Consider the following 262477-nt stretch of genomic DNA (forward strand, 5'->3'; position numbering starts at 1 on the left):
GCTCTTTTACCGCAGTCTCTTTGTCTGGACTTTCTCATGTGGTTGGTCCCTGGAGAGGACCACGTTTGCTATTACCTTTTCTATTTTTCCAGACAAGGACTCTTGAATGTTCCTTTGGCTTTCAGCAGGAACTTTGCATACTGTACTCTTTGTCTTTCCCTTTGTCCCTTCTTTTTAAATCCTTCTCCCCTTTTCACAACTGCAGACTCTCAGTCCAAGCAAACCACCCCCCACTGATGTTCATGCATCTTTCTGATCAACAAAATGAGCCCTCAGACCAAGTCTAGCTTTACGCTGTGGTTTACCCACATGAGTCTTGAGAGGGTCAGGTTGGTTTTTGCACTTGGCTCACTTTTGTACTGCACACTTGTAGAGAAGTAGACTACTTCTGCAACTTCTGTGCTGGGTCTTAGCCTTCATTGATACTTACACCTCTTATGTCAAAAAGCATTTTGTCTTTTATTTCTCAATGAAGGATATGAGAAATAATTTTACATGTCTAAAGTGTGACTTCAAAACAATTGTGAAAGCTTAAGCTTTAAGGTCATCAAAGGACTAATTAAGCTTTCTAAAATCCTCTGTGAAATAAAGCAGAGGGAGGAAGGAAGGAAGAAAGAAAGGAATGGAGGGAGGGAGGGAGGGAGGAGGGAGGGAGAGAAGGGAAGGGAGGGAGGGAGGAAAGGAAGGAAAGTTGGATGGATGGTTGGATGGATGGATGGATGGATGGATGGATGGATGGATGGATGGATGGACATTTTCAAAATTATATTTACTAAGTCAATATTAGTTGAGCACCTACTATATTAAATGTTCTCTTCTCTCTCTCTTTCCCTCCCTCCCCCATATCTATTGGTCCTGTGCATCCTCTTTCATAATTGTCTTGAATTCAGCCCTTCTACCCCATTACTGTCATTCTTCCCTAATCCAGACCCTTCTCATATCTTGACTGAAGTTTTACAATATCCTGATTAATTTCCTGCATTGGCTAATGTAATCTCATTTTCTTTGCCATGGCCTTTCTAAAACAAGAAACTGATCATGTCACTCTCCCGCATCACAACTTCTAATAGTTCTCTCTTACCTACAGATAAAATCCAAGTTCCTTGCTCTGGCTTACTCGCTGTTTGGTAGTCAATCACAATTTCCATCCCTGGTCTCATTTCTCCCTGACTCCTCCACGCACTCTGTGTTGCAAGCACACAGACAGCTTGCCAGAAAAGGCAGATTTGATTTCAAAATGTCACATGCTAGCTCTATAAAATTGGTCTAGAGTTGCTCACTCTTTCTGAACCTCACATATTTGCTCAGTAAAAGAGAAGTTGGTTATAAATGATCAGGGTTATAAAGATGTTCAATTAATATCAGGAGCCATCTAAATCAGCTAGTTTTCTATCTGTGTTATTGTAGTGTCATTCTCTCCACCTGAGAATACATCTTTTTCTTCTCCATGTGACAAACTCTGGTTTAGATCCAGATTAACAGGAATCTTTTCTATGGCCATTTTGCTGCTTCCCCCAACTGAGTAAAAAACACTTTCTTCTTTGAGCTCCCACAGTAACTTAGGGATTGTGTTATATGCTGATATGATTTGATATGACATGACATGATGTGACATGGGATTGTAATGTCCTTTGAAAAAGAAAATGCCTCTTTTTCATCAGTACCTCAACCTGGTATTTAATAGTTTCTCAAAAAATACATATTTATTAAATTAATATAAGGAAGTCGGCTGGCTCTCAGTCCAGTTCTTGAAGAGCTCATAGTCTTCAAGGACATGAAACAAACAATTCCACACAAATAATCACAGTGCAAATCTGACTCGACAAGGAGCTCTGTTGGAGGTAGAATCGAAGTGAATGGCAGCCAGCTCTTCTGCTGAGAAACAGGGAAGCAAGGAAACCTTCACCAGGAATGCACATCTGAGCTGAGTCCTAAAACATACGTGTGAATTGAACTCCCAGTTTTGCTTACCCCACTCATGTCTTTATTGTGCTCATTGCTCATACCCCTAAGAACCCTAAACTTTGGTGGCACAAGGTCAGAGACTTCTTAAACTTTGTCCAGCCATTCCAGGAACTATCATGAATTAATAGTTTTCCATAATGCAACTTTGATGGCAATTTAGTCTTGCTTACAAACCTGTTGCCTATAAATTACTGGAAAACCAGCAAATCTTTGAAAATGAAAACAAACTATACCAAGAAAATAAAGATTTGAAAGTATAGAGCTATAAAAATCTTATGTTCATTATATATCTACTGAAGAATGGATATTTTTAGATTCTAAATAATTAGACTGCCCAAGTGAAATTGAAAAATGATGAACCATGACATACTAATCTATTTTAACATGATATATAGGTAATTCTTGCCCTTTTTTAAACATTGGGAGATAGGCAATAAAATTTTGAATACAGGATTTTTTAAAGAAAAAATTTTGTAATATGATCAGCAATGAAAGTCTAGAAATGTTCAGTGCATAGTGCTGAATCCCATAGAGCATAACTATAATCATAAGTTAGTATTTTGTACTATCTTCTACATCTATCACTTTTCTGATTGAAAAACTTGAACAAATATTGCAGTACTTCCCTTATTCCAAAAGTAAATATCTCCATTTTCTGTCTTCATTGGAGTCATCACATGGCTTCCCTGATGACAAACCAACAATGTGCTAACAATGATAATCGTAGCTGCCATTTTTTCAAGTTATTACAATGTACCAAAAAAAGATTGTATGGAATGTTCATTACAAACTTAAACTCTTATTTTTTTACTCCCTACATCACTAAAACTCTATTTCACACCAGAAGCTTAGCAAGGTTAAAAAGTAAAGTTACCTAAATACTGTTGTGAGAGTTACCAACGTACTGCTGAAGAAACAAAATGTGGCTATTTAGAAAAAAACAAAAATGGTATTGGAAATGTCACAACCTGAAACAGGAAAAATTCCATTTCTTTGAGTCAAGAACAGATTTTCAGCAGAAAATTTGGTCATCTTCATTCTCTTCACATCCCACACACAGAATTCCTGTGTACTTTAGTTTCCCAAGATGTCACCTTCTTCGTGTGTTCAAATAGCAGATGGGATTATGAGGGGACCTGCTACCAGCTCTATCCAATTTCAGGGGACTCATAGCAGGTTGTTAAGAAGAGAGCTTATGTCTGATTCTGTCTCTCAACTTTCATACTATCCACCCCCAAATTGATAAGTACTTTCCAGTACTTGACATAGTACCAAATACAATCATTTGGTTCCAAAAGCCGATTGGTTTATTTATTGCTTTTATATGAATTTTATGATTTTTTTCTCTTTTATTAAAAAAATCATATGAAAGATTAGAAAGGATAATATAATGGCCTCAGTAGCCAAACTTCAATAATATCAACTCAGGAGTCAATATTTTTCATTTATACCACCCTCCTAATATTAATTGTGTTAAGTATCTTCGTGATTCCAGAGTCAAATCTATAGGAAGAATATCATTGATCAGAGAAGATTAGCTTCTATCCACATCCCTCTATTCTCTCTTTCCTCTATAAAGACCATTTTTAACTTATTGTTTACCATCTCACACCAGTGAGAATGGCACATATTAAAAAAACTAGCAACAACAAATGTTGGCGAGGATGTGGAGAAAAAGGAACTCTTGTGCACTGTTGGTGGGAGTGCAAACTGGTCCAACCACTATGGAGAGCTGTGTGGAGATTTCTGGACCTACTAAACATAGAGCTTCCATATGATCCAGCAATTCCACTCCTAGGTATTTACCCAAAGGACACAGAAACATCAATTCCAAAGAGCACCTGCACTCCTATGTTTATAGCAGCACTGTTTACAATAGCTAAGCTTTGGAAACAACCCAAATGCCCAAAAATAGATGACTGGATCAAGAAGATGTGGTACATATATACCATGGAATATTACTCAGCATTCAAAAAAGATAAACACATGCAATTTGCAGCAACATGGATGGCGCTGGAAGGGATCATGCTCAGCGAAATAAGCCAGAAAGAAAAAGAAAAATACCGGATGGTCTCACTCATAGCAGGAATCTAGAAAACTTAAATAAGGGACCAGGAAAATGAATATAAGAAAGTGAAAATCAAAATCAACAAAAAACTATGAACCAGAGACACTTTTTGGGGGTGGGGGCGGGAGGGGAAGGATTGGGGTCAGAATGGGGCGTTTGCAATTGTATGGGGGAATATAAAAATAAAATTTAATATTTAAAAAAAAAAAAAAAAAAAAAAAAAAATATTACAATGTTAAAAAAAAAAAAATACTTTTTTAAATAAGCAAATGCATTTATATGTTAATGCCCCCTTTCTGAGAGAAACAACGCAGGTCTGCTGATTTTCAAAATAAAGTGTTTGGAGGGTAAATGTCAAAACTGTTAGTGGACTTTTAGACCAAAAAAGTAAAACATGATACCTTACCTATTTTTTAAATAACTATTTGAACACTTTACAACTTGCAGTGTCCCTGGTTTGTTTTCAAAAAGAGTTGGAAAAGGCAGTAAATTTTCACTAAAAGACTGAAAATTGCAAAAAGGCAATAATGCATTTGCCTGGGGATTTTTAAATAGATAGTAGTATTAAAGATACCCTAATACAACTGGAGAATCTCCAGAATACATTCCCATAGTAAACACACTAAGAGTAGATATTTTTGAGCACGCTGGGATTTCTTTCACAACCCTTGACTTGATATTCTTTCTCATAGATCGAATTGCACAGAACATCATTAAATCCCATTTGGAGACATGTCAATACACCATGGAGGAGCTACACCAGCTGGCATGGCAGACCCACACCTATGAAGAAATTAAAGCATATCAAAGCAAGGTATTCTGGGAAGCTATGGAAAAGTTTCCTGTGGTTTCACTATCTCTGGCATTCTCAACCTTGGCACCACTGACATTTTGGGATAGACAATACTTTTCTGTGGAGATTGTCTTGTGTATCACATGGTATTTAGCAGCCTCCCTGATCTCTACTCACTAGATGCCAGTAACAACTCCCTTACACACTGTTAGCTGATCAAATTGCCAAATGTTCTCTGAGAGGCAAAACCACCCCATTTGAACCTCACTATTCTCTCTGAGTGACCAGGGAGACTGCCAAAATCAGATGATTTGGGGACATCTCATGGCTTCCTGGGGCCAGGCAAAGAGCAGTAGCATTTGGGAAATCACAGCAATATTAATAGTGACTGATTTTTACTGCAAAGAGAGAAACTCAATATGCTTTTTCTTGCCTTACATGGTTAAAAAAGACCAAAGATAGGTCAATCTGCCTGTTTTGTTTCCCACTCTGTCTCTGGTGAATCCTCTCACCCCCACACCTCTGGCCTGTAACCCCACAATTCTTGTATGCATAAAATAAATAAATCTTCGGAAAAAAAAAAAGACCAAAGATAAATGACACCTTACTCTGCATTGTTATTATGATTTTACTATCACTACTTTATTTCTTTGTATCCATCACAAGTTTTAAGAGAAGGAATTCATCGTTGTTATTACTGCTAATATTCTGTATTCACATTATTTTATTTTGGGATTGAGATCTTCAATTGCAGATCTACCAGTAATGGCATTTTAATAAAATCTATGTGTATCTATATCTAATATAACATTACAATACACTGATTTTTCTCCTCTGGAACAATTAAATCTTACCAATTTTACACAAAAAGGAAACAGCATAGGAATTTTTATGGTCGATAAAAAGCATAATTAGCACATATTTATGCTTCTTATTCTATAAAGTAAATAAACAGTGTAGGATCAAAACGCATTTCTGGAACTCTATAGAACTTAAGAGATTGATTTATTTTGATAACTTTTGCTTTGAAATTCTTTGTATGCCAAAATTAAGCCCTGTGATTTCTGGGAAAAGACCACAATGTGAAAATGTGGTATGTTTAGTATCTGTCAGGTACACATAAAAATAACCCCGTGGAAACCTGTGAATAAAATCACTATTCTTCAGTGCAAGGGTTTATTTTTCTAAAATGAACTAAGCTTACATTTTTTTAGGTTGAGCAGAAAGAAGAAAAGTAAAAAAAGTGTAAAGAAACTATAAATATCTTCAGATACAAACTGAAATGTTGCCATTATTTTAACCTCAATACTATGATAATTGTAGTGTAGCAAGTTTCAAATAGATCAAAACATTATCTTAGAAAATATTGTCTCTTTAAAGGGAATGGTGTATATTCCCATCAAGGGTCCCAAGTGAAAGGTAAGCACCAGTAGGGCAAGCTTTCATATGTCATTGACTCTCCAAGTTGTTCTTTGCTCCACTCACATCTGTGTTTTCTCTCCTGAAGTCCAGGGAAGCTCTGTGGCAGCAATGCGCCATCCAGATCACTCACGCCATCCAATATGTGGTGGAGTTTGCAAAGCGGATAACAGGCTTCATGGAGCTCTGTCAAAATGATCAAATTCTACTTCTGAAGTCAGGTAAGCAAAGAGGAGGCTCATGGGGACCCTATTTTAGACAAGGATGTGGCCAATCCTTAGCACTGTGTTGATTCTAGAAAATCCTCCTTCCAACCTATGGCTCATTTTCACCACACACACTGTCAACCACCTCCCAAAAGGAAACTCTGTTATAAAAAATGCCCTGATACTTCAGTTCCCCTTTGAAGTCAAATACAATTTTGGTTATTGAAAGTGGAGCTATTAATTGCAGAGGTTGAGATACCCAGCTTGACAGGCAGAACAAGTAATTAGCGTGTCAAGGTAGCTGAATTGCTGAGCTAGCTCTAAAATGTACTACTTGCCTTCTGTGGAGGGAGAAAATCCAGGGTAGTTGCGTTCTGCCTCCGTGGTCATTTCCAATCTTTTTAATGAGGCTAGCCTGCAGCCAGTACACATGGGGAAAACTCCCCGTCGTTCTAATCTTTCCAACCCCTCCTCTCACAGTCTCTCTGACACAGGTACAATCACTTAGAAAGTAGCTCCAGAAACTCTGCACATGATTAATTCTGCAGATGTTATTACCCAAACAGGGAAAATATTGTCTCCCTGGTCCTGATTGAAAATAGAAAATAAAAACGACCGTGGTGTTTAATCTTCATATCCTGGGATATAGTAACAATAATAAGATAATTTTATACACATAACATACATATGTAGGTCTTTGTTTACCTATGACATCCCATTTAATTTGGGGGGTCAGTGTTTGTTATTTCCATTTTATGAAACAAGAGGTGAAAATTCAGAGAAGTATTAAGTTCAATATCATGAAGCCAATAAATGGACCAAATGGAATATTTATTCTAAGTTGCTGGTGCTGCTTTAACAAGTGATATAAGTTGATGCAAATTTTGACTCAAACATTAACCTGATGTATCACCTATTGCTGGGTAAAAATGACCCTAAAACTTAGCTCAGACAACAAAATTATTTTATTTGCTTCCAAAACTATAATTTGAAGAGGGGTCAGCAAGAAATGGCTTGTCCCTGCACCAGGCAGTGTTCACCAAGGCAACTTAACTGCAGGGGAATTTCCTTTCAAACTGACTAACTCATGTGGCAGGCAATTTGTGCTGATTAATAGTCTAGAGTGCAGCCAGGGCTCTGTGCTAGAGATCTCAGGTCCTATCCATATGAGTCTCTCCATGGTCTTCTTGGACTTTCTCACAACATGGTTGTTGGTTTGAAAAGCTAGCTTCCAAGAAGACAAGGCAGAAGTGTATAGTATTTTTCTGACTTAGTTTCACAAGTCACACAGTATTAGTTCCACCACACTCTATTAGTCACGACAGACATGAAGGTCCACTTGGGTTCAGGGGTAGGAGACATGGGTTCCATAGCTTAATGGAGGAATAGTAAGGTTCTAGAATAGGATGTGAAATGAAAGATATCTTTGTGCCTCTCTTTGAAAAATAGAACCTGCCACACTTGATGTGTGACCTTGATCTAACCTCTAAAGATAGCAGTTTCCTCATTTGTAAAATATAAAGGAGAACTAAAAAAAAAAAAAATAGATTCCAAGATCAGAATTGCAACTACAGTGTCAGAGGAGCTTCTGGCTATTCTGAATCATAGGTGTCATCTCTGGCCCATGGAATCTGAATCTCCTAGAGGGGAACCTGGTTTATTGTATTTGTAACTGAGTCCCAGAAAGAGAAAAAAAAAAACTATCTATGAATCATTTGAGTCCCACTAGATCACACAAGCTTTTACATTTCTGCCTGTCATAAAAATGTTAACCCTTATATGAAACTCTAATAGTAAAAAAAAAAATAAAAACACTGGTCACTCATACATAAACTCTTGAAGCCTCATCTATATGAAGGGGCTAAAATTCACCTGAAAGAGTATTGCAAGGAGCAAATTAAAAAAAAAAAAAGAAGAAAAGAAAGGGGCCAAGGAAAGTGCCTTCCTCATTGTAAATGCTTACTGGTATTTGTCATTTTTGTGAGAAAAATATTGTTTCAATTACCATTTGCAAGTTATCTCCTATGTGTTAGTCCTTGTGCTTGGTCACGTGTGAGGGAAGGCAAAGAAAAATTAGTAGAACAAAGGAAATAAAACAGACCTAAATATAAAATCACCCATGTGAGGCCCTGTAGTGCCAGGATGACCACAGAGCTGGTTCATCTATGATCCGAGCAGACTGGTAAAATTGCCCTGGAGCCCTCAGTGGCTTTCTCAGGCTTTTACTGAGCTTTTACATGTAGTGCAGCAACCAGGTACATGGCAGGCAGGGGTGCCGGGGGGCTAGAAGGCCAGAAGGCCTCCAAGCCCAGGCAAGTCTTCACTGTGGCCTTCTCTGGCTTTCTTCTCTCTCCTCTCTCCTGCCTCTTTCTTCTGCTTCTGCTTCTCTTGGGGAATATCTCAATACTGCTGCCATGGCCCACAGAAGTAAACCACACAGCTTACAACAATGTAATGACTGCAGGTGCCACATCAGGCAGGGCAATCATAATGGTGGGAGGGCAGAAAAGCCTGAAAACCATTTACCCTACAGGCCCTCAAGCAAATTTGTCACTTCTGAATCTGATTGTCACCTTCCAACACTCAGTGGCAGAAAAGCCCATTTCTCTAAATGTGGAGAAACTGCACAGCAGTTTCTGTCAATAAGTATTCAGAGGGGGAAACAAAGGTAGTAAATTCATTTATTCAATAAATATTTGATAAGTACCTACAATGTGCCAGGGACAATTCTAGGTCTTGGAGACATGGTACCTATGACTGCAGACAAGGGTCCTGCCTTCATCAGGCTGGCAGTGAACTCAGAGAAATGCTACATCCACCAAAGTTAAAGAAACTCCTTCATGTTAGGACTTCTCCAAGCTTCTTTCTGTGAATATTGATTTATAATTCCATATAGAGAGATGATATTCAACATTTTGCCAAAACTTTTTTGACGAAGAAGCCCTCGTTTCAAAGAACATCAAGTGTAATACGAGTCCCCAAGATACACACTGAAGGAGTCCTATTTAAAGCCATCAAATACAGGGCCTCCTAGGTGGCACAAGGGGTTAAGTCTCAGCACTACAAAGAAATCCGCAGCCACCACAGCACAAGTTCGATCCCCAGCCAGGGAGATGACCCACATGGCGCAGCAGACCTCTCCTGTCTTGCCCGCTGCTCCCCTCAGCAGTGTATTTCAGTAGATCTGCCTGTTCTGTTCCCCACTCTGTTTCTGGTGAATCCTCTCAAACCCCGCACCTCTGATGTATACCCCAGTTCTTGTATGCATAAATAAATAAATCTTTAAAAAAAAAAAAATATATATATATATATAAAACCATCAAATACTGAAATATACATGGCTATGTTCAAAGCAGAAGCAGAGAGCAGGTTCTTCCAGTAGCAAATTTCCTGCGAAAGTTAACAGACTAGATTGAACCTGCTTCCCGGACTGTCATCAAATGTAGATTTAAGAGTTGAAGCTGATTTTAATATTAGTAATAAAATAGAAAGAACTGTATGCTTTTTTAAAATGTTGTTGCTCCTCTCCATTTTAATCACCTTTATAGTATATTTTATCTTTAATTCTTCATATAAGCATCAAGAGAACTTTATTTTTAAGTTATTTTTTATTAAGGAAGGAATCTTGAGTTTTTGTATGTATGTGCCTATGTTTCTGTGTGTTCTGAAGTTTTTGGAAGTCTTTCAACTCTTTATTGCTGCACATATATGTATGCTTTATATATATATAAATATATATATAAATATATTTTATTATATATATATATATTTTAAATTTTTTCCCTCATAGGTTGCTTGGAAGTGGTTTTAGTGAGAATGTGCCGTGCCTTCAACCCATTAAACAACACTGTTCTGTTTGAAGGAAAATATGGAGGAATGCAAATGTTCAAAGCCTTAGGTAAGTTTTCCTTTGTTTTCAATGCAATTTTATTAGCTACCATTAGTTTTTCCACTCAGATTGTAAGTAGTAAATGAAAAATGATTCTTTAATGTGAGTCTCATTATTCCAAAAGGGTTCCACCAGGTGATCCTCCAGTGTTTCACCTAATTCTCCGAATCTTACAATTGGACATTATCCTAATATGGCAGAAGGAGCGAACCTTGAGCCCTATTGAGGCCAACCATGCCTCATTCGGAAACGAAGACGGATATTTTCTAGTTCGTTCCTTGTAGGACCAGCTTTTCTTTTACCTTCTAGTTTATTGCTTCACAAAGTATATTATATAGATCACCAGTGGTCCTCAGAGGTTACTCAAGTTTCTTATATAAATTTATAATCATTAGTTAGGACACTGAAAAAAGGAGCCCCTTTACTTGTTTGTCATCCAGAGAAGGGCTTGCTTTTTGTTAGTTCATGAAATTCTGGAAGCACAGGTCAAATGGGTGGCAACTTGTCAGGAATGATCCCCAGGCCATTCCTGTGGGAGGACAGGGATAGAGTCCATCCCTGTTGGGAATTGTGTATCACTCACATTCAGTTGTCAGTGCTTGGCGTGGTTAAGAAGGACATTAGCAAAGATGGGCTGAGGCCAGGAAAGGTTTTAAGGATTGATAGTGCCATTTGTTCCATGTCTTGCCTGTGGACATCAAAGAAGGCCGCTGCCCTTTCACCTTCTGTGCTGTTAGTTGATACAGCAGCCAACAGCAAGCCCATCAAGGCTGCAAGGTTATCCTTCTGCAGTTGATATACATCCATGTCATCTCCAAGGCTAGATTTTCAAGAAAGGAGGAAAACCCTTGGCAAGCAACTTGGGTATATTTCCAGCTTCATAAAATAAACATTTATCAGGATCAGTGTAGAGATGAAACACTATTTTGCCAAAATTTACAATGCCTAAGCAAATTGACCTGCTAGTCATTCATTAGAAGATAAAAATAAATGAATACTAGCTCCTCAATCAAATTTTCAGGCAGTTTCCAAATTGAAAAATACTTGTCTGTGTTATATAAAGAACAGTTAATACCTCAGTTTGAGGCCACTGTGTATCTTCCATTGCCAGGTTAAAGTGTGATTAATACAGACAGCCCTCAGTCCTAATCCATAATGTTTTAGGTTTCCTGTGAATGCTAACCTTATACTAAAGTTTTCCCAAATTACTTAAATTTTTCAGTTGGAACTAGGTTCAAATTTAAAAATTAGATTCAGGTTATGTATTCACAGATGTCACAATGGGTACACATAATTTCTATCTGCCCTCATTGATAATGTTAACATTCATTACTTGGTCAAGATGTAGCCCAATTTCTTCAGTCTATAATTACCACTAAATCACCTACTAGAAAGATCGTGCACATGCATGCACCCGCAGGCATAGTATACAAATCCTTGAATGACTTCTTTTTTAAGTGCTAACATACAAATGCAGTTGTAATAACTTTGTTAAAGTAACATTGTTTAATAGCACCATATGATTTAGAGATACAGTTTCGCACCTCTTTGGATATATATTAACCCCCTACACCCACCACCAAGGCACCCATAGTCCTGCACTGCATTCTTTGTGCCCCTCCCCCCTTTGCTGCTTTGTTATGGGATTTTACTATTGCTGCATTCTGTTTAAGTATTTTTATTTAATTCAGTTTTTTTTTAAATAGGTTCTGATGACCTGGTGAATGAAGCATTTGACTTTGCAAAGAATTTGTGTTCCTTGCAACTGACTGAAGAGGAGATTGCTTTGTTCTCCTCTGCTGTTCTGATATCTCCAGGTAGGGAGATCTGAAGTCTTTGCCTTTCTTTCCAAAGCTGTTTTACTATTTCTAACATGGACTACACCTGCCTAAGTCAAGCTGCTCAGGAGAAACTTTAAAGAATCATATTTTCTCTAGTAAACTTTTGATAATTTTGGGCAATTTAAAGTAAATAGAGGGCCTCCCCGGTGGCACAGCGGTTGAGCGCTAGGTTGCGAAGCTAACTGCAGCCTCTGCGGCGCCGGTTCGATCCCCGGCTGCTCCCCGGCCACCAGAGGAGGGTCCCGCATGGCCCGCAGACCTCTCCTGCCGCCCGCTGCTCCCCTCAGCAGTGTACTTCGGTCCTTCTGCCTGCTCTGCTCCCCGCTCTGGCTCTGGTGGATTCTCTCACCCTCCCGCGCTTCTGACTGTACCCAGTGCTGGTATAAATAAATAAACAAATAAATCTTTAAAAAAAAATTAAAAAAATAAAGTAAATAGAGACTAGATCTCTTTTGTTTGCCCTAACATATTTTTCAGTGAGATAGGAAAAATTAATCTCACCTCTAGTGGTATGCCTTGACATGTCTTCCTAGCTGTATGCACCAATAATACCAATCTCTTCATTTTTATCAGGCTTTATTTAATTATTGTTATGTCTCATAAAGACTTTTTCATTGGCTTCTGTTCTTTATTTAGCCAATTTATCTGAAAAAAATGGAAATTCATTATCACTTAGAATGTTATTACTAAAAGTTTCTTTTGTGGTTCTGTCTGAATCAAGTTAATTCTCTGGGCTTTTTTTTGGTTTTTTGTTTTTTTAATTCAAGAAACTTTCCCAAACCTGAAAACACACAAGTAAATACAAGAAGTGACAGGAAATATTTATTTCTGGTAGCAACCACATGCCAAATAATTTTCCTCCTAACATTTTCTCATCTCAATGGATTATTCCCATTGAGTATACTTAGGTAAAAGACTAGTTCTAAGCCTGTGGTCTGTGATGAGGGAGGTGGTTTCACTCTGATTCCTACTTACTCAAAGGATTGCTGCAAAAGTCATTGTCCTTGTGAGGTATGTTTGTGGTAAGTTAGTAAATACCTAGCAGCAAATATTTAAAACAGTACACATCAAATGTAAACAATCCATAAAGATAACTGTCTCACAAGGAAGACTAACCTCTTACTTATGAGTTAAAAATCACCTGAAAAGTTTAACCTTTTTCTAGAGAGAACATGCACCATCAAATTCTGTTGGATATGACATTTGGCTTACTCTCTAGAGTGGGGAACCTTCCAGCCCTGGGAGCAGACCCACCTTCAGGCACACATTCAGCAACTCTAAATACTTCACTTGCCACCATGGCCTAGGGTTATATTCAAAAAGAGAGGGAAGAGCTATTCGTGAGCCTATGTGGGTTCCCTCTCACACCAGACCCCACTCTTCCCCTCAGTTCTTACCATAATGGCCACTTGTTTATTCAGTTCCAAAGAATTTAGGGAAGGGAAAGGGAGGGAAACTTAATTTATTCTGATTGACAATTGCCACTGAAGACTTTTGTGCTCACTTACGTAAGGGGTTGCTTAACTGTTGGCTAAACTTGCCCTTGTCCTGTCTAGGATTACAGAATTGAGTTTCTCACCTGACCTGAACTGTGTTCAGAGGGATCATGGCCAAGTTCTTTTCCATGAGTATTTGTCAGTCTTTGGGGACTCTAGGTGTCTCTTCATAGAACCTAAGGCATTAGTGTTGGGCTGAATTTTGTCACCGTGGTGTATAAAGCTTCAAGGGAAGAAGGAAGAGAGGAAGGGGAAGGAGAGGAAAGAAAAAAGAAAGGAAAAGAGAAAGAGGGAGAGGAAAGGCAGTATTATTCTATGTACCACTTGAAAAATTAAATATAGAAAGAGTACTTAGGAATAAATTTTTGAAATTCATTCCTGCTTATACTATATAAATTATAACATAGTGTATAAAAGGAAAGGAGGGTCCTGAATACAAAAAAAAAAAACTCTTATACAAGAAATTTTCTTGAATTTTATAATTCATTTTATTCACAAGTAATGAACCTTTATATTGAAAGAAAATCTCAGTATATATCCAAAAGGTTGAGATGCAAATTATCACAGACAATAAAAAATGAGTTTATTTGCACCATATGCCTTTACCCCATCTTGATTTCCAGTATCAATGTATTAATACTGGAAAAGAGCATTGCTGTCTTTACCTCACCAATAAAATATTTAGGTTTTACATAAATAATCACATATCTTCAGGAGAAAGTCAGAGCTAAGTAATTTGAAATGGGTCTGAAACTCAGCCATGTGTAGGTGACACTAAACAAAGCTTACATTCCCTCTCCGCTAACCTAATTCTTTTCCTTTGTCAGATCGAGCCTGGCTGATAGAACCAAGAAAGGTCCAAAAGCTTCAGGAAAAAATTTATTTTGCACTTCAACACGTGATTCAGAAGAATCACCTTGATGATGAGACCTTGGCAAAGGTAGGTCCTCAGATCACAGACCCACTATCACCAAAAAGAGAGTATAGTGAGCAAAAGAGAGCTACTCATAAAGCAAAGGACAGTTCTCAACAGCAACAATTCCTGCAAGTTACATAATTTATGCAAAGGTGCATAAATTTTGCGACGCCCATTTTACTTTTTTATTTTAACTTACAGATTTTTTTTAATTGAGGTCACAATGACTTATAACATGTATATGATTCAGGACATTAGGTCCACACATCACCACGCTACATCCACCACGAGAGTCCCTTTCCCCTCTGTTCCTAACCCCACCTTTCCCCTTTAGTAGCTGAATGCTGCAGTCGTATTTCTAGGCTTTGTTTTGGTTTAGTACAGGTTGCTTTGTTTTGTGAAATCATCCAGCATCCGTCTTTCTCCTCTGACTTATTTCACTTAGCATAATCCCCTCCAGCTCCATCCATGTTGTCACTAATGGAAGAGTTCATTTCTTATGGTTGAATAATATTCCATTGTGTGTATGTGCCACATCTTTTTCATCCATTCATCTGTCATTGAGCACTCAAGTTGTTTCCAAAATCTGGAGGTTATGTTTTGAAAGGGAGCTTAGTAAGTTATAATGGATCGAGAGGAGAATGACTTTCTAAGAGAAGGCTGGTTTTGGCAGATCCCCAGGAATAGGAAGACAAATCAAAGGAACTGAGGGTTTTTCCTCTGAGAACAATAATTTATAGTAAGGAAAGAACTCTTCAAAATGTATATGTGAAGGAGAGGAGACTTTATGCTACTTTCAAGAGTCCAGTCTGGGCAAAATTTAAAAGCAGTTCATTTTTTTTTTTTTTTTTTTTTGAAAATAAGGAGCTGTAATGAGAATAGTTAGAGGGTTAGACCACTGTGTGAAGTAGCAAGTTCCCTGTCATAAGTTGTGTTATAATAGACAATTTTTGGTTTCCTTGGGTATGTTATAAATGGCAGTTCTACCTGGAGTAGATTAGACTGAAAACTTGGAAATTTTGCTCAATTCTAATATCGTCATGTAAGACTTGCCCTAAAGTTCTTTCAAAATGGGAAAGCATGTCAGAGGCAAATTTTATGCAACGCCCCAGTCAATTTATTGATCCAGCTTAACTGACAATAGTGATCTTTAAGAAGAATATGGAGAAACAGTTGTTGACCAAAGTAAAATGATCATAAAAGAAGTAATTTTCTAATGATGGATATGCAGCGTTATTTTAAAATTTAAACTATCTTTGATTTCTTAAGAACTAGAATTTTTAGAGAGTAATAAACTAGGAAATGGAGCTTATTCTTGTTAAAGATGATAGAAATCCTACTCTTTATATTTTTATCATTAAAACCCTCCCACTTTGCTCTTGAAGTTCTTTTCTTTAAAAAAGTGGGAAAACTATTTGAAGATACTATCAGATTTTTTCTTTGCACATGAACAGTACTGCTATAAAAAACCTCCATGAGTTAAATATTCTGCTTCATTATGGTAACATTTTGTTAAAATTAAGGCATCAAGGGAAGAACATCTCCACACTGTAGAGTGACAGTTCCCTTTGATGTAACTTTCCACTTACTATTTAGGCAAGGACAAATCACCTGCCCTTGCGCCTCAACTTTCTCATTTTGTCTCAAAGGTAAAACTTCTATATGTTCTCAGCATGTAGAACAGAAAAACAGTAGCGTGAATATATACATTTTTCTCTAGCACTGCTCTTTAACATAAATACATAAATACACCTCTCTAATTAACAAGGGTATATCCTACATTTGATATCTCCCAAAGACTTTGATCCCCTTTTTTACCACTCTAAAAGTAAGTTCTTGATAAAATCCAGAGTTAAACATCCTTTGCTTAGGACTAACGTCTACTTCTCAAAAAAAAAAAAAAAAAAAACCTGATGTCATCACCTATAAAATAAGGATTATAATTTCCTGTTCCTATACAAGTGTGTTTTTCAGTTCAAATGAGATATATACACTGCATAAATTTAAGACATCGAGAAATGATTATTATTCCCCAGGAGAGTAAAGTTCTCCTGCTTACGTCATTTTCTACCTCCTGGGCTAGCTAAGTTATGTGAGGTAGAAAGATTTCAGAGAAATTGAAGAATGAAAGATCTTTAATAACAAGGAAAAAAAGTAGTGTTAACTCTAGGTCAGCTCAACTCTCCTTCCTCAATCTGTAGTGAGAAAAACACACTGTTCAGCTCTTTCCTTCTGAAAAGAATGTTGCAACACTGAAGACAAAGGAAAGCATAGGAAAAGGATTATTTCTTGTATAAAATTAATTGGAGGCAGATGACAATGCATTGCTCCCACAGTTCATGTGTGGATGTTGGGTTTTTGTGTGGCCCCTTCCTTGTAATAGTCATCACTTTAATAGGATGTTGTTTGAACTAATGTGGAGGACCATAAAACAAAATAAGAACTGGATTCTTATTTATCCCAGCTCTGAACTATGTGACTTTGGATAAAGTCACTCCATTTGTCGAAATGTCATATTTCTTCGCTGTCGAGTTCTGGGAGATAGGGAAAGGGGCTAAGTCTCCAGATTACTTTAACTCTTTAAGGACAATGACATCATAAACATTTAAGGATACCCTCTCATTAAACCCACACTCCCCAAAAAGAGTAAGTGAGCCTCAGAAAAACTATTCTACCCTACCACAGATGCTTCTCATCATTTCAGAATGCTCCTTCTGCTTTTATAATCATGGAGCTCTTCTGCCTCCACAATATCTCCAAACAGTAATGACCCTTTTTGGTAATTATAGACAATTTATGGAATCTGGCACACTATCTTCAGAAAAATGTACATATACCCAGTTGTGATAGTCAAATCCAGAGGCTCAGGTTAAACTTCCAAGAAATGGGGCAGATCTGCCCTCTGGTAATGTACAAAGAATATTTTTACTGTTAATCAGTTTGGCCCCGAACAGATCTCAGGTGAGAGGTGTAGGACTCCGTCATTGAATTTCATCCTGAAAGAACAGTCTCCACCACATTTTCTACATGCCCATATCCTGAAGTTAAAGTATCCATTAGCTAGAAGGTTTCAATACCTATATATTAATCTGTTTATTTGCTTGTGGGAAAAAAGAAACCTTAGTAAAGAATCTAGTTTCTTATTTTAGATTATAATATGTAGCATATTTATAAAAAACCATTAGAACCACTTGCTAGCTGAGTGACACTTGATCAGTGACTTAACCTCTGCATGAGTCAGTTTCCTCATTTGTAAAATGTGACTAAAGATAGTAGCCATGCCATATAGTTATTTTCAAGACTAAATGAAGTCAAATATAAGCAAACTACATGATCCACAATAGGCAGTGTGACAGTACTGTTGTTGTAATTCTAGTGGATAGAAAAAATTTCATTTCATTAGGGAAGTTTTACTCCAAAAGATAGCATATATGGGCAAATAACTTGTGGATGAAAATGATTTCAAAAGACAAAAGTTGGGGGTTGAGAAGTGGAATATGGCTTCCTAAGTGATGGGGGCAATGACATGGAGGTAAGAAGGTACAAGGAATAGTGTGATCTGAATAACATATTTGACTGGATCCTGGATTTGAGAAGCTAGGAAAGGAGAAAACACTGGTCACTTTCACTAAAGCTCACAGAAAAAGTATACATATGTGTGTGTGTGTGTGTGTTTCATATATATTTTTAAGCCCCATCTGACTGGGGAGGCAGCCCATCTGTTCTCTGGGCTTCATTTTTCTTGGCTGGAAAATGAGTAGGTGGACTGAATGGTCGTTAAGTTTCCTTCAGTATAATATTCTTTGACTTCAAGAGTGAAAAAAGAGGTTCCTCCTGGCATCTTCTTTTGTCCTTCACTGCTCAGTCCAGGGTGATAACTTTAATGTATCTTTGGATGTTCTACCATTACAGTAAGTGAAGAAACAAACATATTTCACCAAGTCTTGAGATAAAGCAATGAATGTTAGAACTGCCAAAACTGGTGGTGAATATCTTCTCTGGCCTGTGGGTTTCCTTTATTATAATTCCCTGGCCATTCTTGTTGCCCTGGCCAGAGGGACAGAGGATGAAGGAGAAAAACAGGCCATTCCAGCCAAGGCCAGGTTGTGGCAACACACTCATGGTCAAATTCATGGTTTTTATCTTCCTTGGAGAAGTGACATTTATCTTTTCTTTTTATTGTTTTTTTTTAAAGATTTATTTGTTTATACAAGAACCGGGGTACAGGCCAGATTCACGGGAGGGTGAGAGGATTCACCAGAGACAGAGCAGGGAACAGAACAGGCAGACTGACAAAATACACTGCTGAGGGGGGGCAGCGACAGGAAAGGTCTACCACACCATGTGGGACCCTCGCCGGCCGGCCGGGATCAAACCAGCACTGCAGAGGCTGCGGAAAGCTTCACAGCGTGGCGCTCAACCACCTGTGCCACTAGGGGAGGCCCGCATTTAGCTTTTCTGCCCATTTTTTGATCTGGTTGTTTTCTGTCGAGTTGTGTGAGTCTTTTATAGGTCTTTAATATGGGCCTTGTGTCAGATGTATGGTATGCAAATATTTTCTCCCATTCTGTAGGGTGTTTGTCATTTTAGTTATGGTTTCTTTAGCTGTGCAATGCACTATTTTACTGAAACATCAAGGCCACAACTTTCATACTGCAAAAGAAACACTCACATGGAAACGGACTGGTAGGAAGTGTTTCTAAGAGTCATTATTTTTCTTCACAAATATTTATTGTAGCTAAAACATTCCAGGTATGCAAACATATATCACAAGTTCACCTGATATGGAGACAAAAACCTTAGACCTCAATGACTGCAATGAAAAGCAATGCATGATGAGAATCACATGACTGATCCAAAGAATGTGATAATGGAGAGTGGTTGAGCATTCAGTATGTGACAGGGACAGTACTCAGAGATTCTTAAAAACTTGATATGTAACTCTCATCTTACTTTAAAAGGAGAAGGCTGTTACTTCAAGTAATTATACATCTTGCCAAGGTTAACCAGCTTGTAAGGGGGAAAGGGGCAGAATTTTAATCCAATTAAGCTGTTCCAGAGCCAAAACTGTTCCTTTCTGAGCAACTTCTAAATGTTTGAGTTCAGAAAGAAGTTCCTTGTTTCCATCCTTCCCAGGGAGAATTGTGATAGGTCAAATAGGGAAATGTAAATGCCAGGAGGTTCACTAACTCCTTAATTGCTAAGTTTTTTCTAGCATAATAGTAACAAAACCTGATATTCAGCAGAGAGGGAATTTTTCTCCCCATTTTAAAAGTACCAAATCACTAAATAAAAACATAAAAGTTTGGAAAGCTTGCACAGTCTTATTTTACATGTTGATAATTAAAATTTTACCCAAAGAAGACATTCCTGGTTACCCTCACATTAATAGAGCTATTACCATAAAGACATAGAAAAAATACCGTGTTGCACATATATAGTATCTATAGAGCAAACACTGATTGAGAGATCAACAAAAGCCACAAAGGATCATTTATACTGATTTACCTTACTTTCTCTGTGAGTTCAAAATATACTGGGCCATGACTAATAATGAAATGTTTATTTTTCAAGCCTGCTTATTCCTTTTGCAAGACACTAGGCATTTCATTAGAATTCCTAGGAGGTGGGACTAAGGATTTGGGTTCAATGTAATCCTGAACAGCACAGTTAGCACATCAGCACTTGGGAGCCCCACCAGATGGGGCAGCCTTGTGGTCTGAGCTTCCCCATTCTTCAGTTAAGAAAGAACCTTTCAAATTTCTATACTTTAAAAAAAAAATACATGTTGAAAGTTCATAAATCATAAATAACTCAATGATCTATCACAAAATTAACATATCTGTCCATGTAACCAGTATCCAGGTGAAACCAGGCACTCCAGAGGCCCTGCTCAGTTTATCTTACATGGTATATACATTAAAATAATGTTAGAAAAGGGATAAGATAAAATAATGTTAGAAAAGTTCTATAGACCACCAAAGTTTTTGAACTCCAAATCCATACTAAAAAAACAGCTTTCTCCTGGGATAGTTTTTTACCTCACTTGCATTTATTATGAGTATGTTTGATGTGCCATAAAAAGGCAAGAATGGCAAATAACATGGACCTTCAGTGGTTTCCCTGAGGAATTCCTATTAGAAACCAAATTGTTTCAATCAACTTTAGCTAATTTGTGTTTGCTGACACACACTATAGTTCCAAGCCAGAATTCAGGTGTTGTCCATTGGACAACCAATAGTCTATAAATAAGAAGGGGGATTTTGAGGTTACTCTTCACATATCTAGTTGCAAGTCAATATATTAGAATTCATTGCTTCCAAGTCAATATATTAGAATTCACTTAAGCAAAAAGGAAAATAGTAAAATGAAATAGAGGTAGCTCACAGAACCTAAGGTCAAAATTTCAGTCCCCATTGAAGAAGGTACTAGAACAAGCATTCAGAATTCTCTGTCTCAGATGATTTGCTCTTTTTGGATATCCACTTCATTTTTGTCCCTCTCTGAATACCTGTTTTCTCTTTTTTCTTGGGCTGCATGGTGAACTATATCTAGGTTTTAGATTGTTAGCTTCTTCATGGTTTCTGTTGTATTTGGAAAGTAAATTGCTCTCTGTACATTTTCCAACTCCAACCCCAGCTGAACCACGTGTTCACCTCCACTTTAGTTAGCTAGAGTAAAAAGAAGATTCAATCCAACCAGATGCCAAGAATAGAATATAAATGGGGCAGGGAGGGCTTATGACCTGGACTGATATCTCAGTTTTGATATTATAATTCTAATCCAAATGTCTAGATTTAGTTAAACAAAGCCCCCCCCCCCAAGAAAAAGTGAATGGGCAAGTGACATAGATGTATTTGGCCTCACTTGATATTTCTGAAGTTTCTTTCACTTTGATCAAACCATTGTTGAATTCCTCCTTCAGGTTGGAGGGCTTCTTGAGCACCTGGAAGCCCCGATGAACAAGATTACTAGTTTTACCCTCTGAATGATCCTTTTTCCCAACAGGAAGTGTATGTTACAAAATTGTGATTCCTCATAAAATCATCCTCAGAAAAGCAAAAATAGTATTATCATCTCTCCTCAAGCAGTTGATTTTTATTCTTATAGACCCCTGTAGGTATAAGTTAAAGCTTCCTTCTTTTAGGAAATGCTAGTCATAAGAAAGAGATGACTGTGAAAATGCCTTTTTACAGACCCTCTGTCTATGTCTGTTATGGGGATTATTTAAACATGAAGAAATGTCATGATGATTTGAAATCAGCTACCCCCTCCATCTCCAAGTGCTTCTGGATCACCTCCCCAGCTGTTTGAAAAGTTGTAGAACCATTAACTGCTGCTGAGGCTGCTCTAAGCTCCCTTTGAAATGGGGGTCCCCCAGCAGCAGTGCATAATATTAATGAGCAATAAGTGACTGCCTGCTGCTTCCTCAACCAGGCCCTCCTGGGCTCTGACAAGTGCTACTGCCGCCTCCACAGAGCCTACTGGTCCATTGTGCCTCCAGAGTGATGGATGCCCCAGTCAGCACTTCTATTTCTACAGCAGATAGATGGCTTTAAATCAGCCTCTTCCAAGAGCACAGAGGGTCGGGAAGCATTTTACCTTTCTTAGTGCTCTTAGCTCAACGTCTCCCAATGCTTTTAAACAAATAGCATTTCTCATCATTCAACCCATTTTACAGATGAGCAACAGGAATAGGATCCAAAACCTACAAGAGGGAAAAACTAGGTCCTGAACCAAATGTTTTGTAAACCCCATTTTTGGGCAGGAAAGACATGAGTCAACATTCACTTCGCAAAACCAAACACATTATTAAATATGTCCAGTGCAGATAAACAACTGTAGAAGGTTTTGGTCATGCTTTCATACATTCTGTTTCCCATGCCACCCTTTCTCTAAAGGAACAGAGAATACTTTAAGAATTGTAGTACCTAGGATTCTACTTTATTGAATGAGCAACTGACTTTAATTGCTACCAGAAAATGAAAATCAATATGATGTTGCTTTTTCATTTCTGTATCAATAAATGACTGGTTTTGCCATGTATTAACACATGCTATACAGACTTAATTTTTGATGATTGGTTAAGGACTAAGCTGGGTTCTTGCCTTCCATGTAATTTGGATGAACAAGGGTGGACTTGAATATTTTTCCCTTTGAAGGAAGAATTATGTGGAATGGAAGCATACCAGCTAATTCATATATGGCTACTCTGTGCCAGGTACTGCTATAGACAGTTTGTAGTAAACCACTTAACCCTCATATTAGCCCTCGGAGGCAGGGATGGTTAAAATTGCCATCTGTCAGGTAAGGAAGTTGAGAGGTTAAGTGACTTGCCTAAGATCATACAATCATAAGTACAAGGTTGAAGATGCAAACCCAGGCAGTCAGACTTCCAAGTCCATATTTTTTTTAAGGTGAGGCTAATCCTCCCTGTATGTTATTTGTGTTATATGGCACACAGGAATTTCATTACTTGTTCCTCACCCAACTAATAAAAGTAGCAAATGAAAAACTTTCCCTCTCTGGCCATGACAACTTCCTTGTCAGCCTCCTGAAAAGGAGCTAACTTTATATTCAACTCCCAGAACTCCTTCAAAAACAATAAAGAATTTATTTTTCAGTTTTGAAAACCAATTGCAAATTTAGATTTGAATCTAAATTCAAAGTCTGTTTCTCAAAGTCAAAACATGAAGTCTGAACTCACCTGAATTTACTGAAACAGAGTCCCAAGGAGTAAACCCCAACAGCCCAGTGGTTCTTGTGTGCAGTAAAGGTTAACAGTTATTAGAGAGCTCATGCTACAGTTTCAGGAGTTCTGCACATCATCAACTCAATTGCACATGATTGTAGAAACATTTCAAAGTCTCTCTGCATTCAATAGCTATTTCAGGGAGAATTATAATGGACAAGGAGTGTTGTGAAATTTTTGGAGTCTCCTATGTCAACCAGTTGGCTAAGGAGCTTATATAATTTCCCAAAGGACTCTAGTTAAGTGGACACTTGTATACTCTTCACATATGAAAGCAGAGAAGAGTTTTCCAAGCTGGACTCAAAGTCAGTCTTTCAGAATGGAATACTCATCTTTCTTTTTTCTTGCTTCAAAACCCTTCCAAAGCCATTACTGTAGACTGTGAGACTTTGCATAATCGGGCAATGCCCACCCCTCCAGCTTTATCCTTGAACACACTAACTGCTCCTGCCACAGTGAATTTCTGATATACCAAGAACCATACCCAATGCATTAATGCTGGGGTAATCACAGAGACCCGCCCAGTTCCTCATTAGCTCTCACTCATCCTTCAGAGCTCCACTGAAATGGTTCTTTCTCAGGGAAGACCTGTCAGAAGCAGCCAGAATATTTCTAGTGCAAGCAAGCACAGGGCAGGTTCACTGCCGCAGACGGAAAGGAGTGTCCTGGAGCCCTCGGTGGATTTTACGGGCTTTTTCACGCTCTCTCAGGGAACCATTTACACAGTCACACCAGGCAGGGAGGCTGGCACCAAGAAGCAGACCTGAGCCAGGCAGGGGGGCTGGGAGGCAGGCAGGAAACCAAACCTCCCAGCCCCCAGGAATCATTGTACTCTTTCTCTGACCTTTCTCTGGCGTTCTCTCTCGTGGTCTCTCCTCAGAGTGACGCTGCTCTTTTAGCCATCACCCCCTCTACACAGGTGTGAGCATTCACACATGCGCATGCCCTGTGGTCTCTGGGCCCAGGTGTCCATAAGCATAGGCACGGCACACGTGCCCTGTGCCCACGCCCAGCAGCCCAGGCATCCACACTGGAATGAGAAGGTGAAAAACGCCTGAAAACTTCATGTACTCTACAATGCCCTAATATTTCTTGCACTGTTCTTTCTTAGTACCCACCACAGTTTTCCCGTCTGCTTTGCACTGTGTGGTAACTATTTACATCTGTCTTCCCACATAGATAAGCAAGAGCCACGTTGTTTTTGTGCATTTGATGTCTTCACAGAGTGCCTGCTACAAGTTTAAGTATTGATAACTTATAGTGTTGGCTAGAAAGTCTTGATTCTCGGTCTAAAATTTCACACGGATTCTATGAATAAAAATTCCACATTTTTCATTTCTAGTACTATCATTTAATGGCAATGAAAATGGGTAGGTTGAAAAGTCTGAACCTCAGACTTCTTTATGTGTTCTCCATCCCTTTAATGAATATGTCAACAGCTCTAATTCTGATGCTATTTTTAAATCTCTCGTAGTGTGGTTATATAGTCATTAGTTGCTAAAAGGGAAGTTAATGAAAGAGTGGAAATTTCTGATTTTGAAAAGCCACAAAGTAACTAATTATCTATTTCCTCTTACTTCAAAGGCTGAAATGAATTCTTACTCTTTAATAGAATAGGAAGTAAAGTGAATGAACTTCATTGGTGATTAGTCAGGTTTTATTTAATATTACCACTTTAAGTATATCTTTGCTTAGCTATATGAACCATCAAGCCTATTTTCGTAAGTGTTCTCTGTATGAGAATATAATTTATTTCCGTAGTAATTTGATCACAATGACTTTTGTTTTTAAGCTAATTTTGATAGTTAGATGACATATTCTAAGTGTTTCTAAATCATGTTAAAAACCACAGTTGTTCATTTCTGAACACCTATATAGCATTAGTTATTTGTGGATATTTTAAGTTATTATAAAACATATCAAAATCGACAATCACAAGTAGATATTTTCCCAAGAGTGTTCAAAAGCCCTCCTTAAGGAAGCTGAGGGCCAGTGACCTCCCAACTCTCTCTTGATTCATTGTTTCATTGTATGATTTACAGTGGGCCAAGGCGCTCACAGCAAAGCAATGCAGATAATTACAGATTACATCTCATACAGTAGGTTGTGCCTTCCTATTACTGTCACCTGCCAAAACTAAACGTCTAATAGTCACATCAAAAAATCTGTGGGAAATAATGGATAATAATAACATTAGCTCACAATTGTGTTCACTCCTACAGTGCTCATTAAGAGTACTTGCAAGTTGCACCGGGAGAAGCTGCAGCTATTTAAGTAATCGCATCCAGACATAGTGAATACACTCTTTCCTCTGCTCATTAACACTTTTAAAAGAATTATCTCTTCTCCATGTAACAATCCTATGAATAGGTACTATTAGTAAGCCCATTTTACAAATGAGAAAACTGAGACATACAGTATGGCACAGCCTCTGAGCTCTTGTGGAACCAGGATTCACACTCAGCCAGCCAGCCTCAGAGCACCCTACTCCTAAAGACTGAGCCAAACCTCCTCCTGTTGGTATTTCATTTAAAAACAATGAACCTGGCCTCTTGGACCTGCTCTCTTTCTTCCTCTTTTTTCCCTTTAGAGGATGGAGGGCGGGGAGGTGTTTTATTTTGTTTTGCTCTGAACGGCTATTCTTCTCTCTTAAGGAGAAACTGACAGTGAGCCTTCTTTCTTTCTGAACATCTTATTCCAAAGCCATTTCTCTTCATCTGTGGCCAGGAAGAACATTGCTTCAGAGGACAGCGCACTAATGAGATTCCCCTTTGTCTCCTTCCCTGTCTCTCCATTCTGCAGTTAATAGCCAAGATACCAACCATCACGGCAGTTTGCAACTTGCACGGGGAGAAGCTGCAGGTATTTAAGCAATCACATCCAGACATAGTGAATACACTCTTTCCTCCATTATACAAGGAGCTCTTTAATCCTGACTGTTCCACCGTCTGCAAGTGAAGGCGACAAGAGAACTGTCTCTTAATCATGGATGCATCACCATTGTGACAAAAGCAATGTGTTCATGAAGACTTAAGAAAAATGTCACTACTGCAACATTAGGAATGTCCTGCACTTAATAGAATTATTTTTCACCGCTACAGTTTAAAGAATGTAAATATGCACCTGAGTGGGGCTCTTTTAATTGTTTGTTTGTTTTTGAAATGACCATAAATATACCAATATAGGACACTGGGTGTTATCTTTTTTTTATTTTATTTGGGTATGTTTTGGGAGACAATTGTTTATAGAATTTTATTGTAGATATATACAAGAACAGAGCGGTACTTTACATGATTACTTTTCCTGTTGATTGTTCAAATATAATTTAAGAAAATTCCACTTAATAGGCTTACCTATTTCTATGTTTTTAGATAGTTGATGCATGTGTAAATGTATAGCTGTCTTGGAAAGCACTGGCCATGTATGTAATAAGTATATAATATCTGAGAATATTATATATGACTATTACTTATACATGCACGTGCTCTGTGGCTTAAAATACCATACCTACTAGCAATGGAGGTTCAGTCATGCTCTTATATTATTTACCTTCTGTGTTATATGTTACAGTTGTGTTAGACAATCAGGATTTTGTTTTCCCAGCCAGAGTTTTCATCTATAGTCAATGGCAGGATGGTACCAATTCAGAAGTAATTCTACAAAAGAATAAATATAATGCATGGCCTCTGTATAAAAACTCTATTTCTATCAATGACATTAAAGCCTTGTCAAGATGGTACGTATTGGGGTAAAAATAAGTATTGGGAGCCATTTTCCTGTTTGAAGAGTCAGACCACAGATAATATTGTGGATTCCAGGACTTTTTTGACCCAACAACAGACTTTTCCTATTTTTCACCAGGATACATAAGATACTTTTTTCTTCAGATTTTAATTTGTGGAAAAAACTTAATTTTGGTGCTTATTCTGTCATCAACAGAGAAATACAGTCTGTAAACTGTGACCACCAGCATATTTTTCTAATAGAATTAGAGTCAAAGAGCAAATCTGAACCCAGGGTCCAAATGCCATTTCATATAAACATTTTCTCTCGATTCTTTTTTTTTTTTTTTGGCAAAGTAGAGGTAGAAGGAAAATACAGAAAATAAAAAAACATTTCTTTATATTCCTTCTCTTTAATAAGTTTGTTAGAAAAAGAAGCAATAAAGGAGGATGCAGGACTTTATTTGTCCTTCTAGTCTGGGCCTCTATGCTTTTCAACTCCAAAATGTTGTCTTATAAAAATATAGCAAAAACTTGGCAGACTAGGAAAAAAGATGTTATTCTATAAAACTAATATACCCCAAAGCCAAAACTATTTCCTATGCAGTTTATAATTGTATCATCCATCTAGCCTGGAATTATATTTTAGCAACTTTTCAAAGTACAGAATGTAAGAGGAAAGATCAGGATTAAAACATTCAGACTTCCTAGCACTAGTTCTCCCTCTCCACCTGTTCTGCAATCGAGTGCATCATCAGAAGAGCATTCATTCCAAGGAGTTTGTTCTGTCTGTCCTCTGGAGGCCTTGTGTCTTTAGTCTGATCTGATCCAAAGTGAGGTTTTTTTTTTTTTTAAGGACAATAAAAATGATGACCTCTTCTAAGTGTGGCCCTGCCACCAGCTCATGAAGACCTGTCCTTTTCTCCTTTTCACACAACACCCAAGCCTGTGCACACACACGTACACCTGTTTTGTAAAGTTTCCATCAGTGGAAACTTAGACTTTTTTAATCTCTACTGGTCTCGTGACCGCGCATCATTGAGAGCTGTCAACACGATGCCACAAAACTTCTCACTAATATCAAACAATAGTGATAGTCTTTTCTTGTAGAAAACAGTCTTTTCCCACCTCATGATTGATGAGTTCCAAATCAATGGGGAAAAACAAAAAGGCTTTAAAATAATGAATCTCTTTCTCAACTACTGTTATATTCAATTAATTTAACAACATTGAACCAAATTACCTTCAGTGTCTAAGAAGACAGCTGTAGACTGCTTATTATGCTGCTACAGGGACTCAATTCTTTTTGGTGTAAATGTCACTCCTGCTAGCTCTTTGTATAAAGAATTAATTCCAAGAGTCATATTTCCTTCTAATGGAAAGATTACTTTACTGATTGCTAGGAAAACAGGGTAATGGAAGGCACTCAATTAAACCAAGCCGTTTCCAAATGCAATGTATGTTTTATGATTGGCTTGTGATAGGCGATGCTTAATGTGTCTACTTGGTGTTTCCCTTTGAGCTTTGAACTTATGTCAAACTTTGTTTCCATTGTTCTGTTGGCTTAGTGTTTTCCATTGTCAGCCTGTAATTCCTGCTCAGTTGCAAAGGGAATCATTTGTTTCCTCCAATTTACCTTAGAGGATTTAAATTGGCTCAATTGATGAAGTGGCTTAGAATTTTTTCCTCCCTTGTCCCATGGGCAATGTAGGAAAAAGATTGTTCCCCACATTTGCCTCAGCAGGTACTGAATTTGAATTTGTGTCGTTTCCACTAGTGCAAGCATTTCATTGGAATAGCATGAATCTTTTGAAGCTAAGGGACAGGAAACAGCTAGCAACTGAACCACAGCAAAATAGAAACCTGTACCTCCTTCTCAGGAGAGAAAAGATTTCCACTTTTGGCCACAGATGCCACATCTGTCCCTTAGAAAGAACATAATCTTATTTTCAAAGGCAACAAAACATCTTTAAAAGCCATGCTTTGAGCAGCTTGAGGTATTCTGAAACTTTGGTAAGGACAGCTTTCATAATCACCTGCAATCTTTGTCCCTTCCCCATGAAATCTAGCAAATGTTCCCCATGAAATCTAGCAAATGTTCACAACGCACCTATGGTAAGTGTGCACTGGCAGAAAGAACCCATGACCTGTACTTTTCACTTCATGCTTTGTAAATGACAATCACTGCTTGATGCAGATGTTGCACTGTATCCACTCAGGGATGTTTCATTTAAAAAAAAAAAAAAAAAAGGTACATCAAGAAGCAAGAGGAGAAAACAGGAAAATGACAACAAAATGTAAATGGCATAAATTAGATATGCCAACGAGGCAACCTCTCTGACAAGGCTTTCAGACCAGCAAGCAGTACCTTCATGCTGTAAACTGAATTTATTTTTACTATTTGGACTTGCTAAACTGCACAGGATTAAGGACAACTTAGTCTCATTTTCTAAAATCTGCTAAGAATCAAATGATCCAGCCACTTCATTTATAGGAGTATGTATCGCCCAGCAAACCCAACCTTCCTTACAAGCTCTGAGGAAGGAAAATACAGAAATCTAAGTGGCATTAGATGAAGCTTGCAAGAGAGATTAAGCTGTATGAATTCAAATTCCAGTGTATCCAGTGTATCTATAAAAGGAAAGACAAAATTAGGTGGAAATATGGGAGAAGAAGGGGTTGCAAATCTGGTTTAACAGCCTACTGCTCATAATCAGGGTGGTCTTTGTATCCTTTTCTCTGTTTTTTTCCTTTAATCCCCCAAAACTGAAAGTGGATGGTGGAGATGTACTCTACAAACATCTCCTTTCGGGATTTCCCTTGTTTTAACACTGTCTTCAGGGCTCTGAACTAAAGAACCACTGAGAGGGCAAAAAGAGACTGTTTCTTGGGGAATTCGGTTTCTTGAGCTTAATATCAATCATAGTGAATTCTGGATATTAACAAGAAGTTCCAGAGAGTCCTCAGTTTATTTCCTGTTGCAGCTGCTTGTTCAAACACACAACTTCATAGCAGTCAAGCTAAATTGTTTGTAAAAACTAGGGACATGGATAGTCAACTCACTAATACCCATGCTCTATAATCCCATGTGAACCAGGCTTGAAAGTAAAAATTCTTGTGTCCCAAGGACAAGCTAAAACTTCACCAGCTTTTTAAAAAAAACAGTCAGATCCAAATGTCAATTTTGTTCCATGTTCTTTGTTTTTATTATTTTACTTTATTGGAAAACAGAAGAAATTATTTTTCTCACTTTTTTTTCCCTATAAACTTTGGTTTCCCATGAAGTTACTACAATTGGCAGAAAATTCAGTCAAGGATGTCTGTGCTCTGACAGAACCACCATCCAATAGAACAGCAATAATTTTAGAGTGTACTTTTGTAGTGAAACTTTGCACAAAGTCTCTTGTATAAAGATGGAAAAGCCCCACCATCTGCTTTAGACGAAGTGATAGTTGATGTTCTGTTTCCAATTCTTTGTACAAGAAGCAGCCTGATGTGGGAAACCATATGGGTTTTTAACAAGAGTTGACAACCACCGGGGTGCTGTGGAGGGGGGTAGCCAAGGGGAAGGTAGTCTCAGGACCAGTGGTACATGTTTATTTGTAGCAAGGGTTACCCATCTAAAAGCCTAAAAGGACTGGAGTCAGTGCGTATGAGTGAAGCTGTCCAGCGGTGAGCTGGCCAAAAAAGTTCCATCTGAAAAGGGATGTCGACCAGTTAGCTAAAGTAGAAATGTTGCTAAAGCTTCTGAATTGTATAAAATCTCTCCAGTTATAAATTATGTGAATTGATTGAGAGTTTAGTGCAGACTAAAAAAATTACATCTCTGGGTAGATGGGGGCCTGCAGTTTGCAATTCTGGTGTAAAGGAAAATCTGAAGGCCTGTTCAGAGGAAGCAAATCTGGCCACCTAGAAATGAATGATTTTAGGGTGGAGGGTCAGGGTGGAGGTGGAGCTTTTGTCCTGTTTCCATTATTTGTCTATATCATAGGCTATCATGAGATGTCAGTTAAAAAAAAAAAGCAAAAGTCTAAATATGAAAACAATTCGATTTAGTGATGACTTAACAAAAGACATTTCAATTGTCTTCCCAGATCTCCGTGCTTCATAAGCCAGGTGGCTAGATTTCTCGACACTTTTTTTTCTGAAAATCAAATGCTCGATCTTTATACTTTTGAGTTTCAACAGGTTTCTTTCAATGTCTGGCTTCCATAGCTGAGCCAAGTTTTGTTTCCCATTAGTTGTGTCTAAAGAATTTATACTGCAGTCACGATGATGTAGTCCTCCATTGCTCTGAAGTGCAGGACCATAGATTCCTATGCAGCAGATGGGGCTTGTCAGTTTGTGCACTTTTTTCCTAAGCTGCTGAAGTTCCTCCGAAGTGAATTCCTCTGAAGTGGCCATAGTAATCTTGGTCTCCTGTACGACCTCCAGTGGATCAGAAAAAACAGCTCAGTAGTTGTTCTCATGGCCAAAAATAAAGCACAAGGTTACTGAAATTGAATAAACCCAGTTGGAAAAAAGCGCAGGGGGCTGCACCCCAGCTGGGTGGCACAACCTTTATATTAGACTGTACTCTTAGGGCAGAGTCTGAGGGAGAGAATTCACTCCCTTTGGCAGCACCTTACACAGAGACACACATTAGGTGCCTGTGCAAACCTACAGATCCCACATCCCAGCACAGTACCGTCTGCTTCATCTGATTAACACACACAAGAATGAAAAACCACACCCACAGAAAACTGAGTATGTATTGTAGAAATGTAGAGGAAAAATAAAAATATTTTTTCAAATGTAATTACTTTTAATATATGCTTGTGGAAGGTCTAATACAATGTATGCTGTCTCTGTAATTTTTGCTGTAAATAACTGGAGACAGTGAATACACTGATTTTTCTATGTCTCTGTTTAAGGATAAGACTTTGTAACAATTTTTTAGAGGGGGATAAATCAACAAAGAGCAAATATGTACTTGCTTCCTATCTGCGTGTTATGTACTTCTCAGAAACTGGTTGTAACAGTTTAAGCATCTTGACGGGTCATTGGTGTTAAGTGTATGCTTCCTTTTGTAATACAGCTGAGAAGGGACAGGACTGTCAATTCAATCTGCTCCAAAGAATTTGTATGGAATATTGGTCTAAGACCTGCAAACTCTATCTAAACTAGACAATATGAGAAAGGAAAGTTAAAAAAAAAAATGTTGCCTGAGTAAGTCATCTTTCTTGTAGTAAATGTCCAAATCCTTTCTGCATGGAATAGCTTAAGGAAAACAAACTCTGCTTTCTGATGAACAAGATATTTTTGTACACATTTATTTCTTATTAATAACCTGAGGTCAGACCACTCATTTGCTGAAGCCATAACTGACCTTCACCAAATAAATGTTGTAAAGAACCTGCGGGATGGTTGTGGGGAGACCAAGAGGGAGGAAAATTGAAGGTGTCTTGAGATGTTAACAACACAGGCAGGAAGGAGCAAGTCCGATGAACCTGATGATTTTCCTGCATCCCAAATATGACTTTAAAAGGCTAGTATTTTATGATGATCAATTTGTAATAAAAAAAGATATTTAGATTTAAATGAGACTTTCCAATATTTTTGAAATCCCTGACAAATGCTTCCTTGCTTTTAGGATTGAGAGAAACGATTTTCATATTCTTCCAGCATTCAGAGATTTAATGTTTTTACCTTTGCTCCAGCCTACTGTGTAAAGTAAAGAAGAGCAACACTAAGTCCCCCAGCAGTTGAAACCACAGGTGTCTGGGGCTTGCCTGTACCAGGATTGCTCCTTGGGGAGCAGGGTGTGAGGGTGCAGCTGGCGTCTCTTGTAAGCATGCACACCACTGTTAGCGATGCACAAAGGTTGCATTGGCAAATGTATGTAAGATAAAAGTATTCACTCTAAAAAAGCATAATAATTATACTTTTGTAAAAAAATAATGCCTCATATAGTCACCATTGATTTTTCTGGAGCTTAATTGCATTATTACCATGTATCACTATTGGCCTATAGAGGCAAAAGCAAACTACAAATAAACCCAGTGACATATATAGTTTTAAAATTTACAACTTTCTGATCTCTCTCTCCTTGTTTAATATATAAGCCCTAATTTCTGTGTATGTGAGTAAAACTGCCGCCTGAGTCATTTAGGAAGTAAGCATTGAGTTTTTTATTATAAATATACTAGAATAAAACAGCATTCCCTAACAATTAAAAAAAAAGAGTTTTATATTACTTTAGAATGTAATAGGTTTTGTCCTTATTTTACGTCCTGTAAATTATTAGTTGAATACTGTTAGCATTCCCTGATAATGCACACATGATTTCTGAATGTTTTCTGTAAATGACAATCAATGTTTATGAAGTCCCCTCCTTTAATGCTGAACAAAATTAAAAGCAGAAAAAGAAAAATGCCTTGCCTAATCTTTTTCTTTCCCCCATAGGGAACAAGGAGAGGGAGAAGAAGATAGGCAGTTTTGAAAGCACTGATCCAGGGGTTCTTACCTTCAGAGTTACCCTTTTCCAGTAAACAACGGGTAAAATTTTTTTTCCGGACATTCTTGTGTCCTTGAGGGCCTGGCCTGAGTTAAAAATGCTCATTGAAAAAAGACCCGGGCAGCAGTCTAGCCAAATAGCTTACCACGTTGCAATTAAAAATGAGAACAGCGTCTCCTTTACTAGAACTTTTAAAGGAAACTCTAGCCAGCAGTCATAAGCAACTTCTCTGCAAACACTTGGTTGAAATAAGTTGCAGCAAGTTGGAAATAGATGTAACAATCCCAACACTTGATGAAAACTTTCAGATAATTAAGGATTGTGTCTCTAGATCTGATTTTTTTCTTAACAGAGCATCACGGAGCAGCGCCACCATCCAAAATCAGTGCTTACCAACTTCTGAATGATCAGTGTTTTACCTGAAGTTGTAGTAGAAACTTGATTGAGGACTGAGGATTGAGGATCATCACATTCACAGCGATGTTGGAAAAGACAGTTCTAAGAGAAGCCAATGATTTTTCGATGCTTGGAAGTTGTTGCACTTTGGGGTTCCTAGAGCTAAAATGCTCCAAGGACAGTAGTTTTAAGCAAGTCAGAAGCACTGACTGACCCGTATGACAGGATGAGCCATAGCCCACCTGTAAAAGTTTCTTCCAACTTCAGTCTTCAGAACCTGTGGAAACCCTTGCAGTGTGTTTCAATGCCATCTCTGCTGTAGACATCCAGACCCCACGCAGCCTGTTCTCAGGATGCAGACAAAGAGCTCTGTACTGAAATTCCAGTCAGAATCCCATTTATACCCCTTGGCTTCTAAACAGGTCTTCATAAGTACTGACTTTGAAGTCAAAAGTACTGGTTTTAGTACCAGGGTAATACAAACTTCATAAAATGAATTGGGCAGGGTTTCTCCTTTACTATTTTCTAGAAGGGATTATGTCTAAGTCATGTTAAATCTTTTTTAAATGCTTCATAGAATTCTGAAATCTAGGCCTAGAGATCTCTTTGATAGTGACTATTCAGAGATAGCAAATACATTATCATAACCTATTCTGGGTTCATGTCAAATTGTCACCAACAATTGATCACAGAACTCTTTCATGTAAAATCATCTAAAGTTTCTTTTTCAGAAACTTCAGCAGCTTTGAAACACAAAATGAAACTTCATTTTCAAATTCAGTTTGGATCGTATAAGTTGCCAATTATTAACCTTTGATAGTGTTACCAGAAATTATAAATTAACTCTTTTTGTGCACAAAGCTTTGTTCCAGTCATAGATCTTCCTCCTGAGTAAGAACTGGCAACATTTTCCCATAATCATTCCGGAATAGTGTCTGTGAGACATTTCAGATATAAGAAGTAGCCAGATGGGCCTCACACTCCTCAGCGGCAGCTACTACTTGACCCAACCAGAGAAGAGGCAGAAGTGAAGCAAACCCTTTAATGCCATCCTGTCAGGCAGGTGTCTCAGATTAGCTGTGTAACAGATTTCTCTCATAATATTTTGAAGTCAGACATGCTCAATTTAACTAGTTAGGTAAATATTATTCTAAGAGACTAAAAACATTCTTGAGAACTTTGTCTCATAGACCTTGAAACCCCCCAAGTTCATGGAGCAGGGCATGGCATACTGTGAGCATTCAACAAATGCTTCAACTACAAGATTGGGGTTCATTTGCCTTTTGTAACCTGACTTGTCCTACTGGCTACTTGCCATCATTTCACAGGTTTTATCCTTGAGAAAATTCCTCTCCAGTGAAGGCACCAGATACAGACATGCTTTTTACCATAAGCAGCAAGAGGGATAGCTGGCAGCCACTGGCAAAGGGCACTGGAAGAACATTCTCCCCCTCCTTTCTCCAAAGATTTAACCAAACGCAATAGGAGGAGTCTGAGTGGCTATTAGAGGTTAAACATAACTCCCCAGATTTTCACACAAGACTTAGCTGGGCAGGAAACAAAAAGCAGAGACCAGAGAGCCTAATTTGTAAAACAAATTCAACATAAAAGCCTGGTCTTGGCCTCTCCCTCTGAAATCTCCCAGTCTGGTTGCTCAAATCATAAGGTCTCAGTCAAAAAGAAGAGTACGTGGAGGACTGATTACCTCTGGAGCTCTATCACTGCCCTAATGGGAAATGTTAGAGCAGGTCCTACTTTTTTAAAATTGTAAATCCTTATAGCTAGGATGATGTGCTCTTGTTGCAGCTGTCAAAGCAGTGGGTCACATGTCATCTTAGACACAAGGACACTTTGCATATGACCATAAGATGAGGAAAGCAAGCGCGAACATGCTGGGTTACACATTAAGTTTCATGGGCTGGGCCTGTGTACATTCGCCAATCGGGATGATCCCCACGACAGCAAAGATTATGAAGAATGTAGTCTACTTGTGTGCCTACCAGACAAAAGAAACTGGGTTTAGAAAACACTTCACAGTCCTGAGACAAACATGAAAAAAATAAAAAAAAAAAATCTCTAACGTGACTTCCCATCAGATATTGCAACAAATATTTATTCACTTATTTATTCAGAAAATTATTATTTCTGCTACTACATGACAGATACTATTGACTGGGAATACAATAGTAAAATATAATAGATGTAGACTCTGTACTTATAAAACCTATGGTCTCGTTCCCAAAAAATGAATAAACAAAAGAAATAATACAAATAAGAATAAAAACAATCACAACTGTTATATAACTACAAAAAATTATAGAATATTCCTATAGATAAGCTTTTATTCTCCATTTAGCACTGCTTTTGAACTCATTATCACCCATCTTAGCTCATTCTGGTCTTTTTTAAGCAATGTTAATTGTTTATTTCATTTCTTAAAAGTGAGAGAAAATCTTCCTTCTCATATTCTTTACTTCCAGTTATAACTAGTTCTTCTCATTGAGACTAAGCGGAACAAGTCTATGTCCAAACCTATCTTTGTCATATCAACACCTTAAATAAAATAGATACATCTTTCACACCTCACTCCCAGTCTTTTCACACACTAAAAATTCTCAGTTATCTCAAACGTTTCTCACAATGTAATCTGCTCATAAAGACAAGTGTTGTTCATTTGAAGAACCTCATCAGAATAACCAGTAACACAGGTCAGTGACATGGGGACCAATCAAGGATTGTGTCAATGTCAATGATTTCTGCCATATGTGCATTTAGAACAAAGTTTTTGTAGGCACTTATGTTTTAAAATGTAGGTTTTATAATTATGCAGTTATGATGAAGCCAAAAGATTAGGAGACTATTGCCAAAGAAAAGACTGCTTGTGGTTGACAATTCCCAAGAGAGGGGGCATATCACACCACAAAGGCCACATGGGAAGCACCAGGATCAGTGAGGAGGTAGCAGGATTGAAGGAGAAACTTAATCAAGAGTCTATTTCACAAGAAGTAATAGGTGAGGCAGAGTGCGCAGGTATGAGGTTAGAATGTTAGGTTAATTTCAGTGGTCTGTGGGGTATAAAAGCTGTCTTCAGTCATCTGATGCCTGTGTATAATGACACAGAATATGAGGGAGCATAAATCGGTGGGTTTATTTCTGGATTTTCTATTCGATTCCACTGGCCTGTGTGTCTGTTCTTGTTCCAATACTGTGCAGTTTTGATGATTATGCCTTTGTAGTATAGTTTGAAGTCTAGGAGTGTGATGACTCCATTCCCTTCTTTTTTTTTTCAAGAGAGCTTTGGCTATTCAGGGTTTTTGGTGATTCCACAGGAATTTCATCAATAATTGTTCTATTTCTTTGAAGAATGACATTGAAATTTTTATTGGAATAGCATTGAATCTGTATATTGCTTTTGGTAGGATGGCCATTTTAATAATGTTTATTCTTCCAATCCATGAGCAGGGGATGTCTTTCCCTTTCTTTGTGTCTTCTTCTATTTCTTTTAAAAGGAGCAAAGAAAATGCATTGGAGCAAAAAATGTTTGTTCAATAAATGGTGCCGGGAAAACTGGGTCACTACATGCAAAAGAATGAAGCTTGACTACTACCTAACACCATGCACAAAAACCAACTCAAAATGGATTAAAGAACTAGACATAAGACCTGAAACCATAAACTACATAGAAGGAAATATAGGAGAAACATTCCATGATATGCACATCAAAGACATCTTTACAGACACATCACCCAAAGCAGTGATAGTGAAGGCAAAGATAAACAGCTGGGACTACATCAAATTAAAGAGCTTCTGCACAGCAAAAGAGACAATAACAAAAACAAAGAGAAACCCCACTTATTGGGAGAACATTTTTGCACACAACACTAATGATAAAGGACTGATCACAAAAATCTACAAAGAGCTGATGAGACTCAACAAAAACAAAGAAAATAATCCAGTCAAAAAATGGGTAGAAGAGCTAAAAAGAAACTTCTCTGAAGAGGAAATGCAAATGGCCAACAGGCATATGAAAAAATGTTCAACATCACTTGTAATCAGGGAAATGCAAATCAAAACTACCATGAGATACCATATTACACCAGTGAGAATAGCACATATTAAAAAAACTAGCAACAACAAATGTTGGTGAGGTTGTGGAGAAAAAGGAAATCTCCTGCACTGCTGGTGGGAGTGCAAACTGGTCCAACCACTATGGAGAGCAGTGTGGAGATTTCTTGACTTACTAAACATAGAGCTTCCATGTGATCCAGCAATTCCACTCCTGGGTATTTACCCAAAGGACACAGAAACATCAATTCCAAAGAGCACCTGCACCCCTATGTTTATAGCGGCACTATTTACAATAGCTAAGCTTTGGAAACAACCCAAATGCCCAAAAATAGATGACTGGATCAAGAAGATGTGGTACATATACACCATGGAATATTACTCAGCATTCAGAAAAGATAAACACATGCAATTTGCAGCAACATGGATGGCGCTGGAAGAGATCATGCTCAGCGAAATAAGCCAGAAAGAAAAAGAAAAATACCAGATGGTCTCACTCATAGCAGGAATCTAGAAAACTTAAATAAGGGACCAGGAAAAAGAATAACTATAAGAAAGAAAATATAAAAATCAACAAACAACTATGAATCAGAGACACTCTATGGGGGGTGGAGGGTGGGGAAAGGAGGGCTCTCTCACAAGCAACACATGTACTGTCACTAGAAATTGACAAACTCTGATAAGGGTAGTCTTCAGTCTCCCCAGGGTCCGCAAGCCTCCAGATATCAAAGCATCAGAATAAAAAGACACACTTAATACAAACTGATTCATATACATAAACCACAGAGAAGAAATACCTGATGACAAACTTTATGTGAAGAATAGAGTGATTTGTCTGTTATGAAAGGAAATTTTTTGAAATATTCCTCTGCATTTTCCCCAGTTTATTTTCCTTCCTCTGGGCTCAAGCTTACACCTTAGGCTCTTCATAATTCCTTATTTCAAGGACGTTTATAAGGTAGAAAGCTCTGAGGGCCCTGAGGCCTCTGCCCCAGCAAATATTACCCGGTCTCACACAGGACACCAAGGTAAATAATTTTCTATCTTCAAGGTTTGGATCATGAAGAAATATGCGGTAGGTATGATGATGAACAGAGACACTTAGTACCACTTTCTCGTCAGCACAGAGGCCTCCCAGGTGAGTTGTGCATCATTTGTTCATTCATTCAATTCTTAGTTACTAAGCACTGACTATGGCCAGATGGCATGCTAATCACTAGTGCATTCATTTGCTAGGACTTATATAATAAAGTGCCCCAGACTGCGTGACTTAACAACAAAAATTTATCACCCCCACCTTCTGAAGTACAGATTCTAAGATCCAGGTGTTGCCAGGGTGGGTTCCTTCTGTGCGATGTGAAAGAATGTGTTCCATCCTCTCAATAACATCTGGTGATTTTCTGTCAAGCTCTATCTTTCCTTAGCTTGTAGAAATATGGCCCCTTCTCAGTCTTTGTCTTTACCTGGTGTTCTCCCTGTGGGCATGACACCTTTTTATAAGGACACCAGCCATTGGATTAGGGTGCATCCTAATGACCTCACTTTAATTTGATGACCACTGTAAAGATGCCATCTCTACATAAGGTCACATTCTGAGGTACAAGGGATTAAGACTCCAACATATCTTTTAGGGGAGACACAATCAACCCATAAACATTAAGAAAAAAGTAACAAATAAACAAACAAGTGTCCTCCAGTATGCATTCCTCTGAAATTTTGTAATTCCCCACCTGTTCAATGAGATGAGAATAATCCATTGATCTCAAGAAAATACAAGTATTCCTTGAATATCTGTTTTTATGAACTGACAATCTACAAACCACGTATCTTATTCCAAATGCAAAGGAAAAGGATCAGAGCAGATCAAAAAATAATGTGGCAAAGGGAAAAAGTAAAGTTATTTGAAGAAAGTAGTGAGGAAGTGGAGAGGCAAATGGGTTAAGTAGGAATTCTCTGATTCAAGTACATCTAACCAATCCCTAGCTCCCCTCTTTATTCCATGCACTTTTTCCTGGGACCAAATGCCCCACTTATGTATTCAAACATGAACTGAGAGAATTTACAGCACTTTCTCTCTCACAGTCAGCTAAAAATATTTAACCAGGAGGATGGAAAAGGGAATTAGCAGTCCCTTTATAGCTTCAAGTGGCAGCAGAAGAGATTTACCAAATGGCAGGAAAGTTTTACCAGAGCTGCGATCCATGCTGAGCTACACCTTAGTATCATCGAGGTTTTGTTAACAACCTCCTCCTCTGTACTTTCCATCCTCACCACATTTTATCAACCTGAAACCCTGCAGTTTTCTAACATGCTCAGCTAAAATGCCATTTGGATGTTTCCCTTTTCCCTTTGGAAGGATAAAACATCAGCTTAAGGTGGGAGGGGCCTGGCTGAGGGTCTGGGGTGGGTGAGTGGAGAAGCACAGTCAGGAACGCCTTCCCTGCAGGTCTTAGCAATTCTCAGGACCTGCAATCCGCATAAACGTCCCCTGTCAAAGCCCACAGCCACATCATTGACCAGGGAATTCTCAGTTCATTACACCACAAAATCCCCTCTGCATATAACAAGATGAGATGAAAACAGGGCATCCATAAGGGATGTTGGTTTTTTTCTCTTTGTTGTGTGCTTAAAGTCTTAGATGTCTTTGGTCTTGGAAAGCAAAGCCATAAAAAATATTAGTCATTTAAATAATCCTTTGACACACATCTTCATTCTTCATCATCCAAATGAAAAGAAAATCATCTCTATTGTTTTTTTTTTAACTAATGATTTCAGGCTAGTAAAGGGGAAAAGAGCTGAAGTTTTCTCTCTCTCATTTCTCCTTTCTAAAACATGGGTCTTCCTTTAAATTAGAAATTAAATTCCTAAAAATAATTTTCTCCAAACTTTGTGGACGCTTACTGTCAGTGGCTAAATGGCACCATTCGAAGGGAAATGCTTATCTATTTCTTAGCAAATTAAAATTTTTAATCTAGACAGGCTCAAGGTAGCAGTCAGATTGTCCACCCTAATTCACATCCAGAGAAGCATCCCGATGCTAGTTAGACAGTTCATTCAACTTCCAGCTTTTATTCACTCATACATTCCCTTTCACCTGGGCAAGAGCAAACACCTGCCCAATTGCCCTCTGTGGGCTGTGCCATAAAATATTATTTAAAAATAGACTCTTTAATGAAAGAGCCCAGACATTTGTTCAAAACGACAAGGAAATTTTTGCAATAGTTTTCCACCTAGATTGTATCAGTTATTTTGCTATTTGTCTCAAAGTTCTGAGATAAAAATTTCCCAAATGCAAGGCATTGTGATAATGTAAAAAAAAGAAAGAAATATGAGAAAGGAAGCAGAAAGAGAGCTGAACTCAGGCCCCACGTCTCAGATTCATGTCTGTTTTCCACATTCATTTAACAAAAATTAATTGTGTGCTTACTATGTGCTAAGGATTATACCAGGAGCTCAGGATGAAATGGCAGTTAACATGGCCCCTTTCCCTAGTGCTTTTCATGGTATTGCAAGGTATGCAGGCCAGCAGACAATGACACATTTTGAAAGAGGTATTTAGAGAGAAGACTGTAAAAAAAGGGGTGATTAAATCTATTTAGGAATAGTTTTAGGAGGGAATGGCAAAATGTTGAAACAGGGTCATTTGAACTAAATCTCTGAAGAATGACAAGATGTCTATCAGAGTGAATATCTCTAGTGGTGGAAGGAAATAAGCAGAAAGAAAAGTCTAGAATATGGAACAACTGGCACTGTATTCCGAGTATTACCTACAAACATGCTTTGCTTGGCATCCACTTAATTTGGAAATTCCACATAAAATCAGAATTTCCAGATTCTTCTATAAAAAATCTGGCAACATTGCTCCCACATTCCCATATGGAAAAATTGACCAGTTCCCAGTCAAGGCTGCTCCTTTTAGATAGGACATGTCTTTTTCGAGTTTTTCTCCTTTCCCATTTCCTACCTGGCTGATTGCTTAGATGGTTGAGTTCATGGTGAGCAATGACAGAATATGAGTGAAGAAAACTCAAAAGTAGGTTGACTATGACAACTCTAGAATGTCTACCTAAGAAGCTTATGTTGACTTCAGTTTTTCTATGATTATACCCTCAGACCCTATGGTTGATCTGGCTTTCCTCACAAATCTTTTTTTAAAATATTGGACCACTTGCTTCTCATCTATATTGGTGTACTAAGAGAAGACATCTGCTATTTACACTCACTACAACCTGTTCAGGAAGATGGTTTCTGTTAAATAGAAAACCTTCAGTTCTATTGTGACTTAATCATTTTGCACTTATGTAAGTTTTGGAGGTTCTGTAAGTTCTGAATTTGAGAATTCAGTGTTTCCAAGTTTCTCCAAGAAGAAAGAAGTACACAAAGAAAAGGGGGGAGAAAACACCAAGAAAGGAGCATATGAGACCATGAAACCTAGACACTGATGGGCCAAAAGATCAAGGACAAACTCCCAATGGTGGGATGACCCAAAGGATTTTAAGAATAGGGATGGTAAATGTATGTTTTTACGTTGTTTGTTGCTCATTGAACAAGACAACACATTCCTGTCCCCCTTCATCGCTTAATTTTCAAGGAAGTGAACTTCAAAATATTTTGTGTGACCCTGAGGATGTAAATACCCAGAAACTCACAGAAATCCTTAGAAAAGGTTTAGACTTAACCAGGAGGTGGAATTGTGTGCTTATGCTAGATCTCATAGGACAAGAAAGTCCTGTATTGTTTATACTAGAAAATAATCACCAATGAAATAATATTTTTTTTAAAAATCACATATTAAATTATTTTATGACTAATCTTAATGCTTGTTAATAATGCATTATTTTTCTATAAGGAGCAACATTACTCCCAGGAGCTCTGATACGTAACCTCATTCCAATGAGCATGAAGCAGAAGATTTTCTGACACTCCAGTTGTCTACTTGGAAATGAGTTGGGCGAACTCAACTTACAACAAACTGTAAGAGGGTGGTCCTCAGGAACAGGGGAGGTTGTAACTAAACCAGAGGGTATTTTCTCCAGTTGCTTTGGGAGGAGATGGGTACTACCCTTGTAGGCAGAAACCCTGATAAGGTCTATGCCAGTTTGCCTGATTGCCCTTTGTTAATGGGTGCAGGTCTACCTGCACTGGAATTGAATTGCAAAGTCTCAGCAGCTGGTAAAACAGCTTTGGTCTATAATTCACCTCCTGGCTCCTGGTCTTGTGCCTGATGGATGCAAATCCCCAAGATTCCCATTCCAAATAGTGTCTTAGTAAATAAAACTTGGGTCTCACAGTAAATCAACAACTCATAATCCTGTCTTTAGTTGGAATGAAATGTATCCCTCATATTTCCCAGTCTGGAGACTCTTGCCAAGACAACAAAGGCCTGACAGGTGGTTGGGGCTCAAGCAGGCATCTGCTCAGCTGCATGTTTGACCAAAATGACCACTGGGACACATGTATTCCACAGATGTGTTGTCAGCACCAGCAGAAAAACAAAAACAAAAATAACATCTGCGTTTAAAAGGAAGCTGTATTATATTTACTTCTAAATAAATAATCCCCATATATCTACCATGTCCCTGGGCACAGGGTCCCACATCCTTTTTAAAAAGAGCATAGATAATTGGAAAAGGAAGTATGTGGTGAAGGAGACCAAGGTAGGTATTGAATAGAATAAGCACATACTGATAGAGCACCCACTATAATGCTGGGGCCCCACAATAGCAGAGCCCTGTACCTCTTAGCAGTATTCTTCATTTGAGCATCCTAACAGCTGACTATAGGAAAAATAGGTATTATAGAAGAGAACTGATATTTGTCAGTGGTACTTCCAAAATTCAGCTGTGGATAAATTACCAGCATAAAATGAAGGAAAGTATCACTGAGAAATATATGGAAGTCCTTCTGATACCAATGTTACTAAAGGTTAAAGGTTAACATGTTTATATTTATTAAAATGAATTCTACCACTAAATTAAATTATACATTCCATTACATTATTACTGTAGTAATATTACACAGCCCTCTTTTTTTAACCTGAATCTGCAGTGCTGAGAAAAATCCTTCTTAAAAGCTATAAACTAAGCTTCCCACGTAACAAGTTTGGATTTAAATAAATGTGATAAAAGAGAAGAATTTACAGTTTTACTAATAGCTGCCAAAAAAACTTTTCTAATAAAAGCTCCAATTAATATATATGAATACAAGGAAATATGTACCTGATAAAAGGAATTAGCTACCCAATGAAAATATTAGAAAGGAAGAAATAAAATAATCTTTTATTTTAAATCATATAACTGTATAATTATAGGAGGTAAAAATCCAAAAGACTATTTTTCAAAAATCTATTCAGATGAAAAAAACAATTTCACTAGATGACTACATGTTTATTAAATATGCAAATATCTATATTTTATAATACATTATCAGTAAGAAATTAAATTGAGAAAACCTTACTGATTACATTAATAAAAACTATACAGTTCTAGTGAACAAATTTAACAATGAAGGCATAGGACTTATATGAACAAAATTATAAGCTCTTTTTATAAGGCAGAAAAAGGACTGCATGTATGGAGAAACATACTGCAGGCCTAGAGAAAAAAGGTAGAAAAAAGAAGACACAACAAAATGACTCAAACATAACTTTATGCATACTAATACGTTATAATAGATGTGTTAATTCTCCTTTTTAAAGGTACAGTGAGCCACAATCAGGTTTTTATAAAATTTTAAATACATAATATTTTAAAAGAGAGGCCTAAAACAAATTGACACAGGGAAGTTGAAAATAAAGAAATGAAAAAAATGCCCAAGATAAATGTTAACAAAATATTTTCAAAGGTTGTAGAAACAGTAATCAGATAAAAATAGAATTCAAGAAAATTATGGTAGAGACTATTTAGTATCTTTTAAAGTTACAAATTCAACCTTGAAGATTCAATAGTGATCTACTTTTTTAATGTAGTTAATGATGTAGTTTTGAAATATATAAAACAAAAACTGTTAGACTTCTGAGGGAAAATTGAAAAGGCACAGAACATAAAAATAACACAGATCTAATAAAGTAAAAATCAAAATCAACAATCAACTATAAACCAGAGACACACTATAGGGTTGGGGGGTGGAGGAGGCATTAGGATCAAAACAAGTGGGGGTGGGAATTTTATGGGGACTATAACCAAGATGAAAATGCATACATTGTGCAAAAATGAAAAATTATATAAAAATGTATAAAATAAATATATATATAAAAGGAAAAAAAGAAAAGTAACACAGCAAAAAATTCACATGGATCTCATGTCATAAAAGACCAAATCATTTTTTAAAGAAAATTTAGGGAATATTTTAATAATACACTTAACAAGTTTGATCTAAATGATAAATATTTAACTCTGTACCCAATAAAAAAAATGCACATTATTCCAAAAACATGGAACATCAATAAAAATTGACTATGTATTGAGTCACAAAGAATCCCTTAATAAACTCCAAAAAGAAGAAATTACTCACCACAATGAAAAATTAGAAGATAAACAACAAAATAAAGATTTCCATTACCAAAAAAATAAAAAATCAAAGCACCCAGAAATTTAAAAATAAACTTCTAAGCAATTCTTGGGCTAAAGAGGAAATAAAAAAAAATTACAAGTGGCTTAGAAGTAAAAATATGTGAGCTCTAAATACCAATACATATGGGTTGCAACCAAGTAGAACCTTGTTTTAGAAAATAAAAAGTAACATTCAACTCAAGAAATTAAAGTAAAATAAACATAAGTGGATTGAAAGAAAGAAATAATGAAGACAAAAGCAGAAAATAATAAAATTAAATACAGATGATGAATATGACAAAAAGTTGACTCTGAAGAAAACTGTAACAATCAAACTTCTGACTGGTCAGATTCTGGGGAGAGATGGGAGAGTTACAGACAGAGACCAGCAATTCATAGGACAATTTAACTGCACATACATCTGTCCTGTTAATTTTGTCAATTTCTCCCTCAAGTTTTTGAGCAGCATAATTTTTTAATGATTTTAATGATTTTTACTGATTCATCTTCCAGGAGAGGAAATTTTGAAATCTACTAGTTACTACCTAAATCTTCATCATTCTAGACTTTTCTTCCAAAAGTTGGGGTTACTTGAACCCCATTTTGATAGGGCCATCACCACCTTTGACAGGTGAACATCAACTCCCCTAGCAGGTGGGCCAGTCCTGACCCTCTATTCCTTTCTGCCAGGATCTCTAGACCTGAGTGTCTATCTGAAACTCAGGGCCCTCCATTTCTCTTGCCCATCTACCTTTCTCCCCTCAACCACAAGAATGGGGTAAAGTAACTGTCTACTTGATTGTCTAACCCTGGGGGCCACTCTTAATAAACAAAAAATAGAAATCTCTGTAGAACAAAACAAGAGTCAAATCTGAGAAACACCTAGAAAATGCAAGGAAAATAGGAAAGATATCTGTTTTTAAATCATTTGAGAGAAAAATAACTGGATACTAAGAACAAATCAGAGAGATCTGACCAATGAAGAAAGAAAATAGAAAAAGTGGAATAAGAAGGACTAGCCAAGGATAAAGGAAAAAAGATGTTTTAGACTGAGAGGGGTCACTGCTCCAGGCAATTTACTGAAAGGAAATCCATGCCTAAATAAACACAATGAATGTTTAGATTTTAAAGTAAAGAATATTCATGCATCCAACCCATCAACAAGTCCTGATTGCTTTGCTTTTCCTGAATCCAACCTATCCAGTATTTGCCTACCTTTCTCCGTCTATTGCCATATCCTCCCAGAGACTCTCACCTCTGTCCTTCACCATTTCAATAGCTGAGCTACCCACTTCTGCTCTTGTTCCAGACTATTCTCTACCAGGACCCAGGGCAAACATTTCATGACTCGAGTCATAGCAGTCTGTTTTCCACTCCAACTTTTCCTATCTATCTAAGAATAAAATCCAAAACATACAAGAACCTTGAGGATCTGACTTTCTCCACCCCATCCTCTTTGGACCTCTCCTACCACTCACCACCTCTCCCAAAGCCAGTACTGGCCCCACACCTCTTGAGCTAAAGTGACCTCTGCTGTTCCTCCCCAATTGTGCACCACCTCAGTGCCTTTGGTCATGTACTTCCCTCTGCCTGCACTGCTCTTCCCCAAAAGTGCACGTGATTCACTCCCACTTTTTCTTCTGGCTTCAAGCCTCCCCTGCTGCCTCATTTACAAGAGGAACCCCCTCCACCTCTATATCCCCCTTACCCTGATCTATTATTCTTCACTACAGTGGTGCATATATATTAGTGTGTAGTGAGGAATTAACCTGACCCAAAGGGCATCTGGATTTGCCCTTGGTTACTGGGAGATGACCACCAGGTCCTGGAATGTCCTGCCTAACAGGAGTGTCTTTGTCTGAGTCTTTGGTCACAGCACAGTCTAACAATCTGATTTATCATGGGCGCTCGGAGCCATGCCGTATCAGTTCCAACTTCCAGAGGGACTGGAGACTAAATGTCCAATCCCCAGGAGGAACTAGAAACTGAAATCAATCAATGCAACAATTGTTTATAACAATAAATATAGCAAGTTAAATTTCCCCATTAAAAACCACCACAGACTATGTTTTTTAACCCCCTCACCAAAAACTAGAAGAAAACGAAATTGATATTTAAGGGAAATACAGACAGAAGGGCAATACTTATGAGTGAAAAAAAATCACTCATGACAAAAGTTAACCAAAATAAAATAAAAAAAGAGGCATCTAATTCAATCTTATTTGAGAGAGCAGGTGATGGTTCCTAACCAAAGTTAATTTGCTTTCTGCCTGCTCTCTCCCTGCCCTAACCCACTCTCAGTACTTCACAGTACCCAGTGAGAGCCTCTATTAAATGAAATTTAAATCAATTACTTTCAAATCCTTTACATATTCTTTCCATGGTGGCGTCACTATCAATACACTTGCACACAAGCACACACACACTCACACATTCATTCCAATAACTGAAAAAATAGTTTGAAGAAATAATACGTATCTTTAAAAAATATGAGTTGTCTGATAGTCTCTATTACTTTATATCTTATTTTCCCCTTATTGTTTTCCTTTAAATGCCAGTTACAACCAACTAAGCTGATTTCATGACTTGCCATTGGGCTAAGATTTCAATTTGAAGAAACATTTATTTAAAGTAAAAATAAGCCAATGTGCATAGGAAAAGATATTTTACTAGGAAATACAAATCAAAACTATGAGATACTACTAGCTACATTATTCATGTCCCGCAGCAAAAAGAACAAACTCCAAAACATGATTGTTGAGCAAAAGGAGTCAGACACAAAAGGTGGTATACACAGTGATTCTATTGATGACAAGTTCAGGAACAGGCAAAAATTAATCTATAGTGACAGAAATCAATATCAGGTAGGGGCTGGTGATTGACTTGAAAGAGGCATGAAAATGATCTCTAGTTTATACAAATATATTCATGTCAAAATTCATCAATCTGTATGCTTACAATTTGTGTACTTGATTATTATAAATAAATCACAAATCAATAAAGTACTATTAGCACTTTTTTAAGGCTAAGTCAGTTTTAGCCATCACAGAGAAGGAAAGACAAGATACCAGACAGAAGAGGCAATATAGCTATCATAAGGGGAAGAAAATGTAAGGCAAAGAATACCATGAACTACATCTGCAGAGGTAAAAGGGCCTCCTTTGCCACATTAGCAAGTTTGGACATTATTACAGATGCTATGGAAATCCCCTAGTGGGCTGGAAAAATGATATTAACAATACTGCCAGATTTGCACACCTTTTAAATCAATCAGTATCAATGTGCAATATGGAAATAAGATGTCAGGGAGGCAATCTGAGTGTCTTAAATATGTGTTTTGTGGAGGAGAAAGGAAGGGCGGGTATGGGGAAAGATGGGTTGTTTACTGTAACTGAAATATGGAATACAGAAAAGGGTCAAAGTATCTAGTTTGCAGAAGCTAGATTACAATTGTGAAGACCTTGTACACTTCGTGAAGGAGTTTGCTATTATCCCAGTTGAATGAATGCAAGGAAGGCGAGAACTAACCATAAAGAGCACCTACTGTGTGCTCTTAAGCAAGACTATTGCTTAATTACTTAGTGTGAATGATCTCTGTATAAGTCCCAGGGAGTAGATAGTATTAGCCCTCTGTTGTAGATGAAGAAAATGCAGAAAAGAGTACATTTTCTAAGGCTACCAAGGTGGTCATCACAACTAGGAGACAAACCCAGGTCTATCTAGTTTTAAATACCTGCTCTTTCCAAAATACCTCACTGCAATTTCATCTAAATTGCATGCAAGAGCATAGTGATCAATATGAAGTCTATTCCAATAATTCAGGTGAGCAGTGATGGTAAAGAAAGTGGTGAGGAGTGACCATGTTCTAAATACATTTTGTAGGGAAAGCTGAAAGGATTTGTGAATAAAATGGGTGTGGTGTGGTAACATACATCCAAAGAGGTGTGATTCTATATCTCTGAATCACATACAGTTTTGTAAACCAATGGTACCTCAATAAAACAAATAAAATTTGTTTGGGCTATAGCAATCAAAAGGGTAGCTTGCTACCCTTGAGAGGGAAGAGATTGTGGGAAAAGTAGAGGTGGTGGGAATATCAGGAGCGTAGATATTAAATCATTTGAGATGTCTGCTAGACTTTAAGTTTAGCATTAATGTCAAATGAGTTTGTTGACATAGGGGCTGATATTTCCAGGAGTTGTGTGTGTGTGTTCACTTTATGAATATGGATCAGTTTCTATATTGTTCTAACAACATTTAGATTTGCTTATATATGCAAAATGAATTCATGGAGCATTCAGTGTCCATTCACAAAGAGAAATGTTTAGGGCCTCCCCAGTGGCGCAGCGGTTGAGCGCTGGGTTGCGAAGCTGCCCACGTCCTCGATCCCCGGCTGCTCCCCGGCCACCAGAGGAGGGTCCCACATGGCGCGCAGACCTCTCCTGCCGCCCGCTGCTCCCCTCAGCAGTGTACTTCACTCCTTCTGCCTGCTCTGCTCCCCGCTCTGGCTCTGGTGAATTCTCTCACCCTCCCGCGCTTCTGACTGTACCCAGTGCATGTATAAATGAACAAACAAACAAACAAACAAATAAATAAATAAAAAACATGCCTCTATAAAAAAAAAAAAAAAGAGAGAGATATGTTTAGATACACTTTAATAGTGGGACTCTAGGGCATCCCCTGGTGGTACAGGCAGTTGAGCGCAGTGCTATGAAGCTGTCCGCAGCCTCTGCAACGCTGGTTCGATCCCAGCCAGCCAGCGAGGGTTCCACGTGGTGTGGCAGACCTCTCCTGTCTCACCCGCTAATCCCCTCAGCAGTGTATTTCATCACAGTTCTGTTCCCTGCTGTCTCTGGTGAATCCTCTCACCCTCCTGCGAATCTGGCCTGTGCCCCAGTTCTTGTATGTATGGATAGATAAATAAATTTAAAAAAAAAAAAAAATAGTGGGACTCTAACTAGTAAACTAGTGGGTGACCTGTACCTTCTTGTGGATTCTTGATTGCATTTTTTGAAATTTTTACAGTAAATATTGGATTGTTATTTGGTTGTAAAGGAAATGTTTTACATAGAAGAAATCCTCCAAATGTATACGTTCTTGGACACAGGAAGTGTACAATAACTAAACCTTAGCATCTGCCTTCAGTTTCAAACAAAGAACTGGAATTCATAGGTACTGATGTACATTTTAAACATTACCAATTAGGTGGGGAAACTGCTGACTACACCTGAGAGGAGAAATCCTATACTGTGAAAAAATAAACAGGAATGTAAAATAATGGCACATCATTAACAATATCGATAAATAAACATCACAAATTGCCTGCTTTCAGGTTATGACTGGTCCAAATGCCCTTTGTACATTGACAACTCTGGCTGAGCCCGAACCTCTCTGTGGACTAAGTGTGTGTCTGTGTCATGTATGCAAGTTTATATGAGTGTGTGTTCTGCAATCTATGCTGGGACTTGGCAGGTGCTTTCTTGCACCAGTGCTTTAAGATTCTTTGTGAAAGAACCCTGATTTTTAATGAGTTTACCATTAAAAAAAAAATTGGGACACTGCCTGGTTCCACAGTGTTAAATGAAAATAACATTCAGAGTTGAGTTAATCTGATTGCATGGGATCTATTTTCCCCCTTGCTGCAAATCAGAGCAGTTTTCAGCTAACAAGAATGGGTGCCCTACTTGAACGGGCAGCGGGCACTGCTGCTAGTCAGAGCGGCACTTAGCATGGCATTGCCATCATTACATCCCCAGGTTCGAGGCAATGAAACTCCAGGAGTGGCAAAGTCAAATCAGTTCAATTGTCTGATTGTTCATACTCATAAAGTGCGGAAGCTGGCAGGGGTCCGGCATAAAACTTGGAGTTCTGCAGTGGAGCTCCTTTAAGGTAATTCATTGCCCTCTGCAGTAGCTTAAATCAGAAGGGCCAGCATGGTCACAGTAAATGCAGCTCCCCACACTGCTTGAGAGCAATATCGCAGATAGCCGGCTGCTATGCCAGATGTCAAAGGTGCACTAAAAGCACTTGTTTTTGATCTACCCCATTCCCGAGAAGTACAATGGATGGGCCTTTAAGCACTGCCATAAAAAAGATTGTGATTAATGAAGCAGCACAACTTAATAAACCAAGTTGACTCCCGCTTCCTTCTCCTAGGCATTTTCACTGTCCACAAAGCAGTTCTTTTACTTAGCAGCAGGGACATGTAAAATGTTAATCATCAATCTGTGGGCCATTAAAGAAGTTGCTTTCCCTTTCTCAACTTGAAAACCAAGGGGGAAAGATAATAGGTTTGGTTAACAGAGCTGTTCATATAATGGAGATGTGTGGAGGAAAGCTTTGATAGAGTCAGCGTGGAAGCCCTGAGCATTAATCCGTCCTGCTCTTGGGACCATGAGTTCAAATCCTAGCTGGGACCGGGAGGCTCAGGATGGAGGCTGAGATGAGTGTCTTGATCTGGCTGGGCCAGTGGGGGTTACTGTACCTGAGTGAGGTCAAAAATAAGAAGAGAAAGCACATTAGCATTCTGTGTCAGAATTGAGGGACAATGCTGTTATTTTTGCCTGCTCTTATCTGGTCTGCTTCCTCCCAGAAAAGAGCTTTCCCAGGTCGGTCAGTGGCCATGAGGGGAGCCCTGGGTATCCTCCCTCACCCAGAGATCAAGACAGTTAAGAATCCAGCCGCATCAGTCAGAGAAATGCAACTTAAAATTTTACTATGAAATAGAAATTGCTTCTGGCAGGGGTAGGTGTCAGACAAACACGGGCCAGGTGCAAGACCCACAAATATTTGATGCAGCCAATCCATTAATATTGGTAGGAAATGATAAGCTACGTAAGACAGTGTCAGGTTAGGACATTTTGGGATAACAATTAAAATCCATCCCAGAAAGCACTTAGCGCCAGCTTTATTGTTTGTAATCATTCACCAAACTGTACTTTCCTTAAGGCCAAGATATACATCAAGTTTATACTCAGTGGGGCCTCCCTGGTGACGCAAGGGGTCAAGACACAACCTAGGAAGCTATCCGCAGCCTCTGCAGCACGAGTTCAATCCCCCAGCCAGACAGGGAGCAGCCCACATGGTGCAGCAGACCTCTCCTGATTTGCCCGCTGCTCCCCTGAACAGTGTACTTCCGTCAATCTGCCTGTTCTGTTCCCCACTGTCTCTGGTGGATCCTCTCACCAACCCCCCACACCTCTGGCCTGTACCCCAGCTCTTGCATGTATAAATAAATAAATCTTTAAAAAAAATTTATACTCAGTGGATGATTTATAAATATCTGCTAAATCAATGAATTAATTAACCCAGAATTCATTGTTTGGAAACATGTCCTAACTTTCTTAATCTGCATGAAAATAAAACTTAATTCCTTCGAATTACTTGAAAGGCTATTAACAAATTTACCCAAACATTCATCCCAGCTTCATCTCTTAACCAAATATGTGCCCTCAGAACTAGCCACACAACTGCACCAGTCCTAAACATCTCTCCCAGTCATTGTTCTCTCCACCAGCCAAGTTCTTTCTTATCACTCTCTGTGAAATCTTCCTTTCCCTCTTAAGAAGTTCCTTCTTCACTTGACTACAGAAGCAGTTTGTAAATTCCTAAATTATAACTTTGGTACAATGAGGTTGTTATATATTCTGTCATCCCACAAGCCAGAGTACCCACCTTGCTAATCTTGGTATGGTGCCTGACAAAAACTAGGCGTGTAATGAATCTTAGTTAAATCAATAAATCAACGATTTATTGAACCATAAAGTAATCAAACAGCCACTGGGAATTTACAAAAAGAGTGCATGGCTCTATCTAGTCTACTTACGTTTGTCAGCCACAGTACTTAGGGGACTTTAAAAAAAAGAAAAGATCGGGGCCTCCCCGGTGGCGCAGCGGTTGAGCGCTGGGTTAGTCCCACATGGCGCATAGACCTCTCCTGCCACCCGCTGCTCCCCTCAGCAGTGTACTTCGGTCCTTCTGCCTGCTCTGCTCCCCGCTCTAGCTCTGGTGAATTCTCTCACCCTCCTGCGCTTCTGACTGTACCCAGTGCATATATAAACAAATAAACAAACAAATAAATAAATAAAACATGCCTCTATTAAAAAAAAAGTTAAAAAAATAATAATAAAAAGAAAAGATCACAAATTTTCACAATAGTACTCTAGAAATGTCATCAATTTTAAAATTGGGTAAATTAAAATGTCAATTAAAATATTTCAATTCCCACCCACTGCCCTTCAAGAAATGATCCAAGATAGTGAATAAATTATTTTCAAGCTGATGCATCCCAGCTTTAAAGTCAGAGCACTTTCAAGGTCTTCGACTTTGTGAAAAAGGTACAAGATAATTAACTTCCTTCATAAAATTTAGTCAATTCCCATCTCATATATATACAAGTTTTCTATCTCCATCCAAGCTCTTGCCCATGGTAAAAATCTACTGTGATCAGTCACTGAGTGTAGGAAATGAATTAACATTCTCCACAGGATCCTCATTTGTATAGTATATTAATAGGCTTCTTATGTAAATTTCTACTTTTACATCACTGTTTATATGCTTGCTATCTGCTTGTATGTAATTTAGAAATGAGGGCAAGAAATGTTTGATTTCATATTACGTTGCTTAGAGGGATGGAGGGAGAGGGAGATGGGGTAGAGTAGGGAGGGTCAAGCAGAAAAAGAAAGTTACAATAGACATATTTTACAGCTATCACCAATCTAACTATGCTCAATAAAGCTGATTCTTATTCCAAATATATTTTTCTTCTTGTGTCCGGTAACTTTTGCCATTATAAATTAATTATGGGAAAGTAAAAGAAAATATATTTGATTAATTATGGAGAAAGACATGCCATAGTCAAAAGTGTGCCATATTTGATCTAAGGAGAACGAACCCCTTATTAAACATTTCTGTAGAAAGAAAAAAAACCCACTTTCCAAAATCATACCAATGAACATATCAAAGTCTACCTTTCAGAACTACATTCATCAAGTGAAGAATTCAACCAGAATAGATGATCCCTAATTTCACAGAGATTGTTAGCTGTCCATTAAACATTTTTTCCCCTTTTCTTGCTATACTGCATTTCCTACCTGTTTTTACAGATAGGCATGACAGTGTGACTGACTGACTTCTAGTTAATAATATGTGAACAAAAGGATATGTGCCACTTCTAAAACCTACCAGGGTTCTCTTCCTCTTCATGTTTGTCTACCCTTCTGACAACTGGGCTCCAGATCCCCAAACATCTTTGGTACTCCTCTGTTAAAAATGCTAGAACCATTGTCAGTCTGGGCCCCAGAAAGACTGTGTGGAGTCGTGAACCCAACCACACACTATGACTGTCCGAATGGGTAAGTAAGCAAGAAATAAATACCTATCTATGAACTAGCCCTTCATAAGTCCTATGACTCTTACCCAAAATACCATCATTTTCCCTCTCTCCAGGAATGAATCTCTCTTCTCTTTCCCATGGAAGGCTTCCTCTGCCTCGTCAACTCCAAGTTCTAGTCCCCACTGATTTTCTAGAAGTCCTGGTAGGAGCTTGTCATCCAGGAACCTTGCAACTCATGCAGTAAATTATTAACATCCTGAGGTAAAGTCATACATACACCTTCCTTTTTTAGGATAGAGAACAGCAAGAAGAAACACAAGTCAGTATGTAAACAGATTTTTCAGCAATATTCAGATGACAAAATGAATTCAGAGAGGTTAAACAAGTTGCTCAAGGTCACAAACTTTGAGGCAGAACCATAAGTACATCTGGCTCCAAGGTCTAGAGAATTTTCTACCATCCAATATATCCTCTTCTGGAAAATTTAAGGCATGCCACAAGCCTAAGAGGCCTAATAAGACACTAGGAAATAATTATAAATCATACTAACTAAAATGAAATATTTGACAAGCTCATTGAAATCCAAATCTTGGAGTCTTTTCATTTGAAATCTTCAATCTTTGCCTAAGCCTGACATTCAAATAGTTACTTTCCATTTTTTCACAAATGCACATGCATACATATGCACATAAAAAATAATCAAAGAGAATCGTTAAAATCATTAATTGGCAATATAATTTTGTGACTAGAATTCTGAAATCATGTATCTAATGAATTATCTTCATTGAAGAGCATAGACAATTAAGTCTCATTTGACCCATCTTACTGGTAGCCTAAGAATGATTTCCAAATTAAAATTTTAGTCACAGAAATAGCTACGTATTTTGGGGAAAACAGGGTTTTAATAAAATAAGGCAACATTTACTTGCCTTAAGACACAAATTCAGTCATCACTAAGATAAATGATGGTGCTTAGAAATCTTGAGTTCTATTCCTTCCTCCAGCAATAGTTATATAAACTGTGAATGAAGCACAATCTCTTTGGATCTCATTACATTCTCCCATTCTTTTATCTTTATATTTTCTTTTATTCTTTTATCTTTATATTTTCTAACTCTACAGCTCTAGTATCTTGTAAAATTAATGATGCTATTTGCTCCATATCTGCAGCCAGTGTAGTATAAAAAGGTGTAACAGAAATAAGGAATCAGAGAAAGAAAAGATGGGAGTAAGGAAGCAGGGTGAGACAGAGGGGTGTGAGGATGAAAAATGAAATAGGAGAAAAGAAGTATTTTCTTATTATGATCCATATTTTTCAAGGCTCATCTAAGTCACCTGAAATTCTGTGCAGCCTTTGGAATCAATCTGGAGTACAGTTGACTTTGGGTATCCACTCCCACTGGCAGGCTCATCCCTCTGGAGGAGATGGGATGAAACAGGATGTCTTAGCTTAACATCATTAAATATTTGATTCATCTAATTCTCTTTGTTCTGACTCCATGCACTCTGATTGTAATCCATTTTCTAAGACCTGCAGGGACACAGTGTGATGGTCAGGCTAATAAATGTTTTGTAGCTTGCATAGATTCTATTTTTCACTATAAATTGATAAGCTGGAACATCACTAGACATTACCAAATAGTTGTTATTTGACCAGCAAATATCCAAATGCCTAAGAAGGCAGAAAGAAGGGTTTGGGGGGGGGGGGGAAATGAAGGTAGGGGCAGAAATGGTCCCTGGCAGACCCAGAGCCAGATACGAAAGAACCCATTCATTGTCTTTGCACTAACCTTGTGATAACCTCAAGAGGGAGTAGATTTACCATGGACTCGGAGTCTATAAATGGCCATTAACTATTCAGGAAATATTTCCTAGACATTGACAGATGCAGAGAGGACAAAGGGTAACATGCTACAGATGCCAGTGGGATTTTCTCTTCCAGTGACCTAAATTAGGTCTTGACTTTCAAATCTGTGTTTCAAACTATTATAACATTTCATGTTTTTCTAATTTTAAGTGTGCTGGTTAGTACTGGCTAACCTTCCATGTCATTGATTTGACCTCATTTTAAATCTTGATTCCTCCTTGGGTATCTAACTTAACCAAATTTCTTATGAGCAGCATTTTCAACTTGCTGCAGGTGAGGACAAAGTTCCATGATGATGGCAAAATGGAGATCTGTTTTATTGAGGGACCTAAGAGTTGTGTGTTCTGAATGATCCCCAAGGATCTGATAAGGACACCAGTCACATTGAATCAGGGTCCACAGTAATGACCTCTTTTAACCTTAACTACCTATCTAAAGACCTTGTGTCCAAATATACTGAGGTAGGGAATTAGAATTTCAATATGTTAATTGGGAGGAGCGGGGAGAAATACAGTTCAACCCACAACATAATAGGTTATCAAAGCATCTTGAGGCTCTGTGATCTCTTACTTGCTGACTAATAGAACCAAGTAAAAGACTGATTAGAAGCCAAAGCACAATGACATGACTTCCAAATTTGGCCAATAAAAGGCAACTGTTACATCTACATTTGATCAATCATTAATCAAAAGATTCTATTTGCAAGGACTTTGTGACTAATTGAGCAGATGGAATTTCTAAAGGTTCACATGAAAAAAATCGCCAGAGGCCTCCCTTTTGGCACAAGGGGTTAAGTCTTAGCATTATCAAGCTATCAGCAGTCCCCTGGCCAGGGAACTGACCCACATGGCACAGCAGACCTTCTCCTGTCTCTCCTGACGCTCCCCTCAGCAGTGCATTTCAGTGGATCCACCTGTTCTGTTCCCCACCCTGTCTCTGGTGAATCTTGTCATCCTCACACCTCTGGTCTATGCCCCAGCTCTTGTGTGCATAAATAAATAATTTTTTTTTAAAAAAAAAGAAAAAATAAATAAATCGCCAGAACATGAGAATGCTAAGGAAGTTAATCACTTAAAGGAGACATTAACAAGTTGCAGCCCAGAATTTTCTTATTACTAAAGAGTCCTATACCAACAAGATGTAAATCACAATTAATTATAAGTTTTGTGAACCACCAGCTTTGACAAGCATAAAGATTCTAAACCTGCTTTCTTTCCATACACAAAAATATTACCGAGTATACCAGTTTTGGTCTTTAATTTTTCTGGGAGATTTTCTTTGAACAAAAGATGGCAAAAGAAATTAGCTGGGAAAACCCAAATCCATCAAGAAGCAAAATATTAGAAGACACTATGAAATGATGAACTTCCTGATTTTTGAACTATTTAATTAAACTTCAAAATAAAAAGGGAGCAATGAGCTTTTCCCTTTGGGAAGGGAGAAATAGCAAAAACACTTTTGTGTTTATATTGAAGCAGGTCCACTGAGTGTCCTCTGTAAACATTAAATAATGATCACATAATATCAAAAATAAAACTCCTTATTATTTAACTGGAGCCTGCGCTCACAAGAAGTCTTTTAAGTGAGACTCTCAAAGGACTATATAAATGATCTCTCATTATTGTTCGCCTTCATTTTAAAAGGTAAGTATCTCATCTCCATTTCAGCATTGAGAGTTAAGAGAAAGGTTAAATGAATTATATAAAGTTGTAACAAAGTCTCTCAACAATAGAGACCAGACCAAGGTTTATTATACCTTCAGGACAAAAAGCTTCTCTTTGAAAACTTAAGCAACTTAACTATTTTTAGGAGGGTATTTCACAAAATTATTTTATGTGTGCATATCTTGGTCTAGAAAGAAAAGTCACAAAATAATAAATGTGCTAAATAAAAAATCAGTATGACTTCCAGAACCTTTTCTATTCTGTATACCCACCCATGTGGCTGGATATTTGAAATGCTATTTAAGTCTCATTTCCCTTCAGAAGCTAACCTCTGTGGAATAAAATGCTGTTAAGGGGGAAAAAGTCTTTCTGTCATTTGACTTTAACTTATGATAAATTAGCTTCAACTAGTTTCTTAGAAAATTGCCCAACAAATGACTACAGAAAATTAAATACCAAGACTTCAAAGAGGCAAACACACAGCCTTCAAACTCTGACCTCAGAGAATAATCCTCCCTTTTTCGTGCTTTGGAGAGATGTGAGTAAGGAAATCATACTAGGGCATGGTAATGAACCATCCTTCAAATGACTTTTCTCTCAATCTTCTTTTCAAAGGGTAATAAAGTGATGATTATTTCTAGGCGGTTTCTGAGAAGTTATCTCATTTCAGTAGTCAAGTGTAAGAAGGACCATACACTGGTATTATCATGACAATGACAAGGGCAAGAACTGGTTGAGAATTCAACAGACAAGGTGTAAGTTGTTAAAAGCTATTTCCTGGAAAATTAAAACAGACAGATCAAAAGAATTGTGTTGGTTCTTAAGGAATTGGTAATCATTCCCTTCTAGATTAAAAATGAACATCTGATTTATTATTTAGTGAATTAAATCCATTATCATTTGAAGGTTTTATTATTTCATGCAACAAATAATGTTGAAAGCACAGTATGTGCCACGCTTTGTGCTGGAGGCTGGTGACTGATGGAGACAGAAAAGTCATGACAGGGAACTTTGTGTCATGACTTATAGAAACTGAGCAGTCATCTAAGACAGTAATAAACAACAGTAATCAAAACCAGTTACTGTAACATGGAATTTGGTTATTTGGTGACTCTAAGTCACACATTACTTATTTTGCAGTCACAGAAAATAACAACAGGGTGAGAAATCCCCCAAATCCTATCTGCTCTCATTCCTCATGGTTGTCAAAAGCTTCAGGTATCAACAGGGCAGAAATCACTCCAGGAAACACGGCCTCTGTGTTAGTGCAAGACCGAGGGATACCCTGAGACCCCCCCCACCTCCAAACTTGCATGCTCTAAAAGAGTCCAGACATTTGTGCATACAAAGGCAAAGAATGCTCTTAGGGGTTAAGAACTTTAATAAAATTGTGTTCATAGAGAGAAGAGAGAATATTCCCAAAAAGAATTTCCCAATAAAACACCCAAAACTACCCATCCCCTCATGGGCAAATGCCCAGCCAATCAGATTCAACCTAAAGTGGGACCTGAAAGCTTGCCACAGGTCAAAGGTTCCTTCTGGGCAGGAACTATAGGAAAAAAAAAGGGTTCTGAGGCAGGTCTCAGAAAGGCAGGACAAGAGGATACCGTAACGAGGTAACGGCGGCCATTGTCCCTTTCAATTTTTTCTACAGATCTCTCCGTTCATCAACTTCCACGTCTCCTTCCCAGAAATACCAGGATGTAAGATGGGTTGCAGAAGCAAGAGGTGTCTCCTAGAGCCCAGAGCTGTGTTAAACAGTGTCACCTGACTACTCAGCTCTGCCCCTCACAGCCAGCAGCTAGTCCAAGGCAACTGCTTGTCAGTGGGGTGGGGAACATAGCTCTAATAAATAACATCTGGAAAGCAATGTTTGTGCAAAACATGCCTTAGGGAAGAACTTCTGGGAACCTGGTTGCTTGTCTGGACCCCAAGTTCGGATTCCACCTGTGAGATTCAGAATATACTCATGCAAGGATTATGCAGCCAGTTTTTCCTCAGGGGTTCTGAAATACATTTCTGGCTATATATTCTTATTTCCCTAATTCTCTTAATCAGTCTGAACCTACTGCCTGCAGGCAGATAAGGTAAGGGACTCTTCTCCAGATTCAACATTTGCCCAGAATATAAATGTTTCAGCAATAATCTGAAATCCAAATTTGGAAGCAAAAAAAAAAAAAGGAAAAAAAATGAGATTTTTTTATCTGGATCCTCCATCATTTATATGGTTCCCAGAAGGCATTAAATAGCTGTTGAATAAAACTAATCAATGAAAGTATGAACACAGTACCATTTTAAGGTAATGAATCACTCAAAGTCAAGACTGTTTCATGGGTATTTGCATGCCGGCAACCCCACAGCGAACTTGGCCTAGCAGTTCATCTTTTTAAAATGTTCTGGTGATTTGTTTTTGTTTTTTGTTTTTTAAGAAAGAAAAAGGCATGACACAAAAATGTGAAATCAAATGTATTTGTTTTCAAGTTCCATTCCAAGTAACAAATATATAGCCAGTGAATTAATGTCCTTTGTTTGGTCCTTGGACAAGCAAACTGCTTTTTCCATAGTTGATCACAGCACTGAAGTAGGTACTGACAGATCCTTTATTGATTTATAGACTCAGATAAAGCAGTTAAGACCCAGAAATGCATGCGCATTTTATCTTCATTGTCAATCAAGAAATCACCCACATTTCCTACCTCCCACCACCCCCAAGTCCAAAGTAAAAGGGGTATAAATTCACACTTATGCAATACATTCAGTAACCAGACATCTTCCTTGGCATTCTAAATCCTTAGTTTTCTGTCCCCCTATATCTGGGTTACTCCTGCAATGTAATATTGCAGAGTGCTGACTTTAAAAAAAAGTCACCTAATGTAAGGGCTAAAGATAGAGAAAAATAAAAATAAAGATACAGAAGAGTGGAAATTTTTCCAACTGAGGACATTTGTTGCTGGTAGATTGGAACACCTGATAATAAGGAAAGGTGATGGAAAGGACAAAGGGAGAGGATTCCCTGATCTCCATTTCCACCATATGTGAAAAGTTATGCTGGTTCTGAGGTAGAGAGGCCCCAACAAGTGCAGAAGGGGATGTCCAGTCCCCAAGGGGCTGTATAGTGTGGCTTCCAGGAAGCCTTCCTTGAAGCCCCCAAAACTGATCACACATTCTCAGGCTGTGCTGAAACTATATACTCCAGCACTCTTGAAGCTACCAGAACTGGCATTAAAATGAAGCAAACACCTTTGAACCATGTTTTCAGCCAGAAACTCATCTTTCCCCACAGGACCTGACATAGAATAATTTAGCCCGTAATTTTATTTATGTAGCTTTGGAAAGAGAACTGCTGTTTTAAAGTTAGCTCTCTAATTGATAACTGAGCTTAGGAGAAGGAAAAACATTTCTTAATAATTTCTAGTTTTACCTATCCTTGTTACCTTTTTTAAAAAAAAAAGAAGCAAGAACATTTGTTTTAGATCTCCCTGTTCCTTTCTTTCGAGAAACCTGAAATGCCCGGGTGTCATGATTCACTGACAAAACCTCAAACCCATCTAGATTTCACCAGGATACTAACTGTTTAATGGAGAGCCTGTACAGGAGTGTGCTTCAGTCTGTGTAAAAACACCCTCCTTGCATTATTTTCCTTATTGTTGCTATTTGAAATCATGTGCTGCTGGAAAGGAGAGCAGAGGAAGTCAAAAATATTTCTATGTACACCTATACATAAATACAAAATGTGGGTGAGGTGATGAATAGCAGGGGGGGACTAGAGTCTGCACAAAAATAGTGAGAAATAATTTCATCTCCCCGGTTCTTTAGCTCTTGGCATTCTGCTCCATGGGTCTACAAGCCCAGCTAAAGCAATGAGGTACGAAGGATTCCCAGCTGCCCCCCGCCAGTGGCTTCCTGTGGAACTTGAGGATGAAGAACGCATGCAAAGCACCTGTCCTTTATATACCAGTGAAGTCTATGGTAGGGGGAGACATGCTACATAGAAGCCGTGTCCCAAGGAGGCTCAAAGAATGAGGCCACCCTGACAGAGGCTCTGACATAATCAGCGTGTCCATCAATCTACGTTACCATAGGGTTCGCGGAGCGCAGGCTGCCATCTTCTTACTCCTCCCCTTCTTACAATCGTGTGAGATCTTCTGGAGAATTACTACTCCTTTCTCTAGCTTCAGGTCCCTCCACTGGTTCTATATTGATTTCAAGTCCAAAAGTAGAATTTATTCTTCCAGGGGAATAGTCATTTCTTTTTAGGTCTGCAAGAAAGACCAATTAAGATGGTTACAGGGGATCCTTAAGAACATATTATTCACACAGATAGTAGGACTTTGGGTTTTCTCCAAGTGCTCAGAGAGGTCTCTGTTCCCCCAAGACACTTACATATAAAACTCAAACCCTCAACTACGTCTGAACCTCCAGCCTCCCCCTGCCCATGTGTGACTATAACACCCTTGCACTGCTTTAAGTGTATTCACTGGAGCGAGAGAAAAGAGTGGGGTGCTTGGTCCAATATGCAGTGCCCTATCAGGCAGGACGAGGCCAGAGTTTGGTGAGGTCAAACTGGAAACAAGGTATTTTCTCTGTTGAATCATGGACAGGACCAGTGAGTTCACCAAAATGGTGGACTTGAGGAGCTGGTAGTCAGTTTTCTCAAATTAAGTTGTACCTCAGGGTTGGCCCCACCTATGAGAGTTTCATCCAAATATTGGTTCCTAAAATCTCCTTCTTACATTTAAAAGGAAGTTATCAAAAGAAAATATTAATAGGGGTAACCTTCAGGAAGAAACAAACAGAGGAGGGTGTTTTTTAAATATTTGTGTACATTTTATATTCTCTTGCTAAATTTGTTAACCTTACATATGTTCCTTATGTTATCTTTTTTAATATTAAATGGAAATTATTTGGACTAAACTAATACAGGTTATAGTTTAATAATAACAAATATTTATTGCACATATCCAAATATTTCTTCAATCTTCACACCTAATTTATGAAATAGGTACACTTGTCTCCAGTTCACTGATGAGAAAACCTCAGCCCCAAGGTCACTTAGGCAGTGAAAAGCAGAACTGAAATGAGAGCTCAATCACTCCGCTTCTCGATCTATATGCAATCCTAAACTTCCCCTCTTAAATAAAAATAATAAAATAAAATACAATCAAACAGAAAAAGAAAAATCACTAATTCTACATTCCAGACTAAACTACTTTTTAATCCAGATTACCAGATGACTAAGGGTATTTCTTATTTCCATGTGTTAAGGTTTTGAAAGGAAACATGGATTGGGTCTAGAGATGGAGGAAGTACTGAATTACTGACTCAAAATCCACCAGTGTGTGTTAAACAAAATAATAAACTCGACTTTAATCACATAGAACTGACTGCCAACTGGCATCAAGGATGGAGGCAGTGAGTTATACCTCAACATTCCCTTTCTCCTGGCTGATGAGCTGCAGTCCCTGTGTCTTCAAGAATGGAAAGTTGCCTTTTCCAAGGTAGATGACTCAGCCTGGGAAGAGGATGGTGCCTGAGGACATGAGTTAATGCAATGAACTCCAGTTTGTAATCAAGGCCCGACTCAAATAGGCATCAGTTCCTGCCCTCCATAGCACCCTATCTGGAAGACCCACTGCCTCTCAATCCAGTCCATGCTCCTTCCTGGGATCCTTCTGACCAGACAAAAGGCCAGTGGTGACTCAGCCAATGTGTTGTGGACTGATGTCTACACCCAAGTCTGCCGCATGGTCTCTGAGAGTGAGTCCTGGGCACCTACATGTGAGAGACAGCCTCCTCTTCTGGTGACTCCAGCCTGACATCCCTAACCCACATACCTACCACCACTAACACCTCGGCTAATAGGCCATTCCTGATAGAACTGGAAGCCTGCTCCAAATCCCAGTCTTTTACCAAGTGCCCACAAAAGTTCTTCTTACCTCTAACTTAAGCAAGAATAGAAATTGTCTGCCTCTGTTTTAAACTTACACCTAGTCCATGCCAAGTTACAACAGATAATGATGTTGCACTGACTTCCAATTCAGGGTGTGGTCACTGATTTATAAAGCAGAAAGGGCTACTCTGTTATAAAACATGTGGAATTCCATTCTACAGGCAATTTGGTATGACCTAAGAAAAGCAGCAAGCAAGCTTAGAAACCAGGCATTCCTTCTGAGATGAAAAAAAAATTTGACTGAGCTGGGACTGCCAATTTGGGGGCACAGACCTCCACCTGTTTGCTTTTATTGAAAGGAATATATTCTGCAGTGATTATACTAGTTTCAGAGAAAGTATAGCATATTATCAAATTAATATATTGCAAAGCAAAGTTTAAAGTGGCATGTTTTTGCAGTGAAAAGCACTGCTTTAAATGACAGCTGTTGTTTCTTTCCACACCCCACCCCACTCTCCCAAGTGTCGAATGAGTAAGAATAGAAATTCTGTAGGTACCACGCAAGACCAAAAGGGGACTGGGGGAAGGGACCTGCTTCTGTCCAATTTAACCCCAATTAAGTCAGTGGAACTTTTCCCTTGGAGAGACTGCGACGCGTTTTAGGTCCAATGTTGTTTTATCACATTTTGGCAGAACCTGAAGTAAATCCCTGTCCTTTTAATCCCTTTAGAGACTTGAAAAATTTGCAGTCAGAAAGTCAAGCCTCGACTTCGAATGAGATAAAAATGTGATTAAGATTTTCTACTCTATCCCAGGTTACAATGGATGTTGTTCTAGAAAAGATTTACTTAGAGAAAAATGGAATTGTTTGGGGCATACCCAGCAGTTTGAGCTTCCGGCAGCAGGAGTTGCAATGATGCTTAGCAATGAAGTTTCTAATTGCATCTTCCCCTAAATTGGCTGGTCCAAACACCATTCCTCTTGATCTAGAGGAAATATCAGAATATCAATTAGATCACAGTTAAGAAAAAGGAGCTCAACTAGGATTCTCTGAGATACCGAACAGTATCCCATAGTAACCCAGTAAACTTGAAGGAGCCAACAAAGAACAGAGCACTCTGGGGAAGCAACAATGTTAGGTTTGCAAATTTAAAATTCAAATGCACTTAAATCTTTGTACCCAACTCCAAGACCTACTGTGAAACTCATTTCAACACTAATCTAATAGAAGAGGGAATTTTCTATGTACCACATTAAAACAAAATACAGTGAGACCCTTTTTAATGCATATGGGGTGAGAGAATGACATTCATTACCAAATGTTCTACTAGAATACCCAGAAGATAAGGTACAAAGTAAAATTAATGTGCTATTGGAACACATTTTCTTAAAAAAATGTGCATACATTGTTTCAAACCCAAATACTTTTCTAAATATCAACATATCCTCAGACACAAAAGTAAAAAAAAAAAAAACCCCAATGTACCACTCGCAACTCTTTCTTCTCTGTAAAGTCCTATAACTGAACTTTTTGCCAAAGTCAAGACTACCATTAGACACTGTTTTTACAAAGCAAACTACATATGCCAAAAGTAGGTGAGATAGTCACAATTAGAGTCAGTCTACACTAGGCACATTTGGGGTAGGCTGCAATTATAAAAGATCCTTAGAAGAACTAGGATCAATGTTTATCCATTATCAGATCACCCACAACCATTACTCTTCAGACTGACACTCCACACATCATGGAACACAGCACACCAGAAACTATGAAAGCTAATATTTTATTTTAATGACATGCAGAGTGGAAACAGCACAGTTTAAAATCTGAACTCAATTACTGCTCTTAAATACCACGTCTTAAGAAAAGAAAAGCAAACTATCACAAAAGGAAACAATAAACTTTGCTTCTAAGGAATGCGGTTTTTCAAAAGGGACGTGGTGTAAAAATGGACTTTTTTCCATCTGAGTATTGAAACATTTATCTCAATTTCCACTTCCTTTTGGCTGAATAACAGTAGCTGCTCTGAAGATGTGCCAAGCTTGGAATGAGGGCTGATGTCAGTTTGATCTCAGATTGCCTCTTTGCTCCAAGGAAAGTAGGTAGAATAAATCTCTTGGGAAGACAAAGTGAACAGACACCCAGGATTAACTTTCCTGGTCACTCAATCGCCCTTACAAAGTACGGCTCTGGTGGTATTTACCCGGCTGCTTAAGCTGCTTCTTGTTAACTATTCCTCTCTTTCCGTCCAGCTGGTAAGTAACCACTTCAATAAGGTGAAACCAAATGTGGCAAAAAAAAAAAGAAGAAACACTCAATATTTACTACCAGAACTCTATGATGCCGATAAAGTGGAAAATGAAAAGTGTTATTTCAATTATTAAAACTGAAGGATTCCTTTTATAGTCTCTATAGCATGACCCTGTTGGAATATTTCACTCTTGCATTCCATCCCTATTTCTTCCTCCTACTACTGCATGAAAACCCTCAACTTAGATATAACATTGATTTTAGATAAAAGTTGTAAGCTAAATCATTTGCCTCTATGAGTTATGAAAGTTAAAACAAGAGAATCAAAATTAGTATAACATGTATATAGAAGGGGTCTGTTCAGAGGGGAGTAGAGGAGGGTGAAAGGGACAGTCACAGGCGTCTACCCCTACAGCTCACCTACAGTCTTGCAATCTCGGAGAACCACATTCAAGAAACAAAGATGCAACTGTTTTCCAGATATTTTACAGCACAGGGTATGCAGGTGGTAGCCTGGCTCTACATTTGAGGAAATACTAATTATTGCCTTGTAAACAGAGATTTGCTAAAGAACATATCATCATCGTCATCACTGCCATTATCGTCATCATCATTTGATACTTGTCAAATGCCCAAATTCACCAAGGTAGCAAGTGAAAAGATACAACACCAAACTACCATGAATGGAGACAGCCTCCACTGAGGCCAATGGCCTGAGGAACTCAGTGGCCAGAGAGGACTTGGAGGAAAAGGCCTGGGACTTAGTCTTCACATGTACAAGGTTTGGGGAATTTAAGAGGCCACAGGCACAAGAGATAGTATCAGAATTTGCATCCCCAAACCATCTTCTCTTTGGGTAGAGGCTAATTCCCCTTCACTGTCCCCTTCTTCTTGTAGGCAAGTTGCCATCTTAACTGAGTTTTCATTTGCTCATTTGTGAGATACTTGCTTCCAACACTAAGGGTAAAATAAACATGTAAAACCACTTAACCAGACTGGTATTTCTCTAACTTTCATTTACATCAAATTACCTGAGGAGCTGGTGAAAATTTGGGTTCTGATTCAGCAGGGATAGGGAGATTCTGGAGATTCTGCATTTCTGACACTCTCCCATGCAATGTGCATGAGCCATGCCCAGGCTTTGTGGAGCAAAGGTTTAACACAAAAATGTGAGCTGCACTGATGAATTAGATATAATTCATCACCGTTGTGAGAAAAGAGTACATCCTATTACCTTCATCGTGAAACCAGCAGCACCCAAAATTAAGTGATCTCACAAAAGCAGTGTTTCCAGAGTTCCTATTTTTAAGTCATAAAAAATACCTATAAGATAGAAGTTCCTATCTTTGGTTGCCCATTAGAATCACATGAAGAACTTTTCACCAAGAACCTGAGGGCAGAGATTCTGAAGTGATGCCTATTGTGAGCATTTATTTCCCTAGGTGAGCTTAATAGAAATTGAGACATACTGACCTACAGATTGTAATTAAATACTCTACTGTCAAATGGAATAATATAACTCAGAATCCCAAAAGTTGGAAATATTCAGGTCATATTAAATGATGTATGCCAAGATCAAAATTTAATAGATGATAGAGTATAAATAAACTTAGTTTATTATATATGCAAAAAATTTTCACTTCAAAATTATAAAGGAGATAATTGAAGTACAAACTTCTTACTACAGATTCTTGGGTACACAGAGAAACTAAAGAAATAATATTCCTAGCTAAAAACATTTTAGCTCTCAAAAATGATAAAGGCTATCTGTACCTGAATGGTTAGAACATGAACTCCATGGTCTAATGTCATAGGAATTAGATGCATAGGAGCCATAAAGATCTCCTATATCTTCTGCAGCTTACCTAGTCCAAAAAAAAATGGCTATGACATTTTTGGATGGAACTCTTTGCACAGAAACCTACAGATGAGACCATACTTAAAGTAAGTCTTCCAGTAAAAGAACAAAACACTAAAGCAGTCAATATTTACAATTTGAGTTCCATGAAAGGAAATGTAAAAATCTCAGATTTTATTGACTAGGAGTTACTCTCTTAGGTAATTAATATATTTTTGCTACAAACTAGGTGTCAAGTATTAACATTTAGGACAACTAAGAAATAAAGATGTATGCCAGAAGTTCTCACAAGTGTGGTCTCTGGACCAGTAGCATCAGAACCACCTGGAAATTTGTTATATTATTAGAGATTATGATGAAAGCTCATGTTTGAGAACCACTATCTTCTACTTACTGGTTAGTCCTAAATGAGCCCATCACTTCTTTCCTTCTACTTGACATTTAACAGCATACAACCTCAGATCTCTAATCCCCAAAGACTTGCCAAACATCTGTTTATAAAATTACAATGTGGATTCAAAGGACAGGCAAATGATTCATCCCTCCATATCTTGAAACCTCATTTCTTAATTAAGACAGACCATCTGATGTTTCATATATATGCCCCATTGTTTTGGCTGCACATGGATTTGATATTATTGAATAGCACACTTAATGCCCTCAGCTATCATTTTATAGGGGTGTAATGGAAGATACTGCATGTAAGAAGATGTAATGACCCTATCGTGAAGACATCAAAGGAAACTGGGCTTCCCTGTGACACTGTTTTCATGCCAAAACCTATAGATACTGAACTTACCCATATTTCCTTTTGTTTGGGTCACTAAAAAATGCAGAGTCTGGGCCTCCCTCGTGGCGCAGGCAGTTGAGCACAGCGCTGTGAAGCTGTCCGCAGCCTCTGCAGTGCCGGTTCGATCCCACTAGCCATGGGGGAACCCACATGGTGCAACCGACTTCTCCTGTCTCACCCGCTGCTCCCCTCAGCAGTGTATTTCAGTCATTCTGCCTGTTCTGTTCTCCACTCTGTCTCTGGTGAATCCTCTCACCGCCCCCCCCCCACCTCTCACCTGTACCCCAGTTCTTGTATGCATAAATAAATAAATCTTTTTTAAAAAATGCAGAGTCTAACTTACCACACAGGTTGGGCTATTACATTGCTCTTTATAATCTCCACCCATATGTACTAACTTAATTCGAGATTTAATCTTCTTTTATTTTCATATTTGCCCCCCTATTTCCAAATCCATGTGTTCTTTAACATTTTATTGTATTTTAAATCTTATTGTCTTTTATTTGGATATAAATAAAAGTTGCCTCAAACCTTTCTAGAATCTAGATAAGAAATGTAAATGTTTAAAAATTATTTTGGAAGAACCATGTACAATGTGTTAAATTCAATTTTCTAAATGATAACATCATACATTAACTTACTGTTTGTCTTCAGGTTTTATAACAGATGGATCTGTCAAATTTTCTCCAACACCTCCAAAGAAAAAAGAAAATGCATTTAGCAAATGGGGATTGAATTTTCTCAGAAATTCAAGAAAATAAAAATCAAATTTTAAACCTACATCCACCCTATAGTAAATTAAACATCATAAGAAATAAGTGTGCTATAAAAATTGTCCAGATGTGTTTGACAATTTTAGTTAATGAACTGCTTCCCAAAACCCTTCTAGTATGCTATAATAAACTTCCAGGCTACAAATGAATGTTTAGTTGCATGTTCACACTTACTGATAGTGTCATTCATCATTCATTTGCCACTCACATATATTAGACAGTCTGATTTTATTTTCTCTAATTCTGAATGATCATAAAAAAGTATTAACATCCTCAAATCCTCATTTTACTGATGAGTATATTGATGTTCAAAGAGATAAAGCAATTTTTCAGAGGATGCACAGTCCTCTGTATCACAAGTGATGATAACAGAATTCAAGCAGAGTCAAAACTCCCTCCCATTAGTCCACAGTTTCCTTGAATGGAGTCCATGAGTACTGAGCAAGGCACTGCGCGCTGTGTGACTCTGTAATAGATTCTGCAGTAGAATACAAATGTCCCCCAAAGTCTTCATCTGAGTGCTGGTTACACAGAGATAATCAGTTGTGAATTTTTTTTTTTTGAGATGTGTGCTTAGTGCACTTTCTTGAATGTATGCTCTTCTTCAATAAAATGGACTTTTAAAAAAATGACACCAAAGCACAAAAGGATAAATACAATCTCAAGTGAACATGTATCAAAATAGGGATTTACACCAAAGTGAATCTCTGTTATGAAACACTGGTGGCAAAGAGACTGACCTCCCCTGGCAATAACTTTTCCCAGGCCAGCCTGTTAGGCAAGAGAACATGCTATCAGAGTATAACCCAACAATTTCTGAAATCACTTTCTATTCAGCAATGGTTCTCTTTGCTTGGAAGAGACCAACCTTGTGGGGAACACTATTTAAAAGCCATACACAATTTATACCATTGGTTTATATTTCTATTTGGTAAAAAAAAAAATTGTTTTCTAACCAATATTAAAATTTAATTTGCTTTTTTCTGTATATTTTACTGTATGCCAAATCTACATGCTAAGTGTAATCCTGATCATGTATAGATCTTTCCCCTAAGAAACTGACTTTCTAAGGAAAATAATTGTTTAGAGTAGGGATTTTCAACCATTTCATAAAATGTCATGATCCTTTTTGTCAGTCTGGTGAGACTTCTCAGAAGTTTAAAATGCACAATTTAAACACAGAAGAAACCAACAAAACTAAAATAGAGTGATAAAAAACATGTTTAATATTATATTGCAATATATGTGCTTCTTTACTAATATGTTATATAACAGGCTTTAAAACATGCTCTAATAACTACATTAACATCCAGCAATAATTATAAACAATATTTTGACCTATCTTTCAACCCTGTAAAGTATATGTCAACACCTGTATTGCTGTTATGAAAAGTCACAGGTATTGCTAATACCCCTATGGTTTGCAGTCTCCATCATAATTGAAAGGAATGATGAATTTCAGTTACGGGTTAGTGAAAGTACAGGTATGTTTTTTTCTGATCAAAAGTACACAGACACAGATGCTCTGAATTCTATTTAAGAACCCCTCACTTAGGGGCCTCCCCGGTGGCGCAGGTGGTTGAGCACTGTACTGTGAAGCTGTCCGCAGCCTCTGCAGCGTGGGTTCCATCACAGCCGGCCAGCAAGAATCCCACATGGCGGGGCAGACCTCTCCTGCCTCTCCCGCTGCTCCCCTCAGCAGTGTATTTCATCAGTCTGCCTGTTCTGTTCCCCGCTCTGTCTCTGGAGAATCCTCTCACCCTCCCGCGCATCTGGACTGTACCCTGTTCTTGTTTAAATAATCTTTTAAAAAAAATAAAATCTTAAAAAAAAAAAAAGAACCCCTCACTTAGAATCTCTTTGCACACTGACTTGAACAGGGAAGAGGAAAGTAAGACAGAAACACAGTCTCAGGGAGAAGGGTGCAGATAGATGAGCACTACTCAAACTTTACTTGTTTTAAAGAAAAAGTCAAAAGAAGAAGAAGCTTGTCTGTGTTATTTTCCTTACAGATACAAGAAGGAAAATCCTAGAGAGGCAATACTTTTCTAACTATGCACTATATAAGCAGAACAGCAAACCAAAAGACAGCCACGTGCTTTCAATAAAGAGGCTGAACAATCCTCCATATGTTTAAGCTCAGACCCAAATTTGAGCGTCAAGTGTCCAGCAATGATGAAAGCTTGAGGCTAATGCCTGAGTAAATTGTAAAATCAGGGATGTGACAGCACCTAAACAGATCATGTCAATTGAGAAAAGGAAGTTTTATTAGAGGGGGGAAGTTGACCAAAATCATATTAGCTCCCATTTACTTTAAATCTTATTGCTTATTACATAGGCTGAATTCAAGGGTCCTTTCATGTCCCTTCACCTTCTAATTATTTGACCTCTCCAAATCTCAGTGTTGTCATCTGAAAATATAAATAATATGGGACTTTATCTTAAGGAGTTACTGTGAGTGCTAAATGAACTATTATATGCAAACTGCTTAGCAAAGTGGCTGACCTAGCAGAAGCTAAAAAATGTCAACTGCCATTTTTATTAACTTTGATCAGTCAAGATCTCTTGTGAAATAAAATTCTATTCTCTTACCACTGTTGAAGTCATATTCTGATAATGTCATTCCCTGTGATTCCTAATGAGTAGACCCCTCCCCATAAAAATGAGGGTATCCCTAAATCCAATCCGACAGTGCAGAGACTAACTACTAAATATATATGTAGGGGTCCTCTACTGGCAGAGGGGCATTCTAATATGTGAAAAATAGAAAGCAGCCTAGAGACCCAATCATTCATACACCCCAACCCCTCCCAGCTTCACAAGCAAATTTCAGCCTTGGAGCCCATCCTACCCATATGTTCTACCAGATATTTAGAAAATATGGAAGGAAATAAGGCATTTTAACTTCTAAAAATCCCAGTGACATCTCTTTACCTGCTTTAAAGGAGTAAGTGCTCACCAACAGACAATAAGTAGCATGCCCCCATGAGAAACCCAGAGACTTACATTTGATCCCAATCACTGTGGGGTACATCAATGAACTCCTACATCTATGGAAAAAAGTTATTTCTTTGTAGCAGTAGAATTCATCATGATGATGATACTGATGCAAATGCTGACTTATTTTAAAAATTGTTTAGTTGAATAAAAAATTAATATCTCCAAAAGTTCTTTGAAAAATTATGACCTCTTTTTAAATGCTACAGACCACTGTAATTTGAAATGCATTTGTTTTTAATTCCCATTGCTGGGAATTGAATGTTGGATTTCAAGTGTAATGACGATGATTCAGGCTCTCACATTCTTAAAAGGAAAGAGACTGGAAAACTACAGAATAATTATAAGTGAGCAAAATTGGTCAAATCTCTCCTTAGAGTTTAGCCTCCTGGCCTGGTGTGGCAGATCCGGGTATAATAATTGGTACTCCCTAGGAAGAAAGTAAAGAGGAGGAGAAAAGAAGAAACAGAAAGAACAAAACTACCTCATTTCTCATTCCTTCTTTCCCTAGTAATAGGGAGTGACAGCAAGTTGATCAGGCACTCATTCTAGTGATGCCAAAACTGAGGTTTCCCTGAAGTTACCACCAGGACCACACAGTTAAGAGGAGACTCCCCACAACTCAAGGTTAACCTCCACTTTAAAGAATCATCAGAGGTTTAATATTAACGAATATTTATTAAGGGCTTATTCCGTATCAGGAACTTGACTCATTTTAGCCCTTTCACAACTCTATGAGTTAAGGGCATAATATTATTTTCTCCACTTACAAATGAGGGGTGGGACTAAAGTGGTCACCCCCTGGTGACAAGCTAATTTCATAGTGGAGCCAGGAGTCAGACTCCAGCTTGTAATTCCGGAGTATTCCTCCTAAATATGGTTAACTGGCTTCTAAATCTGCACTCCTACCACCCAGATGATGTATGTCATCTCCCCAAAGACTAGAAATAATAATCATTTAAATATAATATAACTGAACCTTTAAGAATATATTATATTCTCCCATTTTTCTTTGCCAATCTGGTTTGGATTAAATATGATAATGCACATAAGCCTTTAACCAAGTGCCTGGCATAGATTAAGTACCTAATAAATATTAGCTAGTAGTAATAATAACACATAACTGCTTATAATTGCTATTATATGGTTCATGTCCTTCCATAAACTCGTGTCTAACCAACTGGTCAAAATTCTCCAATGACTATCTCAACTTCTTCAAGCTCATTCTATGATGTCCATTCTTGCCTTCTTTGAAGGCCAATGTTTTGACAGAGTTTACTTAGAGTGGCCTATTTCTGCAATTCACATAATTACCCAGTAAAAGAATAAAGTTAATTCCCTTTCCCCCCCAAGACTATCAATGCAGCATTTGTTCTGTTTAATGTCACTTTGGATCACTAAGAGACATAAAAATCCCCAAACATAAACATCATTAAACAAAAACCTATTCAAGTAGAATACAAAACACACTGAAGAGTCGTCATTAATTCCTTAAAGTTTTTCTTTGGTTTTTTTTTTTTTTTTTTTGTATGTGTGTTGTTTGTTTGTTTCTGATTTTGCTTTTTAAACAACTCCACCCAAAATTCAAAGCACACACTCAAGTACAGATGAAAACAATCAACCTCTCCACAACATGAGCTACAAAAGCAGATGCCTTGGGCAGCAGCAGGCTGGATTTACATGGATCAAGTACTTGCTGGTTTAAAAGCTGAATCATCCCAACTGTTTTAACTTCATATTGCATCCTAAAACATTCTGTTTGAGGGCTTGAAATGTAATTCAACATTGTGAACAGCACAGATTTGAAAGGACACAAGTCCTCATGTGTAGTTATAACATACATGTACATCCTTCAGCACGTGGCACAAATTTCAATCAAAATGGCTTTATACTCTTACTGGACACTGATCATGAAACCCCAGGATCCCTGTATGTACTGTCCCCAGCCTCTATGCCTGACTTTCAGCACAAAATCCCAGGACTGGAGAGATGGGAAATTAAGAGAGAACGAGGAAAAGTCTCGATCTTTTTAAATGAACAAGAACATGGTTATGTCCTTCGGGTATGGAATGTATAAAGAATAAAGGACAGCACAGTGAGAAGGAAAGACCATGGATGGTCAAAATAGCTTAAGTCTGCTTCCTGGTTCCCCATTAAGTAGCTGTGCAACCTTGGGCAAGTTATTTAAGCTTTCTGGGCCTAAATTCCCCATAAAATCTACCTAGAGGTGCTGCTCCTGGGATTAAATGAGATAACTTCTATGAAAGTTCCTGGGCTAAATCCCTTATTTAAAACCAAAGCCACAGTCAGTGAGCCCAGGGACTAAACTTTGACCTTAATACACATTACGTTCAGTTCCTGCAAGGAAAGCCTGCTAGAGATGCTCTGTTTTGTGCTACAGGATTATAAATCACATGTGAGGTGTTGATAGTGGGGAGATGCACTGATCAAAGGCTTCTATTAAATAAGAATGCACCATGTCTCCTCTCTCAGACTGAGTTTGTACTTTCATGAACTGTCATATCAAGGTACATAGCAAAGAGCAAACTAAAATATAAATTGCTAAAGAAATGAACTCAAAGTCATGGGAAAAAATACACAGAGTTTAAACTTTCTTATATGTGTAAGTGTTTACCTGTTATTGTGGACTTAAGTTCAAGGTAAAACTGGAAAAATTATTTCCCATTTGGGTCAAAGTTATACATGCCTTTACATTTTAAGCAGTTAATCACTTGTCTATATTTTCCCCTTCATCTCAACAGCAAACAGAGAGGTGGTGTGATCACCACTGTACCAGGTATCTGAAATCAATAACCCACCTTTCCTGAAAGCTAGAGCATAACTCTACACATTGCCCCTTCTGAGTCCTACAAGATCTCTCAGGAGACCTGTCTGGTTACTCCCACTAAAGACAGTTTCACAAATAATAAGTTTAGAAAACAGATACCATCTTTCAGGTTTCAGATTTAAAATTTTAAAAGCATACACTGTCAGGCCTCCCCTGGTGGCGCAGGTGGTTGAGCGCTGCGCTGTGAAGCTGTCTGCAGCCTCTGCAGCGCCAGTTCAATCCTGGCCAGCCAGCAAGGGTCCCAGTGGCGTGACAGACCTCTCCTGTTGCTCCCACTGCTCCCCTCAGCAGTGTATTTCGTCAGCCTGCCTGTTCTGTTCCCTGCTCTGTCTCTGATGAATCTTCTCACTCTCTCACGCATCTGGCCTGTACTCCAGTTCTTGTATAAATAAATAAATCTATCTTTATTTTTTTAATTTTTTTTAAGATTTATTTATTTATACTGGGTACAATGAGAAGCATGGGAGGATGAGAGAATTCACCAGAGCCAGAGAAGGGAGCAGAACAGGCAGAGTGACGAAGTACACTGCTGAGGGAAGCAGAGGGCACGGCAGGAGAGGTCTGCACGCCATGTGGGACCCTCGCCAGCGGCCAGGGATCGAACTGGTGCTGCAGAGGCTGCGGGCAGTTTCGCAGCCCAGCGCTCAACCGCTGCGCCACTGGGGAGGCCTTAAATAAATAAATCTTTAAAAAAAAAAAAGCATGCACTGTCAAGGGCTGTCTCCACTAAAGGTCCTAACTACAGCATTGGATGAAGAAAGAACTGGGGTCAAATGTAGGTGACAATGGCAAAGAGAAAAGCAACCCCAGTCAGTTTCCTGAGCTTTGCCTCACAGTTGTTAAAGTCAAGTTCTGGCTATCAATCACCTTGCAAATCCAAAACCAGCAGCTCTCCCCGAGTATACTCATAGGTCCAGTGAGAGAAAGCCAACATTAGCTCCTCCAGGGTGTTGCTGGGGGCAATTTCATCACCATTGTTGTTGTTGTACTTCTGGAACTCTCCTGTCATATACTTCTCAATGGTCAGCCATTGGTTGGCTGAATGATAGTATATTAAGAAAACTTCCAGGAACCTATGAGGGAAACAATTGGTCATTGATCTCTCACAAGGCAGCAAAATTGGGACTCACCTTACTGAAGAGTCACAGGTGAGATTACCTAACTCTCATCTTACACAGCCTTGATGCCCTTGTCCTTTGGCTTCTACCAGAAGCAAAAATTGGGAGTTTTTCTCATGCTAACCTGCCTCTCTTAACTTTGGGGAAATTTTCTAAGTCTTTGCATACCACTCCCAACTCTTCTTACCATGCTCTATAAAGTTCCTTGTAAAGGAAACAATAAAACCTTACTGTAAGTCCTCAGCACCAAATTATGTTCAGTCTTATTGAGTGAATGAATGAATGAATGCAAGTAAGGGGAAACACTCAAGTGAAAGTAACAAGATTTTGATCTTATAAAGCTCTAATTTCTATAAGATATTGAGGGAAGAAACTGTGCTTAAAATAGAAATGTTTTTCTACCATCATGTTCCTGGACATTAGCAACTACAGTCAGGATTTATCTGCTTGTTTAACATAATTAAGATTTAGTCATGGTCTCTGCTTGACCTTCCCTTCTCTAGTTACATAAACTCAGTGATTTAAGCTATGATACCTCTGGGATATCTTATTTTCTTTTTACCAACCTCCAGAACTGTGGGAGTAAGAACCCAAAACTGAGGTAAGAAATAAGATCATGGATAAATTCCTCATGGGTCAAGTATTTCTTCTGACTACTGGGGCTGAGAAGAGATTGATAGAAATTCCTACTTAAAATGAAGGGCCAGGATGCCAGTATTTCCTCACCTGGGCATATAGGGAATGGTTTGTGGTTTCACTTGGTTGAAGGTATAAATCAGTTTCTGAGCAGCTCTTTGTTGTTGAATTTCCTACAAAATAGGGAACATTGGGGAAAATATTGGTTTGCTAGCTACTAATTAATAAACATAAAATTACTAGAAGCTTCCCAGATGTGATATTTTATCCTATTTAAATTCCACCACTTCACACTCAAGACCAAATCTCTACAAAACAAAAATAACATAATACTGCCACCTCCAAAAAAGAACAGGTTTCCCTTAGGGTTGAAGATAATGGCCTTCGATCAAGATGTAGTCAGATCTGTTTTCTTAGATCTGTCCATCTGGGCTCTAGGTCTCTGACTTACCCTGAGGCAAAGATGAAGCACAGTATTCTCCTGGAAGATTTTATGCCATGCCTGCACAACCTCAGGAAGAAAGGACTTCACAATGAAAACCTGCCCCGGCTTGAGAAGGTCATCCTCTGACCAGGTGCTGATGACTTTCATGGCTTTGCGGAGGCCGCCATCCATCTCCTCTCGGGACAACACCTGAATCATTGCAGATCTCCCATGCTGGGACCAAGAAGACATGCTTTTGTCAAGGTTCAAAGGGGAACTCTCTTCTAGTCTGTAGACAGTTACCTCTTCTCCTGCTGAAAGAGAAGTGCAGGTAAGGAACTCAGTGAGCTCCTGTGCCTGGGACATGGACCGCATCCTAAACATCAGTTTAGAATCAGACAGTGAGAAGGAAAGTTTTCAGGCTATTTTTTGTCCAGTAAAGAGAGGGGAAGAGGAACAAAACATCAGATGCTATACAAGAATTAAGTTGCTCTTCTTATAGACTATAACTGGACAACAAAATGAAAGCAGTAAGGATGTGCTTCTTTTGTTAAGGACAAATACTTCTAAAGAGACAGTTTACCCCTATGTTTTGCATAATGCTATTTATGTCCCTAAGGAAACTTTTGTCCCTAATAGTCCCTCCCATTATTTTTCAATAAGCCAAGACATACTATATATCTGTTATGTACTCGCTTATTCTAGGTGTGTATTTGTGTATATATACACACACACACAAATTTTTGCTCCTATGGGGGTGATATCACTCTCATGCAGAATGCATGGTTAAATCCATGGTTTAACAGATGGGATTAGATGGAAGCAGGATCATACCTTCTCCTTCCTTATTCTTTGGACAAGTTACTTAAAGCCTCACTGCCCTCATCAGCATTTGGGGATAAAAATAACACTCATTTCACTGAGTTTTTGTAAAGATTAAATATGTTAACTTAGCTATAGGAAACTAGAACCTTGGATACAAACTCAATCCCACTTAAACTACTTTAGACACAAAATGTTCTTAAACTACTAGAAAGCCTCCCCATTAAAGGATTGCAGGGAACGATTCTTATTTAGCTTAGCCTGCACCTAATTCAGTATTTAATGCTTCATAACAAATAAATCCTACACACAACTTCTGTTGAGATTGCATTTAATTTTCTTCTTTTACCTCTGCTTCAAATAGCTTTTTATATGAGCACTGTTTCACATGTACTAGTTTACCGAGGAATCTATTCACTCAGTCACGCATTTAATTTTTACTCACAAACATTATCAGTTATGCTAGGTGAAATATTTTCAAAAATTTCTTTTTGGGCCTCCCTGATGGCACAAAGGGTTAATTAAGTCTCAGCACTATGAAGCTATCCCAGCCACTGCAGCATAAGCTGGATCCTGGCCAGGGAGTTAACCCACATGGTGCAGCAGACCTTTCCTGTCTTGCCCACTGCTCCCCTCAGCAGTGTATTTCAGTCTGTCTGCCTGACCTGCTCCCCACTCTGTCTCTGGTGAATCCTCTCACCCCCACCCCAGCACCGCTGATCTACACCCCAGCTCTTGTATGCATAAATAAGTAAATTCCTTTAAAAAAAATTCTTTTCTATACCCAGATAAATGACACTGAAGATATCTGTAGAGTTCTAAATACCTAGAGGATTTACTGAGTGGAACTACTGAGTAACAAAACCAGCCACAGAGCCCAGCAGAAACAGAAGACATTTGCAACTGTCAGAAGCCACCCGATCTCCCCACGTGAGGAGTGTGAGAAGAATCACAGCCTAAGACATCGTGGGGACCCTTGTTATAATCTCACAGATCAAAGAAACCCTGGTAGCCTTAGCTAATACAATCTTCTTTAGTTCACTACTGACTCTTTTAAAAGGCATCTGCTGTCTGCACTATACAAGTAGTTTACACAAAACAAAACAAACAAAAAACAATATACAAAGTGTTTCTCTTCAGAGACCAGTTAGCTTTCATCATGTTGACATTTATCACTTTCTTCTGTGTTCATTACATATGGCTGGTTGATTTTTTTACTTTCCTATTTACTTCCAGCCTAAGTCAGTGAAAGTCAGGTGCAACGGTATTGCTTTCTTCCTAACTGCTGCTCATTATAGATCCCATTCCCAAAGAAATAAATTTTGACCCTAGATTTTGGATGGGAAGTTTCAAGAGTTTCCATTTTAGAAAATTATCTCATTAAAGTGCAACCATTAGCAAAACAAAAAGTTCAACTAAAATATTTTCTCCTGTGATTTACTCTCATGTTTTGCCTCCTTCCTGGCACAGCCTCAACAGAGGTGGGGACAGCACTCACCAAACAGCTGGACTGGTGTAAATGGTATGGTCTGAGAAAGCCTCATTAAATTGTTCCTTTCAATGGCTGCAAACACAAACAGATTTACTCTTTTAATTATGCATCAGTGAGTTGAATTTACAGAAAACCTCCCCAACAACAATATATTTATATAATGCTAAAATATTTCAATTCAAAGACCTCTTATATTTGCCTTTACCAAAAGTATTATCTACAATACAGTTTTTTAAATAACTTATGTCTTAAGCAGGGAGGATATCCCAGTCTTAGTAACAGATTACATGAGTAACATGGTCTGAGGTCTGACTTTCACCTCCACTCTCCTGAATATCAAATCACATACTAATCCATACATATGTGGACTTTCCTTTCAAAAGGCATTTTAATCTGTGATCTTCCATCTCTGGTTTTTCTTTCCCAGAGCAAATCTAATGCACGGTGGACTGTGGGGACATCTACTGTTGACTTTGCACAGTTCACCTTTTCCCAGAGAGAGTTGAAGACCAATTTTAATTAGAAGCAAGTGATCTGCATTTTCCTGTTAAGAGCCGGATCCAAACAGATGAGAGTCAATATGAGTTACAGTATTCCTCACCAGAGACTTTCTTAAGTTGACAGCTGGAGTCAAAATAATAGATTACTGCCGAGCTGAAATACCCAGTTTATAAGAATCTGGAATGCGGAGTCTGGAAGCCACTGAAACACTATTCACTACAGAGGAAAATTCAGGGTAAGGCAGTCTGTTACTGGACCCTGAACACATGACCTTGATATAATAATAATGGTAATCACTTGCCAATAAACACTGACTGATGTGCCAAGATTTAGACTGTGTAAAAAGCTTGCCCGTGTATATCTCACCCAATGCTGAGAGCAATGACACCCAAAAGACCACCCAATGGCATGAGTCCAGGGGTTGCTATCTTACTTTGCATTTCAAAGTGTTTTCCTCTCAATTCTCCACTAGCCCTTTGGCAAATTGTTCCTCAGGAAGGGTAAGTACAATTATTCCCACATTGAAAGAAAAACAACTGAAGCACTCTGAAGTGATGCTGCTTAAGAGAAAGACCCTTGACATCTTTGTTTAATAACATCCTTGTAAAGTGTCTTTGTTGAACTTTCTCAGTGGGGTTGGCATTCATTAAGCAACTATATGTTCAGAGGGTCCGATGAGGGTACAAAATCCTTCCTTAAAGAGCTGGAGTCAGGCCTGTCTCTTTCCCTTTCCAAAAAATCTGAGACCTCTGGCTTTGGGCCTATTTTGAACTTGCAAGGAATTTTTAGATCTCACAGTCATAGTTTTCCTTTACAATTTGGAACTTGCCAAAACAAACAAACAAACAAACAAACATGTTTTAATCCAGATTCTCTTACATCCTAACAAACTTATTTTCTCAAACTGATAGCAAGGTAAGACATCTGAATGTTCTTATCAGATTGAATGAAAACTTTTCAAGGTGGGGGTCATGTTGATACTATAGAATTCATCAATGTTTCTCTTCACAAATGCAGAATCACAGATGCTCAGCTCAGCTGACATGTCCATGTGCACGTGCATCCTACCTGAATAGTGATGGTGAGGCTCTTGAGGGCTTTTTAAAGAGGCTGAGATTTCTGAAATTATAGAGAAGATTGGCATTTTAATTACTTGGCTAGAGATAAATACATGCTTGTGAATATATTGCCTTCAAAGTTATTATTGAACAGGTTAATCAGATTGGCTCCTCGGTATTTGAAAAAGATTGCCTAATATCCTTTAACCACATTATTGTGCATCGTATCCTGACAGCTTCCAATCATCAATGTAATATCTCCAAACATATTTATATAGGGAATTGAAGAAAGACAGGTAATATTAGCCTCAAAGATGTATTTCCTCTGAACCAATTATACCTCTGGGCTGCAGAAGGCACTCAGCTGCCCATCACATTTCACAACATCCCAGAAGCACAATTCTCTGACTTCCCTACCAAGATGCGGCACATATATAAACATATTATTAATACCAAGTTATTAGCAGACTACTTCACTGACCTAAAATGACAACAAAATGATGAAAACACATTAAGATCTATGTACCCAAAACAAAGGAGTAGGAGGAGAATAGGACGCCAAGGAGTTTGGTTGGTTACAGAAGGACTGTGTGTTGGGAACACATTCTGCAAGTTTAACTGGTTCTCTTCTATCTTCTCAAGTCCTAAATTACAAGGCTCCAGAGAAATCCTTGCAACAGTTATGCCATTTCATAAAATCAAAATTAAAGTGGAGAAGTTTAGTCTCATGATGGTTACTGCTTGATGCCTAGTAGAGTAAGCAGCATAATGAGCCCGTTTTCACAGATCTCTCCAGCTTCTTGATGCTGAATAAGGAAAGGAACAAAAATCCCTTCCTTTGGGGGTGCTTGGTTCATAGTAAAACCAGCAAAAAAGACTCTTCCTTTATAAATTCATTCAATAACAAAAAATAAAGTTTTCAGTTCCTGTTATAGGTCAGGCAAGGTGTGACGGATATGAATATGATGTGACTTACATTCTAAAAAAGTAAATATGAAATACTGGCAAAGAAAGATATGTAAGGGGCCTCCCTGGTGGTGCAAGGGGTTAAAGCACCACGTTATGAAGCAATACACAGCCTCGGCAGCATGAGTTCGATCCCGAGCTGGCCAGGGAGCAACCCACATGGAGAGGCAGACATCTCCTGCCTCATCCGCTGCTCCCCTCAGCAGTGTACTTCACCCAATCTGCCTGTTCTGTTCCCTACTCTGTCTCTGGTGAATCCTCTCACCCCCCTCATCGCTGGCCTGCACCCCAGCTCTTGTATGCATAAATAAATAAAAATCTTTAAAAAAAAAAAAAGAAAGATATGTAAGCGTCTCCCTGGTGGCACAAGGGTTAAGACACAGCCTGTGAAGCTGTCCACAGCCTCTGCAGCACGAGTTTGATCCCCAGCCGGCCAGGGAGCAAACCAGATGGCACCGCAGACCTCTCCTGTCGCGCCCGCTGCTCCCCTCAGCAGTGTACTTTGGTCAATCTGCCAGTTCGGTTCCCCACTCTGTCTCTGGTGAATCCTCTCACCCCTCCCCACACCTCTGGCCTGTACCCCAGCTCTTGTATACATAATAAATAAATCTTTAAAAAAAAAAAAGACATGTAAACATAATCACAATTCCTTTTGTGATGCTGCGATCTACTATACTGGTGATATACAGAGATGCATATAAAAACCTTCATAAACAAATAATATGAAATACTTCAAGAATGCGGTATTTCAATCCGATAAAGCTGAATTTCTATCCTGGCATCATCATTGAAGGAGACAGTAAAATCTTGTTCATATTCACTCAACATATACTCATTGAACATACCTATGTGTTACACACTGGTCTATGCTGGAGAGAAAGAACAGTAATGAAACATTCTCTGGCTACATGCTACTAAAATGAAATGGAACATTACCTATCCATACTTAGCGGGTGTGATGCATATAGATTACATATATATCAAGCTAAGAGGTTATGATGTATGGGGAGCAGGGAGGTTATGACCTTCTGTAGCATGACTAGCCAAGGCCTCTTTGATAAAGTAAAATTTGAGCATACACCGGAGGGAAGAGACAGGTGAGCAGTGTGGATAAATGACTATGCCAGGCAGAAGCAACAGCAAATGCAAACACCCTGAGGCAGGTCGCTGTGCTAAGGAGGAGGATGTGGACGGTGTGGATCACGCTGAGAAGAAATGAGGTTAAAGAGCTGGAGGAGGGCGAGCAAATCAACAGGATCTTGTAGACTGTGTTTGAACTTCACTGTTACAGAGTGCGATGAAAGATCATTTGAACAGAAGAGAGGCTATTTGGCTTTCAGTTTAAAAGCATTATTCTGGCTGCTCTCTGGAAACAGGCTTTTAGAGGGCAATAGTTTGGAGGTCAGCAAAGAGATGAAGACTGGTATGTGGAGGTAGAAAAATAATCAGATTCTAGATCTATTTCAAAGGATTTACTGGTTTGTTGGATGAAGGAGTGTGAGAAAATGGTAGTTAAGTATGATCGCAAGACTTTGGCTTCAGCAACCAGAGGGGAGGAGTTGCCATTTGCTGACATGGGTGAGAGGGAGATGGAACATTTTGTTTTAAATGCCTCTAAACACCCATATGTTGTTAATAGGTAAGTGGCTGTGTTCTGCATGACAGAGGTATCAAATGAAAAATCTCATGAGAATGATTCTGGAAATTTGGATTGAGGCTGGACTGTCAAAAGCATTGAGAAAAGACTTGGAATTTTAGTCTATCCAGTAGGAAATGGAAAACCATTGAAGATTTCAATATATGTAAGTGAAAATTTACTGTTCAGAAAGATAATTCCGATAGGAACATAGGAAAGATTAAAAAGAGAGAAACCAACCACAATGCTGACACAAAATCAAGGACAAAAGAAAGTATACATTTATTTTAGGAAAACAAATGAAGGCTTTAAGGCAGGAGAAGCAGGATAGAGAAAAACACAGTTTTTAGGGGCTTTGTGGAGGCACTAAAGTCACAAAGCCCCTTCCTCCCATTCTGTTTTCCTGGGGAGGAAGGACCCCCTGCACTGAGAATGAGACAACTTGACACAGATCACAAAATAAAATTAGTCTTTTTTTTTTTTAAAGCACTGTTATTTAAAGATGAGGCTCAAGGTAATGTGGAGTTAAGAGGCAAAATTGATAGATAAGAATGAAAGATTGTCAACAACTAAAATTTCCAGTTTGGGTGAAGGAAGAGGAGGCTTGTGGGAACAAGAGCAGTCAAAACAGAAATACAAGAGTGCCAGAAAAGAAAGGCTGCATGGAAACCTAGAAAACAGATCAACATCAAAACAAGTTCAATGAGAACTAGGAAGAGATCATGTGATTTAGCAGTTTTATTGGCATTTCAGTAGCGTCGTGGGGACAGACGCCATGAGCCAAAGAGCAAATACGAATATTTTTTCAATTAAATTAGAGGTAAGGTCTAAGAACAGCTGTTTATAAAGTAGAAAAATACTATTTTTCGTTTTTATACAAAATGACAAGTTTGTAGTTGAAAGAGAAGAACTACAAAGGAACTGAAAAGCTATGAACACGGTATTGCATAAGACCACAGAAAAGGAAGATGCCAGGGAAAGTAACTGTTGTTGAGATAAAAGGACTGAATGGGAGAAAATATTTGCATACCATACCTCTGATAAGGGACTGATAGCGAAGACCTACCAAAAGCTCACACAACTCAACAAAAAGAAAACAAATAACCCAACCAAAAGATGAACAGGAGAGATAAACAGGCACTTCTCCAAAGAAGATATACAGATGGCCAACAGACATAAAAAAATGTTCATCATCACTGACGGTCAGGGAGATGCAAATCAAAACCACAGTGAGATACTACCTTATAGCTGTAAGAATGACCCATATCAAAAAGATCAAAAAACAACAAAGCCTAAAAGAAGCCCTCATACACTGTTGATAGAAATGTAGACCGGTCCACTCCTTGTGGAAAACAGGATGGAGATTTATCAAAAGATTAAAAATGGATCTGCCATATGACTCAGCAGTCCCACTCCTAGGTATTTACTTAAAGAATACAAAAATACTAATTCTAATGAAAACATGCACTTCTTTGTTAACTGCAGCACTTTTTACAATAGCCATGCTAGGGAAACAGCCTAAGTGCCCAAATATGGATGAGTCAATCAGGACTCATGGAATTCTACTTTGCTCTCAAAGTCTAATACTACTTTGCTATCAAAAAGATAAACTCCTGCCAAATGTGGCAACATGGATGAAAATGGGGGGGATTTGGGGCTCCCTGGTGGCACAGCAGTTGAGCGCTGGTTTGCGAAGCTGCCAGCAGCCTCTGCAGTGCCGGTTTGATCCCCAGCCGCCAGGCAAGGGTCCCACATGGCGCGCAGACCTCTCCTGCCGCCCGCTGCTCCAGTCTGCCTGTTCTGCTCTCCGCTCTGGCTCTGGTGAATTCTCTCACCCTCCCGCACCTCGGACTGTACCCAGTGCTTGTATAAATAAATAAATAAATCTTTTAAAAAAGAAAAGAAAAGAAAAGAAAATGGTGGGATTTTGCTAAGCAAATAAATCAAATAAATTAGAAGGAGAAAGACAGATACCAGCTGGTATTACTTATATGTGGAATACAGAGAAACCAAATAAAGTGTCAGATAAAGTCAAGCTAAGAATTAACACAAGAAAGTTCACTGTAGAACTGAGTCTGTATGAGAGGGGAGTCAGTGGGGCAAGACTAAAGTGGGAGAAGGAGGACTATGGACTATGGTGGAGAACCATAGGTGTCCTGTGGCAAGTGCAATGTGGCATCCACACCTAAGGGGGGAGATGGCTGTACTTATAAAACACAAACAATGTAAATCATTGTTACCTCAATGAAAAAAAAAAAGAAAACAAAGAAAGAGAAGGTGCCCAGTCTTCATCAAAGGGTCAAGAATATGAGTGAGAGCTAGTAAATTGTGGCTATGGTTAAGAGTAGTTGAGAGTGGCATTAGCAGGAAGTTGTCTCGCGTAGCTTAGCCGAACTTAGCCATTTGAGCCATAGTGTCCTACTGAAACCATAAAGGAAAAGGCATTTACATACAATCTTATGAATGACTTAGTGAGCAACATGTAAAAAAGTGACAGTAAGAGTTGTTGAAAGTCTAAAATGAGTTCAGTGATTTTGCCCTCACTCACAGAGAAAAATGGAAAATCATAAAAACAGGTGATTCAAGAAATTTTAAACCAGAAATAAGTCCTGGTTATCTTCAACTTTCTATTTTTCTACTGAACTCTTTACTTTGTATGGTAGACAAAAATCATAAATAGAATTTCAAGGACTACAAACTCTCAGGAGGAATGTGAACCTTACTATTAATAAGATGAAAAAATTAAAATGTTTAAATATAAAAACTTACTGTCAACTCCACTTGAACTTCTCATCCTGTTTGAAAAATTAAAAGTAATGCTTTAAATCTTATAATGATTAAAAAAATATGTAAGACAGCAACATGCAGTCTATGTATATAATTCTTTGAAAGAAAACCATCAGTTATATCTGACCCATATCATTATCATGACAGAAGCAGTTTACAGTCTTACAGTTATTTTCATAAAAAAAAAAAATAGTACCCAATATGCATGTAATCCATTTACTATACATGCCCTAAGCTAACTGCAAAGCAGTTGTTGGTTTTTGTTTTCAATTAGCAATGTGATCACACAACATATATAAGATTTAACTGTGTTTGTGTTGTTCTGGATCAATTAAACTAAAGGGTTTCCTGAACTATGCAAAGTAGATGCCTACAAATGAGTCTATGAATGTCTCCGGACAAGTCTACAAATCAGTTTCATTAGCCCACGTGGCCCCTAAATGTTCACAGGCTGAAATTAGTTCTCTTTAAATTGTTACTTGCCCTGCTCAAGTGCACAAGTGGCCACAGGCATCTCTGAATAAATACATTCAAAGAATATCTCCAGTATTTAAGGTCCTTGGGGAACAAAGTACAATTACAATTATTGTTTAATTTCATGCTGCAATAACCCACTACTCTGCATGAGCACAAACTACTGAACCTTTGGGAGAAAAAAAGTCATGTGCACTATAAGTCTAGAGGCAGGCTTGCATGGAGAGACCTTGATGGGAGGGAGCTCCAGGAAAAAAAAAAAAGGCCATCTCAAATAGAGCGAACTGCAAACCGAAAGTCACCTTCTACCTGCTTGTTTATCAGCTGGCCCTCTGTAGTGTAGGCAGTCTGATTTCTACTCCTATAGCTGTATGGACAGTTAACCTGATGATGTAACTTGGCAAGTTTGGAAAACATGACAAGCAAAATGTAATAATCTTTGTTTTCTTGGTTTTCAATTTTTATTTCTCTGAATAAGTAAAATTGCAGGAGGAAACGCAACTCCACATCCTTGTGAGTTCTCTATCTCCTTTCTCTTCATCCCTATCTTCCCTTGTCCCTCTGTCTCAATACTACTCAAAGAATTGCTGCTTTGACAAATACCTATGATGTTAACCAAAAGTTTACAGGAAAACTTATATAATAAATTATTTTTGTTACTGCTAAGAAAAGGAAAATATCGTCATTGGACACACACTTTTTTTCTCATTTTCTGACCAAATTGAAACTTTATTCCAATCAGGTTAAAAAATATAGAAACCAGGGGCTCCATGGTGGCCTAAGGGTTAAGTGTCAGCACTACCACCACAATGGCCTGAGTTCAATCTTCAGCCAGAGAGCTAAACTACATAGTGCAGCAGACCTCTCCTGTCTCCCTGCTGCTCCCCTCGGCAGTGTATTTCAGTAGATCTGTCTGTTCTGCTCCCCACTGTCTCTGGTGAAAGCTCTCACCCCCTGTACCTCTGGCCTGCATCCCACTTCTTCTATGCAAAATTAAATAAAATATTAAAAATAAAAGAAGAAGAAGCCAAAGATGCTAAAGATACACATTTAGAAATACTCACGGGGAGTCTCTACTGAGTTTGGCGCTCTGAGGATTCCACAGAGAGTTTTTGCTCAGATCCTGTACAGAAAGGAAGGTCATCACATCTTCACCCAACATTCTCCCACCCCAAATTTCCAGAGTATGTACTCCTTAGAGGATATATTTCTTTTTTTCCCCTCCCTTGATATTTCTCCTTTAATAAACATACCAAACTGAAGCTAGAAAGATGGATAACCGTAGCACAATATCAGAGTAACTCCATGTGCTGCTGGGCTTTTAATAGAATGAAATTACTTTTATGGGGACACTAAAGAATAAATATAATATATAAAGGTTTTACAGCAATGAGAGTAAACATGAAATCAGTTCATGATAAGAAATGAATGTCAAAGTTGACAGACAAAAATGACAATTACATCATTAACATATTATCATATCAGTTGATTATTATTTAAAATAACATTGCCTTGAATATATCTCATTCTATTGCCTATTTATATTCAACTATTATTTTTTGAAATCTAGTACATTCCAGGGACTACTCTATTTGGTTGTCATTTTTACTATCCACTATCAATTATCTCATAAGGATAGCAATAGCTCCACTTAAGAGACACAGACAATGACGTTCACAGGTTAGGTGATGTATATAGCTTTGAAACCTAGGAAGCGGCAGTGTCAGGATTTGAACACAGGTTCCTACCTCAACCTCAAGCAGTCATATATTTTACTTTCATTACCTTTCACATACTACATTCTCATAACATCTAAGGATTTTAATACGGTATACATTCACACAGGGGATTTACATACAGTTCCCAAGTTCATACAAATAATATTCACACCAACACCAAAATTAGGTTTCTTGGGTTAGTCTAACTAGACCACACTGCCCATATGATAAACGGCAATTACACAGGCATATATTAGTAGAAATTAAGAAAAAAGGGTTTTAAAGTCAGAGAATCTCAGCACTGGAGAAAAGTCCTTTTACCCTGCAATGCCCAAACCCTCTCTATCACATCTGCAAAGAGGTTTTCTCAGTCTGTTTGACTAACCACACTGAGGAACTTACTACTTCCAGAAATAAGCCATTCCATGCTTGCAAAGTTCCACTTGCTAACAATTCCTCCTCAAATTGTACTGAAATCTGTTTGGCTGTAGTTGATATATCTTTTTCTTCTAGTTCTACCTCTTAAAAACGTATTAAAATATTTTATATTTCTGGGGCCTCCCTGGTGGCTCAAGGTTAAGCACCACCGCACTATGAAGCAATCTGCAGCCTCTGCAGCACGAGTTCGATCCCTGGCCAGCCAGGGAGCAACCCATATGGTGCAGCAGACCTCTCCTGACTCACCCGCTGCTCCCCTCAGCAGTGTATTTCAGTCAGTCTGCCTGCTCTGTTCCCTGCTCTGTCTCTGGTGAATTATCTTTTTTTTTTTTTTTTTTTTTAAAGAGAAGGCACTTTTTTTTTTTTTTTTTTTTTTTTTTTTTTTTAATAGAGGCATGCTTTATTTATTTGTTTGCTGGTTTGTTTGTTTTGTTTATACAAGCACTGGGTACAGTCAGAAGCGCGGGAGGGTGAGAGAATTCACCAGAGGCAGAGCGGGGAGCAGAGCAGGCAGAAGGACCGAAGTACACTGCTGAGGGGAGCAGCGGGCAGCAGGAGAGGTCTGCACGCCATGTGGGACCCTCCTCTGGTGGCCGGGGAGCAGCCGGGGATCGAACCGGCGCCGCAGAGGCCGCGGGCAGCTTCGCAACCCAGCGCTCAACCGCTGCGCCACCGGGGAGGCCCTCTGGTGAATTATCTTGCCCCCCGCACCTCTGGCCTGTACCCCAGTTCTTGTACGCATAAATAAATCTTTAAAAAAAAATTATATTTCTTCCACAAGGCAATTTGCATGTATCTGAAAAACTGCTTCAAAAATTCCTGAATTCTTTCTCTCTCAAGCTAAAAATACCCAGAAAAAAATAATGGGCACATAAGTAAATTATATAAAGAAGAACAATAAGAAAAGAATAAAATGGGCAGGAGAGTTGTGGAAAAAATAGGTAAGGGATTCAACTTAGCTCAGATTTAAAATAGAAATTTAAATATATTACCAACACAAAATAGAAGTCAATTAAGGGACATAAAAGTAAAGCAGACACTTTCAAAGAGTTGGACAAGTATTGTGTGCATTATCATTTTTAAAACTATCAGATGAAATACTTTTACCTCTTGAGACTGCTTCAGATAATCATTGACTTGTACTGAATGCCATTCAACTTCTTTAGTTTTCATTTTCTGATACATATAAGGTTCTAGACCTTGTGAAAAGGAAAGGAAAATATTAGAGAATACATGGAAATGTGTGCAAGTCACAGTTCCAAAAAGAAAGGTCTAAACACAGTGGATTCGCCTAAGTTTGGTTTCCTCTATTTAGAAAATTTACCAATATTCCTTTGTCCTTTTTCTCTCTCAAGTGAATGAAAGCTATGTATTCTATTCTTATTCTTCTATAGCTACTTTTACATTTATAACAATTTATATTTCTCCATCAAAGTCAATAATTAAATTACTGAGACTGACCAAGATGGTGATAGTTCCTTGCTTTGTTCCCAAAAGGAGTATCTAACAGTTAATCAGAGGACACTACATGCAGAATCCTCTTTCTTGAGGCATACTTTATATACTACCTGGGCACTAGAAATCAACACAAAAAGCCCAGAGAAGATACAGAACAGAGTCATGATTCATCAAATAGGAGGTGGGTGGAGAGAAACACCTGGAGACTATGGCCTGGGGTAGGGATTATGGGGGATGGAGGGGTAGGTGTTACAGATGGTAGGGATGCTGATTCAGTCAGAGATGCTGGAGAAGGGAGAAATAAACAGAGTGGAAGTATACACCCTTGACCAAAGGGAAACAAGTATGGAGGAAGTGGTGTGATCCCCGCAGGTTGGGCCCTCATTCAGAGTGAGAGCGCATGCACTCGCAGCACACCCCCTCCGTGGCCCCTAAGGACTGGTACTGATCTCATGAAATGCACTGACAGCAGAGTCTGAGATCAGAAACCACAGAGAGCGTGGAGATTGGTGGTACAACAAAGACAAGCAAGCACTTCTCCCCAGGCAAGATCAAACCAGTGACTTAACCCCTCTAGTTCCACCACCCCCACCATGCTGACTCAGCAACTGCAAAAACCAAGAAGCCAGCAAAGACCAAAAAATAAAATCAAATGAAATGAAACCACAGCACAATTTACATGAAAAGTAAAAGTAGTTCAATTCTAAGCTAACCATATCAAGAAACATGTCAGTACCAAATAAATAAACTAAACTTATACCTTTAAAAATAGAAAAAGAAAAAGAAAAAACAAAGCCAAAAGCCAGGAGAAGGAAGGAAATAACAAAATTTAGAGCAGAAATACATGAAATAGAAAGAAAAAAAATAGGGTACAAATGATCAATGAAACCAAAAGTTAGTTCTTCAAAAAAGTGAAAAAGAAAAAAAGGTAATCTTCTATCTGGGCTTATAAACAAAAAAAAAGGGGGGGGGGGCGGACGCAAATAAATAGAATCAGAAATGAAAGAGTAGCAGTAACAATAGACATCTTGGAAATACAGATGTTCCTAAGAGACTACCTCAAACATCTATATACCAATAAATTGAATTACCTAGAACAAACAGATAAATGCTAAGAAGTATACACCTGTCTGAGACTGAATCAGGAAGAAACAGAAAACTTGAACAGACCAATAAAGCAATGAAATTGAAACAGTAATCAAAAGTCCCCTCCCACAAAAAAAGCAAACCTCCAGGACCGGACCAGTTTCATTAGTGAATTCGACCAAACATTTAATGATGAACCAATACATATACCCCTCAGATTCCCCCAAAAAAACTGAGGAAGAGGGAATACTTCCAAACAAATTTTATGAGGCCAACATTACTCTGATTCAGAAAGAGTCAAAGATAACACAAAAAAGGACAACTACACACCAGAGTTCTGAGAAATGTAAGAGTATAGACTATTACATACTTATCTGACTAAATTTGGACACCGTGAGCCAGTTATGGCTGCCCTCCTCTTCTGAAATGTTATTTTCTTCTGACTCTGAATTCAACTGACCACTTTGAGAGCAGGTGTTGACTGTTATGACCTGGAGAGAAAGACACTTGTTGGAACACAATAAGATTAATCTGAAAACATTTTGAGTCACATCAATTAAGGCACTATGATGAAGAGTAGAAGTTCTTTCACCTTTCACTGGCAAACTTCATGTGGTATAGACATATGTTGGTTCATAACGATGCATACCTGACTCCTGAAACTTATGATGCTATGATGCAATGTTACTTTAATCTAAATAAATAAATAAATATATATATATATAGTGGGCCTCCCTGGTGGCGCAGGGGTTTGTCTCAGCGCTATCAAGCTATCACTAGCCACTGTGGCATGAGTTTGATCCTCAGCCTGGGAGCTAATCCCCATGGCACAGCAGACCTCTCCTGTCTCGCCTGCTGTTCCCCTCGCAGTGTATCTCAATAGATCCATGTGCACTGCTCCCCACTCTGTCTCTGGTGAATCCTGTCACCCACGCTGTACCTTTGGCCTACACCCCAGTTCTTCTACATATAAATAAGTAAATCTTTTGGGCCTCCCTGGTGGTACAAGGGGTTGAGACACAACCTGTGGGGCTGTCCGCAGCTACTGCAGCACGAGTTCAATCCCCCGGCAGCCCATATGGTACAGTAGACCTCTCCTGACTCGCCATTGCCTGCTGCTCCCCTCAGCAGTGTATTTCAGTCAGTCTGACAGTTCTGTTTCCCACTCTGTCTCTGGGGAATCCTCTCACCCCCGCACCTCTGGCCTGTGCCCCAGCTCTTGTATGCATAAATAAATAAATCTTTTAAAAAAAAAAAAAAGAGTTCAGGCCTCCCCTGGTGGCCAGGCGGTTGAATACCGCGCTATGAAGCTGTCCACAGCCTCTGCAGCACAGGTTCATTCCCGGCCGGCCAGCAAGGGTCCCACATGGTGCCGCAGACCTCTCCTGTCGCTGCTCCCCTCAGCAGTGTATTTCGTCAGTCTGCCTGTTCTGTTCCCTGTTCTGTCTCTGGTGAATCCTCTCACCCTCATGCGCATCTGGCCTGTACCCCGGCTCTTGCATAAATAAATAAATAAATATATTAACAAATAAATAAATAAATAAATATTTAAAAAAAAATATATATATATATAAAATACACTTACTGGCACCTGTAGTTCTTGTGTTTTCTTCTTTTTCTTCGACAATTTCCTACCCTTGGTTAGCATTTTTGCTTTGATCCACACTGACTGCCCTATCTCTGAGGATCTTGAAAGATCTGTAAGGAAATGGGTTACATGAGACAATGGGTTATATTGCTACAGTAAGTTGTAGCAATGCAAAGGATTTAGTACCAAGCTTTTAAAATATTTGCTTCTTACTTTTGTTATTCAATTTCTCCTCCTTGTGGAATCTCAAACTATGACTCCTAATAAAGGGCCTGTCTCTGCGGAGAGGATTGATCCAAAATGATGTGTTTGGTTGGAGTCCTGGCCCCACCTCTGAGCAACCACTACTTCGGGCCAATCTTGTGGAGTTGTCAGATAGGGACCGGCCTCGGGTCTGCATCTGGCGTTGTCCATTGTGATTGGACTCACTCCTATGCATGGAGGCTAAGCAGGTTTGCCATTTTTTCTTAATGTCAAATACACCAATTTCATCACCTTCTGAAAATGCCCAGTTCACATATCCACCACCAGTTTGCATGTTCTCAACTTGGGAAGGGAGAGAGGTCACTTTTGTGGGTTCAGGTTTGCAACTCAATGTGGGTGAAACTTGCTCCCCCTTGTCTTGTCTGGCTGGTATGTCAGGAAGGTGCTCAAATGGCTCCTTGGGTTCAGTCACTGAGACTTGGACTGAGACAACTGGAATTTTCCAAGTCAGATGAGCAGAGACTTGATTCTGGGTGATTTTTTTAATTGCCAGCTCATCTATACATGTGTCCACAGATGGTCTGGACAGAGGCAAATCAGATTCTCCAGGAAAAGGTAATTGCTTTTGACAAGTAGGAACCAGGAGAAATTGACCATACTTTGAATGTGCTTGCTTGTTAGTGGACACCCCAGATGCAACCATACTATTTTCTGTTTCTTGTTCTTCATGGTCATCTCTTCTGTTTAAAGCCTTCCTCTGAGTGGTTGTTATCTCCAGAGTCCCCTTCTGTCCTCTTGGGGAATGCCAACCTCTAGCCAGGCTCCGAAGCAAAGAAGGGGGTGTGCTATAATACTGGTATTTCTTCTGTCCTGAGTTCTCCATGCTGTCTAGAACCTCTGCACACATGACATTACTCCAGCTGTGTGGAAGTTTCCTGCAAATAGAATGTTTTCTGTTGTCCAGGAGAGCCTCATCCTCTTGTAAGGTGTCAACAGCAGAAAGGACTTTTAGTGTATCCACTGTCAGGGCAGAGAGGTCCTGCAGATGTCCCACCTGACTGTCCAAAGACAGTAAGGAATCCTTGATAAAAGACACCTTTTCATTCATTTCTTTCAGCTGGAAGTACATCTCTGTAACCCTAGAGGTGAGGAGGAGAAAAGCCAATAAACACATTAAGTCAACAGGGATTTGCTCACTCTCTTCCTGTCTATTTCCATATTTAGGTGGCTTCTCAGCTTAAACGGCTTCCCAAAGTTGGGTCTGTGATCTGTCTTTTCCCTCCAATATATATTCTCATATCAAGTGACTCTGTCCCCTCTTATAATTCCCAATATCACTACAATGAGGAAAAATTACAAAGCTAATTTCCAGAATTTATTTCTCTCTAATTTTTCAGAACCACATCTCAGCTTCCTGCTAATTATACCTCATACCCCATCTCATCAGTAAGCCCATTTGTAGTCATTGATAGACTCATAAATGAATGTACTCGTCAAGTTATATAACAAACATTTGAATATCTTCTATTGGCATGTACCATGCTATTTTTGGTAGGGAAAGAAGGTTCTGAAGAAGAAATCAAAAGGATAGAAATATAGTCACTAGTCAAATATATAACTGGAAAAAATGTACAGACCTTTTTAAAAAATTCTAAGTTCAAACAGGTCTCCCAAGTTTCAAACAAAGCTAATGCAGAAAAACATTATGGAAATTTTTTTTTTATATTTTTTTAAGTATATGTTCTTTTCTTAAAAAAAAAGATTTATTTTATTTATACAAGAACCAGGGTACAGGCCAGAGATACAGGGGGGTGAGAGGATTCACCAGAGACAGAGTGGGGAACAGAACAGGCAGACTGATGAAATAAACTGCTGAGGGGAACAGCGGGCGAGATAGGAGAGGTCTGCCTCGCCATGTGGGTTGCTCCAAGGCCGACGGGGATCGAACCAGCACTGCAAAGGCTGTGGACAGCTTCACAGTGCTACACTCAACTGCCTGCACCACCAGGGAGGCCCCAGAAAATTTTTTTTAATTATCTTCAATAATCTAACTCAAAATTATGATGCCCAGCCCTTGATTCATAGAAAAGCAACACAAGACATCTTCAACTATGCAAGAAAAAATGTAAATCACAAGTAGAGTCAAATTAAAGGCATTTATTTCATTTAGAGAATTACAGAGAAAGAATGAAGAACTATGTTGATAAATATTCATCTGTATATATCTCTAAATATCTCTGTGTGAGGATAGGTTTTGCTTTGTGTCTCCCAAAGGCGATATGCTGAATTCCTAATCCATAGTATTCCCAGAATATTTAGAAATGGGCTCTTTACAAAGGTAATAAGGTTAAAGTAAGGCTATTAGGGTGGGTCTTAAGCCAGTAATACTGGAATCCTTATAAAAAGGGAAAATTTGGGCATAGAAGGGAAACAATATGAAGATATACTTGGAGAAAGTTGCTGTGCTGGAGTGATGGATCACTAAGGATTGCCAGCAACATCAGAGGCTTAAAGAGGCAAAGAAAGATTCTCCCCTAGGGCCATTAGATAAAGCATGGCCCTCCTGAGATCTTGATTTTGGACTTAAAACAATACATTTCCACTGTTGTGAGATTTTTGATACCAGTCTTTGGTACTTTGTTATATCAGCCCTAGGAAACTAACACAGTTCTTTAAGCTTAACAATCATAGAATAAATTACAAATATATCAGATTTGATTATAGGAAAAAATTTGTATTATTTTAAAATAAAAATAAATTGAAAATTATTCTAACAAATATGATAATGTCTTTCTGTCCCTTCATCAATCAAGAGATTTTACAAATTTTTTGAGGGAAAAAAAATTACACTAACAGACAAGTCACAAAAGATGAAAGAGATAAGGAAGCACAGTACAATAATCAGCCTTACTAGGTAAGCAGAGAAATTAAAATTACTATAAAATGAGTTCATCTACATTGTTATAACATTTTTTTAACCTAGCAAAGTTTAAAAAGATTAAAATGAATCAATGGTGGCATGGGTACCACCATTAGAGAACGTATACAAAGAAATTATTGGTTCGCTATGCTAAAGAAGATTTATTACATTATGACATCGAATATTATACACCCATTAAAAAGCATGCTTATATTGTTGATAGTAATTTTCTTTGACTATTTCTGGTAGTAGGGGCTAGCATGTGGATGTCTGTTAATGTCTACAGTATATATTTTTAAATAAGATAAAACCTTGCAAGTAAGGATATTTACAAAGATTGGTTTTGTAAACATTTGAAGAAATATTTTTAAAATATTTGAAAGGTGAAGGTGGGAAAAGAATATACAAACATTTTAACTAAAATTATATAGAACATTAACAGGAAAAAGGCCAGTATTTTTCTAGTGGGCTCTGGCTTATGTCATAGCTTTCTTTCCTTATTTCCCCTATTTTAGTCTTTTACTGGAGGAGGGGGAATATTTTTCAATTTCTCAAAAATATAAATCTTGATAAAGAGGAATAAAGTGAAAAAACAGTTAATTAATAAACAGTTTCATGGCTAACACAACCATATGAAAAATAAAAAATACCCAGTCTTATTTAGGGGTGTAAGAAGTAGTGATTGTACCATTAAGAGTTTAGCTCTCAGTGTACCAAGCAAGCCCCAAATAGATTTAGACATCCCCTCTTTGCAATATATATCAAATCACAAGGCTTGAGAAATCGTTCACTTCTTTTTACAGGGAGCTTCGCAAATAGAATTAAAGAATAAAGAGAGGGTCTCCCCAGTGGCGCAGCAGTTGAGTGCCGGGTTGCGAACCTGCCCGCAGCCTCTGCAGCACCGGTTCGATCCCCGGCTGCTCCCCAGCCACCGGAGGAGGGTCCCACATGGCACGCAGACCTCTCCTGCCGCCCACTGCTCCCCTCAGCAGTGTACTTCGGTCCTTCTGCCTGCTCTGCTCCCCGCTCTGGCTCTGGTGAATTCTCTCACCCTCCCGCACTTCTGACTGTACCCAGTGCTTATATAAATAATAAATAAATAAATCTTTAAAAAAATAAAAAAAATAAAGAATAAAGAGATATTTTCCATTTTTATTACAGTCTCTATGGGTGGGACCCTCTCTTTCTTGCTTCTGCTATAGAACTCAACTTTGGTAACTCAACAGAGGCTTAATAAATACTTCCTGACCTTCTGGAGCCCACAAAACTAGAATTGACAGGGATGATGAGAGAAAGAACACAAAATACATATATATTCCCTTTGCAAATGTGCTTAATTAGAGCCTCTTCAACTAGTGCACTGTTTCATCTAATCTGAAAACAGTACAGTCTGAACAGCAGTAATGGAGACTCATTAAGTTCCATTAGCAGCAGTCACATCCAAATGGATACAATAGAAACCAGCAACTATTCACAGCAACAGATAGCATGCTATAATAGTGATAAATAACCTGATCACCTGCAAATCCAGTCCTCTTCATTTTATAGACATTTATTTCTAAAACTCAAAGTCCTACGGAACATTTTAATTATATTCCTCAACCAAAAGCTACATTAATTTAATCTAGCCTTTCAGTCATTCTGACATAAGAATAAATTCTTATCGTTTTAGTTTCCTCTATGCAATGTTTGAGGGTGAAAGGGAGACCAATATGGTTATTGTTTTATTGTGGGTCTTTGGATAAGATATTTTAAATATTATAATAAAAATAATCACTCTGATAATCATAATTGCTAAGTGTTCACTATGATCAGGTATTTTAGAAAGGCTCTACATTATTATTTTATTTCATCCACAAAACAACCCTATAAGGTACAGGCTATTATGCCTTTCATAAAAAGAAGGTTACATGCCAGTCACATGCTAAGTGAGAGACTGAAGGCTCAAGCAATATGATTCCATAATCAGCGGCATGAACCACGGAACTCTAGCTCCACTCAGCAACTCCTAAGAGATCTAGGTGAAGTTCTTTTGGGAGTCCTAGAGTCCCCTGAAGTGCTAAATGAATTATTTGGGAGGTGATCACAAATATTCCTCAACAGGGCTTCATGACTAAATAATGACAGAAACTGCTTAAACTACAACTCTCTCCAGAATCACATGCACATGATGTTAAAGTATTTAATGTTTAAAGTGTTTTATGTTTCCTAAAATGCAGCATTTCCCAAACAGAATGTACCTACACATATTCATTTTCTCCAATACATCTTCTCTTTCCTCAAACCTCTGAAAGTCCACCCTGCACTACCCCACACTCGCCAATATCATGCATAACCACAAGTCTTCCAACATCCAAGCTTTATCTTCTTGTGCACTGGTTAAATTCCTTTTGTAACCCCTGCTTGAGTAGAATGCTGAGACACTCCATTAATCTGCCCCACCCCTGGAGAATTTCACTTCAGCAAATCACCTCCTCTCTCCTGCTCCTGCAGTTCTTTCTTGCTCATGCTCATTTCCAGGCAGTAAAACTTCTCACAAAAACTGCCTGCAATAGCTGACTCCACCTTTAATCACTCTTCCCCACTTAAGTGAAGCCCCATCAACTCCACTGCCCAAGAACCCCCAATGTAACTAGTATGCAGCACTCAGCCTCCTCCAGATCCACCTGCTGTTCCAGGACATACCTTACTGCTTCATGTGTCTATGCTGGCTGTTTCTTCTGCCAGGTGCGCCACCCAACCAGAAGTCTCTGCCTAACCCATCTCTCTCACTTCCTTCAGACCATTCTTCCTCAAATCCTTCAGAGCAACCTTTCTGTACTGGCCAATTCAAATAGCCCAACCCCACATCAAGATGCTCTGGTTTCTTACTACCATCCTTTTTCTGTTCTTGTACACTACTTTATTTTTCTTCATTGCTCCTTTAGTATCTACCATCTTTATATGGTTCCTTATTTAATTTTTGACCTTCGCCCTCTCACCCCTCCACATCCACACACTAGAATGTAAGTCCTATAAAGGGAGGAACTCTCATATCATTGGCCATCGATCTCTAGTAACTACAAGAAAGCCTGAGACATAGCAGATGCTCAACAAACATGCAATGATTGCATTTATATTATATGATACTAGAGAAAGTTTTAGAGAACCCAAAGCAGCACTGGATTTTGAAATTAGTTGTATTGTTTCAGACATTCTAGTAGAATCCATTTTGAGTAGCAGATTGAAGGTAGAAATATACGTCTTCTACCTTTCTGATGTCACTCGGATCCGTTCCTCATAACTATAATTCAGACCCTCCATCTTCTCATGGAAATATTTTTCCACACACTGCTCTTCAAAATCGTGGAGTTTTTTCAGATCCTCCTTACTCAGATAGAGTTCTGTGGAAATAGGAAGGCACATAAAAAGAATATTTATTTACCTGTAATAGGAAGATAATACAGTATATGAGTGACTTTTCTACTTGTGTTGAAAATAGATAAAGCACATGTGATAAAACTTTGCTGCCTGTCACACAGTCTTCCTAATATTGGTGGGGAATCAGTACAGAAAACAACTGGAAGCACAATTTGGATCTTTTCTATTTCTTCAATAAACAGGGATGGGGATTTGAAGGTGACTCAAATTGTCTTTTTTCCCCTCTGACAATTGGTTTATCTATCAAAATGACAGTAAGTAACCTGTAGGTTAAAATCAAGGTTAGACAAAATCAAAATCTTTTGGAATCCATATGGGAAGCATAAGAAAGATTTACCTTGTAACGCAGAGTTTGTATATATTAGGTTCTTCTACTGAAAAAAGACATTATTGCCACTCAATCAAGACTATCCATTTAATCTAATGATTTTAACTAACTCATTAAAGAGATAATTTCCAGACATTATGAAGCTGATGCAATATCTATGTCAAAACTTAGCAGTCACATTTGATCTTAGCTCTCACTCTGACATAACAGAAAAATACATAAACTCTTGATCAAGTTTTTTTTTCAAGTCTAATACTTGAAAAATATATCAATGGTGTTACAAAAAGGTAAAAATTGGAAAATTATCTTCCTTTAATCATTTTACTTAAACTGAGGAGGGGAGATTAGCATTCTCCTGAATTGATTAGGAATGCAATATTCCATTATTTTATAATTAAATGAAAGACAAAAATATTTTAAAGTTCAAAAACATGACTAACAGAAAACAATATTCAAATCACAAGATATGTTTACAATTCAAGTGCACAATGTTTTCTGCTTGCATTTCATTATGTATAATAATCTTTCAGCTGCTCAAAAAAAATCCAATATCCTCTCCCCCAACTTAAATGTCTGTTTGCATTAAAGAATCTTTTATATCAAGACAGTTTATGTGATCACAATGTGAACCTCCTGTGGATTCGAAAGAGCAAATAACTCAAAGAGAAACACCAATAACCCATTAAGTGCAGCTTGCAGAATATGGGGTGTTCTTGAGACTTTCCACCAGGTGGCACTACTGCCCCATATGCAAACATCTTAATCCTCAACACAGAGAAAATTCAAGAATTTTCCTGATTTCAGGGTGAACACATCTCTATACATCAGAAAATCAACTTGAGTTTCATACCAGGATCACCTATAAGCCCAAAATAAGGTGATACCTGGAAAGGTTTGCTTTGGTGCTAACAAATCTAATCAAACCTTAATTAATTCCAGGATCTCTCAAGTGGTTTATACTCTATTAAGTTGCAGTGGTTCTACAGACAGTGCCTGGGATGACTCTGTATTAGAAGCCTAAAAGTTATATTATAGTTGCAAGTCTTTAAATTAATTTCAGTTGTGCTTTGGCAGCCTTAATAAGGCTGAATCTCTTGAAAGGAGAAAATGTAAAAGAATAATAATCTTCAAAGGGACCCAAGAGGTGAAAAACACAACACAAAGTGAACTAACTTCCAAGAAGTAAAAACATATCACCCTGTCAGTCTTGTAATGACTGTTGTAGCTCATCAAAATATATAATCTACAATCCCTTATCTGAGACTCTGGGTGTGTTCTAGGATTCAGAACTTTTCTAGTTTTAGGAAGGTAATATAGTGCATATACCATAATTGAAGTAAAATCCCTAGCTAGAGCTAGGGGGGACTCTAATCAAATACATCATTTCAGCAGCAAAATTGATGAGAGATAGTGTAAATGGCTTCACCTTAGATCTATCAGCCTCTTGCGTCCAATGAGTCTTTCCCAACTTAAGAAGGAAAAACACTTACAATTTTCAGAAATATTTTGGATTTAAGAATTGAGACAGGGCCTCCCCTGGTGGCGCAGCGGTTGAGCGCTGGGCTGCGAGGCTGCCCGCAGCCTCTGCAGCGCCGGTTCATTCCCCGGCAGCTGGTGAGGGTCCCACACACACACAAAAAAAAAGAGACAAAATGTTGTGGATTTATACAATCCATTTTCTTTATATCTAGGCAATGTGCCACATACCAACTGTGGAATTGCTTAAGAGAACACTTAAAGATATGCAAAACCACAGTAAGGAACAGTCTCTTATGACAATTATATCATGCAGTCAAGATACGGCTAAGCAAAAATAACCAGGAAAATCCCAAAACATACAGACTTAAGCTTTGCACACAAAAAAAAATAGAATCTACATTTCTGCACCCTGAATTAATATTCTTGAAAATTTGAAACATTCATACAGAATCACCTCCATACTCAGTAGATTAGAAAACCAGAGAAGAGTGTTACTGGTTAGTAAGTTTAGCAAAGTCTGGCTCCTTTTAGTCCACAGACCTCCTGTAACTATTGAGTATGCATCTCTCTGGCTATTCTCTAGGAGTTATTCTTCTGGTTCCTAGGTAGACAGTAAAACACAGGTTATCCAGGTAGCATAAAGTCTTTACACATTCAGGGCCTCTCTGGTTAAGTCTCAGCACTGTGAAGCTACGGGCAGGCACTGAGACATGAGTTCAATCCCTGGCCAGGGAGTGGGCCCATATGGTGCAGCAGAACTCTCCTGTCCCACCCGCTGCTCCCCTCAGCAGTGTATTTCAGTGTATTTCAGTCAATCTGCCTCATCTGCTCCCCACTCTGTCTTTGGTGAATCCTCTCACCATCCCCCTCACCCCTGGCACCTCTGGTCTACACCCCAGCCCTTATATGCATAAATAAATCTTTTTTTTTTAAAGCCTTTACACATTCCAGCAGCGGTTTTTGCCCCTACTTATTCCTTTCTCTCAAAGTATCAGTTAATTTTGGCCAAAAGTACCATAACCGCACATAATGAGATCAATGCATTCACTTAGAACCAGGTGTGCAGTGGATACCCTAATGTCAGTTAACTCCCAGAGTCTTCCTGTGCCCTTAATTCAACTGACAATACTAATGCCTCCACTCTTCACTGTCTTCTTCCTGCCATGGCCCCTGCCCAAAAACAAAATAAAAATCAAACTTACTTAATCCAACATCACCCTCTTCTTGGTCATTTGGAGCTCGGTGATGCCATAGTCGGCGAAGGAGAAGACCCACATGGCTCAGTAGGATAAAAGGTGGGGGCAACCAAGGCTTCTCGTGGTAGGTCATGATGTAACGATAGCGATTATATTTCCACAGGTTATTTGAAATGGATTTCATATCGACATAAACGTTACTGTAAGTTGTAGTAAGAGGGGGAAAAATATTTAATAAGAAATCACGAAACTTAGCAAATAGATTCTTTATTTTCCAGCTTCTATGATTGATTCCCCTGACATTACTGGTAGTTAACCAATAAAAAAAATATCCATTGCATTTACGGTTCTTCTCTCAGCAAACAAAATACATCAATCACCTTCTACAATAAAATATAATAATCAGAATAAAAAAGCAAAATCTAGAAATTACAATGAGAGCAAAGAAAATGTTCATATTTTTCATGTAATGAACAGAAACTGCCCTCTGGAACTTAACACTATTTTTGGTTTACTATCCTTTCTCACATTAAAGCTCCTTTCCGGGTCTCCCTGGTGGCGCAGCAGGTTGAGCACAGCGCTGTGAAGCTGTCCGCAGCCTCTGCAGCACGGGTTCGATTCCCGGCCGGCCAGAGATTCCCACCTGGGGCTGCAGACCTCTCCTGTCTCACCCGCTGCTCCCCTCAGCAATGTATTTCAGTCAGTCTGCCTGTTCTGTTCCCCACTTTGTCTCTGGTGAATCCTCTCACCCCCCCACACCTCTGGCTTGTACACCAGCTACTGTATAAATAAAAAAAAAATCTTCAGAAAAAAACCAAAAGCTCCTTTCAGTCCATAACTAATTCTTTATGGTAAACAACTTTAACGTTCCTCTGTATCATTAACCTCATAGAGATCCTCCTAATGTTCAATGTAAGAAATGCTAGAACAATGTTACTTAAAATGCCCAAACTAAAGAGTATTAAGAGGAAAAAGAACTAATTCATCCTAAAATAAATAAGTGGAGTTTCTATTTAGAAGCTCAATATATTATTTACATTAATTTTTCAAAAAAAAATAAACCCCTGACTGGCTTATTTGGGATTTTCCCTTTAATTACACCAATTACAATATGCAAGTGGGACAATAAATATTGAGATCACAGAACTTGCGATGGCAAGTTATGATGTGTGGTAGAGATACTCTAAAACAACATATCATCTTTAAATACTTAATTTTTCCTCTATAACATGATACAGGGGGAGAGCACAATGGAATGTCCATTTTACCATATTGTTTAATATAAAGTTGAGGTTTTGTAGAAAAAGATGGCAATACTTGAGTGGAGAAGCCAAATTCAATAAATAAAAATACAGGCAACTTTAAACTGGGGTAACGATAAACATAAAGAAACAGAACTATTCTGGAGAAGGCTATCTTAGGAAAATGGGTGGGGAGAAGTTCCACTAAGTCCATAAAGCTGACGAAGGAAACATGGACAACTGGGTTTTAACAGTGGTTCTCAAAATGTGGTCTCTGACCCACCAGCATCTGCTCCCCTGAGAACATGTCAGAAATGCAAAATCTTGGACCCTATTTCAAGCTACCAATTACAAAGTCTAGCAGGGCCATTGGAACAATCTGTGTTCTCAGCAAGCCTCGAGGTGATGCCCCTGAACAACTATTTGAGAACCACCAAGTTAACATGCTATTGCCACTCCAAGTGGGACTACAGCTTGTGACCAGCAGGTGGCAATCTGCACAGTGTATTCTAAGTCCTTTATCATTAATGCTATAAAGAAGCTACAAAGGGCTCCTGGACAGTCAGATCTGGAGTTTCTTAGCTTTCTTTGTCCTCATCTCCAAAGTGAGTTCATCTCTAAAGTGAGAAGGCTGACCTGTAAGAGGATTTCTCAACCTCTCTCTGACACCATTTTTGCAAAACAAAAATCTCACCCTCTCTTAATATTACGGAAAATATTATTTTAAATGATAGAAATGATAGCTATCATAATACCCTGTAATGAGCAGGAAGACATGTCCTTCCCATAGATGTGCAACAAGTCATTTTTTTGTGTGTTCTGATTTTATTTTGCTCCCCTTCAACACTTATTGTCTCCATTTATTTAGATTCCACTGATTTCTCTTTTCCTATCTATCTCTCTTTGGTGAGATAATTAGTGAGTAAAATAGTACAGTGTGAGGCATATAAGAGACATGCAGAATATACTAGTTTCTCCTCACTTGATTTCTTTTATCTATTAAACATATAAATGCTAGGAAATTTTGTCATTTAAGATAAAATCATGAGCAAAATGATAGGGGAAAAACAGTCATTATAGAACCAATAGTTTTTCCAGTAGAAAAGCCAGAAAACAGAAATATGCATATATTATAAAATATATTTGTATATATAATAAAAGTGAATATTAAGAAAAAGGAGATGACTAAGGAAAGGGGGCAACTTTTAAATATCATCCCTAGAGATTAAGTTAAAAGGGGGAATTTTGAGCAAAGACTTGAAGGGGGTAAAAGAATGGGGAAAGACCATTCCAGGCAGAGAAACAAGGGCAAACACACTTGCAGAGGGTCCGTCTTGTTGAGAGGATGGTTAGGGAAAGAGTAGCATGATGTGTGATTTGAGAAGTAGCAGGAAAGCCAAACCACTTGTGGCTCTATAGGTCACTCTAGGAGCTTTGACTTCTACCCAGAGAAAAATGAGGAAACTTGCAGAGTTTGAAGCAAAGGAGGACATCATCTAACATGTTTGTAAAGGATCATCAGAGCAACTGTGTTGAGGACAGAAAATCAAAGATAGCGATCAAAGACAGAAGCAGAAAAATAAATTAGGAGGCTGTATGGCAGAAGTAGAATGGTGAAAGGAGGTTGAATTGATGACCAGATTGAAATCAGAGTCAAGAAGAGTTCCTGACAGTGTAGAGATAAAGGAACGTGAGAGGCGTTAAAATGGGTTTTGGTCTGAACAATGGGAAAGATGGAACTTTGACAAAAATATACAGTGTTCCCCATAGATTTGGGAAAGACTAAGAATAAGTAATTGCTGGGAAAGAGGAGAGATAAGAATTTGGATGTTTTAAATTTTAGAAATTATACATCTGACTAATGATGGAAGGGGGCAGCTGGACCTACAAAACTGGAGTTCAAGGAAGAGACTGGAGTTGGAGATAAAAATTGGGATTTATCAGCATGTACAGAAAACTGAACAAGATCACCAAGTACAATGTAAATACATGTGAACAAGGTCTGGGCTCAGGAACATTCCAGTATTAAAAAGTTGAGAGAAGAAGATGATCCAAAAGAGTAAACCAAAAGAAGCAAAAAGTGAGCTAGGCAGCAGAGGTGAATGAGATCTACTGGAAAACAGTTCAAGAAAGGATATTAAGAACTCCTAAGCCAAAGGTTAAACACATCAACTCCTATTCTTTGATGATTCCAACTTACTGTTTAATTACAATGCTTTTATCTTTTTTTAGTTCTAGTCTAATAAGAAGAAAAATATGTATTTTGCAAATAATATATATTTCGTTCTATGATGTTCAATACTATCTCAAAATCAACTTTTAAAGTTAAACACAAATAAAATTTAACAAGAAGCTTACTAATTATTTTCTGTGATCAGTTATTCTTAAGAGATAGAGAAATAAAATTTAAAACTACAAATTGCAAATCAAGAGGTCTTAGCTTTTCTAAGATAAGTATATTAACAAGTATATTCAGTCTTTTATTTACTGTAAGTTCACTCATTTTTTTTTGTAGCTTTTTTTTTTTTAGGTAACACTGGTTTACAACAATGTATATGATTTAGGGATCTAGGTTCACACCAATTTAGATATAGGGTTACCACACCACACCCACCACCAAGGCACCCATAATCCTCTGCTGTAGACAACTGGACTTCCTTCCTGCTTTGTTCCCCACTGACCAGACTCCCTGTCATCCTGCTTTTAGTATACTTTCTCTCTACTTATAGTTTTTTCTCTTTTCTAATGTTCTACTTCCTTCCAATCAGTAGTTTCATGCCCATATTTTAAAACCTTAGTAATAAAACATGGAACACACCAAAGATTATAAACTCAAAATACATGTGAATCCACTTAAAATATCTGCTCCTATTTTGATTTAAACAAAATAACCATATTTAATTAAAATACATACTTGAAGAAAGCAATTAGCAGGTTCACCATGATGATATATTGCACGAAGAGGTAGACAGCTTGGAGAAATGGAGTAATAAAAGAACCAGGAGGGCAAGGTGACATTTTTGAACAAACTGTAAATAAAGAATTTTAAAGGGTAAGTGATAAGATAAATCACAACGCTCTGACTCGACAAAAATTAGCACATAATTTAACAGAATATCTTAAACTTGTGACATTTTAAGGTTATTTTCCAACCTATTTTTGCTCTGAGCATCTACAAAGGTTTGATTTCTGCATGATGGCAAAATTCCCTACACACCATCTATGTCTCCAGCGTAGACTTCTCCATACATCATCCAATATGGTTCAAATACAATATCTCGAGCTAGGCTCCAAGATGGAGGCTCCTCTGGTGAAAGGATGGCCTTGCGTGCCACTCCAAAGCTCAGCAAGACTATTGCCATTATGATGACAATGTAGAACATGTTTGCTGTCTGCAAAACAGCACAGGACAATAAGTTCACTACAGGCTTGAAACTTAATTCAAATCAATCACTAGAGCATTAACTATACCTTATGCCAATAATAAGACCAAGGCAGTCACTGACCAACACAAGTCCATGAATACCTGGACTTCCTTTGGCTAAATTGTTTTCTCTGCACAATATGTGTTTCATAATAGAATTTGCTAAAGGTTGAGAATGTGTGCTTCTTTCTTTAGAAATAATAAACGGTGAAGAACTTTCAATTTGTTCATGTCCAACTTATCATCAATTGGTTAGGAAAGGGGGGGGGAAATAGGGGTGTTTTGAAATTACTTGATTAAATGATTCCTAGTTTCCAGGATTATATTTAGGAATTTATTCATGTCTGAGAATTTGATAATCCAGGTTCACTTCACTTACTAAATGTATCTCAACTCAATCCCACTTATTCACTGAGGCACAGCAATTATTCCATAAATATTCCATGATCAGATCTATATTTTTTAGCCTCCCTCTCATGAGACAGGGTCATGTGAACTACTCTAGATAACAGAATAATAGTGACTTGTTCACTTTTTGTCCAAAATAGTTAAATATTGTTAGAATTTCTCCATCCTTTCAGTTCCTGCTATGGGAGACTTTGAAAGTCATTGTTGACATGACTATATCACAAGACGTAAGGACAGTAGATTCGAATACATCACCACCTATCAAATGTTGCATTAAGGAGAAATAAACTGTTAGTACTTAGTAGTAACTAATATGAATTGGTTACCTTAGCAGAACTTTCTAGGTAAAACCAGAGAAAATACTGCTAGCCCAAGAGAAATAAAAAATAAGAAAAATGTCATCACGACCAGAGAAAATACTGCTAGCCCAAGAGAAATAAAAAATAAGAAAAATGTTTTTTTGAGTCCTGGATGCTCTCCATTTTCTGTTCTCTTCCTTGGTCTCAGCACAACGCTTTTTTCTCAAAAACTTATCCCTTCACAACCAATGAACATTCTATAAGGAAAAGCCAAGATGACTTTGAGGGGCTGCAATTCCTAGAGGGTAGGTCTTAGGTCCTTGTGCACAGTCAATTGGACAAAGTTAACACAGCTACACAGTGAGCTCAGATGACAGGCAGAGCCAAGTGGCCCGTATTTGAATCTCAGCTTCCCTTCTTATGCTCTGGGAAATCTTCTGATCTTGTATGCCAAATGTGGCTAATAATAATAGTTCCTATCTAATAAAGTTATTTTAAAGAGTAAATGGATTAATACATACAAAGTATTTGAGACAGTGTGTGGCTCATTGTAAGCACTATTTAAGAGTTGACTAGGGTTGGAGAAAGATATAGAGATAAATCAATATTTTAGCATAAAAATGACTGGTCATCTCACACAAATATGGCCTTCAGGAATTACTGTGCTCAGAGACAAATTTGACTCAATCATGTCAACTGACCCTAACCAAAAGGATAAGCTGAGTATCTTAATTAACTACACAATTAGCCATTCAAAGACATTTTTTTAATGAGTTTGTGGATATGAACCATTAAAATAGTAGCACCATTAAAAAGGACAGAAGAATATAAAAACCATACTTGCCATTTTTGCAATCATGGTCACATATTGACCTGCATGTTGATTGACAGCAAAGAAGTCCAGGAGACGTGAAAACCAGAATATGATGTCTATGCAGTATATGAGTCTTCCTGCTGTGTGAAAAGGAGGGTCACCCAACCGAAGGCCAAAACCAACTGAAAACAGGCCAATAGCCAAAGTTTCCATTAGGTTCCAGTACTCACTAATCCATACCTTCACCTTTTGAGTAAATTTCCCAGGTTCTGAAATACAAACCTACAATAAGAAAAAAAGGAGAGAAATTCAAATAATGGGACTTTCAAAACATTAAAAAGGGAAAAAAGGTAAAGTCTGAGTCTCATCAGTATGATCTTCAATACATCAAGTGCTCATTTAGAGTCCTTTGTATCCTAACAAACCTTAGATCACAGGAGGATTTTGGAGACTTAAATTATCTTAAATTATCCTTGGGCAATCAATTATTTAAACAGTTCAACAAATATATTTTAATGTCACTGCTAGTGATAGCCAGCCATTTGAAAACCCAATCAAAAGAATTGTTTAGTTTTTCTAACTACCACTGATCTAAGACATTTTAAAAATCAGTATTTCAATGGATCTATGTAACTACAATTCCATTTCATGAGATACAGCTGAGTGCAAAGAAGACTGATTTGAAATCAAGGAATTTTATAATCTGGTCCTACTACTGATATTTATTGAGTTGCTGCAAATTACTAATAAGGTGGTATTAGAAATCTCTAATACAAGAAATTATCCCTGCAATAGAATAGCAGACAAATTAAAATGCAAAATAGTAAAACTATTCTTCTCAAAACATAAAAATTGGTAAAATTCAGATAATGCTTTTCTCCTGAATTGTTTTCTATAATCTATAAACTCCACAATAGTAACTAGCAGAAAATACAGGTACAATTACTAAGACTATATTTACTTAATATATAATGTCATTCATATTAGCTCTAGGATAAAATTAATATATGTAAATGCAAAGACATAGAAATACACAGACACTGACATCTAAAACAATGTAAGTTATAGCCATATGAGGTTGTAGTTTAGTCTGCTTGGATTATTAATTTTTTTAATGATTGCAAATGAAAAATAAAATGTTTTGTAGTGTTTCTTGGACTATTTGCCCCAACAGGATTTTCAGCTTCAATTTGCAAAAATAGGATATTTCAAAAACTATATGTAAATTGTTTACACATCCCACGACTTTGGCCATATATGTGCCAATCTGTGAGATAAAACTAATAATATGAAGTGATGCTAGTTTGTAAAAACCAACTTAATTAAAAAAAAAAAACACTCCTGGGAAATCAAATAGTGGGATAGGGGTTAATAATAATTAAATGGCATCACTCTAGGATTACTAAACATACTAACATACCTTCTTTGAAAATAACTGCTTTCAGAGAGCAGCAACTAGAAAGTATTTGGCAAGGATAAAGGATTAAGATCAGAGATATTCCCCTTCTGTAGCATGCGAATCAAAAACAATGTGGCCTGCCTCACACCCACTCTTGACCAGGTCATTTTCACCACCAGAGTTCAAAACATCTCTAGCAGAGGTGTGCAGAAGTCAAAGGTAGAAGGGATAACTCACCTCCCTGATTTTCTCAATGGCATTGGTGAAAATGTAAATGATAACAAGCCACTCTTGCACACTGGGCTGGGGCTGCATCTCCACCAACACAGTGTAAGTGAACAGCATGAGGAATGCCAAATACACCATCTGTGAGGGGGACACACATTCCCTGGATGTGAATGAGAGTCATAATGGAGCATGCCAAGGAAACATGGACTGAGCCACACCAAAACACACACATGAACTTCAATGTGATAACATGAAAATATTATTGATGACTTAATATCAAAGCAAAAGAATCCACAGTTTTCTAATTTTGGATTTAGATTTGTTCTTAAATCAATGGAAGGGAACACTCTCATCTTGGGAACTCCTGACCAGAATTTTCAGAACCCTGAGCAGTACAGCATGGACACTGTAAGAGCGACAGGAAGCCAAAGTGAATCATTCACCTTCCCCTCCACTTAAAATGGAAGATGAGTGTGCTGTCTATACCAAATGAGAAATGTCAGTAGTTGCCTATTTTCAACTATAACAAATCATGGCATTTACTTACTGCTATAAATTTTATTTTATGTTGACTGAAACATTTGGTCAATGGAAAAGTATTATCTAACTCTGAGTCCTTGTAATTAAAAAAAAAAAAAAGACTGTTGATGTTCTCATCACCAACTCTCAGCACATTGCCTGTCACTTAGTTAACATTCAATAAATGCATGCTTAATCACTGTGTATATGAAACTGAGTCGTCAGTCTTTTCATAGAATGAAAGCAAAGTTAATGCACATACATTTATACTTAGTGATAAATTTGTAATCTTATTTAATTTTCTTATCTTTTTTAAGATACATTACCAGGAGTAGAATAGCTGGGCACACACATTTAAAGCTGTGATGTCACTAAATAGGCCACCAGCAAGGTTTTATCAGTTTCCATTATCATTGACAATGCATGAGATGACATAGTTCCTTAAATAGCTTCAGGGGCAATACATAAGTACTAAATAACTGACACTTGTGTTAAAAAATCCCAGATCAGTAAAGAGAAAAATGTGTGTGTGTGCGCCTATGTTTCCATGTTCAAAAGACTCACTTTTTTTATCATTAATTTCTATTTCTCACATATTTTTGAGCACTACCTAAGTTTCATAAGTCTTTTTCTGGGTTTAACTCTACATAAAAATAACATAAAATATGGTGTAAAACACTCTGACCATATAATCATATTAGTTATGATAACGTATTTCAGATGCACATAATGGACATTACTGCCAATGAATCAGAGTTGTAGCAAAGAAGCATATAAAAAAAGCTCAAGTAAAAATTAATTCTTTGCTTGGTCTGTGCCTCAAAGTCTGGGTATATTTAATGATCCATTAGGGATATAATTTAAAAAGATTCATTTTATTGAGAAATCATTTAAAAAAATTTTGTTATTAGTTTCATGGTGACCACACTGTAAAATACTACAGATATTGATACTGTTGCTTCTGATTCTTTTTTATTTTTTCCAATTTTTATAAAAGACCAAGAATGTTTACATTTTCATTTTTCCATCAGGACATGTATAGCAAGACATTACTTCAATAAAGTACACACCAAAACCTAACAATGTGATACCTAAGATTATGCTAGTTTTCACTTCTAACACTGTTGACTGTGGTGGGCAGATCTGTCTGGTTTATTTGTTCTGTTTGTTAGCTATTTTTGTTATTGTTATTGTTACTTTTGCTTGACTTTGTTCCTATCTCTAAGTGTTTGTAAATTGGACATTTCTAGGAAGAGAAATATTTTAATACTCTTTTTCCAATGGAGTGGCTATGATTATAATTCTCTCACACTTACTATCAAGACTCTTTGGGATGTTCTGTTGCACATTCACAAAAATGATGAAACCTGATCATTTGAACAGAGATTTGATTTTTTTTTTTTTTTTGTTAGAAGTCATAATTTTTTTTTTTTAAATATTAAATTTTATTTTTATATTCCCCCATACAATTGCAAATGCCCCATTCTGACCCCAATCCTTCCCCTCCCGCCCCCCACCCCCCAAAAAGTGTCTCTGGTTCATAGTTTTTTGTTGATTTTGATTTTCACTTTCTTATATTCATTTTCCTGGTCCCTTATTTAAGTTTTCTAGATTCCTGCTATGAGTGAGACCATCCGGTATTTTTCTTTTTCTTTTTGGCTTATTTCGCTGAGCATGATCCCTTCCAGTGCCATCCATGTTGCTGCAAATTGCATGTGTTTATCTTTTTTGAATGCTGAGTAATATTCCATGGTATATATGTACCACATCTTCTTGATCCAGTCACAGAGATTTGATTTTTAAAAACAGATCAGACTCCTTATTCAATAAGTACATGAAATGACTATGTGGTTGGTTAGGTAAATATTTTGAAATGTAACACACTTAGATAAACATCCTTTTGTTGTCTCACCTCACGTATTTTAGATGGAGAAAATCTTGACCATGAGTGATTTAAGTATAAATAAACATTAGAAAAATACTAAATAAATGTGAAAAACATTTAATATATTACAGTATAGCTTCTCTATATCTCTACAATCCATAGTTAGATTTAATATTTGTTTCTACAATTCAATTCCTAAAATTTCTATTGTCCTCTATATATTTATAAGTCTATGATATTGAAAAGAAAAAAAATCAAACACTTGCTTTTTTCAGTCTATATTATACATATTCTTATTAAAAAAAAAAACACTGATTCAACTGCTTTTTTTTTTTTTTTTTTTTTTTGGCCCAAAGTAAGAAAAGAGTCTACTTGCATCACTTATTTCTATAACTATTGTTGTTCATTTTATTGTTCCACAAAGTTTCAAATGTTCAATCCCAGGAGTGATAATGGGAAACACCTGAGAAAGAAGAAAAAACTTATTCTTTGCTCCTACATTAGGAGAGACCTGTTCCAACATTCCCTCACCTTCTCCAATCTTGTTCCTACCTCCACTGCCTTTCACACACACACACACACACACACACACACACACACACACTCACCGTGTAAAACCAAAACTTGACAATTGGAGCATTGTAGAACTCATAGACTTTCCTGGTCCATGGAAGGCTTTTGGGCCCAGCCTTAAAATCAAAGTGCTGATTTTCATCGAGTTTCTCCTCAGGGCCCTTTTCCAAATCACTGTCTTTCTGTAAAACAGTCATTATTGTCAGGGGCTCAGCTAAAATATTTATACTTGCAAATTTCCAAAATATAATAAACATATATAAATATAATAGATATATTAGAAATTAATTAGGCATCCACATGATAAATTAAAGTTTTAACTCTGAAAGAAAAGAAAATCACATGTATTATATACATTTTTTTAATTTAAATTTTATTTTTATATTCCCCATACAATTACAACCCCCTTATTTTGACCCCAATCCCTCCTTTCCCTGCCCCCCACCCCCCATAGAGTGTCTCTGGTTCATAGTTGTTTGTTGATTTTGATATTTTCTTTCTTATAGTTATTCCTTTTCCTGGTCCCTTATTTAAGTTTTCTATATACATTTTTGACAGGGTAAAGACCACAGGATATTTCTGAAATGCAAGTTGAGACTCCAACAATTAAACCTAGTTGAACAAAAAATGGTTGCAAAATTAAATCAGACAAGATCCTAGCTAAGGATGCCTCATTGAAATATTTAATGCCAGAGAAAATGTTTACTACACTTCACAATATATGACAACTTTATAAGCAATAATCTAAAAAGCAAAAGATATATCCACAGACAACATATGGGAGACTTTCCAGTGAAATGGGTTGCAAAAGAAGTTACCATGAAAGACATACATCTGGGAACTCAATTAGTGATTCTTAGTCACTGGATATAACAAATGAAAGTATGCAATCAGTACCATAAGAACATGTTTCAGGGCCTCCCTGGTGGCGCAGCGGTTGATTGCTGGGCTGCGAAGCTCTGCAGTGCCAGTTTGATCCCTGGCTGCTGGGGGCAAGGGTCCCACATGGCCCGCAGACCTCTCCTGCCGCCTGCTGCTCCCCTCAGCAGTGTACTTCATTAGTCTGCCTGTTCGGCTCTCTGCTCTGGCTCTGGTGAATTCTCTCACCCTCATGCGCTTCTGACTGTACCCAGTGCTTATATAAATAAATAAATAAATCTTAAAAAAAAAAAAAAAAAGAACATGTTTCACTGTGATGTTACACTAACCGTAGAAGCATTTTCTTTGGCATTGCTGGGGTTCTGGTCACCATAATACCATGTAAACTGGAAGTCCTGGGCCTGGGGAACATGTGACATCTCCGCTTTGCTTTTAAATTCCAATGTCAAAATGGTGGTTGGTAAAAGAATGCTTATGATGATCTTTAAGAGAAAACAAAGCAAAATAAGTAATAAGGGTTATACAAGACAAGTATTATTCAAATAACATAATTAAAATTTTAGTGCATATTTTAGGGTATACTATGATACACTATGCAATCATTAAATAAACCAAAAGTAATTTTGAATATAATGAAAAGCTATCCAAGTTATATTGTTAGATGAGAAAAATCAAGTTATAATACAACATATACAGTGTGATCCCATTTTTTGTAATAAAATTTTTTTCAATATATACACATACATATATATGTTTACATTTAAAAGTTTGCAACTATGCATAATACACTGTTATTATTTATCCCTAGGGGCAGAAGAGTGAAAGGTATTATGTTTTAGTGAGCATATGGCTTTAATAATTCTTTAAAGCCAATAAATAGATACTATCAAATAAAACACATTAAAATTTATTCATCTTTTTAAAATCAAAACCATAAAAACATATCAAGTGTCACCTTCTATTAGATTAATCTCCCATGCTACCCAATTATTTTCTCTGCCAGCAAAACCCAAGAAAGTTATAGATCCAGACAGCTATAATTTTTCATATTGCTCCCATTTTTAATTTATTTATAACCTTTTCAAAAGAATTTTAATATTTAAATTGTATTGTTTTCAAGGTTAAATGTTTTGAAGATTTACCAAATGTTCTGAAAATCAATTAACTGAACACGACCTCTTTCAAACTAAAACTAGGTCTTAATGTTCTGGGATTCAGGAGATAAAAATAAAATTAACCCTGAATTTATATCATCCATAATTAAATAAACTGAAGTCATACCCTTGTCTATTTCATTTTTTATGCTGAAATGAAATTTTGTTGTTTTGTTTTAAAACTTAATCTCTTGTGAAGGTTTTCTGAACTCTCCCTAGTTCTCATATGTTTTTGCTTGGGTATTTGTCAAATATATGCAATCAACCTAGGTCTAGAAATATCACAGTTACCAGGCACAATGATAATATAGCAATTAATTTTAAACCCACTTCTCATGTAGTGCAGAAAAAGAAACATGTGAAATAATATTTAATGACAGCAAGATTCTATTTTCAAGGGACAGATTGGAGCCTGTTATCCTAAAACATTTAAATGAGCTTTCCCTTCCTCATAACCCTACATGGGCTCTAAGCACTAGAAAATATTGTTGTTTGCTGCAGTATAGAGACTATAAGTAGCTAACTCAGTCTTTGTCAATTCACTATATTTGGAAGCAAAACATTTAATCTTGTTTCGTAAGTCTCTTTTTTAATATAAAGTATATGTGGAGCAAGAAGTTGTTAAATTCTCATTAATTAAGGATTTCTAGGAAAGAACTAAAGTATATACAGACACAGCCATAGAGGAAATCATTTTTCAAACTTCCAGTTATCTACACCCCATCTCACTCTATGGACATTTAAAGAGTTATTGCCAGAGTTTGTAAAGCAGAGATGGACCCATTCAATCTCTACTTCATCATTTCTGAGGCTGCAAACAATGAATGTTTCTCTGATATTTTGTTAAAAAGGAATCTATAATATGAACTCCAACTTGAGATAATTTTTGATTGACATTTCTCATTTCTGTATCCTCATTAGTGGGAATTAAAAAGGGCAACCACTTTTATATACTTTATTTATCTTTATTTGTGCTTTCTATACTGTGCTCACCAAAAATATATTTTTAGATAGTCATTTACTAGGGGCACAACATATTCTTTAAAAATCTATAAAGGGGCAGATCTTGCTCTAAGACTGCCTTCCTATACCTATGGAGACATCTCCTTGTCTCAATAAATCTGTCCCTTTCAAAATGCAACTATTTGTCCACCGATGTCTATGCAGGTATCTCCTTTTTCCAATAAACTTGCACTTAAAAAAAAAAATCTATGAAGAATAAAATTAAAATAGAAATCCTTTTCTATGTAACTCATAGTTACATCATCACTGATGCTTTCTCCCTTTTTATTTCATTTCATAAGCATATGTATTTCTTTTTTTTTCTTTTTTTTAAAGATTTATTTATTTATATAAAAACTGGGTACAGGCCAGATATGCGGGAGGGTGAGAGAATTCACCAGAGAATGAATGGGGAACAGAACAGGCAGCCTGATGAAATACATTGCTGAGAGGAGCAGTGGGAGAAACAGGAGAGGTCTGGAGAGGTCTGCCTCGCCATGTGGGCGGCAGTGGGATTGAACCAGCACTACAGAGGCTGCGGACAGCTTCATGGCGCTGTGCTCAACCGCCTGGGCCACCAGGGAGGCCCAGCATATTTCTTAGGCTTGATTACAACCTGAAGTGTTAGGCTTAGTTAAACGTCTTTAGTAGTTAACAAAGCTACTCTTGAAAATTAGGGGTGAAATATGAGGCTAAACTGCAACGGAATAATAGAATTTGGAGATAGTCAGTGGTGTGAACAATGTTTGAGGGCAGCCTTATAAAACAGCCACTTATTCCCTGAAACAACAAAATGGATGAACAAAGCGATGGAAGTTGTTAGTCTTATAAATATATATGCTTTCTTAAAATGAGAAAAATTTCACTTAAAAGTCTCATTTCAGAGGCAATAGGACTAACTAATAATGAAATCTTAAACAAGTCTGTACATGTTTTTAACTTCTAACCCTTCACATGAGTATGTTTTGTGATGGACACAACAGGTAATATCATCCCCATATTTAAAAAGAAACTGTAGTAGAGAAAATAGAGTAGCTGTCAGAGGTTTCACTGGGAAGATTTAGCTCACTATGAGAATCAAAGTTATTAATTAGTTTTTCTGAAAATACTCTTCTGGAACAAGTGAAAAAGTTAACTCAAGAATACGAACCTTTACACTAAACAAAACTGAAATTCTGTAAAACAAGTAAATTTCACCTTTAACCAAGAGTTCTTCCTCATTTTCAGGCGCCCCATCCACATGTCTGTCAATAGCATTTGGGTACAAGTATGTGAAACAAAAGGTCGCACTCCTCCAGACACAGCTAGTTTTAAACAGGTAGAATTGCTCCAGTTCTTGAGTTCATAGGTCAACAATTTCATGGCCATTCTCTCATTCTGCTTAAATGCCTTCTCCAACACGTCCAGGGCAAGCTGGCCAAACTGTCTGTAACAACACAATGGTGAATGGCGAAAACAAATGCAGCTGAGGGACCCAGAAACATTCAAAAAGATTAGATAGGAGATCCGGAAAAGACTGATACAAAAGGCTAACAGCAACTTCACAATCTGCTTGCAGAAGTTGTTTTAAAGGGATTGCTTCTCAGAAAATGGATTGTTCTCCCTCTCCTGAGGAGACTGAAGAAGAGGATTTAGACTGCATTTTATAGAATTTGGTTTATCCAGGAGCACATGAGCTATCCACACCACAAAACAAACTATATATCACTTGATTTGGGCCTCCCTGATAGCCCTAATAGAGAATGTTTTGACAGACGACTGTTCCAAGCTAACCTAGCAAGGAAAATAAGAATCTTCTTTTTTTAAAAAAAAATTAAGTATATTTCCTAAATAAGAAGCTACAACTAGAGCCACCCTTGTGTGATTTTCCAAAAGGTTTTCTTAGCAAAGTAGATTCAGTCATTCTCTGGAATAATTTTTAAATCAAAATTATAAATTAATTATTATAAATTAGGTACTATTAATTCTAGTTTCCCATCTTTCCTCACCACTATAACACTTTAGTGATCAAAAAATCAAAAACATTTCTAAGTTTTCTATCTTCTACTATCACTGTCTGGCTCTTTAACACATAATATGTTTATTTATTTTTTTTTTTTTGCCTAAGTGATACTTAAAGTAAACAAAAGGTTTAACATAACTTAGTAACAGAGCTTGAGAGTTGGAAGGAACCTTCAAAATCGTTAATTAAACATTTTATAGTTAGTAAACTAAAGTCCTAAAATCTGGCCAACTGACTTGCCCAACTTGTAAGCAACAGGACTAGACCCAAGTCTCTTGATTTGAAGGCCATCTCTCCTACTTTCATTTCACAAAGCTCTGTAAAATGTCTAAAGAGCATTGTTTTTATAGGAGACTCGCTGGAATGCATGAAATGCATGGCAACATGTTTACTTATCATACAAGGTCTAAGGGGAGGGAGATAAAAGTGTCTAACCATTCTAAGAACTGTCGATGTTTAGTATGAAGTGAAGAGAGAACTCCTACTTTGAGTAATTTTTCAATTCGTCTGAGGCATCATCCACCATGTTGCTCTGCTTAGCTTCACGGGCCATTGCTCGGTAGAGTATACAAGCAATCACCGCCTTAGCCGTGGCTTCCTCTCCATGCTGCCAGAAGAACATTGCCATCTTCTGCCTTTTCATTAGTACAGCCCACACCAGCAGGTCATTGTAAGGGTAAATAAAACCAGTAGAATCAGGGTCATCAGATAATTTTTGTTCTTCTTTTGACTTCTTCCTTGATTTGTGGACAACAGACTTTTCCTGTTGAAAAATAAAATAGGAATTGAATTTTCAAATACTCAGATGCATGATATTCTACCTAATGAAAAATATCTTATACATCCTAAAGATATTTTTTTAAATAAAACTTTATATAGAAAACCAGAAACTTTTTGGCCTTTGAAAGTAATCTATTTCTTATTGTAGCTATTCAATATAGGGACCATAAGCTGAAATAATTTCATTTAACATAACTGAAAACATTATGTATGTGGGGTATGAGCACCAGTGGTTTGGTGGAGGGAATTTTTAAAAGAAGGAAAAAGAAATTTAAAAAATATTTTAAAGTCTAAGGAAGAAGAATAAATAATTCAACATTACATCTTTGGAGTAAGAGCACTAACTATAAATGACAACTTGCAATTTCCTGAAGAAATGGGTTTAAATAACATTGGTTAAAGGAGAACTATAAAAAAAACCCTCTAATTTCACCTTAGAAATAGATTCACTATCTTCCCATTAGAAAAACATCACTAATGTTGTCAACATACATCTCAATAGGCTGGCTTTAAGTTTTCTTGATTCTGATTTCATTCCTCTAGTGATGATAAGTAACAAATACTATTCTCTACCTGGTAAGCTTATACTTTACTATTGACCTCTAACCTCCCCTGCAACACCACCACCACCATGTTCTTCTATATCACTTTGTATAGTATGCCTGTTTCAATTCTCATCATATTTTATCATAGTTGTGACTTTTAGAAAGGTGAAACCATTTCTTCATCATCATCATATCATCTCCAATCTATCTCCCAAATTCCACCAAGAACCCAACATAATGCCTGGCAAATAATAAGATTCAAAAGTTATTCTTTCCATTAAAGGCGGTCATTGAAATTGTAATAAGCTTCCTCTATTTCCATAAATAGAGTTGGCGTGTATTGATATGACTAAGGGTAATTTTATAAAATATTTTTCCATTCTAGGAGCTCTGGAAATTAAACCTCCTTCAGCCTATATGGTAACCATTTATATGGAAATTCTTGAGCAAAAACATTAATCACCAGAGGAAAATGAGATTTTGTTAATAATAACATTGTTCACACAGACACAAATACCTTATCATTGATCACTGTCATACTATAACACTAGGCTACAATTTATTTCAAGAAAGCATCAGAAAGGAAAAAATAAGATGCAGAGTGGTTGTCTGAGGAAGCGGGAAAGGGGAAGGAAATTATCACATCGAATTAGCCTTGGGAAAAGGGGGGTGAATGTGGCAGAGTTGGACTAATGATTTGTTTTCTTAGTACCGTCCCATGAATGGCCTTCCTGAGCCACCATTTGTATGGACAAGGTGGGAGGTAGGAACAAAGAATAGAAACTGAAGTGCAAGGCACAGCAATCATTTAGTTGCCAATGAGCTGTCCTGGGCTTTTTCTCATTGTCGTTAGCTGACAACTGTGCTATGCTTTTGACTTGTGCCATCTGTCAAAATGGTCCTGCTGTTCATAACTCCCTTTCTCTAAGTTTAACGAAGAAACAATCTCAGTCTGCAAGAACTATTTTATTTTCAAGTTTAACAATAAGTAAGTAGTACCTTGAATTTGTAAGGCTGGGCAGTTCTAATGAACTGGGAATGCAGCGTGTTTTCTGCAGATTCATTTCTATTTCCTGAGGGGCGTCTCTGGTGAAGTGGGTGCTGCGAAAGGCTTTGAGCAATGGTGGAAACTCGCTGGCATATGTTATTTTATTTTTTAAATAAAACAAAAAGGGAAAAAGAAGATTAAAGTGGTAGTGATTAACATTTTATTTCTAGACAATAATGAAAACCAAATATAATGCTGGGTTCTACAAATATCCAGTGGTTCTGCCTTTCAACCTGATCAGTAATAAAGTTATTAATCACTCACCCAACAAAAGCCTCTCATGAGCTCCTTATTATTATTAAGCACACTGCTATTTACTGACATCTTAGAGAACACGCACTTTTGTTCCCTATTATATATCTGCATTCCTTCTCTATGTGGAAATTCCATTAGATTCAATGGATGTTCTATACCTGGAACAAGTTCAGAATGGGCAATAAAGATCCACAGCTCTGATAAGAAAAAGTTCCCATTCACAAACAGTTCCAAGGTTAAATTGGAAAGTTACGGAATTTCTCCAAGGTGTTACGAAGTGTCTCCACTGGCATACCAATAGGCCCAATAACAATATAAATCAATGCTTATCTGCATGAAGGTTTCATCATTGAGAATGAGAAACAACAAAAAAAAGCACCCTTAAACGGACTGATATAAAAATTTCAAAACAAGGGCCTCCCCAGTAGCAGCCTCCACAGCATGGATTTGATTCCAGGCTGGCCAGGGAGATACCCACATGGTGCAGTAGACCTCTCCTGCCTTGCCCACTGCTCCCCTCAGCAGTGTATTTCATCAGTCTGACAGTTCTGTTCCCTGCTCTGTCTCTGGTGAATCTTCTCACCCTCCCGCGCATCTGGCCTGTACCCCAGTTCTTGTATAAATAAATAAATCTTTAAAAAAAAATTTCAAGACAAACCATAGGTTTTGAATTATATTTATTTTTAGTGTGTGTTTTATGGATATAAATTAGACATAGTAGGGGTCAAGACTATAAATAGGGCCTCCCCGGTGGCGCAGCAGTCGAGCGCTGGGTTACGAAGCTGCCCACAGCCTCTGCAGCGCCGATTCGATCCCCGGCTGCGCCCCGGCCATTGGAGGAGGGTCCCACATGGCGCGCAGACCTCTCCTGCCGCCCGCTGCTCCCCTCAGCAGTGTACTTCGGTCCTTCTGCCTGCTCTGCTCCCTGCTCTGGCTCTGGTGAATTCTCTCACCCTCCCGAGCTTCTGACTGTACCCAGTGCTTCTATAAATAAATAAATAAATCTTTAAAAAAAAAAAAAGACTATAAAGATAATACTAAAATACATTATTATTATTATGATATAGAATTAATGGTATCATTAGTGATAACTTAATGGTTATTATTAACAGTTACTTTACAGTCTCTTTGCACCAGCAGTATGGGTTTTTCAGATATTATTTTGTGCAATTCTTTCTATAAATTTATGAAAATGGTATTAGTATACCCATCTTATACATGAGGAAACTGATTAAGTTTCTTATTGAAAAGTACATAGCTTCCAATGATGTAGCCCCAGATCTCTCTGACTACAAACCAAGCTACAATCTAATTTACTTTGTAAAACTATAGTTACAAAACTATAAACTGTACTCCTTCACTAAAAAAAAAAAAAAATCAAAGAAATAAGTAATTTCATACCCATTTCTAACTTTCCATGCAAGTTCCCCACTAGGTTAGCCATTAGTAACCTCATTATACATTCCTAGACTTTCAAAAATTCGATGGAAAATAGAATGTGTACATCAGGTATGATTTTAAGTACATTCTGCATATATCTTCCAATATATCTTCTAGATTATATATGGAATATGATGAGTTTATAGATCTGAACCCATTAAGTTTTTGGTTGAGCGCTGGGTTGCCAGGCTGCCGGCAGCCTCTGCAGCGCCAGTTTGATCCCTGGCCACCGGCAAGGGTCCCACCAAAAAAAAAAAAAAAAGAAAGAAAGAAAGAACTCATCATCTCTCCACTAACCTTTCTCATCTCATTCCTTCTTTGTCACTATAGCACATATTGCATCCTCTTTTGCATTATGGCTGGTTATTCACAAATATATTTCCTCTAACAGTTTCTAAACTCTTGATCTTTATGTTCATCCCAGGTCAGCATGTCCGCACTAAGCACAGTATTCACATGTCACAAACCCTCAATAAGTGTCTATAAACAGGATGTCCATTTTAGGAGCTATTCCCATTGAAATTCCCAAGCCATTAACGTAAAAGTATAACTCCTACTTTTCCTTAATTTTACAAGGTACTTTTCAATTATGGTACCTTGTGTTTTCTGAAGAGGTTGTTGTAGAGGGCTCTGAAATTTTTTCTAGTATAGCTGCTTCGATAAGCTCCACCAATGAGGTATTCTATTACCAATCCAATGTCAACTAGTGTTATTTTGTAGCCTGAGAGAAGGGCATGCTGCAAGAAAGACACATAACGAATTATAGCTTGCAGTTCTCTTTTTCTCTATGGTCATGTCATCAGGACACAACCAAATCAACTGCAAAGAGACAGAATCATTATTTTTCAATCACTTTTGCAAACTGATCAGTTAATACACAGTTACTGATATAATCTACTCTTCAGATTAGAAAAAATACTCAGCTTAAATATGTTTTTAATTTCATGGGCATAGAATATCTGCTTCTATCTACTCATTCTTTCTCTTTCTCTCATTCATGCACACACACATTTTAGAATAACATACATTTAAATATAGTATAAAAGGTTATTTTTAACTGGATATAACTACAACAAAAGTAAAAATCAATGAAGAATAAAAATAATGTATGTGACCCAAAATTAACATTGGGTTCACTCTTTAGCTTCTCTCTTTATTAAAATGCCTATAACACTTCACACTGTGTTGACTACATCATACCCCCAAAGGAAAAAAAATAGGAGGTAGAGCTACCAGAAATAAGGTATATGGAGTGGCTCAAATGAGATATCATGATATGAGTCTGTGCCAAGATAAATGTTATGAGCAGTTAACATCCAAGTCCATGTATCATAGTCTAAATAAAAACTATTTTCACCTCTGAAAACCCTCTTTAGTACCTTTTCACAGCTGTGCATTTCTAAACTTATAATAAATTTTTAAAGACATACTGACTATTGACCAACAACTTTGAAATGAACATATTGTGACATATTCACAAAGCTTTAAGCAAGAAATAAAGTTAAATAAATATAAAAACTTAATTTCTCTTTTTTATATTTTTTATTTATTCTTTTTTAAAAAATCAAAAATAAAGTACGTATTTGTTCCCAATTAGGAGCATATTTAATCTATTTAGCTCCTTCTTCAGTTCACCATGATAGAATCAATTTTTAGAGAAATAATTTAAGGACAATCATTTTGATCTAGCATAAAATTAATGTAAACTAAGTTACATCAACAAGACACTTTTGTTTACTACTAATTTGCCAACTAAATGCATTCCTTCCAAACCCTTTCACACTCTGTCAACATATCCATTAAGTCATACTCTCTCCATCAGGATATTAGAACTCAGGAAAAAGTGAGAGAAAAGCTTTTTTTTAACACACTGTGGAAGAATTTAACTATTTTGGCAAATAAAATACATTCTTAATTTTCTAGGTGCTCTGAATAAAATTTCTCAGTAATTAAAAGAGAAAAAATTAAGGCATAAAGTCTGAAAAAGCTGGAAATTTTGGGTAACTAATGAGGGATGAGCTAATTTTATATTAAGTCTAACTTAGTTCAAAGTTCATTGGGAGGGCCTCCCCATTGGCGCAGCAGTTGAGCGCTGGATTGTGAAGCTGCCCGCAGCCTCTGAGGAGTCGGTTCGATCCCTGGATGCTCCCAAGCTACCGGAGGAGGGTCCCGCATGGCGTGCAGACTCTCCTGCCACCCGCTGCTCCCCTCAGCAGTGTACTTCGGTCCTTCTGCCTGCCCTGCTCCCCACTCTGGCTCTGGTGAATTCTCTCACCCTCCCACGCTTCTGACTGCACCCAGTGCTTGTATAAATAAATAAATAAATAAATCTTTTAAAAAAAAATACTACATTTAAAAAAAAAACAAAAAACAAAGTTCATTGGGAACAGCATGAACAAATATGAGCAAGGATACAAAGCAAGGGTCCATCTGACTCCTTAGAACAATGCTTAGATTCACAAAAGAAGTGATAAAGCCCCCAAACTATCACTAGTATCCAAAACAGTGATAACAAAAACAATGGATATCATGTTAATCCTCCAATAGACACTGATAAGATGTCTCTATTTTCAGCAGGTATAATTATTTCATCATCCTACTGTTGTCTGATGTTGAGATTAGCTTCCATTGGGAAGTTTTGTATATTTCCAATTCATGTTTTATAAGAAAAAAAATTATTAGCTAATGCCATTTATTTGAGAGATCAAATCTTTAAAAGCACGAAGTAAATTACAGGAAAAATTGAGAGTACGGTGTGGTGATGAAATTATTCAGAGTAGCAGATAAAGAATAATTCACTAGAAAACCCAAATCTACATTTTATAAACTGACAACATCTCCAGCGCAAAGCTAAGGCAATACACAAAGAAAATTGCACACCTTTGTAATAAGGTTACCTGTTTTACATCTCGGACAAGATGATGCAAGAGCATATTAGTAGGCCCCTGTTTCTATAGTAAAGAACAAAAGGAAGAATTACTCATCTCAATTACTATGTGCTGGAAAAGAAATGTTTTTTCAGAATGCATAAAAAACTCAGCATATTGAAATTTTTCATTAGTATCTTTAGTAATGATGCTTAAGCCATCTTACTTCTAAGGAAACTATGTCCTAAGAGAAGATACAGTTTGAATTATTTTTCAAAGAAAGATGTATATAAGTTAGTAGTAAGGATTTTGTTTAGAGGCAGAAATAAATTTCAAGTAATTTATAACTATCCTTATCATAAATTAGACAACTATAAAATCTATCACATGATTCCATAAACAAATATCTACAGAACACTATGTTCAATCAAGTCCTTAAGTAATTCAATAAAGAATAAAAGAATTTTATTTGCAGAGCTCTTATAACAGAAAAGAGTGCACTCTTAGATGAAAAAGCAAACAAAAATAGATTAGAACTCAGAAAACATGAGAGAAAAGCTTTTTTTTAATGTGCCATGGAAGAATTTTAACTATGGTGAACTTACTGTATTTTAAATTGGTTTGTGCTTTTATTTTGTGTAATTATTAATGGAAAACACAGCAATGACCATACGATAAAATGAAATTAGTAAGAATTGTTCTTCTTTGGTTTAAAAATTTGTCTCTCTGTAACCGATATTTGCACAGGAACATTCAAAGAGAACTCAACATTCAAGATATAGCTTAAACTAAACCTTAAGCTAATTAATAAATAGGGAGGTGACTGATGAAGTGTTCCAATACTCACTGTATTATACAGCTCTTCCAGTCGAGGAATAGTAAGAAAGCGATGGAGGTTTACTCCATATTCTATTAAGAGCTTCACAAAATCTACCCGATCCATCATCAAAGCATCTAACATTGCTTGTTCCAGTGAGCCAGGCTTTAAGAGGTAGAAATAAATAAGAGCACAGAGACAACAAAGAAAGAAGAAATAACATCAAAGTAGAAATAATAAAGGATTGCATTTATTTGAAGTAAAATCTATAGACACAATAACCATAAAATATAATCTTATTAATATATACTCAGAATCTGAGTGAAAAAATAAAAAGTAAACCTGAAGGCATTAAAGATATCTGGGATGAATTTGTTATGTGATAAAAGGCTGACTATTATAAAAATCTCAATTCTTCTCAAATCAGTCAATAGGTTTAATGTAATTCTAATAAAAACCTAAGGTGTTTGGGCTTTGTTTTAATAATTTAGCATGTTTCCATTCAAACTATAACTGATTAATGGGTATAAATAGCAAGTTAATCATGCTTATCTTTTTTAATCTAAAACTGCACTAAACTTGTAGCAAAGGGATTTTTTTTTTTTTTTTAAGAAATGAATCCACAAGAACAAGGAGATCAAGAGTGCAATATTTTGGAAGTTGGAAAGCAGATGGTCAAGTGGTAATTGATTGAGCAGGCCCTAGAAAATGAACCTGGAAAAAGACTGGAATCAAAAAAATAAAATAAATCTATGACCTAGAATTCTGGCAGTATCAGGAGGAAATAAATGTATACATGCTGAAACCCTGTAGGATCGTCCATCTTTCCCCATTTGACTTTCATAACACTTGCAGGAAGGCTTTTTCCTTGCTGGTAAAAGCAAAAAGGACTTTGCATTAATATGTCTAATCCAGGAGAAAAGGCAGAAATATGCATATGTCTTAGGTCCCCAAACAAAGGGCATCCAGATCACCCTACTGTTAGTCTGAAAGGCTCAGAGTTTCTAATGAGCTCTCTATTGCCCATCCTTAAGTACAAAGTCCAGAACAGATCAAATCTCAACTAGGAGAAATCAGTGCAGGTAGAAAATGTCAAGAGAGTGATGATTAAAATAATCAGCAACATAAAAGAAGATATTGTGTTCAGGACACTATTTTTTTAAAAGGTGGGAGTGGGAGATTAGGAACAAAGAAATTGCTCTTAGAAATCCAGGATGCTACCAGAAACAAAAATCTATATAAAAGACATGAAGATTAGGGGCCTCCCTGGTGGCACAGGCTGTTGAGCATTGCGCTGTGAAGCTATCCTCAGCCTCTGCAGCACAGGTTCAATCCCGGCCAGCCCGGCAAGAATCCCACATGATGAGGCAGACCTCTCCTGTCTCGCCCACTGCTCCCCTCAGCAGTGTATTTCATCAGTCTGCCTGTTCTGTTCCCTGCTCTGTCTCTGGTGAGTCCTCTCACCCTCCCGCACATCTGGCCTGTACCCCGGTTCTTGTTAAAAAAAAAAAAAAGATATGAAGATTAAAGCCAAGAAAATCTACCAAAGTAAAGTTATGGAAGATAAGAGGACAAAGATAAGATGGGGGTAGTAGTCCATAGGACCAACTATCAAATAATAGGAATTTCAGAGAAGGTATAGAGAAAACAGCGCAAGAAATTCCCCAGAATGGAAATACATGATTGCTAAGTTGAAAGTTGGTCAACATGGGCCTCCCCTCGTGGTGCAGCGGTTGAGTGCTGGGCTGCAAAATTGCCTGCAGCCTCTGCAGCACCAGTTCGATCCCCGGCCACCAGGCAAGGGTCCCACATGGCGCGCAGACCTCTCCTGCCGTCCGCTGCTCCCCTCAGCAGTGTACTTCGGTCTTTCTGCCTGCTCTACTCCCCACTCTGGCTCTGGTGAATTCTCTCACCCTCCTGAGCTTCTGACTGTACCCAGTACTTGTATAAATAAACAAATAAATCTTTTTAAAAAAATTACCTTTAAAAAAAAAAAGGAAAGTTGGTCAACAGTATAATGGGTATAGAGATTCACAACCTCACACATCATTGTGAAATCTCAGAACATGCGAAAAAGAGAATATTTTTAGAACTTCCAGAAAAAAAATAGTGGCAAACAAAGGATCCAAAAATAAAAAGACTTTTGCTTCCCAACAGTAACATTAGAAGTGAGGCATTCAAAACCCTTAAGGAGAATTAGCTCCAATCTTGAATTAAAATCTATCCAAACAAATAAATCAAAATGGCTTACCTCTCATATTCCCTTTCTTAGGAGTTTACTGAAAGACGTATGTCATCAAAAAAAGGAGTAAACCAAGAAAGGGGAGGATAGGAGGTACAGAAAACACTCTTAACAGGAAGGAACCCCAAGAAGATGAGGAATGACATTCCAGCAATAGGAATAGTCTATGACCAGTCCAGACTGCAGCAGGGAGGACCAGAGACAGACGTATTGAGAGGTCTCCAAAACTGGTGAATCACATAACTATGTGACTTATTATTTAGAAATACAGAAATTTGTAATTGTTAGCACTTTCCAGAAATTATCAAAAGTATTAGGCTGTTACAAGACTGGGTACCACTGTGTCTTTAGTAGTCTTTCAGCATCACATTTGTTCTTTTAAACAATGTGAATGGGGCCTCCCCAGTGGCGCAGCGGGTTGAGCACAGCGTTGTGAAGCTGTCCGCAGCCTCTGCAGCGTCAGTTCAAATCCTGGCCGGCCAAGGAGCTATCCACATGGCGCAGCAGACCTCTCCTGTCTTGCCCCCTGCTCTCCTCAGCAGTGTATTTAGGTCCTTCTGCCTGTTCTGCTCCCTGCTCTTTCTCTGATGAATCCTCTCACCCTCCCACTCCTCTGGCTGGTACCCCAGTGCTTGTATAAGTAAATAAATCTTTAAAAAAAAAAAAAAAGTGAATGTATTCATTTGACTCAAAAATAATCTGCATACAGTATGGTCATGACTGTAAATTTTTTTAATGAAAGTTTAAGTGTGATTATCCTTAGTACTATGGGTCATCTCTCTTCTGTTTCCATTTATTTCTATTGTGAGCATGTATTACATTCTTTAAATAGTTTGTTTTTTTGTTTTTTTTTTTTTATATATAGAGGCATGTTTTCTTTCTTTCTTTATTTGTTTGTTTTTGTTTATACATGCACTGGGTACAGTCAGAAGCGCGGGAGGGTGAGAGAACTCACCAGAGCCAGAGCGGGGAGCAGAGCAGGCAGAAGGACCGAAGTACACTGCTGAGGGGAGCAGCGGGCGGCAGGAGAGGTCTGCGCACCATGCGGGACCCTCCTCCGGTGGCCGGGGAGCAGCCGGGGATCGAACTGGCGCCGCAGAGGCCGCGGGCAGCTTCGCAACCCAGCGCTCAACCGCTGCGCCACCGGGGAGGCCCTTGAGCATGTATTACATTCTAATGCAAAAAAAAAGAAAAATTTTAAACAGCAATATAAAAATATGCCCATTCAAAAAATAAAAAAACCCTTCCATTTTGGCTTTTTTTTTCCAATGTCCTCTGTCAGCTTCAATTAGGCTGCAGAGTCAGAAGAAAAAACATATTTTCAAGAAGGCAAAGTAGATGAGAGAAATGTCTTAGCTATCCCTGGGCACCCAGCCATAGTTGCCACTCTATACCCCTCCTAAGCCACTCTATTCCTCCTCCAACTTCCTCTTTCAATCCTTCCTAAAAAACCGAAACACAAAATATTGTTCCCAAATAACTTCATTTCATTTATACCTGCCAATGTTGCCCATAAATTAGGATATGTTTCTTGGCAATGTCCACTCTGTCCCAAGCCATTGCCAGATTTAATTGTTCCGATGCTGATAAATTTGTACCTAAGATATACAAAAGGAACAACCACATATTATTTTCAAAACATCAACATAAAAGCACAAAGAGCCATGGAATGTGAAAAGAGAGGCACAATAGTGACCCTATTCTGACACTCACCCTTTAGCAGAGCTGTTAGGATTGCCAAATCAAGATCTTGTGATTCCTCTGAATCAGCATCAAATATGGTAATCTATAACAGTTCAAAACAGAAAGCCATACATTTTGGGTACTAGCAATGAAATGTTTTAAAGTACCAACAAAATTCACTCTTGAGCTAGTGAATTGAGAAAAATATTCATCAAAATACACACAGATTTAATTTTTAAGACAAGTAAGGACTTTATTATTTTAAAAGGTCACCTGTTATAATGAATAGATTCTAGTCTTTCCAAATAATAATATACTATTCAATACAAAAGAGCCAAGACTAGCAAGTTCTAGCCCTAGATATGTCACTAACTCGTTCTTGGGTAAATATTATATGGCCACTGAGTCTCAGGTTCCTCACTCAAAAGAGAAGGGAACCCATTAAATAATCTCTAAGTTCACATAAAGATTTTTAAAATATTATGCTTCTACAACTTCACATGTTTGTTCCCTCCCCTACAGCCTATGTGCATGAGTAAAATCAACCTTCAATTGTACAGTAGCTAAGGAGCTAATTCCTGAAATACACAAACCCTTAGCTGCTGCCTCCAGTTCAAGCCTGACCATCGCATCACTCACCAGCTACTCTGCTTAGGGACAGGAGGAGGCAAATATAAGGGTGATCGTTTTATCATGCTCTTTTCTTAATTCACTGAATATTGTAAAAATATAAAATGGAGTAGACTATGGACAAAATTTCAAAATTTCAGAACTCAAGTTTTAGTTCTACTATTTTGGAATGACCCTACTAGTAAATCACTTAAATTCTCTATGTTTCAGTTTTGTCCTCACCAAAAGTGAAATAACCAATCAATGCCATATTGAACTCACACATGGGGCTATTTTGATAAGAAAACAAATATTTGAAATCACACTGTTAATTGTAGATATGTCTGTTGTTACTATTGTTGTTATTAAATGAACTAAAATTCCCAAAGGGTTTTTCACATACTGAGCCATGTTTTGCCAAAACTTGCTCCAATGGTTTTTTTGAAGGCAAATGACTATATAGTACCAAATCTTATATGATTTAGCTCAGTTTTTAAGTTCTAGAAAAATCACTGTAAACAACGGCATATCTGCATACTTACTATAATTTTCAGCTTTAGATCATCGTGGTCATTGACAATATTGATTAAAAATCAGCCAGAAGAGATATAAAGATATAAACCTACTTTACCTCAATAAACATAATTTGGAAAAAGTTTTTGATGAAGTATCTCAAAACACTAAAATCTTTTTCTGAATTGAAATGCTTTTTCCCAGATACAGTTGGGAATTTATTTATAAGGCAAATTTATTTATAAGAAGTAAATTTATTCAACTAAGGATAAAATTCTGCAGAGCTAGCTAAATACAATCAAGACAAAAAATGCAAAGTGCCATTCTTTTTAAAATTATGAAAATAATATTATACTTGTTGAAAATTAGGATTTAAGTTAGTTGAGTCATCAATTCATCATACTCACAGAATCCCTATGCACCATGCATTCCATCAAAATCTGAAAAAGGTGCTTGGACTGTTTAAGACTAAAGTTGAAAGTTTTCTGAATCATGCATATGATCTCCTCCTTCACCTGAGGACGGAGGGTCCTGAGAGAAAGATAAATGGTTGTGACTTGACACATGCAGAAAAGGGAACAAACCAGCAACAACAGGATAAGAAAACCCTTTTACCTATGTAAGAAGCTATCTTTGGGCAGTTCTGCTAAGAGAGCAAAAGAGCAGAAAGCAAAGGAAAGCAGCAATCTCAAGAGAAGTCTGAATTTGACTGATCTGTCATGATGCTGGAGAGAAAGCAAGGGGCCAGGTTCTTGAGCTGACAGATTTTCAGGGTGGGACTGTGAATTATGGATATTACATTATCAAAAGGATATAAAACACAAAAATGTTTAAAAATCACTCACCTAGGGTGATATTAGGAAATCGATGGGTTTGAAAGGATAAGGAAGGAGGGTAGAGCATGAAAGTAGAGGGCAGAGTGCTACAGGGGAGAAAACTTATAAGGAAGGAGACATCACAGAGCAGTGTAAACTAAGTAGTTTGTAAATGTTTATTAAGTAACTAGAGGGGTCCACATTTTAGCCCAGAGACACTGTATTTACTCACAGTAAAAATATCATGCTTTATTTTTTTTTAAGATTTTATTTATTTATTTATTTATTTATTTATTTATTTATTTATGTATTTATGTATTTATACAAGCACTGGGTACAGTCGGAAGCACGGGAGGGTGAGAGAATTCACCAGAGCCAGAGCGGGGAACAGAACAGGCAGACCGAAGAAATACACTGCCCAGGGGAGCAGTGGGTGCGGCAGGAGAGGTCTGCATGCCACGTGGGACCCTCACCAGCGGCCAGGGATCGAACTGGTGCTGCAGAGGCTGCGGGCAGCTTCGTAGCCCAGCGCTCAACCGCTGCGCCACCAGGGGAGGCCCAAAAATATCATGCTTTAATTTAAATTGGGAGATTTACACTGGATATAGGCATGGCAAGAAAAAAACTACCTTCCTATCTGAGAAGCAGAAATCATTAAAACCTCAAAAAGGGGATCATACACTATGTAAATTTCAATTTCCCCAACTCCTGTTTTTGCTTTTTTTTTTATCACTGGCAAGCAAATTTGAAGGTAACCCAGGGTCAACACTGGCAACCTTCCTCACTGAAGGGTTCTTGTAGCTATAATGGCCAATTGCACAAACATCTCCCTCACTATCCCCTGGAAATGTTTTTTTCCTGAAGCTCAAACAAGGCCAAGTGTCCTTGATAGAGGCAGCTAAGGAAATAGTAACTTGCATATCTTTGATGATACATTAATGGTATATTAAAGATTCTCAAACTCTGTCCTCCAAGCATAGCTGGCCCATTCAAAGGCACAGCTTAACATACTAAAATCGAGAAACAAATAGTCACCATGGTTTCATATATCAAAAGTCAAAACTCACCCTTCATCAGCTAGGTGTTTGTGGGTGAAGGCCAGGAGGTCAGCAGCCCTGCCTGTCCCTTCACAAACCACCACTGGATCTTTGTCCTTCACGATCTCCCACACTGAGATGATGACATTGGGACCACCTTCCACCACCAGCCCCACCACAGGCACACCTTGTCTTGAGCCTATTTCAGATGATAAATGGTATCAAATTGTTACAAAGATTCCTATCTTGGCAGATCAGCCATTTTGATTGCCAGGCACAAACTTTAATTACCATGGGTGTGTTACTTACACTAGCCCCCTTTCTCCTCACTGACCCAAGAAGCTATCTCAAGACCAAGAAGCCATCTCAAAGAAAACAAAATGATACAACAACTCCCAATGTAGCCATCACTATTCTCCAAAAATGCTCAACTTTTGTCAAAGCAATCAACTTCTAGTGGTTATTTCTATAACCAATGGGAGGGGAGGGGGTGACCAATCCTCAAAGACTTTACATTTCAATTTATTTCACCTTTCGCTTTTTGAATTTGTTATCATAACTATATACTACTTTATTAAAGTAAGGAAGACAAATAAAAGAGAAAGACCATGGAGTCATTCTTTTTAAAAGTATTAAGTTTAAAAAGTCATAGAATGATACACATACTGTACTCCTAGTCATGACATTTAAAATCATATACATAAGTATACATTTTATATAAATGTAAACAAAGATCAATATGACTAGCATGTTATAAAAATGACCATCCATTCTGCACCTCCTCTTCTCTTTCATCTACAGAGAAGACCAACATGGCCATCTCAAGGTACCACTCCCAGCATAACACAACATCGATTCCTCCAAATCCCCTATTTCTGAAAGCCCCCTGTGGCCAACCCAACCACCTTTGAAATGTCTTGCCTGACTGTCAATGTTCATATCCCTATGGCCCTCAGGCTAGCCTCCTTGCTGCTTCTCAGTCATCTAAATTCCCACAACCTTATTTCCCCTCCTTCCTCCCTCTATCCAACCCTAGGGACTCTGCAGGTTCTGCTATAGTCTCCACTCCTCCAGGAAACCTCCCCTCACCACACTGTCCCTTGAAGATTTCTTCCTCTTTCCCCACTATCACCCTCAACTCCACATCACCTTACATCCTGTTTTCTTCCACCCATGGGTTCACATGTGTTAACTTACAGCAGGGATCGGCTAAACTCCCTACTCTGTACAGATAGCAACAGAGGGCCTTGCCTCATAGCAGGCCCCAAGCCAGGTTCTGTTGGCTGAGCCATATAGTACTCACAGCTGTGTATTTTCTGCAGAGAGAGGTATTTTTCCAGGTTCCTCCTGAGCTTCATCTCATTTCCATACTTGCCCACAGTTCCATCATCAGACAAGATGAAGTGGGAGTGCATGCTGTTGAGAGTGGTGAGCTTGCTCAGGGGGTTGCCCAGAGTCTGGTACAGGCACACCACCTGCGAGACAGCCAGGAAAAGGAAGAGTCAGACCTCAAGATCCTCCACAAGCTCAGCTGCTCCATGGGCGACTCTGTGTGCTACAGTGCTCTGCTCAGGGTTAAGGCCTCTGACTTGCTACCTAAAGCAGCGCTTCTCAAGCTAGGTGTGATGATCGGTTGGGTTTCTTCAATTTCCCTTTTGTTGTGGATCAACATGTGGTCTAGTATGTGGCTGGGCTATATACATACATAGAATTTGCTTCAAATGGGGCAGAGAGTGGGGAACATATAAGGGAATAGGTGAAATAAAATTGGCTCTGAGTTTGTATCTGTTGAAACTGGAAGAGGTACACAGGTAATTATGATTCTTTCTCTATTCTCTACTATGTTTGAAATTTTCCAAAAGAACATTAAAATAAGCCACAAGGGTGCGTATATCAATTGACATCAAGAAATAACTATGTTAAATAAGTAAGCTTCGAAGCAGATTCATATCTGAGGGCTTCCGTTATTACCTTTTTTTTTTTAACACAACAAACTTCTGTTTTACTATACATAGAAAATATTCTGGAGTGATATACACCCAAATATTAATAGCAGCTTTCTTCTTTCATACTTTTATGTAATAGCTGAGATTTTTATAAAAAATACACATTCTTCTTTTTTTAAAACAATTTTTTTTAAAGATTTATTTATCTTTTATTTATACAAGAACCAGGGTACAGGCCAGATGCATGGGAGGGTAAGAGGATTCATCAGAGACAGAGCAGGGAACAGAACAGGCAGACTGATGAAATACACTGCTGAGGGGAGCAGCGGGCATGACAGGAGAGGTCTGCCATGCCATCTGGGACCCTTGCCGACTGGCCGGGTTCGAGCCAGTGCTGCAGAGGCTGCGGGCAGCTTCACAGCATGGTGCTCAAGCCTGTACCACCAGGGGAGGCCCAAAAATACACATTCTTCTTATAAACATTCTTAGACATGTCCATTTCCTTAGAAACACGGGAAGATCAGATCAAAGAATCAATACACAGGAATAAACAAAGCAAAGAGGGATGAGGGAAGAGAGAAAGAAAGGGCCAAACCACAAGTGTCCCTTTTTTTACTACTTGGAAACCATGCCAAGAAGCTTGGAACCACTAAAGGAATTTTCACAGAGAGTAGCATGATCAAATTTTAATTTATAAGAATCATTCTGGCTATTGTGTGAGAACAGACTATATGTAATAATAATAATAATAAAGGATGGGAGTATGGAAGGTTATTACAATCATTTGGGTGATAGAAAGTGGTGGCTTAGTCCTATTCAGAAATAGTGGAGTTCATGAGTAGAGGTCAGATTCTGGGCATATTTTTAAAGTAAAGCTGAGATAATTTATTGATGGGTTGGTTTTGAGGCATGAGACAGAGATTACTCCAGGATTAGTTCAGGGTTTGGGGCTTGTGCAACTGTAAGGATGGGATTGTCATCCTCTAAGACACAGTACAGGAGGTAGAAGGGAGTAAGCAGCTGGTTTTGAGATGTCTATTAGATAGCCACAGAAAATGCTAAGTTTTGGCAATCAGATACCTGTTCATTTCCTTTTGTTATGAAAGGATTTTCTACTTACATCTTTTCCAATAAGATCTTTCTGGTTCTCAATGACACCCCAAGGAGGGATTCCAACTGTTGAGATTTTTCTCAAGGTCTGGGAAGAGTGAGCTTTCAGGGCATCCCCAACATGTTTGGACACTCCTATGAATGATCAATTTAGAAGTCAAATTTAACTCACAAATCATGCAAAACACCAAAACTGCCGGAAAGACACAAGTAGGCAAGTAAACAAATGTATGCAAAAGGCCATTATTAGAAAAAGTTGCTGACCCAGTAGAATTAGTTCTGATAACTTGGCTCCTCTACTCCCTGCTAACTTCTCTTCCTCTTGCGCCTGACCTCTCTACCTGAACAATTCTCTCCTCCAAATGTCTGCTTACAACCTCAGTTCTGGGACATTTGGCCTGACCAGAACATCCTGCAAGCCCAGCACTAACATCATCATCATACTGAGTATTTTTTTTTTCTCTAACCTTCTCTACTGTTCCAGCACAGCATTCTGTAGTATGTCCTTTGCTTCACTGGGGCAAATTAACAGCTTTATATACACAAATTTTCAAGAGTTAATATACTTTGCTTACTCACCCTTTCATCCACAACATCTATCCAAATGCTTTATACAGAGTAGATTTTAAGGTGTGTGGCATTCAATTTAAGAAATGTCAAAAATTCATGCCAAAAATTGTTTCATTAGAGTTGAGAAGCATCTCAAGAATAGGCAGAAGCTGGTAAGCGGGGCTTCTCAAATTTAAGTATACACAAGAGTCATCAGTGGATGTTGTCAAAATACAGATTCTGATCCCACCAGTCTAGGGTAGGACCTGAAACCTATATTCCCAATAAGCTGCCAGAGAAGACTGATGCTGCTAGTCCAGAGACCACTCTTGAGTAGTTAAATGCTAAGGAAATGTGGCTGAATAAGGCAGATGCAGATTATTATTTAAGGACGTTCCAAGTATGTCTCATTTCTCATTTTTTTTGTTCACATAAACTATTTCAGTAGTCTTTATATTATTATTATTATATTTGTGTTCCTTAATTAAACAATAAGTAATATAAAACATGTGATAGTTAGTTATTCAAAGAAAAGGCCTTGGCCAGATCTACCTTTTTCTGAACTCTGCAAAATTTCTGCCTCTTTTTCAAATGGAAGTAAACTAAGTACTGTACATTGGACTTAGGACTCTGCTACCTTCCCTTTCTTCCAAGAATGTGAAGCAATAATTATCTTACCAAATGTACAAGGAGAACTCTGAGGTTATCTATTAGTGACAAACCAAATACCATAGGTTTTATTTTGCTTTGTTTTTTCAATCATTTGCTTCCTTTATGCCTTTTCAGTCAAAAGGAATTATTTGGTCAATAATTTGATAAGTACTGCTGCGTGTGCTGGTCAATGCTGAGGCAGATGTGAACACCCTGAGCTCACAGACAGAGTTCATAAACAAACTAACCTTACCTGGAAGGCAAAATATAGACATGCTACAAGTGCCACAGACAGTAAATATTATAGACATTGAAAAACAAAAGTGAGCAATTTTACTCTGATGAGCGTGATTCATGGTGTATCGGCATAGAATGTAGACCTTAAAGGATGGGCAGAATTTCATAGGACATATTAACTAGGACATTCCAAATCAAAAGAGGGAGTGGTGAAAGGAAGATGGCAAACTACAGGTTAATAACAGATTGGTAAAAGAGGAGGGTTTGTAGTGCCACTGTATCTCAACCCTAGCTGCTATTAAACAACCTTAAGAAACTCCTACTTAATCAGGTGTGGACCTAATGCATAAGTATTTTTTAATAGCTCCCCAAGTGATTCTTAACATGTAATCAGTTCATAAACACTGATTCAAGGAGCAGGGTTAGGAATTCAGAAGCTATCTAAGGTTCATGAAAAAGAAAAGTCAGTGATAGAGTAAGTGGAATGGCAATTATGTAGTTAATTATCTCCTCAAGGCCAATCTGCCCAACACAACTGTTGCACTAGTCACTGCCTTCCAATGTCAGGGCACTGGACCATGGCTACAAGAGTTTAGTTAATGCCCATGACCCTGAACTGCACACTTAAATGGACTCAGTGCCCTTTATAACCTCCTGCAGTCAGAAGCTCATAAAAGACTATTTCCGTTGCCAGATGGAGTGTATTTTGATTAAGGTAAAAACATTTCAGGGAAGGCCTGTGACTCTTCTGGGTTTGTTTTCCAGTCATGATACTCTTCATCTTTCTGCTTCACCCCAACACATCCCAGGGTGCTAGAGAGCAGAGATCAGGTGCTGCACTGCCTGGTTCACACTTAGGAAGAGGGAATTTAAAAGAAAAAAGTGAATTAAGAATTGTGCTTTACCTGTGTTAATGCCTTCAGTTATTATCCATGCTCCTGTTGTCTTTGCAGCTTTAACTAAACCTTGGCTGAAGATCTCTTTAAGTTTGGAGAGCATTTTAAAGTTCTGGATACCCCCATGGACAGAGATCACCAGCTTTGGCAGTTCCATCTTCCATTCTTTCAACATTAAATGTAACAGATGATCCAACTTTGTATCGTAAGACGTTCTAATATACTGGAAGACAGGCACATTGACACATGTTTATAACATAGGGAAAACACTCCAGAGAGAACACAGCAGGACAGTAACAATAACCAAAACTTGAAAGAAGAATCAGAAATCTTTTTCAAAATAATGGAAATATTTACTTTAAAAGGATCCCACACCCCTCTTTAAGTTCCTTCTGGGAATTACAAGTCACAGCAGGAAGACTTCCTCTGGCTTTCAAGGTTGCCCCCCAATGTACTCTAGAAGGTATGACATGAGGTAAAAATACTTCAAAATGGCAAAAATCACTACTCCAGCAAAGCCATTTTAAAAGGTTTTGATATATAGGTAAAATGGGTTTTTTTTTTTTTTTGTTTTTGTTTTTTTACAAATACTATGGCTTTAACTTACTTGACCATGTTGTGTGTTTCATAATTTAAATTATTATAAATTTTACCTTCCTTTATATAATGATTCCTCTACATGCATTTAAAAAAAATGCAATTTTTTCCCTAAAAGTAAATACTTTTCACAACAGATCATCTTTGACTAGTTAATGTGACCAAAGGAAAGATGAGGGAGACCCATGCCAGCAGGCAACCTCAGAGTCATTCTGCCTTTTGCCTAAAATTGCAGTATGACTTGCTTTCTTTTTCTAGCAAGATTCAATTCACAAGGAAGGAGATAGTGCTGCCACCACAGCCACATACAAACCATGAAAATCACACTGAGATGAGTTTGCCTTCCTCAAACACAAGCCAACAAACAGCAAAAATAAGTTGAATTTACAGGAAGAAATAAGGACAATAGAATCCAAAAACTGTAAAACTTGACTAAAAATAACTAAAGGTAACGATCTCTGAACATAGGCAAATAGAAATTATCTGGACGATCTGTATGCTCCAGAATCTGATAACAATTTTAAAACAATAACAGTCTATCTTTGAACTTCTTAAAACATAATCACTCTAATTCATAATTAAAATAGAATTCCTGAACATAAGTATGGTGCAGCCATGGGGAAAGGAAGTAACAGCGAATGGAGGGCCTCCCTGGTGGCACAAGGGGTTAAGCACCACACTATGAAGCAATCTGCAGCCTCTGCAGCACGAGTTTGATCCCCAGCCATCCAGGGAGCAACCCACATGGCGCAGCAGACCTCTCCTGTCTTGCCCATTGCTCCCCTCAGCAGTGTATTTCAGTCAGTCCGCCTGTTCTGTTCCCCACTCTGTCTCTGGTGAATCCTCTCACCCCCCACATCTCTGGCCTGTACCCCAGCTCTTGTATGCATAAATAAATCTTTTAAAAAAAACTGTGAATGGAGGGATAACGAGGATTCACTTCACAAGGGAGGAGACAGTGCTGCCACCACAGACTTATAGCAAGTTAAAGAAGCAGGAAAAAGTACAAGTTGACATCTGTGAACTGATTTGCTTTGCTCTGAATAATGAATAAGGACACAGGAGGCAATTATGGTTTAGCTCACCTTCTTTCTGCCCCAAATCTTTCTCCCAAATCTCCCTCTTTCAAATACAAATCTTTTAGTCCTCGAAGACATTTCTCCTTAAGATTTTAGGATAAACAAACCTGATTAACTAAATTATTGGCACTAGAGTCTTTTCTCCCAAAGGCTAAAAGCAGACACAGCTAAAGGTTAATGATTCTTTCCCTTCCCCCTTATTTTAAACTAACTCCCTTAGAATCCTGCTGGCAAAGATTCATCTCCCAATTCTTTATGAAATGAGGTAGGAGGGATAAACAACTGAGAAGGAAAAGACAGTGGAGGGAGAAGAACAATCAGCTCCCACAAGCCTTCCTACTCCACTGTAAACCTGATATACAATTCTGGTCTTAAATTAAAGGATAGTCTCTTCCTTTCTCAGCACTCAAATAAAATGCATTCAGGTACATAGGAGGTAACAGGAACCCAATGCTGAACATAAAATGTATTACTGATCTGATCTGTCTAACCACATTTTCAGCTCTCCTAAATGCACCATATTCTCTTTGACCATCACACAAGCTGTCCTTAATGTCCAGAATGCAAACTTTCCCTTCTTCCTCACCAGATACCTCACATCATTCATCTTTCCAATCTCTTTTTAGTGATACCTAAAGGAAGATGGCTCCCTTAATACACACACCACCACCACCACCATGAGGAGTTAGCCTTTTCATTCTCTCCAAGAACCTTGTTTTTCCTTTTCAAAGTACCCCTACCTCCTGTGGTAATTTATGTCCTATTTTCCTCACCAGTCTATATCCAAGCACATGAACATATACTCTTTGGGGCACAGCAAAGTGTGGGCATCCAGTAACTATTTTTTTAATAGATGGAAAGTGAGTAAATGAAGATGATTATGAAGAACATAAAATCAAAAGAAGACTAAAACCTCAGGGGAAAAATTACATCAAGAGTTCTATAAGAGTTTCCAAAAGAAACGGAAGAGAAGTGAAGACTGTTATTCTGCCAACTAAAGAAAGCATCACACAAAGTTCAATGTGAGAGAATTAATAGTAGGAAATCTAGATTACAAAGAACACTGTATGATGAACTTCAGTTATGATTACACTACTAGGAAATGTTGCTTCAAATCCATCAAACTAATGGTCAAACTCCAGAATGTAACAGGTTCTAAGCTTTCCTATGGTAAGTACCCAGAATTTTCTCAGGAAAAGTTGCCACTAATAAAGCAGTAGGTGACTAACATGCTCAAAAGAAAACACCCCAAAAATAGTTTACCAGTCAATACAATACAACTCACCCCAATATTACCATGTCAGACACAGAAGAAAAACTGATCCACAAGAGAGTCTCTTCCCACAAGAGAGTCAAACAGCCACAATCTACTGGTTATTGCTGTGGCCATGCTTCAGCTAAAGCATGCTGTAAGGTGATAACTTTTTTACATTCCTTAAGAAAAGGCAGCCCTTCAGCAACTTTCACAAAGTTCAGTAAGTCATTGATTATCTTTTGCAGAGGTCCAAAGTTAAGGGGAAAAGGTCAGTCAAATAAAGAACAATCTGCATCATACTTAGGAAAGGTACAATGCCCTGCACATGATACAATTTGGAGATACATTTCATCTTTTCTTAAAAACCAATGAAATAATGGGGTGGTAGACAAACCTTGGAGTGGTAGGTGTGTTCTCCATCTTGGAAATTAATAGTGCCAAAGGTATCTGTAGGGCTTTTTCTTGTGTGTTTTTCGACAGACCATTGTTCATTTTCATTACCATTGGCAGCTGAGGTAGTCCAAGTATGATCTATCCCATGATGGTCTCCAATAAATCGCCCACAGCTACACCTTAAATTTGGGATAAAAAACAATTTCAAAGAGAAAACATTTCAGTTTTCAATGATAGTATATAGATGACATAATCTAAAAGTTTTTAAATTTCACATTACGATTTATAATATGGGTTTCCTCTAAGTTTAGAAACCCTTCAAGTAGTTCTCTCCCTTGGCAGTACATTAGAACCATTTCAGGAATGCTTTTTAAAAACACTAAAAATCCCTTCCACATCCATAGCAGCATTATTTACAATCATCAATAACAGAAGCAACCCAAGTGTTCAAAAGACAAATGGATAAACCAATGTGGCATATACATACAAAGGAATATTATTCCATCTTAATAAAGTTAGAAAACTCTGTGATAAGCTAAAATATGGAAGAAACCTGAGGACATTATGCTAAATGAAATATGATAGTTGTAAAAGACAATATTACAGAATCCCACCAATATGTTGTACTAGTATAGTCAAATCTGCAAAGACTGAGAATAGAATGGTGGTAGACAGGAGCTGGGAAGGAGGGGGCCAATGAGGAGTTATTGTTAATTAGACAGTTTTTCAAGATGAAAAAGTTGCACTAAAATGTGATTATACTTAACACTATAGATCTAGATACTTATCTAACACTTATCTAGACACTTATCTAACACTTATCTAGACACTTACATTGTCCCTTATAGAGGGACAATATAGCAGAGAGGGTAGGAAAAAACGGAAATCTGCCTCTCTGTGGTTGTTGAATGAAGTGTCCATGGCTGCATCAGGGATGTGAGAAGCCAGGAACAGACCTGGGAGTGGGGAGGCACACATAGTCAGTATATAGGACAAAGATCTACCTCCAGAGAATAGTAGGAGTAGGGGAGCAGAGACTTGAAGTAGAACACCAGGTAGATGTTATATTGCCACGTAGTAATCGGGCACCCAGAGTTAAACAGTTAAACACCCCTAAACAGAGGAGTTTGAAGGCAGCTGATAGTCTTGGTAATCGTCAGTGTAATAACTGTATAAGGAATGATTGTCAGCTTGAGCTTGTATCTCCAAGTCTCACTCCAACTGGGGGCTAAAGCCAAGATAGCAACTCTATACAGTGAATACTGACATTAACCAGAGTTTAATGCAGGTAGACTTTTAACAATAGGAGCAAGCACACCAGGAAGACGGTAACCCCCTCCAGGCATTACAATAATTGAGTGATGATTGAGAGCCCCCTCCAGGCATTACAATAATTGAGTGATGATTGAGAGAAGTCTGCAGGGGATGCTGCTTTTTGTATAAAGTCACTAGCATAAACCTTGAGAAATATACTCCCCCCACAGTCTCCATTTGCCTGTAATCAGAACCTGGGCAGCAGCCTGTTCACAGTGGGAACCAGCAGCTCTCAGTTCTCTCAGTTCATTCTTCTCCTGTCTGCTCCATGGTCATAGATAGGTCCAGTAAACTAGAGCTAAACTGGTCACAGATCTGGTAAGCCAGAACTGAACAACAGTAGAGAGGTTGACACTGGCCCAAAATTATTTGAAAAGCTTTAACTGAGGAATTGGCCTAGAGGAGGTGGTTATCTTAACAACAGTACCCCCCCCCAAAAAAATCTCAAGTATCTGCAGAACCTCAGGAGGATTGAACTCTAGGTACTCACTAGTGGCACTATCTAATGCCCTGCTGCCCAGCTCCTATCTCCCTCCCCTTGCAAGCATTATAGCATCTAGACAAATGCAGAGGTGTCAGACTATGAAGGAAGACACCTAAAGCCAACTTCCTAGATAAAGAAATAAAGCTCTTTGTTTCAACTGAAAAAAAACTAAAATGAACAGCTAGAGAAAAATATCACAAATGATGGAACAAACAAACAAAAGAAATCCAAATCTAGCAGATTTGCATAACTTGCTTGATGAGGAATTCAAGATAGTGACACTATGCTTGTGGAAACAAGAAAAACAAAGAATGAACAAAAGAAAGAATACAGCGAAGATAGAGAAACATTGATAATGTTTCAAACAGAATGAATGGATTTAAAGAACTCCATAAATGACAGCAGGCATCAATAACATACAAACACAGACAGCTGAGATGAGATAGCCATGGGAATTATCAAAGACTTTAAAAATGCTATTATAACTATGCTCCATGAGGTAAAAGTAAATACATTTGACATTAATTAAAAAATCATTCTCAGTAAATAATAGAAGCATATAAAAAAGAGTCAAGAGGAAATTTTAGCATTGAAATGCATCACATTTAAATATAAAATTTGACATTTCTGTTCACATAGATGGAGCCAGAAGGGATTATGCTAAGTGAAATAAGTCAGAAGAAAAAAGATGAATATCGCTGGTTTCATTTATATGAGGAATATAGAGAAACCGAAACAATGGCCAGGAAAAAGACAAAACGCGAAGCATGCAGCAAGAGAGTCAAAGGAGGGAGGGGTCATAGGAGGGAGGAAAGAGCACAAGGGACTGTGATGATGGATACAGGTGATGTGGTGGGAGAATTACGGGGACTTCACCTACAGGTGAAATCAAAACTACCCAAAAATTAACAAAGATTTAAGAAAATAAATAAAAACCATGCCTTTCAATGAATGAAGTGAAGAGGAAAGAAGCTGCCTTGTCGCCCAGATACTGATTGTTCTGATGATTCAATGCCTCATGATACAATAAAACCAGGAAAATTTTTTCCAATAAATAAATAAATCCTGAATGATCTCAATTTTAGAATGAAGACAATAAAGAAAAACATTCATGAACCTCAAGATAAAGTAATAGAAACTATTCAATCTGAAGATAGACTGAAAAAAAAAAAAAAGATAAAACAAAAATAAACAGAACCTCAGGAAGGAACCTACAGGAAAATATCCAAAATCTAACATTTGTGGTAAGTATAGATATGTGAAGAAAATATATCTGTAGAAATAATGATCAAAACCTCCCCAAATTCAAAGAAAGATGTATCTACAGATCCAAGAAGATCAGTGTACCCCAACCAGGGTAAACACAAGAACTTCACATGCAGAAAGAACATAATCATGGCACTGAAAGCAAAAGATAAGGTAAAAAAAAAGTTAGAGAAAAGCTGGAGAAAATGATATACTATTTATAAGATATTAGTCTTGAATTTTTAGAGATTTCTCCTCAAAAATCATGGAGGATAGAAAACTAGAACAATTTATTTAAAGAACTGTCAAACCAGAATTCTATATCATGAAAATATCCTTGAGTATAGATCATTTCTAGTGGGAAGAAAACTAAAAAATTCATCACCAAAAGGATTTCTCTAAAGGATATACAGGAGTTCAATAAAATACAATAAAGACCACATTTTTCATTATAGTCTTATGTTTGTTTTGAATTTTAGCAAAATTTTAAATAATCGCTGTAGAGAAAAAAGCATTCGAGGAAAAGGTGAAAGAGGTTAACCAAGTGGAAACTCATCTCCCAGTATTAAGCACGGAAACATGAACCCAAAAATTAATTATGTTAAAGTCCTAACCCCCAATGTGACTATATTTGCAGATAGGCCTTAAACAAAGTTTAAAATTTGAATCACTATTAAAGGTTATATTGCACTAAAGAGTTCATTTTGCCCACAAGTTTGTATAATATTGTAATTATAACAAGTATACATTGGATCTTTATCTCTGTTTGTTTCTTCACTGGGCACCAAAAAGCCTTGGGGTTTCCTGAATAGTAAGAGTAATGAATGTGCTGGAAGTCAAATTACAAATGCCAGTGATTCAATCAAGCCAAGCATACCTATTTAATGAAGTTTACATAAAAACCCAAAAGGATGGGGTTCAGAGAGCTTCAGGTTGGTGACCACCGAGGTGCTAGGAGAGTGACATCCTGGAAAGGGCATGGAAGCTCTGGGCCCCTTCCAAATATCTTGCCCTATACATCTTTTCATCTGACTATTCATAAATATGCCTTACAATAAACTGAGAAGTGTAAGTAAATGTTTTTCTGAGTTTTTTGAGCCATTCTAGCAGATTAATCAAACATGAGGAAGGGGCCATGGGAATCTCTGGACTATGGCCCAAAAGTCAGGAAGACAACTTGGATTTGTGTTGGAGTCCAAAAAAAGGAGTGAAAGCATAGTGTTGTAGAATCGAGCCCTTACCCTGTGGGAACTGGAGCTTTCTCCAGGTAGAGAGTCTCAGAACTGAGTTAATTATTTGATGGTATTAAAATAAAACACAGATTGGGATTGCTGTCATAATTGGAGCTTGGTATACACACATTATCACTTGCAAGTCATAGATCAAATACAGTGCTGTATGAGCATGAAGCATTTTTAGCAAAGCTTTATATTTTTAGCAAAGCATTATAGCAAAGCAAAATGAAAATATAATGCTTTACAAGTATTTCAACTGTTAGACACTCTTGCCATGATCCTTAACCATTTATACCTTTCAGTAATTAAAATAATTATTACATTCAAAAAAGTCATTTTATTCTTAAAACTTCCCTTGAAAAGGCATATAGGATACACCAACAAAGCCCTTTCAATGGGTTCATTCAATACGTGAGAAAACTACCCCAATGAATTTTAAACAGGAACTAAAAGTTTAAAGAAATCTTATTTATTTAAGTCTTACCTGATTAAATTCTGGCAGACCTGGCATCCTGCAGTACATCTAAATTTAAAAAATAAAAACTTTATTAGTATTTGAAGGCATATGTAATATCTATACTAACACAAGGACCTGTTACTTTCTTTTTTTTTTTAATTAATAAATTTTATTTTTATATTCCCCATACAATTGCAATCCCCCCATTCTGACCCCAATCCCTCCCTCCCGGCCCCCACCCCCAAAAAGTGTCTCTGGTTCATAGTTTTTGTTGATTTTGATTTTCACTTTCTTATAGTTATTCATTTTCCTGGAAGGACCTGTTACTTTCAATGGGCTGGAAATCAGGGCTTTCTCAGTACTTATCTATCACTTTCCAAATATCCCCATAGCCATTTAACAAATACAATTATGCTGCAGCAACTTTGACTTAATTGACAAAACACTGCGTTTGGTGTCAAAATACCTGGTTTTAAATTTCATTAATTGATTCTTCTAAGCCCCAGTTCTCACATATGAAAATAATGTTGTGTCCTATAAGGTTTTTAAAAAGATTATCCGGGCCTCCCTGGTGGCGCAAAGGGTTAAGACGTAGCCTCTGAAACTATCCGCAGCCATTGCAGCTTGATTTTCAACCCCGGCCAGGGAGCAACCCACAAGGGGCAGCAGACCTCACATGGTTAGCCCACTGCTCCCCTCAGCAGTGTATTTCAGTCGATCTTCCTGTTCTGTTCCCCACTCTGTCTCTGGTGAATCCTCTCACCCCCCACACCTCTGGCCTGTACCCCAGTTCTTGCATGCATAAATAAGTAAATCTTTTTTAAAAAAGATGTATATGAATATGTATCTGAGATGTATATGTTGTTTTGCACACTGGTACCTTGCAGTGTGTATAATAATGGCAGCTGGTGTTATCACACTATGAAAATAAGACAATTCTTAAGAATTCTGAGTATCAAGTAAGAAAATAGATAGATACTATAGGGTAAATGAAGATGGTTCAGGCTTTTGTGCCATTGGCCTCTGTGGCTATCACCTGCAGCCTGGAATGGAGGAGGCGCTTGGGAGCGTGGGCTCAGGGTACAAATGCCTGGTGGTGGACACCTGGAGCATGGTGTGGGCATGAGTAAGTGGGTGTACCTGAGCCTGGAGACTGAAATATGGATAGGGTCAGTGTCACAAAGGATGGAATGGCAGAGGACAGTATGGAGGAGAGCCCAGAGAGCCCCCCAATAAATCAAGGAACTGTTACTGTGACTATATTATCCTTACTAATCTTTCTCTTATGATTCAAAAGAACCTTCAGATTTGGGGGTTAGATATGGTCATCAATGATCATGTTTTAGGTGTACAGAAATTTTAATTAGAGAACTCTAGCTAAAATAATGAAAGGTAGCCCTTATAAAATTGTGTCATTCTAGATGTTTCAGAAACAAATATCAATCTTTTCAATTGCTCCTGCCTTTTTGTTTGAACATTTCATTTCAACTATAAATTCAAAATAAGAAGAAAAAGACATTTCAATGAAGCCTACAGATTAATTTATCAGGAATTACAAAGAGATAATTTATTAAATTTAAAATAGAAAATCACCACTTCTCTCCTAGGCATCATAAGGAAGAAAACCTCATGAAACCCACAATTTTGATAATCTTACTAGGATCATCTTGAACCATTCATGAAATTATGATCACTAATATTCTTCTTGAGTCTGGTGTGAATGATGTATAGTTTATCACTCTTCGTAAAGTTCAAGGTGATTGTGAAGATGATTTTCCTTCACAGAGCTCATTCTGCCTTCCACTGCAACCACATCCCATTAAAAGATGCCATAAAAGATGAAGGGTAAAAGCAAGGTTACCTTGGTATTCTGTAAACATTTTATAAGCAAGTAAAATGGGAATTTCCAATCACAGGACTTCCAAGCCACAGGTAATTCTATGAAGGTGAATTCCTTTACTTTTAATTTCTTTTCCCCAAGGGCAATGCCACCCAGTCTTCATTTCATGGATTCAATTATGCTGGGAAATTTTCCATAGCCCTTTCTTCCCCTATCTTTCACTGGCTGTTATTTTGAACTTTGTTCTGTAAGTAGAGCTTCCAAGGAGTTGTCAAGAACTCAGAGTAACCAAACTCAAATCATTCCATTTTGTTGTGCATTATCCCCTCAAATGAAAGGCCTATGAGACAAAAATGGACCTAAAACTAACAGCTTGAGTAATGTGAGCACAGCATTCTGAAATATCCCAATCACTATTTTCAATAGACACCTTTGTTAGAGATAAGCTTCACAATATTTTGAATAGTCAATATTTAGAAGCTGTAAGTATATCCAAGCCCAGTGAAATGCTTGTAGATACTTCCCTAATATCTATCCTCCCACTAAGAATAATAGGGGAATCAAAGATACAACAACAGTGTGAAAACTGCCCCAATACTAACAGTGGATCCATCAGGGTGATGTCATTATGATGAACTTTTTATTCTTTTTATTGTATTAAGTTGTTGAACAGAGGTTTATTAGGAGCCTACTATACATGGCAGTCACTGCCCTAGTGCTGGATTTGGAGTGGGGTACAAATTTGCAAGGTTCCTGTTCTTATACTGTCCTTATAAGTCATGCATTATTGTTATGAAGATGAATAAAGGAACATGTATTTTAAATATTAATATCATAGATATTACCAAATTCTCTAGGTTTTCCCAAATAGTTTCCAAGCAGTGCTGCTTTAAAAAGAAAAACATAGGGCCTTCCTGGTGGCGCAGCAATTGAGCATTGAGGTGCGAAGCTGCCCGCAGCCTCTGCAGCACCGGTTCGATCCCTGGCCACTGGGCGAGGGTCCCACATGGCGCGCAGACCTCTCCTGCCGCCCGCTGCTCCCCTCAGCAGTGTACTTCGTCAGTCTGCCTGCTCTGCTTTTCCCTCTGGCTCTGGTGAATTCTCTCACACTCCCGCACTTCTGACTGTACCCAGCGCTTGTATAAATAAATAAATCTTTAAAAAATATATATATATAAAATTAAAAATTGTACCTGTGAGGGCCTTTTGAGCTGGGTATGATTTTGCTACATTCTCTCTTGTCAAACACTCCTTCAATCCAGGATTTCTGGGACTGAACAGAAAGTGTTGTTACTTTTACATACTAATTAATTGGAAAAGTAGTATAACCACCAGTAGTTGAGGTAAGCACGATATAATTAAATATCATATACATTAATAAAATGCCAAGATGAACCCCAAACATGCTAAGCATTTACTGGCTTCTCTAACAGATAATAATAGACATAAATAAACTAAATGTGAACACAAAAATATTTAAGCTCCCTAAATGTACAAATTGAAACTCCCTAAATGTACAAATGAAAAGCTCCCTAAATGTACAAATCAACCAAAGAAGATATAATTGATGTTTTCTCTTAATTCTGCTAAAAGTCATTTTCATATCTTGTACCATAGTCCTACAAAGTGAATATCAAACTTCAAAATTCTCACTCATAAATTCCCTACTTTAAGATTACAAGAAGCTGGAAAAAGTGTAAGGGAGATTTGATACACCTATAAGTATGGCCTACCCTTAACTATGTTGCACCATGTTGCACATCCTGTAACTCAATTTTTAAATCTAAGTGGAACACTGATACTCACAGTCCTCCTAATAGTCTATCTCATTCTACAAACTCAAATCATAGCCGAGCTGTTATAGAAGCTGTATTAAAAGTCTAGAAGCAGAGAACTCTTGAGTCCACAGTTGAACCCAATCAACTGATGAGCTTGGCTTTCTCCTAATATGAAAAAATTTAACTGTATCTGGTATAAAAAATGAAGTGGCCATAACTATATACACATATGTATTAGAACAGTAATGAAATGGCAAGTGAACCAAAATCTACAGGGACGCTTTTTTTCAAACTCCATGTTAATGCATTTCCTCTCACACTCCTATTTACTCCCAGTCTACAATTGAAGGAAATGCATTGAACCAGAAAACATGTTACAAAGCCATCTGTGAAACCTCATTACTACTCAACAGGTACCCAGATGACTATGAAGGAGTTCAGGACATACCACCCCAAAATCTGCCTCTTTGGTATGTTGCTCATTTTGAGCTAAAAGTAACTTTAAAACAGCAAATATGAGAAGCTTTTTCTAAACTGCCCTAAAGTTTATCTACCTAAAGACAGAACTTCCAAAAGGAATTCAATTGTTATAAATCCCCTTCCTGGGAGTTTTACCAACCAGATAGGCTAGATTCTTATCACAGGAAAGGAGATTAGAAGCTAATACCCCACCTAAACAACTTTGTTACAAACCATCATATCTCCCATGGGTCTTCAAAAGGCCCATACATCTTTCCTAAAAATATTTTTTCTCCCTGTAAGTGCTTACATGCCTTCTTTCCTTCCCCTATTTAGTTCCCAAAGCTCAACTGTTTTGATATTTCACCTACCTGTAGTGCCCCCATGTACAAAATACTAAAAATTAATAAATACTATTTTTTCTTCTACTCTGCCTATGGTTTGTCAGTTTATTTCACAGACTCAATTATCAAACCTAAGAGGGCAGAGGAAATTTTTCTTCCACTATAAATGCAAAAGAGGCCATTTATGGAGTCCTTTACATACTTGAATATTAAATTCATGGATCTTCTTTTACGCACCAACTTTAAATACATATTCAGAATACAAATCTTGTTTAAAAATTAAAAATGGGGCCTCCCCGGTGGCGCAGTGGTTGAGCGCTGGGTTGGAAGCTGCCCGCAGCCTCTGCAGCACCGGTTCGATTCCCGGCCGCTCCCCGGCCACCAGAGGAGGGTCCCACATGGCGCGCAGACCTCTCCTGCCGCCCGCTGCTCCCCTCAGCAGTGTACTTGGGTCCTTCTGCCTGCTCTGCTCCCTGCTCTGGCTCTGGTGAATTCTCTCACCCTCCTGCGCTTCTGACTGTACCCAGTGCTTGTATAAATAAATAAATAAATAAATAAATAAATAAATAAATAAATAAATCTTTCAATAAATAAATAAATAAATAATTTAAAATGGTGTGGTGGAGAGGAGGACAGAGGCACAGGAACAGAGAAAAGTTGGTTCCTGTGCATTTTAAACTTATCTATATACAAGAAAAACTCCCCAGATCAAGTCCAGAGTCATCTTAAGTCATCCTTCCCTCTTATCCCTTTTGTGTGGACAGCAATTTTTTTGGGTTGAAAGATACTCACTCAACCACTCACTAAAAATTTTAAAAACTAGGAAAAATCTAGACTCAGAACTTAGAACTAAACATTAAATTTAAAATCTATTATAACATAAGTGACTCAATCTTTTACAATCAGTAAGCCTGGCCCCTCTTCAAGAAACTTAATAATTTCATTTATGCATTCTCTGAGTATGTATTAAATACCTAATTTTTGCAAAAAAACTAAAAAAGATGTTATGGAGGAGTCTCAAATATTTCTTCATTTGAATTTCAAAACATCTGAATTCATTCAACAAACATTTCAGGATAGGCCCTCATGCTGCAAGCTGGGAAGTACTTACCAAAAAAACAAGGTTTTTGCTCTGAAGCAACTTAATACAAAAGGGAAAAAAATAGACAATAAACTGATAGCATTAAATTTATTGTGTGCCAATTAGCTATTAAAAACAGCTCCAGGGCCTCCCCGGTGGCGCAGTGGGTTGAGTGCAGCACTGTGAAGCTGTCCATAGCCTCTGCACGGCGGGTTCAATTCCTGGCTGGCCAGGGAGAAACCCACATGGCGCAGCAGACCTCTCCTGTCTCCTCTCCTGCTGCTCCCCTCAGCAGTGTCTTTGGTCGTCAGCCTGTTCTGCTCCCCGCTCTGTCTCTGCTGAATTTTTTATCCTCCCACACCTCTGACTGTACCCCTGTTCTTCTATAAATAAATAAATCTTTTTTTAAAAAAAAAAAAAGCTCCAAAAGAGACTCCTATACAAATTAAACAAGCTGTATTTCAAACATTCCCTTCTTTTAGAATGGTAGATAGCCAACTCCAGGAGGAGGACTATCTGGGTAAATTACTTAATTTCTTCATTTGATCATATATAAAAAATGGAAATAATAATCTCTCTCATTGGACAGTTGGAAGGAATTGATAATTTAAAGACTTAGAATTCTCCCTGGGACTTACCAAGGTACAACAAAGCTTAGCTATTATAACCAGTAGTATCCAAGATAAAAATTAGCTTTCAGTTGGTGACCTAGAAACTTACTTTGATTTTTTTTTTTCCATACAAAGATGACCTCCAAATCTCCCTCCAGCACCTCTCAAACTACAAATTAAATGCCTTTTACAGGCCTGCTTTCCCTCACTAGACTACCTCCTCCAGGCCCATTACCTATCATTTCCGTAGCCCTAGGGCCTACCGCCTTGCTTGCTGAATAAGCAAGGAAATTAACGCATTTAAAATAGAACTTTGGGACTTGTGTATGCATTTTCTCTCCAAAGGTGTAAACAGGAAACCTTTGCCATAATAAGAAAACGGAAACTTGTCCTGCAACACCCATATCTTATCTCAAAATTATGAGAAAACGAAAAGTGGACTTAATTTACAAGTGTTTTCAACAATTCTCAATTTAGAATTTTATCTCCCTACCTCATAACAGTAACCTTTCAAAATCCAGTGCTTCAAACAAGGAAGAGGCCCCCATGTTTAGTTCAACAAAGAACTATTAGGAACCAAATGTTTGTTGGTTCTGATTCAATTACCCCAAACTATATAAGGAAATTTTCCTGGCGGCGGTAGTTGACGTAGTTGACGATGGAGATGAAGCCATTTCTGCAGCTATCTTGACCATCTTTATGAACTGGGTTTTTGGGTTGTTTTTTTTTTAATATACTTGGGGATATACTTTGGTTGCTTTTAATATACTTTGGTTGTTTTTAATTGTTATGATTTGATAGAGGGACAGGGAGAAGACAAAGATGAGATATGTTATGTTATTAGTCTCAGGCTTAGTGTTGGCTATAAACAATTGGCTTCACCTAAAACATTTACAGATTTTACACACAATCTCAGGTCTGAGGTGAGGGTGGGGAATTACAAAGAAATATCCAAAGACTTATACTCCAATAAGCAGTACACATGAACTAATCCTTTGCCTCATGGAAAGTATTTCTACATTGAGGTTTTTAGCATTTTCAGATAACAGATTCTCTCTGTGAAATCTTTGAGAAATAACAAACTCACCTTAGAGACATTCTTTCAGTTTAAAAAGAAATTCTATGCCATAAAATTATGAGTAAGGAAAATATTGATTCAGGGTAACCCCAATATCCTCACTAGTAATGAAGACAAAGTTTTGAGCCAGTGAAGGTCATGCCTAAGGTGATCCGCTAACTTTTGGGATGCCTGAGAGTTGCAATTTGCCCAGAAAAAAATAAATAAAAAGAAATCATTCTAAATATGTGTATTATTGGGCCTCCCCGGTGGCGCAGTGGTTGAGCGCTGGGTTGTGAAGCTGCAATATAGAGAGCGGATTTCTTTTTTTAAAGCTTCTTGTAGTTAAAAAATAACAAAAAAAAAACCAAAAAACTAACTACTAACAAATACTTCTTGAGCTAAAACTGACCACTCACTCCCATTTTTATTCCCCCATTCTATCTTATATGCACATCATTGTATTCACATGCATAACACTCAGTTGTTTTTCTCTTAACATTATTATAATAATACTTCAAGACAGGGCAGTATCTTATGTATCTGGCATCTACAACGCTCAGCAAAATACCAGATTGATCAAATAGAAAATAGTCTCATGCTCCAGATCAACACCATACTTTTACTACACAGTCCTGCCTTGGAGCAAAGGCCTCTTCAAACCGAGTGCCAGGCAGATGGACTGTCCACCACACACAATCTGTCCACTGAGGGGAAACTGCAGCAGTGCAAAGTCCGCCTGTCCACTCAAAGAGTCAGCTCAGGGTCTGCTGACAGGTTCTATGCACACTCTGCAGAGACATCTCCCAGGACTCAATCCAAAATTAATGCTCTCAGGCAAAGGATAGCCAAACAACAATAACCAAAACCCCAAGCTCTAGTTACTGGAAAATTTTTCCAGAAGTCAGCATTAGGAGTACTTCCTAAAGAACACAAAATAACCTTACTTTTTTTTCTTTTTTGATAGTAAAAGATGAGCACTATTTTGTGATAATGCAATTATATTTTATAACATCTTTTAAGTTGGTATGTTAACTAGAAAACTCACAATTTCTTAAAATGCCATTTCTGCCATTCAGGTGAAGAATTTTACTAACATTTTCATATACTACTTTGTTTTTTTTTTTTTTTTTTTTTTTATTATTATTTTTATTTGTTTGTTTGTTTTTTTTTTTGTTTTTGTTTATACATGCACTGGGTACAGTCAGAAGCGCAGGAGGGTGAGAGAATTCACCAGAGCCAGAGCAGGGAGCAGAGCAGGCAGAAGGACCAAAGTACACTGCTGAGGGGAGCAGCGGGCGGCAGGAGAGGTCTGCGCGCCATGTGGGACCCTCCTCCAGTGGCTGGGGAGCAGCCGGGGATCGAACCGGCGCCGCAGAGGCCGCGGGCAGCTTCGCAACCCAGCGCTCAACCGCTGCGCCACTGGGGAGGCCCTCATATACTACTTTGTTAAGCAAAGAAGTGCTTAGAAGTTAAGCAAAGGTGCTAAGAAGTTCAGGATAAATTTTAGGATCATATAAAATCATGTGATATATGAATGAAACATTTATGAATTTTCCACAGAGCCTAATGGGAAAATAGATGTATTCAAGAGTGATCCCACCCGCAAGTGAAACATTTACAAAGCTTCAAACTAAAGTGATGTCAAATTAGAGAAAACCCCCATTATGACAATATAAAATCACAATTTCAAATAGCAGTGAGACTTCTCACAGAGTTCAACCCTGACCAGTCTCCAGGGGAGTACAACGTACAAACAATATGTTTACAATTTCAAATATTATTAAATTATTTTGATAAGAAGGAAAAAAAAAAACAGAAAAATCCTTTATGAGTCGTCTTAGCTCGGTCCATGGGTAGTAAATACAGTGTAACTGATTGCTGGCCTGCTTGTTGTCTAACCATTTTATTCAGTTAACATTTCCAAATTAGATATTCTCAGTAATCTGTAATTTTGAAGCAGCAAAATATCCACAAATTCATTGTCCATTACACATATGGTCTTTATTTATTCTCTAAATATCTTGCTAAATTACCCAGAACAAAGACTTTAACAAAGAAAAAACAAAACTTTCTTGTCATGAAGTTATATTCTTTTATATCTTAAATTATTGACTTTTGGGAAACCCATCATCCTCTGGGACAATAATCCCTTTATTAGAAATTACAGGTTAAAAACAATTTTATTTATGTCATGCATAATAAGGTCTATAAATACTTTGGAGATTACTTGTTTGATTTTCTCAGGGAAACACAGCAGAAAGAATACTGCAATAGGATTTTACTGCTTAAAATTCAGTGAAGACATATAGAGCATGGTTAACTTAGACAAATTCAAAATATTTGTTAAAAAATAAGAGGATACGAAGACAAAAGGGGAGAAGAAAGAAAAAAAATTAAACGTGGACAATTTTAATGTCATTCTACTTTCAGAAATTTCTCATGCCCAAGAGCAGCAGATTTGGCCTAGGACCCTTTCATATTTATAAAAATTACCAGGGTCCTCCAAAAAGCTTTCATTTATGTGAGTGTATCTTTATGTATTAAAAGTTAAAACAAGACTTTTAAAAAGATTTAATAAACCTATTACATGTTAACATACGTAATATATTATCATTAAAAAATGTTTTGAATATTTATGAAAACATTGTCTCATATTTGTGTAAATTTCTTTAACGTCTATTTTGGTTGAAGTATTTGAATAGATAGAAAAATATACGTATACCAAGAAAAACAGACTTTTTAGTTAATTGTGGATGCATCATTTAAACTTAGGAAAACATCACTGTACACTCATGAGAGAATGAGTACAAGGCAAATAATGTTTTACCAGTATTATAAAAATAATTTTTACTTTGAGGAAGGACCTTTGAAAGGATGCCAGAGGCTCCTGGGGACTGGCGGACCACATGTGCAGAACCACCACAGCATACAAGCGACTATACGTAGGCACCAGGGTGAGTGAGAGACAGGCCCAGTTGCTGCCCAGTTGGTCTCCAGTCCCACGTGCATGTCTTAGTACATCTCATCTCAGTGAACACACTGTTGTGTCTCAACACCCCCTATTTCATCTGGTATTCAACTGAAGAAAGTTCCAACATACAGAAAAAGCAAACAGAGATCCTATCTTTGTGTTATACATTACAAGCAACATAAAGGTCTTCTGAAGGATAACTTTTATTGTATTCCACTTTTAACTTTAAAGTCAAGTTTGGTACCTATCACATCTACCACCTCAAAGATTTCAGTGAAGCATAAAGATTGGGGGTAGAGGGGGTCAGTCCTTCAGAAACCACAAGCAAGATAAATTTCTGTAGTCCATTCACTCTTCCTTTAAAATACTGATGTCTTGGGACCTCCCTGGTGGCACAAGGGGTTAAGATGCAACCTATGAAGCTGTCTGCAGCCATTGCAGAACGAGTTCAAATCCAGGCCAGCCAGGGAGCAGCCCACATGGCGCAGCAGACCTCTCCTGTCTTGCCTGCTGCTCCCCTCAGCAGTGTATTTCAGTCAGTCTGCCTGTTCTGCTCCCCACTCTGTCTCTGGTGAATCCTCTCACCCCCTACACCTCTGGCCTATACCCCAGCTCTTGTATACATAAATAAATAAATCTTTAAAAAAAATAAAGTACTGATGTCTCTAATAATAATAGCTTTATTCATTTACAAATTATTTGATTAGCATATAATTTTATTCTAATAAAAATAAATAAAATCGTGTCCCAAAGACAACACCAAATGGGAAACACTGACTTTACAAACAGATATCAAGTATGGCACAAGAGCAGGCTGTGGGGGTCTCTGGAGGAGAAATTTTAGGAATGTCCTTAAAATATGACAAAGATTTTGAGAAGTGGTGACGGAATTTCATCTTGTTAGAAATGCAAAAATTGTGGCTTTCAGAATTCAGAGAACACCCTTATTAAGGTATTGTAAAGCCTTGAGGTCACTAGGCAACAAAGAATTGGGAAGATCAAAGAGACAAGAACCTTCCCAAACATCTGAGCCCAGGCTATGGAAGAAAGACTTCAGAGAATGAAGAACAGATTTACATATCAGGATGATCACATGACACCGGATGCACATAGCAAAGGAAGAAAGTGTCTCTCTTTAATAAAAAGGTTTGCATTATTTCAAAAGTACTTTTCAAAGAAAAACTGAGAAAGTGTGTTTAATACTGCAAAGAGGAGGGTGGTAATTTTGTCGATAATGAATGAACGGATTGAGAAAGAGTCAAGAAATAGGATGTAGAGCAGAAGAGACGGCTAATATAAGATACTCTCTGGAGAAACAATATTAAAAATATCAACAAAGCAACAATATGAACGGTATCAACAAGAGCAAAAGTCAACACTGATGTTGCTTTTTTTTTTAAGACTGTATTTTTTTTTTAAGATTTATTTTTATTTATACAAGAGATGGAGTAGAGTGGCAGGAGGGTGAGAGGATTCACCAGAGACAGAGCAGAGAGCAGAACAGGCAGACAGACTGAAAGCACTGCTGAGGGGAGCAGCGGGTGAGACGAGAGGTTTGCCTCGCCATGTGGGATTCTCGCCGGCTGGCCGGGAATTGAACCAATGCTGCGGAGGCTGCAGACGGCTTCACAGAGCTGTGCTCAACCCGCTTGCGCCACCGGGGAGGCCCTGATGTAGCTTTTCATATACACCAAGGACTATGCTAAATCCTTTATGTGCTCCAGATAGAGATATGCCAGCTATGTGACTGATACAATTGTTATTACCTCTTTAGAGAAGAACAGTTAAGTAGGTTCTAACTAATACAATTGCCAGAGCTCTTTCATGCTAAGTTTAATAGGCAATGTTGAGAGAACGTTTCTTTCATGTTGAGAAAATTTGTACCTTGTTTGTAGACAAAAGAAATGTCAATAAAAAGAGAAAGACAATTCACAAGAGAATGAAATGTCAGAGACCTTGAGAGTTAGGGAAGGGAAATAAATGATAAGAACCAAAGAGGAAGACAGCCTGGAAGAAAATACTTCTACTACAAAGGAATGGAGTAGCTGAGACGCTTGTCATTCTCTGTAATTTTGTCCAAGAGCCTATTGTCTACGTTCTATGGAAGGTGGTAGCCCATTGAGCTTGGAAGGCTATAAATCTTAACAATCATCATTACTCCTCTTACCCAAGAAAGAAAAAAACTTAGGAGATGCATCTGCGTGGCCGTAGGGTCCCTTTTCATTACCAGCACTTTACAGAACAATACCATTTTTCCCAAAGTCCATTCTATGGGCCACAAAGCATATAAGCACATAAGCACATTGTTTTCTCAATAGAGAATCCGCCTAACTTAATATACCAATGGGAAGCACAATAGTATCCCACTGGACACCCTATGGAGAAAGCTACCACATAGTGTTCCAGGAGTGTTCCTAATATGCCAACTGAAAAATGTCTGTCTCAGAACACGTGGGTCTGCAGACAACTATGCTAAGAGAACAGGAATTTGGGGTAAACAATAAGAATGTAACTGGGGACCAGTGGGCAAGTGAATAAATCAGAGCAAAATATAATGGAAGGAAAGGAGGAGGGAAGGACTATCAAGGTAATTTTGCTTTTTCTCTAGCCTGTAAGAAATATTTATCAACAAACTGGAGAGATTTTGTTCTCTCTGGGTGATTGACCCCAAAGGTTGTTAGAATAATTTCCGACTGTCCCTTTGGAAATTTTCTGAAACATTCCTTTAGTTTTATAACAGGGTGGCCCCCAGGAAAAGGGGAGATTCCGGGTTTCCTCCCCCACCCAAGAGAAGGCAGAGCTAAGCAGAGAGGAGAGGAAGCTGGAGAGAAGACTGGGGAAGAAAGGAAGCAGGATGGAGAGCAAGAAGAAGACCTGGAGAAGGCACATGGAGCAGAGGGATGTGTGAAGAAACTGCCCTTGCTTTTTGGTCCTGGACTGGTTGAAACAGATGCCGGTGAGAGACCAGTGGGAAGGTTAACAATGGCAGCTTTTATCTTGATTTTGATTTTGCTCTTTTCCTCCCAGGTTTGTCTGACTTTCTGACCCTTTTCTATGTATCCCTGCCAGAAGGTGCTTTAGCCTGTCCTAGGCTTTCATTTTGTTTAAGGCTTACGTTATTTTGCTAAGGTATGACAGGGCAATATGCATACCCAGACAGGGACATATCTATATCTATATCTATATCTGTAATATATATCTCCAGTAGGCAATTGGCATATGAGAAAGGCAAAAATTTAGGAGATATAAGGTTTTGTCATAAGGAAAGTGCCTTTCAGTCAGGTGTCAGTGGGTCACTCCAGGGGAGAGGCTTCAGGTGACAATTCAGGTGCAGGCTGATGGGTGATGACAAGGCTCAGTGCAGGTTGTCACTGCAGGCCCACATCTGCTGACTCTGCCTCTGCTTACTCTCTGCCCACATTGTGTTCATATTTTGTTTCCTTTCACATCTTCTAGAATCCCTGTCTGAGAACTTTCTGCATCTCTGAATCAGCATCTCCTTCTGTGTGCTTCTGAACCTTCTGTACTTCCCCCATGCCCTGTATGGTCAGGAACTATTTAGACCCACAGTTAGAGAGTGATCTCCATGAAAGGGGGAGGTTCTGTATTTCTTTCCCCACCTAAGGAGGGGTGGAGCTGAGTGGCTAGGTGAAGATATGGAACACTTGGAGAACAGACACTGGCAGAGACATGGGAAGAATACACAGGAAGGCGAACACATGGGGCGTGTGTCCCAGTGACATGTGAAGGAGGGCATTCTTGCTTCTCAGCTTTGGACTTGCCCTGGGGACTTGGGGGACATGGTAGAACTACGTGGGTAAGAGACCCAAGGAGAACTTGACAATGGCAGCCATTATCTTGATTCATACTTCGATTTTGCTCCTTTCTCCCCAGACATGCCTGGTCCCTTTTGCTCCTTTCCTATGATTCCCTGCCAGAAGGTGCTTGGACATGTAGCAAGCTTTTGGACTTCAGATACCTGGCTTTGGGCCAACCTCGTTTGGCTGGACATTTACCCATGAGGGAAAGCATAACTTTGGAAGTTTCATTGGGAAACTATTATCCTTCCTTCTTTTCTCTCAATACAAACACTGTTCTATTAAATTTATTTCATACCAAGAATATGCTTTGTCTTCATGTGGTAGATGGCAGAACCTCTTTAGAGCATACAGGTTTTGGGGTCCCAGGGAATCCCTCAGTCTGCCCTAATGCCATTATTCTGTAAGCCCCAGAATGCAGGGAACTATCTTGTTCATTGCAGTTGAGTTCTAGGCATATATAAATGTATTAAATGGGAAAAAAAAGAAATGTTCTGTAGCCATATAAACTTATACCTGTATTATAACAAGCTAGAAGGTATAAACTATCCATTGTTCCCCTAAATATATTTGACCACGGATCATCTCTGAGGGTATCACACACTTGTTCTCATAGGATGCAGTTTAGGGAAGTTTTCTTCCCAAGAAATTGCTACTAGTTATCAACTAAGAATATTTCCTCCCTTGAATCTTATACTTTAATGTAAGGTTTTTATCTTCATCTTTACATTTTTTAATTAATTTTAAAATCTTTGAGACGTTAACTTAAGACAGAAATCTGAGATTTTTATCTTCATTTAAGTCAAAAGATTTAGGGAGGGGTACTTTTTTTTTTTCAGAAAAATAAAGTTTATGTCCCAAATCACAACAAATTCTTCTGATATTCTGGGAGGAAAAATGTTTTAATAGAAAGAGGGTGGTCCAGGAAGTTGAAAAGCAGAAGTCTGCCAATGGGATGCCAGGAATTCCATGAGTAACAGCATTTGGCAGATGTGAAATATCCTAGCATTTGCCAGAATAAAATTTTCCAACTTCTGTTTCTGGCTGTTATACTTGATTTTCAAAGTTTTAATGTTGTTTAGAGACGGACTGTACTTTCAGCGCAATGCTGGAAGGAAAAGGGAACACAGCTACCATACAATGCCTTTCTCTAAGTCACCAAGAAGCCAAACAGGACAGCTTTCCATTTTCATAGGTTTTGATTATTAAGATGTTTCTTCTGTATTTAATTTCTTCTGCGATTGTAAAAAGAGGATATATCCTAACCATAAGGAAGAGCCCTTGAAATGACCCAAAAAGATAATTATGAAAGAGGGATAAAAAAAAGAAAAGCAGCTTTTCCCCTTTTAAGTAAGTGCCACTCAGACGCTCACAATAAAGAGGAACATCCTACCACAGCTACCTCAAGTTGCAAACTGACCCAAAAAACCTCTAACTCTCCCTTTATGGGTGCTTGGGAGTGGGTATGGTGGCATGCATCTGAAGTGGTATGACTTTATACCCTTAAATCGTATACAGTATATAAGTCATTGTTACCTCAATGAAAAATTATAGTAATTAAAAGTCCTCTCTGATTGATCAAATTTCAATCAGACACTTTCTGACTTGAGTCCTCATTTTGAGCAGGTCTCAACTGTGGAGTCTGCCCTTGGTCCATTTAGTAGAGCATAAGCAAGAATCCTGAGTAATTTTAGCAAAAATTGCCCACCTTTGGCATCTGATCACCCTAGCCTGCCTTCAGCAACAATCCTGTTGAACTGGCCTAGCAGGAATCCATGACATCTACAAGTCTCCTCTTAGTCACTTTCCATTTACTGACCCCCACTCGTGGTTATACAGTTCTAGTGGACCTTGTAATCAGAGTTGAGACCAATCTCTCTTCTCTATGCAAACCCCCATCATAGTAACCCCTCTTGAGTCACATTTTCATTACCATCTTTAACAAGCATCATAAAAATATTTCCTCTAAAAAACCCAGGCCACACATACACAAAAGTTGTTATCTGTAAGGCAAAGAACAAAACCAAAAACACCAGAATTCTCAGAAACGCATAGAAATCCACTTGTATCTCTTATACGAACTTTATAGAGCTCTTCCCATCGGTTATTGGTAGTTGTTTTTTTTTTTTTCCCCTTCAGTTCAACTAAAAGGAGAGACATATGCATCAAGAAGACCTACAAAGAAGGACCTTAAAGAACTCCTTCGGGACACGTGACTCCTAGTCCTTCATCTATCACCCAGCTCTTCACACTCATATGAAGTGCTTCATACTTATACTCATAACTTCATATTTGCTGAACCCAAACACCAGCTATCAAGCTGCAATTTCTCGCTGAAATATTTCTGCTTAATGGTTGTTTCTCAAGAATGCAATTTTCCTCCATAAGGCAGTGGCTGTAAGATGGAGAAACCAAAACAAGCCTGAATGGCTTGCCTCTGTATTTCATTCAAGAACAAACATCCAACCTGTAAAATCTTATTGTCAATTCACAATTCCCTCCTAGTTTAGCCTTTCTTAAGACTGACTTAAAAACTTGAGCAAATTTTACAAAGAGTTAAGATTTTAAGACTTTGGACATATTTTTCACTTTTAATTCAACAATACCTACTGTGGGAACTGCAAGTCCCACATTTAGTTTCTCTAAGCCAGACAATGACAACGATTGGTTTTGTTCTGTTTTTCAAATCGCTTTAAAACAGACACTTTAACAGTGGTGAGAAAGGTAATAGAGGATTAGCTGATCCAGGCCAAGAATCTGAAGATACCCTATGGACTTAAATCTTTCTGGGAGGGAAATTCTCTTTCCTAAGATTACAAGATTCAATTAACAACAATCTCTTGGCTCTTTAAAAAATCAGTGGAGGATATCTATTTTCTACAGAAAGGAAGATATTTTCAAACTCTAAGACCAACCCGGTTCACTGTAAGATAATAACCTGGTTTATTCTATAATACTTATAGCAGGTGCTTTAGTGTGGGCCTTTTAACACAATGCCATAGAATGGAGAATTAAACAACAAACATTTATTTCTCAAAGTTCTATAAATTAAAAGTCCAAAATCAGAGTATCTGCGTGATCAAATTATGGTAGGACACTTTTCCTGATTTACATCAGTCACTTTCCAGCTTTTCATAGGCGGAGAGATTGCCAGGAATTAAAATCTTCCACTCTTAAATATGTCTTTTTGGTGAGGGTTTGATTTGATGGGAGAGGTTCTGAGTTTGGGGGGAGACTGTTTTTGAAAAAGATATTTACATGTGAACTTCTCTGTAGACTTTTTCCTAGAAGTCCTATTTTCCTTATGCTTTTTCCATGGAGAAGACAGAACTAAACCCACAAAAGGTTGTTTAATGGGTGTCTTCCCTTTCATTCTCACCTGCTACCCTACATATCCCCCCATCTATTTAAAATGTTTCTGACGCAATTTGAGCTAGTTACTTAGTTATGATGGGTCTCTCCCATGTTTACAGGAGGTTACATGTTGTTATTAAAACTTCTTTTTTACTTTTTCTCTTATAATCTTTCAGATACGTGTTTGATTATTTGTCAGCCTAGGAGAATCCAAAGAGACACTAGATTTCCATGCACTAATACCATTCATGAAGGCTCCACCCTCAAGACCTAATTACCTCCTAAAGACTCCACTTGCAAATACCATCACATTGGGGATTATGGTTTCAATGTAAGAATTTTGGGTATGCAGTCCACAGCAGCAGGTTAACAACTAATTGGTCACTTTCCAAGTACACATCTGCACAAGGCAATATACTTTGCTTATATTAACTCTGACCAAAAGCATAAGAGAAATAGGTGTAATTATTATCTCCTTTTCACAAAGAAGAACATAAAGTTTTAGTGTTACAGAATGCATCTCCATAAAAGGGGAGGATGAAATTAAATGGCACCATTTCCCCTCCTTGTTAATATTTCTAAAGGGTTTATAATTACCAAATTCTCCTTTATCTTTAGTTATAACTGAGTGAAATCAGTAAGAAAGGAAAAAAGATACTACAGATTCAAAAATAGCATCTGCTTCTCAGTTTCTGAGATCATCCAATCACAAGCAAACTTGTGCCAACCTCTAAGTCACTGCCCAGTGTGGGCAGTTTGAGCCTGACTCCCTGGCCCATATCTCAATACACCCTGACAGAAGAGAAGATAAAGAGAGTGTTAAACTTGAACACTGGTGTTGGGATGAAGGAGGAATCTCAAGAAATTGTGTTTTCTCAACCCAAATGGCCAAAATAGACAAAGGGATCAAAAAGTTGTGGTAGATTTCTACAATGGAATATAGCTGAGCGATCAAAAAAGACAAACGATGCCATTTGCAGCAATATGGATAGACCTGGAAGGGACTATGCTAGCTGAAATTAGTCAGAAAGCAAAAGATAAATACAGGATGGTCTCACTTATGTGTGGAATATAGAGAAACCAAACAAATGGTAAAAAAAAAAAAGTCAAAACTAGCAAGCTGGTCATGGAACTGAGGCATACAGCAAATGAAAAGGGAGAGAGAAAAGTAAAACAAGGGAGGGATGAACAGAAGGGAATATGGTGATGGTTTATGGGTGATATGATGGCAGGAAAATCATGGGGACTACAACTATGTAAGAATATAATTAATTAATTAAAATAATAATAATAAAGTATGTTTTCTCCCAGCACACCTGCTATAACCTGCTATAGAAAGAACAAATTTCTGACAAATAGGGGTATTTCCTCCCTAGGGTCAGATGGTCTCCTTACATAAAAAAAAAAAAAAATGACCATTTATAAGAAGCTCCCAGCCCACAATCAATAAAATGAGAGAAACTTGGTTGCCCACATTCAGTTATCCCAATGGGTTTTGAGTCTACTTGAAAGAAAATTTTGTAAAATGACTGCACATAGTTTATAGAGAGATGGAAAAATAAAGAACCACCAAATTCACCAGTCTGATGTCTCCAGTCAAAACACACAGCACAGTTGCAACCCCGGTATGTCTGATGCTGTCCTGTATTGTTTCAAAAATCACAGGCAGCAAATGGCAAAGGGTCACTCCCCAGCCAGCAGGGAAAATACAGGGAAATTCAGAGTCTGTGCTAAGGAGTAAATGTTTTGTCTTTGTTTCCAACCAAAATAGATCAGGATTGTAGAGACACAGCCTTACAAACCCTGAGAAAGAATGTAACCTCTGAGGAAAAGAAAATAACCAATCCTCACTGCTTCCAGTTGGTTGTGAAACATTGAAATACTCTCAAAGTTTATCTGCCCTACAAATAACTGAGGAACCTCTTCCCCAGAGATGTGGGAATACCAACACCTGTGCAGAATAAGGGAAAACAGCACTGGGCTGCCCTTGACAACAGGACATACTAAACTCCCTAGTGCCAAGTCCACCAGAAGAAAGTTTCCAGGGAGAGGCTACCCCCTCTCCACAGCCCAGAAGAGCCATGGGTTCCAGGCAAAAGCTGAACCCAGCAAAAAGTAGATTCAATCACAGACACCAAAGTATAGGCCAAATCACATTAATCAAGCTTGTGTGAAAAATCTTTCTTTGCTGTCAATTTAATTGTGGTAATAAACACATAATGTAAAATTTATGATCTTAACCATTTATAAGTGTGCAGTTTATTACTGTTGAGTATATTCCTAAATATATAGTTGTTCTGGTGGCACATAGGCTATGGAGCTCAATTTGTAATGGTTTGGTGTAGGAGGGGTACAAAGGGGAGAAAGAGAGAGAGGGAGAGGCAGAGAGGGAAAGGGAGACTGACTTGACAATATGACGTTTGTTTTCCAAGAGAAAGGAAAAAAGGCTCAATTCCATCATCCAGAAACATCTCACTATCCCTCTCTATTTCAAAATTAAAAGTCCTGCTCACTGTATAGTCCAGGTTCTGGAACAGGACTTAGGACAAAGCTGGCACTAGCAGAGTGATAGGTCATGAATAGAAAAGGACAATGGTGCGAAAAACGCTAGATACATGATCTTGATTAATCCAACTCATCTGAACATAATTTTTAAGAAAGCATCAATACCTATGGACATGGAAAGATCTGCAGGAACTACTTTTAAAGAAATTAGGTTGCATATCAACATACACAGTGTGATTTCCATTAGGTAAAAATAAATACAAAACAATGATTACATCTGTATATAATACTACACTTAAGTAATATCCTCTAAATCCACTATTTTGATCACCTCTCACTTTGAAGGCGCTGGGGATAAGAGAACAGGAACGGTCTGTTCGAATTTCTGTTTGTAGTGTTTTAATTATTTACCACAAAAAAATATTTTTGTATTTTTAGTGAAATTTTTTAATTGAAAAACCCCTCTGAAAAGAAATTTTGTTATAAGACAGGGATGATTTAATATACCTCAAAAGTACCCTTTCATAGAAAGCTACTGGAAAATGTACCCCATCAAAATGATGGGCAAAAAGTAAGAAAGATATGAGAAGGGGAAGGCAGAAGTAAAGGAAACAGGACCCAGCATAACAGAGATGCTAAAGGAATCACCCGGATAATGGCAAAAGAAGCCCCCCAAACAGCCTTGAATCAAACACCTCGGGTAACCTGTCCGGTCAGGCAAAGCAGGTCAGAAAACCCGAAATCAAGAAGAGAAAATTAATTCAAATAGTGAACACAATGGAACATCTTAAGAAAAGAGGTAGGCAACTGGCAACGAATTTGTAATTAACTAATGCGAGCGCCCTAGAACCCCCTGCTAACACAGAGAAAGACAATTCCAGGCGAGGACAAAAGTTAAAAAGGGAATGTAATCACATACTATATAACTCCCTCCTACTACTGCGTCGGTAGCAAAAGACCCTTGGAACAAGCTAAAAATGTCAAATAACCGTATTCCTAGGATGGATGGAAGGTACACGGAGGATGCTAAGTGGTAGGCGCAGGGCAACGAGAGCTAAGTGTTCACGCCGCGGGCTGGAAAATCCACACAAGGGGAAGATCCCTGACACCTCCAGGGTGATCTGGCTCCCCAGAAAGTGCTCTTCACGACCAGGGTGCGCCGATACGAACTCACCTTTCCCAAGCCTCCTGCACTAAGCGCGCATTGCAGTGCGCTCCAAAATGGCATTCACGCCGCGTGTGCGCGTCAGACCAGACAAAATAGCTCAAGGACAGCCGCTTTGACGTTTGGCCGCCATACAGGAGAGCACGCGGCACGCCCGGGACTCCCCTCCACGGCACCCCAAGCTCACACCTTCCCCCCGCGTCCGGCGCTGCCGAGGCGCCCTCCCTCTCCAAGCCCCCGGGACGGCCGGGGCTCGGGCGCCGGTGATGGGGGCAGCCAGGCGCGGCCCCGGGGCGGCGTTTACTTTGACCTGCACTTTCATGGCTCCGGGACTCCGGCGCGGGGCGCGCGGGGACGCCAGCGGCGCAGACGGCGGCCAGGCAGCTTCTCCCGCCGCCTCCGGGATGTGCGGCACCCGGCTCCTCCGGATCCCCGCCAGCCAGACGCGTCCCGGGCGGCTCCCAGGCGCGCCTCCTCTTCTCGGCTGCCGGCTCTCGCCAGCTCGGGGCTACTCTGCAGCCCGCCGCGAACGGGAGCGCAACCTGAACGCGCCTCCTCTCCCCGGGTCCCCACCGTCCAGAGCTAAGCCCGCGGCCCCGTTAGGTGTCCGCTCCGACACCACCTCCGCGCTGGCCGCCTTCCAGCTCCGCGATGGGGGCTGTGGACCTGCCCTTTAGTAGTCGTCCTACGTTAGACGAAACCTCTGGGCAGTCCGCCTGGGGTCAGATCAAAGCACCTGGAGCAGGTATTTCGCAAAGCCTAGGTATTCGAGATCCAGGTAGATCCCAGCGCGGCGGGCCCCACCCACCCCTTCCGGGCTCGGGCTCAGCTTGGGTAATTCGCGTCAGGGGTCTTGGCTCGGCGGCAGCGAGACGCGCAGCCTACCTGTGAGCGCTGCGCGCCAGGGCGGGCTTTCATCGTTGGTGTGTGCTGCTACCAAAGCCTGATGTGAGCTTCTGACTTGTGGAATGAGATCTGGGCCCCACCTCCACACGCAGCCTTTTCGGCCGTGTCGGTTTGTCCTGATTCCTTTTGGCCTCAGTTATCTCTTGTATTTAAAGGTGATTCCGACCTTACCTAGGGCAAAGGAGTGTAGTGAGGGGAAATGGACTGTTCCCCACGTCGCAGACCTATTTTACTAGATTGTGTAGGTTCTATTGAAAGGTCACAGGAGATGAAACCCAACAGTTTTTACTATTTAGGAGGTGCTGGGCTTGTCAAATGACCCTTCTGGGCCTGAGTTTACTTGTCTGGGTGTGGGAATGGTAGTTAAATAAACCCACCTCCCTCATTGGCTGGACTGAACAAGCAAAATTACTTAATGTGCTTTCTGTGCAGAAGTACCGTGCAAATGTAACTTATTTTTGTGAATTCCTCTGGCTAGGCAGTCTTTTTTAATTTTTTGTAAAGATTTATTTATTTATGCATCTAAGAATTGGGGTACAGGCCAGAGGTGCGGGCGTGTGTGTGTGTGTGTGTGTGTGTGTGTGTGTGAGAGAGAGAGAGAGAGAGAGAGAGAGAGAGAGAGGATTTACCAGAGACAGAGTGGGGAGCAGAACAGGCAGATCTGCTGGCCATGTGGGTTAGGCCCCTGGCTGGCAGGCAGTAGTTTGATGGCGCTGTGTCTTTAGCCCCTGCGCCACCTGGGAAGCTGCTGTCAGTCATATAGGTGGATCTCAGGGTGTTGACAGAGGTGACATGAAGCACGCGACAAAGTGCTGCTCACTTATTACAAGTGTTATAATTAACAATGCTAACCATTCATCCCTGAAAATTGAGGGCATCTATCCATTTAGTGCACTCTGTATTTCTGCACAGTGAGTTCATATTGGTAGATACAGTTAACATTTTTTTCCAGTCTCATGTGGTTTTAATGACTATTTCTTTGTTTTTTTAGAAAATTTGAACATCTCCTATATGTAATTAATATTTTGTTTTGCTGTTAACACATTTAATCTTTCTTCTCTCTGACCCATCTCCTACTAAAGGTTAACAATGTGTAAATAATTAACAAGTTCAAAATCCCCTGTAAGGGAAATACCTCTTGATTGATGGTCTGCCAAATAGCTCGTCTGTTAGGTCTTGCAGGCCCATTGAAAACACTAGACATTTGGAAATTTGGAACCCAAGAGTCTTAGTGCACCCTACCTGTCATTTAGTTTAATCTCTGGTAAATTTACCTGTTAGGATGGTCATATAGTCTTTTCAAATCGCACTTAAAGGCACATAGAGTTTAAAATGCCTGGGAAATTCCAGGGCTTAAGGCATCTGATGTGCTAGTTTACAAACAGCCTTTGGTTCAAGCACTTGAGATGTTTGTTGAAAGTGCAGATTCCCAGGCCCCACCCAGATCTCTTGTGTCAGAATTTCTAAGGTGGGGCCCAGGAATCAGTATCTTTCACAATCACCTCAATCAACTGAAGGGTTTTTCTATAAAAGTCTTCTGCCCACAAATATACCTATGCCCAGAGGCTAGCTATGAAATTTAAATTTTCAAATGTTTATTAGAAGACTAGCGTGTTTTTGTTTCAAGCCAACAAATATTTCCTGAACACAGACTATTTGTCAGGCATCCTGCTGGGTGCTGGGAAACAAAGATGAATAAGACATTGTCCAGTCTACAAGGAGTTCAGCTTTGTAGGAGGAGGAACAATCAAAAATGAAACAGTACCTGGGCTACCATTGGTAACACAAAAATAAACAGGGTTTTGTTTTCTCAGTCTGTTGCCCTCCCTAATCCCTTTCTTCATCTTCTCATTCTTTTCCTTGTATGTTTTCCTTGTCAGACCTCCCTTTTTATCCTATCCTAGACTTTGTAAATGTTTTATTATTCACCTAACATGCTCCAACTTTTAACCACAATGTAATTATTTCAAAATGAAGGGGAATACTGAGTCTTCAGCAGAGAAAAGTGAGTACAACATTATTTTTAATGTGTGAAAATCTTATTAAGACCCAGTTATTGGAGGCCACCATGGGGTGGTTTCTAATAACCGCCATTATCAGGGATGCCTCAAACCATACACTGGATCATATATAAGCTGTTTTTCGCCTATACACCCATATTTATCATATATTTTAATTTCTAAATTAGGCATAGTAAGAGATTAACAATAACAATAATAGTATACTATAATAAAAATTAGGTGAATGGGGCATCTCTCTTCTCTCACTCAAAATATCTTACTCTAAGCAATATTTTTGGGCTGCAGTCAATCACAGGTAACTGAAAGGGTAGAAACTGAACCTGTGGATAAGGGGGGACTACTGTGCATATGCTCTTCTCCTGGAGAAAACTACTGCAAGCTTGGATTTGATTTCTTTTGCTTTATTTGGCCTGGAGTGGAGATTGTTGGGGGGTTTTGCAAGGTAATACTTTGCAGCCTCTTTAAACAGCCCAATGAAAAAATGAGAAATAAGTATCTTTCTTTTCTTGTCTTTCTTCTTTTCTTTTCTTTTTCTCTTTCTTTCTTGCATCAAGAAGCAGCAAGGACATAGGAAACTTCTTTTCCAATCCATCATGACATATCATGATAGCTTGTGATATATTATCTCTGGTTTGTGGCCTTCACTTTGGGTCGCTCCCACTTTCCTTTCAGAAACATAAAGGAAATAAAACAAATGTGGTGGTAATTCTGAAAGGAATAATGGAAACTGTAAGGGAAGTTTAAAGGTATGGGTTATTAATTTAAGAAGTCAGTTAAAGGTATACTGTCAGTGATGAGGGATGAAATTCAGCTTTCCCATCTATTCCTGTAAAACCTTCTGTTTTCATACCATCCTATTCAAATCCAATGTGTTGAATATTAATTCCATTCATTTATTCTTCTTAAGTACAAAGGAAAATTACAAATTAATTTTCCTTTTGAAATGAAGCAATATCTTTTCTTCTGCTTTCTATTTTTTTTTTTTTTTAAGATTTATTTATTATGCTGCAGAGGCTGTGGACAGCTTCACAGGCTGCGTCTTAACCCTTGCACCACCAGGGAGGCCCTCTTCTGGTTTTTAAATAAATTTCTTTCAATGGGATAAATAATCTATTTCATAGCAAATAAAAAAATCAAATATTGAAAAAGCATATTTGTGGGTTGGAATATTCACAGGAAGTTCTAGAGAAATATATGCCAACTCTTAACAAAAGAAGTCATGCTAACAAATTATTCACTGCTTATCTGAAATTCAAATTTAATTTGAACATCCTTATCATGCAAGATTGTTAGATGAGCCTACATTGGTAGCTTCAGGCATCTGGGGGTGCTCTTTGAAAATGTGCATTTCACAAATGGCCAACAGGCATATGAAAAAATGTTCAACATCACTTGTCATCAGGGAAATGCAAATCAAAACTACCATGAGATACCATCTTACACCAGTGAGAATGGCACATATTAAAAAAACTAGCAACAACAAATGTTGGCGAGGGTGTGGAGAAAAAGGAACTCTCCTGCACTGTTGGTGGGAGTGCAAACTGGTCCAACCACTGTGGAGAGCTGTGTGGAGATTTCTGGACCTACTAAACATAGAGCTTCCATATGATCCAGCAATTCCACTCCTAGGTATTTACCCAAAGGACACAGAAACATCCATTCCAAAGAGCACCTGCACCCCTATGTTTATAGCAGCACTGTTTACAATAGCTAAGCTTTGGAAACAACCCAAATGCCCAAAAATAGATGACTGGATCAAGAAGATGTGGTACATATATACCATGGAATATTACTCAGCATTCAAAAAAGATAAACACATGCAATTTGCAGCAACATGGATGGCGCTGGAAGGGATCATGCTCAGCGAAATAAGCCAAAAAGAAAAAGAAAAATACCGGATGGTCTCACTCATAGCAGGAATCTAGAAAACTTAAATAAGGGACCAGGAAAATGAATATAAGAAAGTGAAAATCAAAATCAACAAAAAACTATGAACCAGAGACACTTTTTGGGGGGTGGGGGGCGGGAGGGGAAGGATTGGGGTCAGAATGGGGCGTTTGCAATTGTATGGGGAATATAAAAATAAAATTTATTATAAAAAAAAAAAGAAAGAAAATGTGCATTTCAAACAGTGACATCAAACCTATGTTCCTGTAGAACTTGTACGTTCACATTCTATGTTGAATGATTCATGAAGAGGAAATGGGGAGTTTTTAAAATTGGTTGAGTGTTTCTAACAAAGGGCTGTGTAGTCTTATAGACACTGTCTTCCTCAAGTTCTTTAAAACAAACACTACAGTTATACTGTAGCTTTTTTAATGACCACAAACTCCATTATCCCTGTAGCCTACCATCTTGCAACCATGACTTTGCAACAACCCTCCTATGCAGCCCTCCTATGCTTCAGTCTCTTCCTTACAACCTCAAATCTGAGATAGACTTAATGGCCAATAAATGTGGCCAAAGTGACACGGTTTAAGTTCCTGAACTTAGGTCTGAAGTGGTCCTGCAGCTTCAGCCTTCAACTTGTTCAGCAAGCCGTCCTTTTATGGAACACTTTACTAAGTACCAGTTATACATTAACTGAGTTTCCAAAAAGTCAAAACTTGTCCAAGATCATAGACTGCGAAAGTGGCAGAGCTGGAATTACAAACACAGTTTGACTCCAAGGCCCATGGTATGGTATATCCATCATATCAGAGTTCCTAGCTAAAAATCACCTCAGGGCCTCCCTGGTGGTGCAAGGGGTTAAGTCTCAGCACTATCAAGATATCGGCAGCTAGCCACTGCAGCACAAGTTTGATCCCTGGCCAGAGAGCTAATCCACATAGCATAGCAGACCTCTCCTGTTTCCCCTGTTGCTCCCCTCAGCAGTGTATTTCAGTAGATCCACCTGTTCTGCTCCCCACTCTGTCTCTGGTGAATCCTCTCAACCCCCTGCACTTCTGGCCTACACCTTTGGCCACATCTTGTGTGTATAAATAAATAAAATAAATATTTGTTTAAATAATAATAAAATAAAATCACCTCAACTTTCATTTGCTAGTAAGGTTTTATTTTGGTTTTCATTAAAATTTTTTCAAACATTACTTCAATGTGTTTATAAACACTGGGCAAAGACCCCTTTCTTCTTCACCACCTTTCAGTACACTAGCGTGTCCTCACAGCAAAAGAGTGAGGTGAGAGTGTTAGATTACATCCTTCTCGAAATAAATTGCATGTCATTTCCCTGATGGCAAAACATTTCTGTAGTATCCTTGACAGTACGATAATGCAAACATTTTTGAGATGTTATTAGGTTTAGCTATTAAATTCAGACTTGCTACAATTCAACCACAAAATTTATTTAGTCACCTTAGAATCTGGTAAAATGGAAACTAGTTTATTGACCTAAGAACATGGACCTCATAAACCTGTGACCCAGAGAGATCACATCTAGAATTCCTCCAAAAAAAAAAAAAAACTACCTTACATACAATGCAAGTTTACATAAGATATTTATATCAAAATTACAAAATACATTCAGAATTTGCTTAAAATCTATTTTTTATAGAAGTAATAAGTGGGTAATCATATATAGCAGTGAAAATGCTAACAATGAAGGTTAGTTTTAAAAGGAGCAAGAACACTGTATATATTTTATGAGTATAACTATGTCAAAAGCTACATAGGAAAAAGTAGAAAGGTCTTTTTTTTTTAAGTATTCTATAATGTGATTTCTTTTTTAAAGAAGTTTAAAATTAAACAGTAAAAATCCCACATATCTTATACTGACTTATAAGATACCTGAAATTCCCTTATTATGTTTTTTTATCAAGTATTCTTCTTGATTAATAAAACTAGTATTTTACTAATTCCCTAGATCTTAGGAGCCAAAAGTCCAGTACCGATGTTACTTTTTCATGTTTTATGATTCATGTAAGACACTGAATTACCTGGTGCTTCCTAGACATATCAGCTAGGACAATTCTGTTGGCTGTAGCTGTTTAACTGAACACACAACCATGATACCAAAATCTTTTTTGCCAAGGAAATGAGTGTAACACTATTTTATCTACACTTATGAGGCTCTAGACTAATTAAGAAAGAGCAACAACATAAGAAAGAAAATCATTCTATGTGAATTATGTATTATCTATGTATGAACTATGTATTAATCATAATATATGAAGTTTCCCAGTGACCTTTCACAGTACCAGCACAAAGACACAGATTGCACTTAGCAGGCACATGGAGACTGTCTATTTCTATATGCAATCCCTTAAATACATAAATCAAACAACATATGTATTCCTCTCCTAATTTCTTGTCCACATTCTTCTTTGAAAGTGCAAGTGTTGGGTTTCATATGCAATTTCTTGAATGTGTCCAAAAACTTTTGTTATTATAAACACTTTGGAATTACTCAATGCCTTTCCTCCAGAAAGCTCAGAATGAATTGTCTTTATTATTCTGTCAATCATAAAATCCCTGAGGATGGGAGAAGAAAAAAATAGCCTTAAAATCATACATGAAAATGGTTCATGGTGATGTGGTAGTGGGTGTTCCATGGGGCTTACACCTGAGGGGAGAAATCAAATATTGTACAAAAATGAACAATGATGTAAGGAAAAGAAAAAAAAAAGCCACATTGCTAAAAAAAAAAAAAAAGGTATGTCTCATAGCACAAAATTAGCAACTAATATGCTAAAAGCTGGCCAGTGCTTTTTTTTTTTTTTTTTTTTTGTGGCCCCTCTCAGACATGGCATCCCTCACACAGCTCTGTAAACTCTAGTCAGTTACAACTTGAAGTCCCTCTGTTGCCAGTGTCCAATCTTTAGTGTCCATCTGGAACACTAACAATTTCTCAAACTAAAAGTCTCCACTTCACTAATGAGCCCCCATTTTGTTTATTCTCCCCTACCCATCTTAACTTATTAAAGTCCGTGATAGAATTATGTCCTGATCACGATGTACCCACTAACCATCCAGATGAAACATTTCTTCTATTTTTGGTGTTCCTGTCAGGTTTCTAACATCCTTCCTGTTGTAAGTGAATTATCTCTTCATCACTCCCCCCAAAAAATAGATATGTTGGTGTCCTAATCCATACTATTTTAAAATGTGACCTTGTTTGGAGTTAGGGTCTTTATAGAGGTAAAAAAAAAAAAAAAAGGTAAAATGAGGTCATTAGGAAGGCCCCTCATCCAATATGACAGGTGTCATTATGAAAAGGAGAAATTTGGACACATGCATAGAGGGGAGATGACGTGAAAAGACAAAAGACAACCATTTACAAGCCACAGTGAAGGCCTTCTCCCATCATAGTCAGAATGAATTGTCTTTGTTGGCATGTCAACCCTGCCAACACCTTGTTTTTGGAGTTCAAACTTCCAGAACTAGAAGACAATTTCCATTCTTCAAGTCATCCAGTTATGGCAGCCCTCGCAAACCAACACACTTCCCTATTAGCTAGATTCATGGAAATTCACCTAAACCCTTTCTTTTAGTGAAGGGCACCATAACTCCATATTGACCTAAAAGAAATCCAAATTACCTCTTGCATAAGCATAAATATTAATAGCACCCTCTTTTACTCTCAAGAGTGTCTATGTATATAGTCACCACACCTCTCGTGCTATCCACAAATTAACCACAACACACTTCCGTTCACCCAACATGTTCACAATGCACTCTGATATCTTTGAATGTTACAGACCTCCCTTGTGCAATGACAAAAGGGACATTAGTTTAAAAGCTTTCATCAATTTCTGCTTTGCTTTGACTAGACTACACCCTGTAAAGATATAAATTGCTCTTTCTCACTTTTGCATCACCTAGCATTTACATGTCCATCACACAAGAAAATGATTATTTAACCCAGTTTAATTGAAGTAGACACTATGTTAACTTTACTCCTTAGTGAAGTATCAGTCTGTCCTCTCTTACTTTAAGAGTTATCAGGGAAGTAAAAGTTATTTCTGGGGGGCCTCCCCTGGTTGCACAGTGGTTGAGCACTGGGCTGCAAAGCTGCCCATAGCCTCTGCAGTGCCGGTTCAATCCCAAGCTGCTGGCGAGGGTCCCACATTCTCCTGCTGTGCCAGCTGCTCCCCTCAGCAGTGTATTTCATCAGTCTGCCTGTTCTGTTCCCTGCTCTGGTGAATTCTCTCACCCTCCCGCACTTCTGACTGTACCCAGTGCTTGTATAAATAAATAAATAAATCTTTTTTTAAAAAAAAAGTTATTTCTGGGCCTCCCTGGTGGCGCAAGGAGTTAAGCACCGCACCATGAACCAATCCCCAGCCTCTGCAGCACGAGTTTGATCCCCGGACAGGCAAGGAGCAACTCAGATGGCGAGGCAAACAGCTCCTGTCTCTCCCACTGCTCCCCTCAGCAGTGTATTTCTGTCAGTCTGCCTGTTCTGTTCCCCACTCTGTCTCTGGTGAATCCTCTCACCCCCCACATCTCTGGCCTGTATCCCAGCTCTTATATGCATAAATAAATAAATCTGTTTTAAAAAGTTATTTCTAAGTATCTATACTTTTTGGGACTCGGTCATGTCATTTTTTTAAAGTATGAAGAATAAGCAAGGTGAGGAAGCATTTTACCCCTTTTTTTTTTTTAACCTTAATGTGCTTATACCAGTGTGATTGTATCTACGGGGGAAAGTTGACATATTGCACAGATCTTAGTATCACATTTCCATAAAATATTTTACAAAGTTGTAGTAGTATAATGGAAATCAAAACCAGAGGATGATTACTACAAATAATGCAACTCATCACTGAGATAAGCAGAGATTAGAAAACACCTTCATGTAGGGCCTCCCCGGTGGCGCAGCGGTTGAGCGCTGGGTTGCGAAGCTGCCCGCAGCATCTGCAGCGCCGGTTCGATCCCCGGCTGCTCCCCGGCCACCAGAGGAGGGTCCCGCATGGCGCGCAGACCTCTCCTGCCGCCCGCTGCTCCCCTCAGCAGTGTGCTTCGGTCCTTCTGCCTGCTCTGCTCCCTGCTCTGGCTCTGGTGAATTCTCTCACCCTCCTGCGCTTCTGACTGTACCCAGTGCTTGTATAAATAAATAAATAAATCTTTAAAAGAAAAGAAAAGAACTTCATGTAGGCTCCAAACCATATGGACTTAAAGTCCCATCAAGGACATCATAGAGAGGACCCAGGAAGCCCAATCACTGATTTCTGTGCAGAAATGGAAAAGGATCTGTGCTCACCATCATTGGAATAAAATCAGTACCAGGAACAACCAGGAAAAGGAAAGTATTTTAGGAAAATATTATTCAGTGATATTTGAATACTTGCCCCCTTTTCTCCCTTGTTATAGATGAGTACTTGCTGATACCAGGTTTAGAGCTGGGAGTAAGAAAGCTAGGCTTTATAAACATTCCCTTAACAGAAGTTTAAAGTTTCAGGATCACATTTTCTGGAATGTAAATGTAAGCCCAGGGTTTCAAGGGCCAGTGGCTCCACAGGCACATTTCTTGACTCCACCAGGACCTGGTCCAAAGGTGTCAGCAGCAGCTTCTTATCTTATTGGGGAAACCAAGGAAAGGTCAGCATTTGTTCTTCTCTGTGTGCTTAGTGCTTCTCTGTAAAGCTCTGAATTTTGTACATGCCTGTGCTCCCTCAGCAGCTTCCCATGTGACACTGCTGGTCCTAGAAACATTTCAGCCTTAAGGAGTATTTGGCTCTGTATTCAACCTGCTCTCCCTCTGACACACTAGGAACTGCTTCCAAAAGAATAAAACTCTTTATTCCATAAGCAGCCTGATTTTCTGATTCTAGCCTAGTTGTAGTGATTTGACAGATCAGAAAGAGGCAAGAGACAATGAGGAAGAGAGAATGGGAAAGGGGGGAGTGAGGGAATAAAAAAGGAAAAGGACAGTGGGGGGAGAGAGGGAGGGATGGAGAGAGGGAGGGAGAGAAGTGAATCCCTAGTGACTCTACCTCCCAGTAAAAACCACAGTATACTCCGGTGTGTTTCCTTCTAGAAGCTCTTATTATGTATCTTACCGTCTAGTTTTCCTCATCTCCCCATTTTGCATTCCTCTGCCTTCTCCTTTACGTGATTGAATGCTTGAAGTTGAAAAGATTTTTTTTTTGTGGGACCCTCTCCGATGGCCAGGGATCCAACTGGTGCTGCAGAGGCTGCGGCAGCCTCGCAACCCAGTGCTCAACCACTGCGCCTCCAGGGGAGGCCCCAAAAGATTTTATTTTGTGGAATTAACAGTATCAGAAAAGGGCTTCTTTTTTAATATTAGCCATTGTGCGCAGTGGAAGTTTGTACTAGTAGAATGGTACTTGTTATGACATAGCAGGGACTCTAATTCCCAGCAAGCCCACCACTAGCATCATGTACAGCAATGATAAATATTGCTGTGTGTAGTTTAGTTACTTCATGAGTTACATAGACCTGGAGATAACCTGGAGAACCCATAGACTAGGTATCTCTCTCTTCACAGGAAAATCTGTCGTGGGTTGCAAACTATTTACACGTTAGTTAATAGAAAACAATTTTTTTCTAGGAGGGAGACTGCCTGTGTTTTAATCCATGAAACAAGAGAACAAGAATAGTGCTTGGATAATACTTGCATAGAAGAAACAACAAACTATTGGTGAGGAAAGCAGTGTGGTAAGTTTACACAGGATTATGTGGAATGGTTAAGAACAAAAAAGAGAAGAGTCCTTCAAAGTAACTGCTCTGTGAGTTTAACTATTTTTCCTCATTCCTCTTTGTCTGAACCGAGTTATAAACACTCAGCTCCATTGTAGTATATGAATATAAAGTTTGTGAAATCCAAGCAAGACCTGTAGATTGTCCCAAAGTCAAATATTAGTTTTGATGCTGTACTATGGTTATGTAAGATGTTACCACTAGGCACTCAGTTGTGGAAGATAAAGAAACAAAACAGAGGGACAAGCAAAACTAACCCAAAACCCTAGAAATATGAATATAAAATTGAGGATTTTTTTATAGGGAGAAAATGGGAGTGAGGAAAGGTGGAAGATGTGCTTAGGTGATGGGTGTGGTGTGGTAACTTAGATCTGAAGAGAGGTGAACCCTATACCCTTAAATCATATACATTATTGTAAGCCAGTGTTCCCTTGATTAAAAATAAAAAGTTACCACTAGGGGAAGGTGTGTGGAAAAAGTACATGGGACTGTTTTATACTACTATAGAAATTCTTCTGAGTCTATAATTATTCCAAAAGAGAAAGAAAAACAAAGCTCTGGAACTTTCTGCAGCAGTCTTGACTGACAACTGGATTTACATCACCTTTCAACTAATTGTCCCTTCACTTAATTTCCATACTGTTAGCTTGCCTATTTCCTAGTTATCTGTACCATACTGCTTAACATAACATATATATTTACATATAGTGTATATTTACACATTTTTACATACATTGAGTCTTATATACATACAATGCTGTCTTAGTCACTGTATTTTTCACAAATGTCTACATTAAGATTCCCCATCAAGACAGTATGTTGTCGGGCTTCCCCGGTGGCGCAGTGGTTGAGCGCTGGGTTGCGAAGCTGACCGCGGCCTCTGCGGCGCCGGTTCGATCCCCGGCTGCTCCCCGGCCACAAAAGGAGGGTCCCGCATGGCGCGCAGACCTCTCCTGCCGCCCGCTGCTCCCCTCAGCAGTGTACTTCGGTCCTTCTGCCTGCTCTGCTCCCTGCTCTGGCTCTTGGCTCTGGTGAGTTCTCTCACCCTCCTGCGCTTCTGACTGTACCCAGTGCATGTACAAACAAACAAACAAATAAATAAATATACATGCCTCTTTAAAAAAAAAAGACAGTATGTTGTCTTTGTGTCTCCTGCCTTGGTAGCCCATGGCAGTGCTCACAGCTAGCAGCATGGTGGGTATCAATAAATGCATCATTAAGTGACTGAAAATTGAAAAATATTAAAGGAAATAAAGAGATTAGTTAAAACACTTGACCAGGTGTTTTTTTTTTTTGCTTTGTTTTGTTTTGTTTTATAGGATACAATTTGGCACTCAGAAAACATTTACTAGCTCAAGATCAGAGTTTAAATCTATCTGCTTTAATCTCTATTATCACCATAAACAGGCAGTGATCAAGTAAGAACAAAGGTTAGTCACAGGTGTGTTGTTTTAACACTTGCTATAAAATATCTCTCATGGAGAGAAATGCTGAAGAAACACTTTATTAATTCTAAAATCCACGTTTCCCCCCAGGTAATCTTATCTGAATAATGGTTAGCAGGTTTGTTTAAAGTTGCAAACTTGGGTGAAGAAAAAGAACAGGTAAATTTTAAATTTTATGAGAAATATGTTCCTTCCGAATCAGTATAAATGGTTTCTCTGCATTGAGAAATTAAAAACATATGCTACTGACTTCAGAGAGTATATTCCCAAAAAAGTACCAGTTTACTTAAACTGCTCTTCACACGTTAAAATATATTGATTGTATCCTAGAAATGGTGACTTTGTCTCTTGGGATGTTATTCTGGTCCTTATTCTCTTATTTTTCTTAGAGTAAATTTGTATGAGATTTGAATTCGATACTCTTCTGTCACTCATTCTATATAAAATTATTTTTCCTGAGATTTTACAAGGAGATGTTCAGGATTGCTTTTTTGTGTATGTGTTCACTGGTTTCTCATGCAGTATGAAGAAATATGGTGACCACATTCTGAGATTGCCTGGTTCTACTCCCTTACCTGACTTTTATCTGAACCTTTTATTTTTGGACTTTTATCTATTTTCCATTCTTGCTCAATTTGTATATTACTTCCAGCAGTTTTTCCTCATATTTGGGCCTTTATAGAAAGAAATCTGAAATTCTATGGTTCAAGAGGTCACAGTCCCTTCCAATTTACCTGAACCAGTCCTTTCCAATTTACCACAAGCCTGTTGGCTCTTGCTTCCTGCTGCAGTAGGCTCCTTTCGGAGCTGCTCTTCTCAAGTTAGCCCACTATACATTGCAATGAATAACTCCTTTGTGTTCTTCCCGTTCTCAGGCCATCTAAACCTTCCTGCTTCCTTTTGCTGTTCATCTCTGACTTATTAAGTGCTTAATATGATTTTACAAAAATCACTAGAAAATATCTTCTAAGATCTATTATTATGAGTGCAAACACAAATAATCAGTAGCTTTTATGTGCCTAAGACTGTTCTAGGCCTTAAAAAAGAGACAGCTATGTGTCCGTAGCCTCTGCAGCGCCGGTTTGATCCCGGCCGGCTGGTGAGGGTCCCACATGGCAGGGCAGACCTCTCCTGTCTCGCCCACTGCTCCCCTCAGCAGTGTATTTCATCAGTCTGCCTGTTCTGTTCCCTGCTCTGTCTCTGGTGAATCCTCTCACCCTCTTGCGCATCTGGCCTGTACCCCGGTTCTTGAATAAAGAAATAATTAAATCTTTAAAAAAAAAAAAAGACAGCTATGTATTTCTGGAAATAAAAGGTCACCACAATTGAAATATGCAAGAACAGAATTAATGCTCTACTCATGAAAGTTTTTCTAGTACACTCAAGTATAATTTTTCTAAGAAAAGAATATAAGGGAAATATCAGTATAGGATTCATTTATGAAACTGTTATGACTGTTTCAAAATACAAGAAAAATAATGTTATATCTTTTCACCTAAAATTGTCCCCAGTCTATTTGCTGAGCTGAGCACTCTACCCTTCCGTGAATGCAGAAATACATCTCTATAACAGTTCAACTAACTGCAAAAGCTGTTTAATTAATAAAAAATAATTTTTTTCAAAAGTAAACTGAAGCAGCTTTGTTGGCATGTATGCTTAATTGTTTTACAATCACCAAGCAAATCTAAGTGGCTAGTTGTACTTGCAAAATTATGCGTTTTTCATTTTAAAGAATATAAAATCTATTAAAAGAAAAGGTAAACATAAGAGTAACAAAGAGGTTCATTTACTTACCCTCTTCATAACCACAGCCTGGGTAAACCTCACTCAGCCTTCGGCCATTGAATTTTATTCTGAAGTTTCCATTTACCACACAATCAGATAAACCCCAAATTGTGGGAGCAGCTAATGGAAAGAGTACCGTAAAAAGAATTGCTGAACAAATTTCCATGTGCTTGACCTAAAAGGCAGAAATTGCAACGTGAACTGAGTAAAAAATTTCTAGCTGTTTTTAAAACCTGAGGGGGTGATTTCACTTGTAGCAGGAACTTGTGACTAAAATTGCCTAGTTAGGAAATGATTAACACTTAACACTTGTGTCGTCATCCGCTAGAGCTCCCCAGTCATAGGAAATGGGCAGAGGGAGCCTTATCAATTCTAGGTATGTGTGTTGTAAATATACTTTGCTCCCCAGCTGGCGTTTAACACATTGAATTCAAATTCGGTGTCAGGTTATTTTAAATGAAAAATGTATTTAAAACCTCTGCTTACTTCCTTAGTAGTTATTTTAACTGAACTATTGTTATAAAAGATTTTATTTCTACTGTTCATTTCTGTGTCCCACCTTAAAATTTGGATTATCATCACTTAGATGCTTATTCTTAAAATTCCAAAGTTTAATAAGCAACGCTAGCAGGATATTTGTGTTTCTTCAGTCTTGTCCTGAAGCTGTTTTTCCCAACCATGTCTAAAAACTTCAGTGTCCTAAGTGCCAGTTCTCTTCTGGAAACCAGGAGCATGGAAAAATAAAGAATTGATTCATCAGTGCACCTAACTTGGAGACATTAGAAAGTCACCAAAGGATTGTTTTTTCTTTATTATTATGTAATGAATAACAACATGACTGGTCCTTCATAAGTACTTCTAAAAGTTGCTTTTAATTAAAAAAAAATCTCATCAAAGTATGAGACAGAAATAGCAGAGGTTAGATAAATTTCTGTGTAGTGTCTTGCGGGCAGGAGACTGAGATAATACTGCAGAGGCAAGGTTCTCTATGGTGGAATTCCACTCCACCAACAGGGCAAAGGAGATTGTGCATATCCTGTCAGATGGCTGAGGAAAAGCAAACCAAGTCTCAAACACGGTGCTGTGTGAAGTGCCTCAGAACTGCTCCTTGTGTTTATTATGCTATAAACTTCACTTTCCTCATAACCCCTAGATTGCTGATTTCAAGTAAATTGATAACTCAGAGTTCCAGTGTTCTTATCAACCTTTCTGAGAACTCAATTGCATCTCCCCCACTCCATAAAAAAAGCAAGTTTGAAATATCTCAGTGCTGCATAATTACTAAATTCAACTCGCTTTTTCCTCTGCACCCCTATATTGATTTTTTCCCTGAAACTTAACAAATGCTCTGAGTGAGCTTTAAATATTCTTTGCATGGCCAAAATGGTGAGTGCTTTACATTCTTAACCGCTTTTGTTTGACTGCAACACACACACACACACACATACATCCTTTGAATTACCTTTGTTGTTTATCATTATAACAGTGTCTGGCACATAGTAAGCACTGAATAATCACTTGCCAGTGTTACTCAATTGCTGAAAGGATGGTATCCACAAGCACATGAAAAAATAATCTCTCGTAATTGAAGTTCTCATAATTGAAGGGAATGGGAGTGGGGATGTTATAGGACAGGGAGAGGGTCAGCCCAAACCCTGCAAACCTGCCTATTCTACATGGGTTCTGCCATCCGCCGCATCAACACAAAACATAGGAGACTTTAATGGGAAGGAACTTTAATAAAACTAGGAAACAATACAGGTAAGGCAAAGAGTCTAGTTTCTAAATGAAGCACCCAAAGTTACCCGTCCCCTCGTGGGTAAAAGTCCATCCATATGGGATCGGCCCAGAACAAGGCCCCAAAGTCTACCACAAGTCTAAAACATCTTCCAGTGGGGACCCACAGCAAAGGGTCACAAACAACTGGACAAGCCCGGAAGGAAAAGAGCAAAATCAACATCAAGATAAAAGCTGCCATTGTCACCTCCCCACGGGTCTCACCCACATCTGTGTCACCTAGTCCACGACCAAAAGACAAGCGCAGTTTCTTCACGTGTCTCTAGGCTCCATGTGCCTCCTCCAGGTCTCCTTGCTCCATCCTGCTTCCTTCCTCAGTCTCTTCTCCAGCTTCTCCTCTTCCTGCTCAGCTCCACCCTTCCTTGGGTGGGGCAGGGAACCTGGAACCTCCCCCTTTCCTGGGGACCACCCTGTTACAGGGAGAGTGGGTGGTGTTTCTGTGACCACCTTAACTTGTGGTCACTTAATTTACCATGGTGTTCCTTTTTCTGGGGAAAATACCATCTAGGTTCATCAATTCTTAAGAGAATTGATTAATGACACAAAAGGAAAAGGACTTCAAGATCCATTACCCCTGAGAAGTAGTAAAAAAACAGGTAGTCTCCTGGGGTAGACTTACAAAGCCGGCTTCTTTGAATTGAAACTTTCAGGGAAAGGGCCTCCCCTGGTGGCACAGCATTTGAGCGCTGGGCTGCGAAGCGGCCTGCAGCCTCAGCAGCACTGGGTCAATACCTGGCCACCTGCGAGGGTCCCACATGGCGCACAGACCTCTCCTGCTGAGCCCACTGCTCCCCTCAGCAGTGTATTTCGTCAGTCTGCCTGTTCTGTTCCCCGCTCTGGCTCTGGTGAATTCTCTAACCCTTCTGCTCTTCTGACTGTACCCATACTCAGTGCTTGTATAAATAAATAAATAAATAAATCGTAAAAAAAAAAAGAAAAAAAAGAAACTTTCGGGAAAGGATTATATTATCTCCATAATATGGCAAAGCACAATATTAAATATTTTTATAGCATACAATGTCACTAATCCTTTTTTTAATAACAATTGCTTTCCTATATTCTTTCATTTACTATTATTTTCATGTTAGAACAGTTCAGATATTGTTAATGGGGTACCATGTTCTGCCGCGGACCAGCACAGCAGTAGACAATGAGGCCACCTCAGGGTTGAGAGAAGCGTGCAGGGTGGTCAGGGCGTCGGTGAAAGAAATGACAAACAGACACACTTCAAGAGTGAAAATCTGAGTGTAATTTTCTTTGAGTTCGTGACCAGTATATATATGTTTTCCAAAAGCACAGGAATGAATATCAAAGAAATTAGCTTGCTCATGGGCTCAGTCTATCACCATCAGGGAGGTGATCTACATAACAAACAATGACCATTATGGAAGAAAGAAGTAAGTTTAGAAAGACAGATAAGGGATTAAAGTTTGTCTTGTAGTGGTTCCTAGTGGTCATTATCTATTGATAAGCTTCTGCCTTTTCAGGGAACTTCTGCTGCACTTCCTCTGCTTCAGGGTGTTTTGCTGTTCTCCCCCTGCGCTCTGGTTGCCCAGCCGGACCTAGGTTAACCCTAAAGGTCACTGCAGGGGGAGGTGCAGCAATGTTCCCCACCCTCACTTACATGCAGCCACCTTGGTCTAGCTACTGGGCACCTGGGGGTGGAGCTGAGCAGCCAGGTGAAGCTAAGGCACATGGAAGGCAGGCAGGTTAAAGAAGAAGGGGAGAGCTCTGCTCCTGTGGCCCAATTTCCACCCTGGGTTTACATAGGGGAGAGACATGTAGAGACTCCTGGAAGAGACAGGCAGATGAGAAATGTGGGGAAGCTGACAATAACAGATGTTATCTTGCTGTGGTATCTCTTTTTGTCTACTTTTTGTGACCCTCTTCAGAACACCTTTCCTATGGTTCCGTGCCAGAGGGTGCCTTAGACTGGTGGCAAGCTTTTGGGTCTCATGGCCACTCTTCAGGCCAACCCTGTTTGACTGGGCATTTGTCCAAGAGAGAAGTAATTTTGGGTTGCCTCTTCTACTATCTCCCTAATACCATTAAAGGTCTATCACACTAACAGTCTGCTTTGCCTTTGCACCACAGAGTCAGGTCCCTTTAGGATAAGTTTGGGGGAGGGGGCCTGCATACTCCATGGTTGCATGCTAATAATATTGCAAGGCTATTATCATTATAGCATCATAAAACACATGAGCAGTGATCATTGTGCATGTTCATCTAAATCAGAGTTGGTTAATGATAGCCATACTTTTGATATGCTAACTAGATAAATGATGAGATAAAGTAAGTACCTGAAGCTAGCATTAATTTTCATGGTCAAATCAAATATCTCTCTTCGTACTTTAATTTATTGATAAATGCAATAATCCTAATGTCAGCATTAGGCATCATTCTCAGATGCTACCTGAGTCATCCTTGTTCATATTAGTTAGTTGATGCTGGATTGCAGGAAATTTCCAAAGAAATGAACTTTGCGTAACCAGCAGTTGGGCAGAGAGAAGGAAGCTAATTCAGGTTCAGAAGAAACCAGGAGGGCTGAAAACCAGGAAGGCAGAAAATCTTCATCCCTTGGGGAATGAAGGCCTAGAACTCACAACTGAACTCAAGCAAGGACTGTCTGCTACTGGAAGGATATTAGCTCCCTTAGCCTTGCAGCAGCTGAGCTCCTCACAGACAACTGAGGTAACTGCCTGGGGAAGAGATGGGTGGGGATCGGGTGGGCATCAATCCTTTTTCTTTCTATATACTTCCTTCCCTCCTAGAAAGACTCCATCTGGTTTAGCAATTTCTTTCCTATCTAACATTCCTTCCGCATGAGTTAAAACAAGCACATTTTCAGCAAATGTTTTGGAGAGAATGTGTAAGAGGGACCTTACTTATCATTGTTTAAGGAGCATCCATTAAACACATGTACTTGCTTTACATTCATTTTCTTATTTTCTCCTCACAACAGTACTATAATGTAGATACTGTTCACTGAGGAAAACATGCCGACGCCAAAATAATTGTGTTTATATTTGCTCTTATATTTGCAAACTAGGGAGTACAAATTCAGGTGTTAGTTCAGTGTCTCGCTGGGGTCTTTGTTTACAGGGGTTTTAAGGGAAAAAATGAGGGACTGTAGAGGCTGTTTGTCGAGAACTAGGATGGATTATAGATTATATTCCATAGAATCCACTGGCTTTAATCAAACTGGCTTTGGTTACTATGCAGAGAAGAAAAAGAAAAATTATGTTTGCACAGTTTTCAGGAAAGAAATGTCGATCTGGAAACTGGTTCTTGTCAGTCAGTAAATAGTTTCAGGATTTTTTTTTTTTTTAGATTAAAAATTCAGTATGATGGAGGCTGATGCACGAGATGGAGTCAGTTCAGATAAACCCCAGCCTGAACATCCATTTTCACAACGCTATAATTATCTCTAAAGGACAGACCAAATCTTCACAGACTCAAAATAGTACACTTAGGAAGAATGCCAGAACTTTCTAATTTGCAACGTCTTACCTATAACTTCTGTTTAATTTCATTTGGTACAAACCTTTATTTCTAAACCACTGGACTAGCTACCTACCTGCTCTCTTATCCTCTTATCCTACATTTGATTGATTTGGCACTGTGTTATACAGGTATCCCTTAAGAGTTGGCTATACCCCACTTCCTTCTCTACCACTTCACTCTAATGAAACGCCTACATTCCTATCAGTTTTCACTAGCCTAAAGAGAGCTGAAGAGTACTTCTACCTTTACAATGAAAAGCACAAATAGCATTCAGCGTGTTATGTGACACTAAAACAGCAGCAACATGAAGCAGCAGTGAGAATGGCACTGCCAATTCATTCCCAGGACCACTTTATATAGACTTCATAGGTTTCCATCCTGTCATTCCTGCTTTTACTAAATGACAGTTTCATTTTAGGTTTTATGTGTTGTTTGGTATAATTTGATAGGTAATTTTGGGGGTCTAGGAACACTCAGCAGTTTCTCCATGTATTATTGATAGTTGCTTTGCTTAATACCATTTCAGTTGAAAAGAAGTTTCACAAAAACACTCTATTTTGGGTAGCAGGGAAAACCTATACACACACATACTATAAAGTGAGCTATTCTAGAGACTTATCATTGCAAGGGTCTGGAGTCTACAACTAGAAACACTATTCTGGCTTTGTAGCAAAATAGTAGAATTGTGAATACTTTAATACTTATGACTCTTTCATAATGTCAGTCATATTTTCAGATTTTTTTTTTCCCCCTAAAGGGGAGATGTACTTTGGCACATTTAATCTTGAGAAGTCATTGAATACAACACTATCAAATATTTACTTAGAGTAAATAAAATCTATAATTATGATTCTGCAATACATGAGTGAATTTTCTGCTGCAAAAGCATTTCTTCAGGCATTCTTTTGACTTGGCACCACTGAATGACTTTTGGCTCAGTGAAGCCATAATTCTTGGTCACTTGATGATCATTTGCACACAGCTAATTATTTCATAGAACCATCACTACTCCATAATAATAGAAACATAGTTGGAGAAATACTTGGTGAGCAGGAAAAATGAGCTAAAAAACCCAAGATTCATATACTAAGTGAATGTTAGTCTTCTCATACTTCTGAATCTGTAGATGTTAGGAATTGAAAATGTTCAAGTCTAGAAAGTAAATGAAAGCAAATGCTTCATTTGGGTACAAGATAGTACCCCTGACTCAAGTGAGAATTGTTTTTTTTTTTTTCATTTGCATCTTGGATTGAGGCTCAAGATTGATAAATTTGGTAAGTGTAGGTTGAGGTGTGAGTGCACACGTCTAAGGAAAAGCTAGTTAACAGATCTGTAGAAATTTTGTTGAAAGATTTTTTTTCAGGGGAGTCTGAATTTCCTGTTGTTAGTACTATTGATTCCATAAGCACACACTACTCATCAAGTGTTGGGCCCCACCTGACTTTTGACTCCTGTATATACACAAGTGTGTGCAGGATAAATTGCCACTGGGTTTTCTTTAAATATTTGCAGTAAAATAGATGTCTTAATTTCAGATCATATTCATATCCTTTATTAAGACAAGGGAATTATCATTCTTATGCATTTTTCTATTTCCCTTCTATATGTATGTTATTTTTACTTTGTTGATTTAAAAACATTAATGTTCTCTCTGTAATCCTAATTTCAATGTTTACTTTAAGTTTTATACATAAATGTTAACATTTTTTTTAACCATATCCCATCTTTTTTAGGGGATTAAAAATTGTATGTTCAGGTTGGCTAATATATACTTCTATATTTTAAAAGCTCATGTTTATATGTTTGCTTGTTTAGTGCCTTTGCCCTAATTTTATATTTGTATTACATCTTGGTTGGTATAAAATTTTCTAGTTAGCCTGTCTTTCCCTAAGAACAATGCAGATATTGCTTCACTGTGGCACTTACTGGTGTTCAAGTGTATTACCAAGAACACTTCCTTTCATTTTCCGTTGTTTAAAATAATTGAGCAATATTTTTGAAGACTGCCCAGTTGCTACAGACCTTCAGTTCTTGCATGGTGGATATTGTCTAGCTATTGCCTTATAAAGAGTATGCATTATTTTAAAAATTGATTTACTTATGTGCAGAGATTTGTGTATTAGCTTAACACCTATGCCTCCAAGACTTTGCAGCTGCTTTTTAAACAATGAACACAGTAATCAAATAATGCCAATAAAGCTTAGGATTAGAATGTTATTAGACATTATTGAATACACCCACCTTATTAAATGCACCTGCAGTTTTACATGCTCAAGTTAGAAAACCTGTCATATTAAAAATAAAAATACTCTTTGAATTTTAATAGGTATTACAGAATTATGTGACAATGTTTCTTTGTAATTCTGATAATTACCACCTTTCATCTAAAGGGCAAGCCAACACCTTTTAAAAGAGCTGATTACAAATATTGAGCTATTTATATAGAGCGCGATAAAAATTCCAAGCATTTAAGTTTCATTGAACCTTAGCAATCCTCAAATAAAACATCTTAAGGTAAAAATAAAGGCTTAATCTTTACATTATATAATACATTGAGTATATCTCCAATGTTTTATTATTGGTATTAGTTAAGTAAACTTGTATGTGTACCTTTGGGAAAATTGCCTTTGTTATGTTTCCAGAAAATTGCTGATATTACCTTCCCATCAACAGGTAAGAATGGCAAATCACTTTTCCATGCAATATTTGCCTAGTGTGTGATGGTACTATTTTGGGCACCAGGAAAGGAAATGAATTAAAAAGGGCATATTTCTACTCAAGGATAAACAGAAAGGGGAAAAAAGCTTGCCAATTTTAACTCTTTTACACTGCTGGTGGGAATGTAAACTATTAAGCGATTATAGAAAGCTATGTGGAGTTTCCTCTAAACACTAGAAATTGCTCTGCCATATGACCTAGCTATTCCAGTCCTAGGAGTCTAGCCAAAGAACACAAAAAAAGGTTTCCTTGAAAGGAAACCTGCACTCCTATGTTTATTGCGGCACTATTCACAATAGCCAAGAAATGGAAACTACCTAAATGCAGATGAATGGATCAAGAAGATAGGGTATACACAGTGGACTACTACTCAGCTATCAAAAATGATAAACTCATGTCATTTGTGGCAACATGGATGGAGCTGGAAGGGTGAAATGTCAGAAGGAAAAAGGTAAATATCAAATGTTTTCACTTATGTGACTATAGAAAAAGCAAAGGGTATATAGAATAAAACAAAGGGAATATAGAAAAAACAAAGAGTCAAAGGCAAACCTTAAAAGCTGACCATAGATATAAGGCATTCAGGAGGGGAGGAGAAGGAGGAAGAGCACAAGGGAATACAGTGATGAACTATGGGTGCTTTCATGGTGGGAGAACTACAGCAACCACACCTGAGAGAAATCATGTGTTGTCCAAAGATTAACAATGATGTAAGAAAATAGTACATTTAAAAATTAAAAAAATAAAAAGCTTGCCAATTTTGCACAGTACTACTGCTTCCACCACTTGCTTGCTATCCTTGCTATTTAATTCCAATTCTTACCCTGAAGCATTTGATAGCAATTTAAAGCAAAATGAAGCACAACTACAGCAAGCACGTATATTCTAATTAACTTTTTTTCCCCAAGATTTATTTATGCATACAAGAACTGGGGTACAGGCCAGAAGTGCAGAGTGAGAGGATTCACCAGAGACAGAGTAGGGAACAGAAAAGGCAGACTGACTGAAATACACTGCTGAGGGGAGCAGTGGCTGAAGTCAGGAGAGGTCTGCTGCACCATGTGGGTTGCTCCCTGGCTGGGGATCGAATTCCTGCTGCAGTGGCTACTGACAGCTTCATAGTGTGGTGCTTAACCCCTTGCACCACCAGGGAGGCCCCTAATTAAATTTAAAAATTTTTTTTGGCGGGACCCTCGCCGGTGGCCGGGGATTGAACTGGTGCTGCAGAGGCTGCAGGCAGCATCGCAACCCAGCGCTCAACCGCTGCGCCACCAGGGGAGGCCCTTTATTTTTTTTAACCTCTGAGAGTTAAGCAAGATGATGCATCTAAAGTACACTGTTTGACAACACAGTCTTTCTGAGGTAGATACTATTTATTTTTTCTCATATTACAAGTGAGGAATCTGGGGCCTGGAGATGAAAAATAACTTCCTTAATATATAGAAAACAGCAGCACAAGACGTTGAACTCTGACTCCAAAGTCTTGACTCTTAAAAGCAATTCTAGTTTTTCTTCTATTCTCATTAATGTCAACCCATACTTAAATGCTGCAGTACACACACAGTATTTTTTTCTCTAGTTGGCATTTATCAACCTTCCTGAATTTTAGATCTAATGTCATTAACAAAAACATAAAAGCAAGGTAGAGTTACTCAATTACAAAGTCAACATTTTGAATGCAGTACAAAAGTTAATTTAATCATCAATACTCATATAACTCAAACACAACTGTGTACTTTATTTATGAAATGTAGTAACACAATAATTTAGTTGTAACAAAACCATTAACAAATAAAAACAAAGCTAATTAAGAGGCATTGCTTCAGCTCAAATCAGTTCTCTCCTTTAAACTAAAAAGTTTAAACTAGTGAGCAATAAAAATCATGCCCTTAAAGCAACTCAAAAGTAAGAAATTAAATATGATAAATATCTTTCCTCTTATCCTGGGGAAAGGGAAAGCACCTATTCATTTCTCATTGTTTTTATCCATTTTTGATTGCCCTTATTAGAGCTTAACAAACACCAGATATTGAAAGTTACACAAACATGCTACCCAAATTGAAATTCTTTACATTTAGAAAACTCTTATGCCTCACATTTTAAGTTTGCATAGATGTTTACATCAGCTATTTAACTAAGAAGTCAATAAAATGTATTAGAAAGCATTTTATTAATAACAATTGTTATAAAACAATATTTACTTCATGTACCATTAACTTTTTGGTGCAGATAGGAATATTTGAGTATTTCCCTATCTCTCAAACTGTCAGAATTCTTCTTATAAGATCAGTATCTTCAAAGCTAGAATCTGAACAAAATTTTCCTTTAGGAATGCATACATAGAACACTTCCTCTATAACTGCACTATATATTCTTGATAAATCCCTACTGGGAAGTTCAGTAGTGACTGCAGGCATTTATCTTTAAAACCACCTTTCCTCATTTTTCAGGGTTGGGAACCAATCACATTAGGTATGGAAAATAACTCTTCCTTAAGAATACATAAATTTAAAGAGGTTCCTCAGCTTCAGAAAAACCCATTTCTTTAGTTCCTTTTGTCAGGATTCCATGTCAATCTCAACCACTTCATTCTTGCCCTGGAGCGTTGGTTTTGTCAGGTTATCTTCATTTATGTCTTCAATGTCTGCCAGATCCAGAGGTGGTAAAGGATTCCTCCAGTACTGGAAGGTGTTATACTGCCAAAATTCTTCATTGAGCTTTAGGGGTGGGGGAAAGAGATGAAAGTACATCAGTAGTATAGAAAAAACTGGTTTTTTTTTTCCTCTCAAGAAGTTTTTTAAAAATAAACTCACTTAAGATTTTGTAGTCTTTTACTTTTCATCATCAATAAATACATTTTTAATTGTGCTTAATCAGTTATTTGGATTCAATCAAATGTTCATATTTTTCATATTCATTAAATTGCATATTTCTTGTAAGTAGTTTAAATTTAAAAAAATTTTTCCGAGCATCTCGTTCCACAAATTGTTCCTATTTTCAACTAAAGAAAGAGCCTTTGGCTATTTTGTTTATTTTCAATCCCAAAACAATTTTATTTATTTATTTTTAAGTAGAAAAACTAAAAGCACACATACATACTAATTTTTTTGGTTTTTTCCTTGAGTTTTAGTACTTTCAGGGATTAATTTTACATTTTAACAACCTTTCATAAAATATTAAAGTATAAATATGGCAAGTAGCAAGACTAAAACACATAACTAACTTTAAAATCTAACAAAATCCATAAATCTGAGTACCAGCACCTTAACAATTCAACAGCTTGTTCTGAATAACTATAAAATTGTTTTAAGTAATTATGAAGTGAAGCTGATGTCCCAATGAAATGCAAAGCTAACAATAATTTCTAAAGCTTCAAAAATACCTGTGCAAAAGACCAGCATTGGGATTACATACAGGCGCTTCCACAATAATCATTTTGGAGGGTAACACGCCTCCCAGATGGATGTTTATATATCTATTCTACTATGTTGTGCTCCTACTTTAGGTTCATACTTGCTATGCCAGTACTTTCCAACAGAAAGCTAACAGGAGCCACTTGTAATTTCAAATTTTCCAGTAATCAAAATAAAGAGATGAAATTAATCTGAACATCCTATTTGACCAAATATGTAAAAAATTGTATTTCAACATGCAGTCAATATTTTTAAAAAGTAATGAGAGATATTTTACATTCTTCTTGTCATACTAAGTTTCAAAATCTGGCAACTGCCAGTACTACCCACACCTGCCAATGCTCAAGTTGCAGTGTTACTTTACTGCAAAGCACAGATCTATAATGAATAAAGTTTATTCAGTGTCTTAGGCACTAAGATATTAAGAATAAATAATCTTTAATACTGGGATAAAAATGTATTTCAAATGATGCCAAGAAAACTTTCACTTTCATAAGTAAAATTGTAACAGGGTGGTCCCCAGGAAATGGGGAGGTTCCAGGTTCCCTGCTCAGCTCCACCCTCCTTCTTGGGTGGGGCAGGGAACCTGGAACCTCCCCCTCTTACAATATCAAGTTAAAAACAAGGATCTGTTTTTATGCCTTCGGAAAAAATTGGTTAGTCCAGTATAAATATGGGCCAAAAAAACCTCCCTTAATGACACCAATGTAATCTGGTAGCTAAGATCACAAACAGCCACCATAAAGACTTGGTTTACATGATAACGCTACCACCCAACTCTACTCTTGATCTGTTTCCTTTTTAGTAAAATGCAGGACTGTAGTGCAAATTAAACTTTAATATATTGCTCAATATTGCTAGTTATTATAGCCCAAGAAGTCTATAAATCATTTTCTTTCCAGTAACAGAAACACATTCTACCTACCTTCTATTAAATATATCGAAATGTCAGCACTGACTAGTGGCACTAACTTGAGAAAATAACGTATTTAATGAATATCTGGTTTTCCAGAAAACATCTGAAACAATTCAGGAAATATTCTGAGGTTCTAGGACTGAAAAGAGGTAGCATTATTCTATCTAGATTTCATCATAGAAAGGAGTTATTTGACAAATGTTTTTCCTGCATGAGATCCCAAAGGTGAGAGCATGAATTAAAGTTTTATAAGAAGGGCAAAAGCAACCAGGTAGACAATTACTGCATGAATTTAAAAAGCTTTTTAACTTCGACATGCATGTTTTTGTTGTAACCCATAGTAATGAACTGTAAAACATGTGAACAAAAACCTGTGTCTATAAAGCAGGAAGGAGGGAAGCTGCAGAAACCATGTTTAACTCTGGTTTGCAGGAGAGAAGCAGCTCATGAAACAGACCTGATAAAAGGAACATGAGAGTTCCTGGGCTTTTGCCAAGTAAACAGAATGGGGGACTAGTCTTGGTGTGGGACAACCCCTAGTACTTGCTATTCCCTTGTCTTGGGCTTAAAGTGACTACAGGAAGCAGAAAGGTTCCAGACCAGGAGTCGCTGCTATAATGTAAGAGATGTGTGTGTCTGTAAGATTCTAGGCAGGCACTTTTACCAGCCTACTAAGAAAACTCTTCTTTGAGTAGCTGCCATTTCCATATTTCCCTCTTATCAATGTGCAACATATCGCAGCAGTAGGGAAGCCAAGGACATATATGGGTGGCATATGAAAAATGACCTGAAAAAGAAAGGTTTTCAGAGTACCCAGTATGGAAAGGACAGGTGTGAGAGACAGGATAGAGTCAAGAAGCTACCAAATCACTAGCAGTAGGCACTAGTGGAAAGACACCCCCCCACCCACCCCTAGAATTGTGGAGCTGCATACCCCTACCACTAATAGCCTGCAATGTTCCTGTTAAGATCTTTGCTAGGATGCTAGAGGGCTAGTGGTGTATTTTTAGTTTATCCCAGGTCTACCTACCACCTAATTGGAAGAGAGACCACAAACCAGAAGATTAGAGGGAGGAAGAGACCTGGCAAAAGTTCTACAGCCTTCAAAACCCAGGTAAGAAGCCTCTTCTCTTAAAAGTGGCACCCCTAGTGTTGTCTCTAGTTTTTTCGCTTTAAGTAAACTACACTGCTCCAACTGTTACCCAATGTCTTGAGTTTTCACTACATTCCTGAGTGGGAAACTCAAGAGCCCACCTGTGTGCACTGCTTACCCCAGTAACTACTTATCTTGGTATCAAGTAAGTCTGGATGACTATTATTCTCTTTTAAGTCGATTTTAAACCTCTAAATGCAATCTGAAGAAGAAAGTCTAAGTAAGGTTCATGCTTTCTAATTTCTAAATTGGAAGTATTATAAACTACTTACAATTTATAATTTCACCCAGAAATGCTCAACATGATGAAGTCTAATTTCTCAGAACCACAGGAAAATCTTTCCCAACGGTAGCATTCTCACTTTTTTAACTCGGATTTTTATTAACAAAAAAGCCATGACAAAGAATCCTTAATTTTGGCAATGGGAAGCCAGTGCAAGATACTATGGAGAAATGTGGGGTGGACACTATCCTGTAGTGACTGAAGTTTGGTGAATTCTGAGCCCCACATTTGATTCTTCCATCCCCAAATCTCTTACTAAGTCAACCCAGAACTGCCAAAACACAGTTTGAATTTCTGAGTCTAGACCAAAGCTGTCCAATAAACATGTAGCGAGTCACAATCCTAAGTTTTCTATTGGGCATACTTAAAAAAGTGAAAGAAGGTACAGTTAATTTTACAATTTTATTGAAGTCTGTATCTCCAAATTATTTTAACGTGTAATCCACATAAACATTTCTGGAGATTTTTTTTCCAACTCCAGCGTGTATCTCACACTTAACGTACATCTTAATCTGGTCTAGTCACCTTTCAAGTGTTCACTTGTTTCACATGGCAGGCTTAGCTCTCATGTGCAAAACAATCATTTCCCGAGGAGGAACATCATCCATGCTTTACCTTAGGACCCAAATTAATTTTCAACAACGACCCTTTGCCACTGGATCTGAGCTAATACTTTCACTTCAACTGCTGCAACACTGCCTTTCCCCAAGATATAGGAGGTGCTCCTCTTCACCAAAGACCTGTGCCCTGCCCAAGTGACTTCCACCTGATGGCTACCACACTGGTCGCACTCTCCAGAAAGAGAAATCTACCACGAATTCGGGGTGAGGGGAGGGAGGGTGAATCACGGTCCAACCAAGGAAAGCGCGCTACAACTTTCTCTGACGTTCGTCGGTTGCTGAGCCCACAGCGGTTCCCAGTCAACGTCTTCACTGATCTACACGGGGCCGTGACCCTCACCCCTCTTCACCCCTCTTCCTTAGCTTCCCTCCAGCTTTAAGACCTCATCCTAAGGTCTGTCCCCCTAGTGCAGCCAAGTGCTACGGAAGCTCCCCCCAAAGCTGCCAAGGGTGGCCTGGGGGCTGGCGTCTGTTTCTGCAGCCGGAACCCCAGCTTTCGCCTTCGGGGACTTCCAGACCAACACGAGTCCACAGGGGGACGATTTGTTCCTTCCCGGGGCGCGCAGTGCCCGGGACAAACGTGACCCTCCCCCCCTGACCCCGCCAGTCCTGCAGATCGCCCCGCCCGCCGCCGGCCCCTACCTGGCGCTGTGAGGGCCCCCAGTCTCCCCGCGGGGGCTCTGCGCGCCCCGCCCCGTCGTCGCCACCTCCCCTCGGGGGCTGGGCGCCCCGGGGCTCCTCCCTGGTTCCGGGGGCCGCCCTGGCGGCGGCTGCAGCGGCGGCTCGCCCGTCTCCAGGCCGCTGCTCTCACGCTCCGCGCCCCGGTGAGCGCCCGTGTCCCCGCCGTCGCGGCGCTTGCTGGGTGAAGTCAAAGGCTCGGCCATGGCCCCCGCGTCGATTTTGCGCTTTCGGGGCTGCTCCGGGACGCCGAGGGGCTGCCCGGGGGGAGAAGCCACCGGCGGCGGGATCCAGAGCGGCGGCGGCGGCTCCTCCGGGAAGTCGCAGAGCAGGAGCCGCTTCCACGGCACGTGGAACGTCAGCGGTTCGGCCGCACGCCGCTTGGCCATGGGCCCCGGAGACTCGGGCGGAGCCCGCCCGGCGCGGGAGGCCGAGCGCGGGGACCTGCGAGGGCGGAGGGCGGAGCGCGCCAGGGAGGGCGAGGACCAGGTCGGGGGCCCGGCGGCCGCGGGAAGGTGAGGGGGGCGGGGCGGCGGGGCGGCGGGGCGGGCGGAGTCCTCGCGGGGTGCCTCGGCCTCCGCCGGAGTGGGACCGGACGTTGGGGAGCAACCGCGAAGCTGCGGAGATTCGAACCTGCGCACAAGTGTGCGCGCGCGCACTCGCGCGGGGCAAGCGGAGCCGCTGATTGGTGGAGGCTCGCCGGGCGCGCTCCCGAGCGCCCCCGCGGCCGGAAGTGCGCCTCCCGGGGGGCGGTGGGAAGGCAGAGGCGGGTTTATTAAAGGTCTGGTCGGGCTGCTCGCGGATAGCGAGGAGATGCGCGCCCTGAGGAGCCCCTGGGGTTATGCAAAGTTGGAGTTCGGGAAAGCGGTGGTTTAAGCTCCTAAAAGTGTATGTGTTAACATTTTCTTCAAGTGCTGGGGCGACTGGGGCTTCTCCAGAGGACTGACATAGGATTGCACAAACTTTTTTTTTTGCAAAAGTATTTTTTTTATTTTTTTAAGATTTTATACTTTTTTTTTTTTTTGGTTTTTTTTTTTTTAAGATTTATTTATTTATTATTTATACAAGCACTGGGTACAGTCAGAAGCGCGGGAGGGTGAGAGAATTCACAAGAGCCAGAGCGGAGAGCAGAGCAGGCAGAAGGACCGAAGTACACTGCTGAGGGGAGCAGCGGGCGGCAGGAGAGGTCTGCGCGCCATGTGGGACCCTCTTCTGGTGGCCGGGAAGCAGCCGGGGATCGAACCGGTGCCACAGAGGCCGCGGGCAGCTTCGCAACCCAGCGCTCAACCGCTGGTCCACCAGGGAGGCCCAGATTTTATACTTTTTAAAAAAACTTTTATTTGCTTCCGCCCATCCCCTCAGATTGAGTCCCCATAGAAAATTTCCTTCTCTAAGGCACCTGTGCACCATCACTTCAGTCCTTTGTGCTCCTCCCTCCCTCCCTCTGAGGAGGTTTATGTCTCTGGTTTATAACTGTCTGTTTATGCATTGTTGTGTTTTGTACTGTTTATTGTTTTTTTTTTTTTTACACTGATGTCTGATTTGGTTCCCCTATATTCCTGTTATAAGTGGAACCATCCGATATTTTTCTTTTTCCTTATGGTTTATTTCACTGAGCACAATTCCTTCTAGCTCCATCCATGTTGCCGCGAATGGCATGAGTTTATCTTTTTTGATTGCTGAATAATATTCCATTGAGGATCACACAAACTTTTAATAAGCTAGTGTTACAAGAATCAGGCACTATGTAAAGTGATTATTCGAGACAGGATGAAGGAAGTAGCGAAACCTAACACGCAAAATCACAAAAAGCCAAGGAAGCATATGTTTTGCTCAGGTTGCTGTGAATAGTGAAGTAGGGTCCACGTTTCGCAAAGGTTTTTTGATTAAAAATTCGTTGATGAAGTTGCAGAGACTTCCTGCTCATCCCGGATAGCTGAGTAGTTTGTGGAGCCAGGTTTGGCGCACAGTTTGTTTCTTTTACAACTGAAACCTATAATTAGCTCTTAAATTTTGTGGGAAGCACAGGGCCCTTGCTGCTTTGTCCTGTGGCCAAAAGTGAGATTCCAAGACCTTTCTGACAGCAGAATTGTGTTTGCTGTAAGGCAAAATGAGAAGGAACAAGGGCAGTGCGCTTAGTACCACTTTCATTTTAATGGTATGATAAACACAGTAAATAATGTGAGGAAAGTTATACCATAAAAATAGTGCTTTGAAGGGAGAAAAGCGTGGAAGGAACAGAGTTGTAACTTAACTGGTAAGGTACTGCGTGTATATTAATTACCCCAGGCCCCTACACATCTCAAGGTCACTGTGAGAGAATAGGGCAGCTACTTAGTATGCACAAAAATGTAACAAGTTAGGACAGTAAATAATAGCTCTTTTGTTTGATTTTTCCAACAATCTAATGAAATTGGATTTCCAATGAAAGTGACAACCCATTTGTCTCAAACAAATGAAGAGTTTGCTCTTTTCAAACCAGCAACACAAATAATTGTTCTTATTGATTGCTGAGAAAGGAATGTTAAAATCTCCAACTATGATGATGGACTTTTCTGTTTTTCTTTGAGTCCATTAATTTCTATTTATGTATTTTTAATCTCTTATTAGACACACATTATGATTGCTATATCTTTGATGTGTCAACACTTAATCCTTAGAAACTACCCCTCTTTATCTCTGGTAATGCACTTTGAAGTTGTCTTAATTTGATATTAATATACTTGTCCCCAGCCCTCTTATTTTATTGTTTGCATATTGTATCTTTTCCCCCTTGCTTTAAACCTGTCTATCTTTATACTTAATGTGTTTTTTTGAAACAACATATATGGTTGGGTCTTGCTTTTTCTGCATTCTATTCTTGGAATGTTTAATGAGTTAACATTTGATGTAAATTATTGACATGACTAGATTTAGGTCTACTCTTACTATTTATTTTCTATTTGTTTCCTTTCTCATTACTCTTATACCTGCTTTTCTGATTTCTTTTGGATTGAGTTTTGTTTTAAATTTCTTTTCATTTAATTTTAATTCAATTAATTTCTCTCATACCTTATCTGTTGCTAATCTCACATATTTTTTATCCCAATGTACATTTAATTTCTAGAAGTTCAATGTGGCTCTTATAAATTTATATACCTTTTAAAATATATGGAATAGTTATGCTATTGTAATGTACTTCTTTGTAATTCTAACACAGATGTTAGTTCTTTTGGTTTCATTACTCTTTCTCCTCTGTAGGTTTTCTTCTTTCTGTGCCCATGTGGTAAATTTTTATTTTTATTGGATAGGAGATATTGTGATCAATACTCTGCAAATTATTCCAGGGGGATCACCCTCAGATCTCCGGGGTTCTCTCTGTGTGCAGCTCTCTCTTGTCTGTTCTGTAAACTCTAGCTGCCCTGGTGTCCCTGGACTATCAACTAAGTCAGGCATTCTTCCAGGCTTTTCCCAGTTTTCCTTCATAATGCCATGTCCTGCCTGGAAACACTGAAGGCAGTGAATAGGGCTCACTTATTTCTTGTTTTCAGTGATATCTTTCCTTTATTGGCTGACCTTCAGTGTTATGAAAACTGTTCTTTTACATATTATGCTGGGTTTTGTTTGGTTGTGTTAGGTGAGCAGGTTACTCTGGGCCCTTGACTGCAAGAAAATGCCTTTCAATTTAAGGTTTTACTTCAACTTCAAGGGCATATTGTTGTCTAACTTTTAACTTTGAGATATGACTGTTTCCTTGTCTATTGTAGGAAATTGAATTCATTATATGTTAAATCAAACTTCAATCTATTCATTCACCTTTTTGTATTCAAATCACTGATATGCCTGATTTTACATAATGAATTTAACTAGTATAAAGAAAATCATATACATTTTCTTAGAGAATGAAAAAAACCCATTTTCCTCTGTATTAAAGTTCAAATAAATGGTGATTAAAGCAGGAACACAAAAAAATGAAATGAAGAGTCTTAATTATGGGAGGATACGGTTATCATTAGTCAACAGAGTGGGATACTGGGGAGGATGGGTGGAGGGCACATGGGACACCTCTTTGGGCCACCTCAGATAATCTTGGTATCCTGTGTGTTACAAGTTTCTTGATGCTAGGCCAACTTGGATGCACACAAGGGAGTGAAGAGGGCTGTGTACACTCCCAAAACTTAATGGCTAAAACTAAACATTTTCTTAGATTTATGGATCAGGAATTTAACATCGGTTAACTGGGTGGTTCAGGGTTGCTGTGGTTGCAGTGAAGATATTGCTCATGTGGTTGCAGTGAAGATATTGGCTGAAGTTTAATCATGCAAAGGCTTCATTGGTGATGCTGAGGGCCCATGTCCAAACTCATTCACTTCTTATGAATGGTAACTCCATAGGGATATTTGAATTTTCTAATTACATGTCATCTGGTTTCTCCCAAATGCAAGGAATCTAAGAGAAGAATGGTAGCTGCAATGTCTATTATAGACTTACCTTGGAAATCACATATTTCCACCACAGTGTATTCGTTACAAGTGAGTCACCACAGCCCACACTTTAAAGGGAGGGAAGTGAGATTGTAGCATTGGAAGGAGTCTCAAAGAATTTGTGAATACATTTTTTTAAAGCACCATGCATCAGAAATTATAAACATGAAGATAAATATAAAAGTCATTGTTACTTGTCCTGCTTTAAAAGAATTCAGTCTAAAGCAAAAATAGTAACAGTGTATTCTGGGGATTATTATGACAATGGCCTAAATGATGGAAGAGCTGAAATGGAAATACATTTTAAGTTCTTGAAACTATTCCTCAGTGAGATATATATGTTCTTCATTCTGAGTACTTTCTTTTCTCCCCAAATGAATAAGATCTGTGGAGATCTACAAGTTCACCCACTTGAGTATTTCTTAACAGAAAAAGTCCCTCCACTAACTACCAGCCAGCTGGCACTTGGCATTTAGCAGAGGTGGGCTGAGAGGAAAGTAGAGGATAGTTGTCTAGCCTGGGGTATCCTTCATGAGGCATCTCTAAGGTAAGGGGGCTCATCTTTGGCTTACTTAACCTCTCTGAATCCCAAGTTAGGAGTGGCCAGGAGAGCTGGGGTGAGGTGGGTCTCCTCAAGTTGATGGCCAAAAAGGGAAGGAAGCTGTCAGGTAGGTGGGTTGGTCAGTCAGTCTGTCAGTTAGTTCTGATTAAGTTGGGTGCATCCCTGCTGAGATCTTGATTTTTCACCTGCTGGGAAGCCCACCTTGAGTGGTGTATTTTGAAGGTAGCTCGTGATGAAGATTTAAATTTTAAGCCCTAGGGAAATCACTAAAACTGTCAATAAGAAACTTTAAAGAAAAAAATAGTTAAAAGGATGAAAAAAGTGCATGCAAAAACTTGTAAACTCCACACAAGATCTATAGTTTAGTATCATGGTAATGTCAGTTTTGTGGTTTGATCACTGTTAGTTACTTAAAATGTTATTTCTGGGGTAAATTGGATGGAGGGTACACAGGAATTTTCTATGTAACTTCTGATGTATTCTGCCAGCCTATTACATAGGCTAACTTACTCTCTTGTAAACAGGGTAAAATAAAATCCCAGACTCCTCAGTTTTGATACTAAAGATGGGAGGCTGACACACATGGCTTTCCAGGTTGGAAGAACAAGGCCCTGCAGCCCAATTCAGAAGAGACTCCCTAGGACCCAGTAGCAACTCTTGCCCAAATGATAAATAGGGTAGTGAAGTAATGAGTTCCCTACTTTCTTAATGATGCTCAGCAGCTATAGCTAGGACTCAAGTAATTCACCCAAATGGTACCTTGAATTTTGCTCTCTCTTCTATGCAAGAGAAAGGATATTACCACAGTAGAGCAGCGAGTCCAGTGGCCCTAGCTGAAAGGCAGTGTGGCTGTGGCTGAGGCAAGCAATCCCAAAACTGAATCACGGTAACCAGCAATGGGAACTTTGCTATTCAATATAGAGTTTTGGGGGGACCTGAAAACAGATCATTTGGTTGAACTAAGTGCAGGTGGCCACTCAGTTAAAGTGAAGGAAAAGCCTTGCCTTGTGTAAACACATGGTGGTTCCCACAGCTCAGCCTAGCTATCATGAGGTCTGGGCTCTTGTACCAAGGCAGCTGAAGCTGGAAGACTGGGCTAGACCACAGTGGCATGTGTAAGAGCAGAGTAAGGCCCTGGAGGTTGGGTGCTCACTGGAAACACATGGGGGAAGCAGCAGCAGCAGTGCTTAGGCATTAACCCTAGAGGCAGAAGTCAGTGTAAAATTTTTTCCTTCCAACCTTGTTCCCATTTTTCCTGGTAAACTCCCAGCTAGGAGTAACTTGGTCTATTGATGGTTGTGTTATAGTTCTAATGCATATGTTAAACTTCTTGGTTTGTGTCCCTATAAAAGGAAAAAGGACCAGAGTTAACTGATAAAGAGTTTGTATAGAGCTTATAGAGGGTAAGGAAAACTGAAGTCATTCGTTCTCATCTGAGAGCTGCAAAAGTGTCAGAATAGCTGATTAAGACAAAAAAGCCAAAAAAGTCCTCCCTGGTGGCCTAGGGGTTAGGGTCCGTACTATCACTATTAAGGCATGAGTTCGATCCCTGACTGGGGAGCTAACCCACATATGGTGCAGCAGACCTCTCCTGTCACATCTGCCACTCCCCTCAGCAGTGTATTTCAGTAAATCCACCTGTTCTGCTCCCCACTCTGTCTCTGGTGAATCCTCTCACCTGCCTCCCACCCCCAACCTCTGGCCTATAAGCCTAGTTCTTTTATGCAAAAAAAAAAAAAAAAAAAAAAAAAAAGGTTCCAGTGATGTCTCTTAACCACTTACAGCTATTAGAAGCAAGAGGCTGAACCAGATCAAGCATGGCTTCCTCCCTGTTCCATTTTCCACTATAAAGCAGCACACAGTGGATCAGCATGGACTCAAAAGTCATTCCACTGCTGAGAGCTCTAAAAAGACTTGTGAAGGTTTGTGGACCCTGGGTTGGAGGTGGAAGGGAAAGGAGTGGAAAAAGTACTGAGTCAGAGTGGAGAAGTTTTTTTAGTTTCTCCTCTTAACCCCATACTCCTCATAAGCAGGTTCACAGAGGTGCCTGATAAAAAGGCCTTCGTGTGGAAGAATGGGCTAGGATCACAGCGCAGTGACTGTGCACTAGTCTGGTTAGGGACGGCAGCTTTCTTCTGTGAGCTTTCCAGGTAAAGCTTTTAATTACCTATATTTGTGCCTAAAAAGTCATACAAAGATTTTTGACTGAGAGACACCTCAAAAAATAAAACCTGTTACCGGGCCTCCCTGGTGGCACAATGGGGTAAGCACCACACTATGAAGCAATCTGCAGCCTCTGCAGCATGAGTTTGATCCCCAGCTGGCCAGAGGGCAACCCACATGGTGCAGCAGACCTCTCCTGTCTCACCCTCTGCTCCCCTCAGCAGTGTATTTCAGTCAGTCTGCCTGTTCTGTTCCCCACTTCTGTCTCTGGTGAATCCTCTCACCACCCCCATCTCTGGCCTGTACCCCAGCTCTTATATGCATAAATAAATTAAAAAAGAAAACAACCTGTTACCAAGGCCCTTTGGACTAATTCAATATATGTGTACTGGAATTGATTTATTATATGTCTACACTTATAGGAATATAAGCATCACATTCAAGGACTACTGTTATGAACTGTCCTCTCCTGGATGTACTAGAAGAGAAACCATAGATGCAAGAATTTAATGGCTAGGTACCACAATAGAACCAATCATCTCACAGTCACCAAATGCACTTTCATATGAAAGAAGGCAGCTATTAACCTATCATAATATAAACTAAATGCAAGACTCATGTGACTCTGGCTTGATAGCCCCTTATGTAGATGGCTTACCATGGACTTAGTAACTAACAAAGTGAAAGGATCCAACAATTCTTTCACATCAAGTGGAAACAGTATATTCACAAACACTAAACTGGCCTGGTCCTAGAAGCTCTGGTGCTATGGAAAATGGCAGTTATACCACTGGGGGTAACAGTGCGCCACATGCCCCTAAACTGGGCCTACATCGCAGATTAAGTTGAAACTTAAATGAGGTCCAATGGGCTGCTGCCTCTATTCAATCTCAGTGCCAGCTATATAAAATCAAAAGCAGATGTAATAATTTCTTTCAATGGACAGAAGTCAAAGCAGTCCTCATGACTCTGCCCAACTTCCTCTTAATGAACCTCACTACATTTTTACTAATGCACGCTTGGGTTGTTGCTAATGGCCTATTTTTCAAGTGAAAGACTACATAGACTGGCAGATTAAACTTATACATTAAACTTATACAAATTGCTTAATTTCTTTGATAAATTAATATTAAAATCAGTTACCACTTTTCCCCATTATATTGACAAAAATGAAAAGATTAGCAGTATATGGCATTTTTTAGGAAATGAATACAGTTATTCTCAAACAATAGTTTCTTTGAAAGGGACTACTGAAAATGCATTACATACCAACTAAATGACCCCACTCCTGTATTAAGAGCTAGGTGAGAAATGTGTACTAAATATTTGTAAAAGTGAGGGTAATTCCCCATCAAAATTTATTTGTGCTCTCTCTCCCATTACTATTATATTTCTTTATAATTCCCATCAAATCTTTGGAATATATATTTACCATATTTGACTTTTTCCCTGCAGAACTCCACTGAAACTTTTCAAAGGGCCACCGTCACAATGAAATAAATGTCCTTTTGTTTTCTATTTTTTCTATCACTGTACAGCACTCAACACAAATTGAAATTATTTAATTTTCTACCATGTCTTTCACATATTCACTGTAATATTTCACATACTAGCTCATATAAGAACCCATAAGAACCTCTTGCAATAGGTGGTATAAATCTCTCTTACAGATGGGGAAACAAACTCTGCATTCCTTGTCAAAATAATAAACAGTAAATAGTTTAGGAAGATGAAACCAGAGTACCTAAGTGCCAAACCAGTGCTTGTTCTATTAATGGCTGTTCATGGAACTCTCTTTTACTTTATCATTGTTTTACTGTTTTCAACAAAACGAAAGATCTGGATTAATATATGCCTATACCAAGAACTAGTATGATTGGCTTTCTAGCATATAAGAGTGGGCTAATCAAAGGACTCAAAAGTAAGTGTTCCACATTGATGGTTACCACTAACTTAGATGGAATCAACAAGCAAATATTATTTCATAGCAATTTGCAGACTTTAATATTCCAGAAAAATTAAGTCCATCATACACATTAAAAATATAGGAAATTTCATGCAGACATGAAGCTTCCAATTCAGCCTTTGTGGCAACTTTTAGAATGAGAATTACATATAAATACAGTACATTTTACAGTTCCCAAACTTCATAATTTTATACTGTGATTTATACAGCTTCTCTTTATAATTTACATGTCCCACCTTGCTCACTTGATTAACAAATCCTTTTCTGAACCACTTCAGATTACTGGAAGGAAAGGGGGGGTGGGGGGAGGAAGCACAATGACCTAGCTCCTCCAGCATTATGAAAGTGAATGACAATGTCTATAAATTTTAAGAAAAATTAAAATTTTAAGAGAAAAAAAACTTTTAAGGCTTCCACCCTTCAGTAGCTAGGACTACATATAAGAAATACAAAATTAAATCCTCCAGTGACACTTCTATTATTGATACCACAATTTTCAAGTTTAGAGTATATGAACTACATAAGCTCCAGGAGAAAAGTGATGCAAATTTGTGTAGAACATTTAAAAATATAGTATCCATGATATGAGGGAGAAATTAAAAACATGAAATAAGTGATCTCAGAATTAACTACAATGTAAGTGATGATTTTAAGTAACATCATTAAGAATAGATGCTGATAGCAAACATTTTAAGAAATGCAGCTAACCCATTGGTCTCAACCTGTTTTGCCTCTATGAGAAAAACAAGATCATTGCTTTGATACAAGCTGGAAAGCAGTGACTACTAGTCAGTGAGTAAAATGCATTTCTAAATTACTCAAAAACAGCATGTATTCTTTTCCTTTCAGTGGGCTTTTTAAATATTTAGGATCCTTTAAAGTTTCTTTCTTAAAAAATAATTTTTCAGTTTTTTTCTTACAATTAATATCAAATTCATTTATGTGGCAGATTATGAGAATTCCTACTAAATGAACATCTGTCAAGATTTTGAGGGACATAAAAACAAGAAATAAGAAAAAAAAAAGTAAATGGAACAGGTTGCAGGTTTCCACAATTTGGCAAATCAAATTAACCTGATGGAGTCCTTCACTTTACAATGGGTCCAAAGGCCACAAGAGTTTCCTCAGTGTATGCAGAAAAGGTCCTATTAGTAAGATGCCAAATTGCACAGGGACTTGCCCTCCCTAACTGACAATAGAGGCATAAAGATTTAAAAGTTTTCCTATTAAATCATGACATTTATGCTACCAGCACATTACTGTCTATCTAATCCAAATTGCCACAGAGGTCATTTAATGCCATCACAATTATCTGTGGAAAAAATTCAACTTGAGTACTTCCTTTTCTCCAAGAGAATGTTAAAACTGATATCAAGTTAGATATCTCTACTTTCCAAGTTACTGGATAAAGAAGGTTAGCATAAACAAATAAAAAGGAAAACTCCTTGTAATAAAGATCTGGTAGAGGTAGAAATCAAAGCAGCATATACTGTTTCAGGTCCAACTATTGGGGAACAAAATTAGTTTATCTGAAGTTACAGTAATGGCTGCTGCTTACAATAATGAAGACACAGACCAGGGCGGTAATTTATCCCTGAATTTCATATTCAAAATTTCCTCACATTAATACCATCATGACAGTTTTTCCTAGTATGTAATTGTTTGAACAAAAAAAGTGCTTGCTTTTGTAATCCAGATAAACTAAAGAAAAAAAAAGTAAACATTTCACTGATAATTTCTGTGTTCTTTTATAGTTTAAAACCATACATTTCAAATGGGTAGGTATTTTTCTCCAGTTTCCTAGCAGTACCTTTAAGAAGGGCTTTGGTGCCTCAGTGAGAATGTTGTGATCTCATACATTTCAAAGTGACCCATGCTTTCAAAAAGTGTTTGGAGTTTAGTATGACCAAAAGTCTAATTTCTCAGCTACTTGAATACATTTGACTAGCCTGTGATCCTATTAAATTTAGTAATTTTTGAGCCTTTAAGTTCAACTGTGCTGGAAAAAAGTAAAATGAAACATTCTGGATGATAAAAGGATAGGAGCATATTGTATATATAGATTAGTTAATTTCAAAGTTAACAAAAGTCCCAATTCCAGATCTTGAATAACAGGATTCTCAGACTTCTAAAAATAACATGTGCAATCATACAAAACAACAAAAAAGGGATTGTTATGGAGTCAATATTATTAGTCATTAGTATGGCAGACTTGCAATGGACAGTTTCATGAAGACACTGGAGATAAAGGTTTTCCTACTGAAAGACAATTCTGGGCTTCAAGGAAAAAGTATATTTGAAGATATTTCCTCCATTTTTACTTGTGTAGTACAAATATGCATGGCATAATATATTTCTGTAAAAGCGATAGACATATTAAGAAAATAGATGCTATTTCTAAATTTTGTTAGGAATAAGAAGGCACCACTGATTTGAGGTTGTGTCCCGTAATTGTAATAGTTGATTTTTGACTTGTTTATTTCAGCATTTGTTCTTATTAAACTTTTTTTCCTGGTGATATCACTTGAGACCATTATTGTGGTTTACGGACTACAAACAAGACACATTCATAGTAGTATTTCATCATGGAGAGATCATTCACAGTATATGTTGACAAGACAGATTCTTTCTCTACCTGCAATGCAAACAATAAGCATAATGATGATGGTGATGATGATGACAAAACCAACAAATACTGAGCACTTACAAGGCGCAGGCACTATTTGAAACATTCTGCATATTTATTCTTTTATTACATACAAAAATTCCCATAAGATTAATAGTATTAATAATCCCACTTTACAAAGAACAGGTTCTAAGTCACTGCTAGTCAGTGAAATAACTGAGATTCACAGGTAGTCTATGAAGTGTAAAATACTATAATCTTGATTCTGAGATACTGTAAGGTACTACTTCATTTTTAAGAATAAATTTGTTGTTTATTTCTAAAATGAATGGGATGCATTTAAATGTACAATAGTCACAGTATGCACATGATAAAAAAGATCGAAGTTTAATATTTCTCTTACACCTTCCTACCCACCTCCATATGTTCCCCAGAACCTAGTCTACTTGGTATCTATCAGTATGTCTTCAAAGGTCAATATTATGATAATGCCCAGAACCATATATTGGAAGATTATTACACCAGAGATTATAGTTTTCACTTTATACACATTGTCCTAAATCCTTATAATTATAAAAGCCAAGTATTATTTTCACTCTATAGATGAGAAAACAGAGGTTAAGAAATAAAGCTAGCAATTGCCATAATATCATCCCTCTTCAAGTGCACTGGAAATTAAATTTTGATCATACTTCATTCTATCCTTACCTCTACCTGGAATCCATATTGCAGAACAACATTTTTTATATCCTCATAGCTCAATTCTATGGAAAGTTCATTTGCCAAATTTTCAAAGTGGTACAGGAGAGGACCTATGGTTTAAAGATACTGTGAATTAATTATTTGAATATAAACAAGTACTAGTAGTTATGTTAGATTGAACCCCAAGTTGAGTAAGTTGGGTAGTGGCTGAAACAAAAATAAAAAGGAGTAAAGAAACTTGTACGTGCCAGTGACATGTTTCCAGTTAACTTTGGCCCAGTAACTGACATTTGAGTGCTGTGGCTACCCACGTGGGAGTGAGTTCTTCTGGTATATCAGCCTTCTCCACATCTTGGGCCTTACACCTGTAACTCTTAAGTTCCTGAAGGAGTAGCTGAAATGGAATGCTCAATCTCCCTACTCCAGAGGTATACTGAAACCATAATGCCATTAGGCAAATGCAAACTGTAGCTACAAACTGGATACCATATCAAAACAGTGAAGGGTCTGCAAGTTGTCTCAGATGGAGAGAATGGGAGGTGGGGAGTTATAGGCAAGACTTTCTTGAAGGAGGAGATAATACTATAAGTGGCTTTTTAAGTGTACAGTTCATATCCCAGCTCTAACATCTACTAATTGTGTGACTAAGGGCAGGTCACTGCTTCATCTGTAACATGACTTTAATGTGAGGTAGTATACAGTACACCTGGCACATATAAAGCACTAAGTAAATAATAGCTATTATAACTGTATGACATTCTCCCTTTATTATGTTTTCATTCTATTTATCCAAAGAACAAGAGCTGACTCAAACCAGATCCTTCAGTCTCTCACATTTTGCCCAATTCATCAACCTCACCTAGGCAACATTATGACTCAACACAGTTAAACATCAGAACTAATCTTAATCTTCTCTTCGTCATTCATTGGGCTAAATTATAAATCCTAGTAGCATCCATCCCAGGTTCTCCAGGGTTAAGAAGTCTTTCGTCTTCTCTTTTTTACCATATATAAATCACTAGGAAAAATTACTATGAATTGATTTGTTAATGTTCTTTCCGAAAGATTCAACAGTGGTTCCTATTGGACTACTCTCTCAAGCTTAAATCCTTGATAGTTTTATAAGCACCAGTAAAATTATAGTGGCTACCATTACTTAGCATCTGTCATGTCCCAGACCACCCCAAAGATGTTAAAGTCTTTTTATAAGAATGCAGAGCCTCAGAGCAAAGTCTTTTCCACTGTAAAGTTTATGCTATTTCTGCTCCACTAAGAGCCTTGAACAGTATAGTTTTATCTCTGTAAACTTATATTCCAATTATTCTCACATATAAGGTCATACTTTACCATCACTCATGTGTTCTACCTGAGAATGCTCCAACTCTAGATCTCAAGCTTTAGCCACACTCCAAAATGTTGCTAAAATCAAGTTTTAATATACTCTATCCAAGTTTCTAGCTCTATTGTACATTCCCGTATATAGCATACTTTAAAACTCTTTTAATGAAATGTTGCAGTACTCAATGATAATTTTTCATGTAACTAGTATTGTTTTCTCACTAGATTACAAACTACATGACTGAAGGAATATATCTTAAGTTACTTTTGAATGCCCAGCACAGTGATGAGTATATAGTTAAGCACCTGAAATTTTACCACCAAAGACAACCATTACAGATGTGGTGTTTTTACAGCGTTCTGTTCAAATTGTATTTCAATCAATACCTCTGCGCATATTTCAGATTTTTCCCTTACAAATACACTCCTTACAGTGGAATTTCCAGGTCAAAGAGAATGAACATTTTTGCCAACATGATTCAAATGGCCAAAATACTTTCTATAGGAGTTATAGGAACATATGTCACCCAGCAATTCCAGTACTAGATATTTATCCAAGAGAAATGAAAACTGTGGCCTCACAAAGATTTGTACTCAAGTATTTATAGAAGTTTATTCAGTCATAATAACAACCACCCAAATGTCTTATCAACCTGTAAATGAATAAACAAATGTACTATTATCCATGCAATGGAATGTTACTCAGCAGAAGCCACTGTACATCCAACAACAGGATGAATTCCAAAAGCATTATACTCGGTGAAGGAAGTGAGACACAAAAACTGTGTATGATTTTGTACAGTCTGCTTACATGATTTTATGGAAAATTATGTGATAGGAAACAGGATAGTGACTGTGAGGTACTGGAAATGAAGAAAGAACTGACTACAAAAGGGGACAAGGGAACTTTTTGCGGTGATAAGAATATTCCCTATCTTGACAGAGGGAGTGGTTTCCCTCTTTCCAGTTTTCAAAAGGCATCAAACCATACACTTAAAAAATGGTGAATTTTATATGTCAAATATACCTCAAAAAATCTTAAAAAGAAAAACTAAATATTTTTTGTTACACAACATTTTTGCTAATTAGAATAAGAGGAAAATGACAGGCCACAGAGTTTGAACCTTGATGCGGAGCAGTTTTTCATATTTATTACCTAATCATTCATCTTTTAAGTGAACATCTACCAAGCACCTAGCCTGGCATTGGATATATAAGGATGAATAAAAATAGGACACGCTCTTCAAGGACTTCTTTATTCCCTCAATTCTCATGTCTCTTTTTATTCTTTTAGTGAACTAACAGGAGGAGGAAAGATGTATTTTTTCCTTGACCACAAGTATAATCCAAGTTCATAGAGAAAACATGAAAAAGCATAAAAATAAAAGCAAACCCATTTCTAATTAATTAATGGGAATATTATGAATTTACCAATATAAATACCACTCTATCCTGTCTCTGGCAGTCAATCTTCTGAGGCATCTTAACATTACTTTGCTCCTTTCAGATTTTAAAACAAACATTCATTTATACATGAGACAGTCTACTAATTGTCAGACTCTAAACCAAATGAGTAAACATTAGATTCTAGTACTCACTGAGCTTAGAGACTAGCAGAGGAAATAAAAATATATAGATGACACCACCCATGTGTTACATGCTGACAGAATCTGTGAAAATGGAAAAGAGGAATACAGAATACTTAACCCAACCTGATAGGATCACTTGAGCCGAGTGTTGAACTAGTTAAATAAAAAGAACTAGTTAAATAAAAATAGAGGGGAGAGAGAAAGGGTTTTCTAGCTCAGGGGACTGACACTTGAAGTCATGAAAAGGGTGGTTTAAAAAAAAAGGAAGCTGAGACATAGAAGAAAGATCACAAAGGGTACTATACACAACCCTAATAAGTTTGGGTGACCAAGCAAGCCATGATTTTAAGCAGGGATTCTGACAGTAAAAGATTTACATGCTGGCATGGTAACAGGGAGACCTGCCAGGGGTGGGGAGGGCTGGAGACAATGGGAAGGCAGGGATATCTTTAATTGGAAACTAGTGCACTAATACAGACAAGCAATGATAAGGGCTCACACTTAGGTACCAGCATGAGGATAGAGTAATAATGGTTCCCAATGAGCAGTGTCTGCATTTTTTGTTGTCACAACTGGGGAGATACTACTAGAATCTAGTGGATAGAGGATGTTGCTAACCATCTTACAAATATAGGACAACTGTCCCAAATGTCAACAGTGCTGTAGTTGAAAATAATTGGAATAACTCCTAGGAATCTATCCAAAGAACACAAAAACATTAACTTACCTATTTACAATAGGTAAGAAAAGGAAACAACCCAAATGCCCAAAAATAGATTGACTAGATCAAGAAAATGTAGTACACAATGGAATACTATTCAGCAATCAAAAAAGATAAACTGATGCCATCTGCAGCAACATGGATGGAGCTGGAAGGGATTATGCTCAGTGAAATAAGCCAGATGGAAAAAGAAAAATACAGATGGTTTCACTTATGGAGGAATAGAGGGGAACTAAATAAGAAAAAATAATAATAATAAAAAAACCACAAAGTGAACAGGCAACTATAAATCAGAGACATTCTGCAGGGGAGGGGTAAGGAGAAGGATCAAAACAGGGGAGGGAAGAGCACAAAGGACTATGGCGATGGTGCATGGGTGAATTGGTGGTTGGAATTTTACGGGGACCACACCTGAAAGGAGAAAGCATACATTGTACAAAAATTAGCAATGATGTAAAATATATATATATATATATATATGAAATTTTTTTTTAAATCCTGGAATAGAAAGAGATTCAAGAGCTATCAAGTTTTAAGAGATAACTTGGGAGACTGGGTATGGTATTGAGGGAAAAGAGGGGTAAAGGAGGATTCCTGGTTTTTGACTGGGGGAATCTAAGTAGATGACAGAACAGAAAAGGCATGGGGAAAGCATGGCATCATTCTGAGATTTTTCTGGATTTTGAAATATCTGTTATACATTCAAACTTTGCTTGGAAGGTAAGAGATATCTGCATGAGATACAGATTGGAAATTGAAAGAGCTGAAGTCATGGCATTGGGTAGGAGTAACATGGACTACAGTATGTGGCATAAAGAATGAATAGATCCTTGGAACATGACAAATATTTTAGGGAAAACTGACTATCTGAAAAATTCATATACCTCATAGCTGTCAACTCAACAACTATCTCAGGAAAACAAATTATTCCAAAGGAATCCCAATACATATAAAGAGATCCAACAAAATTATTTTACCATGAGACAGCAAAACAAAACATACCTTTATTTCTAAATTCTATATCAAATACCACAGTTTATGTAACTAGATTAATAATATGTAGATTTTATTTTATTTTATTTTTTTTTTATTTATTATTTATTTGTTTGTTTGTTTGTTTGCTTTGTTTATACATGCACTGGGTACAGTCAGAAGCGCTGGAGGGTGAGAGAATTCACCAGAGCCAGAGCGGGGAGCAGAGCAGGCAGAAGGACCGAAGTACACTGCTGGGGGGAGCAGCGGGCGGCAGGAGAGGTCTGCGCGCCATGTGGGACCCTCCTCCGGTGGCCGGGGAGCAGCTGGGGATCGAACCAGTGCCGCAGAGGCCGCGGGCAGCTTCACAACCCAGTGCTCAACTGCTGCGCCACCGGGGAGGCCCAATAATATGTAGATTTTAAAGTGGCAAGTATATCTTTACAGTCTTACATATTTTAGTTGGCAAAAGAATTCTGGGGGCAACAGGGAGACTCATTTGAAAAGGATTTTATTTGTAAGGTATTAACCTTTTAAATAACTATTTTTAAGGACGGTGTTTCTCCATTATTACAATTTTCCAAATCCTTGGTAAGAACAATTTAAGTTCCTTTAACAAACCTCCCGTTAACCAATGTGCCCTATCACCTGACACCCATGACAGATCACAAGCTGCACTCATCTGTCGTATGGAATTAGAACTTTACCTCAGTCCTAAGGGCAGTCCTGGTAAGGTAAAATCATTAAAAAAGGGAGCAAGTGAAAAGAACCCAGAAAAAAAAAAGTAGCCCAACCTTGAAAGGAAAGTACTCAAACAATGCATATCTGACTTTTATGTAATATAATAATTCACATCTTGAAAATTTTATATTTTACCCTTGATGCCTTTGTTAACATGGATTTATATACCTTATTAAAACAGATAAGTGTTATTTACCCTGATATTATTATGCCTTTATTCTAAAGAAGAGGATGAAACAGGTAATTTTGCTTAGACTCTGGATGGGAGGGACCATGTCATACTCATCATTTGACTTCTAGCAGCATGTTCCAGTAAAAATTTTGCATTATTTTTTAAACTCAAAGTAGTCACAAGAGTTATCACACCTATTCTTCTAGTACATATATACTCAGGAGGAGGTACCACAGGAGAGTGTTTTCTTGCAAATGTTTCATTATGAAAAGATAAAAAAGAATGCTTTCTTTTTAACAGAACAGACTGCCTTCTTGATGGAGTTGGGTATGGGGGAAAATGAGAAAGTGATTATCAACTTACTAATTAGAACTGAGGAATTATGATTACTGTTAAGGCTGACCTAGTATGAATATACAGATCTTCCTCTGCTTATAGTGAAGTTGTTCCAGATAAATCCACTGTAAATTAAAATCATAAATGGAAAATGCTGACCACATGATGAGAGATTATCACACTGTTTCTACTGAATGCATATTGCTTTCATATTATGGTACAGTAAAAAAATTCATTAGTGACTAAATCGGGGACAACCTGTACAATTTTGGGGACTTCTACTGCTTTTGGAGGAACTAGCTAGGATTGAGGAACTGCACCACTAACTAGGACATAGTGTAAAGGAAACTTAAGAGGTTTTAAAACATGCACAACATAATTATAACTTTCATGAACATTTAGTACTGTGAGGTTACCAAATGTAGATAGATTTAAGTACTCAGATTAATGTATTAAATTCTAATAAGTACTGAGAAACTAACTTACCCAGATTTATCCAAATTCCACCTGGCTTGAGTATTTTCCATATTGTGTCAATATAATCAATTACATTGTGAGCTGTGTCTATGAAGAAACAGGTAGCAATACAGTCCCAGGTATCTATTCAAGGAAAATCAAATTACTGTATTTATCATGTTACCTTGCTTTTTCTTTTAATTAATTCTATTAGTGTACCAGTTACCTCTTACAGAATATGACTATTTCATTTAACTGCAGGGATACAGAAGCTAAACTCTTCTAATTAATGACTGTAATCAAGGTAGTCAAATAATTATTTATGAGCTATGTTATAATTCATTAATGGTTTTATTAATAATCTGATAATTTGGAAATCACTTTGACAACCTATATTACTATGTATCTTCACCAAATGATACTTATAAAATTTTTATATTCTATTCATCTTCTAGCCTTCATTTAAAATCAGTTAAAATGAAATATTAGTTATCTGAATTTCAACTTGTGATTTAAACTAGTGTTTACTACCAATTCTGATGGGCTTCACTTGTTACCATTGGAGAAATAAAAAGCATTGCAACCCCTGGACATCTACCCATATTTTGGATAGTTTCCAGTGAAAAAGACAACAAGGGTAGTCAGAAGCAGTGGGTGGGAACCCAGACGAGACACTATTCAGCTTTTGCAGGATGTGGCCTGGCACAGGGATAGAAACTGGTTTGAGCATAGGTGTCTATAATACAAATGCTGGCTCAATAAAGGTTGACTTTTACCATCTTTTCTCTCAAATTTTGCTCCAGAAAAAACTCATTTTCACTTGCCTAAGTGGTATTTTCCATTGCTTCAATTATTTTGAGACCTTGTTCCCTAAAACCTAAATCTTCATTTCTTGTTTGACCTCCAGATTACAGGTTTTCCCAATGTCAGCGTTCAGGGAAGGTAAACAAAATCTTTCTATTTTGTTATTCCTCTGCTCTCATCCCTCCAGTGGCTTCTCACATTTCTTTCAGAGTATGACTCAAGGCTTTGCCATGGCCTACAAGTCAGCTCACCAAACAATCTCCAGCCTACTGCTCTCCCACTGTGCTCACCACTCTACTACTACATACTTTGCTCCAGCCAAACTTAGCTTTGAGTGGACAGAACAAGTGCCCTAGCCACCCCCTCAACCTCTTTCCTCGCCATTCCCTCTGTCTGCAACTTTTTCTTCTAAATATCTGAGAGACTTGCCTCTTTGCTTTCTTGAGGTTAATTGCTTGACATTTTCCCTTTTAAAGTTCTGCTCTTAGAAAGGTCTTGCCTGATAACACTACATAAAATAGCAGCCCCTTGCTTAGTCACTTTATATCCCCTTTATCTTGCTTTGTCTTTTTAAAAATTATTTAATTATTTTTAAAAAATTTTTCCCCCTTTACCTTGCTTTATGATTCTCACAATATTATATTGATTTACTATTGCCTCTCTCCTTACTAGAATGTAAGTTCCCTGTGTACAGGGACTTTACTCATTGCTCTTTCCAGTGCCTAGAATATACCTAGTATTTAGCAGGTGCTCAAAAATATTTGTTTAATGAATGATTATACTAACTCCTCAGCATTTCATTTTCTTTTATTGCTGCCTCACCTTTTCTCACTACCATATCCCTTTCTTTAATGCTACCAAAAATTTATTGAAAATTCATAGCCTGATTAAAATGGTTCTCCATCATCTAGAACCATTCTATTTTTTCCAACCATATTGCTCATTCATTTTCCAAACAAATCTCCCATTCCCTTCTAGTCAGGTGGTTCTACCATCCCAGATTACTTTACCTATTCATCTCTCTTTACCTCTACCATCCTGGAATGTCATTCCTGCCTCTCAAGTCACAGTCTCTCCACAAAGAACTCCCTTTTCACACAATCTCATTTCCACATTCATTATGCATCTGAACTTTGTTCACAATTTTTAAGATTCTAAATTTCTTAATTATGGGTATCTTATACTTCCTTACATTTCCTATCAATGCCTCATATATAACTTCACAAATATACTAAATTGTCACTAAAGTATTCCTTATATTCTGCCATCAAAATGAACAACCAAAACTTTGGCTTAGTTCATAAAATTCAGGATAAAGACAAGACTATAGAATGCTTGCTTTGAACTTACTGCATTCTGAGTATATCTCTTGAAAATCTCCTGCTGTCATAGAAAAGTTAGAACCAGGAGGAAGACTGTGAGGGTCAACATCAGGGAAAAAGATGGGTCGAATCTGATCAGCTGATTTCCGGTTATTGCTAAACTGATGGATCCAGGGATAAAGCTTATATTTATTTATTTCAGAACATCTGTAAAACATGAGCATAAAATTCAGTGTTAACTAAACATTTTATCAAGGAAGTTAAACACTAAAATACAATGCTTGATTAAAGGCTCACATGATTCATTAATATTTCAAGTGTTACCTCTATACCTCACCCAATTATCTGAAAATGCACATATACATGTAGATGAGTAACCAATCATGGAGTAAAAGAAAAAAATTGAAATTCAAAGATATGTGTTGTTTATTCAAATTCTTAAAAAATGTATTTCTGAACTTCAAATTCAAGTAAAAAACATTCCAGCAATTTTTTTCCCAAAAAATTATATTGGCTTTATTGGTAACCTATTTCAATTATTTCGTACATCCCACTCCTTTTACTTTCCTACCATACCCTAACTCACGCTGCCACTAGAGGTAACATTTAAACGAGGCAGCTTTTTTCCCCTCTAATACATCTCTTTTGGCTTTAAAAATTACAGTTCTTCTCCACAACCTTCTAAATGAGGCCACAGGAGTTCTGAGTGATCTTTCCATTTCAGTTTATGTGAGCATACTTGGCCATTTTATAAGAATTTGATAAAGGAAAAAAGTTACGATTGTCACACTGAATTCATATGCCACTAGTGAAACAAAGGGGTAAAGAAGCTTAAATAAAAATGAGGAAACACTCCTTCCTGGATTATACTTAGTCCTAAAAATTCTGGACAGAAATCATTTGAGTCATGGAATGTCCAATCATTTTCTAAAAAGTCACTTACCCATTCTGTTTCAACATTCTGTTAACTAGGCAAATGGTCAAAGTGGTAGTTTGTATTAAGTAATCTGATTTTAATAGAACATTTATGATACACACCATAATCAAATACTTTATACTTATCTTCAAATTCAGAATTGTTAAAAAATAGGTAAGTCAATCTGATTCTGAAAAATTACTATTTCCAGCAAAAAGTAAATTAAATACCTGTTGAGTACAAAGTTGGAAGAAAAGAGCATAAAAAAACTCCATTCATTTCCTTGACAAGCATAACCTAGCATAGCTATTTCCCAGGCCAGTCTTCCTAGTCCAGCACCAGGTACCAGAATATTTACTTTAGAAGGATCCCTGAAATGAAATAAGGCAATTATGTCCAACCCCTCAAGGAAAAAAAAAAAGATAAAATCCACATTAACAGCTACAAACTTGATACCCAATTAATAATAAGCTCACTTAAGACTCTGACTTCTTAACATTGAGAAATACTTCTAAATATCAATGAAAAATAAAAGTAATTAAATGTGCAGATATCAGATGAGGGTTTTATCCTGTAAATATTTTTTTTTCAGAAATAAATGAGAAGCCTGTATCCGAAAACTTAAAGAAGTTATTCATATTTGTCATTCAACAACTGTCTCAGAAAGATAAATTATCTCAAAGGAATCCCAAAACGTATGAGACTGAACAAAATTATTTTATCATGAGACAGTAAAACAAAACACTTCTTTATTTCTAAACCCTGTTATCTTACATAATGATTTATTTAACTAGATTTAAAGGATGTAGATTTTAACATGTCAGGTATATCTTTAAAATCATTTCACAAGAGAATCTAAAGGGGGGATAGTCTCATTCAGAAAATGGGTACTGCCTTCTAATACAGAATATGTGATGGCAACATCACACTAACTAGAGGTTCACAATCAGACTGCTCTAAGCATCAAACTACCATCACACATTTCTTTTGCTGTAAGATTTGCTATTCCACTTTCAAACTGCTAAAAAAATCCCCTAGCAGACCAAAGATTTATCTCACAAATCCTTGCAAATCAATGTAACCTTAAGGAAACAAAAATGGTGTTCATACAGGAAACCACAGGAAAGTGGTATCATGTCACTTAAAAGGGAATTCCATTATTTGTATTTTCTTTTAGTTCATAAGTCAAATCCAATTTCCAAATCAACTTCCATGTAAACATCTGTTATCTTTAAACTACATGGTCTACATGGTCTCTAAGTTTGCATCTGAGGAGAAATAGGGCATTTTACTAGATGCCCATATAATAAACTTTGCATTTCCCATTTTGAAATGAAAGAGAGAGAACTATTGAGCTTTTTACTACAGATATAGAACTATGGGAACTTGAGATCATACACAAATGTTTGTGTGAACACTTAATTTTTAATGAAGAAATGGGGCATTCTTTCATGGTATTCAGGCCTACCTATATTAGTTATCTAACAAGAACAGGCAATTTTAATTTTAAAATTTTAAGTACTCCTACTCTAGAATTCTATGATACGCCTGATTTAGGCATCTCACCCAATGTGCTCTCTCATTTTCCACTTTCTGCCAGACCCACCAAAACTCTTACTCTCTGTAATTACCCATTTCTCAGTTTCTATTTGTCCAATCAAAACATGCATTTTCCACAAGTGGCTGTTCTCATCAGATTTTTTAAAAAAGATTTTATTTATTTATGCATACAAGAGCTGGGGTGTAAGCCAGAAGTGCAGGGGATGAGAGGATCATCAGAGAGAGTGGGGAACAGAAAAGGCAGATATACTGAAGTACACGGCCTAGGGGAGCAGCAGGCAAATCAGGAGAGGTCTGCTGCACCATGTGGGTTATCTCCCTGGTTGGGGAGTGAACTTGTGTTGCAGTGGCTGCCCATAGCTTCATAGTGCTGAAACTTAACCCCTTGTGTCAGCAGGGAGGCCCCATCTTATTTTTAAAAAGATTAAAGCAATGCAACCACAGTAAAAGACTTTGGCAATAAACGCATAGGGCATTACATCTTTATAAAAATAATGACTAACAATTTCTGAATGGCTGATAATCCATGTGGAAATCATGCTAAACTTTGGTAAGTTGTGTTAATAGTCAAACCAACAATTTGGTTACTTACAGAAATTTAACTTTATAATTGCTATTACCAAGTTCTCAGTAACTAATCAGATCCATAGAACTCTTTACCCAAAAAAGTTTCTATATAAAACTGCCATTTAAAGTCTGTCACCAAGCCATGGAATAAAGAATATATTAAGGATCTATTTTAAGAGTTAGTAAAGCTTACTATAGATCTATAGATCCAGCAATTATTTGTACTGTGACAGGATTCCAGAGGGCTTATAAAAGGAAACACATTAAAACAAACTTTAGAATTGATAAAAAGAAAGAACATGGCAATGAATATGCAAGATACAACTTTTTCCTTAAATCTTTGTTCTTCACTAGATTTCTCCCATTGGGATATTAATAACATAATGGAAAGTTCCTCTAATTATAACATCCTGAAACTAAGGTACTCTATATGGCAGCTTCTGCTATGAATTCTTAAAGTTGAGGGGATTGCTATAAAGGTATTTCTGTGAAGAAGAGGAGCAATATATATCTAAGTTAGAGTTTCAAGGTGAATTTACATTAAGCTAGGTTAAAATTTAGAAAGAAAAGGGGTGTATGTGCCTCATAATCAAATATTGTCTGCTTCAGATTCTTAGCAAAGACAAGAAAACAGTTTTACCTAATTACTAAGATCCATCTATGGAGAAGCAGTATATTTACTACACACCTGATACCTCCCCCCCCCCACCATAATATGGGAGAAAATTTAATACTTTATTCCACCAATAAGAATGGAGAAGTATGTATCTGTAAGGACAGAAGAAAGCTGCAGTATGTCTGAAGAAGCCATGGATTGCATTTGCATCACCCTTTGTGCTCCAGTTATTTTACTAGCAATAAATGCTGTTCTTGAGAGTGGTTTCTTTATTGTACACAGAATGATCTTTGCATTGCAGTTGCACATTAACAAGCCCGACCAAAAAAAAAAAAAAAAAAAATTAGTTCCTCTTGTGTCAGCATTATACTTGGCTGACCCCTAGTGGTAGGAGTATGCACAACTTTCAAGCACCAAGGTGCTCTGGGCTGTTTGAATTATTGCAATTCCCTGTACCATGTAATAAAAGCCACTAAACAATTTGTTACCACTAAACGCATAAAATGTAGCTAGTCATAATTGAGATGTGCTGCAAGCATAAAATAAATATCAAATTTCAAAAATTTAGTATTAAAAGAATGTAAAATACTATCTAATGTACTGACTGTATGATAAAACAATATTTTAGATACACCGGGCTATTAAGATATATTAATTTCACCTGTTTCTATTTAAGTATATAGACTAGATAATTTAAAATGTGGACTACATTTGTGGATTTCTATTTTACAATACTGGCCAATATAGACAAATCATAAAACACAATATTGAGGGAAAAAAATTGTGAAAACACTACAATCATTACATGTTGTTAATGTTGGAATGTAAAAATCAAAATAATAAACAAATTCAAATTAGTGGTTATCTCTAGAAAGAGAGAGAAGAATGTTTTCTGCCCTTCTGTTTTCAGGGCAATTTCAGCTGTACCTGTAAATGTTGATAGTTTTTTTTAAATACACACACATGCAGGTGGACACACACACACACACACACACACACACACACACACAAAGATCTGAAGCAAATATGGTAAAGTATCAAGGTTTAATAAAGATAGGTGTTGGAATATTTTTTATTCAAAGTAGCAAATCAGTTAGAAATCAGAGATGGTGTCTTGCCCCTACAAAAATGTACCAACTTATCTCGTCATTCATTCCTCATATAGAATTGTATGTATCAGCTACACAAATTCTCACCAATTCCGGAAAACACTTTTCTCACCTTAATCTTTAGAGCTCATACATATCTATAGAAACTGCTAAAATTATTGAATTATCTATGACGCTTTCCCCAATATCCCAGGCAAAGCTTGAACTCTTATCTTGATGCTTTCAGTATTTTTTGTTAATATGTCCTTTATATACCAAGTTCATCAGTTTGTTTATTTAACAGTGGTCAGCATCTATGACTCACAGGCCAGACACCTTCTTGTGTAAGTAAAGTTTTAAAGGAACATAGCTATGTCATTTATGTATGTGTTGCCTATGGCTGGATTCTCACAAAGCTGAGTAGATCCAGAGACCACATGATCCACAAAACGTAAAATATTGACTATAAAAGTTTGTCAGTCCCTGATGTAATGCATCATGGACCTCTTTATGGTATACAGGCACTTTCTTAACCTGTTTTTACTTAATCTGTTTTACAACTGAAAAAGTATTCCATTGCATGATTGTACCACAATGTATCAAAATCCCCTAAGGAAAGTCATTTAGAATGCCTCTAGTTTTTTGTTGCATCTTTGCCATACATAAGTTTTCACATGCATGAGTGTATCTTCCCCTGAAGTTGAATTACAAGAGTAAAAAAAGGTACATTTACCTTTTCCATTTAAGTTTTATTGCTAAATTGCCCTCCAATAAGGTTTCACAAATTTATTCTCCCATTAATGTTTCCTGACATCTTCAAATAATACTTAAATAACTTCTAAATCTTTGCAATGTGATAGGTGAAAAAAATGGCACCTTAGTGTTTTTTTACATTTGCATTGTCTTATGAGACTGAAAGAAATGTGAACTATATGTTTGTCTTTGGTCTTAGAGGGAAAAATCAAGATGAGGGAAAGATCTGTTTTCATCCTTTAAACTATGATCACATTATTTGGCATGCTACATAGTTAATTTCTCTTTTAAATGACTTCTTTCAGCTAAAAGAACTCTTAAATGTGATACTTTCCATTTTTTATTTTAATGTAAGTGGGAAAAATGCTTCTTTAAAGCCCAGCATGTTTTCTGAAGACGCAACTATATAAAAGAAAAATTATCAACTAGTCAATAGTATGTATGTTATTGGAGTGCTAGATATGAAATGCAAAGACACAATAAAATGCCCACCTACAAACAAAAATGTCACTTCAGTTTCTTCTAAAACAGAAAGGGTAAATGAAATTCGTATCTAAAAAACAGTTCAGCAATTTTCAGCATTCTTAAGAAAATATGATTTTACATGGTGGTGATTTCACCTATAAGGTATGACTTAAGAATCTGTTTCCTAACTATAAACTTTGTCATAATGAATTTAAATAGCATGTTGGACCATCATTTGAAAAAATAAAAAGCCTCAATATATACTGTTAGAATCATCAACTGAAAAGAGTTCTATGGTAGAGTTCATAGTTGAGAAGGTTAAACCCTAAGCTCATATTTTAAATTAAAAAAACATTGTTAATTTTAATGAGCAACTGCTCACTAGTATACAGTCCAAATCTTCTTAAAAAATAAACCAAACCAAAGGTTAGTAACTTCTGAAGTGCTGGTCATTCAGCAAATTAAGATAGTGTTACCTGCCACAGCAGTCAGGTAAGAAAAATAAAAGGCATTCAAATCAGAAAGAAAGAAGTAAAATTGTCTTTATTTGCAGATGACATATTATATAGAGAAACCCCCCCCCAAAAACTCTTAAAATTGCTAGAATAAACTCATTCAGTAAAGTTGCAGGACACAAAACCAATATATGTAAGTCAGCCATGCTTTGATACATTAATAACAATCAGAAAGAACTACAGAAAATAACTCCTTTATAAATGCAACAAAAATAAAATACCTACAAATCGAATTAACCAAGAAGGTGAAAGACATGTAGGATGAAGACTATAATACACTGATGAAACAGAAAAAGATACAAATGGAAATATGTCCATATTACCCGAAGGCAACTTTTGGAATGTTGAAAATATCTGCAAGTCATATATCTGACAAGAGATTAACATCCAAAATATATAAAGAATTCATACAACTCAATATATAAAAAAAATCAAACTATCTTCTTAAAAAATGGGCCGAGTAGATATTTTTCCTAAGGGTACAAAGACATGGCCAACAAATACACAGAAAGGTGCTCAACAACACTAAGAATCAAGGAAATGCAAATTAAAACCACACTATCACCTCACCCCTATCAGAACAGCTATTATAAAAAAGACAAAAAATAACAAGTGTTGGCAAGGATATGGAGAATTCTCATATATTGCTAATGGGAATGTTGTAAGTTGGTACAGGAACAAAGGAAAATGGTATGGAGGTTTCTTAAAAACAAAAGAAGTACCATATAGTCTAGCAATTCTAATTCTGAAGGAAATTAAGTCACTATCTTAGAATACTATCAGCACCTCTGTGTTCACTGCAGCATTATTTACAACAGCCAAGAGCTGGAAACAATCTAAGTGTCTATCAGTGGATAAAAGGGTAAAGAATATGTGTATACATATATGCAGGAATATTCAACCATAAAAAAGGAAACCTGTGACATGAACCTTAAGGACATTATGCTATGTGAAATAAATTACACAGAAAAATCCAATCCTACTTATATATGGAATCTTAAAAAAGAAGAAACATACATACAGAGTACATACTGGTGGTCACCAAAGCAGGAGTGGGATAGGTAAAATGAAATGAAGGTAGTCAAAAGGTATAAGTTTCTAGTTATAAGAAGTCCTGGGGATTATTTTTGTAATGTATAGTATAGCATGGTGATTATAGTTACTACTACTACATTGTAAATTTCTAAGTTGCTAAGAAAATAGATCTTAAAAGTTCTCACAAGGAAAAAACTACTACTGTACAGTAGTTACTGTGTGGAATGTTAACTTACTGTGGTAATTAATCATTTTGTAACATGTACATGTATCAAGTAGTTATATTGTACACCTAAACTAACACAATGTTGTATGTCAACTATGTCTCAATAGAAACAAAACAGGAAAGTGCTTTGAAAAATCTGGACCCAGGCATGAATAATTTCTCTTAAAAACTTGTATGTCCAATCCGCCTACTTCAAATATGACTGAAAAATAAAAGCTATATACTTAAAAAAAAAGCACTTTCTTAATTGATAAACAGAGCCTAATATAGAAGTCAATCTGTGGTTTCAAAGCTGCATGTGCCTGCAAACACAAGCTTTTTTTTTTTTTTTGTGGGACCCTTGCTGGCGGCTGGGGAATGAACCTTTGCGCTGCCAGCCCAGCGCTCAACCCCTGCACCACCAGGGGAGGCCCGCATTTCAAAATTTTAAAGGAGAAACTGGTAAATGTTTTCCACAGAAAAAATTTACTGAAATTTCACAATGAAAGAAAAAAAAGAAACAGTCAAAGGCTACCTGTCATAAATTTGAGTCAAACCCAGCCTAAATCTACAGTACATCAAATTCCATGTGCTCAACTGATATAACATAAACAGGATACTGGAAATTTATCTGAGACTAAGATTTGACCAGGATATATCTAGAATCAACCTGGATTCTGAAGATTACCATTTTCCTTTTCCAGGATTTGGTTTTTATTCTTCAAGACTGTATTACCAGTTTTATATGGATATAGGTTTTACTAGCTTTATTTTTAAAAGTTGTTTACAGTTCACCTTATTGACTATAAGGAAACCTTAAGATAAGTAAGCAAAACAAATAACATAGGAAGAAGTGTTTTTTCCCCCAATAGGCCCAAGAAAGGCAGAAAGTCTGCCTTATATTATGATATCTGACATATGATATCCCTTCTTTTAAAGGCAGTATATTCCCCTTCACTTTTATAGCTTTGATTATTTCAGGGAAGGGAAATGGGCTGCTGAGTAATAATTACAGGAAGGAGACTTTTTATCCTTAAAATTTTCTAAATTTTGTGACTTGTGAAAATTTTATAAATTTTAATTATTTTCTTATAAAATAACCTATTTGCATGATTAAGAATTCATCTTTTTTTCAGATTACTTTGTCAATAAAAACAGATAAATCACACTAAAATACTACTCTGTGCTAGTTTACCAAGTACCTTTAACAATGACATGTGGTATGGCTGACACTGTTATGCTGATTGGATACCATGTTAATATACACAATTGTGAGTATGAACAAAATCATGTTTGAAGTGCTAGAAATGTTCACGTAAGATTTGGCAAATTATGCGAACCTGTCTAGCACTTTAAACATCATAGTCAGATGTGTATCCTATGCCTAATACAAAATGGATCAAAGACCCATGCTTAGCAACTAAAACTATAAAACTCTTCGAAGAAAATATTGGGGGCCTCCCTAGTGGTGCAAAGGGGTTAAGTCTCAGTGTTATCAAGCTATAGGCAGCCACTGCAGCACAAGTTGGATCCTTGGCCAGGGAGCTGACCCACATGGTGCAGCAGACCTGTCTCACCTACTGCTCCCCTAAGCAGTGTATTTCAGTAGATCTGCCTGTTCTGCTCCCCACTCTATCTCTGGTGAATCCTCACACACATACCCCCCACCTCTGGCCTACACCCCAGTTCTTATATGCATAAATAAATAAAAATAAATCTTTAGGGCTTCCCCGGTGGCGCAGCGGTTGAGCGCAGGGTTGCGAAGCTGCCCGCAGCCTCTGCAGTGCCGGTTCGATCCCCGGCTGCTCCCCGGCCACCAGAGGAGGGTCCCACATGGCGTGCAGACCTCTCCTGCCGCCCGCTGCTCCCCTCAGCAGTGTACTGCGGTCCTTCTGCCTGTTCTGCATCCTGCTCTGACTCTGGTGAATTCTCTCACCCTCCCGCGCTTCTGACTGTACCCAGTGCTTGTATGAATAAATAAATAAATCTTAAAAAAAAAATTGGAAAAAAAAAGTGTATCTTTAAAAAAAAAAAAAAATCTTTAAAAAAACAAAAGAAAATATTGGGGACAATCTTCATGACACAGATTTGGCAACGAGTTCATAGATGTGACATGAAAAGCACAAACAACCAAACAAAAAAAAAATTGAACTTCTATAAAATAATAAAATTTTGTACATCAAAGGACACATTTAAGAAAATAAAAAGGCAAACAATGGTAGAAAACATTTGTAAATTATATGACAAGGGAGTAATAATATGTGCAAAAAATCAAAGATCACACAACTCATCTATAACAATTCAGACATAATAAAAAAATAAAAAGTATGAATAAAGCTCAAAAATAAGGAACTCCAAGCATATACTATGTCCTTATCTATAAAATGTAAACACAAAATGCATTAACATATCTACAGACACTAAAAATGTAAATTAAAAGTTTATCACATGAGTACTATAAATGCTCAAGTATTTCTAATAGCTGAAGTATTTGAAATTTGCCTGGCTTTGAAGCCCATGAATAAACTTCTGAAAAACATATTAAAAAATTTTCTCCTGGGCCTCCTGGTGGCGCCGGTTGAGCGCTGGGTTGCGAAGCTGCCCGCAGCCTCTGCAGCGCCAGTTCGATCCCCGGCTGCTCCCTGGCCACCGGAGGAGTGTCCCGCATGGCGCGCAGACCTCTCCTGCCGCCCGCTGCTCCCCTCAGCAGTGTACTTCAGTCCTTCTGCCTGCTCTGCTCCCCACTCCTGCGCTTCTGACTGTACCCAGTGCTTGTATAAATAAATAAATAGATAAATAAATAGATAGATAAATCTTTAAAAAATTTTTTTTCTCCTAATTTATATCAATATAGCACAAAGCAAAAAAGGTAGTGAATAACCTATATCACTTAATCTTGTACACATCAGATATGCAAAAATAAATAAATAAAAATAAACAGTGGTCTTTTTTTAAGTGATAACATAAATGGAAAAAGGATAAATTCATCTATACTTCCAACATTACTAGTTTACTGGGCTATTTCAGAACACTACAAATTTGAAGAAATATTTATAGAACTGAAAGTCAGTTGCATCTTATCAACATGGAATAAAAAAGTAATGAAATCCATTATCTCTTCAACTGTGTGTTCAAAAGGTAATTTTAGCACAGCATGTCAAAAAATTACTGGTGATAACTACTGGGTACTTTTCTTAACATTTATTCAGCTAAAGACAGTGTACACAGCATATAGACATATAGGTATTCTAACAAGGTGGATTAGCAACTGTCACATATTAAAGGCTGACTAAACAACGAAAAAGCTTAAATCCTATCCTTTGCAGATAACAATATCATTATACCAGTGGTTTCCTGTACATATAAGTAGTTCATTTATGACTGAAGAAGTAACTTGAAAGTATTTCTTGCCTTGAAAGTATTTCTTTTTTTTTTTTTTAAATATTTCTTAATATTGCAAAGATCTTCCTATTTTTCTTCTGCAAGAAAGATACTAAAATCAATGTGCATGAAACAAAAGGTGAGATGGAGATGGAATTAAGAAACTATTTTGCTTTTTTACAAAGTTACCATATTGCTTTCACTGCCATATTTCTAGACAGTAAATTTATGGACAAATTTTTCTTAATTGTTTGAAGCAGCTCATCATGCACTTATAATATAAATTAAAAACACTTAAGAGATTCACTTAGGCCCCTCATACTGGTAGCTTGCAAAAGAGGAATGAATGCCTTTTTTGTGGTTGCCAACATTCTTTGCGAGTTTCTACTGTTCCTTTATGTACCGTACCAGGCATCTGATCAAAAAATTATAAAACATCCATGGAAGAAAATGTAATCTACTGTTATGGAAGTGTTAACAGAGCTGATCTACAAAGAGCATATTGTTGGACTTAAACATAACCATAAAAAATATACTAAAGCATTAAATGGTAGATCAAATATACAAATAGGAAATTTCAGCAGAGAGATACACACACAGGAAAATATATGTACAACATGGAGAAGTATTAGGAAAAAAAAATTTTAAATACTATCAGGGATAAGTATTTCAAAAGGCTTATCATGGGAATGACATAATAAAAGGCAGAAAACTTCAAATAAGTTCAACAGAAACTCTCCAAATATAAATATAAAAGTTAGGAGGGAAGGGTTGTATGAAAAAAAAAAAAAACACTTAAAACCTAAAAGAAAATATCAAATAGTTTTGCATGAACCAGAGTCATAGAAGAGAAGGAAATAGAGAAAAAGGTAGGAGAAATATATGAAGAAGTAAGGCAAAGAATTTTTATTTCATGATCTACACAAACCCAAACCCTAAGAAACAAAGCAAATTCCAAGCAGGATAAACATAACAAAAACCATATCTAGGCACCCTTAGTCAAAATTGTTGACAACCAAAGGTTGGGTGTGGGGTAGAGAGAATGAAAGTAGTAACTACTTAATGTGTATAGGATTTATTCTGGGTTGATGAAAATGTTTTAGAACTATGTAAGGGTAATGGATACACAATCTTGCGAATGTACTAAATGCCACTGAATTGTTTAAACTGGTTACTTTTGTTATGGGCATCTCACTTCAATTTTCAAAAATGGGGGAAGACATAAATATACAATTTTCAAAATAAGAAAAGATACATTAGCTATTAAACAAATGAAGATCTTCTACTTCATTCTTAAAAGAGAAATCTTAATTAAAAGTATGCCAAGATATAAATTCGCACCCATCAGACTGACAAATGTACAAAAGGTTGAAAATACAGTATGGTTGGTATGGCTCTGAGTAAAAACACTCATACATTGTTGGTAGAAAGGCAAAACAATATACCCATACAGGAATATGTGACAATAATTGTGGCAGACAGATTCTCAATTGTGACCCCAGCCCTTGGTGTTCATATATATTATAATCCCCACCCCTAAATATATGTGGGACCTATGACTTGCTTGAAACAGTTGCCATTCCTGTGATGTTAAAAAAAGACTCCACTTAGAAGAGCTTGCTTGCTCAAAAGACTCTCCTTGCTGACTCAGTGAGGTAAGTGGCTTATAAAACAAGCATCTGAAGTGGTCTCTAGGAGTAGCAGCAGAAGTCCAGACCAGAGTCAACAAAGTCAGGGCCCTCAGACCTACAAGCACAATGAGAACACATTCTGCCAGCATGAATGAGTTTAGAAGCAGATGTTTCCACTATCAAGCCTTCAGATGAGAGCAAAGCCCAGCAAACATCCTGATTGTATCCCCATAAGACCTGAAATAGATCACCAGTTAAATCATGCCCAGACCTCACAGAAGCTTTGAAATAATGTTTCTCTAAGCGGTTAAATTTGTGGCAAATTGTTGCACAATAAGATAATATACTAATCAGGTTGCATTTACTGTTTTTTTTTTTTTTTTAAAGATTTGTCCATTTATTTTCATAAGAGAGCTGGGGTACAGGCCAGATCCCATAGCTAAGAATTTACACTAAAAATGCAGTCAACAATATGAAAGTATTTATCGAAGGTTATTAATTTTAGTATTGTTTATACTGGTGAAGTAATTGAGATAGATCAGAGTAGAGGAAAAATATTATTAGCAAATTCTGAATTCCTTTTGGTAGGTTTGTTTTTCATAGTGGTATAGATTCTGAAATTTCTCCCATGCACTATAGGATTGAGCGACTGAGTAATGCACTGATGTTGTTAGCAGCCAGGGTTCTCACAGTGGCAGAAGGCAGAAAGCAACACAGAAAACGCTAAAGAAGAACCCTAAGGAAATAGTTTTGGAACGGTAGATTAATAGTACAAACTCATGATTTCCAATATATATTTATGTACATGTATATGTGGTCTTTCCTCTGAAAGGCATATGCAAAGACACCTAAGGAATAATAAACAGGCCTAGTACCAGATCTTGGTTTTTGCATACCATTGGAAAAACACCCAATTCCAGAGCTGAAGTAGGGAAAATAACAAAATGGGGCTAAATTCTTTATGTGCCAAAAAATTAAGGCATGCTAGAAGGACATAGGAGCCAATTTGGAAGGGTCTCCTGCTAGCCAACTCCGAGGAAATCTGAACAAAAGAAAAAACAAGTTATGAATTGTAACTCATTGACTAACATAGAAACCATGAGTGTTTCCAGATAAAAAGCACATAAATACAAAAGAATACTGACTGATATTTGTACAGCTGGAAAATTACCATTCTACAACCAGGTCCAATTTGTGCATGCAAGAACCAACAGCTGATTAATTCTAAGGGGGGAAAAGTTTGAGAAGGAGCAGGGATATTAACTGCATGGTCTTGAAGTGTCGCCCCAGAAATTCCAAGAAGAGAAACAGTAACAAAACATAGAGAAACTTATTAACAGCTTGATTGGATTATCAAAATTAAAATCATCAATGATGAGCTAAGAGTCAATCTATGTCTCTGAATATGATATCCTGAACGGACATAAATCACATACACAATATTTTAACTGGGGTTATGTCATCTAGACCTGATCATGAAGAAACCACACAATTTCAATATGAGAAATATTCTATAAAATAACTTCCTTGTATTCTTCAATAAATGTCAATGTCAAAAAAAAAAAGTGTTCCAGACTAAAGATGAATGCAAGACAATGAAAATGAAATATAATATTCTGGTTGGATTCTAGACCGGATAGAAAAATAAGTGTCAGAAAGGACTGTATCAGGATAATATATGAAAACTTGAATATAGACTATAGATTAGATAACAGTATTTAACATTTAAATTTCCACAATCTGGTAACTGTACTTTGCTTGTGTAAGAGAATACCCATTCTTAAGAAATAAACTCTGAAGTAGTAATCAGTTAAAAATATGACATACACAAACTAATCTCTCAAATGGTTTAGGTAATTATGCAAATATATGGTTTTAGACATATACATAAATCAGTAGAAGGAAAGAGGGAAGTAGGAAGAGAAAACAGAACAAATGTAAAACTGTTAATTAGGGGATTTAGGTAAAGTATACAGGAGCTCTCTGTACAATTCATGAAACTTAACTGTAATTTTGAAGTTACTTCAAAATAAAAAGTTTTTAAAGAGAGAAGACACAGACATTATGTATTGAAATTTCTGGAAGAATATACCTAAATTAATATCAACTACTAAGAAGGTGAAGGAGGTAACAAAAAGCTGGCTCCTCACAAAGAGTCTATAAATGACAGTTAATTCTACCCAGTAGTTCTCTTTAAATATTAAGTCAGGAGCTCCTGAACTGTGATTCATGGACGCCGGTTCTATGACAGAATTCAATGGGTCTGTAAAGGGATAACTATTTCAAAATAACTGGTTTCTCTGTAATCCAATACATTTTATTTTATTCATTTATAAATGTTATTCTGAAAAGACCATATGCTTCAGACTCCCCAAGGTTTCCATGGCACACACACACACAAAATTACTGCTCCCATTTGCTTACAAATATGTCATAATGAGGAAAATTCAAGCTCATATCCCTTTGTTCTATTACAAAAAGACAGACATCACTGATAATGAACAATCACTCTAAACTTTTTTTTATTTAATTTCTAGGTAGAAATTCCCATAAGTGCTAGAATGAAAAATTATTCAAAATGTTAGTGCACTCACAAAGCATTCAAGGATAAATAAAACACCTCACATCCATACATGCAAAACAAATGGGCACACAGCAACTATAAAAATGAATCAAGACTGTGAAATGTCTTATAGAGAAATTTAGTTTTTACCAATCTTAAAGAAATTGGTCAAAAACAAGATACTATTTACCATCTCTCTTTTGGAAAATTTTTTAAAATTTCTTTAATGATTGGTTGGTAGCAGGCATCCCTTTCTGTTTTCCCAGTTTCACTCCAGTCTCTCACAAATTGCTTCAATGTGGATTTTAACTTATCCATATCAAATGTAGATGCTGGCATAATCTTTCCATGCCCCTGTTAAAAAAAAACAGAAATCAATTAGCTTCTGAGAAAATAATCAATTCTGAATATGGCCAAATAGGCAAGCTACTAAGGGGCTAAATAGATGGTTTAGTGCATAAATCACTAGCCTCTCACCTCAACCGGGGTTCAAGTGCAGCTTGAGATCCTAAATGAATAGAGTTTGGTGGTCTCACTTCTACCCTCAATAGATTAAGGTCCATTAATCATGAAACCACCACATAATTAAGCAGTCTTTACTCAGGAGAGGACCAGAACTGAGCTGCTATGGAGATCGAACATCCTCTCCTTAAGAGAGGGAAGAAAAATCCCTCCAGGTCATTGATGGGGCAGCATGGAGAGGCTCACACTGGAGTGACCCAACTGTATCTACCCTGTGGATACAAAAAGAGACCTTCAGTTTCTAATACTGCCAGTCCCTTGAGATTTCTAAGTGAAAATTAATTTCCTAAAGTAAAAGATGACTAACAATAGCTACAAAAAACTAAAAATGAGTTTAGCAAGGGAAATAATTTTACATAGCTAGTAAAGTTGTTTATAAAATTTAAGCTAACTCTACATGCCAGAACAGTCAGAACACCGTGTGAACAATATATTAAAATGCCAATAATTTAAGTATATCTTTAAAAAGCAAAACCTGAGCAAATCTGGTTTCTGGCACAGTATTCTATTAAACATCATCAAATGACTGAACATAAGTGAAAGCATTTTCTGACTACAGCAAATAACCAGTGCAAAATTATAAAAATGAGATTCAGAAAGATAAAAGACCTCACATATAGAGGTTAAATCCTAAAATAAAAATAGAACAAACTTTCACATACATCTTCTCCATATTCTTTATTTTCAAACATATGTATGCAATCATTCACAATGGTCAGTAGTATTTCTTGATTATGATCAATGCATTTCCGTATCTTGTCCAAGTGAAGAAGAAACTGAGGAAGTAGTTTCTGTTGATTAGTTGGAAGTGATCGAAACTGTCTTTCTGTTCGGTTGACTCGTTCATGCATACTGGTGCTAAAACATAAAAGGTGTGTTTTAAATTGGCAAAAGAATTCTTACCAGAGGCCAATCCTATTTTAAGTTTGTTTTTCTCTATAATTATTGCCTTATAATATTGGCTACTGTCCTGTCATTTACAGTCTTGTGGCTTCTAAAAGGATAGTTAACTTAGAAAGTTTTATATATTTTCACTTTATTACAAATTCTTCTCTATGCAATAAAATGAAGCAAATAGTTTATAACTCATAAAAGTAAAATATATGCATCAATTAGAAGGGGGAAAGGAAACACAAAGAGGATGAATATACAATAACTTTATTTTATAATTTCAATTTCCAAACTTAAAATTTTCAGCAAAACCAGTTGAATGCTTTAGATTTCTCCATTAAGTAGTAGAATTCAGCCCTGAAATTAATTTGTACATAAAAATGTTTTCAAATTACCTAAAAGTCAATCAAGTTGAATTTTTTAAAACAGCAGGAAAAATGTGATGTACTATAAAAGTAGTAAACAAATTAAAAACTGAAATTTAATAGCATTGTACACAATATTCACAATTTGTATGCTGAAAGTTTCCAGAAAGCTCTAAAGGTCACTTGGGTAATTACCTATTAATAAAATCTGAAAAGGGTACATAAATTTTAAAAGCTAAATATTACACTCATAATGAAGTTCTGTTTTACATTAATCAGATGGGTAAAACTTTAAAAAATGAAATATTGGTAAAATGTGGAATGATTATAACGTTTCTATATTGATTGATGGTGGGTACATAAATTAGTACAACCACTTTGGGAAATAATTTATTATTAGCTGGTAAAGGTTATAGGCACATTCCCCATGACCAAATGGGCACCATGAAACATGAACAATCTTCATCACAGCACTATTAGAAATAACAAACAAAAAAATCTGAAAATAACCTAAAGTCTATCACTGGTAGACTGAAGAAAAGTACAGGACAGTCATACAATGGAATGCAGCCAATAATTTAATTTGTAAATTACAGCTATAGACAATATAAAAAAAAAAGCTCAGAAATGTAAATACTTGTTGAAAAAAGCAATTTGCAGATAAATACATAATGTACAATTCCAGTTTACATAAAAATAAACCATATATTGTAGATACTAGATGTATGTAGAAAAACTACAAGGAAAGCAAGGAAGTTCTGGAAAGTTAGGTTCTTGCAGAGGAAAGGGATAAAATAATTTTATTTAAATGGGGTGGGAGGTTCAAGGGTGTTCACTACATCATTATTTATATTTTACATACATAAATGTTTCTTTTAAATACTCTTTGGCATTTACTCAATATTAAATGAAAATAATTTTTCATTTAGTTGCCTCAATCTCTATTCATCCAAATAATTCTTATTTTTGTCCACATTATTCTAATTTCTGAAGAAGTTCTTGACAAAACTTAAGAAAAAACCTGGCCATGGGCCTCCCCGGTGGCGCAGCGGTTGAGCGCTGGGTTGCGAAGCTGCCCGCAGCCTCTGCAGCGCCGGTTCGATTCCCGGCTGCTCCCCGGCCACCAGAGGAGGGTCCCACATGGTGCGCAGACCTCTCCTGCCGCCCGCTGCTCCCCTCAGCAGTGTACTTCTGTCCTTCTGCCTGCTCTGCTCCCTGCTCTGGCTCTGGTGAATTCTCTCACCCTCCCGCGCTTCTGACTGTACCCAGTGCATGTATAAACGAAACAAACGAACAAATAAATAAATAAATAAATAAAAAACATGCCTCTATAAAAAAAAAAAAGTTAAAAAAAAAAAAAAAAAAAAGAAAAAACCTGGCCATATTTTCAAAAGTTTGTGTATTGTGGTATGGTGGGGTGATGGGTTGAGGTTTGAGATCTGGGTTGCTATGTGACCTTAGCAAGTTACTTTTCTGTGCCCAGACTATTTCATATACACATATTACATATTGACAGCAATAATAATGATCATTGAAGAGTATCATTTATTGAGAAATAAATAAAAGGAACAAAACAATGCACATAGAATAAACCCAGTGCCTGAAAACACAGCAAGTGCTCAAATATACTTAGGTATGTCTGATTTATATCATGTTCACGATGAAAAACACAAGGAAAGAGTTACCAAAAATTAATAATCCCTTTTCTAGAGGCAGCCACCTCCAACTTTTGACATACTTCTCTATTTTGTTAAGACAAAGTCATCTAGTATCTTTCAAAAAGTGGAAAACAGACCACCAGATCACTTGGAAGCAGTTAGAAAGAGAGAATGTAAGGCCCTATCGGCCTACTGCAATGGAATCTGCTGTTTAAAAGGATCTCCAACTGATTCACATGCACATTAAAGTTTGAAAAGCACTTGTAATTCTTTACTCTTACGAAAAGAATTTTCTCAGGTCAGAAGTATTCACAAATGACTATATGATAAATGACTATAATAACTGTTCATCATTCTACCTAATGCAACTAGAATACACTTAGCTATTTCTCAAACATTAAACATTTAGATACTTTCACTTGTCTATATAAATAACATTTTGTGTTCAAAATCTATCTGAAATTTGGGGGAGAAGGGGATACCTCAGATTCCCCAAGTATTAAGACTCTTGATACAAACTAATTTTCAGAAATATTGTATCAATTCATATTTCCATCAGTAGAGTATGATACTAAAAGAAATGTGTGGGCATCCCTGGTGGCACAGCAATTGAGCGCTGGGTTGTGAAGCTGCCCGCAGCCTCTGCAATGCCGGTTTGACCCCCAGCAACCGGGTGAGGGTCCACAGAGTACGCAGACCTCTCCTGCCACCCGCTGCTCCCCTCAGCAGTGTACTTCGTCAGTCTGCCTGTTCTGCTCTCCGCTCTGGCTCTGGTGAATTCTCTCACCCTCCCGCGCTTCTGACTGTACCCAGTGCTTGTATAAATAAAAAATAAAATCTTTTTTTAAAAAAATAAATAAATAAAAGAAATATGTAAAGTGGTTAATAGTAACGATTGGTAAACAGCAGAGTTGCAACAGTTTACAAATTGTCAATAGTTGCTAAGTCTCTCTGTACTTCATTTCTAGTATTCCAGGGCACTGGGTGTCCTAGAACCTTCCTCTCATCACATCTCAAAATTCATCTTACCCAAAACTGCACTTCTATGTGACTGATATTGGTGAATGGTACACCATATATCCACTAAAGTCAGAAACAAGTAATCCTAAAATGCCTCTTCTCATACCCTCCATAACCAAAAAGCTTGAGGTCCTTTTGATTCTATTTCATGTAACTATCTGCAATTTACCCCCTTACAAAGTTTTACACTTTCAGGCCTTCAATGTCTCCCAAAGATTACCAAGAAGTCTTCTACATAGGAACACTGTCTACAACTAAACCCCATCTCCCAGCCCCCCAACAGAAGAACTCCTCTAAAACTGATCTCTTATCTGTCAACCATTTAATCTCCATATTTCAGCATATGTAAAAGGCAGTCAATAAATGTTGAGGTAGCTTTCTTAGTCTCCATGGAGACTACCTATTTCCATGACTGAAAAAGAGATGAGAATAGTTATGAGTTAGTCAGAAGAGCCTATACACACCAGTTGTTATTTCCTGATAAAATGAAATAACTACACAAGCAGGATGAGATACAGCATATCCCTTAGCCCCCTTGGACCACCACCCTTGATGGTGTTCCAAACCATTCACAATGTCACATCCATAGTGACTTTCTTAAAATAGGTGGTTTTACCAAAGTTGAGAAAAGAGTCCACTTCTTACTATACTATAAACAGTATAACTAACTTCACTATTCTGAAAATTCTCACACTGTCAATATGCTTTAAGGTAGGGGTGGACAAACTGGCTCAGAAGCTATTTGTTCCTTTTTTTTCTTTCTTTTTTTGTACAAAGAATTTGCTGGAACAGAGCTACACGTATTTGTTTACATATTGTCTAAAGTTGCCTCTATGGAAGAGCAGAATTGAATAGCTCTAACAGAGGCCACCTGCTCCTTAGAGCTTAAAATATACATTAAAATATCACCTGGCCCTTTAAAGAAAGTTTGCCAAAACTGCTTTAAAGGAATGTTTTACAACTTTCAGATTCTGAACTCAGCAGCAAGAGGCCAAATCCTCTGGAAGCTAAGGGGAGAAAGTAGAACCAGTCATATATTCTCTCAAGATAGTTTACCTCCAGCTTTCTCTAGAAAGCTGGTGTCAGCAATGGCCCAAACTCCCGACTTACTCACTTTTCATCACAATGGGTCTGACTATGCATCAGAGCCAAAGACCGCTTCTGCATTTGAACTACTTCAGAACCCAAACAGGAAAGCACTTTTTCTGAGAAGCCCATATCAATAATTTAATATATTTATTAAATAACCAATTAAGATTGTCTTACTAGTGTATCACTGCTTACTAATGCAAGATAAAATTTCAGTGACTAATCTTGGTTTGGGGGGCCAGACGCTACCACAATTTGGCTGTGTAACCCCAGGCAAGTTGCTCATTTCTTTATATGCCTCAAGCAAGTTGCTCATTTCTTTATATGCCTATCTCCTCACCTATAAAAATGAGTTCTAAATCCCAATTTAAAAAAAATCCCTCCTAACTACTATTTCTAAAATTAGGACATTTCTGACAAGGTCTTTTATAGTAATTTCTATATGACCAGGTATCTTTATTTATAACAGAAGTGGTATTTTAGTGTCAGTTTCTACTATTTTCTACATGTTCTACTATTAGTCAGTACAATGCTATAACCCTTTGACATTGTTAGAACATCATCTAAGCAAAATCTGTAGAAATCACAAAATTAGAAGCCTATGAAAAGAGAAAACATTAATCAAAAGACTTTTCTTGCCTTCTGATCTTTTTTTTATTAAAGATTTTTATATTTTATTTATACAAGAACTGGGGTACAGGCCAGATGTGCAAGAGGGTGAGAGGATTCACCAGAGACAGAGTGGGGAACAGAGCAGGCAGACTGATGAAATACACTGCTGAGGGGAGTTGCGGGCGAGGCAAGAGAGGTCTGCTGCGCCATGTGGGTTTCTTCCTGGCTGGCTGGGATCGAACCCGTGCTGCAGAGGCTGCAGACAGCTTCACAGTGCAGAGCTTAACTGCCTGCGCCACCAGGAAGGCCCTACCCTCTGATCTTTCATCTAAACCTCCTATATATTGGCTAAAATACATTCAGCAGTAAAACCAAATTCTTCAAAATTTGGAAATATGCTGAAGGCCTAGAATAGGATTGTCCATCAGAACTTCCTGCAATGATGGAAAGGCTCATACCTCCATTATCCAGCACAGCACACAACAGCACACAACAGGGTACTGAGCACTGAAATGTGGCTTTTCAGATGAAGGGAACGAATCTAAAATTTACTAAATTAGCTTAAATTTAACAGATGTGTTAGTGGCCATGTGTTAGTGAGAGGATAAAATGTTGGAATGTAACAATCCAAGGCTTTCTGCCACAATGCTTTCATACCCATAATTCCTTAAGTGATATATATTTTTTAAAGATTATATTTATTTATGCATACAAGAGCTGGGGCACAGGCCAGACGCAGAGGAGGGTGAGAGGATTCACCAGGGACAGAGTGGGGAGCAGAACAGGCAGACGACCGAAATACACTGCTGAGGGGAGCAGCAGGCGTGACAGGAGAGATCTGCTGTGCTATGTGGTAGCTCCCTGGCCAGCCAGGAATTGAATCCGTGCTACAGAGGCTGTGGACAGCTTCACAGCGCTGCGCTCAACCCGCTGCGCCACCACCGGGGAGGCCCTCTAAGTGATTTTTTTTTTTTTTTGGTGGGACCCTTGCCAGCGCAGGGGAACAAACCAGCACTGCAGATCGCAGCCCAGCGCTCAACTGCTGTGCTACCAGGGGAGGCCCTCTAAGTGATATTTTTAAGGCATATTTAAGACATGTAGTATTTTCTATATATACTACACAATTTATTATTCTTTGGGAATATGTAGTGCTTCATCAGAGAGAAAATGCAAATAAAAATAATTTTTTGAGTTGCTTGGATATGGCAGATGATGGAAACTGGTAGCAGTCCTTCTGCTAGAATGAACATGTTTGAATCCAGGCTTCAGGGAAGCACATCCTGGTATGGGCCTCAAGGAAGTGCCCTCCTGAAGACTGGCACCTCTGTCTGCAGGAGGAGGAGAAAGACAAGCAATGGGCACCTCTTCAAGACCTCCTGGGTTCTACTGCACAACCAAAAGCACTGTGGCCTACCCAAATAGTCTAGTGGTTCCCTGGTGCTTCAGCCTGGCTCAGAACATGGAGTCTGACATCTCTACCCGTACCTTTTACCTTCTGCATGTATGCAGGGTGTCCCTGCCACTGTTTCTCTCTGAAAGACAATTGCACTCATTGCACGGCTTTCAGAAACCTAAGCCCTACTGTCTCTGTGAGCAGCAGGTCAGGCAGGTTCACATTCACCCAGAAGACAAGAGCACAGGAGAGGCCCATCTGAGGTGTAGAAGTCTCAAGTAAACTTTGAGTGATCATCCTAACCAGTATGGACATATAGAAGGGTAGAATGATGTGACTAAGTGTTATGCTGAGGTTAACAACCTTCCTGGTCCTGCATGGTGACGCCCATGAGCCCTCAGCACTGGTGGTCACACTGGAATGTGGCCCATACACTCAGCTCCATTGCAGACACCATAGACCACCACATCACACCTCCTAGGTTCACAGTAGGCCCTTTGGGAACTCCAGTTTTTAGGAAATTCACAAAGCAATAGAGTAACAGATAACCTTGCATGAAAAGTGTTCATGGGCTTTTGGCTTATGAAATCCAAGGTCAAGACACATGGAATTTCATTCTTCCTCCACCAAAATTTCCCTTGGTCATTTTTTTTTAGAAAATGTGGACTTCATCAAAAATCACTTCACACATATGATTCCAAACAGAAGCTGAAAGTAAATCCACGATTGTTTGCAATTGTTAAATTTTGCACCCGACACTTGTGCTCAGTATTAGAATTTTGATGTATGCTTATACTATTGCAGTTGTTTTAAAAACATATCTGTATGAACAAGAACTTTAACTCTTGAAGAGGTCTTTTTTATTTCTAATAAAATGATTTATTTTGTGGCTGCAAAAAAATGAAAAAGAATTGTTTGGAAAAATAAAATTTCTCCCAGTCCTAGAGCAAACTGATAAAGAGACAAACTCATAGGAAACTGTATTATAAATAACCACAAGGATATGAACACAAACACCCTTTTCTACATTGTAACATTTAGGTCCCAGTTTCAGATCAAATCCCCTCTTGCCCTACCATATACAGAGGTCCACCTGATATCTAATTATAAATATCAATTCTAAATTAGTCCTAATACATTGAAACTGGATACAAATGGACATTTTAACTAATTGAATCCACAATATTCCCAAGACATTTCCCAATATTCTTTCTAGATTTCTTAGTAGTAAAATGTATTAGGCTTTTCTGCCTCCAGCAGCAGACTTAGATATTTAATGTCAGCTGCTTCTCCTCCTAGTATGGCTCTTCCAGGCAAAATAACATGCATCAAATTCAATTCTCTGGTTATCTGCTTTGCCCATCTATCGATACTAAACAATATCCTCCTACTGCCAATTCCATTTTTGGGATCTTAAGTAATGCAGTCCATGGTAGCTATTACTGGATTTACTTAGTACATTTCCTCCAGATCTTTAAACTTCAAAAAAATCATGCTCTAAATTTAATTAGACTCTAAATCACTAAGATTTTATTAAGCATGTTTCTAAGTTCAGAATAGTTAACTGGTTTTCCCATTGTCACACATCGACAGATTATTTGGAATGACAAATGTTTTTCTTTGCTAGCACTTATTTGATAAAAATAGAGCTTCAACAACATATGCCAAGCATAAAAATAAAAAAAGGCTCATTCCCTGCCCTTGAAAAGGTCGGTCAAGCAATATAAAAAAAAAGTTTGCACAAAGCACAACAGGATCCCATTTAAGAAAACAGTTTTACTTGCGTAGGAGATCATGTCTAAACGACTGCAATGACAAACTCTGAATTGCAGTCTGAGGACTCATCTCCTGCACGAATAAAAGTTGATTTAAGTCCCATTCAGATCTTGAAATTGTAATTTTTCTGACTAAGCTATTTTAATATCTATCTAGAAGATAAGTGGAAGTTAGGAAGCTTTAAAGCCCAACCACCATGCCCAAGCCACTGAGAATTCCATGCGCTATTTGCAAAATAAAAGAACATAAAGGAAGCTCTTAGAGTGCCTGCTTTATTCCCTCCTTTATAATCGACAAATTTCAGAAGCACCTCCGACCTTAAAGAGGACACTGAGTGCCATCATCGACTGGCTCACCACAACTGTGCAAGCACGTTCACAGCGCCAAGGGGGGATGGATGATGGGGTGGAAATCTTAAGCTGCACTCACAAGAACTGGCAACAGTTTGGGAAAATACGTCCTACAGAATCCCACGTGTAGGTGAACTTGGGCTCGCCGTCGGTTCAGTTTAGAGGCCATCCACAACCCATACAACTCATGCCCGGCACCGGACGATTTTACCACCATCATCTTCTATCTGCAATTGTTACGGCACTTTTCCGGCCACCCCCACCGGCCTCAAAGCCAAACCTTTCACGGGGGATGGAAGGCAAGCGCGCTAGTCTGATCCTGGAGTCAGCAGGCACGAGGTTGGGCGGCAGACACGCGGAGTGCAGGATCGGGAGGGGCTAAGGTGAGGCGAGGTGACTCGGGGCCCGGCGTTCAGCTCAGGCGCCCGGGTCCCGGCGCCCCGGAGGCGTGGCGGCCGGAGGACGAACGCGGCTGGCGCCGCCGTTCCAGCGGGTCCTCCGAAACCAGAGGGCGCCCCGACGGTCTGGGCCGGGGTCCGCAACGGGCTCCTTACCCGTAGTAGCGGAAGGCATTAATGATCTTCCAGAAGTGCTCGCGCTCGAGCCTCTCCTCTTCCTCCTCGGTGCTGCGCGCGGCCGCCGCCACTGCAACCGCCGAGGCCGAGCCCAAACGCCCAGCGGAGAACTGCACTTCCACCTCCTCGTTCCCGCCGCCACCGCGCCCGCCTCCCCCGCAGCCCTCGGGCAGCTGAGAGGCGGGCGGCGGAGGGCGCCGCCGTCGCTGCATCGTCGCCGCGGCCCTCGGCCTGGCTCGCTTGCGTCTTGCCGCGACTGAAAGCGTGGTGGCGGCTGCTCGGCCTTCCTCTAGACGGCGCCCGCTGCGGACATGCCCCAAGCTCGCGGCGCGCTCCGCCCCCGCTGCCCTCAGGCCTCCATACGCGCCCGGCTCAGCCAGGTCTTCGGAACGCCCGGAACCAGCGCCTGTGCGCATGCGTTCATTTGCTGCCGGGCTTCGGCGACGGCGCGCTGACGTCACGAGGGCGCGTCTAGTGGGTGGGCTGAGGCCCAGGTAGGAGGAGGGAAGGAGGTTCCCGAAAGGTGGGGTGGCACCTGCGAGAGACCGCGGGGTGGGGTGCCGGAGCCGGCGGGCGCTTGCTGGGTTGGGGAGCGCGCTGCTCAGCTGAGGTTAAAGCACTGGCAAAGAAGGGAAAGGCAGAAAGTAAGTTTGCTGTGGATGAATTTATTCGGAGTTTTGATTGCGGAAAGTTTTCATCAGTTTCCTGAATGAATCCCTGCTTTGAAGTGAGGGTTGAATGAATCGCTGCTCTTAAGTGAATGAATCTCTGACACCATCATCTTTTCAGTGATTAGGTGCCTGCGAAAGTCCTTTTCTCTCAGTGACTGGTAATGGCAGCAGATGAGGAAAAGGCGGGTACCTACCGCTCCCCGGTACCGGCGCTTTGGATGACCCATGGCACCGAACACCGGCGCCGCAGAGGAATCTAACGGTGTCCCTTTAGCCATGCCAGACTCCACCTGTTCTTTACCTACATTCACTTTGGGCCTCATTTCTGCCTGGGGCTCGTGGTTAAAACGACTGCCTTACTGGTATCTAAAGTCATTCTTAGGAAACAATTCATTCCAAATTCAGTTTAACTTAACCACTTCAGCAAACCAGTCTTATAAGGCTATGTCAAAGGGAAAATACTCTTTTATTCAGAAGAGTTCAACATACCCAGGAACCACATGGAATTATTCTATTAAAAAGATACAATATTGAAAATGAAGTGGCTTCATAATTTCATGATTTAAGTTAATTGGAAAAAATCATTGGTAAAAAGAAATATTGTGGGAAGTCAATCTTAATATTACATTTTTATACGAAATTTTAATAAAAATTTTAAATCTCTAAGTTTTGAATATTAATACAGATATTCTGGTTCAAAATTTAGAAGGAAAGTGCAAAGGGTTACAAATGTGAAGTTTTTGACCCTTCTCTCTAGCTGACCATCTCCCCTCCCCAACGCCTTGCCCGTTGTTCCAGATTTTCTATACAGTGCCTATATTTTCTTAGAGAGAGCTGTTTGGAAACTGTGTATACATTCTCATGATAGTAACTGTTGCTGTTCTGTATATACCCACACAAATTATTCATATCATTATTTGTGACATATATTCATATAGGTCTGATTGACCTAAATGATCTAGCAAGAATGCCATCAAAAATGATAATCAGCAATATACTTTCAACATATTGGCAAGTATAATAAACATTTTCAAATTAACTTCTAAGTAGAGGCTTGTTTGTTTGGGTCTGGCTTATAACTTGGTAAGTGTCTTACAGTGTATCCTTAAAGTGCTCAATTTTAGACTCAATTTAGTTGAGGAAACTGGGGAAACAAATAATAACTGATCAGCATGGAATCACATACTAAGTTACTGGTATTGACCCACCTACCCTGGTCTAGTGCCTTTATTTTATTAGAATTTTGTTATAACACTTCCTGTATCTTAAAAATATTATCCTGACATTTGTTTATCAATCTTATATTTTTCAAATTGATTTTCTCTATTACATCACCTTATTTGTTCCTTACCTCAATTCTTTGAAGGAGATGTTATTACTGTCTTCCTTTAACAAATGAAGAAATAGACTCAGAGAATTAATTTTCTTGCCCAGGGACAAAAAATAGCGGAGTTGAAGTTCATTTTTTCATTCTTGGAAAATGTGTTGTCATTTATGTTTCTTGCACTGAGTTAAAGGCTGCTAGAAGCTATTGGAGACATGGTCTTTTCATTCTTGCTTTGCTAAGTAATAATTGTAACCTGTTTGAAAAGTTACTTGAAGCCTCAACTGGATTTTTTTTAAGTGGATATAATATGCCCTTTTGCAGAAACCTTGGGAGGAATAAATGAGATGAAGAGAAATGTCTGGTATAGTGAATGTTAGTTTTCTTTCCTCTTTTCAGATGTCTTCATAATAAATTTTTGGCCTTGCTTTAAAACACTTTTCTTAGGCCTTCCTTGACTTAACTTCTTTTTAATGAGTTTCTCCTCTAGAAATTTTCCCAAACAATGGAGACATTTGGGCTGAAAAATTATGGAATGTTTTCATCAAAAGGAGGTCAATCTCCAGGAATAAATAACCAAAAAATAATTGAGCTTTATTTAGTCGTTCTGAAGAACTATTAACAGTTAAAGGTCACACATTTATACATTCATACATAGCTCATAGAAATGTGAAATAGCACAGCCACTATGGAAAAGAGTATTATAATTTCTTATGAAATTGAATATGTACATACCATACAACCCAGCAGTAGCACTCTTGAACACTTATCCTAGAAATGAAAACTAGTGTTTACTCATACACCTATACATGAAAGTTTATAGTACCTTTATTTGCAAAAGCCAAAAATTGAAAATCATCCAGATGTCCTTTCGCAGATGAATGATTAAACTATGGCCAAACCATACAGTACTACTGGCAATATGAAAAGAGTAAAATACTTATAGATTCAATAACTTAGATAAGTCTCAAAAGAATTATGCTGAATTATCTTCAAAAACCTCAGAAGGTTACATACTATGTGATTATATATTTTGTCTTAAAATAACAAAACTATAGAGATGAAGAGCCCATATGTGGTCGTTAGAGGTTAGGGGTAGTAGGGCTGAAGGGTGTCAGTTGTTGTAAAAGGGTAGCACATGGAAACCTGGTGATAGAGATTCTGTAGCTTGGATATGGTATAGGTCACACAAATCTATGCATGTGATAAAACTGCAGAGAAATTAGTATATATGCCATGTACATATAAATGAATATATATCAAATTGATAAAATCTGAATTATGTTGGTTGATTGTATCACTGTCAGCCTCCTAATTGTGATATTATAATTTTGCAAGATACTGACATTTGTGGTGAAGAGTATATGGAATCTGAGTTGTTTCTTATAACTGTATTATCAAACTACAGTTATCTCAAAATATAAAGTATTTGTAATGGTACATAAACTTGTAACTTCTACTTTATTCCTACAGATACAAGTCTGTAAGTGAATTAAATACCTTTCTCAATGAAATTTGAATTATGGATACTTTCAAACTTAAATAAAAATAGAGACAATTAAGAATTATATGTATAATATATAATATGTAAAATTATATAGATTATACATTTATGTTTCTCATGACAAGTAAAAAAATTTTCTTTTGTTTCTATCTGAGATGATGAATGTTAACTACAAATTCAGGAGGCCATTAAAAAAGGAAAAAGATGTTTATTTAGGGTCAAATAATTGTAATTCAGGGAGCATAAATTCAGGGGTATGGGTTTACACCTCTGCATGTGTATGTCCTCCCACCATACCCAACACCAAAGCATTAAAAAAAACTTCCACCATAGTCCATTTAGTCCTCTCCTTGACCCCACTCCCTGCAAAGCTGTTTTTTTTTATAGAGTGAAAAGGAGGATGAGGTAAGGAAGAATGAGGTAATGGATGAGATAATGGTCAGTTGAAGGAGTCATAAGATAAAAAGTAAAATAAAAGTCATATAATTTCACTTTTATTGGTCTTTACAAACAGTATATTCTTACTCTTGCTGGCTTCCTGAAATATTGGTGGTTTGGCCCAGTCCAAGGGTCAGATCCAGTTTAAGGAAGATAGTAAAGCCATTTCTCTGTGGTCACTTTGGCCCCATATTAAAATGGCTCCAATAAGGTTAACTTTTCACAACTTATCAAATTAATCATTTCACTATATATATGTCAAGTCATTATGCTGTACACCTAAGCTTATATAATGATATATGTCAATTCTTTTGTAATAAAATTGTGTAAAATCAGAATATTATGCCTACTCTATCTTTTATCTCACAACAATCCCTGCTTCCCCTTGCTTTAAAAAAAAATGAGTCCATTGATTTTTTTTCTCCCCCCACCCTTTTTTTTTTTTTTGAGAAAGCTAGATCATTTGACCTGCAGAATATTTCATATTTTGGCTTTGGCTAATTGTTTTCTCATGCCATTACGTCTTGCTTTTTTTTACTCAATATTATGTTTTATCCATGTAGTTATATGTAGCTACAGTTTGTTTGTTTTCATATTATGAGGTATTCCTCACATGAACATGTCTCATTTATTTTTTTATTAGCAGGTATCATTTTTTTAGTATACCCCAGTCTCCTTAACCATGTTTTTTCCTTCACAGCACTTAGCATACCTGACATTGCTATTCTTTGATGGCTCATTTTATGTGTCAACTTAAGTGGCCTAAGAGATGCCCACATAACTGACAAAACATTATTTCTAGGTATGTCTTGATGGTGTCTCCAGAAGAAATGAGCATTTGAATCAGTAGACAGAGGAAAGAAGATTGACCTCACCAATGTGGGTGAGTATCATGCAATTCATTGTGGACTAAATAAAACAAAGACAGAAGATTCAATACCTTAGATAAATCTCAAGGGAATAATGCTGAATTGACTTAAAAAACCTCAGAAAATTAAATACTATGTGAAGAAAGGTGGTTTCACTCTTTCTTTTGAGCTGAGACCCTTGGATATCAGCACTCAGACCCAGCTTCTGCCCTTGGATATCAGCACTCCTGGTTATTGGACTTTCTGACTTATTCTATCAGCACCCTCATTCTCATGCCTTAGGACTCAATTTGTTTAATTACAATTTTCATTTTAATATTGAGTCTATTTAATGACTTTCTTTTATCGCAATAGTATCACTATTAAAACCATTCAACTTGAATCAGCATTCATAGCTGCAGACAACAGAATCCACTGCAGCTAGTTTAAGCAAAAAATGCTTTACTAAGGGTAATTAGGCACTCAGAATTTTTAGGAAGACCAAGCTTGAATGCCAAACTTGAATAATATAGCAGCTATACATATTGTTTCAAAGGAAAGTGTTTTAATAGATGCCAAAGCTAATGCTACCTACTACTCATCACTTGTAATGCTAAAGACCAGACAATAGAACTGTGCTATAAATATTGAAGAAAAATCAGATGTGGTTTTTTTTTTAAAGATTTATTTATTTATGCATACAAGAACTGGGGTACAGGCTAAAGGTGTGGAGGGTGAAAGGATTCACCAGAAACAGAATGAGGAGCAGAACAGGCAGACTGACTGAAATACACAGCTGAGGGGAGCAGCGGGTGAAACAGGAGAGGTCTGCTGTGCCATGTGGGTTGCTTCCTGGCCTGGCCAGGGATGGAACTGGTGCTGCGGAGGCTGTGGAGAACCTCATAGTTGCATCTTAACCCTTTGCGCCATCAGGGAGGCCCAAATATCAGATGTTTTTAGCGTAAGATCTAGTTTCCCCATATGTATCATTGCCTCACCATACTCCCTGTTGTCTTCCAAGTTAGAACCTTAGTAATAAGTGAGTCTGAGGAATGTAATCTTTACCTCTCTAATCTCTGAAGTAGAGGGAGGGTATGTAGGCAAGTAGAAGGAGGTAGTATTCTGAGAGCTAATGTATATTAACTGCCAAAGTGACCATTTGTGTGTCACTTATTGGTGTTAATACTAGTTGAATGCATCCAAGTTACAAGGAGTAGTGTCATGCACAGCAAAAACACTGGATTAGGCTGAGGAAGCATAGGTATGATGTTGACTCTGACATAAATAGGTTTATGACCTTACATAAGTCATTTAATCTACCTGAGCTATGTCAAAATCAATAAAATGAATCAACTGGACACCTTTCAAAAGATTATTCTAGTCCTAACAGTCTAAGTTCAAAGACAATTTAACAGATTAAATATCCTTTTTGATCAGCTGTCTTTTTAGAAAAATGCACTGTTAGCAATATTTATACCTGTAGTTTTCTATATTTAGTTGGTTCCTTTCTGCCCACAATTTATCCACCAAATTATTTTTTAAACCAAGTTGGCATCCAGCATGGGATTCCTGAATTTTCCTAAGCTGATCTTCCCTATAAGTATACAGTTAATGAACACGATGAATTGAAAAGAAAGAAACTTCATGCTGTGATTGACTACACAAGAAGTTTAAACTTGTTTTTCTGCTTTAAAAAAAGTGATTATCAAAAGTATCCCTTAATTTTCCCAGTGATACGCCTCATTAATCTCAAGGTTGTTTCATAATAAAGGGTTAGAAATTTGGAGACCTTTTCATCTACTAATCCTAAGTATAGTTTTATTAGCCTTATATTCCACAGGTGAATATCTCATTTAAAGCTTTGACTTACTTACTATGTTGACTTAGCTTTGAACTGGTTGATTTAGTTATTAAAGTCCAAGTTATTTGAGGATGGGAGGCGTATTTGCTCTGTTCATGCCTGTATCCCCAACATCCAGCAAACTGTCTAACATACAAAGATTTTTCTATAACTATTTTGTGGCATGAATAAATGGACTTACAAATGCAAGGCACTGTGCTAAACATTGTACATATATCATTGCCTATAACTTAATACAATAGTATTATCTTTTTGTGTGTTTTACAGTTAGGAACACTAATTTTTTGGAAGATTTATTTATTTATGTATACAAGAACTGGGGTATAGGCCAGAGGTGTGGGGGGTGAGAGGATTCACCAGAGACAGAGTGGGGAACAGAACAGGCAGACTGACTGAAATACACTGCTGAGAGGAGCAGAGGGCAATTCAGGAGAGGTCTGCTGCGCCGTGTGGGTTATTCCCTGGCCAGGGATCGAACTCAGTGCCCCAGTGGCTGCAGATAGTTTCATAGGTTGCGTCTTAACCTCTTGCATCACCAGGGAGACCCATTGAGAACACTAATTTAAAAACTGTGAATGACTTTGTCAAGTCAAGCAGCTCTTAAATAGTAAAGCTCAGATTTAAAGCAAGTCTTCAAAGCCCGAGAAATTGTTAACCACTGTCTCTACTACTGCTACTAAAGTTGGTCTTGTTTGTCCTTAAATAAGTTTCATGAAGTCCTTTTGCTTTTGGAAATCTTAACAAACTTACAAGTAATTTTTATTTATAACAATTCAGCATTCTTGGTCGTCAAGAAAAGACAAATAATTTGCTGACTAAAAGTGAGACACTAGATTGCCCAGAAAATATGTTTATGGAGACAAATTATTTGTTACTCTTTATGTGAAATATCTTGATTTTATATAAACAAAGATTCAAGCTGCTGTTTATCTAAGGACCTCTTGGGAAAAGGATAAAGCATCTAGGGGCTTCCTTGACTCAGTACCAGATACCAAGAAAGAAGGTGAGTGGTGGGGTTAGAATGGGAAGAGTTTGCTACTATGGAGGCAACTAATAATAGCCTTATCTTTATGTTCAACAGAAAAAAAGAATAAAGTAGGAGAAACAGAAATCCTCTCAAGCAATAAATTCTCTGATTTAATATATACCCACACTATAATCAAAACTAATCATAACTGTAGTTTACTTTATTGGAGTGTACGCCAAATGAAATACTGGTACTATATACTTTACTTGCTATTAAATAGACATAAATAAAAATTATCTGGGGCAGCACTTATACTAGGCCAAAAATCTGATCTATTGCAGCATGTCCCAATATATCTGCCAGCCTCCACACTTCCCTCCAGTGCATTAGATAATACGTGTCAGCTTCAAATGATTCTTGTTTCACTAAATAATTCCCATTTTCACAATCGATTATAGTGCTTTTCTGCTTCTGTTTCCTTAATTGTATTCCATTGCCTACTGGATAAAGTGTAAGTTCCTTGATATACCATCTATCAATCATCCTTCCCAAATGGCCACTGATAGTCTTTCCAATCATGTCCCACAATATATTCCCAACCCTCACCTCATCACTCCCCAGCGGTCACTCCTTCACTCACTACCTCAGAGTTTTTCCTCCTCAGTCAGTGAGTTTCTCCCAATGCTTTTTAATTTCTTAAAATATCTGGCCCATCAGCAGAATGTCAATTCATTTATGTACAGACTATAGCACTATATCTGGCACAGTGTAGGCAATCTGTGAGCATCCAAAGAGATACATAAAGCAAGGACTGACACAGGGTTATAGAGAATCAGACAATAAACGTTTTTGACTTTGCAGACCATAAGGTCTATCACAGTACTCAAGGATGTTGTTAAAGCATGCAAGCAACCACTCAAAACACATATAGGAATAGGTATGGTTGTTTAAATAAAACTGTTTTAAAAAACACAGGAGATTAGCTGGACTTGGCCAGTGGGATCTGATTTTCTGATCTTGATATAGATGAATAGTTGTTGAGAATAAACATTTATGTTGTCGTAGTAACTTTTTTCCACACCACCTCAAACATTGTTGATTTGTCTTCCAGTTTACCTGATCCTATCATAAAGAGTGAAAGTAGGTGGTATAGTACACTATGAAGAGCAATAAGCAGAATTATTTCCCCTGTGCCAAATATTTTGGTTACAAAGATATGACTAGGAGAAATTTATGAGGAGTAGGTTTTGCATTTTCCCAGCACCTCTCCTCACAAGCCTGTTCTCTTAGCCTATTTTTAGCTGGATAAATACTGCTGGAGGTTCTAAATACTGAAAGATTATGGTACCCCGCCTCCATCACCCATATAAAAATATTCCATATAATTCCACATAAAAATATTAAATGGCAAAGTAAACAAGTTCAATAGTCATTTTATATATGATGCTCATGTAATGCTTTGTTTATAATCACAAGTACTGTTTTACAACTTTTTTCTTATTAGAAATTTACTTGCTGATATCCTAATTCATATTAGTTTATATAATCTAGCACTACTTGCTAGTAATGTCCTTATTTTTCATTGTCAGATTGAAAATATATTTTTAGACTATAGATGTTCCTTGGGTTTTGCTTTTAAAGGCAAATTTTTAAGTAGTGCTTTGTTACATCTGAATTCTTATTTATAGAATTCCTAAAGAAGTAAAGTCTAGAATGGAAAAGGAAAGCTGAATACCAGTTCACTATTTCAAAACTATTGACTACTAGATTCACAGAGCATGTAATGAAAGTTATACTTGAAGATTGTATCACTTCCACTCTATAAAATTTAGATGTTTTCTCTGTCTTTAAATACTGGCAAATATTTAATGGATACATATCCTATGCCAGATTACTATGCTAAGGTAAAGCATTTGTGTGGACTCAAAATTTAATCTTCACAGTAAGTTTATTATTTCTGTTCACAGACAGATAACTAAGCCTCAGAATAGACAGTAACTTGCTTGAAGTCACACAGCTAGAGTTGATTATGCTTTGTGTGACAGACACCAGAGCTCTGGTTTTTATAACCACATTATACTCTTTTCCAAACAATTAGAGAAATTCTTAGAACTCCTTTAGCCTTGTGCTAATGTTCCAATTTGAAAACCGGAATTTTTATTGCTAAAATAGGGGCAGATGGAAATTGGGAGGCATGCTTTGCTACATTAAGTCAGCACAGTTTTCCACTAGTATTGGAACAGATCACTGTTTCTTCAGCCAAGAGCCAGATAAAGTAACTAGCTCCCATTTAGTGGTTACATTTTCTAAAGAGTCAAATCACATTTAGCATTGTGGGATGCTCATACTATATGTGTATTTGGGGCCTTGGTAAAGGATCTTATAAATTGACACTTCATCCTGCCAAGCACACATGGAAATAGATGCAATGGCATTTGGGTTTTTTCTGGTTTCTTTTCTAATCACACTTTGAAAAAATTGATTTGGGATTTTCCTTGCTTCTTAATGAGGTCCTGTATAGCAATTATCTTCCTTATTTAGACTATTGCTGCTGCATCCTGCAAATTCTGGCATTTTGTATCTTCATCTTCAAGAGTTTTGGGGTGCTTTAATTTCCTCTTAATCCAACAGATACTAAGCAGCATATTTTCTAGTCTCCAGGTATTTATGTTTTTTCCAGTTTTTAAAAAATGATTGATTTCTAGATTTATGATTATTGATTTCATCTATTAGGTAAAGAATTTGTAAAGATGGTAGTGAAGTTAGAATCATATGGTCAGACAAGGATGTCCACTCTCACCACTGCTCTTCAATATAATACTGGAAGTCCTAGCCAGAGCAATAAGACAAGAGAAAGACATCCGAGGAATCGAAATAGGAAAAGAAGAAGTCAAACTATCACTATTTGCAGATGATATGATAATATACATAGAGAACCCCAAAAACTCCACAGAAAAACTAATTCAACTTATCAATCAGTTCAGTAAAGTGGCAGGATACAAAATCAACACGCAAAAGTCAGTAGCCTTCCTATACACAAACAATAAATCTGAAGAAGAAGAAATAAAAAAACCATCCCTTTTATTATTGAAACAAAAAAATCAAATATTTGGGAATAAATCTAACAAAAGAGGTAAAGGACCTATACAAAGAAAACTATAAAACACTGTTAAAAGAAATAGAAGACGACACAAGGAAATGGAAAGACATCCCCTGCTCATGGATTGGAAGAATAAACTTTATTAAAATGGCCATCCTACCCAAAGCAATCTACAGATTCAATGCTATTCCAATCAAAATTTCAATGTCATTCTTCAAAGAAATAGAACAATTATTGATGAAATTCATATGGAATCACCAAAAACCCCGAATAGCCAAAGCTCTACTGAAAAAAAAAAAGAAGGGAATGGAGGCATCACACTCCCAGACTTCAAACTCTACTACAAAGCCATAATCATCAAAACTGCATGATATTGGAACAAGAACAGACACACAGACCAATGGAATTGAATAGAAAATCCAGAAATAAACCCACAGATTTATGGTCAACTAATCTTTGACAAAGGAGCAAAGACTATGCATTGGAGCAAAGAAAGTTTGTTCAATAAATGGTGCTGGGAAAACTGGGTCGCTACATGCAAAAGAATGAAGCTTGACCACTACCTCACACCATACACAAAAATCAACTCAAAATGGATTAAAGAACTAGACATAAGACCTGAAACCATAAAATATATAGAAGGAAATATAGGCGAAACACTACGTGATATTCACATCAAAGACATCTTTACAGACACATCACCCAAAGCAGTGATAGTGAAGGCAAAGATAAACAGCTGGGACTACATGAAATTAAAGAGCTTCTGCACAGCAAAAGAGACAATAACAAAAACAAAGAGAAACCCCACCAACTGGGAGAACATTTTTGCACCCAACACTAATGATAAAGGACTGATCACAAAAATCTGCAAAGAGCTGATGAGACTCAACAACAACAAAGAAAATAATCCCGTCAAAAAATGGGCAGAAGAGCTAAAAAGAAACTTCTCTGAAGAGGAAATGCAAATGGCCAACAGGCATATGAAAAAATGTTCAACATCACTTGTAATCAGGGAAATGCAAATCAAAACTACCATGAGATACCATCTTACACCAGTGAGAATGGCACATATTAAAAAAACTAGCAACAACAAGTGTTGGCGAGGGTGTGGAGAAAAAGGAACTCTTCTGCACTGTTGGTGGGAGTGCAAACTGGTCCAACCACTATGGAGAGCTGTGTGGAGATTTCTGGACCTACTAAACATAGAGCTTCCATATGATCCAGCAATTCCACTCCTAGGTATTTACCCAAAGGACACAGAAACATCAATTCCAAAGAGCACCTGCACCCCTGTGTTTATAGCAGCACTGTTTACGATAGCTAAGCTTTGAAAACAGCCCAAATGCCCAAAAATAGATGACTGGATTAAGAAGATGTGGTACATATATACCATGGAATATTACTCAGCATTCAAAAAAGATAAACACATGCAATTTGCAGCAACATGGATGGCGCTGGAAGGGATTATGCTCAGTGAAATAAGCCAAAAAGAAAAAGAAAAATACTGGATGGTCTCACTCATAGCAGGAATCTAGAAAACTTAAATAAGGGACCAGAAAAATGAATAACTATAAGAAAGTGAAAATCAAAATCAACAAAAACTATGAACCAGAGACACTTTTTGGGGGTGAGGGGCGGGAGGGGAGGGATTGGGGTCAGAATGGGGGGGTTGTAATTGTATGGGGAATATAAAAATAAAATTTATTATTTAAAAAAAAAGAATCATATGGTCAGAAAAAATGCTTGGGATGATTTCACTCTTCATAATTTTATTGATAATAGACTTATCTATTAATATATGGTCTGTTATTGGGAATGTTCCATGTGCATTTGAAGATTTTATATATATTCACACACAGCAGTTTTTGTTTTTAGTGGAGTATTTTGGTGGAGTAGATGGCTGTCATGTCTGTTTTGTCTGGCTTCTCATTTATGTGTATTGTTTCCTTATTTATTCTCTGACATGTTAATCTGTCTGTAGTTGCAAGTGGAACATTAAAATTTCTGATCACTGTGTCATTGTCAATATCTATCTTTAGTTTATTAAAAATTGTGTATATATCTTGATGCATGTATCTTTGGTGCAGATATTATGAGTGTTATTTCTTCTTGTTGTATTAGGTCCTTAATCATAATATAATATAATATAATATCATGTCTACCTCTGTATTTTACATCATTTTGTCTGTTTAATCTGATATAATTATAGCTGTTCCTGGCTTTTTTGATGACCATTTGCTTGCTGGATTACCTTCCATCTTTAAACTCTTTTTTCTTTTTTTAAAGGTATAGGATTAGAAATTTGACAGATGTCTTTATTTTATTTTATTTTTTTTAAAGATTTATTTATTTATTTATACAAGCACTGGGTACAGTCAGAAGCGTGGGAGGGTGAGAGAATTCACCAGAGCCAGAGCAGGGAGCAGAGGAGGCAGAGGGACCGAAGTACACTGCTGAGGGGAGCAGCGGGCGGCAGGGAGGCAGGAGAGGTCTTCGTGCCATGTGGGACCCTCCTCTGGTGGTCGGGAGCAGCTGGGGATCGAACTGGCGCTTCGCAACCCAGTGCTCAACTGCTGCGCCACCGGGGAGGCCCCCATCTTTAAACTCTTAAGTATTGCTTATCTTTGCTGGGAAGATGGGTTTCCTATTAACAGCAGAAGGTTGGACTTTGTTTTAAAATCCATTTGCCCCCCACTCTATGTCTTTTAATTGGTGAATTAAAGTCATTTACATTTAAGGTTATTATAGAGATATAAATGCTTATTGCAGTTTTGTTGTTTTTAAAATTTTATTAGCTTGTCTTTGCCTTTTTATTTTTTGACATCTTCTGGGTGTGTATATTATTTTACACATTTAGAATACATACACACATATATATACACATTTGTTTGTGTATATATATATATATACACATTTAAATGTGTAAAATAAGGAAGTGTATAAAAATATCTAAGTAATACAAATTAAAAATAAATAATTTCAAAAAATGATTACATAATTATATATTATATAAATATAAAATAAGCAATCCCTTGTTTATATTTACATTACTAAGAGATAAAGAAATTAATATAAAGAACAGTCACATCCCCTAGGGCTGAAATGGAACACTCAAGAAGGAGGTATAGTTTTCCTTACCCTTCTACTCTTTCCCATTAAGTGAGGGGAAGCCTTTTTGGAGAAAACACTACCATGACTCACTGAATGACAGGGAAGTAGCTGTGGTGCCATGCCAATAAAACTTGCTGGAAATTCACCCACAAAAAAAAAAAAAAAAAAACCTTGGAAAAGCAGCTTATAGGGAGGTGTCTCATTAGAAGCACTCCACTTCACTTGCCAACCACAGGAATCAAAAATGCAAATTCTTTTGTCTTGGAGTATGTCTCCAGCTCCCTCTGTTGACTCAACACTGTTCCATGTGGCAAAAGAAATATACTTAAATGGCCCAGATTCATTTTCAATGCAGAAGAAAAAAGGGAGAATTTGGAGCTAAGAGTAAATAAAGTCAATAACTGGCAAAGAGTGATTCTGTAATATTGTTAGGCACTAGTAATTTTATGCTGGTAGTTTCAGTATGAGCCTTCCTTTGTCTGCAAACTGCTATTTGTGTGTTACAGAGCAGTAATTCTGAAAGACTGGTCCTTGGTCAGCAATATTAACGTCACCTAGGAACTTGTTAGAAATGCAGATTCTAGGGCCCTACCCCAAAACTACTGAATCAGAATCTGGGATTGGGGACCTATATGGTGTGTTTTAACAATTCCTCCAAGTGGTACATGCTAAGGTTTCAGAATCACCGCTAGGAACTTGCTCTGTAGGCTGGAAGGGAAGAGTCTAAAGAGCTTGCTTTCTTTGTGTGAGTTTTGGTCTCTATTTTTGATCTTGAAGAAGCCAACCTAGTTACTTTGCTATTTGGAAGCCAGCAGGGAACATATTATTATATCTCTAGTTTTGTTTTGATGACATGTTTCTGGATTCATGGACATGAATACATCCAATATGCTCACTTTGGTAAGAAACTATTTTTATTTTATTTTTTTTTTTTTTTACAGTTGCTTTATTTTATTTTTTTTAATTAATAAATTTTATTTTTATATTCCTCATACATTTGCAATCCCCCCATTCTGACCCCAATCCCTCCCCTCCCGCCCCCCCACCCCCCAAAAAGTGTCTGGTTCATAGTTTTTGTTGATTTTGATTTTCACTTTCTTATAGTTATTCATTTTCCTGGTCCCTTATTTAAGTATTAAGAAACTATTTTTAATGGTTTTTTTTTTTTTTAACCTGCAGGTCATGCTATCTTGATTAGGACCCCTAAGCTGCAATTGTAAATTTCACCTGTTTCTGTATGTGCAGAGTAATGCCTAGTCTTCTTTTCCACATCCTGCTTTTTTTCTAACTCTCCACCGTGGATGGAGAATTGAAAGAACAGTTAGAGCCCCAGACCTAACATAAGCACAGCAATTGGCATGGAGCTCATAATCGCTCATCACTGCCTTTTGCCCCAAGGGTAACTTCATGAGTCAGCTTGCCTCCTTCAATAGGCTCCACCAGCCAAGAACAGAAAGCTTCATTTTCCCTTAATGCTGGCTTTCCCAGACTCCTAAATTTTCTTTTTTCAAAAGTGAGAGGAACAAATGATGTATTCTAGCAAGCACTTTTTTTTAGCCATTGTTTGCTTTAAAATTAAAAATGTGTATGTCTGCTAATGTGGTGTAGAAATTGTGGCCTGGTGCTGTCTTACCACTATCAAGCTGTACAGGATTGAACAGGTTACCAGTTCTGGTTTTAATTTCAATACTGAAATAGAGTGCACTGGAACAGCTGATACTCCTCCAAAATTTTATGATTCCATGTACTACCACAATCATATCCTTAAAAGGTAAATCACTGGGCTTGAATCTTATCCTTTAGTGTAATAGTCCATGAGGTCCTCTTTTGAACTCTCTCCTCTGTTTTAATACTAACTACAATGATGCTTCCCTACAGCAAATTTGACCTAAAGGGATTGAGTTTGTTTACACAGAAAGTCAAGACTTGAGCAGATTTGTTTCTTTTCAATATACAATATATGCCTTCTTAAATAGATAGAATATCCCATTAACTGCTTTGATAAACATAACTGCAATATGAAATGTACATATCAGAAAAAGCATTGGCATTCTTTACTTCAAGTTCCTCATTTATTTCTCACTGATACTGATAGGCAAAAAGATATTTATTTCTTCTCAAAATGATTTGAATGTTTCCATTTTTATTGTTAAGATTTTTGTTTTTCAAGAGAGCTTTATTCTGACCTCACATGCTGAAATTGGGAGAATTTATAATTCCACAATTTATAATGAGGGACTTGCCTCTCTATAGGGGAAAAAAGCAAAGAGGGTGCTTCAAAAATTCTTTGAAATTAGGTTTAAAAAATCATCCTTATACTTTTCTTCTTAAAAAATCATACTATTTTATAATACAAATTATTGGCAATCCAAGCTTAATAAAATCATGATCAGGAAGGGTATGCATAAAAAGGTTGTGGTAGACACTTCCAGTGGCTTATCAGTTTCCTCCTCCTTCCTTGCTAAAAGAGGCTTGATTTTTGTTCCTGTGGCAGCATTCCCAGACAATGAATCATAAATGGTATAAATCCATCTTGACATCTGCTTCCCAGGCTCCCTTGCATTGAGAAGTAGCCATGTGAGCCCAGGAGACACACAGGGAAGTCTGTTGGGGACACTGTTGTGTGGTTTTTGGGAGATATGTGGCTGCCTTTCCTCTCTACATCCATCTGCCTGCCTTGTGAGCTGACACTATGCTAGGAACTTCTGCTGTTTTCCTGTGACCTTCTGGTAATAGGTTCACAAGCCAAGGATGAAAGACCCTGGCTTTTTTGTGACATACTGGAGTTGCTGCTCAAGTAGAGGTGCTGGCTAAAATACAGGACACACAATTAAATTTGAATTTCAGAAAAACAGCAGTCTTAAATATTCAGTATTTGTGACTGACATATACTAAAGTTATTTCTAGTTTATCTGAAATTCAAATTTAACTGTGTCTAATTTTGTTCTCCCCCAAATTATCTGACAGCTCTATGCATAAACCCTAGATTGTCTGCTCCTATTATATAAAAAAGTACTCCCCCCATGAGTTTAAACTTTTACTTCTAATAATATATTGCTTGCTTGTGAACACTTTTCCTGATATACATCAATTTATAAAAAGTGCTTAGCCTTTTTGTTAGATGTTCATCATGTGTCAGACACTGTGCTAGTTAGTTAGTAGTTTGTAACTAAATCACAGAGGTAGGCCCTGTCTTCATGGAGCTTGCAGTCTAACTGGAGAGAGAGCCACTAAACAAGTGATTCTGTAAATGACAGTATAATTACAATTGTGATTAGTGCTTTGAAGGAAAAGAAGACAGTTTGAAAACACCTGTGTGTGTGTGTGTGTGTGTGTTGGGGGAGAAGGGAGATTAGGGAATTCCTCCCTGAAGTGGGATTTCAGGGGCAATCTACAGGAGTGCGAGTCAGCAGGCAGGCTGGAGAAAAGGACTGTGGAAGTTGGCGCTGAGCATTGGGAGCAGCATGTGTGCCAACCCAGGGGCAGGAGTGTCTTGGTAAGTTTGAGGAGAGAACTTCCCAATGGCTGAGCAGCAGAGGGTTGAGTGATGAAAATGAAGGTGGAAAGACACAAAGAAGCAGAAAAAGGAACATCCTGCAGGTCATATAGGGATTTTCAGATTTCATCCTTACTCTGTACTACACTCATACCAAGTGTTGTTGATATTTCCATCTTAAAAAGAGAATGTCAAGATTTCAAATAGCTTGATGAAAGTCATAGCTATCAAGTGGATGAACTGCGACTTGAGCTCAGATATTTTGGTAGTG

General features: G+C 37.9%; 4 protein-coding genes, 1 long non-coding RNA gene and 1 other non-coding gene across 13 annotated transcripts in view; 3 read left to right on the forward strand and 3 right to left on the reverse strand.

Annotated features, from left to right (window-relative positions):
• Positions 1-33464, forward strand: part of RORB (RAR related orphan receptor B) — a 221219-nt gene extending 187755 nt beyond the window's left edge. For both annotated transcript variants that reach the window (XM_054688692.1, XM_054688691.1), the window contains 6 exons: positions 4726-4847; positions 6334-6466; positions 10242-10349; positions 12047-12157; positions 14505-14617; positions 26148-33464. In XM_054688692.1, coding sequence (XP_054544667.1) covers positions 4726-4847; positions 6334-6466; positions 10242-10349; positions 12047-12157; positions 14505-14617; positions 26148-26303 — 743 coding nt within the window. In that variant the 3' untranslated portion in view covers positions 26304-33464. The remainder of the gene's footprint in view (positions 1-4725; positions 4848-6333; positions 6467-10241; positions 10350-12046; positions 12158-14504; positions 14618-26147) is intronic.
• A 27428-nt stretch (positions 33465-60892) lies between these two features.
• On the reverse strand, positions 60893-183356 carry TRPM6 (transient receptor potential cation channel subfamily M member 6). 7 transcript variants are annotated; one of them, XM_054688891.1, is made up of 39 exons: positions 183335-183356; positions 150555-150634; positions 147549-147587; positions 142788-142965; positions 139472-139685; positions 137140-137264; positions 135377-135548; positions 134104-134272; positions 132629-132752; positions 131130-131202; positions 130914-131014; positions 127205-127339; positions 126388-126441; positions 124087-124227; positions 121747-121881; positions 119908-120185; positions 118618-118846; positions 115594-115746; positions 114421-114567; positions 111418-111546; positions 109812-110063; positions 108054-108228; positions 107751-107865; positions 103602-103795; positions 100423-100555; positions 94262-95391; positions 94046-94158; positions 92831-92951; positions 91024-91115; positions 88825-88883; positions 87269-87294; positions 81908-81958; positions 80345-80410; positions 78052-78338; positions 77691-77773; positions 76714-76919; positions 69870-69921; positions 65209-65315; positions 60893-62698 (listed from the first exon to the last, which is right to left on the reverse strand). In XM_054688891.1, exons 1-39 carry the CDS (start codon positions 183341-183343, stop codon positions 62565-62567), a joined length of 6081 nt encoding a protein of 2026 aa, XP_054544866.1. In that variant the 5' UTR covers positions 183344-183356; the 3' UTR covers positions 60893-62564. The 7 variants fall into 7 exon arrangements, with proteins under 7 accessions (XP_054544866.1, XP_037347715.2, XP_037347716.2 ...); XM_037491818.2 differs by lacking the exon at positions 183335-183356 and adding an exon at positions 169393-169571; XM_037491819.2 differs by lacking the exon at positions 183335-183356 and adding an exon at positions 168818-168844.
• On the forward strand, positions 154757-154904 carry LOC119233229 (U12 minor spliceosomal RNA). The gene has a single exon (XR_005122361.1). It is a non-coding gene; the product is annotated as a U12 minor spliceosomal RNA (small nuclear RNA).
• Positions 183357-192674: 9318 nt separating the features above from the next.
• CUNH9orf40 (chromosome unknown C9orf40 homolog) lies at positions 192675-198829 on the reverse strand. Its single transcript, XM_037494321.2, is given in 3 exon segments — positions 192675-194061; positions 198372-198488; positions 198491-198829. Coding segments are annotated over 3 exon segments (582 nt in total). The 5' UTR covers positions 198797-198829; the 3' UTR covers positions 192675-193902.
• An 8720-nt stretch (positions 198830-207549) lies between these two features.
• CARNMT1 (carnosine N-methyltransferase 1) lies at positions 207550-245263 on the reverse strand. Its single transcript, XM_037491644.2, has 8 exons — positions 244866-245263; positions 235820-236015; positions 234826-234989; positions 220487-220627; positions 219369-219547; positions 217245-217358; positions 210896-210999; positions 207550-210196 (listed from the first exon to the last, which is right to left on the reverse strand). The coding sequence occupies exons 1-8, from the start codon at positions 245096-245098 to the stop codon at positions 210095-210097; spliced, it is 1233 nt and encodes a 410-aa protein (XP_037347541.1). The 5' UTR covers positions 245099-245263; the 3' UTR covers positions 207550-210094.
• Positions 245264-245399: 136 nt separating this feature from the next.
• On the forward strand, positions 245400-255565 carry LOC119230476 (uncharacterized). The gene is made up of 3 exons (XR_005121767.2): positions 245400-245530; positions 249626-249706; positions 255233-255565. It is a non-coding gene; the product is annotated as an uncharacterized LOC119230476 (long non-coding RNA).
• The last annotated feature ends 6912 nt before the right edge of the window (positions 255566-262477 follow it).

This window comes from Talpa occidentalis, unplaced genomic scaffold, assembly GCF_014898055.3.
Source record: "Talpa occidentalis isolate TD23 unplaced genomic scaffold, MPIMG_talOcc4v2.1 talOcc4.7, whole genome shotgun sequence".
Taxonomy (NCBI): domain Eukaryota; kingdom Metazoa; phylum Chordata; class Mammalia; order Eulipotyphla; family Talpidae; genus Talpa; species Talpa occidentalis.

Excerpts from the sequence above, each read along its gene's own strand:
- TRPM6 (XM_037491822.2), bottom strand. The coding sequence starts at position 168,570 with ATGCCATTTTGGAGCGCACTGCAATGCGCGCTTAGTGCAGGAGGCTTG. Across the intron at positions 124,228-126,387 it reads TTGTCCGAGATGTAAAACAG|CATGCCCTTCTCTCAGGCTA; the intron begins GTAACCTTATTA and ends TCTTTCTTGCAG. Across the intron at positions 114,568-115,593 it reads CCAAAGAAAATGCTTCTACG|AAAGACAGTGATTTGGAAAA; the intron begins GTTAGTGTAACA and ends ACTGTTTTACAG.
- CARNMT1 (XM_037491644.2), bottom strand. The coding sequence starts at position 245,098 with ATGCAGCGACGGCGGCGCCCTCCGCCGCCCGCCTCTCAGCTGCCCGAG. Across the intron at positions 236,016-244,865 it reads AATGCCTTCCGCTACTACGG|CACCAGTATGCATGAACGAG; the intron begins GTAAGGAGCCCG and ends TTTATGTTTTAG. Across the intron at positions 220,628-234,825 it reads AATTTTCCAAAAGAGAGATG|GGATCCTTCTAAAGTAAATA; the intron begins GTAAATAGTATC and ends ATTTCATTTCAG.